This window comes from Manis pentadactyla, chromosome 11 (genome assembly GCF_030020395.1).
Source record: "Manis pentadactyla isolate mManPen7 chromosome 11, mManPen7.hap1, whole genome shotgun sequence".
NCBI lineage: Eukaryota > Metazoa > Chordata > Mammalia > Pholidota > Manidae > Manis > Manis pentadactyla.
Window position 1 is genome coordinate 75,245,105 of NC_080029.1, and position 243,793 is coordinate 75,488,897.

The window sequence follows — 243,793 nt, forward strand, 5'->3', positions numbered from 1 at the left end:
GCAGGTGAAGTACGGAGAGACTTGTCAGGCCTCATCTATCTCACTCCGTGCCCCTCCCCATTCAAGGTCCTGCTTTTCCTGGGCCTAACTGAGCAGCTTCAAGGGCCAGACTCTGGCTCCCTTTCCTCTCATGCTCACCCATGCGTTACTCCCAAAGTCAGCCGGTCCGCCTGGGCCAGAGTTGACAGCAGGTTCTGGTTGCCCAGGTTGACCTCTATGCCTGGCACTGTCCACTTGGATTTCCCTTCCCATGCTGATCAATTCAGATGCCCAGATATGGAGGAGGGGAAGCCAAATGGACACACCCTCAATTAGTGTCATCTTGGCGGTGAATGGCCTTCACCACTGGGTACAAAGGAAAAAGAGGGCAAAAGGAAATGGAAAGTAAACACAGATTAGGGAAGAGCCATGCAATAGCTACAAACACTGAAAAGCAGGAAAGAGAGAGACTAGGGAGATGGGAACAGAAGCTGTGATCTTGGGCAAGTCTGTCCCCTCTCTGGCTCAGTCTGCACCTTGGAAAGATGAGGAGCTGAGTTGAGGGGGTCTCAAGGGCTCTGATAGCCCCAAAAGCTGTGTTATGGAACCAGAGAAGAAACAGAGCCTGAGTTCAGATGGAGCCAGGGAGAAAGCAGCAGCACAAGGGAAAAGGAGGGAAGCCAGGCAGTTCCAGGGCACGGAGCCCAGCCTGGGCAGCCTTGCCTTGGGCCACACTGTCCCAGCCCTGGGCAGAGCTGGTGTCCACCTGGCCTTAACTGGCTGGACTCCTGTCTTTCCTGAGTGCATCTGCTGCTGAGTGCAAGAATGTGAGTGGGCAGCAGGCTGCATTGCAGGCACAGCTGATTCTATCTGAAAGACTCAAGGATTTGAAGAATTTTCTGAGAAGTGAGGATGATGGAGGTGACAAAACCCTCCCCACACACACCCAGCTGGGGAGAAAGCTTGAGGAGGGGGCACCTGGGAGAAAGTGCAGGACTTGGTCTGAGTCATTCTGCAGAATGCTGCATATACTGCTTACAAAGAATTGAGTCCTGTCCATCCAGCTGTCCCCAGACTCAGGCACACAACAGAATCAGACAGGCCCATGGGTCCAAACAGGCTCCAGAACCCACACTCTGGGAGGTGGGTATCAGGATAAGGAAGCCTACAGGCTCAGATGACTGGAGAGGCAGAACTGGGTTCAAAACCACAAAGATATTCCTACCAGCACAGACTTCAGTCCAAAAGCCAGTGAAAAAACCCTTTCCTGCTAGATCAGGCCCTGGCACTATGCAGGGCTAATGGCTGTAAAGCCAGGTGCCCTTTTGTGGCCAGGTATCCACCCACCACCCAATTTATCACTTGGGCTGAAATATTTGATGAGCGCTAACTTCATGCTCGGCATTGTTAAGTTCTGTGAGCACCAAAATAAAGAAAGCACAGTCACCACCCTTGATAAGCCATAGTCCAATGGAGGAATCAAATAAAACTAGTGCAGGGAGCTACATGTCAGCATGGAAGTAGGATGGAGGCTCAGGGGGCATCCAAGGAGAGCATGGGAAGGGCCACATAGAGATGCCTGTAGACATTTAGAAGAGGTAAATAAGCAGTTGGATAAATCGCTCTGGCACTCAGGAGATCAAGTTAGTGATCAGAAGAATGATTTGTGAACTATTAGTCATAGGTAGAAGCTAACTCATAAATGGAAAGTGAATAAAGTGAAAAGAGAGAGCCAAAACCGCAAGTGTGGGGACCAGCCTCTAAGATGAGCCCTGTCTTCTCTGTGGGCTGGCATTCACACCTTTGTGTTATCCCCTCCGACATCGTGCCAGGGCTGGCAGAAAAAATGGTATGTCACTTCTGAGATCAGGATATACAAAACTGAGGGTTCCATCTTGGGCCCTCATGGTCTCTCTTGGATCACCCCCAGATGCCCCAGTGTGAATAGCAAGACCATGAGGCCAGGAACTGAGGCCCACCAGCAACCATGCAAGTGAGCTTGGAAGCAAACCTCTCGGCCCTGGTCAAGTCTTGAGCTGACTGCAGCCCCAACTCACGGCTTAACCACGCCTCCCGAGACATTGTGAACCAGAAGGCTCCAGTACACTACTCTCATTCCTGACTCTCAGAAACTGGGAGATAATACATTTTCAAGCTGCTGAGTGTATGTGTAATTTGTTATGCAGCAATAGATAACTAGTACAGGAACCTTGGAGAAAATTAGCTCACTGAAGAGATAGAGCAGCAAATCTTAAAATATGAGATGTATAAAAATAATGTGGCCACAATTAAAACTTGTGCTGATACATGAAAAAACAAATCAAAGGAACAGAAGGGAAGGTTCAGAAATAGATACAAACACACTGGAGAACTTAATGTATGATAAAGGTGGCATTCTGAATCAGTGAGAAAAAAGATGTATCGATAAATAATATTCAGACAATTAGGTGGCTCTCTGAGGGAAAAGAAATTAAATTAGATCTTTGCCTTTTACACCGCACACCAAAACAAATTTCAAATGGAACAAAGATTTAAGTGTAAAAAATGAAACCATAAAAACTACAATAATTCTTTTTACTTCTGCATGGAAAAAACTACCTAAGCAAAAGGTCAAAAGAAAAGTACAACTTGTATAAAGTTCTAGAATAGACAAAATTAATATATAGTGATAAAAATCAGATCAATGGTTGTCTGAGTATAGGGGCACAAGGGAACTTTATATGGTGATGGAAATATTCTGTATCTCGAGTGGGATGATGGGTACATAGATGTACACATTTATCAAAACTCCAGGCACTGTACACTTAAATTGTGTGTGTGTTTCATTGTATCTACAGTATATCTCTGTAGAGTCAATTTTTTTAAAAAAGGACAAACTGCAGGCAAACACCAGGAAGTCTGATGTTTAAAAAAGACAAGATTTCTCCATAGGAGTTGATAGCCCTGGATTCCAGTCTGTGCCCAACCCCTGTCTTCCCCAGTGGTGACTCTTCCCCAGCCTCTCCTAGGCATAGATGATTCAGAGCTGATTTTCTGCAGCATGAGAGACTGTCTTCACAAAGCCCGGGTCTCCATGAAGCACAGCATCACTTTGCTTTGGTCTCTACACTGGGACTGAAGCACCTTTCAATCTTTGTTTTTAGAATGGTATTATAAATTGAATGTTTGTGTCTCCCCAAAATTCATGTTGAAATCAAATTAGGAGGTGGGATCTTTGGGAGATGATTAGGTCATATAGGTGGAACCCCCACAAATGGGATTAGTGCCCTTGTAAAAGAGACTCTAGGGAGCACCCTCATCTGTCCACCTGGGAGGACACCAAGAGAAGTCAGCCATCTATGCGCCAGGAAGCAGGATCTCAACAGAGATCTATAGGGGTCTTGATCTCCACTTCCCAGCCCCCACAACTATGAGCAGTCAAGAACTATTGTTTAGGACACCCAATCCATGGCATTTTTGTTATGGCGTACTGAACAGACTGAGACAGATAGGTTAGTTGGTTGGCTTAGTTGGTTGATTGGTTGTTTGCCTCATAAATTTGAGAGATGAAAAAAGCAAGAGAGATTTCTCTATGGGTAAAATCTGAAGAAGAGAAGAAAAGAAGCAAAAAAAAACCTAAGAGAAAAAAAAGAAGGGGAAACCCTGTGAGAAGAGGGAAAACTTAAAATTTGTATATTCGAAGAAGATATTGACCATGGTGAAATTTTCTAAGACAAAAGTGGGGAAAATCAGAAATGGGGAAAGTGGTATATATACACTCCCCTGAGGAGAGAGAAAAGGGATGATGGAAAAGAAGGTCCTGGAAATGACCTGTTACCACCTCAAGGAAACCCCTACCTAGCCTTGGCCTTTGGTAGCCATGGACTGTTGTAGAGAGTCAGGGACTTGGCTAAAACCCAGAGGCCTGGGAAATGTCACCAGCCTCATGGTAGCTATAGGACAGCTGTGCAACCCTAACTCTAAAGGCTGCATTCTACGGAAGACTTAAATGTGTTTTTTTTTTAATTTAAAAATTCCCATTGCAACATTTTATAACCTTCCTCTAATTTATTCCCCATTCATCCCCTTCACTATGTCATCTCACACCTTGACAAACTGCAAAGGTATTTATCAGAACAAGAGTCAGCTTGCCAATATGACTTTGCCCCCACTATTTTCCTCTCAGAACTTTTTAGCTGATCCTCCCGTGAGCCCTGACTCACAAAAGTGTCTCATCACACACAAAAGCTTGATGAGAATCAGCAAGCTTGCCAATAGGTCTGGGTTCCGCTCCACATGCTGGCACCTAAGGGGCCTCTTCCATATCTCCTTTATGAGGTTGACAGACTTAGTAAATTAAAAAATGAGATGCCCAGTTAAATTTGAACTTCAGATAAACAACCAAGAATTTTTTAGTAGAAGTATGTCCCAAATATTTCACGGGACATACTTATACTAAAAACCTTAATCCTGCTTTATTTGAAATTCAGACTTACCTGGGCATCCTGTACTTTATCTGGAAACCATACATTTACCCTAGTGATGGTGATTCTCCAGAGAACAGTGACACCTTTCAGTTATTAATTGATCTGAAAAAATACCAAAATTGTATAAATTTTACATCCAAGGGGAAAGATGAAGACCAACTGTTATTTATAAAGCACACTTAAATGATACCAGTAATACATGAGTACAGTTTCCTTGAAACCATGTACAAAATACAAAGGAAGCAAGAGTCCTCCACTGTTAAGCCACCAAATGCCTGTACCCTTCCCAAAGTAACCACAGTTAACAGTGTGTTCTTCTAGAACTTTTCTATGTGTTTTCATACATATATGTAAGTATGGAACACGTAGATGTGTTTTGTGTGTTATTGTATACACTCTTCCATTATTTAGCAACTTGTTACAGGACAGTACATAGAGCTCTACCTCATTATTTTTAAAAGATGTGTAATATTCCACAGAATAAACATGAGCCTAGTTTAGCAGTTCTCAAAGCATGGTCTGGGAACTCCTTTCAGGGGGTCTATGACCTCAAAATTATTTTCATAATAATAGTAAGATGTTCTTTGCCTTTTGCACCCTCACTCTCCCATAGAGAAAATAGCAGAATTTTCTAGAGACTACAAATGTGTGATGATGTTGCTCTGACAACTAATGAAATGGGTATGTGTATTTCTTATGTTTTCCAAAAATTTCTAAGGAAGTAGGCTTACAGTATAAATATGTGCATTTTCAGTAGATTACTTCAGTTTGTTCTCAGACTCCTATTGTATCTTCCTAGCTACCTTCAGTTACACCTTCTATAATTTCAATATTATTATCCAATAAATTGTTATCTCGAAATTCTGGAATTTCCCTCACACCTATGTGGAAACACAAGAAATAAGCATAACTTACCTTGTTTTGCAGTAATATTTTTAATGTTTTTCAAAATCCTCTCTAAATTTTGCAGTTTTATCTAAAATTGTTATTCTAAGCTTCAGTAGCATTTTATTCTAACAAAGGTCATTTCTTTACAGTATATTTTTCCTTTTATTCAAGGCTTCATCATTGTTTTAAGAAAGAAGACTAAAAGACTTGCTCTCTTAACCCACAGTTGCACCATCCATGCCTAAAAATACTGGAAAAGCCTAAGAAATTGTGCAACACTGAAGAAGAAACAAAAATATGGTAAATCTATATTTCCCTCAACCATATAGATACTAATCCTTTACCTTATTATGTCTTATGCAATAGAACACATGGAACAGCATTATAGCACAAGGTAAGTTGCAGCATCATTTAAGAACAGTTATTCAGAGTTTAAAGAAAAAGGAATTGCCTATTTAAATGTGGACATGATGAGCTCTTTAAAAGCTAAAACTTGTTTCCTACCGTTTTTCAAAGTAGAAATGAAAAAGCCAATGACGTATCTTACAGAGAAAGTTATCATATTGCATTAGCTGGAGAAGAGCACACAACAACTGAGAGATAATAAAGCCTTGCACATTGTCCTTGCTGAATGCCTGCTGGGTGAAAAGTCAGTCAAAGAAACCCTGGGTGCCACCACCTTGCCACGACACAGTCACTCACTAGTCATATTAAAGATTCAGCTACAGACATGAAGACTGGGTTCATGGCTGCTCTGAAGAATTGTGCTTTTGCCTCACAAATGGACAAATCGACATCTGGAGGAGGGGGGGTCTTGCTGTTTTCCTGTGTTCATCCCATGTCAGCACCAACTAGTCATTAAAGATCTTTTATGTGACTATCTGGCACCAGCTGTGAACACAAGGGGTGGTGAAATTTTCATGGAATGCATGGTTTCTCCTGAAGCACTGATTGTGATACCTGCATCAGTGGCACAAAGGCAGCAGTGGGCAAGGCACTGAGCACAAATAAGGCAATGACACCAAACTGTCCAAGTATTCACTATGTTCTTCAGGCCATGCAGTTGCAGTTTGGGGGAAAAGCCAGTTTCACTTAAGATTATTTTATTAAATCTTGATCCTTGAGAACACATCTTTTTAACATTGTTTGTGAAGAAATGGGAAGTATACAAAAACATTTCTGTTGCACTCTGAAGAATGATGGGTATCTCAAGAAAATGCACTTGTGCAATCCTTTGAGATGTAAGCTGAACTATCTGCTTTTTTCTTGGAACATTATTTTTACTGGAAAGAATGACTGGCAGACAAACTATAATTACTCAGGTTTCTGTATTTGGTAAATATTTTCTCAAAAATGAACAAAGAAGACTGTCACTTCAAAGAAAATAATTGACAAAATTTGCTGCTTTTGATAAAATGTGAACTTTCCAGCAAAAATTAGAATTGTGTGAAAATTTGTATCTGCTGACCTGAGTTTGACAACTGCTTAACACTATAAGATTTTTCCAATGAGATCAACATTGTTATTGATAAATGTGAATTTTTTATTTTGTTCAATAGAATGTGTCAACATTTGGAGGCTCTGCATATGTTGGTGAACCAAAATTTTCCAGATGACCAATGCATGTTGCTACAAAATCACGTATGGGTGAAAGATTTACTCAAAGTGCAAGATAGATCAAAGGAATTTTAATATAACAGAGTACAAAAAAATAATTGATATGGTTTCAGATTGCACATCGCGGCTAAGCTTTAAGAAATTACTATTTAAGTTTTGGTGCAGTATCAAAGTAAAATGTTCACAATTACCTGAAAAAGCTTATACTCCTCTCTTTTCCAACTGCTTATCTGTGTGAGGCCAGATATTCTTTTATACATTTCCATCATACAGCATATTGTAACAGGTTAAGGGTGGAGCAGGTAGGAGATCCTAGCTGTCTTCTACCAAACCTAACATTACAGAGATTCATTAACATGTGCCACTCTTCTCCCTAATTTTTTAGAAAATGCAATTCTATTTTTCATTTAAAATGGTATTTATGTAGACATGTAAACTGGTGTAGCCACTATGGAAAACAGTGTGTGGAGATTCCTCAAGAAATCAAAAACAGAACTGCCATATGACCCAGTAATTCCACTTCTGGGTGTACAGCCAAAGGAAACAAAAGCATTGTCTCAAAGAGGTGTTTGTACTCCATGTTCACTGCAGCATTATTCACCAAAGTCTGGGTATGGAAACCACCTAAGAGTCTGTCAGTGGATAAATGCATCAAGAAAATGTGATATAAATGACTGAAGATGCAGTCTCTTGCCTGGCAAAAGATCAGAGAGGGTAATACGGTGTCACAGCCCCCGAACTCCCTGGAGCCCCTTTTGGGGGCCTTCCATTTTCACTAAGGTTTTAATCTATTTTCCGGCCTGTACCTGCCTGAAACGTCGTGAAGCTACTCCTACCAACCTCCCTCGCGCCCACCCCACCCCTGCACCCCATCCCCGCAGCCTCTCAAATCTGAGGAGCCTGCTCTGCACCCTGAGGGGCAGTCTGCAAGTGTGCCGCTGCCCCAGGAGGTGATCAGGTGGACAGCCAGGCTGTGGCAGAGCTCCCCTCGGGATCCCATCACCCGGTTCCTGCTCCAAGGAAAGTTACTCGGAGAGCAGACCTCCCACCCTGCCCCCACTTCCTGCCATTCCTCCAGGGGCCAGCCTCTCCCTCTGGGAGACTGTAGCCCAGCTGAAGTTCTGTCAGTCCCCAGCTACCCACAAGGCCAGCCCAGCTGAGTACAGGTCAGGTTCACGGAAATTACAGATCGTCAGTGGAAAGACTGAGGACCCAGCCTTCAAGGCTGCAGGCATACAAGGAACTTCAGGAGCCTTACCAGCCTCCTCCTCTGTCCTGAGGGTATATTCTACCTGTCAGTCCTAAATATTGACTCAACAAACTGTTGCCAAGCCATAAATTATTTTTCTAAGAACCAGTTAGCTGTGTCGCAGCAAATGTGCCCAATGAACATCTCACCAGGATTCTGCTCCCCTCTAGGCCCGTCCTCCCTCCCTCAGTCTCCCTGTTGCTCCCTCCTGGGTTCCCAGCTCCGGTGCATCAAGTCATCTGCCCCCTAAACCTCACACATACACAAGATTAACTCAAAATGGAGCACAGACTTAAAGGTTAAACTTAAAGCTATAAAACTTTTACAAGAAAACATCAGAGAATCTTCCTTAGACTGTTAATATGGTAAATTGCACAGGTTGATTTTTGAACATTGAATTTTTAGGCTCGCATCCTCTGTTGGTCATGATGTATAATGATTTTAATGCACTGTTGAATTCTATTTGCTTATATTTTGTCAAGGGTTTTTGTGCCTATACCCATGAGGGATATTAGACTGTAGTATTTTTCTTCTTTTATTTTTTTGGTACTGATTTTTTTCTGGTTGTATTATCAAGGGAATACTAGCTCCATAAAATGAATTGGAAAGATTTTTCCCTCCTTTTCCATTGCTGCAAGAGATTACATAGAATTGGTCAAACCTATCTTGTATACTCCAGAGAGAGAGGTCTTCTTTCCTTCTCCCTTCCTTCCTTTCACAATGATTAATCTTGAGGGGGTGAGCCACTTATTTAATGTAAGGTTCAATTCTGCCCCATTTGTTTTTACATGTCTTTAATACTAATATTGCTTTTGTTATATACCAGAAGCTATTCTATGCACTTTATAAATAGTAATTATTTTAATCCTCCTACAACCATTCGATCTAAGTACTATGATTCTCCCTGTTTTACAGATGATAAAACTGAGGCACTGAGAAATAAAGTAACTTGCACAAGGTCACACGGTTAGTAAATGGCAGAGTCAGGATTTAAACCCATGCATCTGTTCTCTTAACCACAATGCTCCTTCTGCCTAAGAGGATATTAGTATTATTTCCACACCCTAAATACTAAAACTCAAGATGAGAAAGCTTTCGTGATTTGTCCAGCTGAACATAACCAAAGCAGAATTCTTGATTCACCCCCCCTCCTCCTCATCTCTACTGTCCCCTCTCATCTACACCATTATTGAAGGAGCCGCCTAACTCGTCTCCTTCATTCCACCCCTAAATCCTCATAAATCATTCTCCCTCTGTCCTGCAGCTAGAATTACCTTTTCAAAAATAAATAATCTCTGCTTAAATTCTCCAATGTCTTCCCATTTCACTTAGAATCAAAACTTAAATTCTTTCCCCAACATGCAAAGCCCTGCTGGATGTGTCTCCCAAGTACTCTCAGACCACTTCACATGCTCTGCACTTTACCTGCATCCTCTAGCTCTCTCGCTTCTTTCTCCCCAAAACCTGTCAGCTCAAGCCTGCCTTTGCATCTGCTATTTCCTGAAAGCTCTTCCCATATATTTCATAGCCACTAAACGTCACCTCATCACAGAAACTCTCCACACCACCTACTGCAAGGTGGACCTTCAGAAGCCCTCTCTCCCACCATTCTCTCTCATTTTCCTCTTATCATTGCCTAATAGTTTTTCTCATTCATTACTTCCCTTACTAGAATATAAGCTCTGAAAGCTAACGTTAATGCATAATGCTTATGTAGCTCCTATTTTGTGCCAGGCATTGTTCTAGCACTGCACACATGTAAACTCACTTAATCCTTCCCACAGGCCTAAAAAGGTACAGTATGAACAGCTCTATGTTTCATAGGATGAAACTCAGGACAGAGGCAGAGTAACTTACCCCCAGTCACACAGCGTGTAAACAGTAGTTGGGATGCAAACCCAGGCAGCCTGGCTGTAGAATGTGTGCTTCTTAACCCTCCGCTTTATGGCCTTTGTGAGTGGGCCCTTATTTGTATTGTTCTTTGCAATATGTGCAGCACCCATAATAGTGCCTGTCAACCAAGAAACACCAGTAAATATTTGTAGGATAAATAAGTGAATGTTATGTAACTAAAGACAAGCCTGCCTTTGGGTCAAATTGGTCTGACTCCAAACCCATATTCTCCAAAGTATAGGGATTAGAGGACTATAAAGTTCAAACCAGATGTTCATTGAAAGCTGCCCTCTACTCCAAAGATGCTTATAGCCCTGTGGAAAATGCACATGTAAATAACTATAAAGCAAAATAGAAAAGTTTAAGTGCACATGAAAAGATGCTCCATCACTAACCATCAGGGAAATGCAAATTAAAACCACAATAAGATATCACCTCACACCAGTTAGGACTTCCAACATCAAAAAGACAAGGAACAACAAATGCTGGTGAGGATGCAGAGAAAAGGGAACCCTCTTACACTGCTGGTGGGAATGTAAATTAGTTCAACCATTGTGGAAAGCAATATGGAGGTTCCTGAAAAACTAAAAATAGAAATACCATTCCACTAGTAGGAATTTACCCAAAGAAAAAAAGATCCCAGATTCCAAAAGACATATGTACCCCTATGTTTCTTGCAGCACTATTTACAATAGCCAAGATATGGAAGCAACCTAAGTGTCAATCAATAAATGAAATGGATAAAGAAAAGGTGGTACATATACACAATGGAATATTATTCAGCCATAAGAAGAAAACAAATCCTACCATTTGCAACATGGATGGAGCTAGAGGGTATTATGCTCAATGAAATAAGCCAGGTGGTGAAAGACAAGTACCAAATGACTTCATTCATCTGTGGAGTATAAGAACAAAGCAAAACTGAATGAACAAAACAACAGCAGACTCACAGACTCCAAGAAGGGACTAGCGGTTACAAAAGGGAAGAGGTTAGGAAGGGTGGGTGGGGAGGGAGGGAGAAGGTGATTAAGGGGTATGATCAGCACACATAATGTAGGAGGGGCACAGGGAAGAGAGTATAGCCCAGAGAAGACAAGTAGTGACTCTATAGCATCTTACTATACTGATGGACAGTTACTGCAATGGGGTGTGGTGGGGGTACTTGATAATATGGTTAAATGTTGTAGCCATAATATTGCTCGTGTGAAACCTTCGTAAGATTGTATATCAATGATACCTTAAAAAAAAAAAAAAGAAAGGAAAAAGTGCTACAAGTAAGGAGCATATGAAGTACCATAGGAGTTTCTGGTCAGTGGTAGATAACTTTTAACTGGGAGTTCAAGGAAGTATCTGTGGGAAAAGTGGCATTTGTACTGGATTTTGAAGCATTTGGCCAGGCAGAGATAAGAAGAGTGTAACTTGAGACTATGAGTTGTCCCCTATTACCTGTTCCCTCCTTTCCTTCAGCAATCATACCCCAAATTTTTAGGTGTGCAGTTGAGTACCCAGAATAAAAGTTACATGTCCCAGTCTCCTTACAGCCAGGTATGGCCACATGACCAGGTTCTGGATAAAAGGATACAGCTGACGCAGGGTATGCAACTTCCAGAAAGTATTCTTAAATGCAAGAAGCATGCCCTTCCTTTCCTTTCCTCCTTCCTGCTGGCTGGAGTGTGAACTTAATGACAGCTGGAACAGCTCCCTTTGACCTTTGGAGGAAGCCACATATTGTGAATGGTGGATTATAATGGGTCCGTGATGATCATAAATTGCATATGAGACCCACTGTGATCCTGTTTAAGCCACCATTACATTAATGTCTTAGGTTGAGCTGCCAGCAGCAGGTCCTCAGACAAGGCTTCTTTTGCAAGTGAATTATTAAGCAAATGTTCCCAGGAAAAACCAGTAAGGGAGTGTGGGAAGGAAGCCAAGGAAGGGGAGGAAGGCAAGAGTGTGCTTTTGGCAAAGTCCCAGCCTCAGCCTGATCCTGAAGGGAAGCTCTGGAGGCAAATTACACCTCAGAGTGTGTCCTAATTGGAGACAAGGGGATTGGACTTTGTCCTTCTTCACCAGTTCAGCTAAAGGCTGCCCCAGGCCCTCGGCATGTGTAGAAGCTGTGGTTGATGATCAGCAGGTCCAAGGATATCGGGTATAACCTCAGCAGGCCCCCAACACTGGGGTTTCAGTCACTCATAGCTGAACCTAATCCTAACAAGTACCAAAGCCATTCTGGCAGAGAGGAGAGTGTGAAGTGCACAGAACCGGGTAGAACAAGGGTGTATAAGAAAGTACAGGAAAGGAAGAAATGGAAAACAAAGTTGTGAAACCAAATTGGAGTCATTGGGACTATATGGAAAGCTTTAAACACCTGGCCATTCCATACAAAAAGAAGCCAGGAGGATCTTTGAATATATGATTCAGAAGATTAATCTGGCAATTGTGTGTGGGTGATCTGGAATGAGACATGTGTGGGGTAATACCCATTATAAGTCCATGTTTATAGAGTAGGCAAGAAGACACAGTAGCCCAGCTCAAGGTGGTGGTTCTGGAAAGGGAAAGGAGGGGACAATTGCAGTCTTGCAAAGACTCAGTCTTTTTAATTGCTTCAGTGTGGGAAGCAGGAGGCAGGGAATCTGAACATGAAGCCAGGGCTGGGTTCTAGCCAACTTGATGAAAGGAGAGTGGTGTCGGCAACAGAAATGGGAACAGAGGGGAAGGAAGGAGAGTGAAAGGGAAGACGAATTTCGTTTATTGGACATAGTGGTTTTGAGATGAAGGGGAGGTTTCTAATTGTAGTTGCCCAGCAGGCAGTGAGAAATGCAAGGCCAAGAAGTCCCACACGGGGCTATGGATCTATAGATTGTTGTCTACAGAGATGTGATTATTGAAGCCACGGATGTAGATAGGATTGCTAAGGGAATGCACATAGAGGAGAAGGCCGAGGCAGAATACTTGGAAACTGTGCTGTTAATTACCTCTTGTCTCTCAAGACCATGGCCATCCACCTGTAATGCTGGGCTGAAGATTGGCAAATGACTTTCCCAGACTCGTGCCAGGGGCTTTCTATTAGATTCTGCTAGTGAGAGGCACTGGGTGTCATTGGAAGAAAGTTGGGTGAAAGAGGAGCTGCCTTTCCTGTTCCAGCTCCTGTCAACATCCCTCCAGGATGGCTGTACCCCAGGGGTCTGCAAATTCTTTCTTTTAAGGGAGGGATATTAAGTAGTTTAGGTTCTGCAGACTATATGGTCTCTGTTATAACTTCTCAGCTCTGCCATTGTAGCATGAGAGCAGCCACAGACAATATATAAGTGAACAAGCTTGACTGTTCTAATAAAAACTTACTTAGGGACCCTGAAGTTTTGGAATTTGTATAAATTTCATGTGTCATGAGATATTTTTTCTTTTCCATTTTTTCCTCTATTTCAGAATGCAATAAACATTCTCATAGGCCACAGAGAACAGGTGGCAACCAGACTTGGCCTATGGGCTGGAGTTTGCCTTGCGCCAACCAACTAGTTTAGGTGTTCCTACCATGCCTCCTCGGAGGGACCAGCGCTGGCCGCAAGGCACCCACCCAGGGTCCACACACCAGTCACAGGGCATCCCTGTTTGAGGTCTGACTAAGAGCCATTGGACACTGCTCCTCTGAGCCCAGAGGTGCCAGCGACACCTCTTCTCTCTGTTCCTCCTGTAGTTACCGTATCAGGTCACCACGATGCCTCCATTTGTTCTTCCCACCCTCCCACCCTAGACACACCTCCCTGTGCACACCCCCTCTGTTTGGAGGGCCTTGCATGGAATTGATTTCCAGCTGGACCCAGACTGACACTGAAATCCTTCTATTTGAGGGACGGGAAGGGGAGGAGGATGCCAAAAAGGAGGCAAACTAAGAAAGTCTTGACACAGAAGGGAAAAGAGTTTCAGGATGAAGGGCATGGTGAGTGGCAGTTACTGCCACTGCGAGAGAAGGAAACCTGAGGAACGGATGATGATTAGAAGACCAGGAAGAACAGGAGACCCTCCAGAAGCAGCCCCCCAGGGATGGCAGGGCTAGGAGCAAGCTGGGAGCCAGCAGCTCCTCTGGCAAGCGTGTGAAGGATAGTAGCTTGAGGGCAGGCTCTGGTGTGGTGCCTGGGACCCTTACCCCCATGGGAGACAGCGTGCCCATGGCAGGACTGCTGATCACCTCCACCTTGGCTTCCAGGAAGTAGCCACCTTCCCTCCTCCAGTAACTCACCCCCCCGAGCACCCTCCCTGCCCTGCCTTTGATGGCAGATCACATGAGGGCAGCTGGCCAAGGGTCCCTGCTCTTGCAGGTGGCCTGGTGCTGGACTCTGCCCCAAGGGTTAGGCAAGTGTAGGCAGATTGCCATATGCCGCTTCCTCAGCCCTTGCGGAGGGCTGACCAGAGTGGGACAGTCAGGGACACCCTGCAAGAGCTGCCACTGTGGGGGCAGAGGGCTGTGGGTGTTTTCAAAGTCTTCATGACTTATTAGTTAACTCGGCAAATGTTACTCAACCTCTTATGTGCCAGGCACTGCTGTGGGTGCTGTGAACACAGCAGTGAGTGAAAAACTCTACGGCTTCCAGGAGTTTATATTCCTGTCCAGGGAGACAGGTCATCAAGGAAGAAACATCAAAGGGCAGGTGCTGACAAGTGCTCTGAGGGGAAATACAGCAAGTGAGGGGGTGGGGGCGTGCAGTATGGAGTGCTTGCTCCATAGAAGGTCAGGTCAGGGATGGCCTCTGATAAGGTGAAAGGTGAGCAGAGGTATGGAGAAAGAGAGTAAAGAATGTTCCAGACAGCTGGAAAAACTAAAGCAGAGGCAAGAGGTGGGAGGGTATTTGATGTTGTTCAGGGGTCCTCTTGAATTTCTCTCTTCTCACCTCCAAGCAGGGGCCTGTTTCCCTGGAAAGCTCGGTCCCTACATGGTCAGAACAAAGCCAAAGCATGAGGGAGCCACAGCCAGTCTGTGACCCCTTCCTGGAAGGCAGTGGAGAAGACAGTCCCTATGTGATCTTGGGTCCAGAAAGAACGAAGCCTGGAAGCAAGAGACCCTGGGTGGCTGAGTCAGGCAGAGGACTAGAGCCAGTTCCTGCCCTGCAGAGAGGTGGGAGCAGCTTCCTTCTCCAGAGCTTGAAGATGCCAGCCTTGAGGATTCCTGAAGGGTCTGTGCCTCCACGTCCAGCTTCCTGCTCCAGAGCCCCAAGCAGAGTCCTGGGGACTGGACAAAAAGCTGAAGCTCTGAGAGACCACAGTGGCTGGGGACAAAGCTCCTGGCCCAGAAACTGTGCAGAGAACAGGTGGTAGCTCTGCATACGCTAACTGCCTGGAGCTAGAGGAAGGGACAGAGGGGGAGGCCAAGTCCAAGAACTACTGGACCGGTCATGGTGGCTCACTCTCTGCCAGGCTCTACCCCAGGCTGTGGAGTTTAATTCTCTTAACCTGAGAGTCATGACTATGCCCATTTTAGCCCATAAGAAAACTGAGTCTCACAGAGGTCACACAGATTTCCTGAAGACACAAAAATTACAGACCCCAGAGTCTGCTCATACACCCACGCTGCTGGGAAAGTGCCTCTGCAGCCTTTCCAGGGGCCCCCAAGCTCAAGGCTAACACCCAGGTCTGCTCTTTGGTGAGAAGATGGGTCAGGGAAAGTCAAATGACAAGTGATTCACTCCCTTCTTCTGAGACCCCAGGCCTTTAGCCTTTGCACCCTAAGCCTAGTCAGATCCCAAACCCATCTGATAATGGTACCAATTATCAGGAATGCATTCCAAAGGGAGAGTGGGCCCCAGCCCAGGGGGTCGACCAGAGGCCTCTCTCCTACAATTGCTTGAGGCTTGTTGCAGCCTCTAAAACTTCTGGGCTTCTCTGTGCCCCTACCACCCACATTTCCTCTCCTTTCTGCAGGGACTTCCATGCTGCCACCAGAGTCTAGCCTAAGGAACAGCCCCTAGTCCCTGCACAGCTCTACAGCACCCTCAGGCCCCTCTCCCTGCCTGCCTCTCCTCCAGGGTGGGGACTGGGCTGAAGTAGTAGCTTGGGCTTTGAATTTCAGAACAAATCCAGAAAACCAGGCCCTGGTAACCACTGAGACCTTGGAAGGGGCTAGCAGCCCCAGGGGTCATGTGACGGCCTTCAGTTTCTTGTTCCCATCAGGCTTTGCTAGAAGGAAGCCCCTGCCCCCTCGGCCCTAGGGGTGGGGTGGGGGTGGTGCATCCACAAATAATACAATGTCAGAAACTCCAGAGCTGCCCTAGGAACCAAGCCTCATATTCTGCTTGAAGAGCATCCAGAACGTGGTGAGACTGTGAGGGAGAGTGAGTACCTGTTCCCAGATAAATTCATGAAGACAAAAGCCCAGAAATCGAATCTGAACTGAGGACAAAGACCAGGGGCTCTGATATGTCATTGGTCAAGGTGAAAACTGACACAGTATCTCTAAAGTTGTTCAGCAGTCTCTTGGGTAGGGTTTGGGGCCATCCCACTGCTACCAACCTTTAAACCACCTTTCCTGTCCACAGCCTGAGATCACCACTGCCCCTGGTGTCTGAACGCTAGAAATAGAAATGAGTCACTTGGCCTTCTAAACACTTGGTGCTTAATCTAATGCTTGATTTATGAAGGATGAAATGGTGGCCTTTTGCAGCAGTTGCCTTACTGGGCACTGGAGTTCTGGATGTAGTGTCCGGATCCCAGCATTCACATTGTCCCTGCACTATGCTTTCCACTATACAACAGGGTCATGCTATCCCCTCACTCTTTGCCTAAGACTTTGCTCTGGTAGGGAGGGGTGCTAGGATCACCCAGCACTAAATATCAGTACAATAAAAGTCAGCTTATTCTCCTTTTCCTGTGGCTTATGAGCACAGGGACACAGTGGTAGTTGAGGGGAAGGGAAGCTCATCTCCCAGGATGGGATTTTGACCTCAGATACACATCATGGGGAAAGAATGTCCTCCCTCTGAACACAGTCAGGGCAGCTCTTGCCCTAGCATAAACCAGGCATTGACTCAGCTGCAGGACATCTGCTGCAATCCCAGTGAACAGGAGGGCAGCACCAGAGGCCTGGCCTTCAGGGATCCTGGGGCAGGATCCCCAATCACTGTGCACTCTGAGGCATGAAGCCACAAGTGCAGACCTAAATGTGCGAAGGAGCCCTGGGACAACGGGGTCCCAGCAAAGCCAGGAGCCAGGAGCCACATGGCTTTGAAGCCAAGCCAGCAAATGATGGCCACCTGCTGGGTCCCAGAACAGAGGGCAGAGGAGAGGGTGGAGAGTGGTGTTAGGCAGGTATCCCTCCCTCGCAGGGTGACAGAGCCACAAGGGCTATGTGCTGGGAGGCTGGCACAAGGCTTTCCAGGTGGAGAGACTATCGGTGTGATTAGGGTGTGTAGAGACAGGCTGGCTATCCTCCTCACCCAGCTCGTCCCCCACCAAGGGCAGGGTTCAGGGGGATCTCCATGGAAAAGGCTGTAATGACTTTTGGATCATGTGCAGTGGTTAAAAAACACAGGCTTTAGAGTCCAAAGGAACTGCTCTAAGGACATGACTCTATTAGTATCTGAATGGTCAGGCCAACAATTCTCCAAGTGTGCTGCTAGGTCTAGCAGCATCAGCCTTGCCTGGGAACTTACTAGAAATGCAAATTCGTGGGCCCCACCCCAGCCTTCTCAGTCACACTCTGGGGGTGACATTCGATGTACTATGTTTGTTCAGCCTCTCTAGGTGGTTCTGCTGGATGAGAAAGTTTGAAAACTGCTAACGTAGAACAAAGTTACCAACCTCTCTAATGCACAGTGTTCTCATCTGCCAAATGGGGATAACAGTGCCTACCTCAGAGGGTTATTGTGAGGACTAAATGAGACACTGCAAACACAGGTTAGAGCTCAGCCCACAGTAAGCTTTCTGTGAATGGCAACTGTTAGCACTGTTGTCTCCTACCTAATATGCAAAATGAGGATCCAGGGCCTAGTGCTGCCCTCTTCCTGGGCCACCCAGTCAGTGTCATCTGCCAACACCCAGGGCTGACAGGAAGATACCGGTGCACCTCCCCCTGGTGGGGAGGCTCACCATGTAGTGAGCAAGCCAGAAGGGCTGGCGGGTGCCCTGGGTCAGGCCCTAGCTTGGGAGCTACCAGCTGGGCAAAGCTGTTAGATGTGAAGCTTCCTTTTGCATCTCCCACACCACCTAATGGGGGACACGGTCTCTGCTCAGTCCTCACTGAAGGGTAAAAATCGTGCTCAGCTTCTCTGTGTCTCACATGCCCATGAGCCTGCACCACCCCCAGCTGTCCCCCCTACACCCCCACCCCCTCAGGGGTATTGGAAAGCTATCAATCAAACAATAGACCGGCTGGGTAAATGTGCTTGTGCAAACAGACTTCCTTAGGGATGTGTGGGAATGCAAGCTAACCTCGTGGTGTGAATGCCATTGTTCTCCCACCTGACACTTGGGCAAGGGCACATTCTGGTCTCTATGGTTACCAAGAGCAGCCTTGCTCATGAAGACCTAGAATGTAAACAACAGGAACTGAGTCCGTGGTTGCCTTGTCTGGAAGGAGACATCACACTAGGGCAAGGGAGGAAAGGCGGGATACTTGGGGGCTCCCTGGGGCAGGAGAAATCTCTTTACCCAAAACTGAATTCACACATGCAGAAATTTCCCTGATTTATTCTTGGCACACAGGATTTTGAAGTCTTTCCCATTTGTCTTCATAGATGTCACTTTTAAAATATATTTTCAATTTTTCTTTTTGAGTTAACTACATGTTAATCTTTCTTTACATGTTAATTTCCCATTTAATAAGGAAGTTCTGTGAGAAGTAGTAGTTGCAGCTCCAAGAGGTGAAATTCCACCTTGGAAAATAAGGTGGGTGAGCTACTGAATCCAGAGTAAACATCAGAAACTAAGAAACCTGAAGTCAAAGGTCCTGTATTCACATATGTATGATGATTATAGTTTAAATTCTAGGTCTCTGGTGGCAACCTTCTTTTCTTCATGCAGCTGCCAAACAGGGATATGGGTAATGATCACAATTCGCTGGATCCTCAGGTTATTTTTGTGTACAAATATAAACCATTATTATGAGATAAAACAGAGTACTGGTGTGAGATTTAAGAATGCTCAGGGGTTTTTTTCTTCATATCTGATGTGCTGGCTGATTCTGGCCTTAACTCTTAGCCTTTCTAAGCTCCTAGCTCCTCTTTCTGCTGTAGAGCCAGCCTACACTGCTGAGATTCTCAGGGGTCCTAAACCCACCTTCCACCCATACATTCAAGGGGGCTATAATTTAGAGCAAGTTGTGGTGAAATAACACTTAGAACAGTGCCTTGGTAGAAGGTAACCTGCCTGGTTTCTCCATCTCTTGGGCCTCTCACCCTGCCATAACCCATGGCTCAGAGGTATAGATTCCAAGATTATCTGGCTTGGGATCAGCCTTCTTCCCCAATCTTCTGCTCCCCATGCTAGTGGTTTAAAGCACACAGACATATGCACCTCCGTGGGAGGCAGGGTGCCTCAGTGTGTACCCAAATCTAGTACAGCCCAACGAATGCTGAGGTACTACTGGTACCTCCCCTTCCCCATCCCATCCCACCCAAGGGCAAAGTCAGGCTCTTTCTGTCAGCTCCACTGTATGAGGCAAGAGGGCCAGCCTGTTAGCCTAACTCCCAAGACCACCCCTGTTTCCAACATCAAGCTGCTCCCTTTGCAGCCACCATACGCAGCGAATGAGCTTGGGAGGGAGGAGGGGGTCCTAGAAGATACTGGACTTTGGGAGATACAGATCCCCTTTCAGAATCTCACAAAAGCTATTGTCCTTCCTCTGGAGTGGTATTAGGGGAGGGGTAAATGGATATCCATGTCCCATTTTCTCATTTTCAGAGGGTTCACAGTCCCTAAGGTCCATCCTTGGGTCCCGCAGTCCACGGACCTTGGGATGAAAATCCCTGCTCCAATTTTTTTCTGGATCTGTCTCCCCAGGCAAGGGAAACAAAAACAAAAATAAACAAGTGGGATTACATCAAACTAAAAAAGCTTCTGCACAGCAAAGGACACCATCAACAGAACAAAAAGGTATCCTACTCAGTGGGGGAATATATTTGCAAATGATACAATCAACAAGAGTATATATCTAAAATATATACCAAACATACAAATGTATATAAAGAACCCATACAACCCAACACAAGAAACAAATAGCCTGATTTAAAAATGGGCAGAGGACCTGAATAGACATTTTTCCAAAGACGACATGCAGATGGCCAACAGACACACATAAAGATGCTCAGCATCACTAATCAGGGAAATGTAAATCAAAACCACAGTGAGCTATCACCTCACACCAGTCAGAATAGCTAGTATCAAAAAGACAAGAAATAACAACATGAATAATAACAATATGGAGAAAAGGAAACCTTCATGCACTATTGGTGGGAATGTAAATTAGTAAAGCCACTGTGGAAATCAGTGTGGAGGTTCCTCAAAAAATTAAAATTAGAAATACAATACAACCCAGTAATTTCACTTCTGAGTATTTATCCAAAGAAAACAAAATCACTAATTCAAAAAGGTATACGCACCCCTATGTTTACTGCAGTATTATTTATAATAACCAAGATATGGAAGCAACTAAAATGTCCATTGGTAAGATGACTGTATAAAGAAGACGTGTTCATATACACAACAGAATATTATCCAGCCATAAAAAAGAATGGACTCTTAAAAGGGAACCCTCCTACACTACTGGTGGGAATGTAAATTAGTTCAACCATTGTGGAAAGCAATATGGAGATTCCTCAAAAAACTAAAAATAGAAATACCATTTGGCCTGGGAATTCCAGTCGTAGGAATTTACCCAAAGCAAACAAGTTCTCAGATTCAAAAAAACATATGCACCCCTATGTTTATTGCAGCACTATTTATAATGGCCAAGATACGGAAATAACCTAAGTGCCCATCAGTAGATGAATGGATAAAGAAGAGGTGGTACATATGCACAATGGAATATTATTCAGCCATAAGAAAGAAACAAATCCTACCATTTGCAACAACATGGATGGAGCTAGAGGGTATTATGTACAGTGGAATAAGCCAGGCAGAGAAAGACAAGTACCAAATGATTTCACTCATTTGTGGAGTATAACAACAAAGCAAAATTGAAGAAACAAAATAGCAGCAACAGACTCAGACTCCAAGAAGGGACTAGTGGTTGCCAAAGGGGAAGGGTGTGGGAGGGCAGGTGGGGAGGGAGGGAGAAGGGGATTGAGGGGTATTACGATTAGTACACATGGTGTATGTGGGGGTCACGGGGAAGACAGTGTGGCACAGAGAAGACAAGTAGTGACTCTGTGGCATCTTACTACACTGACGGACAGTGACTGCAATGGGCTATGGGCGGGACTTGATAATAGGAGTGAATGTAGTAACCACAATGTTTTTCATGTGAAACCTTGATATCAATGATACCTTAATAAATAAAAATTCATTCGCCATAGTAAACCCCATCCCACAGAAAGTGTAGAAAAATAAGTAGAGCCAAGTTCACAAACACCCCTTCTGTTTCAAGTAAGCCAAACCTGGCAACAGTGACACAGGGGTAGTCAAGCAAGGAAGGATATCCACCCAGAACGTTCTGGAATCACGAAAAGCAGTGGGGAGCTGTGTGTCCAGCCATCAGTGGCCAGAGAGAGGAAATGCAGTGTCTGACTGTTGGTCATTCTTGCCCTCGCTCCCTCCACCAGGATCTCTGGCCCCAGCCTGAACCTTCATGGCTGCCAATGGGGATGAGGTGGGTGCTCTTCCCAAGCTTCTCCCTGCCCTGGGGACAGAAGGAAGCTGGCTGGTCTCTGGAAAGAAAACTCCTCACCCAGTGAGCCCCAGCTGGGGTTCCCCAGAAGGTACCAGCTTGTTTCCTAGGGGTCCTTCAGAAGGGTGTGCTCCACTGCAGTCACCAGTTGCTTTATCAACATAAGCCCAGCGATCAACCAAACAAATGTATATAAAGCACTTTACACTAGTCAAGTTGGCAAAAACTGCATGTGTGGGTGTGCTGTGGGTGTTACAACTGAAGGTCAATGCAAGTCAGGGTGCAATAAGACCAGAACTCACATGTATAGTTGGTGAAAGCACAAATTTATACAACCTTTTTGGAAGTGATTCCAGCAAGATGCATCCAAAATCTTAAAAAGTGTTTCTGTTCTCTACAGTAGTAATTCTACTGTTAGGAATCTAACTTCAAGAGGTCAATAAACTGAAATAACATGGTACCTGGAATTTGAAATAAATGGGAGAGAAGAAAACAAGATTAGCCAAGAGTGATAACTGCTGGAGCTGGGTGATGGCCAACTGGGAGTTATTTATTCTGTTTTTTTGGCCTACTTTGATATGTGTTTGAATTGTTCCATGAGAAAAGACCTTTAAAAGAAAGCATCAGAGATTCAAAAATTTATATAAAAGATGTTAATTTTTAATAGCAAAAACTATGCAAATGGCATAAAATTGCTATGCTAGAATGGTTAAACAAATTATAAGCTGCATCCAAATAGTGGAATATTATGCAGCTGTTAAAATTCAAGGATGCTTTAATGACATGAAAAATGCTTAAAATGTAATGCAAAGCAAATAAGGATACAAAATTGTATATGCAGCATATAACTACTTATGTTAAATAACAAGTGCATGGAAGGGAAGGCTATATAAAGTTTCATAATGCAGTAAGACATTGGTTGATATTTATTCTTGATATGGTGCCTTTTTTCCCCTAATTCTACAGTGAGCATGTTTTACTTTTATAAATATCCCCCCAAAATTGCATGTTAAAGTATACTAACTTGGACCCAGATATATACTCAACTCCAAGGACTGCCACCTATTAGCTTTGTAACATTAATTAATTAAATATGTATTTAATTAGTTAAAGAGCAAATTAACCCCTGGGTCCCTGATTCCTCACCTGTAAAACTGGCATAATGCCAACCTATTTTTCAAGCCACCATTTACTAGATATTTACTATTTGCTAGGCACTATGCCTTCTGGCTTTCTCCTTGTGTATTATCACATGCTACTCATACATGATCATTTCAGTCCTCATAATAAACTCTGGAGGAGGTTATGGTATTCCCATCTTAGAAATATAAACACTGCAGCTCAGGGAAGCTAAGGGATGTGCTCAGGTTTACCGAGCCGGGAAGCAGTAGAGTTGGGATTCAGACATAAGTCTGTCCATCTTTGAAAACCCAGTTCTTGGCCTCACAGTCATGGTTTTGTGGCTGTGACCCACAGGGCCGGCTCCAAGCACAGAGCTACCCCACTTTGTGTTGGTTCCCTTTTCTATGACCCCCAGACATTGGTAAATGGTGGCAAAAAGAACCAGTGCAGCATCTCTGTCTTAAGAGGCTACAGGACCTGTATAGGGACAGATCAGAGAGGCATTGGAAGGCTGCCTCACTCAGGGAGACATGGGGGGCTGCCACTGTGTGCTCTGCAAATTTCAAAGCAGTTCCTTCAGTGACTTCTTCAGGGTTTCAGCAGCCCCTACACCTTGATTGGCAGCTTAGAATTCAGTGTGGAGTCACTCTACCAACAAGACATTGCCCTCCACCTTCCACTTACCCCTGCTACCCTTTCTCACTGAAGAACAGGGCGCATGTCTCATGAGGCCCAAGGATTGTTTTTTTGTGTTTTCCTCCTTTCCTAGAGAAAAGGAGACTCTTAGGGGCTGAGTAGGACAAGGCCCTGTGTGGAGAAGGAAGGCCTGACTATCTAGGGGTAAGGGACATGATGCGGCTGGGCCTGCCCCAGAACTCCCTTCTGGATTCATCGGAAAGGCCTCTTTCCCTAGGGAATCAGCATGTTAGGTTCCATCCCTATTGCCTGTTTCTACCCTTCGAACCTGTCACTTTGGACCCGCACTAACTACACTACGATTTCTTGTCAGTTGTCTGTCTTCTCTGATAGACAGCATGCTCCATGAAGGCAGGCACCATGGCACTCACTGCTGTATATCTAGCACCTGGCACTGTGCCTGGCATGCAATAATCTAAGTAAATGTCTAATGGAGAAATGGAGGAAGGGAGGGAGGGAGGGAGGGAGGACCTCTCCACCACCAGTCTTGCCCCAAGTGAATGCATGCTGCCCTTTTCCATGCTGGGCACCTAGAAAATGTTGTCCCTGAAAGCTTAACATTTACATTTCTCCAAACTCATATCCACCTTTAGGAAAACAAAGTGCAAGGGAAATTCCTGTTTATCCCAAACTTCATGCTGTTTATTTTTACCGAAGTCCTCAAAATGGAGCTCCTGAGTCTTGGAGGTTTCCCAGTACACAGAATCCTGGGAGGAGTTACAGGGTGCAAAAAGTCTGAGGTCTAGTGTTCTAATTGTGTAATTGGACAGCGTCCTCCTTCCTCAATGCTTAGATGTAGGGTCTAAGTAAGCTGAGGAGCAGGAAAGATAGGATATGACTACTTCTGTCTATAAACAGTAAGGCCCAAGATGTGCTGCCTTTCTGGTGAATAGCTGGGGAGGGGTGGTAGGCTGAGGGGGGCTTTGACATAAGGCCCACCCAAACATGTCTACGTGTCTTTACCTCTATGTTTGCAAGAGAGAGGACTCCAAAGCCCAGGATCTTCACTAGATGGCCAAGCAGGAGCCCCTGTTCCCCATTCAAAAACATACCCTGCATGCCTCCCCTCCCCATTCAGAAGGGGCAGCCCAAGGAGAAATCGCTGGGGAGGGTGGAGGACGGCAACCCTGGAAGAGCACTGGCAGGGCCCCATTTCAAGCTTCCTCAGGAAGTACGAGTGGGGGAGACCCCTGGTCCCCTGCAGGGGTTTCTTAGGGAGGACAGTGGACTTGGTGGCCACAGGCATCCATGCCCAAAGGCTTCCTGGCTTCAGACCAGCAGCTGGCAGGTTCTTCCTTCTCCCCGTAGCCCCACAAACACCGCTTCCAGCCCTCCTGCCTGTGCTCTGGCTCTCCCTGCCTGGATTTCTAGGCCCATGCCTGCCGTTGCCTGTGCAGAGCTTTCTTCTTTCTCCCTCCACAAACCTTATTTCACTGCCTCCATATCTATTTCTTTCTCCTCCTCCTCCTCCCCTGCTTCTCTCCTTGCCATCCCTCACCAGCCCCAGAATGTGTCTCCCTCCCTCCTGCTCCTGCATATCTCCCCACTCCTTAGCGCTCACCCCTGCACCTTTCTTTGTATTCCTGCTGGCTCTCTCACGCCAGCATCTCTCCTCCTCCCCTGGCTTAGCCTCCCCCAGCCTCCCCATCTTGAGCTCAGCCTCCTCCCCCTCACTCCTCTCTTCTCCCCACCCCTCCCTCTCACTCCACACCAAGAAGAATCCCAGGGTTACTGTCCACCCTGGGGGTCTCTGTGCCTCTTATTTTCTTCTCTACTCCCCTCCCCACTCCCTCACTGCTGGTTTACTAGGCACTCATCCTGGTCTGCCTGGGCATCCCCCCCACCCCATGGCTGTCATCGCCACCATCTCATCACCTCCTCCTCTCCCCACCCTCTCCTCTCTTCTCCCTGCCCCTTTAAATCTGCCAGGCCCGGCCTCTCCGGTGATGCTGGGATGGAGCAAACATTGATTTGTGCTGGGATGGAATCAGAATTTTGATTTTTTTTCCTCTCCCAAGCATAAGAAGAAAAAATAAAAACACCCCCTCTAGATAGCCTCCTCTTCCTAACCATCCAGCTCCCGGCTCCTCTTCCCTATCTCCATCTAAAACAGATTTTTTTTTTTCCCCCTACACTATTCTCATCCTCCCCACCCCCCACCACCGCCGGCTCTTCCAGCTGGGGAGAGAGGGGACTTTCTCCTGCGGATCGCCCACCTTCGTTCTGGGGTTGGAGCAGTCTCTCCGGAAGGGGAGGGGGCTTGGTTTGGCGGGGAGAGGTGGGAGTGGAGGTATCCTGCCATGGATGCTCTGCCTGGGAAGCGGCTTGAGCCCCAGCCCACATGGTGAGTAACCTGCCCCCTCCCTTCCGCCTGTCCGCGCATCCCCACCCTCGCCTTTTCCCTTAAGAGACTCCCCCATTCCCATCCTTTCCCCCCAACAAACTCTGTCCAGCTTGCTCCGATCTCCCCCCTGCATTTTCACACATCTTTCCCCCTTGTCTGGGAAGCCAAAGAACTGGGACAGAGGGGACTTGACATTAGCCCGGGAAGCGGGTGGCCTACGACTCTGCCCATCTCCCTCTGGGGACCCCCACAAACTGCCATCCACACTCGACACTTTGGGGTTCTAGGTTGGTGAAGTGGGACTCCCGCTTGGGGTTGAGACCGCAATTCCTGGGAGGGGCCCTATACCAGAATGAAAGGGTGGGGGAGCCCCCACGTCTCCAAAGCTTAGGAGCTGTTGGAAAACGCTGTTGAAGGGTGGGGGGTTGGGGGGCAGTGCTGGCCCCGGAGCTACTGGGCCTGGGAGCGGCGGGCAAAGAGGAGGGGCCTCGCTCGCCACTTCCCCCCTCTTTCTCCGCAGCCACTCAGGATGAGGGTCCGGCCCTGCCAGCCCGCGCTGGGCGCCCCCCGCACGGCCCCGGTCTAACTGCCCCCGCCCCCAGGCCTCGCCCCGCTCCCAGGCCCCCAGCCGGCTCTCCAGCCCCAAGATGCTCTGAGCCACCGGGGGGCCGAGGCCGCGCAAACTATTTGCATGTCCCCCGGGGGCAAGTTCGACTTTGACGACGGGGGCTGCTACGTGGGGGGCTGGGAGGCGGGGCGGGCACATGGCTACGGCGTGTGCACGGGGCCCGGCGCCCAGGGCGAGTACAGCGGCTGCTGGGCGCACGGCTTCGAGTCACTGGGCGTCTTCACGGGGCCCGGCGGACACAGCTACCAGGGCCACTGGCAGCAGGGCAAGCGCGAAGGGCTGGGAGTGGAGCGCAAGAGCCGCTGGACGTACCGCGGCGAGTGGCTGGGCGGGCTGAAGGGGCGCAGCGGCGTGTGGGAGAGCGTGTCTGGCCTGCGCTACGCCGGGCTTTGGAAGGACGGCTTCCAGGACGGCTATGGCACCGAGACCTACTCCGACGGAGGTGCGGGCCCGGCCCACTACAGCCTGTCTGCTCGTCCGCGTGCGCCTCGCGGTCGGCCTGCCCAGCGTATGCCTACCCAGCCGCCTGTCCCCGGTGCCCGCCGTTTTCCCATATGCCTTCCCCATCGACATCCGCCCCCAGTGCCCATCTTTCTGCCCTCTCCGCCCACCATCACACGCGCCTTCTGCATTTGTCTGTCCCTTGCCTGCTTCTCCTCTCCCCAGTGTGCCTGCCCTCACCCCTCCCCTATCTGTCCGTCACACCACCTTCTGCCTGTCCCTTACACCTTTCCTTTCCTCTCTGCCTGACCCACACACCTCCCTCTCCATCTGTCTGCCTGTTCCCTCACATTCCTCAGTCACCTTGCCCCTCACAGTCCTGTTTGTTTGTCGCATGACTGTCTACACCCACCACCACGACCACCACCACCGGTCAGCCTGTCCTTCACACCCTCAGGACTGCCTGTCCTTCACTTCACATGCCTCAGCTTGCCTGTCCCTGCCTCTTTCCCTTGCCTACCTGCACTGCCAAAATCTATGTATCTTCTGCTACCTGTCTTCACTCTGCTTTTCCACACCTTCCAACCCAAACTGACCTGTCCCCAGCTCCTAGTGCTCTTCCCCGACCTTCATGCTGACTGCCCCCCCCTCTCCCACCAGACACTTAGGCTTCCAGGGGAGCTTGGGGCCTGGGGTGCAAGGAGCAGCACATCCTGACTCTTTCTCCCCGCCCTACCCCGTCTGCAGGCACCTACCAAGGCCAGTGGCAGGCCGGGAAGCGCCACGGCTACGGGGTACGCCAGAGTGTGCCCTACCATCAGGCGGCGCTGCTGCGCTCGCCCCGCCGCACCTCCCTGGACTCGGGCCACAGCGACCCCCCGACGCCGCCCCCGCCCCTGCCCCTGCCAGGCGACGAGGGAGGTAGCCCGGCCTCTGGCTCCCGGGGCGGCTTCGTGCTGGCCGGCCCCGGGGATGCTGACGGCGCGTCCTCCCGAAAGCGCACTCCCGCGGCCGGTGGGTTCTTCCGCCGCTCGCTGCTGCTCAGCGGGCTACGGGCGGGAGGGCGGCGCAGCTCCTTGGGCAGCAAACGGGGCTCTCTGCGCAGCGAGGTGAGCAGCGAGGTGGGCAGTACAGGACCCCCAGGCTCCGAAGCCAGTGGGCCACCGGCCCCTGCGCCACCGGCCCTCATCGAGGGCTCGGCCACTGAGGTGTATGCGGGCGAATGGCGCGCCGACCGGCGCAGCGGCTACGGCGTGAGCCAACGCTCCAACGGGCTGCGCTATGAGGGCGAGTGGCTGGGCAACCGGCGGCATGGCTATGGGCGTACCACACGCCCCGACGGCTCCCGCGAGGAGGGCAAGTACAAGCGCAACCGGTTGGTGCACGGAGGCCGCGTGCGCAGCCTTCTGCCTCTGGCCCTTCGGCGGGGCAAAGTCAAGGAGAAGGTGGACAGGGCCGTTGAGGGCGCCCGTCGAGCCGTGAGCGCTGCCCGCCAGCGCCAGGAGATCGCAGCTGCCAGGTGGGCATCAGGTGCATAGGCCAAAGCTGGGGTCAGGGGGAAATGATACCCTGGGGACAGGGAAGGGGGGTGGTACCTAAAGGAGGACCAAGACCCAAGGCCTCAGGCCTGGTGTGCAAGAACAGGCCTAGGCAGTTGAAGCCCTGGGGATTTGGGGTGTTTATATCTGACGCTGCAGGTGGATATGGGTGACTGGGTATTTGAGGGAAGCCATGTTAGCCTGTAAGTGTGTCTCAGTGTCTTTTGTGGGGATGTGTGTCATTGTTGTGCATGGGAGTGGCAATGAGCACTGCCTTGTACAGGTGCAGAAACCTCTTGGAACTCAGACTTTCCTAGTCTTCCTTTTATTGCAGCTGATCCAGCCTCTAGGGTGGGAGCAGCAGCAGCCCTGACAGAGAGATAGGGGGTGTGCATTCCTAACCATATCACAGCCTTCCCACGGTCTGGTATTTTAGCACTGAGCCTTGGGGAGGTCGAGTTTGTACATCTGACCTATCCACCTGAAAAGATAGTCCCTCTCAGCATGGCCTCCTCTGCCTCCCTTTACCCAGCTGACAGAGGTCTGAGGGGAGGTGGCTTGCCTGTAAATGAAATTTTCTTTCTGTAATCATATTACATTTCTATGCATCAGGAACTTTGTTGTCCAAAACAGCACTGTCCAGTAGGAATATGATATAAGCCAAATATGTAATTTTAAATCTTCTAGTAACCATACAAAAGAATTGAAAGAAACCAATGAATTTATTTTTATTTAAACAAAGGTTTTCAAAATATTATTCAATGTATAAGCAATACAGAGTTATTAATGAGATATTTACATCCTCCCTTTTTTATAAGTCTTCAAACTCTAGTATGTATTTTCCACTTACAGTACATCATTTCAATTCAGGCTAGCCACATTTTGAGTGCTTAATAGCTACATATGGCTTGTGACTACTGGTTTAGATAGCACAGATCTAAAGAAAGCAAGAAATTCATTTGTAATGAGACTTATAGGTCCCTGATTTATACAATTCACACATACTGATTTTTATATATAGGATTTTCTTTAAAGGGGAGGGCACAGTTGAAAGATTTTGTTTAAATTTGAGACTGTTTCAGGGGATCAGAGGTCAAGCATATCTGTCCAAAAATGCTTCAATGGGTTTCTATAATGGGTGACAAGCTGTGTGTGTGTGTGTGTCTGTGTGTGTGTATATGAACATGTCATATCCAGAGTAGATGCTTGAGTCAAAGAATGTACATCTGTAGCTATATCTGAGTGTCTGGGTGGTTAGAGTACAGGACCTTAAACCAGGGAAGTGGGAGGGCAGAGCACCAGAGAGTACTTAGGCTGGATGCAGAGCAAGCATGTGCAGCAAAACTGATTTCAGTAACTGGAGGATCAGGCAGTAGGACGAGGCTGGTTGGTCTCCCCAGCAACAGGCCTGGTAAACCTGATTGGCTGCCAGCTGCCATGGAAACAGCAGAGCCTGAGCAGCAGGTGTCTCTGCCAGGTAGCCTAGCATAGCCTGATGCCTAGATCTACAGACTGGGTCTGCTGCCTAGAACTTGATTATCAAGACACTCCAAACTCAAAAACACAGGCCCTTGTCAGGGTTGTGGTTTCTCGGCTTCCAATAGAAGTTAATGCAACCTGAGACTGTAAACCTTATCTCCCGCCCTAAACCCTGAGACCAGCTCAGTTTCAGGACTGGTCTGGTCTGGTCATATAGATTTTAAAAGCCCAAGATGGAAGAACAGGGTTATCTGAGGTCCCTCCAAGCAGGCTCTAAAGGTCTTTGACCCACCAGGTGTGAGGGACCGAGGCTAACCATATCCCCCAAGAAGATAAAGAGGTGGACCTAAGACTACAATGGACACTACTGCCCTTCTCCCCATACCCAGATTGCCTTCCTAAACCAGAGAAAACAGGCCTGAGGCCAGGGGAGGTCATGGGTCTTGATCCCTTCAAGCCCATAGCAAGTATATCTGATTATTTCTGTCTCTACTCCTTTGTGCTTCACCTTCAGTCAAGATTACATTAAGTTACTGACTTAATTATTACAAGGCATCCACACTTAACAGCAGAGGACAAAGAGAAGGGAAAATTGAGGAAGCAGCTGACATCAGAGGGAGAACTGGGAAACAACAGTAGGGAAAGGACTGATAATGCTTCAAGGTTACCTTTACCTAGGGGCAGGGCAGCATGGGAGGGGGCTGTGGAGGAGAGACTAAGAGTTTACCAGGAAGATGTCATCACCACAGTGAGAAAGCATGCCTGTGGCAGGGAGCGGGAATAGATAATAGCAGAAATGTGGGACCTACCCTTACTCTAGTTTCCAAAGCTCAGAAAGGGTGAGCTGGGGCAGGGAGACAGTGACAGTGACTAAGTAAGGAAATCAATGTAATAACGGAAGAGGCTGAAGAAAAGCAAGCTTTGAAATCTCATGTCGGGAAATCTGCAGCAAAGGAGCAGGGTTAAATAATAAGGGATAGCAGAAGAAAGCAGGCAAAGCCTCCTAACACAAGGAGAGGGTGGCCCAGAACAAGGGGCAGAGTGGGGTGAAACTGCTGGAAAGAGCTGTGTGCCCTCAGGAAGTGTGAGAGGAGCTGATAAAAACAAGTGGTACCAACAGAGCAAAAGGGGGCAGGCAGGAATAGCGTGGAAGCATCAAGCAGCTGCTACCGCAAAGGGATGTGCTAAGAGTGAGGTCTTGTTTATTGCCAGGAAGAGCGGAACAGAAATGGAATAACAAAGTTGAGGGCAGTGGGGGAGGATCTGGCCGCTGCAGCTGGAAGTGTTACTACAGGACATAAAGGTGGAAGGGTGTGAGAAGAGCTGGAGGGTGTGATGACAACTGGCACAACCCAGGCCCAGGCGAAGAAACCAAAGGCCAGATGCCCTGCCAGGCCAGGGGAGGGGAGCAGCTGGCAGGGTGGGAGCAAGGGTGAGGACTCCAGAGGTGAGCTCAGATCCAGAGAATGGTATGTGGTGGGGATGTGGGCCAGGGGCTGGAGCACCAGGACAGATGTGCTCAGTCCCTGTCCCCGGCACCCAACAGGGCAGCAGATGCCCTTCTAAAGGCAGTGGCAGCAAGCAGTGTCGCGGAGAAGGCTGTGGAGGCAGCTCGAATGGCCAAGTTGATAGCCCAGGACCTGCAACCCATGTTAGAGGCCCCAGGTGAGGTGGGGGCAGCCTGGGGTGGGAGCAGGCCCCCTGGGGAGCTGGAGAGACTTGGGGTTAGGGGGAAGGGAAATGGAATCCCTGCAGGGGACTGGGGATGAGAAAAGCCAAGGTATGAGGGTCCAAGGCGACAGAGGATGCGGGCCAGGCCCAGTTGTTTGGGTAGTGGAACTGGGAATTCATGAAATAGGGTAGTAAGGACTAGGGCATTAGGGCCTGGCAATGAGAGGCTATAAGCTTGGGGAATGCCAAAGTCCTGGGATGTGCCCAGAGGAGAGACAGCTATAGCTTTTGCAGCCCAAGGCCAAGTTAGGCCCCTCTGATTCTTAGCTATCCCTGCCCCAGGCCGCAGACCCAGGCAGGACTCAGAAGGTTCCGACACAGAGCCCTTGGATGAGGACAGCCCTGGGGTGTATGAGAATGGACTGACCCCTTCAGAGGGCTCCCCTGAACTGCCCAGCAGTCCTGCCTCCTCCCGCCAACCCTGGCAACCTCCTGCCCACCGGAGCCCACTGCCTCCCGGAGGGGACCAGGGTCCCTTCTCGAGCCCCAAAGCTTGGCCTGAGGAGTGGGGGGGCCCAGGTGAGCAGGCAGAGGAACTAGCTGGCTATGAGGCCGAGGATGAGGCTGGGATGCAAGGGCCAGGACCCAGAGATGGTTCCCCACTCCTCGGAGGCTGCAGCGACAGTTCCGGAAGTCTTCGAGAGGAGGAGGGGGAAGATGAAGAGCCCTTGCCGCAGCTGAGCACCCCAGGGGGCTTGGAGCCTGAGCCTGTGGCCAAGCCAGTGTGGAGAGACCCATCCTTAAGGGGTTCTGAAGCCAGGAGCCTGACGGAAGAGCGTGAGGAGGCTGCTGCAACCGAGAGGCCTGCCCAGCCGGTGAGACACCCTCCATCCCTGCTCTGGGCCCAGAGTCTCTGCTCATTTCTGGCCCCTCTTCTCCTCAAAGCCTTGCCTCTCATCCTTTGCAGACCTCTTTTTGATCCTCTGAGGGGCTTTGATTTGGACTCAACTTCCTCTATGACTGCCTCTATTGGATCATACCCCATCTCAAAAAAAATTGAGAACTTGCAAGCTAGAAGGAACCTTAATGACCCTCATGTCCAACTCCCTCAGTTGACAGATGGGGGAGCTGAGGCTTAGAGCACTTAAAGTAACTAGCCCAAGGTTACAAAACTAATAATTAACGGTAAAGCCAGAACATTTTGCCTGCTCTTCTTCCATATCATTTCCAGCTCCCAGTTTCCTACTCTACCCCCATCCCACCTCCACACTTTCTCTCTTTGGTGCCCAGAAATAAAAAAGGAAAAGCTTGTTCCCTCCCTACTCTGACTCTCCCTCCCTCTCTTGGGAAGAAGGGAAATGGGAAAGAAGGCAGGAGGGGCGGAGATACCCCAGAACCATTCTACTCTGATTGGACTCCAGGCCTTCTCTTGTTTCCTAGCAACCACATCCTCGCCCTCTCATCCCTCTCTGCTTTACTGCAGTACCAGCTACTGCTGCCAAGTCGTCTGCTAAGGCCAGGCACCTTCTGCCTGGGCCACGTGACATGCTGGTGGGAGGAGAGTGGAGGCAGGAGGGAGGAAGTGCTTTTCCCGACTTGAGGGAGGCAGAGGGAAAGAGGGACCCGGCCTGGGAGAAGAAGGGTGCTGTACAATCTAAAACAAAGACTGGAGATTCCCTGCCCTGGCCTTTGAGGAGAGGTGCCTGGGACCCTTTGGCTTTGCCACCTCAGCCAGGCGAGGAAGGTGGGACCTGCCACTGAACCTGGTCCTCAGGGATTAAGACTGCATTTCATTTCCCCTATCTCTCTAGGGAGCTGCCAACCCCCTGGTGGTGGGAGCCGTGGCTCTCCTGGACCTTAGCCTGGCATTCCTGTTCTCCCAGCTCCTCACCTGAGGCTCCTGCCTGGCCGAGTTCTGGCTTCAGTTGCTGCCTCAACATGTCCTTGGCCTGCCTTTTTCTCTTTTCCCCCTCCTGATTGTTCCTCCTCCTATCTTTCTTCCCTTTCACCCTTTCTTTCGTCTCTCTTTGTTTTTGTCTCTTGCTTTTTCTTTCCCTCTTTCCTTTCAGATTCTCTCATTTATTCTGGATCTGTTTCTGTCTTCCTAACTCCCTTCTCCTGTCCCCCTTCCCTTTCTCTCTCTCTTTCTCTCTAGATTGTTTACATATGAAGGGCTTTTCTCACTCAGAGTTGCTCTCTTCTCTGAGACACACAAATCTAAGTCAGACCTTTGCCCCACACCCTCCCCGCCTTTTCTTTAAACCTAACTTTTATGAGTTTGGGGATTTGGTGTCCTGAGGAGTCTCCTGGAAGCTGAGTAGAAAGGAGAGAGAAAATGAAGAAGGGGTGACTGTATGCAGGGCAAGCTACTGGCTCAAAGGGCCTGTTGTCCATCTGAGGCCTACGGAAAAAGCCAGAGGAGGTGCAGCCCTCCATCTCTGACTTTGGAGAACCTGTGTCACCTCCAAGCACTGAGCTAGGTTTTGCCTAACTCCATCCTTCCCTGAAGGAGCTAAGGGAAAAGAAAAGTGAATGACTCCCCACCATCTATCACTTTCCTCAACAGCCAGCCCCTCATCCAGCCTCCCAGGGTGGCATGCCATGTCAAGAGCAATGTGTAAAGGAAAGAAAATGTACAGTGTAGCCAAATCCACCCACTGACTCTCCAACCCTTCTCTCTCCCCCTAAAAGTTTATTTGGTTGGTCTAGACTCACTTGTGGCCTTTGATTGAATTTCTAAGGGGCCTGGAGAAGACATTTCTACTGCAGAGGATTAGAGGCACTTGAGCAAGGACCCCACTTCCCAGCTCCAGCAGTTGTGGTGTGGGGAGGCACAGTTCCATTCTGGGGAATGGAACTAGAGGAGAAAACAGACTCACAGGGCAACTCAAACTGTGACGAGCTGAGTCGTCTCTAAATGGGTTATATCCCTTCCCCCATCACATCAGATTCTTGTGAAATGGGAAAACAACAGAAAGAGGGGATCAAAGGAAGCCAATCTCACATACTTTCCAGGCAGGGTAGAGGTGGGAGTCAAACCAGGGTGAGAGGTGGACAGAGAGCCCTGTTTGAGGTTGTGGCTGATCCCTGGTGATAGCTTTCCCCTGGGGGCAGGAAGCCCTAGTAAGAGAGGACTGTAGGGTCCCCAGGGGATCTTTCTCCCTCCCCTGCATGAGGCAGTGCAAGCTGCCTTCCAACCCCCTCCCTCAAGGAATGGCCTTGCCTGGGAATGCCCACCACACATACCCTCTTCTTTTTTCTAGTCAAACTGTTTACTCCCTGGCCTGTCTCCCCTCCTTCCTCTCCTCTCAACCTTTACTTCTGATTTCTATTTTATGGAATTTGGGATTGAAGTTAAACTACAACAGTGCCGCCAACACCACGTCTTGCAGGAAAAAAAAAAATACAACGAAATTGAACAAAAAATATATTAATAAAAAAGCTCAAAAAAGGGGGGGACTGTCATCTCCTTTGGGGTGCGATGGCTTCAAACACAGCTGAGGGTCTTCGGGTGGTAAGAATGTACGAAGAGCCCGTGAGGATACCCAGGCCTGTTACACAGTCTCGCCGCTCCTGTGCGGGTAAGAGCTCCATCCCCCGCATCCTCCAAATACAGAGGCCTGAGGTCCGCGGATTCCAGGCAGCTAAGCAGAGCGGCCCAGGAGGGGCGGGGTCCCGTTGTGTAGGCGGGGAGAGGGAAGGACCGGACCGAGCACCAACCCCTTCAGCCCCGTACCAGGAAGCGCTAGGGGGAGAGGAGCCGAGTTGAAGCACAAGCCAGGTGAGGCTGGCGTCCTGGTGTGGGGAAGCTGAGGCCGCCTGGGATATGAAAGGGGGCTGGAATCCCATGGAAGACATATCGCAGGGCTCAGGAAGGAAAGGAATCTAGCTAGGGATGGGAAACCAGGTGGGTGCAGACGGTGGGGGAGAAAACGGGCGGGGTCCTGGCGCATGCTCAGTAGGAAAGGGCGCGAGGTGGGGCGGTGACGCACGCGTAGTGGGGATCTCCACCACTACGCGAGGGGGGTGCGAAACTGGGAGAAACACAGGGGGAGTACAGGTAAATGCCCCAGCTTTAGGATAACTGTGGGACTCGGGCCCTCGGAATCTTAACATAGGGCAATCCTGAGCAGAAAGGCCAGCATTCCCGGCCAGAGGGTTAAAACCCTCTCCATTTCCGGGCTCTGACCCTCCCCCCTCAGAATGGTGACACCTTCACTGAAGCTTCAAGATCTAATCGAGGAGATTCGTGGGGCCAAGACCCAGGCCCAGGAGAGGGAGGTGATCCAAAAGGAGTGTGCCCACATCCGAGCCTCCTTCCGCCATGGGGATCCTCTGTACAGGCACCGCCAGCTGGCCAAACTGCTCTACGTCCACATGTTGGGCTACCCTGCCCACTTTGGACAGGTACTGGGCAGGGATTCCTCCATAGGCCTCGGACGCCTTCACCTATTTGCGCCCTTATGTTTTTATTATATGGGATTTCTGAGACCGCCCTCAGCATGCACCACTGACCTCCTTTACTTTTACAATTGCTATAGGTTATCAGCAAGACTGAACCCTTCATTCTCCGGCTACTCCCATTCAAGGCGTCTCCTCCTTTCCTCTCCCATCCTCCTACTTACTCTTAGTTCCTCGAAACTACCCACTTTGAGTCTCTTAAGCTTCGCCTCTTGTTGAAGGAAGGGTGATAGGATATGGTGCCACCACAAGTTAATCTGGTGTTAAGAAGGAAGATAGAAAAGGGGTGTTTGTGCCTCTGGTTTCACCCCTGCCCCTTCCTGGTCTGCCCCCTTTTTTATAGATGGAGTGCCTGAAACTGATCGGCTCCCCCAGATTCACAGACAAGAGGGTGGGCTACCTGGGTGCCATGCTTCTACTGGATGAGAGGCAGGATGCCCACCTGCTCATTACCAACAGCATCAAGAAGTGAGAGATGTCCGGGAAGCACTTGGAATCAGGGAGATGGGAGAGTGGGACGCTGGGAAATCCCAGGGGGCTGCCTGCTGTGAGGCACTGGGAAGATCTGGATTTCTCAGAGGCTTGACTGACCACCCTTCCAACTCTGCAGTGACCTGAACCAAGGGATTCAGGCAGTTCAAGGCCTGGCCCTGTGCACTCTGAGCGCCATGGGCTCTGCTGAGATGTGCCGGGACCTGGCCACTGAGGTGGAGAAACTGCTTTTGCAGCCCAGCCCCTATGTACGCAAGAAGGTGAGAGGCAGGACACTAGGCACTTGCCCCTCCAGAAACTGTCCCTTGTTTGCCGTGTGGTGGAGGTGGGTGTCATGTTCTGGCACACCCCTGCCCTATCTGAGCCCCCTGACCCCTGCAGGCTGTTCTGACTGCAGTGCACATGATCCGGAAGGTCCCTGAGCTCTCCAACATCTTCCTCCCACCCTGTGTCCACCTGCTTCATGAACGCCACCATGGTAAGGCCACAGAGCTCCCCATCCCCGGCCTCAGCTCTTGCTACGGACAGAAGTGAAAAATGGGGACACCAGTACATAGGAGAAGAATAGCCTGTGCACACAGTCGCACACGGGCAATAGGCTCTGTGTCCCTGGCCCATCGTTCACTTCCCCAACCTTCACCCCAGGCATCCTGCTGGGCACCATCACATTGATCACAGAGCTCTGTGAACGAAGTCCTGCAGCCCTCAAGCACTTTCGAAAGGTGGGCTGGTGAAGGGGTAGGTCATGGGCCAGAAAAAGGGGCAGTGGGATTGGAATGGGGCAGAAACTGCAGAGCATTAGGGAGAATGCCCAGACAAGGCTGTATCCTCCCTCCAGGTGGTACCCCAACTGGTGCAGATCCTCCAGACTCTGTTGATGACAGGATACTCCCCAGAGCATAGCATATCTGGAGTCAGCGACCCCTTCCTGCAGGTAGATTCACCCTTCCCTGTTATATCCCCAGAACAAAGCTTAGCAGTGAGCCCATGGCCAGTGGTCACCCAGAGAACACTTTGGCTCACTCAGTGTCTTGAGCAGGAGGGTGGCAGACACAGGACTGCCCAGGTCATCGAACCAGTGCAGGGAACCAATGCCTGAAGGTCAGAAAATCCGGTTTGGTAACAACAACAAAAAAAAGCCTGTCCCCAAATCCCCTGGCCTCACATACCTCCGATGCCCTCTTGGGGGCCAAGGGACCTGTGGGGAAGGGGTAGGGAGGCTCTCTGGAACTAGCCGGACCCCTCCCAATGTTCTCCTCGATGCTGGACTCACCTCCTCAGCCCTGTGACTCCTTACCCTCTGAACCTCTCCACCTTTCCACCTTCAACACAAACTCAGGTCCAGATCCTTCGTCTGCTTCGAATTCTGGGCCGGAACCATGAGAGCAGTGAAATCATGAATGACTTGCTGGCCCAGGTGGGGAACTGGGCAGGGGCCTCTGGCTAGGTGTGTTGCTTTGTAATCCCTGGGCATCCCTCACATGATTACTTAAAATTGCTGTGGCCGTGTAGACTCTCATCTTCAGAAGATAAACACAGTCTCAGTGTGGTAGCCCCTGACATACGTAAGAACGCAGGGAATGTCATTAGATGGTTGAGGGATGACCTGGTGGAGACCTTCGAGATACCTGAGAAGAGGACAGAACCCCTTACAGATGTATCTTCTCTCAAACCTATTCAGGTGGCCACTAACACAGACACCAGCCGAAACGCAGGCAATGCGGTCCTGTTTGAGACAGTCCACACCATCATGGACATCCGCTCTGCCGCTGGCCTGCGGGTACCCTCCCATATGCCTCTCTCACTGTGGCCCACTCACAACCCCAGCCAGGCAGACAGGCCCTGTTGCCGAGTTTCTCCCCCCACCTTATCCTCCTGCTCCATGCAGTCCCTATTCCTGAATGAGCAGGTTGCTCCTTCCCTGACTGTCCCCAACATCTGCCTTCCATAGGTTCTAGCTGTCAACATTCTTGGCCGCTTCCTGCTCAACAGTGACAAGAACATTAGGTAACAGTCTCAGGTGTCTGGCTGGGCTGTGCCTCTGAGCCCCTGGCCCTGTGCCTTCCCTCTTTCAGAGTCTCCTGACTCACCTACCTCTTATCCCATGACCCAAGGCAGGACAGGGCAGGGAGGGGGCTGATGGCCATGGCATGAGCAGGCCTCTCCCACTGTGGCCAGGTATGTAGCCCTGACATCATTGCTGCGGCTGGTGCAGTCTGACCACAGTGCTGTCCAGCGGCACCGGCCCACCGTGGTAGAATGTCTGCGGGAACCTGATGTCTCCCTCAGCCGGTGAGCAGGATGGAGGGCTCAGCACATGGTGGCCAAGACCCAGACCAGCTCAGAGCAGCTGGTGTGAGGGGCCTAAGGAGACAGGTGCCTGGGCAATGGGAGGGCCTAAGGCATGTCTCAGGGTGACCTGGACATTGTGTAGACACACTTCTTTCTGCTGCCAGGCGAGCCCTGGAACTCAGCTTGGCTCTGGTGAATAGCTCCAATGTGCGAGCCATGACACATGAGCTGCAGGGCTTTCTGGAGTCCTGCCCTGCTGATCTGCGGGCTGACTGTGCCTCAGGCATCCTGTTGGCAGCAGAGAGGTGAGGTGACAGGTGCCCAGGAGACAGAGGGTAGAATCTGGGGAAGGTCAGCACTAGGGCTGAAGAGCCCCATGTCCCTTAGGTTTGCCCCAACCAGGCGGTGGCACATAGACACTATCCTGCGCGTGCTGACAACGGTGAGGCAGGGACTGGTCTGAGAGCTGGGTGGGAGTGGACAGCACTCCCCACACTGATGTGGCTGCACCACCATCTCCAGGCGGGCACCCACGTGCGGGACGACGCGGTGGCCAACCTGACCCAGCTGATCGGTGGTGCCCAGGAGCTACATGCCTACTCCGTGCGCCGCCTCTACAGTGCCCTGGCAGAGGACATCTCCCAGGTGCTTCCCCACAACCCAAACTGCCCTCCCCACCTTCCTGGGCTACCTTCTCCCTACACTTGACTCCCGTCTGGTTTTCCTTGAAGCTCAGTTACCTACTTAATGGAGGAAACACTCAAGGTCAGAGCCCTTTTAATTAGAACACCTGGACTTCTGTCCCAACTTGGTACTTACTGGCTGTGTGACAGATGACTTGTTTACTTTTCTTCATGCCCAGCATACTCAGCTTTCTACCCTGTCTTCAGAGCTGTCTTGAGGACCAAATGAAATAGATAAAAGTTCTTTCTGCATGTCTTAGGTTTTACTACTATTTTGAATGGTGAATGACTTAACAGATGTCAGCCAGTATCTGTAGCCCCCTTCCCACATTACTTAAGTAGGGTACTTAGACACCATTCATCCCTTCCCAAGGGAGGGAGCCTCTGTCCTTCTGCACCCCTTGTGGTCGGGCTATGTAGTTCAGAAGCTTGGCCACCAGAGGGCAGAGGAAGCCCAGGAGCCAGGACAGATGGAGAACAAACGCTAACCTAACTGCTCTGGTGCCAAGGCCCTTCCCTTTCCCTACCCTTCCAAACCCTACCGTTCTGTGCACCACCTTACGGGATGTATCAGGGTCTGGAAGTGAGGGGACCCAGACACTGGCCCAGCACTTTTCTTACTCCATGCAGCAACCACTGGTGCAAGTGGCAGCCTGGTGCATTGGGGAGTTCGGGGACCTCCTACTGGAGGGTAGCTGTGAGGAAATGGAGCCTCTTCAGGTGGGACCTGCTTTGGGGGTACACTGAGAAGGGACTTGGCAGGGCTGGCCCGAGGTTAACCACCTGTGTGTCACCCTCTCCCCACCCCTCCTAAAGGTGGAGGAAGAAGAGGTGCTAGCCCTGCTGGAGAGGGTACTGCAGTCCCACATGTCCCTGCCAGCCACCCGAGGATATGCCCTCACAGCCCTCATGAAGCTCAGCACCCGGCTCCGTGGGGACAGCAAGTAAGGGCTCCCAGCCCTTCCCAGAGACCCTCTTGGTGCATCCAGTGAGATGTCCCTTTACTATGCCCACCAGTTTCTCTGTAGGCACATACCCAAAACTCCAGTCCTCGGGTTTCTCATTTTGAGCTAAGTGTCATGGGTATCTCCCTGTCTTGTGGGGCCTCCCCCTTCCCTGCCCCATCCTGGAGTCGAAGGGTGATGGCAGATGGCCAGTCCTACTCAAACCCAACCCTGTGGCCCAGCCGCATCCGCCAGGTGGTGTCCATCTATGGGAGCTGCCTGGACCTGGAGCTGCAGCAGCGGGCCGTAGAGTATAACACCATCTTCCGGAAGTACGACCACATGAGGTTTGAGCCACACTCTGCCACGATATAGGACCCAAGCCCCTGCCTTCTTCCTAGATGTCTCTCCCAGTGTCCTTTTCTGAGTACAGGGGCATCCTCCTACCTACAGTTTATTGAAGCTAAGCTGGCTTCCAGGTCCCCTCGCTCATCTGAAAACCACTAACTATGCCATCTAGGAAATCTGAGGGGCACTTGAACCTACCATGTTCTTACACCCCCCACATGCCTCTTGTGAAAAGCCCAGGGTCCGCGTAAGAGGGATACACCTGAATTCTATTCTCCCAGGGCTGCTGTGCTGGAAAAAATGCCTCTTGCGGAGCGAGGTGACCCTCGGGTTGATGAGGAAGCAAAGGAAAGCGAAGAAGTCCAACCTTCAGAAGCGACCCCTGTTCCCACAGAGCCCCAGGTGAGGAGGCCAGAAGCCACAGAGGGAAGAGGACTTGGGCTTCCACACAGCCCTGACCCTGTTGCCCTTTCCCCCAGGCTTCCCAGCTCTTGGATCTGTTAGACCTTCTGGATGGCCCATGTGGGGCTGCCCAGCATCCCCTCGCTCCGGATCCCTCCCCAGGCAGCGCTTTAGGACACCTCCTGGACCTTCCCTGGGCTCCTCCACCCCCTGGTAGGCCTTAGCAGGCGGAAGAAGGCAAATGTCTTGAGGGGTTAGGGGGTGGAAATGTGATGCTGCTTCTTAGCCTAAGGACTAAGGGCCATGCACCCTCTTCCCTGCCGTGTGTCCCCATCACACCCGCATCTTGGCAGGTAAAAGGGTTCATCGGCTTGTGCCGGCCCCGTTCTATACACCCCTCAATGTCTTCCTTTTGTTCCATACTTGTTAATGGCCTGTAGGACCTGCGCCCCCCAAGCCCATCTCATATACTTAGCCACTACACACGCCTCTGGCACCTCAGCTCCTCAGACCCTCTCTCCTCGAGCCCTTGGCAGTTCGTGCTTCTTTTACATAGAATGTGCTTTCTTCAGCACAAATCACCAGCTCGTTCTCTTCAGGCCCCAGCAAAAATATCAGATGCTTCCCTCACCACTTTACTTAAGTTAGTTCCTCCCAGTTATTCTGGCATGGTTTATTTCCTTCATGGCACCAATTATAGCCTGTGATTATCTTGGTTGTTTTCTTGTTTATTGTTTCTATCCCTCCATTAGACTATAAGCTCCAACAGGGACTTCTTGTCCACTTTGTCAGCAGCATCTCAAGCAGTGCCCTGCACCCAGTGGGCACTCACCTAATTGTTGCTGAATGAATACATGAACTCATTATCTTCAGCCTGTACACTGAGCTGCTTCTCTCTCCCTACTCTAGCTCCCATCCCAAATCTCAAAGTGTTTGAGCGTGAAGGACTACAGCTGAATCTGTCTTTTGTTCGACCCCCTGAAACCCCTGCTGTGCTCTTAATCACTGTCACTGCTACCAACACCTCAAGGGGTGATGTCACCCACTTCATCTGCCAGGCTGCTGTGCCCAAGGTTTGTGGAAGACCAGGACTCAGTAATGGCCAGGGCACTCTGGGAGAAAAAGCCACTAATAGAGAAACTGGGTAGGGAAGGGAGTGACATGCAGAAACAAGCACTTGGGGAGTTCTGGGAAGAATTTAAGACCACTGAGTGTAGAGGGGTTGCCTGAGCCCAGCTTGCTGCCTTACTGTGCTCTGCCCCAACCTCCTATCTTCAGAGTTTCCAGCTGCAGCTACAGGCCCCCAGTGGGGACACAGTTCCAGCTCAGGGTGGCCTTCCGATGACCCAGCTCCTCCAAATCCACAATCCTAACAAGGTGAGCTAAAAAGCACCCTATGGATAAGATCCAGGGACAGATGTCAGAGGTGCTAACCCTGGTCTCTGTCTCCCATTTCTAGGCCACTTTACGGCTAAAGCTGCGCCTCACCTACAACCACTTTGGCCAGTCAGTGCAGGAGATCTTTGAGGTGAACAACTTGCCTACAGAGACATGGCAGTAACACAGCCTCCACTCACAGCCTGAAATTCTCCTGTGGCTCCAACACCACAGGGGGTCCCAGCACCTTGGAGCCTACCTATACCAGAGGACCACCAGCGCTCTGTTCCTGTGCTTGCCACTGCAGAAACTGCGGGGGGGCCTGCCCCCTCCCCATTGCCACAAATGAGAAAAGCCCAATAAAGCCTGAGGGGGAAAAGCCTTATTTGGGCATATTTGAGGCAGAAAACATCTATGAATAACAGCAAGGAAACCGACTTCTTAGGAAATACTTATCTTCCCCTGAGCCTTAGGATCCTGTTTCAACAAAGAAGGGTTTTCTTTCTGCCTCTTTTCAGGTTGGGGAGCAAATCTGCCCCTAAACCTCCACTAGGGGCACTCTGCCTTCTTGGCCAGAGCCTGGCATAGACGCAAAATCAAACCAGGATTTCTGGATTTCTAAAACGGATTCCCACCCATTTACCCAACCTGCTGCTGTTCTCCACACCCCAAGGCAGGGAAATCCCTGCTGCCTCCCCTCATCTCTAACTCAGCTGTAAGGCAGTTTAGGAGCCGCTGGCAGAATCAATGGCATCGACCAAGGGAGGGGGGTGGCAGGGGATTTTCCTGTGCTTAACTACTGATCACGGCTAAGTGGAAATCCTATAAACACGAGCGGAAATCAATGGAGGCTGCTTAGCGGCCAGGGGAGAGGGGCGGCCCACAGATTGCATCTGACGAATGAGGGAGAGGAGGCAGTCTGGGAGGGCTGGAGGAAAGATAGCTGTGGGTAGGGTGAAGGAACAGAAGGCTGGAGAGGAGTCACTGTGGGAAAGGAAACCAGGGAAAGTGGCACAGCGAGCCCAGGAACGAACCTGGTCAGACCCAGAGCTCTCTTCCCCACTGAGGAAATTACACCCTAGCCCAAGCTACTGTCAGGATCATCAGTCCCCTGTGGCTTCTCTCTGGAGCTGTGCACTTCTAGCAGGCGCTGACAGTCCTGAGGACGGAAGCGCTGGAGGTACACGATCAGCTTGGCAGGCGCCTTCTCTTGCACTGACACACCTACAGGCAAAAGGAGGATGAGGAGAGAACCAGACAGAGCCGTGAGTGCTTAGACTCCTGCTCATGCAGCTGGAGCTCAGTTGTTTCCAAGACAGCCCTGGGATTCTGTGCTGTACAGCCAGCTTCTATAACCCACCAGCCCACTTCCTGATTAGCCTGTGCAGTGGGGTGTAAAAGGGCCACTTCAGGCAGGAGGGGGGCTGGGAAGACAGGGTGCCTCAGTATCAATTCTTTTTAGTCACTGCTCATGTCCCCCAATCCAGATTAAAGCCCATCTAGGCAAGACAAAGCTCATTAGGTTAGTAATGAAGCACATGCAGAGACATACGTGAAGACACCAAGGGATGTAAAAGGGAAGCAGCTACAACCATGGGGTGGGATTCACATAAATTCCAGCCTCTGTGTGATAGGGAACCATGATAAGTCAGTGGCTTACTCTTAGTGCCTGGCAGCATGCTGGGCATACAGCAAGGAATTCAGTGGATGTTTGCAGAGGAGGCAATAGGACCCCATGGCTGTGAGGCCCCGAGGTGCACAACCCCACACTCATGTGGATGACCTACCTACAGGGGAGCTGAGCCTGGGAACAGGAAAATCATCTCCAATGCTGGCTCTGCCATCACATACATAGAACGCTCTGGCCTTTTACTCACAGCCAATGGGACAAATTAAATGAGGATCTAGGTGGTTGTGAAAATGAGAGGATGGGAATTGGGGTCAGGAAGGGTGGGTTGAAGGACTGAAGCAAAGAACCAGCAAGGAATTGAAGGGAAGTTGACATGGCTAGAGGTATGAAAATCAAATGAGACAAACTAGAGACACATGTAAGGATTAAATCCAGGTTAGTCAGCTACTGTAAAAATAAACTATTGTATAAAGCCTTAAGCAAACTGAGTTCTTTAGAAAACTAAAACAATTCCCATTAGAGAAATAACCCTAAGACCCTCCTCACTAACTGGCCCGGTGGGTATATCTGGAAGAGAACAGGGAAAACACAAATGGGCCTGTCTTCCTCACCAAGCATGTTGCTGAGGCTGTAGATCTTCTCTAGCGCAGCTGGGACTTCAGCCTCCTCGTGCACCACGGCCTCTACCTCACCCACAGTGTAACCAAAGTCAGCTATGTCCAGGTCTACCCTGAGCAGCGGTTCCTCTTTATCAGCTCCAGATAGCACAAGCTTCCAGGCTCTACGTTGAGTCACAAAACTAGCTACTTCGTGCAGCCCCAGTGGGCCCAGCACAGCAGCCACACCTCCAGTCCCCAGAACCTCAGCCCTCAGGACCTCACAGAGCTGGGCCACAATTGCAGGCTCAGCTGTGAGTTCCATATACTCAGTGTGGGGTCCTGAGACACCTGCTGCTCCAGGGCATTTGAGCTCCCATCCACTACTTTCTCGCTGTCGCAGCCAGTGGTCAGCTTGCATGAGGCTCAGCTCAGGGGTGTCATAGTAGCTGTCTCGGAAGGTGACCAGGTGCTCCAGGGTAGCCCCCAACTCCTGCAGACGCTCCTCTGTGCCAGGCCCAGGAATGAACTTGCGCTCCACCTCAATCAAGCTCTGAGCCATGCTACCTGCAATCAGTCAATCAACAAACATTTGCTGAACTCCCAAGGGTGAGGCTCAGCCTTGCAGGGTGACAGTCTAGTAAAGATCGCCCTGAAGAATTTATGAGGGTTCGATGTTGGGGGCTTCAGCTCTTTCTTCCTGCCTCAGTGATAGATGGCCTGTCTCTGATGTTTTCTGGTTCTGCAACAATAACAGTTCCCCAGTGAAATCCCTTCCACTGCTAACGATGCCCTCAATCCAAAGCGCCCCTAGGAAGCAAGCCATGTAGCAGGTGCCCTCCTCTCAATGTTCCACCTCTACAGTTTGCAGGCCGGAGGCAAGTGGCTCACGGATACCCAGGATGACCCCACCCTCCCCCGCCACAGCCCCGGCCAGCCTCAGGTCTCACCTCAAAGCTCGAGGGTGTCCCTCGCGTGGGGTCTGGAGATGGGGGAAGGGAGCCCACGCTACGCCCGCGAGGAATGCCGGGAGCAGTCCCTGGCCCCCGACCTTAACCCGGCCTCTGCGCACCCCACCGGTCCCAGCACTAGCGGCCATATTAGGCCCGATGTGTAGGTGCCGAGGGCAGGCCGGGGCCGAGAGGCTGCTAGGTTATAGGGGGCCGGGACCTCCGCGGTGGGCCGGGAGCGCAGCCGTTCACCAGCGCTCAGCTCCTCATCCTGGACGCCTCCTGGGTCCCTGGGGTCAGCCGGGGTCTCAGGCCTCAGGCTGGGCCGGGCACCCTGGGGCCTGGGTGCATGATGGGAGATGTAGTTCCAAAGGGAGACTTTGCTTTCTTGCCCCACCGTCGCTATGGTGACAGGAAAGCTGCGCTCAGTCCAAAAGGACTCTACCAAAGTTGACTGGGGAGAGTAAGATGGAAGGAGCTGAGGCCCCAATCCACTTTCCAAACCCCTCACTTTGGGGTAGTAGCTACTGTAAAAAGAAACTATTTGATAAAGCCTTTGGTAGCATATGGGCCTGGAATACAAGCCATTCACTCAGACACTGTCCAGCAGATATTTTATTAATTATTATGGCTGCCCAGTAAGTGCAGGCCCCAGTGGCAATGGGCTGAAAAGAAGGATAACTAAGACCAGTTTAGTTACTCTGGAGTTTTAGAGGAGACAAACATATACTGGCCTACATATTCAGAGTAGGGGTGGGTAGGAAGCTTTCTGTCAGAGGAGGAAGTATTATATTGGGTGGGAACTAAAGACATGATGGGATTTCAACAGCTGGAGATCTAGATGGAGACTGGAACAGCATAAACAAAGGCCCAGAAGCTGGAGAGCACCTGGCCAGAATGTAAGAAGGAGTTGAGACTAGAAATAATAATGTTGAAGAGTAGGTTGGAAAATGCCTTGAATGCCAGACTGAGGAATTTGTCACTGAGTTTCCAAGGGACTCTAGGAAAAAACTCAAGTTCATTTAAAACACAAGAAGACATGGGGGTGACTCTTTGACTGCTTTGGGAAGTATTGTGGGGAGCACACTGGTTTACAGACATGCCATCTTGAGTTTGGGATTGTTAGGCAGAGACAAACAGACATAAGCAGGGTGGAAGAGAATAAAGTCAGTAAAGCCAACTAAAAGGGACTCAAAGAGTTAACCAGATAAAACCAGAGAGCCAGACAGACTCACAGACTTAATTAATTAGTTGAAGTTTCAAAGGCCAGGAGTGACTTGGACTGTCCAGATATTCCCCAGATAAAAAAAAATTTTCCAGATAAAGAGAAACATCAGAGCACAGCCCATGTCTTCATTGTACCAATTAGATCAGGCCTCTAAGACCAAAGACTGTCAATCAAGGACTTCTCTGCCTACCTCATGAGGTAGGGCAGAGAAATAGGACAAGGGTCATGTCATTATAAAATCTACTTAGTCTGAGAAAAAAGCCCAGTTTGTTCTTTAACTTAATCTATTTGCTGTTCTTCCTCTTCTTCCAGCCCCTTAATTAAGTAACTTTGTAACCAGGACAGATAGATAAAGCATGCCAAATCTGAACCAACATAGTCACCTAAATAACCCTGTTCTTAGGACAAACTTCAAAGGAATTATGAATCACTCATATACATCATGTCTTATGCTGATCCTTACTCAAAAGGCCCTATGAAACCCCAAACCCTAAACCCTTAAGTGTGCCTCCTGAGGTTGCCCACATTCCCCTTTCTTCAAGTGTGTACTTTTTGCTTTATAATAAAGACTTCTTGCTGCTCAACTTATTTTTTGTCTCTGTGCTCTTCCAGTGATAAGCATCTTTGTAACTTCATTTCATTGTATCTTCTAGACTTAAGCACAAGTCTTCACCCTCTCTGCCCTACTTCAGATAAGTAGAGAGGGACTACTGAGATCTCTGATTTGGGCTTGCAAGTTCCCATCACCTGGGTGACCCAGACAGGACTGCAACTGCACAATCATACTCTTTAGTAGCCTACCTGTCAGAGCTTGGGCAGGCCCACCCTGTTACTCTTTTACAGGGTATAATAAAACTTACTTTGCTTTCTTGACTTTGTTTTCACTCTGAATTCCCTGCGTCTTTGAACCAATTCCTTCCCAAGAGATGAACACATCTCTGCCCCCACACTATAATAAGCCCCAATAGTTAGGGAAGGGAGAGACCCTAGCCCCTAGCTTCTCTCAGTGGCCTACTTCTCATCCATCCTTTGTTTTTCATTTTTGTTCCCTGGGGAAGAAGACCAAATCTTTTCCCTAAGTTTTAAGGTCCAATTCAGTGGTACAGAGGTAGCAGCTTAATGGAAAGGAAAGATTAGACTGAGGAGCCAGACGGACATGGGGTTAACTCCCAGCTTCACTTTCCAGGTATTTGGCTTTGGGAAAGCTCCTCTGCCTTCCTAAACCCATTTTTTTCATTGGTAAAGTGTGGACTGCTTCACAGTTATGCATAAGAATTCAATGACAAACTCACATAATATTCCAAGTATTAGTTTCTTTTTCCTTTTTTCCCTGTGAATTCGTGTTTTTTCTTTTCTTTTTTTTTTTAGAGAAGCTATAGCAGCAGTGTGGGCTTTGGAGCCAGACCATTGAAGTTTGTTTTGAACCCTAGCTCTATCACTTACTGACCCTGTGACATTGTGCCAGTTAATTAACGTGTTTGTGCCCTGGTTTCCTCAACTGTAAATGGGACTAGTTATGAAGATTAAATAACATATGTAAAAGTGCTTGGAACTGTCCCTGGGCACTCAATAAACCTTAGCAATTACTGTTACTAGAATACAGGAGAGCTTATCAGCTGATAAACTGAAGATGAGGACCATGAGCCAGAATCTCCCCTTCCCCCACCCAACTCTGGGGATTATGCGACCGCATGGAGGAGACAGAAGCTCTCAAGAGACTTCGGGGTAATTGCTGTCGGAAAGAAGGTTCTAGCACCCAACTGGAAAGGAAGAGGAGGACTAATAAGGCAGGAAGAAGTTTGTGAAAAAAGAAGCCAAGGGCGGCTCTGGGAAGCTGGTAGAAGCCAGGGCTTGCTCTAGAGCTGATATAAAATAAAAGCACAACAAACAGGCGTATGGTTTCTGTAGGCAGGCGGACGAGAAGAAGGGGAAGAGTTTAAAGGCACCTGTTCTCTCTGCAGGCACTTGTTTGGGCCTGGCGCCAGAGTCCAGCAGGTGGCCAGCGCAAGGGCCCGCCAGTCCACTGGCCTTGGGTCCGTAGGCGGACAGGACGCTTAGGGACTGGCAGGCGGGGCCTGGGCCGAAGCCGAAGGACTACCACTCCCGTCATCCACCGCGGCGGGCGGGCCGCTGCACCTGCTCAGTGGGGCCGCCCCGGGCGCCTGGGTATTGATTATTCCATTGTGTGGGACGCCTCGGCTCCAGCCAGTGAATGTGGCGGAGGAGTGAGGGCGAGGAGGAGGCGGAGGGCGAGGAGGAGGAGGAGGAGGCAGGGAGCGAGCGAGTGCCCAGGGTGAATCAATGGAAACCCCCTCACGAAGCCGGGAAAGCACTTCAGCCGCAGCCAAATAGCATTGATTATTTTCCTTCACTTCCCTCACCGCCGTGAATTTATTTATTTATTTTTTCCATCTCCGTCCCCGACGCCCCGGAGTGAGCGCTGGAGGGAGGGAGGAGGAGGGGAAAAAAAGGAATCAACACATCGAAGAAGTCCTTTCCAAGAGCCGCCCCCTCCCCTCCCCGCCTCGCGCTGCTCGGCGGCCGCGGTTCGACTCCTGTCCCTGCTTCCAGCTGAGGTGTAAGTGCATCGATTTCCGATGCTGCTGGGTTGGGTTTTTTTCTCCTCTCCCTCTCTCTCTTCTCCCTTGCTCTTTGGAAGCTTGACACGGAGGGGAGAGGAGGCTCCCGGAGACAGCCGCTGGAGGGCATGGAGAGGGACAGGAAGGGGCTTGGGTGGGGGTGGGGGGCAGGACGGACGGACAGACCGGGAGCCCGAGGAGGAGGAACAGGGGTTGAGGGGGAGAGGGTGTGCGAACGGGGATCCGGGGGAAGATAAGAGATGAAGGGGTGGAGGGAGACATGGGGAGGGGAAGGCATCGAGGCTGGACCAGGAGCCAGCCGGACTGACTGAGGGTCACGGGAGCCTAGACGGACTGCACCGAGCCGTGCGTGGAGCGGGGGTCTCAGAGGGAAGGGGAGACCGGGTGAGTGCGGGGGCTCAGAGCTGTCAGCCCGGAGGGGTCTGGGTCTCGGCTGCCCCCCGCCGGCCGCGGGATGGTGGAGGAACCGCGGCCGGCGGGCTGGCTGATGGATGGGCTAGCGCGCCAAGGGGTGGGGGTGGAAGGGGACGTGGATACCTTTAATCTCAGATCTTCGTTTTTGCCTTGAGCTTTTTTTTTTTTTTGGAAAGGTGTGAGTAGGTGAGGGGAGGTCACTGCTCCATTCAAGGTGAAGTCTCTCCTGGCCCCCAACTCTCCACTCTTGTCTGCCCCTCTCTCTGAGTAGCCGTATCATCTCTGAGCATTCGACCACGCGCGTCTGTAGCCCCGCTGATCTCCGTCCATGTGCCCCTACCTCTTGATTTTGCCATTCTTCACCTCATTCGTTCTCCCCACCCTTCCATCTCCGGGTCTGGGTGTCACTGTCTCCACATGTGACTCTTCCTATCCGAATGATACTCTCCCCGGGTGTCCCTGCCACGGTGTGTCATGCCTTGGCTTCCCGACTGTTCTGCCCGTCTAAGACTCTATGCCCTCTCCTTCAGGGTCCTTATGGATAATATTTCTGGCCTTTTCAGGCTACCTTGGAGTTGGCTTATCAGCCATGATTGTGATAGTCAATGGTCAGAGGCCTGGAAGAGTGGAGGAATGGAGCAGATGTGTCTCCCCCAAGGACTCCAGTGCCCTTTCAGCACAGCCAGGACTGCCTCCTCAGCCACCTTCACCAGGGGAGCTTTGGGACTTCCTAGCATTGTTGACAGTCTCCTTTGCCATGTGCCTGTCTCCCCCATCAGGACCTCACCTCTCCTTTCCAGTGTGTTGTGTGCCTCTCCAGGAGCTTCCCACCACAAACCTCTTCCCTGCTGACTTGATTTTCCTCCCTGCCCTCACTTTACTATTGAATATTTTTTCATCTCCCCATTTTGCTTCACCCTTTTTTTCCATCCCTGTCCCCCATCATCTCCCTTGACTGTTCTCCACCTTTGTTCCTATAATTTGCCCTCTTCCTACCTTTTCTTCTTGAGCAACCTAATTTTCTTTTTTATCCTGTATCCTGTCATCTAACATTTTAACCCCAGAAACAGAAGGTACCACAGAGCAAGGGGCTGGAAGAAGTGGGGAGTATTGTTTGTGAAGGCACATAAACAGGCCAAGAAATCAATTTAACAGGCTTCCAGGGGTATATAACTCCTTCATCAGTCACGACCATTATGTCCGTCAACTGTCAACTTAAATTTTATCAGAGGAAATTCTCTAGGATTCTGAGCTCCACCCTGCTTGGTTCCCCCTCATCCTTCAGTAACTCTTCACTTTCTAGTTCATCTTCTTCCTGGGCCTCTATTATTTTCATGTTTGGATTCAGCATGAGTCTTTAGGAGGCAGTTTTCATTTGTGTGACAGAAGCTATCTTATTCAAGGGGCCAGGTTCACTCAGCGTAAAAATGGGAAAGGTGAATTATGAGTCTGGAGAATTTACCTTGATTTAAGACCATCATTGTTTCTCCAGCCCTTGGGAGCTTGGAAGGGAAAAGGAGGAGGTAAACAGAGGCAGAGGTGAACACAGTTACAGAAAGGAAGGAGAGGCCAATGCGATAAATGCATGAGGTAGAGAAATGCATGATGTAAGAAACGTGCAAAAGAAAGGGAAGAAAATCCATGTGGAATGGAGGGCAGGAGAGAAACCCAGAGGTGATTAATGAAATAAAACACAGGTTACTAGTGATATAGCAGGAAAGAGGGAGAGAAATGATAGCCTATTCCTAAAGAGGAAGTCAACGGAAAAAGCAATATGAAATTAATACAGTGGCAAAGTGGGGGAAGGGAAGAATTGAAGAATAAGATGAGGTGGAAAAAGAGTATGGTACCAAGAAGATAAATGGAAGGAAATGGAGGAGTGTGGAGGCAGAGCAGGGCTGCATGGAGCTTGGTAGGGGGAAAAGAGGAGACGATGAGGTATCAAAGGAAACAAATGCCTCTGGTGTGCTAAGGGACACAGTGTGACTGGTGCAAAGAGAGAGCACACTGCAGGAGGGCCGGTTTGAGAGCAGAAATACCACTGGGCGAAACCCCAAAAGAGAGAGATGCCAAAGGAGAGGGAAAGAGCATGCAGAGATACTGGTGAAGAGAGAGGGAAAGAGAACCTCACAGGCATTCATTCCAATGGCTAGGTCACTCACCACCCAACCAAAGGCCTTTGATTTCATTCCTAAGCCTGAGGGACTGAAGCAAAGAGATGAAAAACTAGAATTTCCATTTAGTATAGCTAACAGGAAGGTGGATCTTTCTAGCCTCCTGAGAATCAAAAACCTCAAGCCTCTGATGTCATAAATTGCTAGTGTTGCCTTGGCAGCCAGACAGGGTGCCTCCCTCCGTGATGTCAGAGCAGCTGGTGCTACCTTGAGACCCAAAGAGGAACAACTTGCTGCTTTGCTGGGGTGCTGCATGTGTGCATGAGGCTGGGGCCTGAGTCAAATCTGTAGGATTCCTGGGTTTGGTAGCTTGACCTGCCTCTGTGCAGCTGTTCTTAGCTCAGAATGAAGTCTCATTTGTGAGTGCCTGAGGTTCACTAAGCCTACAGGAGCCAGAGGAAGGGACCTCGGGGGACAGGGCATTGAGGATGGGATGGTAGGGCTGAAAGGTAGGCAAAGAAGGAAGAGAACTGGAAATGGCAGTTACATAGTGTGAAAGGAGAAGGGCTTTGTGAGCAGGGAGGAGAGGTAAAATTTAAGATGAGCCTAGTTTTGGATTTAGGGATGGAGACTGAAGCTAGAAAAACAGAAAAGATAGGAGCTGTGTGAGTTGTAAATGACTGCAGGGATTGAGAAAAGGGAAGGGTTCTGAGAAGCCTGAGGGTACAATGGGAATTGACTGTAGAGGAAGGGAAAAAAAATAAAAAAGGGACTCTGAGCCAGAGAGAGAAGCTGGTGGGTGAGAAACCAGGTTAGTCATGATGGCCAAATGAGGGAGGGCCTCGAGGTCTAATTTCTGGTCATTTCCTAGCACCTAGCATGGTGCCTGTCACACAGAAGATGCTTAATAAATATCTAGTGATCAAATGTTGAATTAGTAGAGAGAGGCTAAGGAGAAGAGTTGTCCACCTTTCTCTTCACCCACCCTCAAGCCTAAGTCTGCATAAATGGGCAACAAGTTGGGAAGGCAGAAACGAGGAGCGGGGAACTCATGGAGCAATAGTGAAGTTTCAGACAGAGAGAGGAGGGACTGGGTGAGGGCCTCACTTGGAGGCAGCCAGGGCTGATGCTAGGGGCTGATCCGGGAGTCTCTGTAGAGGCAACGGGAGGAAAACATGAATGAACAGTTTTAGGAGCCCAAGAGGAAGATGCGGAGGAGGGTGGAGAAAGGAGGTGGTTTCCAGAAAAGGTTGGGAGTGGTTTCCAAAGACAAGAGTGGGCAGATTTGAATGGAAACAGCATCCCCACCTCACCCCATTCTCAGTCATGAAACTGCAGCTGGATCAGTCATACCCATATATGTACACTGGTCACAAATAGAGAGCTCATAGGTCAATACCAGGCCATCCTAAACTCCCCATCCCCATCCAGGCATTGGCCACGTGGACCAAAGGCAGAGGGGAGGCACAGACCTAGATGTAAGGAACAATGTGGAGGATGGCATGACTGCCCTTTGTTGAATGAATCCAGAGGTACCTAGGTGAAGAGGGGGAGGTAAGATGCAGAGCTCTCCCCACTCTCAGTGAAATCTTCAGAGAGAGATCGAAATACACAAAAGCCATAGAGGAGAAAGAAGTACCATGTCAGGGACTATAACCTGTCCTGTTCATGTGGTAAAGAGTCAGAAAGACCCTGAATAGGTTGTGGACTCTAGGAAAGACACCTGGAAGAGATGGAGTGGGCTGGGAGCTCTGGGGAAGAGTCTGGCTATAATAACAGCCAGGGTAGCTGGAGAAGGGGCTGGTGGGTGGGGGCCTGAAGGGAGGACAGTGGTGGCTGGATGCATTGTCCGCCGCAGCCATGGACTCAAGCAGCTCATATTTTGCATCAGAAGACAGGCTGTCGACACGGCGGTCCTTTACCTCACCGTTAGAAACTCATTTCATTGATTTTTCCATCTTTCTTCTCTAGCTTCTCAGTCATCCCACCATTCACTTTCCCAGAGCCCCTTGCCTCTCCGGAGAAAGCCCCAGGGGACCGCCTGCCCACCCCTCCTCCACTCCAGGCTGCTGAGATGGGGTGAAAGATTTAGAGATGCTGTGTAGCACCTGAGGTACTCCTGCCGACTCTCAGTGTTCCCCTCATGTAGGAACTAGTCCAGAGACCAAGGCCTCTGTACAGTTACTCACAGTGCCCATTTAAGGGGGGACAGGACTAAGATTTACCTACTCTCCTGTCACCAAGCTGTGCCACTGGCATGCAGGCTGTGATGTCTTTCTCTAATTCCTCCCCAGACTGCTCAGGACCCCTCAAACATTATTTTCAATCAGGTGAGGGAACAGGAGCTGCCTCTGTGTATTCAGGCAGGACTGTGGGATTACATAAAGCAAAGGTTCCAGCCCTGAATTCACAGCAGGCCCATCAGCGGGAACACTGCTTGCACAGGGGCCTGTGCAATTAGGAAGGCATAGTAGCAAGAGCTCTGTGAGAAAGAGGGTTTATGTATGCAGGAGCTGGTCCTGCGTGGTGCTGACACACAGTGGTTAGAGCAGGATGGGTATGGGTCAGAAATTTTCACTTCATGTGTGGACATTTCCCTAGTGCCTCTTCCAGTCACAGCCAACTACCCTCAGCCTGTCCCTTTGGGGCTGGGATTGGGCAAAAGGTCAAGAGTCAATCGCCAGTCGTTTGGCTTCTCTGTAAAGGAGGGCAGAGGCTGGGACAGGAGTGTTAGGTGTGTGTCCCTGAGGAACTGGTGGGGTAAAGACCATTTCCCTCCTCCAATTTTTCATACCTTGTTTTGTCAATGGCGGCCCCCCCACTCAGTCTCAAGCTCAAGGCCCTCTGGCTCCGTCCTCCTTTTTCTCTGGTCTTGGGGAGGAGGCTGTTTCTCTGGGGCCTGATGTGTCTCCAGTCTTGGGTGTCTAAGTTGAGACTCTGATACTTCCCTTGACTCACAGGCCTGTCACCCCCATGGCAGCTGTCTTCCTTTCTAACCAGCCATTGCCATGTTCTGTGTCACTGGCCAGCTTGGGCCACAAACACCTTCTTCCTACCTTCTTTAGGCTAGGTGTTTTAGCTCTGTGGTTTCCGAAACCTTGAGATAAATCCTGCTGCATTAGAGAAAGGTGTGCACTTGAGGTTAGGAAAAGACAAGACCAGGAAAGGCCAAGAAAGGAGTTCGGGGTGGATGGGGCAGGGACACGTGGGAGAAAGGAGACAGGCCCAGTAAGACGGGAGAGGGAGACCAAGGCAAAACCCTGTGACTTTAGCTGGGAAAAGCCCGAGAAAAAGCCATGATTTAAATGAAAAAAGGAAGGAGTGTTGTATCTTAGAGGACTGAGAAAAAACTGGAATAGAAGGAAAGGACGAGGCTGACCCCCTGCCGGGAAATGAAGGCAGGGAGGAGGAGGAGGAGGAGGTTCAGTGGTTGTGAGAGGCTTAAAGCGGAAAAGGCAGCCCCCATCTCGGCCTCCCTTGCCAGTCCTGAGTTCAAGCGGTGCAGGCTTTGACCCTTGTGGGAGGAACTGAAGTGGCAAATTAATGACGATAATGAAGTCACTGCTCCTTGTTTGTCTTTGCTGGTTTCCCCTTGAGATTTGTCCTTTGGCCAGACGGGGCACCGTGGGGGAGGGGAGGGACAGCGGCAGAGGAGGGCGAGGAACGGGCTGGGAGAGGAGGCCGGGGATGTGAAGCTGGGGAGGACGGACAGACGGAGCCAGGAAGAGGACCGGCAATGGAGGAGAGGAGCGCAGGGAGGCGCAGAAGGGGAAGGGACGAGGAGAGGGGCGCGGAAAGACGGAAGGAGAAAGAACAATGGGGCCCACGAGGAGCAGAAGACCGGGAGGGACAAGGAGAGGTGGACCTGGGAAAGAGCGAGCCGGAGGGAGAGAACGTGGCCGGGCAGCGAGGGCTGCAGCTGGCGGGGCGGTAGGCGGGGCCTCATCTCCATCTCTAATGGCTGTGAAATGAGGTTAGCCCCATTAGAGGCGGCGCGAGTGTAACGGGATCGCACTCATTAGGGCTGAGCCATCCCAATAATTACCACCACCCGAAACACGCCCCCGCCAGCCGGGCCACCGCGCACAAACAGGCACGCGGCCGCACACCCGACACCCCGCCGCTGAACGGGAAGCCAAGGCCCACAGCGGGGGGCCTCGGCGGAGCCCCAGCACCCACAGCCAGCCAGAGGCCTGAGGGCCAGCCAGCACCGTCACTAACCTGAAGAGGTGCTGGGACAGGGCCACACAGCCACTCACACAACAAAAAGCAGTAAACACACCTACACCCCAACTCAGGAAATACGGCACGTGGGTGAATAATTATCTTTTCCATTTATTGATCACATTCAAAGTACAAGTCTCAATAATGATCGTTTCGATACAACTCTGTGAGGAACTCTTTCTCATTTCATATGAAGAAATAGGGTTTCAGCAAAACACCCCAGGTCATTTACCTAAGGAATGGAACTAGAATTAATCCAGGCCTGACCCTAAAGGTTGTGTTTTTTTTTAAATACCATACTGCTTGTCTGATGAAGCTTATCTGCTATTATGGTTATAAATATATAGACTTTGAACTTTAAGAGACATTATCACGAATGAGTACACATATAAGCAAATAACCTTTGATACTGATCTCCACCCATCTCCCAAAGGTGCACACAAAAAGAATGGCCAGGGCCCCTACCTAGACAGCAGTGTGCATAGTGCCCCCTGGAGTTGCACAAAACAGTGGTCCTGGGCCATCTTTTACTAAGAAACTAACCGGAGATGGCCATCAAACATGACACCTTCAAGCTCAGAGGAGTATGACATATGCTCAAGGCGACACACTTAAGGGCAGTACACACTCAAAGATCTCACTCAAAATGCATGCCAGCCAGACTCCAGTCAGAAGCTTATAAATTAAGCCAAGATCAGAGTGCTGGGATCAGGCTACCTGAGTCCATTCTTGACTCTACTTCTTTCCAAGTGTGAGACCTTTAAAATTACTTTACCCATCTAAGCCTGTTTCCACATTTGTAAAATGGGAATGAATAGCTGTATCTTCATGAGACTGTAATGGAGGATTAGGTCATGTGATGTTTGCAAAGGGCTCAGCTCAGTGGCTGGCACGTGGTAAACATTTGAAGATATTATTATTAGTTGTTTTTTTATTGTAATAGTATTTAAATAGAGTCATTACCATCAGAAGGGTTCATGTAGAATTAAAGAACCAGAAGGATCTATTCATATATGCACTTACAATGCTAACCTTCCAAATAATTCTAGAAGAATTGCATGTAATCCCTTTGATGCTACAGGGGTCCCCCTGCCAGAATCTGACAGGATCCTGAATCTGAATTCAAGGGCACAACTCCCTGTCCCTCAACTCCTGAGTGCTCCTATAGAGGGGTTCAGAGCTGGCTTTGTGTGGTTGTCTAAGCCCCAGTCTCTCGGTGTACCAACAAGATCACACAGCTCTCCAATACTGTCCTAACACTTGTGGCATCATCAAAGGAGATGCATGGGCAAGAGGCTCCATTCTTCTCAGAACACCCACTCTCCAGTGGCACACCTCAACAGGGCCGTGCAAATGTGGAGGCACCTCCCACTGGCTGGTTGTGGCTTCAGTCCACCCACAGCTTCCCGTCTTACCCTTGTCTACTCCTTACCCACCCCGTATTCTTCCTCAGCCTCTCCTTTCTCCTCACACTTCACACAGTTCTCTCCTGCCCACCTTAAACATCATGCAAGGTGGGAGATGAGGCCTCCTGGCTCCATCCCTCTCATCCACCTGCCCAATCTGATGCCAAAGCTGGGAGGCCTCAGTGGAGTAAGATTTACATGCAAAGATGGAGATTCAGCTTCCCACCTGCTTCCCTGTCTCTCTCTCTCCACCCCTTCCTTCCTCCTCTGCCTTGCTCTCTCTTTACCCTCTGTGACACTCCTGTTCCTACCTGTCTATCTCACGCCCTGCCATTCTTATTTTCTCTCTTCTGGACAATACTGATCTTGCACAAAGTAAGTACTCCCTAAATATTTGGGGCAGGGGTGGGGTAGGAAGGAGAGGTCTAGGAGAAATAGGTAGAATTAAAATGGAGGAACGAAAGTACCCTTTTTGTTTGTTTTCTTTTTAAATATAGAAGGTAAGACTTAGAACCAGAGAAACTGATAGTTTTGAATGCAGGGAGAGGCCATATAGTTTGATCCAGGTATTAGCTGCTTCTGCACCCAGCTGAGTATGATCCTGGGCAAAGCTTCCGGTCTCTGCTCTGGGATAATGGGGGCATCTCTAGGCCCAGCAATCAAGAGAACCAAATGAGAAAGGAATTCTGCTGCTGGGCAGACTAGATTTAAATCCTGCCCTTATTATTGTTAGTTGTTTTTTTTTATTGTAATAGTATTTAATCTGCCCTCAGTTGAAAAACGCAGAGGTTAGCGTATGAGTGGCGGTGAAGAAGGGGAAGCGGCAGGAAAGTTGTCAGCCCACCTGCAAACACCTTGCTCCTTCAGTGGGAGGAGACAGTCAAGAGAGAAGGAAAGGATTTAATCTGGTTCATGCCTAGGGTCTGCACTTCTCACATTTCCTAGTTCAGTCTTGACAACATCCGAGTAAGGAAGGTATTATTCCTATTTGCTCAGATACGGAAACTGAGACTCAATAAGTAACTTACCAAAGTTGCACAGCTAGCGAGTGGGGAATTGGCCTGGGTCTGTATGAATCCAAAAGCCCATCATCTTTTCCTGCCTTAAAAAATAAAGTTCATCTAGTTAGTTTATTTGTTCTTCATACCAAACAACCCCCTTTACACAGGGCATACACACTAGATCTTTTCTGTTTCTCTTCCCCTCCCTCCCTCCAAGGCTGCCTCCTTTTGAAAGCAACAGGTTGAGACAAAAAGGGGGAAAAGGCCCGCCTTGTCAGTGTGGAAGAGAGCAGTGCTAGAGGCAAGAATTTCAGGGGAAAGAGAAAAGAAAAGGTCCTAAAAATTGACTCCGTAAGGGAAGAAGGGTAGACGTAACAAAGGGAAAAGGGAAAGGGAAAAATGTTTGGAAGGCTCTGATGTGGAAATCATCACATGCAAATTTTAGGCAGACATGTCAATGCCTTCTGGCAGGTTTTGCTAGGAAAGTGTTTGCCCCCGTCAGTGGGTTTGGAAAGAAGCCAGTCCATGCCCCCCGCCCCGGCCGCACCCCCATCTCCATCCAGGCTTCTCTTCAGGGATGTTCCCTTTGTAACCAGGAGGGAGCAGCCGTATTTCTCTTCCTCTCCTGTTGGGCCGAGGTCGGAGCGTCCCAGCCCAAGGGGAATTCTGGTCTTCCTGAGCTCCAGAGAGTGTGCCTGGCCCACCCACCTGAGCCCATGCCCTGGCTTCTCCTCAGTGAGGGGCAGATTCTCTTTCCACGGGCCTCATTTCTTTGGCCCTTCGTTCATTAGCAGCTGCCCATTTGGCTCCTGTAATTCTCTGGTTCTCAGGTCTCCCTGCATCCTCCCTGTCTTGCCTGATCTCAGAGCCTGCCTTTTCAACTTTCCATTACTTCACAGCCAAGCCTTTCTATCCGATCCACTACGTTTGGGTTTTCTGGGTCCTACTGTCTGTCTGGGATCCTCCTGGCTCCCTGGCTGCTTTCTCTTTTAAGTAATTGTGTATCTGCCCTTGACCAGGGAATGCCTACGTACAAATTCTTGCCCAGACATTTCCAGGTGCCTTTTTGCCCTGCTCCAGTGTTAGAATATCTGCAGATCAGTGATTGTTTTTGTGGGGCAACAACTCCCCAGCTGAGCTGGAACATTTCCACTCTCCCCTTTCATCCTGAGGAATAACAAGGTCTGGAAAGAGGAAGAGGGCAATACCAAAAAAACCGCTCTCCTAGTTCTCATAGCTTTCACTCCATCTTCCCTTCTCCTCTCTCCCGCTGTGAGGCTGAGAAGCATTAGGGAAGGAGGCAGAATGAAGGGACAGCGAGAGAGACTGAGGGCCATTTTGGAGCAGGAAGATTCATCTCAGGGGAGGTCTCCACTCTCCCCAGGCTCCAGGCCTGCCTCCTCCCATCCCCCTCGGTGGCAGCAGCCTTGTAATTTAAAGCTCTCTCTGTCGCCTCTAATGTGATCCTCTCATTTTATTGACTCTCTCTGCCGTCTGTGGCGCCCCTTCACATCAATCTCTGCTCTAATCACACTGCCACCACTAACTGCTGTCTCCCCAAACCCCTCTCCTCATGGGCTCCCAGCCCTGCCTCTACCCCAGACTGTACCCCCCCACCTCCACCCCATCCACCCTCTTCCTCCTGCCTTCCAGAGGCCAGAATGTCTGGGCCTCTGGAGGGGTCCCCTTCTTCCTTTCCCATATCTAAAATGTGTCCCAGGGGAGAGGAGATGCTCTTAAGGAAAGCTGGGGTCTTCTGGAGGAATAGCAGTGGTCTGGGAGAGAACATGACTCTTGGCCAGCGGGTGGTAGGTGGGAGTGACTTTAGGCCTGTCACCTGGTTCTGTATCATCTCCACAAACAGATGAAAACTAGGTTCAAGGCAGGAAGGGCAGAGAAGGGACACAGGAGACTAAGAAAGGGAAGGAAGAAAAGATTGAGGAGGAGGAAAATGGAAGGGGGGTAGTGAAAAATAATTGCTGCAGTTAGAGGTTTATAATAAATAGTGGATGATGGGAGAGGCATGGAGGAGAAAGAGGAGGGGGAGTCGCTGGTGGGGGTGGGGGGTGCACTGAGGCAGAGATCAATTTGCAATGGAAATTCTTTCCTTAAGGGGAGGAGCGGGAGGTGGGGAGGTGGGGAAGAGATTTGCAATTTAAGCAGTTGCCGACCTACCCTTGGCAATCCGGGTCTCACCCACAAGCTAAGATGCTTTGGTTTCTAGGTGGGACTCTGCTGTGCCTTTTTCCAATCCTGGGAAGAAGAAGCTGAGAAGAGAGCATCTGAGGCTTTGGTCTTCCTAGTCCTCTGAAATTTGATCTAGAGTTGTGAGTTAGGAGTCAGGGAGAAAGAGCTGATCATTGTAATGTAGGCAGGGTGGGCCAGCCAGGGAGAGGGCACCCACCTCCTGCAGCCCTTAGCATCAGGGTCCAGGAAAAGCCCCTCTTGCCGCACCTCAGTTCTTCCCACCAGGTAGAGCAGTAAAAGAGTGGTGGACTCCCACTGTGGGGGTGACAGTGCAATGTCAGACCCTCACAAACCAGCACACTTAACGCCCTCATCCCTTCCTGCACCGGGATTCTGTAGGAGGAATGCCTTTCTTCCACAACTTCAAGGGATTCTCTGCTCTCTGGTGACCCTGGATAACTCCACTCCATCTAATTCCTTTACTTTCCTTTTGGTTCTGCAACCACCCTCCCATCCCCTCCACCCCTAGCCCAGGTGCCGATTTGCATTTTCATTAGCATGCCAGTCTTTCCCCAGGCAGAGCTCCTTAAAGGCTCTGACTGCATGCCTGGCTAGCCCCCCAGGAGGAGGAGCAAGGTGGGAATGGGGGTCTACAGGTTAGATGGGGACAGACCAGAGCACACTACAAATCCAGAATCTGAAAGTGACAATTAGAGCTGACCCAGAAGGAGAGGCCACACCCCTTCCCCTGAAGCACTCTGCCTTAGTTTAGGCGTTAAAGGTTAATCAGTCTTTAGAGATCTGCTGATACTAAGAACTGGAGAGGATAATCTTGGGAGAAGTATGGGATGGTGAGGTGTGGGGAATTGGTGGTTTTGATGGGGGGGAAATCAAGAAAACTTGGGAGCAGCATGGGAGGCTTAGTGCTTCTAGTCAGCTGGAAGGAGCCTAGGAATCCTGATTTCTAGACATCTGGAGCCTTACATTGCCTGTACTGTTTCAGGGACAGTCTCGCTGGATGGAGGAGCCCAGGCCACAGTTTGGGGTACAGCTCTGTGCCTTCAGGAGTTTCATCACCTTAGAGCTGTGTGACAATCAGCAGCTTACTCAAACTGTTTCTTGGCTGTCTCATCTGTAAAATAAGGTTGTTGTGAGATTAAATGAAATAATTGATTAAGGCATTTAGCACAGTACCAGGACCATGGTATATGTACCTAAAAACTATGAGTAATATTGTTACTGTTACTTATTATTATTATTTTTATCTCTTTGGGGAGGAGGCAGCTAATCACATACAAGTGGTTGTCTTTCAACTGACCAGGGAAGTTCCCACCTATTACACATGCTGTGACCAGAGACTGACTGTGTTTGACATCTGAGAGCACATGTGCCTGCAGGCCAGTGGAAATTCACTACAGCCTCTCTGGCAAGAGGCCCTTGACTTAGGGATATTACCTCTCTTCAGGGTGTGGAAAATCTGAGGTGTTTCCCAGAATCCAATCATTCAGTGGACATGTACTGACTATATATATGTACAGCAGGCATCTCTCTCAGCACTAATGACAAGAGCAATAAATAAAGCAGACAGAGCTCCTGCTCTCATAGAGCTTTCCTTCTAGAAGGGAGAGATAAGAAAACCAGGAAATAGCAGGTAGTGATAAATCTCTGAAGAAAGTAACTTCCCCAGGGCTATGCTACCTTCTGTAGAGAGGAAAGGGAAGGCCTTTTGAGGAGGTGGTATTTAAGCAGAGACCTGCTATTGAAGCAGGTGACAAGGAGCCACCACTCGAAGGTCTTGGGGAACAGCATTCCATTCAAAGTAAGCAGCTTAGGCAAGGATGAACTTGGTGTGTTTGAGGAACAGAAAGGAGGCCAGTGGGCTGGAGCTAGCCAGCCAGGTGGAGTGGACAGAAAGTATTAAGATACATCAGAGGTAGTCAGGTATCAGACCAGATAGTTCCTTCTGTAGGTCAGAGAGAATTTGGATTTTATTTACAGTGCAGTGAGAAAACATTGATAGCTTCTAAGCAGAATATAGTATGATTTACATTTTAAAAGGTGATTCTTTATGAAATTTGCTTTAAAACAATACAGGAGAAGGGGAAGTGAGTGAGGATACAGAGGAAACAAGATGGCTGTGGGTTGGCACCTGCTGAAGTCAGGTGATAAATGCAAAGGGGTTCCTTATAGTACTTGCTCTACGTTTATGGATGTCTGGCATTTTTCATAATTGAGAGTTAAATGAAAGCTCATTCTTGCTGCTGGGTAGAAGGAGACTGGATGGTAAGGCCAGTAGTGGAAACAGGCCAATGTGGACTCCATTGCATTAGTCCAGGAAAGAGAGAAGGGCTTGGGTATGATGGTGCTGGTGGACATGAAGATAAATGGAGGGAGTGACACATGTTTGAGAGGTTGCTGTTGAATTGCAAGAGGAAACTTGTCGGTCTTTAGCCTAAACAACTGGATTAATGTGGTACCAATTTCTGAGTAGGAAAGATGGGGAGAACAACAGGGAGAAATAAAGATTTTTGATTTGGGACACGTTAAGTCTGAAGTCTGTTAGACACTAAATGAAGCTTCCAGTTGGCAACTGGGTTCCTTGGTCTGGTGCTCAGGGAAGAGGGGCCAGAGTATCTGAAGAGTCACCTGCCCAGTTGTGTGTCTCCTCTGCCACCTCACAGCACTGCCCTCTTTGTGCTTCCCCCACAGGGTCCTAGCTGTTACACTGAAATGAACCCCCAGCACGCCTCCATCTGCCATGGCCACCCTTAACGCATCCTTTACCACTGGCACCACTCCATCCCCTGGACACGATGCCCCATCCCTGCCTCCGGACATTTCCTCCCCCAGCACCCCCTCTGATTCTGTCACCAAAGATCCCCCTGCTGCCCCCTCCAACTCTGACAGCATGAGGCCCTCGGAGCCAGGGGGACAGCCCCTGGAGTCAGGCTGTGGCCTTGTCCCACCAAAGGAGATTGGGGAGCCCCGGGAAGAGCCTGGCTGTGGTGGCTTCCCACCAAAGGACCTGGGGGTGGGAGAAGACAAGGAGCAGGAGGAGGAAGGAGGGCTCCCTCCTGTGGACCTACGTAACCACTTACTCTTCACAGCTGGTGGTGAGGCCTGCCTAGTGGCCAAGCTGTCCCTGCCAGGTGCCAGTGAACTCCTGTTACCAAAGGGCTTTTCCTGGGGTGAGGGGGGCATCAAGGAAGAGTCCAGCCTGTCCCTCCTTGCCCACTCACCCCCTGCACACCTCACTGTCCTTCATATCCAACATGGCTTTGACCCGATCCAAGGCTTTATCTCTTCTGACCAAATTCTGTCCCACGATACCTCAGTGCCATCTCCGGCCGCCTATGAGGGAAGGGATGGAGTCTTCTGGAGCTACCAGCTGGCTCCAAACCCCCCCGGAGATCCCAAAGACGGCCCCATGGGGAGCAGGGCGGGAGACCACAGGGCCCTCTTCTGGCTCTGCCTCCTGTGCCGCCTGGGTTTCAGCAGGCCCTGGGCCTTCATGGGCCACACACAGTCTCACGGGGTGAAGCTAACCCCTATCCAACACCAGGGCCTGCCAGGCAACCCAGCCGTGCTCCAGGAGGGGGACAAGGGCTGCGTGGCCCTCCTAAGCTTTCTGGAACCAAAATCACCTACTTGCTCCCCTTTGAAAATAGCCCTTGACAACAGCAGCACAGTGAACATGGAGGCGAATATAGACCAGGCTGAGGATGGCCCCCCTGAGGCAGAAGCCCAGGCCCCTGTCCTGTCCGCAGAAGATGTCATGGCCCTCAGCCCACCCTCCCCCTCCACAACCCTGGTCACCTGGGACTCCAGCCCAACCCAAGCCAAAGACTTGCCAATGGCAGCCGGCGAGGCAGGGCCAGATTGGTTCCATGAGAGGCAAGAAGAGGATGGAGGGCTCTGCCCCCGACTCAACCAAAGCTCATCCACCTCCAAGGATGGGGGCACTCTCCCTGCCCCAGTGGGCTCCCCTGAAGACCCCAGTGACACACCCCAGCCCTTCCGCCTGGCTGACGACTACACCCCAGCCCCTGCAGCCTTCCAGGGCCTTAGCCTGTCTAGCCACATGTCTCTGCTCCACTCGCGCAATTCCTGCAAAACACTCAAGTGTCCCAAATGCAACTGGCACTACAAGTACCAGCAGACCCTAGATGTACACATGCGGGAAAAGCACCCGGAGAGCAACAGTCACTGCAGCTACTGCAGCGCAGGGGGCGCCCACCCCCGCTTGGCCCGGGGAGAGAGCTACAACTGCGGCTACAAGCCCTACCGCTGTGACGTCTGCAACTACTCCACCACCACCAAGGGCAACCTTAGCATCCACATGCAATCCGACAAGCACCTGGCCAACTTGCAAGGCTTCCAGGCGGGGCCCGGGGGGCAGGGAAGTCCCCCGGAGGCCTCACTCCCACCCTCTTCAGGAGACAAGGAGCCCAAGACCAAATCATCCTGGCAGTGCAAGGTGTGCAGCTATGAGACCAACATCTCTCGAAACCTGCGCATCCATATGACCTCCGAGAAGCACATGCAGAATGTCCTCATGCTGCACCAGGGGCTGCCGCTGGGCCTGCCACCTGGGCTGGTGGGGCCAGGCCCCCCTTCCCAGACAGGAGCTGCCCCCACCACCCCCTCTGAGCTCTTCAAGTACTTTGGACCGCAGGCCCTAGGGCAGCCTCAGGCACCCTTGCCTGGCCCTGGGCTGAGGCCAGATAAGCCCCTGGAAGCTCAGCTGCTGCTCAATGGCTTTCACCACCTCGGAGCGTCTGCCCGCAAGTTCCCCACACCTGGTAAGCTCCCTGGGCTCTGCTCCTCTTCCCCAGGACCAAACTCAATTCCCTGCTGTCTCCTAAGGACCAGCCCCTAACTTAGGTAACCCCAGCTCCTGCAGCACTATCCCCATTTGCCCACTTCCCCACATTCCCAGAGCAAATCTGCCCGGCCCCATTCTCTCCTTGGGCCACTAATCCACCTTTGTTCCCCAGCCCCTGGCAGCCTCTCCCCGGATGCCCACCTGCCTCAAAGTCAGCTCCTGGGCTCCTTGTCTGACAGCCTGTCCACCTCACCACCCCCAGATGACAGCCCATCCCTGAAGGTGTTCCGCTGTCTGGTGTGCCAGGCCTTCGGCACAGACAGCCTGGAGCTGCTGCTCTACCACTGCAGTGTGGGCCGCAGCCTCCCAGAGGCCGAGTGGAAGGAGGTGGCTGGTGACACCCACCGCTGCAAGCTCTGCTGTTACGGCACCCAGCTCAAGGCCAACTTCCAGCTCCACCTCAAGACTGACAAACATGCTCAGAAGTACCAGCTAGCAGCCCACCTGAGGGAGGGGGGTGGGGCCATGGGCACCCCCTCCTCCGTGCCCCTGGGAGATGGGGCTCCTTATGGGTCTGTCCCTCCTCTGCACTTGCGCTGCAATATATGTGACTTTGAGTCCAACAGCAAGGAGAAGATGCAGCTACATGCCCGGGGTGCGGCCCATGAAGAAAATAGCCATATCTATAAGGTGAGAGCAGGCAGGAAGGGCCTGGGACTTGAAGAGCAGAACACAGAGACTTTGGGGAGGAAAGAGAAGGGGATGGATATGGAGTGAGGAGATGTAGAGTGGGAAAATGAGGGAAAAACCCAGGGGGGCACAGTTGGAGAAAAAGGCAAGTATCCCCCAGGGCAATAAACTATTTGGAGGCAGACGTAGAGAAAGAGACCAAAGGCTGGTGCATTCTCATGACATGGATCCAATACTTTATTCAGTGTTTCTGACGGTTGGGGCTGGAGGGTAAGGGATCCATGTCTGCTCAGTCATTCTTATCACCAGAAGTTCAAAAGGATGGAATCAGATTCCACTCACATTTTAGGAGGGAATCCAAGGACTGGTAAGAGGAAGAGAAGGAAGTTGGGGAGAAAAAGCAGTAATACTTAGGTGGCCATAGGCAGGGGAAAGGGGGTTCAAGTGGGTGAAAGGGACTGGTAGGATGGCATGCTGTTGGCCAGGCCCCCTTGGGGGAAGCAGAGGAGTCCCCTGATATCTGGAGGTGTCTATCCCTTCTGGGCCTGAACCTCTTTCCGTGCTTCCAGTTTCTGCTGGAGATGGAGGGGGCAGCGGCTGGGGCTGAGCTGGGGCTGTTCCGCTGCCTGCTGTGCACATGGGAGACGCCCTCGCGCCTGGCAGTGCTGCAGCACCTCCGTGCACCAGCGCACCGTGACGCCCAGGCCCAGCAGCGGCTGCAGCTGCTACAGAGTGGCCCTGCAGCTGAGGAAGGGCTCGCAGCTCTTCAGGGCATCCTGAGCTTCAGCCATGGGCAGCTCCGGACTCCTGGTGAGGAAGAGGGGACTGGAGAGGGGGCAGCGGGTGCAGGAGCTGGGGCCTGATGAGGTGGTTCAAGGAAGGAGAAACAGGAAACAGGTCTATAGGAAGTGGAATGGGGTGTGGAGGGGTGATAAAACCAGATTTCAGGAACAGTAGGGCTGCCAAATGGGGGCACAAGAGGCTGTTGGAGGGAGGTGACAGAGAAGGACAGGGACTTTGTGGGGGGAGAACAGAACAGGAAGAGAGAGGTGAGGAGGAATCACCCAGTGATTCTGAGTAGTAACCAGTGTCCTAGCAAAGCTGGGTGTGGTGGGTGGCAGGAGGTGGTCAGGGAGGAAAACAGCAAAGAATGGAATCTGCTTTGTGCTGGGGCCAGTACATGTCAGAATATGGGAGCTCTGGGTATGGCCTGAGGTCACCAGGGATGGGAAGCCCTTGACAAGCCTCATCCTGTCTCCTAGGAGGTCTTCAGTCCAAAGGCTGAGCTTAGGGTCCCTCTTAGGTAGCTGAGGTTGTACCAGCAGAGACCACAAACAGCCCACCAGGCACCATTGATCCAGAGGATGCAGAAGAGCCTGGAAGGGGCTTTCATGGGTGGGTATGGGTGTCCAGGATTTGTAGAAGCCAGTGGTGGGTGAGGGTAAGGGCAAAGGCAGCAGGAACCAGGGATAGGCTGCACTGACTGGTGCTAATTGAATTGCCAATATGCTGGCTGGAGTTAAGTGCCGGAGGGGCCCGGATCAATAGCTAATGATCCTGGCGCAGGGCTGAATGGAGTTAAGGAACTTTAACTTTAATTAGGCTGCCACTGAAAATAAATTCCTACGCCATCTGTCAATTCTTACTTGAGTGGTAATCTCCTCTCCCAGCTAGACCTGCTGCCTCCTGCTTACCACAGCTGCTTCAGTTCTACCCCCTTCCTTCCTTCTATAGTGCCCCTCCTACGTTTCTGGACTCCCTGCTTCCAGAAGCAGTTGACACAGGGAGCCGAATTCAGTCCTGTTTCTGTGGCCTCCTGCTGGACTTGTTTCCTCATCCTTACATGATGGTGGCTGGGCTCACAGAGATCTCTTAAGCCCTGCCAGTTCTAGCACTAATTTCTTCCCTCATCCTCTGAACTGTGTCTGCCTGTTGATTCACCCACTCATGTTCTCCTTCTGGCTACTTGTCCTGCTTCCTCTGCCCTATACCTTCCTTTCCTGATGCTTCACCCTTTTAAGCTGACTCTCCTTGTCCTACACAGGGAAGACTTCTGCCACCCCCTTACCTGAGAAAGATGCCCCAAACAAGATGGAACAACTGGGTGAGTCGCTTTTCTGGTCCATTTTCCCTCAGTGCCTTGCCGTCCCTGGCCCCTGGTTCTCATACATTTTGAGCAGCATGAGGGACCTTGAAGTAGTCCAGGTGCCCAGCCTCCTGTGCTTGGAGGAGCCAACCTGGCCAAAGGAAAGAGCTCAGCAGAGGGAAGAGAGGAGGAGCCCTGGAAGGAGAGCGCTTGCCCGACCTTTAGGGTCAAACCTGGTGGTCAGCACCATAACCCGGGCTCAGCCCCGCAGAGATGAGCCTGCCTGTGCTGAAGCAGCCTTGTGCTCCCTTTCCCCAGAGCCCACCAACCTCCCCCGGAAGCCCTCTGCTACAGATCAGGTCATCCTAAGAGCTGGGGTCTGGAAAGGAAGAGGGAGGGCTGTCAGCGTCTCTTAATCTCCTCTCCTTTCATCTTCAGCTTCTGAAGAGGCGGAGAACAAGACTGACCTTGCTGGAGATAGTGCTAACCAGACCACGGTCAGAACTGGGGTAACTGGGAAGAGCTCAGGGTGGGAGGCCTAGTTTTACTGAGATCTGCCTATATTTGAAGGCCTACAATTCTAATTAGTAGAGCTTTAAGACAGATTGCAGACTAAAGGTAGACCCAGTTTGGCCATGCTCAAGACTTACTTCACTCAGAATACATTAAGAAATTCCATCTAGGTCTAGTTACCATGTCAGCACCATGCAGGGAGCACAGCTAGCCCTGAGGAGTGGAGCACAGAGAGGAGAAGAGGTGACAGGAATTTGACAGAAACTGTATTGAAGATAAGAAATGTTGGAGGTAGGTGGGGGGAGGAGGGGAAGAAATAGAGTGAAGAAATGAAAAGAGAAAGGCAAAAACAAAACACTGCTGCCAGCACTTTTACTCATTAGGAGACAAGACAACTAGCCGTGGACGTCCACTCCTACAGAAAGCTCGCAGTCTGGCCCTGAGGGTTCAGGCAACCCACCCAGGCAGCAGACCCTGCCAATCTCCGTCTCTAGGACTTGAGCCTCTGCCTGACCGCAGCAAGTCCCAGGGCAGTTTAGTTCTGGGGTCTGGGTGTTTATTCAGAGGGGATTCCCACCACTTGGTCTTGGCGTGACACCTGTGCCTCGCAGTTCTCCAAGCTGGACTGCAATACGTAATGCTGAGTTATTGCCAACTGCCGTCGCTAAGGCTCTGTTTAGCTCCACTTTTTCCTAATCCTATTTCCTCCTACAGACCTGTGACCAATGTCTGCTTTTAGGGCTAGTTGCTTTAAGACGAGCATCTGGACACCCTTCCTTTATGGCCATCCCTTCCCTGGCCCCCCGGGGGAGGAGAGGAAACGGGCCAGGGAGACAAGAAATGCAGGCGGGAAGTCAGGCAGTCAGGTGACTGAGGAAACTGAGTGGCCTCCTGAGGCCCCGCCCCAGACCCCTGGCCCTGCCCCTCGGGAGGTGCAGGCGCGAATGCGCCCGCAAAAACCGGCCAGAATTCTCCTGGACCACTGGGGGAGCTGTGGCACTTGTTTACATTAAGAAGGAAAGAAAAAAAAAGGAAGGAAAACAAAGTGGGAGCTGCTGAGCCTCTGAGGGAGAATGAGCCGCCTTCTGAGCAGACAGGTAGGGAGGGCTCTTCTTCAGAAGACACCTAGTTCAAGGACCCCAGAGAGGCACAGTGTGGGCAGGATCCAGAAAGGGCCAGAGGGCAGGGGAGCCATTTCAAGGGAGAAGGCAGGGTGGGGGTGGATAAGAAAACTTAAGTCCGAGGGAGGTAGGCAAATAAAAGGCCACACTTCCGTGGGAGAACTGAGTATGACAGCAGAGACAGGGACAGACAGACCAAGGAAAGACAGAGGCCAAGATGGCAGGAGAGGGCCAAAGAAGTCAGGCAAGGTGGTCTAGCCTAGGCCTTTGTCCCATGGAAGGGAAATGAGGGAGGAGCCAGGTTTCAGGACTCCCACTGGGTCTGTGATATCTTCCCATGCCGCTCTTAAATCAGGAGTGGGAGGTTGGCCTGTGTCCATAATCCCAAAGGGCTGAGCAACGGGGGGATCCTGCTCTTCTCTGACGCCTCCTCCACCACCCATGTGCCCCCAGGCGTTCTGCTGTCCCTACTGCAGCTTCCTGAGCCCAGAGTCTGACCAGGTGAAGGCTCATGCACTCTCCCAACATGCACTGCAGCCTAAGTACAGGTGCCCGCTGTGCCAGGAGCAGCTGATGGGTCGGCCCGCCCTGCAGTTCCACCTTAGCCACCTTCACAACGTGGTGCCTGAGTGTGTTGAGAAGCTGCTGCTTGTGGTGAGTACAGGCTGGACAAGGACCTGTTCCAGAGGCCCATCGGGGGCAGGTAGGAGGCAGGAAGAAGCAGGCCTGTGTGTTGGCGGGAGGGTACCGGTGAAAGAAGCAGCATCTCACAGATTGGGAGGTGGATTTTTGAGTTAGAGGAAACCTCATTGCTGAGGCTTACCTAGATGCCTCCTACTCACCAGTGAGGAAGCTCAGCATTTCTTTCACTTCACTTCCATTAGGTCCTGAGAACTGTTCACAGCAGACATAGGATGCTGGATGGAAAAGGTGGCAGCCCAGGCCCTCTTCTTGTGGGAAAAGCAGAAGATAGGTGGGAGGTTTGACCAGAGAGAAGGCTTGGGCATGGGCTGGGCACAGGCACAGGGGCAGAGCAGGGGGTCAGGAGTAGTGGGGGGCGGTAGCAGTCACTGAGAGTTCTTCTGTTACAGGCCACGACTGTGGAGATGACCTTTACGACCAAGGTGCTGCCAGGGCCTACTCTAAGCCCTCTGGGAAATGACCCAGATCCCCCTGTTCCTGGGCCAGAGCCTGTGCCCAGTACAGACCAGACAGTAGGTAAGAAAAGGGATGGCAAGCTTTCCAGTGTGGCAGGAAGGGGACCTGGCTCCACAGATCAAGAGTGTCTGAAGATAACTGAGGCAATGGTCAGTTGCCCTAGATACTGAGTGGATGGGGTTTGGCTTAGACAAACTTCCCTTCTCATTGCCACCTTCTCTCTCCCCTAGAAGGCCCTCACCTGACCCCGGAAACCAGTCCTGATCCTCTTCCTGAGCCTCCCACACCCTCAGCTGAGGCCCCTGACAAGCCCATGGGAAGCCCTGACCAGCCCCCTTCTCCAGTCCCTCAGCTTGATGCACCAGCTGAAGAAATGGCTCCTCCTCCCACCATGGCTGAGGAGGAAGAGGGGATGGTTGGGGAGCCCCACCCTGCAGAGCCAGCTCCACCTGACTCTCGCCACCCTCTGACCTATCGGAAGACCACTAACTTTGCCCTGGACAAGTTTCTTGACCCTGCACGGCCCTATAAGTGCACTGTGTGCAAGGAGTCCTTCACGCAGAAGAATATCCTCTTGGTCCATTATAACTCTGTCTCCCACCTGCACAAGATGAAGAAGGCTGCCATTGACCCCTCTGGCCCTACCAGAGGAGAAGCTGGTGCCTCACCTACCACTGCTGCGGCCACCGACAAGCCCTTTAAATGCACAGTCTGCCGAGTCTCCTACAACCAGAGCTCCACCCTGGAGATTCACATGCGCTCAGTTCTGCACCAGACTCGCTCTCGAGGGGCCAAGACTGACGCCAAGGCTGAGGGGCCAGAGCGTGGCCAAGAAGAGCCCAAGGAAGGGGAGGCTGAGGGGGAGGTGGGCGCTGAGAAGAAGGGCCCTGACTCCAGTGGCTTCATATCTGGCTTGCCTTTCCTGTCCCCTCCCCCACCTCCCCTGGACCTGCACGGGTTCCCAGCCCCCCTCTTTACCCCACCGGTCCTGCCCCCCTTCCCTCTGGTGCCCGAATCACTGCTTAAGCTCCAGCAGCAACAGCTGCTCCTGCCCTTCTACCTCCATGACTTCAAGGTGGGGCCCAAGCTGGCTCTGGCTGGGCCTGCACCCCTCTTGTCCTTGCCAACTGCCACCCCTCCTCCCCCACCCCCACAGGCTGAGCTTTCTGAGCCAGAGTGGGAGCGACCCCCCATGGCTGAAGAGGGGAATGAGGTAGGGCCCATCTCACCCCTACACCCAATGCCCAATGAAGCAGCCCGCACTGCAGCCAAAGCCCTTCTTGAAAACTTCGGCTTTGAGCTGGTGATCCAGTATAATGAAGGGAAGCAGGCTGGGCCCCCTCCCCCAGCCCCACCCCCACTGGAGGCCCTGGGGGGTGGGGACAAGCTGGCCTGTGGGGCCTGTGGTAAACTCTTCTCTAATATGCTTATCCTCAAGACACATGAGGAGCATGTCCACCGCCGCTTTCTGCCCTTTGAGGCCCTGAGCCGTTATGCTGCTCAGTTTCGAAAGAGCTATGATAGCCTCTATCCACCCCCTGCAGAGCCCCCCAAACCTCCTGATGGGTCTTTGGATTCACTTGCTCCCCAGCTGGGCCTTCCCTTCCTGGTCCCAGAGCCTGATGCAGGGGTGGTGCGTCCTGCTGAGGAGCGAAGCCGGGCGGGAGGACTCTGGCCCCCAGAGGAGGAAGAAATCTCCAAAGGAAATCTTCTCCCACTAGTGCCACCAGGCCGCCGGTTCTCCAGAACCAAGTTCACAGAGTTCCAGACCCAGGCCCTGCAGTCTTTCTTTGAGACCAGTGCCTACCCCAAGGATGGAGAGGTGGAGCGGCTCGCAAGTCTTCTGGGCCTGGCTAGCCGTGTAGTGGTAGTGTGGTTCCAGAATGCCCGCCAGAAAGCACGCAAAAATGCCATTGAGGCTGGGCCTGTGCCAACAGGTGTTGGGGGAGCCTCCAGCTGCAGGCGCTGCCATGCCACCTTCTCCTGTGTTTTTGAGTTGGTACGGCACCTCAAGAAATGCTATGACGACCATCCCCCTGAAGAAGAGGAGGAAGAAGCAGAGAGAGGGGAAGATGAAGAAGAGGTAGAGGAGGAAGATATAGAAGAGGAACCCCTAGCAGGGCCCGACGGCCCCTCCCTAGAACCTCCAGACAGGGAAGAGCCAAGCCAAGCAGAGGCAACAAAGCCAGGAGGCAAAGAGCCAGAAGGGAGGGCCATCCCTCCCTCACCTTCCCTAGTCCAAACCTGTGACCAGTGCACCATGTCTTTCCCCAGCCAGGACCTCCTGACCAGTCACCGCCGGCTACACTTCCTGACATCTGTGCAGCCCAGTGCTGCCCCCCACCTCCTGGATCTGCCTCTGCTGGTGTTTGGAGAGCGAAACCCCCTGGTGGCAGGCACACCACCAGTGCCAGGACCACCCCTTAAACGGAAACATGATGATGGCAGCCTGTCTCCCACAGGCAGTGAAGCAGGGGGTGGAGGGGAGGGCGAGCCCCCCAGGGACAAGCGCCTGCGAACCACCATCCTGCCAGAGCAGCTAGAGATCCTGTACCGTTGGTACATGCAGGACTCCAACCCAACGCGCAAGATGCTCGACTGCATCTCCGAGGAGGTGGGGCTCAAAAAGCGAGTGGTGCAGGTCTGGTTCCAGAATACCAGGGCCCGGGAGAGGAAAGGCCAGTTTCGAAGTACCCCCGGGGGGATGCCCAATCCAGCAGTCAAGCCCTCTGTCACACCTGCCTCTGCAGCCTTCCCCAAGTTCAACCTCTTGTTGAGCAAGGTAGATGAAAGGACTGGGAGGGAGGCCCCAAAGAGGGAGGCACCTGCTTTTCCCTATCCCCCAGTCACCCCTGCTGCCAGGCCCCTACCCTTCCTACCGCCTGGGAAGGAGGCCCCCATCCCAGTGCCAGAGCCACCTTTACCTCTCCCACCTCCCCTCCAACCCAGTGAGGATGAGGGCCCAGAGGAACTGACTAAAGCATCTCCAGAGATCGAGGCTTGCAGTCCATCTGCAGGGGATCTAAGTGATTCATCTGCTTCCAGTCTGGCCGAACCAGAGTCCCCTGGGGCTGCAGGGAACAGTGGGGGACCAGGAAGTGGGGCTGGGGTTCCAGATGGAATGGGGCAGCGGCGCTACAGGACCCAGATGAGCAGCCTACAGTTGAAGATCATGAAAGCCTGCTATGAAGCCTACCGCACCCCCACCATGCAGGAGTGTGAGGTGCTGGGGGAGGAGATTGGGTTGCCCAAGAGAGTCATCCAGGTCTGGTTCCAGAATGCTCGTGCCAAGGAAAAGAAGGCCAAACTGCAGGGGGCAGCTGCTGGTGGGGCAGGGGGCAGCAGTGAGGGCCCCTTGGGAGCCCAGCGCACCAACTGCCCCTACTGTGATGTCAAGTATGATTTCTATGTCTCCTGCCGAGGCCATCTCTTCTCCCGCCAGCACCTGGCCAAGCTGAAGGAGGCAGTCCGAGCCCAGCTGAAGAGTGAAAGCAAGTGCTACGACTCAGCCCCAGCACTGGAGACACCCCAGGCCCCCAAGGCCCCACCTGCTGCCACACCCGCCTCTCTGCCCCTCAGGGCTGCCCCAGCCCTGCCTCGCCTGGCCCCAGTTCTTTTGTCTGGCCCAGCTCTGGCCCAGCCTCCAGTGGGTGGCTTAGCTCCTTTCAATTCAGGTGAGTGAGAGTGGGGAGGAGCTGGACTTGAGAGAGCATCTCCCTCCAATGACGGGCCCTTCCCTTCCCATCTCCAGTCTCCTCCTGGTCTTCCTCTGTTGCCGGCTCTTGGGGGAGGGGAGGGAGGGAAGGGAGTAGGAGGCTGGGCTGTGGGAATGGGGGTGTGTGGCTGGGGGTCGGAGAGCAGGAAGGGTGCTGGCCAAGTGGCTGATCCTTCATCACTCCTCTCACCTCCCCAGGCCCCCTCGGCCTTGCCGCTCCGGTCCTGCCTACTACCACAGTGGTCCAGACTGCTGGCCCAGGCTGCCCCTTACCTCAGAGACCCAGGCCCGACCAACCCAACACCTCCACAGCTGCCACCACTGACCCTGCCCCGGGGCCACCTACTGAGCCCTCTGGGGACAAGGTCTCTGGTGAGCGAAAGCCAGTTACAGTCCCCACCAACTCCTCCACTGATGCCTTCAAGAACTTCAAAGCATTGAAGGCCACTGTCCCAGCCCTGTTGGGGGGCCAATTCCTGCCCTTCCCGTTGCCCCCTGCAGGGGGAACCACACCACCAGCTGTCTTTGGCCCCCAGTTACAGGGGGCCTACTTCCAACAGCTCTATGGCATGAAGAAGGGGCTATTTCCCATGAACCCTGTGATACCTCAGACCCTCATTGGACTGCTCCCCAGTGCCCTCCTCCAGCCCCCAGAGCCCACAGCCACGGCACCTCCAAAGCCTCCAGAACTGCCTGCTGCAGGGGATGGGGAGGCTGATGAGCTGCTGACAGGCAGCACTGGCATCTCTACCGTGGATGTGACCCACCGCTACCTGTGCCGCCAGTGCAAGACGGCATTTGATGGGGAGGCCCCAGCCACTGCTCACCAGAGGTCCTTCTGCTTCTTTGGGCGGGGCTCTGGGGGCTCCGCGCCCCCCCCACTGCGGGTGCCCATCTGCACTTACCACTGCCTGGCGTGTGAGGTGCTGCTAAGTGGGCATGAAGCCCTGGCCTCCCACCTGCGCTCCTCGGCCCACAGGCGCAAGGCGGCCCCACCCCCAGGGGGCCCACCTGTCACCATCACCAACGCCGCCACTGCTGCCTCAGCTGCTGTGGCTTTTGCCAAAGAGGAAGCAAGATTACCTCACACGGACTCCAACCCAAAAACTACTACTACCTCTACACTTCTAGCTTTATGAACAGATAAACCAAGATGGGAGGAGCGGGGAGGGCCTCAGGGCTCCCTCTCTTCCCCCAAGGGGTGTTTGATGGGAGCACAAGTCCCTCACCCCCACCCTTGGCTCTGCCCACCTCACAGGACTCTCAGTTCCTGCCCTCAGTGGGCTTCACACACCCCACTTCCAGCAGAGTCCTGCCTCCTCCCCTGCCCCAGACACAGACTGATCCTCCATGGCTCCTTGCCCCAGAATTTCAGGCACCATCCCTTCCTGCCACCCTGATGATTCATCACGTCCGCCCTGCCCACCATACACAAAATCTTCCTCATTCCATCTTCCTACACCTCTTCCCCACTGAATCCCCCGTCGCTGCAACTTTCATAAACACATGCAAGTACATGTTATCCCATGTTGTTCCACTGACTGAGAAAACACCAAAAAAAAGGAAGAAAAGGAAAACCCAAGACAAAGAAGGAGGCAGGAAAATTAACTCTGCCGCTCCCCTTCCTACCCCCTTCATCTGGAGCGCCATACTGCTCGCAGACTCTTCCTAAATACCCAGTTGGCTTCCGGGGCTGGAGTCTGGGATAGGCAGGGGGCCCACAAAACTCTAACCAAACTGGAGGATGGCAGGGGGAGGAGTGCTCCCAGCTCTTTCTCCCCACACCCCTGCCTCCTAACCCTCTCCTTGCCTGACAGAGGAGCCCCTGCGGCCTGGACTCTGGGGGAGCCGCCGCCAGGAACCCCTCTGCCAACCCCTACCCTGAACCCTGGGAACTGCAGTAACTTATTCTCAAAGGCTTTAAACACAGAGATCCTCTCAGCAGCCATGGGCCTGCCCCTTGTCCCAGCCCTGCCACGTGGGTGTCCAGCCTCCGGGACCAGCGCTGCCCAATGGCAAATCCAAAGTTCTTTTAAAAAAACTGAAACACATACACAACCAAAAAAAAAGAGCGAGAGCGAGAGAGAGAGAGAGTACATGTGCAAATGTGCACGGGAGAGAGATGGAGAGACCAGAGGAATGAACTAAAGAAAAGCATAAACTTGGAAAATACAAAAAAAAAAAAAAAAAACCCTGAACACTCTCCCATCAAACAAGTGTTTTTTTTCCTGTTTGTGTCACTCCCTTCCTGCACCCTCAACCCCCAATATTAAGGGTTTCTTTAAACCACTTGTCTTTGGAAGATGAGATGGCTTTCAGTCCTGGCATGGGTACTGTGATCCTAGAGACTGAAGCAGTGCCCCCTGGCACTGGCCGTGCCCAGCTTCAGAGGCAGGAGCTGGTAATGGGGAGAAGAGCCTGGAGACTGGGGGAGAGAAGCGTCCTTGCCCCTGAATTGAGTATTTATTGGGACAGGTAATCATCCCCTCATTTCCAGATGTGAGTTAGAGAAGTGAGTGTCACCAAAAGGTACTTGGGCCTTCCCAGGAGGAAGGGAGTGGATGGGGCAGTTTGGTTTCTGAATCCTGGGTCCACTTCCCTTTCCACACCGAACCACCCTTTCCTCTCATTTATTTCTTTCACAAATCCCTACTTCTATTTCCCTTCCTAGTAGCCCCTACACATTTCAGGCCACCTCTTGAACCTCCTTGCCTTTGTGGGGGTCGTTCTCCATCTGTTCTTCCCCATCTTCTGCCCTTAGCCAAGCCCAGCTCTCCCAGAAAGCAACAGCTGCTGGGGGTACTCCAAAAAGAGTCAGGGCCTATCCATGGGCTCATAAGGGAGTCTACTGTTAACAGCTGAGGGGATGGGTGGGCAAGGAGATGACTGAAGCACAACATAAATATCTGATAGGGTGATACCCCCAGGGGAACCAACAGAAAAGGAATGAGCTGGAAGAGGGTTCCCCACTTCTAATTGTTCATGGAAGCATCAGGCAGGAATTGTGGCAACCCCAAAGCCCAGCTAAAGTGGCATAGGGTGGAAAGGCAGGCTTTTAGCCTGCAAAAAAAAATCCTACCTCTCCAGAGAGTTTCTTTTACGACCCTTGCCCCTAAGACTTCCCATTTCAAAGTAGTCTCCTTCTGAACTCCCTTCAAGCATCTTCCCCTACCATTACTCATTTCATACACTCACACAGATTCAGCCCTGGGATTGAGATTTCCCAGTCTCTGTCATTCTGCTCTGTGAACATGTCAATACCAAAGCAGTGGCTTATGTGCAGAAAAGATGGGAGGGGAGTGGAGTGGGTGGGGGCTCAGCTCGTCCCTAGTCCCCATATGTTCTGTGAATCTCATGTCCAGTCCAGTTAATTTCTAAAATTAAAAGCTCCAACTCTAGCAAACCGGGGTAGGGTGGACTTTGTTACTATAATGATTCCAAAAATGCCCGTCACAAACGCAGGCCAGAGGGGAGGGCCTGCCCTGCTGAGGTCTTGCTCTTGCTGCCCCTTCCCCTGCCTCTCAGTGTCTCTCTTGCACCCTCCCTCCCTTCTATCTTCCCTCTCCCATTGAAGTTCTGCGTGTAAAACTATTTTCTTAGCAGCATGTGTATGAAGAAAAGGAGCTTTTCCACTCTGTACTTTCTGGGAATGACTTGTGTATAAAAAAAGAAGAAAAAGAGGAAACATTTTAAAGAACACCTTGGCAAATACCTGGCCTGGGATGATTAGAGGTGTAGTGTCATTCATTTCAGGGATTTACAGCCAGGATGGGTTGGCTTTAGTCTAAACCATGAATATTTCCACCAAGAGTTAATATAGCTAGAAATCTCTTCTCCTCTTGCCCTCCAACATATTCTCTTACACGCAGCTGCCCTGGCATGGAGACACCATGTACATTCACTGGAGTAGCCAAGAGCTCACTCTAAGCAGCTGTCCTTAACAGGAACCCTGTGATTTGGGCAACAGAAGAGCCTGGCTCACTCTGCTGACTCAGGTCGGTCACACGCTTGTGGAGTGTGCACCATTCTGTGTTCCCAGTGGCAGGAAGCATTCCTCCCCAGACCCTTTCTCAGACCAGATGTTCTCAGAAACGGCACTCCCGCTCTAGAGATGCGCAGGGGCCACTCTGGGGGACAGGCTGAGTCAGCATGGCCGTACACAGGGCGCCAGAGGTGGACACCAGGTTACCCAGGGTAAATCGTGTTGCTTCTCCTAGGGAGGAGCAGACCCAACTCAAGCACCTGGCACATCAACAACAATCTTGCAGTACACCCCATCCCCCCCAAACCCAAAAGTGAGCTTAAATTCGTGGCTCATGGTTTTTTACGGCTTGGGACAAAGGCCTAGGGTTTGTGACATAGTGGGGCCCTAAAGCATCCCAGTTCTGGTCCACCCTCTTTACTGACAGCATCAGTCCCAGGAGGCAGTAGGTGGATATGAGCTTGCTCTCTTTACTCCAAACCAGAGGCTGTGTGAAGATGACTTAAGGTACCTAATGCTCAACTAGAAACAAAAAACAAGTCTGCTGGTGGAGTATCAGAACGTGGGAAGCCTTACTAGCCAACTGGGGCAGAGTCTGCAACAAGACTACAGAAAGAAACGTGTTCTTCCCCAAGCTCCTACCCATGAAGTGTACCTCTAAAAGCATGCACAAGAACCAAGAGAACCCCTTACTTCAGGCACAAAAGCACCTACTGCTAATTCCTTCTCTCTGTTCCTTAACCCCTTTCAGGCAGGGCTTACAGACCACTAATCCCCAAATCTCCACTACCCTGATTTGTTCCCAGACATTTGCTTATCCAGTCATTCATCCCTGTGGAGATACTCACACCTAAAAGACTGAGCTTTGCGCGTATAACTGCACCAAGGAAACAAGCAAGCCCATCATCAGAAACAAAGCGGAACCACGCAGAGAGCGCTATAAGGATTCACACGAGCACAGCAAGGATGCGCCCCTGGGCATGTAGGCACAAGATCTATCACTTGGCTGGGACCCTGTGCTGCAGGAAGGACCAGGAATGGGGAGCTTTTCTCTCTAGGTGGCAAGCTCAAACCACCAGTTGGGAGCAACTAGCGAGAAACTTCTAAGTCATGAGGATGTCATTTCTAGAGCATTGAGTAAGGAAGAAATGCCCCAATACGAAGGAAGCTCTTGCTAACAGCAAGAAAGGCTATAGACCATGCTTCAGGTCTATGGGATTTCAGGTTGGATACATTGTGAAAAAGTCAAGTGAAAGAAAAGTGGGAGAGAAGATATTTGTAGATGTCTTGTCATGGCTTTATGAGTTTGGGGACAGATGGGAAATGATTCCCAGGGAAAGCCTCCCAGGTAGAGATTGCACTTTATGGGAAGAACACAGTATCAGGTGAGGATCCACCCTGTCACACTCCTTTATGTAAAGGACCTGGACAACCCTCCACACAGAGGATAGACAAAGGGTAAACAGCATTACTCCTTGTCAGTGGTCTGAGCCTGGTGTTTTCTTGCAGCTCCCCAGCCATGGAGAGGTAGGTGTCTTGCTAGAAGCTGGTGGGGAAGCAGGTTGATTATAGGTGGACCAGAAAGTTGATGTGGAAAGGTGACCTGGGATTGATTTACAATCCTACCGGACTGACATGCACTCTTACACAAACAGTTGCTAGAATACTGAAGCAAGTAATCAGCAGGAGCTCAGCACTGCTCCACATATCAGTCCCTCTCTGATTTCCAACCCTGCACCATGGCTTTCCCACTGGCCTTAAAAGGACAGTGTACACTGAGCTCACTCCTCAATAGCCCTGCCAAGTACTCAAACAACAGCACCATCAGCTACTTGCTGAGTGGTGGCAGAACGCTAGGCCCTGCACTCTGCTGCCTCCTACTTCAACCACCCAGACCCAGACCTGCCTCCAGGAAGCAAACAAGGACAGCCTGTACCGAGCCACCGAATCCACACAAATCCAACCAGACCATACAGAGCCATCTCATGACAATGCTCCTAACCTGGTGGTTCTCTGGTACACTTTCAGAAACAGGGCAGAGTCCATCATCAGAACCTGGGGCTGAAAGGAAGACTGACTTTTGAAAATGTTCCCTAGGGGGTTTTCTGAAGCAACTGCTGCCCATGAGAAGCATCGTTCCAAGTTACACCTGCCTGATTGGACCTCACAGCCTCTCCTTTTCCCCCTGCTGTCCCCACCCGAAACACCCACATACACATCCCACAACACACATATCACATGCATGGCAGCACAAAGACATGAATGTAGTTGGGGATGAAGAAGAAAAACGCAAAAGGCATGAGCAATCCAGACTAGATTGACTGTCTTACAAGGTGACTGTTATCTCCTAGAACAGCGTTTCTCCAAAGTTTCGTCCACATGCATCATCGTTTCCTGAGTGTGCATGTTTAAAACACATTCCTGGAGCACATCACAGCCCAATTGAATCGGAAACTCCTGAAGGATTCTATGCTCCCTGGAGTTTGAGAACCACTGATTTAGGCTGCTCAGCCCATATACATCTGTGACCTGCCCCCAGTGCCCACCCTGCCACACAGGGGCTACCACCCAGGGGCCTGACATCACCTTGGATTTGTCATCTTCGTTATCCTGGCATCACCCCCACCTCCAACATATTGCAGATCTAACTGTGTCTCCTGCTTATGTTGGCTGTTCCTGAAGAGGAGAAAAGATACAAACATTGTCCACTCACCCCTTTGGGTGAGTGCCTCCCTGCTTTTTCCTCTGCTCTGGAAACTACCTTGCTGCGTCTGAAGCTGCCATCCACTTCCAGAGATGCTGCAACTGGAACTCTTCCAGCCCCAGGCAGCTCAGCTCAGCCCAGCCTGGCAATGGCTTTACTTCCCTCTAGGCAGGCCCTGTCCTCCATCAGAGACACCCAGCCCCCACCCCCCATCACCTAGAGCCAAATCTTCTACCCAAAGGGCTTCCTAGTCACTGACGCATGCATAGTGTCGGGCTACCCAGAAAGCAAGGAAAGCCCACCCTGCTGGCAGTTCTTCCAATGGAGCCCCAAGGTCCAGTTTTGTGGGACTGCCCATGGCACTGTCCCTGGAGGTCACTGTCACCACAGATGCTGGGGGCTCTCCTCCTAGGGGCCTTCTTCTCTAACAGGGCTCACTGCTAATCTGTGGTCTCCCTTCTATGGGTGGAGTTCAAAGATACGGAGATTTATCCAACTCTAACTGGGGTGCCACTGAGAAATTCCTAAACAAAATCTCCCTGAATCGTCTCTGCAGAAGGACAAGTTCCCAGTGCTTTGTCTTCTCTCTAGACCTAGAGCACTTCTCCAAGGTTCTAGGCTTGTTACCAAATATGGGCTTTTTGACAAGGGTGAAAGAACTGGTTCTTCTCACCCACAGCTCAGATACTCACAAAGCACAGGGCAGAATGAAATACAGGCACACACCACCTCACCATCCAACAGCAAGACCTGAGGGGCTCTCCTTCCTCCTCCTTCCCTTCCAATCTCTTCTGGCACCACCTCTGTGACAACATGGCTGGCTGGCCTTTCTCCAGGCTCTCACACCATCATCCTCCCAGGATTTCCTCTGTCCTTGCTGCCCATAGAGGTGCATGGTCCACTGGCCCGGAGTCTTGGATGTGTCTCTCAGCTATGCTCGTCCCTCTATCGACAGCTCCCCCTGGAAAAACTGTTCAAACACTGAGTATGGTGCCATCTACATCCCTTTCTTAAGAGCAGTGAGGGCAGGAGGGAGGTGGCTGTCTAGCTGGGAGGAAGGTAGAGCTGGGGTTGGCTGCAGAGCGGTGATGCAGCCCAGCTGTGGAGGGCATCCTTTCATGCCACTCCCGGCACGCAGCTCCGCCCCGTGCCTGGCACCACAGCAGGCACCATGCCCCCACCCCTCTGCCACCAAGTGGCAGTCGTGAGCACGTCTGGCAGCTTTGGGTTTGCCGCAATGCCAGGATCTGAGACACTGATCACGTGCCAGTGCAGCACTGCCAAGCGTGGCGGCATCTAGTTGGTTGGGTGCCAAGCCGTAGGACCCAGGTGGTGATGGAGAGATGAAAGAGTGGAATGGAGGGAGGGGGAGCAGAGGAAGGCACCAGGAGCAAATCAAGACTCCTCACTTGTAGAGTAGAGTCCAAACGGGATCCGCAGAAAGGTGCCTTTCTCATTCTAGATCCCAGCTCAGCAAGCCAGCCCTTCCCCTTCCCCCTGTGCCCCCACAGTGACATATACAGACCAGGCAAGAAGATCTGACCACCTTCAGCAGGACACCAGTTGGAAGCCAGGCAGGATGACAGCGCTCTCCACCCTCTTCCTTGGGGTCCTGGCAATGGTGCGTTTGCTCCTTTGTGTCCTCAGCCTTTCTCAGCCCGTTGCTCCAATCCCCATGTCTAAGAGGGAACAGGAAGGAGGTCCTGGCAGAAAAAAGTCTCTTCTCCCAAATACACACACACACACCACTCTCCTCCTCCCCTCACTCCTGGCACAGCAACCCTCCCAACCAGATTGGCAAGAGGTGCAGCTGCCCTCCCATTCCACACGGCGCCAGGGCCCATGACAGGCTGCTGGCCAGCACCCACCTGCCTTATGCCCAGGACCCCCTGCCTTCTCACAAAGGGCCAGCCTGCCAGCCCCAGTGAGCTCTCCCTGGGGAGTGCTGGTGCAATCCTTCCTGCTGGCTCCCAGGCACCTTCTTGGCACTTCTGAACTACTCTTCCCACCACTTTACTTTCTCCAACTGGAAGAGGGCTAATACCTCCTAGTCCAGCCGACTGTCAGGGCTGAGGTCTAGGACAGAATAGCAGCAAATCCTCCCCTGCCCTCTCCACCTCCTGGGCCCTGTTCCCACGGACCCACCGGCCACCAGACTGACAGATGTGATGCCAGTGGCTTGCGGGTACTGAGCCTTCCTCCCAGAGTGCCAGGACTCCTGCTGCTGCCCTCTCCCCATTCATCTCCCCCCACCTCCGCGGGCACAAGGGTGGCAGCTGCAGTGCCACGAAGCAACTCAAGCACCCTCTTCTGCCCTCCCAGGCCCCAAACCTCTCCACTCTTTCCCCCACTACATCCCTCTGTCCTTCTGGTTGGACACTAGGCTGGAAGCTGCAGTGCCAACCCCCACCCATGCCCAGGAGGCTCACATACAGCACACGTTTACCCGTACATGTACATGCGCGTGCACGCGCACACACACACACACACACACACACACACACACACACACACACACACACGACCCGGAGTGCCAGGCAGCGGTGGCAGACACACAGCAATGCGTAGTGACTGGTATACCCGAGGAGGCGGCCAGATTCGATCCAGGTGGCCACCTGATCCAGCACCCATTTGGGACTGAGTGGGTAGGCAGGCGGGCAGGCGGGCGGAGGGGTGATGGAGGCAGGCGATGGCCCTAGGTTGGCAGCCGATGGAGCTGGGAGAATGGAGGGAACAGATGCTCTTTGCCCAGCCTCCCTCCCTCTCTCTCCGAGATTAGTGCCAAGCTGGGGGGATGGGGAGAGAGGAGGATGGGGGAAGGGTGGCATTTGGAAAGCTGGCAGGCAGTGGGGAGCTAGGTCCGCCCAGACTGGGCAGTGCCGGCACTGGCTGCCGCCTCTCCACTCTGCCATCTGTTTCGCTTCGCTCCCCACCCCCTTTCTCTCTTTCTCTCTCTCTCTCCTTCATCCACAGCAAAAACGAAAAGAGGAAAACAGGGTCCTCATTCCGCCCACCCCCGACCTCTGTCAGACCCCCTCTCCTCCTCCCCACAACTCACCACACCATACCACCACCAAGCATCTGCGCTCTCCTCCTGGCTCGGCCACCTTCTTTGACTCGCCTTCGCCCTCACACCAAAACGGGTGCAACGTTTTTAAAATATATATACATATATATTTTAAAAGGAATTTAAAGGAAAAACTATTTTCTTTGGAAATGTCCTGTCCTTCTAAGTCTAGGTCTTCAGTGCCAATATTTATGGCAGGCAGAGGGAGGGGACCCTGTCCTCAGCTGGTGCCCATGAATCCCATGCCAGGGAGGAGGGGTGGCTGGGGTGGGGTGGGGGTGGGGTGGGGTATCGGGAGAGCTCTCTTCTCTCTGCGCCTGTGGTGGTTTCTTTTTTTCTCCTCTTCCACTTCCGGAGCAGATTCAAATAGATCTAGAGCTTCCCCACCCCCAGTTCCCAGGGCCCCTGTGCCCTTCTCTCCCTGCTTTTGATTTTATTCCTCGATCACCCTTTCCTTTTCGTGTGTGTGTGTATGTGTGCGTGCGCGTGTTTGCATCCATGGCGGTGGGCACGGTGCCAGCCACCGCACAGCCATCTGCGATGCCTTCTGCAGTCTCCGCTATTTCTCCCTCTGCCACTTCTAGCCCCCAACTCCCCTGCACCCCAGTTACCCACCCCCCAATCATTAATTAGCTACTGAATTAATTAAATTGTGAGTGCTAATTAACATTCCTACAGGGCAGGCTGCCAGGCTGGGGGTGGCAAAGAGAGTGTGAACAGGAGATTGGGAGATTGGGTTGGGGAGGAGGAAGGAGAGCCTGTCTGCTTAGAAGAACAGGGGGGAGATGGGAAGAACCCAAAGAAGGACGAAGGAGAAAGAAGGCAGAGTGACGAGACAGGAGCACAGAAAATGGGTATGAAAACTGAGTCCAAAGAGTGCAACCCAATCTTTCCTGCCCAAATAAGACATGGCCAATTCCTCATCCCCAGGCTTACCTTCCATCCCAGTCCAGCCCAGAGAAGTACATATTCCTAGGGTGGGGGACTCAGGCAGCTTTTTTCCTGTCACTTACGGAAAACCAACTCCAAACGAGAGAGTCAACAGCTACTACCTGTCAGTCCAGTCACAGTGACCCTCAGACCAGTTCACCGAGAAGGTGCTCAACTCAGAGGAGCTCATGCTGACTTGCCCTTCTCTGTCAAGGTGAAGGGGGCATTCTGTGAACATCTGCTGCAGGGAGACATGGGGGATCACTATGGGGAATTTTGAGGTGTCAGTTCAATGGGAATTCAACAGCAAGTAGCAGAAAATCACCGGCACTGACTGCCAGGCTGCCCTAGGAAGACCATGACAAAAGACTGCCTGCCTTTGGGGTCCCAGAGTAGGAGGAGGGGACATTCCCACCTGCCTCAAAGGTCAAGAATTTGGGGACAGGTAAGTAAGGGCCATCTCTTTAAGTTGCTATTGTTTTTAAAGAAAGAGAGATGCCAAGTATCATGAAACTTCTCAGAAAAATGGATTCTACAATCATATTAGTTTGGGCAATAGTGTATATTTTCCCCTCTTAAGAGATTCAAAATGCACATTGGTGGGTTAAGGGCTCTGAGGCATCTTATATAAAAAAAGAAACTGTTAATGGACAAAGAAGATGTGGTACATATACACAATGGAATGTTACTCAGCCACAAGAAAAAAACAGATCCTACCATTTGCAACAACATGGTTGGAGCTAGAGGGTATTATGCTCAGTGACATAAGCCAGGCAGAGAAAGACAAGTACCAAATGATTTCACTCATATGTGGAGTATAAGAACAAAGGAAAACTGAAGGAACAAAACAGCAGCAGAATCACAGAACCCAAGAATGGACTAACAGTTACCAAAGGGAAAGAGACTGGGGAGGATGGGTGGGAAGGGAGGGATAAGGGCGGGGAAGAAGAAAGAGGGCATTACGATTAGCATGTATAGTGTTGGGGGGGCACGGGGAGGGCTGCGCAACACAGAGAAGACAAGTAGTGATTTTACAGCATCTTACTATGTTGATGAACAGTGACTGTGAAGGGGTATGTGGGGGGGACTTGGTGAAGGGGGGAGCCTAGTAAACATAATGTTCTTCATGTAATTGTAGATTAATGATACCCAAGTAAAAAAAAAAAAAAGAAACTGTTGAATGTGTTTAACCCACAGATACTCAAACTCATTGGGCTACGGAACCCTCATTTTTTAATTTTCTAATTTAATTAGTTTTATTCCCACAGAAGCAGTGTTCCACTTAAGGAAAGTGCTATCAAGTGGCCAGGGGTGCTTCTGGCCTGGATGCTGGTGGATGGATCAGCTGGATTCCATAAACAAAGGGACAGCATCAGACTCCAGTCTTCCACATGTAATGTACCAGATCATGGTGCAAAAACCATACCACTTTTTAGAATCACAGACCCACACTTTCAGAGTGGAAAGAGACCATTAAGCCTAACTTCTTAATTTTACAGTAGAAGCAACTGAGACTCAGAGAGGGGAAGAGATTTATCCAAGGTCACAGAGATACTAAATCACAACACTGACATTAGGGCCAAGATTTCCTGATCTTTAGCCTCACTCCATTTCTCTATGTTCTGTTGTTAAAACTCCAGGACAAGGTCACTGTGGGGTTTATCAGTCCCATATGCTCTTAAAGAGCTTCACCTAGACCCCTTTTCCCTCTGTTGACTAAGGCCTGGGCCTGGTCTTTTCCACTGCTGCACTTTGCCTTCACCCCAACCTTTGGAACCCCTCAGCACCTACCTGACTGTGGAGTGTATTCTGTTTTCCAGTGGTAATGAGGCTGGAGACAGAAGTGTTTACAAAATCTCCCCAAGTGTTCCTGATATTCTGGTGTGAGAGCTTCTCTTCTAGGATGCTCACCCCATGTACCATTGGTACCAAACCAAAGCTTCTACTCCCTCACAACCTCAATCTCTTCTGGTCAGGAAACCCCAAAGGTCTCCTGGGACATCTCCTGCTATATTCCTAGCAACTTGCCCATTCCCTGTCCTTCTTACTTTGGCATCTGGAGTCCCTAAGATAAGTTAACCTCTCTACCAGAGTCCTCAAGAGGCTGTCTTCAACCTGCAGGGACACGACTCACTAGAACGAGGAGAATGAGGAGGCAGCCTCAGACACCTGCCAGGCCTCACAGCCTTCCTGAGCTTCTGAGAATCCATCCTACTGCCACAGTGTGAGCCCCATCTTTCTTGCATGGCCCTTTGGGGAGCTGAAGAACAATGCAGAAAGGTGGGGTCCAGCTCATTTCAAAGGTTGAAGAACATTATTGAACTGTTTTTGCTTTCTGGGTCCTATTGTGTGAACCCATCCCACTACATACCAACCCTCCCAGCATAGAAACACCCCCACAACTTCACAAGAGTGATGACTCTCTTCACAAGATAAATCACCACACCATTTTAAGGAAGAACAGCTTTGAAATACAATTTTGACTTGCAAAGAGATCTACATCCAAACATCCAAGAATGATGCTTGCAGCTCTAGAAGTCTATCAACACACTGGCTAATCCCATTTCCTCCTTCCCTCCCGTGATCCTGACAGGACAGTGTCCCTTTGGCACTGGGCTGACAGAGCCACTTCAGTGTGACCCATTGTCCACCTGCTGACCACTCCTCTAGGTGAGGAACTATCTGATAAAAGGGGGGATAAAGTGGAGTCAACTACCCAACCTGAGAGAGAAAGGGGTAAACCCAGATGTTCTCACAGGACACATTTTGTAAAGGAAGTATCTCAGGGCTGCTTTTATCTTTGAGTGGTATTTTTGCTAAACTACCAGCTTCCCAGTGGTCAGTCAGTGAGCCAGGCCAAAGTCCAGCTCGGGTCATAGATTCAAACTCTATTTATTTTCCCTTCTAGAGCCCATTTTGTCTTTCCAACACCCAGGCACCAAGTCATTGTCAGTAGCATAGGCTCTCCAGAGCTGTGATATAAATAATGATTATTCTATTATCAAAAAACACTGCCAAGCCTGGCTGACTCTTTACAATGATGGCAGCAGAAGTGAGATTCAAAATTTTAATATCAATAAACTGTATATTGTCTTCTAGAACCATCACTCTGCTTGACAGCCACTCTCTAAGCCTCCCACCATTAGCAGCAAAGAGGGGGCAGATACTGGTCAGTGATGGCCCCTGGGGGGCAGGAAGTCTATGCAGAGGGAAAAGCAAAGGCATTCAGGAAACCCTGGGAAAAGTGAAAAGTCCTCAGTGGCCACCACTTCTACAGCCCCCCACCATCGATCAGCTTACTTCAACCCTTCAAGCTGTGCCCTGATCCCATCCACCTGGAAAGTTAATTGCAAACAAAACTGCCCAGCAAAATCTAACACTACTGAGCAGGAAGGGAGTCTATGGACTGGTCCTATTTTGCCACCCCTTCAGCATGGCACTTTACTTTCCTGCATGTCTGTTATAAAGACAGAAGTGTGCCTGAGGTTCTTCCCAGGGTTACCCTTCTCCAATTCTACAGCTTAGCACATGTATCCTAAGGCTCCTGTTAGATACCTTTGAGGCCCAATGCATGAAAATATGTAATGCCATGGTAGTAAGTTTTCTAGAAAAGTGGTTTAAGACCTTGAGCCCCAGAATGCAGGGCACACCAGATCTGTTCTCTACCCCCAGGGACTTTGCACTGACTGCTCTCTGTGCCACTGTCTGCTGGTGTGCCTTCCCCCACACAACTGCATGGCCAGTTCCCTGCCCTCCTGCTCTTTCCTCAGGAGGCTGAACACCGTATTTAATATTGACACTTGCCCCCCACCCAGCCCTGCTCGACTTCTTGTTTTCTCCACTGCATTTGTTACCTTCTAACATAACTATATAATTGACTTATTTGTTTATTGTTTATTTTCTGTTCTCACCTCTGGCATATTAAGCTCCACAAGGGTAGGGATCTTTGCATTGTTCATGAATGTGTCCTAAGCACCAGTAACAGGGCCTGACACAGAGGAGGTGCTCAATAAACATTTGCTGAATGAATGAAGCTAAGATTAAAATGGTACCTGTTTTGGTCAGACCCATCTGACTATTCACATCACTTTGGGGCTAGAGGCAAGGAGTGATGGGTCATTTCACTGCTCTCAACCTTCTGTCAGGATTGCTGGTAGATGCCCCATATCCTCCTCCATCTCCATCAGAGCCTCAAGAGCTGCCACTGAGGAAATCCCAGATGTTTGAGTGGGATGTTTTCTGCTGAAGCCCAAGAACCGCCCTGACATGTACTCAATGTGGTTGCTTAGCCTTCCTCCAGACTTTTGTCCCCTGCTCCATGCCATCCCAGACTAAAAACACCAGCCTCTAAGGCCATGATTCTCCAATTTGATTAAGTATAAGAATCACCCAATAAGCTTGGTTACAATACTTATTCCCAGGCTACCTTCCAGAGAATGATTCACTAGGACAGGGGAAAGACCCAAAATATGCACTTTAACAACTCCCCCCAATCTCCAAGATGACTGCAGTAACAAGTATTGTTTGGATCACCCCCTTGGAAACTTTAGTGTAGACAGACAGCTAGGTGACTTATTAGGTGAGCCTTATTGCTGTCTCTTCTCTGAATCTGCCTAACTTCAGTATGTGGCTCTGCCCATGATTAGGACCAGAAGCGAGGGACCTGTGTGGTGGGCTTGCCACTTTCTTTCTCATCTGAGGAGCAAAACAATTTAACAGTACTTCAGGAAGCAAGGAAAGAACCCAAGAAAGTGGAGGTCAACAGTGTAAAGCTAAGATGAAGCACAGCTCATGGGGAAAGCCACATACAAGTGTCCTGACTTTGCACCTTGTATTTCTGACAGACTCTTTAGCAATTAAGTGCTAGGTTTAAGTATCTCTTCTTGGAAAGTAAGCAGATAAAAATGAGCATGTCCAGAATGATGGAAAGTATCTCCCTCTGTCCATTTTATATGGGGAAATCGAGCACAAACCAGGGCAGTGACCTGGGCCTGAGCTCAGCTGGAGTGTTTCTAAGTGGCAGGCCCAACAGACTTGCCTAGACAGGCTACAATGGACAGAACTGAAAGGGATTCAGCATTCCAACCACCAAGGACACTACTCCTCAGGGCAACTCTGCCTGTTCAAAAAGGGCAACAGTTAAGCAGATGTTCCCACACAATGACCATCAGTGAGATTCTCTAAGATGAACACCTGGAAGAATAGAAACAAGCAGCAGGAAGGGTTATCCTGGCTGTCCCAGGGTGCTAGAACCCCAGGGCTCTGGAAGCCTAGGAGTAAAGGCATCTAGGCGGAGGATGACACAGGCATAGGGAACAATCTGCAGTCTTCTTTTACCTCTGTTCTTTTTCTTCTTTGGCAATTCCACTCTTCAGGAACTTGTTAGAGGAAAGTCTTATTCCTGCCCATTCCACAGATAGGAAAGACTGAATTGCTCTGATATAATTTGCTAGGTCAGATCCCAGGAGCAGGGACTGAAAAGAAGCCCTGGGTTCCCTCTACCTTCATTAGGTTACATGTACGCTAATAACTGTCTATCATTTAGAGGTCTCTCAAGGCCAGCTGTATTTCCTTCAATAATAACAATAATAATAGTGACCAACAATTACTCAGCACTTCCTTTATATCAGGCACTGTATTAACTCATCTAATTTAACAACTCTGGGGGATAGGGGCTATTACTATACCCATTTTAGGGATGGGGAAACCAAGGCAAGGAACCAAATCACTGAGGAGCAACTGGAGTTCCAACCAGGCAGCCTGGGCTCCAGAGCCCATTACCTGAACTGCCTTGCTCACTGACTGGTTTGGGGCCTAGAGATGGGATGGGAGTTGCCCAAGTGACAGACTCAGATTAGGTCTACATTTCCTGAATCCCAAGACAGTGTGGTTCACACACACCCTCAACTGGGGACAAGTTTATGCTTTCTAGCTAGTTGGTTCCCTACTGTCCTATTCCAGAAGCTCTGAAAACTGGGATACTTCTAGTCCAGTGGTTCTCACACTTGTATATTTCACTATCATTCAACTAATGAGCACACTATATGCCAGGAGCTGCACTGTGCCTGTAAAAAAGCAACAGTGAGTGCGCAAAGGAAAGCAGATTGATGCTGCCCAGCAGAAAGCATAAGGCAAAGACATACAGGAGATAGAGCAGGAAGGATTCTGTGTACACCACATTAAGGAATGTGAACACTATTTGGAAGGCTCTCAAGGGCAACTGAAGGAGTCTAAGCAGGGAAATGATCATAAGAGTTGTGTTCAGAGAGATTACTTTAGTGGCTAATGGGAGGCTAGATCTGAATGGGTACAAAACCAGAAGCAGGGATACAGGAGGCTGTGTCTGGTTGAGGTTAGAGATGATTAGGAACTGAACAAAAACAGTGCTAATAGGAAAGAAAAATAATATTGGATTTCTTTAACTTATGGCCTATTGGGGACAGTGAAGAAAAAACTCCATAATAATGCTCAGATTTTATGCTTGGGTGATAAGGTAGATACTGGAACCACCTACTGGGAGAGTGAATGAAAGAAGTAGATTTGATGGGAAAATAATGAAGTTCATTTTAGAAATGTTAAGCTAAAGTTTGGTTAGATCATCCAGGTGGAAGTACCCACCAAGCATAGGAATACAAGACTTGGAAGCTGAAGGAAGAAATCTATACTGAACATAGAGAATAAGAAATTACTAGGAAATTGGTGGAGTTAAAACCTTGGGAATGAATGACATCACCTGGACAGAAAATGCCAAGTGAGAAGCAAAGAAGAGGATAGGCTCTTAAGATATCTTAACATTAAAGGAGTAGAGAAAGGTGCTTGAACCAAAAGAGACCAAGAAGAAATGCAGAGATACAAAGACAAGTGGGAGAGTGTGTCACAGAAGCCCAAGGAGAAGACTGCAAGAAGGTGTCAGCAGATAAATGCTGAAGTCTACTGGGTTTGGGCAAAACCCAAAATCTTGGGACCACTCTAATCTATCCCATCCAGGCTACTGACACAGAACATAGCTCAGGACTGCTATGTTTCATGACTCCCATTTTAATACCACTGAATAACAATAACCATTTATTTATCTTGAACTTTGGTGCAGAATCATGTGAGGACAAGCAGCAGCACTCCGAAGGGCAGTCAGGGCAGGGTCACCTGGAAGTCTCCTAAGCACCAAGACCCAAGTCCTAGGAAGCAGCTCATGCAGTAGACCCAGAACCCTAAAAAAATTACTGACTGGAAAGACAAACAAGCCTCAGTTCCCTCATCTATAAAATGGCCCAAGTGGTTGTGAAGAATTAATGAGTTAATTTTTCTGTGGCTGGCTCTTAGAAGTCACCTAATATGTGCTAATATTCACTTCCTTCCTTTATATGCTTTAAAGTCTTTTAAACCTATGACCTCACATGATTCCTACAACCCAGAGAGAAAGAGGGAAAACCACCTTTAGAAAAGTTAAGTGCCATACCAAAGTTCACCCAGAAAATTAGTTGCAAAGCCAAGACTGGAACCCAGAGCTGTGAAGCCTTAGTCCAGGGTTTTGTTATCTATAGCACATAAACACCCAGAATCCTTTTATAAATAAGTAATCCATTTTCATTAATGACTATACTTTGCATAAATCTGAAACTTTAATGTAGTCACCTTATTCATAACTGGACTAACCTGTAGATTTTGCTGTAAGGAACCTGAGCCCCTTAGATCTCTCTTGTCCTCCCCCAGGACCAAGCCCAAGAGCAAAGGAACCCGAAAGTCTAATTTCTCCGATATCTTCTTCCAAACATTACGTATGACTAGCCTAATCCTTCACCTAGAAGCTGAACCCACCTAAGTAGACTTCCAAGATCCTTTTACTTGGCAGAGTCCCTTCTCAATAGAAGTCAAGGCCCAAAACCCACAATCTCCAAGGCACATTCTAGTCACTGTTTCATTCCTCTGCCTCTGGAATGCCAGCTTTAAGTGTACCAAAAGGCACCATTCAGTAGGTAAGCTATCTCTAAATATATGTAATATGTTAAATGATAACTATGCTATGGAGAAAAATAAAGCAGGGAAGAGGGATAGGGATGTATTCAGAGGGAGAGGCAAGGGACAATTTTAAATAAGGTGGTCACAGAGAAGGTGACATTTGAGTAAAGATCTTTCTCTGAAACAAAGATAAGATAAGCTTGAAACATAATCTGCAAGTCACTCAGCCTTTCTAGGCCACAGTTACTTCATCTGTAAAGTAAGGATACTTTAGGACCTGCCTGTAGGCAGAAGGTTGAATGCCTCTGAGGAAGGTGTTTTTGTGGATAAGGTCACATTATACTTTAAGCTTTGCTTTGGACATTTCCTGAACTATATATACTAGTCCCCCATATCTGCAGGGGTTATGTTCCAAGACCCTCAGTGGATGCCTGAAACCATGGATAGTACCAAATCCTTTAAATACCATGTTTTTTCCTATACATATGTACCTATGCTAAAGCTTAATTTATAAATTAGGCATGGTAAGAGAGTAATAAGAACAATAAAATAGAACAGTATAACTATTTTCTGTAATAAAAACTATGTGAATGTGGTATTTCTAAAAATATCTTACTTGTACTGTACTTACCCTTCTCCTTGGGATGATATGAGGTGACAAAAGGCCTGTGTGATGAGATGAAGTGAGGGGAATGACGCAGGCAGTGTGATGCAGCATTAGGCTACTATGTTTCCAGACTGCGGCTGACCGCCAGTAACTGAAACCGTGGATGAGGGGGTATTAATACAGGGTAGATATTATTGCATCTTTATACACGACACAGCTAAAACACAGGCTGACTCCCCCAAATTCACCTGTGACAAGTGGCAGAGTGGAACCCAGATCTTCTGACTTAGAGTCCAGGCTACTTTTCTCTACCTCATATGGCCTGGATTGAAGCCAGAGACAACTCACATCTCAAAACGTGTCAATGGCATGGGCCAGACTAATGATGGCATTCTGCATTTAATTCACCATCTCCCTCAAAGAACCTAAAACATGATATACACATTTAAAAGCTGAGGGAGTTTTTTTGTGTTTCTTCCAATGGTGCAACATCACTCATCAAGACCCTCAGAAATGGCCTTCCTTTTATTGACAAATCGTAGTCAGTCAACTAATATTTACCAAGGGCTTTGCTAAGTACCTAGTTCCAAGCAAGGAGTACTGAGTACCTATCAAAAAAAAAAGACATAATTATAAATAACTCAATTCATGACATTAAGCTGTTTTCAACAGTAATTATCTAATTTCTTATCCTTCCTCCTTTTAGCCCATGCAGGCTGTGCCCTGAATCTTGACTATGGGCTTTGCGGTCAAGAAAGCCATCATATATGCCCAATTCCTGTACCTTCCTTGCACATGGTAGGTGCTCAGGAATGTTATGGATTAAGTGATCCAACTCTAGGTAAGAAAACTAAGACTTGAGAACCTAAGTCTCATCCCTCAGTCAGAATTCTTGCTACTTCACCACACCAGAGCTGCATGGAAGCATGTGAAGACCATCTCTACCCCTAGGTGTGACTGAAAAATGCTATGAAGGCTTCTGATCCACCAAAAAAATTCCTCTTTGGCACAAGGCAGTGCTTGTTCCCATATTAACTCCCCTCAAGAGCTCTGCCTCCACCATATCAGCTTCCCAGCTAATGTGCAGGCCCCTACGACTATCCACCAGGCCTGGACAGAGGCCCTGAAATCTCCCTGACCGTCTAATGAATCAGGTCAGTTGACCTTACATAGACCTGACACAAATGGTCCGCTCCAGAGTGTACTCTGTATCATAACGACTATTTGGACATGCCTGACTCCCTTCCAAACTGTGATCTCCTCTCTAAGAGCGAGTTCATGTCTTATCCCAGCACCTAGCACAGTGCCTAATACAAAAAGAAAGAGTACACACCTAGCAATGCTCCCTGTTATGCATACCGTGCTGCCCAACTGCCCATGCCTAGAGTCATTCCCTTAGGGCCTTCTGCAGAGATTTGCTTCCCAGACCTAGGTTAAGCCATTATGTCACTTGGGAAGGATACCATGAGAAATCAAATAAATTAGCAGTGATTAGCTGATTTCACTTATTCACTTTCTCCTAACAGAAATAAGACCTTTTGAGACTGGAAGTAGGGAAAAATAAAGGCAGGTAATGTCCAGAGGACAGGTGCCACAGTTGAAAGGGATCTAGCAGCCACCCTTGTCAGAACAGAATACAACAGCCCCTGACAGAAACTCAGGAAGGAGAGTGGCTGACTTTATCCACTCAGGGAATCTCTGCCCAGAGTTTAGCAATAAGGCGGCTGAGGATTCCCAGACACCTGCATCTTTTTGCTTGGTGCCAGACTCTCAGCCTTGGACTTTCCAGTTTCATCTCCTCCTCCCTTCTTCCCTCTGCAGATTGCAAAAAAACACCCCAGAGGCCTACTAGCTATTTTCTTCTTTCAGCAGCTCCTGGTTAGGAGGAAACAGAATTGGCCAATAGGATACTGGCTCAAATCAGCCTCATCCATTTGAAGTCCTGGCCAACCAGAGGCTGAGATGGCAGTAAGAGATAGGCGGGAGGGAGTGCGGGAGCTCAAAGTACATTCCTCACTGCTTACAGCCAGCGCTGGACGCTGGATCCAGGACCACTGGTTTACTGCCAGCTTGGCAAGACTTTTTGATAAGCTGGTTAATTAAGTCTCTGTAACAGAATACTTCCTCCAATCCTGAACCTTACTAGGGCTCCTGTCCCAATTACCTCTCCATACACAAAGAAGGACAAAGAATATATATTGGGGGTGAGGGCAGCGGGTGGAGGGTGGAGGTGACATATATATATATTTTTAAATAGAGAATGACTGAAAAAAAGACTCCATTATAGGGTGGTGAAAGGAGACCGGGCAAAAAGTCAAGAACTTGAAATCCAGGACCCGTCTCTGCCCCTCACAAGCTCTGCGACCTTGGGCTGTCCACTTCACTTGCCTGAACCAGTTTGCTCATGGAAATGAGGGCACTGGGCCATATGATAACCACACGTACCAAGTGCCTCACATATGCTAGCACAACAAGAGATGCTTTATACTTGTTTCTATTCCTCAGAAAAATCCAAGGAAGTACTTATTGTCTTCATTTTGCCAACAAAGTAACTGAGACCCAGAAAAGGTAAGTAACTTGCCAAAAGCTGTGCAGCCAGGAAGTGGCTGAATGTCAAGGTCAGTTTTTTTCAGATCCCAAAGCCACAAGGCAACGTATATGCTTTTGTTAAATGACCTCCAAACTCCCTTTCAGCTCCAATGCTCTGAAATTTCTTGAATGATCCCTCACTGTTAGTTTTTTCTTCATTCATCAGTTCATGACATCAAGATCTAGAAGCTAAATTACTGAATTTGTACTTTCTATGGCTACACAGACAAACACTCCAAATTACTCAAGGATTCTAGGTCCCCAGGGCTAGAAAGGCCTCTTATTCCCTCCATATAGTTACTCTTCCATTACTCACACGCAAGAAAAAGCAAGGAATGCCTTAAGGAATAGAAGGGTCCCTGCATCACCTATCTCCTTTATTTTTTCTCTACTATAAAGGCAACTAAACCTGTTAATTTCTTCTCATTTAATTTCACTAGTGCTTGTCTTTGCTGTTTGTTTATTCCTGTGTTTGTGATACAGTCAATAGGGCTTAAAGTTGCCCAGCCCCTTTCCATCAGGGCAGGCCCACTTTCACTCTGGGTACTAGCCGGTGCTGCCTGACGCTCAAGAGGCCTCGGGATGACCCTACCTGTCAGTGACTTCCCATTAAGGAAGCCTACCTCACACTTCTACAGATCACAAGAAGGAGAAATAATAGCTACTAAAATGTATTAAAACAGAAGAAAAGCAATTTATTAAATCAAAGTGTAATGTATATCTTCAACTTGCCTCTCCCTAGGTGCTGACAGGTAATGGACAGAAGTCATTCCAGCTGTAAGCAAGGTTATGCCTAAACCATTCCAGGCATTATGAGCAACTGCAAAAGAGAGATGCAGACAGTCAGGAGGCTATTCCAGAAGAGACACAGGATTTAGACAATTACACTCTTTAAAAAAAGTCTATCTCAGAGAACAGGCCCAGGACAGAGGTCAGAAAAAATAGGGGAAAAGTTACCCTAGAGTTTAATCAAAAGAGATCTGTCAATATTTGGCTTGTTCAACAAGAGACCATCCAGAAGAAGCAATTAACATAAAGCAAATTCAGGGAAGGGCTGCAGTGTGTCCCATGCTGGCATGGGAAATGGCACTCTCATACACCGCTGGTGAAAGTATCAACTGCTTTAGCCTTCTTTGCAAAGCAACCTCAGTCTCCATTAACATTTTAAACTTCTATTCAGCAATTCCACTTCTAGGCATTTATGAGAGAAGTAACTCAATGTTCTTTACAACAGCGGTGTTTATAATAATTCCTGTCCTTGGGAAATAGTTATATAAACTATAGACATTATGTAGCAGTTAAAAGATTGAGCAAGATCTTTAGGTAGAGACATGGGAAGATTTTCAAGATACATTATTATGATAAAAGAGCAAGTTATAAAACTCTAGGTACAGTCTGCTCCCATTTATGTAAAAATAACTATAAAACCCTCACAAAACCATGTATTTCTGTACATACATAAATGCATAGAAAACAGCCCAGATACACATGAATTTGGTAACAGTGGTTACAAGAATTGGGCGAGTGAGGATCAAGAGGGTTTCTCTTATCTGTATTGTTTGAAATTTGCTTTAGAAATGTATTCGTGTGTAGTGAATAATAAAAGAAAAAAGCCCTAAAAAATGAACAAAATCAAAAAGCTACCTTTACATATGACACAAAAGATGTTCAAGATATGTGTTTAGTAAAAAAGCAAGTCACCAAACACCAGGCATGGGAGCTGAGGGTGGGTGGGTGGAGGGGAATGAACATCAGCCTAGAGTAAGAGGCCTGAGTTCAAATCTTTACTCTGTCACTCAATGGCCTCTTGATCATGGGCAAGCGGCTGAATCTCTCCAAAATGGTGGTTTAAGAATTACCTAGTTCATGGGGTACTAGGAGCTTTAAAAGAGAATGTATAAGGTACTTTCCATGGAACCTGGCATAGACAAGCACTCAATAAATGGCAGCCATTATCTGCAATAAAAATAATAAATTCAGTATCAAAAAACTGGATCCCTGAGATCATTTCAAAGAGAATCTTTATGACACTTGATTATGATTTAGTCTTAACATTAATCATTATTATTTTTTAAATTACTAATTCAGTGAGTTTCAGTCATTAAACTTTAAAGCTGGAAAGGATCCCAAAGGTTCATCTAACTTGGTAGTTCCCAAATTTGGCCGTATAGTAAAATTAGCTAGCCAAGCTTTAGGGGCAAAAAAAGACATTCATTCAAAGGTTCTACTTCAGACTGGATTAGAATTTCTATGAGGTGGGACTGAATGATTTCTATTTTTTACAAACCTGTATCTATACATGTGCTTATACATGTATAGGACACCTCTGGGAAGGAGTTCAGAGAACAAAGATGGAAGGAAATTTCACTGTATTCCCTTTTATAAGTCTGAATTTTTTTAATTCAAAAAAGAAATCCTATTAAACAATTAAATAATAATCAGCTTCCCCAGATGAATCTAATGCAGTTAGTGCAGAGACCAGAATGGGGGTCTTCATTCTTTGCCCCAGAAATTTCACTTAAGAAAAATCCAAGATTTAAGTACAAAGATGTGGGTATACCTCATAGAAGGAAAACAAATAACAAACCTGGAAACATCCTAAATGTTTAACAATAAGAAATAGTTTTACAAATTATGGCATATCCACAATGGAATATTACATGCTCATTAAGTATTTTTTAGTCCAATTTTTTAATAGTATAGGAAAAAATATGACACAATGTTAAGTGAACAAAATAGGATACAAATGTGTACAAATGACCTCATCATAATTTTGGAGTGGGAAGATGATGGGAAATGCCTACAAAAAAGCAAAAGGAAATACAGGACATACGAAAACAAGCCTGGGTTGGCTCTACACTCTACACTCCTCTGCCTCTCGTAAGCCTGGCCCTTCTTTAGGAACTTGGTTCAAACCCCACTGAGGAGCCTAAGCAATATTACCCTGTTTAATCGACTACCTTACTCATCACATCCTTTCTGTAATTTTAAAAACAAGAGTTCCCTTCAGAGCACAATTACTGCCACAACTAGGAATGTCACAGACTCTGAGGCAACTGTTACACCTTGGTATATGGCTGTATGTAAATCAGCACTTGTTGAATCACTGCGAACGTGTAAGGTTTTAGGCTTTTGCATGTTTACTTCATTCAGAACACCTGGGTTTCTGCCCTCAAGGAGCTCCCATCTCTGGGGACAGATAAGACACACAAGAAAGAATAAGTGACAATAGATAAGAACACAAAAGCAGCACATGTAATAGGTGCCAAAGGAGTTCATACACATTGGCACATATATACCCAGAGGTACTGCATTTTATTGCATACATCTTTTTTTCCCCTGGACCAAAATATAAACCACTGATATAGTAGCTCTAACTCATTCCTTATTTTTGTACCTATACCTAATGCCTAGTATGTCTGGCAGACAGTAGATGCTTAATAAATGTTTCTTAAATGATATACTATGCTCTGCACAGTTAATAAGCAAATATTTTTGAGTGAATTAATTATTGCAGTATAACAGTGGGGATGCTGTCTACGTGAATGGTGGTTGGGGGTGTGGGCAACATGGTACTTGCTTCTGGTGTTTCAGACTGAAGAAGTTTGGGAAACATGGGGTAGCTGCCATCAGGAGCCTTCTCTAAGCTGCTGTTCTCCTCTCAGACTTCAGTTCTTGGTGGATGACTAGACGATGGGTGGTGGGGTGAGTTTAGATCTGTACTGAATATCATTTTCTTTACTTTTCAGAGAATAGCAATACCAAACAAGCTGTCCACACTTATTTCAGCTGAGCCACAGTAGTGACCTCATCGGAATCTTCTGCACCAGCCATACCCTTGTCAATCCCCACCCCAAGCTCCCTTCTTCTGCTCCATAGATAACTCCAGCTATTCTCCTGTCTCTACCCCTTAGTCAAGGACAGAAGCCATGCTAGCTATCAGGCAGTCATCTTTCTGAAGACCTAACTAGGAATCAGTGCTCTAAACCTCCCAGGGAAGCAATTAACCTGATTTGAGGAGAAGACTCACCCCAAAACACTGACAGGACCACAGAGAGCAAACTCTAAATTCACCCTGAATGCAACAAGGACAGGGAACCAAGAATGAATCCCCAATTTCCCACCCTGGATTTTCTGGGTTCTCAAGGACACAGACCTCATTTGGAGATTAATATCTAGCTAGCTAGGAAAGACCTTCTACATTCATCACCTCCTCTGGCTTGGGGCAAACTTTAACCATTCTAGACAGATGAGAATTCATCTCCCAAACAGTTCCTTTAGTGGAGCGTGCCACTGCCTTGCAAGAAGGAAGTTCTCCTTCATTTCTAACTTGAAGCACTCCTATTAAAATGGAATTTATTTCTTTGGAAGACATTCAAGGCAGGAAATGAGCATCCTCTATATTATTATTTCTCAGGTTATTCACACATGCTAAAGTTGGAGACCCACAACTCTACCTCTAACCTTTAGAGGCTTCAAGATACTTTCATTTCTCCAGTGTTATAATGCTAATTCTTTCCTTCTTAATAGGTTCTGCTTCCCATGATTTCCCCTCTCAGTCTCTTCATACCTCTCTCAGGCTTCTTTCCCCTCTTAGATTGTTCTTCCCTCATCAACCTTTTATTCCCCTTCCCTCTACCTTCCCATCCCCAAGTCTATTCCAAGTGGACAGAAGCCTTGCTGTACCACCTCTTACTTTTCTGATCTGGCATTCTTTCCTGTAGGAATGCTAATTAGCATATGGGATTTAATTAATTCAGCAGCTAATTAAGAATGGGAGAGGAAGAGTGGACGAGAAGGAGGGTGGGAGGCAGAGCCTGCTTCAGTGCAGAAGGCACCACAGATGGTTCTGGGTTGGCTGGCACCATGCCACCTCCCTCCACCACCCCCCTCCAACAGCATGCACAGCGAGGAGGGAGGGGCAAAAGCAAGGGGCATAGACTGGCAGAGCCTCTGGACAGACTTGTTCAGTCCTGCCGCTGCTTTGTGCTGGGGGGAGAAAGAGGGAAAAAATGAGAAAGGGAGGGAGAGACACAACAGACCCACTCAGGAAAAGCAAAGAAGGGGGCATTGGAACTGAAGGACTCCTCTCCTCTTCAACAATGGAAGAAACAAAGAGGAGAGCTTGTTCGTCTCCAAGGAGAGCCAGCATCTTGCAGTTCCCTGCTCCTAAGGACCACTGAGGACAAGACGGGAAAAGATAGCCACTGATCCTCTGGAGAAAAAGGGGTAGCTTTCTCTGACAACCAAGGACCCACTCTGCAGCCATTCCTCCCACACCATGCTGCCTCCTCAGCGTGAGCAAGCACTGAGGAAGCTAGCTCCTGAAAATGAAAGATGGGGGCAGAGGGAGTAGGCACAGATGGGTGACGGTGGGCAATGGACAAGAAGGAGCTTTCAAGGAAGAGGAATGGAGGGTTTATATGAGCAGGGAAGGGAGAAGTGAGAAAGCAAGAGAGAATAAAGAATGGAGAAGGAAGAGGAAGCCAGAGGCAGAGCCAAGATGGATAAAGAGGGCTGCAGTGTCTGTGCAGAGGACTTGCACACTGATCCTGCCCAGCCTAGGCCGGGCAGAGGGGGAATGGCAGCACTGCAGGCAGGGGCAGGAGCAGATCCTTCAGAGGGTCAACTAAGGTGCCAGAGACAGGGGACTCATCCACAGGATCTTCCTAAATACTGGATATTTCTGCGAACCCAGGAATTAATCATAAGCAATGGAGAAAATCTTCCAAATGAACAGAAAAGGAGGCTAGGATGACAGGAGGCTGCAGAACCCAATTCCAGGAGCTCCTGCGGGGAGATGGGTGAGGAATGGGATTTTTAGCAGCATCCAGCTGGCTCTATAAGGGTGTCATTGATACTCTGAGGGAAATATATCCATTAGGGGATTGACTTGAGGGATGAGAAAGAGAGGAAAGCCTGGGTTTCAGACCCTTTGGTGGGAGGCATCTAGGCAGCTTTGGAGCTTAAAGCCTTGGAGGGAATAAAGGAGGGCAAGAAGGAAGCCTGCCATCAGTGAGCGATTACACAAGACTGGACAGAGAGAAACAGTAGGAGGGTGTGAAGTCAAATGAAGCTTTTCTGGTGTTAACTGCCAGAGAACTGAATGCAGTGGCAGAAGAGGGTCACTATAGCTAAGAGACAGGGTTTTCCTGGCTAGGAATTCTTATTTGATCTCTTTACCACCTAGGGCTTCCTATAAGAACTAGTTGTGAGTGAATCAAAATTGGGAGAGGGAAAGTAGAAATTCAGGGGCTTTTTATTCTCCTGAGCTCACCCGTGGGGCCAAACCTAAGGCTGGCAGATGAGACAAAGCAGTTTTCAGAGTAAGTTGCTATAGGCTCACTAAAACTAGAAATGTATGAATGCTTTCTGAGCCTATTTTCTAGTCTAGGTTTTAATTAACAGTAAAAACTATAAGAATATCTATTAATATAGCCAGGATTATCAGTACTAGTAGGAAGAAGTATGGTTCATAGAGCCTTTTGTTATTTTAGTGGTCCTGGGACTTAAGAGTTAGTTACAAAGGTGAGAATGGAGACTCTGGAGTTTCCAGCATCCACCACCATGTGCTATCCAGCCCAAAGATATTTCTGAGAGGGACAAGTCTTAGGTGAAGGGGTATATCAGTTAGCAGTAAGGTCAAATTAAATCTGGAATGGGAACTAGAAGCGGGCTTTGGAAATCCCTACCTTGGCACTGGGCTGTGGAACACAGAGAGGAATGCTAGCCCCTTCCTGGTGAGCCAGGTACCCCAGCCCGCCCACATACCCCAGCACTCCCACAGCTGATGCCCTCCCTCAGCAGCCCAACCAAGGCTGCCTTCCACAAAAAACCTGACGGTGCTGCTGGCTTCAAGGCTGTCAGTGACTCAGGGGATGAAATGGGAACATAACTTTCCAAGAGGTAGTCAACAAAAAGTCAGACCTAGATGTTGGAGAGGATACAGATTCTTATTTCAGCTCTGCTAATGATTTATTTGTACAGTTCTGGGCAAATCACTTCCCCCATAGGGCCTAAGAGGAAGAAAACAAAACCAACCAATTTTAGCTGCAGTACCATAAGCATCTAGAGAAGAAATGGTGAAAACTTAATTTATAACCCCTCTGGAAGAATTCTAAAGCTGGAAAGTCTCTATCATTTGTGCAACAAATATTTACTGAACCTTACTTTTAAGAGAGGGACCTTAACAGGGCTCATCATCTAAGTTACATGAGTCCATGACCCTAACCAGAGCCCCTGAAGAGAACAAGACAGGTCTCTGGAAAGGGCAATAGGAAAATCAGCTGAGGAAATAAAGAGGCCACTGGGCCATCTGCCTCCACCAATATACCCACCTTAGGAAGGCCAAAGAGGCAAGCAAAGGCAGATTTCCATAGGTACCTCTGAGGTTCAGATAACAAAGGGAAGGGTGTGGTATGAGTCGCTGGTTTTCACTGTGGCTCTTTCCAGGGCTCTGTTGGACAGACAAACTCTGCCTCTCTCCATAGTCCAGGAGTCAGCCTTGACTCACACATGCTAGGGAAATGGGAGCCAGTCATTCTGGGCCTGCCACGTTAGCTAAGGAAGATCTCCTTTCACCAGGGAATGAATGAAGAAGGCTACACTGTCTATCTTGTGGGCAATTTCTAGGGCATACACAAAGCAAGGTCTCAACAATATTATCCAGGGACTTACTAGGATACTACCAGTCCATACAATAATTCAGTAAGAGGAAAATTAGCTATCCTAGAAATTGGGTAACTTTACAATCAACAATGCCGCTGAGTTAGCTGACAGGCTGTACTGGTCACATAATGAATAGTCTCCAGATAAACTTAAGAAGCAACGTGGGGCCAGAGCGAAGGTCATGGTCTGATGAGTTTGGGTTATATCCTGGAAAGACTGAACAAGAAAAGGAGATGTGATTGAGAGGGACAACTACATGAACTCAGCTGAGATAAAGAAGCATGAAATGACAAAAATAGGAAGCAGGCTCCAGTAGCCAACAGAGGTCCTACAGCCAGAACTGTGTTCAGCAGTGAGCAGACAGCCAGGGTGCCCATCAAGCAGGTGTCAGAGTTGCTCCAGCATAGACCTGCTGCTGAGGATTCAAAAGATTAATAACAAGACCTCTCCTAAGGGATCAGAGAACAGGTTTTACAGCATGGTTTTTCTCCAGTCTTCAAAATACAAGATAACAAAAGTACCACTATCTTTAGCAATCAAAACCAAAAGTTTTTGGATGGAGCCCTTATTATCTGAATTCTTGTGACTCCCTGTCTCCCATTTTCCCAGCACGTGGAGCCAAATTCTATAGATTCAGATAACATAGTATCCCTTGCCAGCTGAATTCACACTGTCCAAACCCAGGAACTGAATAGATCTGGACAGCAAAGGATTCCTTTACTTACCCATCTTCATTCATTTCCCTCCCAGAGCTTTGTCACTCTCCTGACCTAGCCCTCAACACTGACCCCTTCGTTCCCCTCACCCTCTTCTTTTCTGACCCACTCTCATGCACAGCCCCTTTTCATTAGGTGAGTCATCTGTAAGATGCCAACAGTAGGAGAGATAAAGAAAAAGAAAGGGTGAAGGAAGAGTGTAGATAATAGATAGGGGAGTTAGACAGAAACCCTGCAGACAGACAGAAAGGGAGAGAGAAACAGACAGCAAGAGAGCTGAAAGCAGGGGGAGGGGAAGATGGCACTGCGGAAAAAGAGCGCCACAAAATTAATTTGAGGAAGGGAACAGTAGAGGCGACTACAGTGGAATAACAATCAGGCAGTGGAGGGCTGGGGAGAGGGGGAGGGCACCAGTGGGAAGGTGCTGGGGAGGAGGGCCTGCTGGCCCGGTGACAGCAGCACCACCTATGGGCAGGCAAAGGGCTACAGAGGCAACAAAAGCTGCCCCCACCTGGGGACGGGAGTCTGGGGGGCAAGGCGGGAAGGAGAAGCCATGACTTCTGCCCTTCAAACCTCTCTCAGTCCCATAACACGCAGGCTAGAGAATAAATTTTATATGGCTCTCCCGGGAAAAGAGGGACTTAACAAGGTAAGGGAGGGAGGACAGAGAACTCCTGGCCTTTTCCATTCCAAGGGGGTTTCCCCCTCAGCATTCAGGAAGTAGAAAAGAAACGGGTATGAAAGGGGAGGATTGCCAGGTGCTGACAGGAGCAACTGCACCTGCTTCTTCTTTCAGTAGCTGAAGAAAGGATTTTATCTTTATTTCCAAGTGATTTCCTTTCCCCACTGGATACTGGAGTACAGCTCCCTCCCTGGGGCAGTGGATGCTCCTCACTCAGCTGCTTTCTCCCATCAATGCCTTGAAACTCCTAACCATCATCAGAAACCCCCAGGGAGCCACCAAGCTCGGTGATGGAAAGGGAAGGGTCCCCTCACCAGTCAAACAGACCTGGGAAGGGGATAGGGTGTTAGGAAAGAGAATGCAAAAGCTCTGCAGAGGGAGGGGAGAGGGGAAATGTGATTGGTGATACTTGCGCTTCCAGAGGAAGGATATGTCATATTTTTAATAATAATAAATACATGAAGACAGCTTTGCCAGCACTGCTCTGGCTCCTTGGGTAGTTGGGGGGAGGGGACCCATGCAGCTGCAGAACAGACCAGTATCTCCCCTCCCCCATTAGGCAGGCTCAGGATCGCAGCAGCCACCCCTCCCCTGAAACCGCAGTCCTCCCCCCAACAGCCCACCCTCTAGCGGTCCCTTAACAGAGCTCGGCCCCTCTCCTCTCTCCCTCTCCACTCCCTTCAACCCTACACCACATGCTTTCAGCACTGATGCTCCTGTAACACAGTCTCACTCCAGCTCTCAGAAACCCTGGTACCCACATAGTACTCGCCAGTCCTGAGGCCCAGCTCTTTCCTGCCGGTGCCCTTCACAGCTGACAGTAATCACCCCCATACCACACCCCACAGAAATAATCCAGTACATTTCTGCATTTCCTGAATTCCATCAAAAAGGATTGCTTTTTCCCCCATTTTTATTTCAATGTGACCTCCTTTCTCACAACCTTTAATATAATGGCCATCAAATGTGCTTGTGTGTTCAGGGGGTGTCTGGGCCTCAGGACTAGGGGACTAGTGCCACCTATTGACCCAAATTTGTTCAAGATAGACCTTTAATATACTTCTTACACAGCAATGCACTGTTATTTCAAAAGCATCAATAGCTTAAACATGCAAAGGCATGGCTCTTGGGGCTTCTCTGAGACCCTCTGAACAATGAGATCAAAGAAATACAAGAGCAAGACTGGGCACAGAGCCAGAGCAATGATGCCTTTCTCCACGCACAGGCCGAAAAAAAGGCTGAGCCCAAGGAATGAAAAAGGAACCTAAGGTTTTATAAGCAAAGAAGAGTAGGGGACAGTTTTTCTCAAGGGCTATAAAAAACCTTATGCATCACAATATGAATGATATTATCAATAGAGCAGAAGGCAGGATTTCACTGGTGCTTCTGCCAAGTTGGCTAAATCCTTGAATAAGTGTAAACATGAATCTGAGATTTATACATCAAATAGGTATCAGGGAGGAAGGGACACTCAGGACTGCGGCTGACCCTCACTAATCCACTATTATGTGGAACTGGAGGCTGGACAGATTAACTAGGCTCTGCAAAATGGGTCTACACCACGCAGCTCTATAGATTGGTTTAGCCATGTACCTTCCCCAACCGAAGGCAAGAAAAAGCTCGAGCTCTCCATGGTGCTGAAAACAGACACAATCAGATCATTCTTTCCTCACGAAAAAAAAATTTTTTTTTTCTAGTAAGATATCCAGGAAGATGGCTGTGAACTCCTGAAAGGCATTTCCCCAAGCCTTCATAAAAATCATAACAAAAAGCTTTAGAGACAACAACAGGCCTCGGTCAAACCCTCTTCCCCACTTCCTCGGATGAAAATCCAAGGCAGAGATGCTAAATTACTTGTTAAGAAAAAAGCCAAGACTGTCTTTACAGTCACATAATAAAACTGAACAGGTGCTCATGTGAACTAATGATAGACATTATTTAATGAACACTGGAGATGATCTGTTGTTAACACTCCACTGAGGAAATCGGACTTTCATGGGGTCTTCGTGATCAGAGAACTGAATTTATGAGTGGGAGTAAGGGAAAGAAGAAAAGTGAACAACAGCCATAAAGAAACCCTGAATTTCTTAGTTCCCTTGTAGCTCCTCAGAATTCTTGGGTAAAGCAGGCCCTGAGAAAATGGAGCTCCAGAACACTACATCCCCACTTTAACTAAAGTAACACTCATGCCTGTTTTATACACTGAGAATCCACATAAAACTTTGTCAACAATGTATTCTGAACATTCTTTGATGACTCTGGTGCAAACACCCTCACAAAGTATTCAACTTTTTGTTGGAGATCTCTTTCAAATAATGCCTGTCATCTAGGAGCTTAAGGATAAAAAGATGTCCTGCAAATTAAAGACTGGATTGAATTAATGTAAGATCCACAAAGGAAGGGGTTTTTGTCTGTTCAGTTCAGTGCTGTACTGCCAAGAGGGCAGAATACTGTCTAGAACTTGTGGTTTCTTTGAAGGCAGCATCTTGAATAGAAATGGGGCAGTAGGGAGGGGGGAGCTAGAGGTTACAATCTTAGAACATATATATTTTTGGAGGAAAAAAAACCAAAGACTTTCATTAACCCTAGGACCCGGAAGGGCCTCCACACTCTGTGTTCCACAAGAACTGGGTCTTTAATGTAGAGGCGATGTAACCTTGGGCAAATTACTTAACCTAAGAGTCTCAGTTTCGCCACTAGTTAAATAGACATGGCATATATTTTGTAAGGATTAGGTATAAAGCACTTAACTCAGTATGTAACACAAAGTCAGATTTTTTTTAAAAAGGCAATTCCTTTCCCTTGGCAGCTACTATAATCCAAAAATCTTAATTAGAAGCAAATGCAATAGTTAATCCAAAGAAGCAAATGTGGTGGTTCTACCTAAGGCTTTTTTAAAACTAAAATTCCTGTCTAGTTAGTTCAGACAGAAAGGGAAAAGAATCTTAAAAACCTATTTTTGTGACTCTTTGCTTATCCATTCAAAGAAATAGAAGTATGAGGGCCCTGGGTACATTAGGCTCCCTCTGGTCTGCCAGGGAATAAAAATTAGAGGCCCCAGAAGCTCTTCTTGGTAGCATCCATGAGAAAAAGCTCTAGGCTCTTTGGTTTGAAGGAAGACTCAGAGAATCAGTCTAACACATTCAGTTTTCCACTGAGGAAAATTAAAGGCTAGGGATGTTAAGCGATTTGTCCAAAATCACAGAGTTAACAGAGAACAGAACTACAATGTCTCCTCTTTGTACAAGGCTGCAGCTGACTGACAACAGACTCTGCCCCAATTGGGCACACCAGTATAAATCAATTCACAGGGCTTAGAATCCACAAGGTTTAGGGATGTACTGACCCGAATCGTATCCCTTTCCATGGCACTGCCCAGGAATGCCAGACATTAAAGTTAGGTGTTTGTGAGACCCCCAAGCCCTTACAAAACCCCAGGGAATTCATTCTAGACTCAACTTCTGTCTCTTTCCATTCTTCTCTCCACTTTCTGTATTATCCAGGGCCTAAGGGATCTCCCACCAACTGAGGTAATTCTCCGGACAGAGGACAAGAGCTCAGATGTGTAACTCCCACCAAGTCTCCTGATTTGGGGTGGTATTTCTGAGATTTTCATTCTTTCAGTCTTCAAGCTAGGAATTTTCTGCCTACTTGCTGGCATCCTCTTGTAAGCTCTTTGTAAAAAGACTGGCCCTTACTGACTAGTAAATGGAGGCCTTATTTGAAAGAGGGTCAGTGAGGCTTCAAAACTACACAACTATACTGATTGTTCACACTCCAGCCTTCCCATTCACTCTACTATTCTCTCCAGATAAACTCTCTCTACAACTAACCAAAGATCAACCCTATGTTGATGCTATTTCTGAAAAGAAAAGAAAAGAAAAAGAAAAAGAAAAAGAAAAAGAAAAGAAAAGAAAAGAAAAAAACATTCAGAGGTGGAGGACAAGAATATCTCTTGCTGAGGAGGAAAGGTTCTATCTACCTTTTGGTGAGTCAAACACCAAAGGTTTCCTGAGCTGCTAATGCCACCTGGTGGCCAGCAAGACACATTAATAAAACTTAAAATCCATGTATTTTAGATTGTGTTACTTGTATATTCCAACAAATCATACAGGAACCTGGGGCAACGTGGGTACTGTGGTAATCTCTCAATTTTTCCTGTTAAATAACCAATTTCTAGTTTCTGAGAAAAATAATTACCGAAAAACAAAAAAACAAAAAACAATATGAAACCCAACTTTTCTCACTCTCCCCCCAAAATTTCATCTTTCCTTTTTCATTATCCTCTCACCAAAAACACCTCATACCCAATGAAGCCAGTCATACAATACATGTGCAAAAGGGGCTTTAATTCGTAGGTAAAACCAATTTTATTAATAGAGATCTTTCCACATGTCCAGAGCAAACAATTAATGAATTCCAAGGAAAAAACCTACAGTGAAATGAGAATCCCAGGACGACAAAAAATGATATATAAGTACACCCATAATCACCGCCGCCTCCGAAAACCTGAAAGGAAGGGAAACCGAGAATGAGGCAAAGGACAGTTGGAAAAACTGAAGTGACAGATAAAAAGGGCATCTAGAGAAAAGGGCTCCAGAGGCCTGTACCTCCTCTATTTCCTCCCAGGACAAATGACTACAGTAGGAATGAAATTAAAACAGGATAATGGTTCCTTTAAGTGACACTATTACAGTTCCATTTAAGGAGGCCTGGGCAGGAACTGTGAGACCTTGGAGACAGAATCCAGTTACTGCTCTGTGAATGATGCTGATTTTCAGCTTGGGAAAGAAAAGAAGTAAAAGCTCACCTCTAAAAAGCTTAATACTTAGTATGGAAGAGATACTATAGGAGCTGGTAAGACCAAGTATGGCAAATCTAGAGAGCTGGCATCCCAATTCATACTCCCCACCCTGCACTGGACCACCAAAGCCTAAGCCATTCACTGACCTTTCCTCTTCCGACCTTTCTTAAGTATCTTCTTGTGCTTCTTAATAGGATTCTGATCCTGGAGATAGATGGAGTAGTGAAGGAATAGCACCGCACTTCCAAGTGTCAGCACCCCTCCCCAAGCTCCTCAGGGTCATAAGTCCCACATACACTTGCATGAAAGCAAGGTTGCTCCCCACCACCCTCACCTCCTCAGGATGAGGGGTTCCTCCTGTCAAAGCACTGATGTCACTGAAGTGCGTGAGTGAATGAAGCTGTGAGCTCATGACATTTGCTCGTTTTCGCCGTCCTTTTTCTCGCTTACTGACACTTAAGCGCACCATCATGCTCTCCTCATAGTTAATCCTGCCAGAGAAACACAGACTATTTCCAGCATGCTCAGTCCCAAGAGACAGAAAGCTGCAGCCAAGAATCAGGGTCCAGGTATTTACTCACCCCTTGCTCAGATAGTTCTCAAGACATTTCATAGCAGGTCAGTATAGAAAGTAGAAAGGACATACTGACGCTCAAAACTGAGCTTCCTCAATGAAATGGTTCTTTGTGCTAGAACTTCTCTCTTCCTTCAAGATGAACTCACAGCCCATCCACAGGAGCATTTAAACTACTGTATCAGAAAACTCTTATATTTCAGCTCCATAAGCAGGATTCCCTGTATGAGCCCTTTCACTCAAATCTATCAGCTACAGAGACAGCGACCTGTGCCAAGTTGAGTCTGTATTCAAGTTACAATTGCTTTTCCACTTTTCTTCCCTGAACTTACCTGGCAGTCTCCATGCCATTATAAAAACTTGCCTTTATTGCCTTTTGCATAGAAGTTAAGAGCTATAACAGCGAACAGAACTTTAAAGTGCTACTAGATGGAACTGCTTATGTTCCTCTTCATAAAGGATCTGCTCAGTCTCAACGGGTAAAAAAGAAAAATACATTTCCCCCTTAGTTTCTATTCTGTACTACAAGTCCCTAATTCTTAGAATCTGTCACCCAAGTTTTCTACTCCACTTTCTATATAATGTCCGTTCTCTTGGTATCAGAGTTAATCATGTTCATCCCAAGCATATGGACAGTCTCTACAGCACAGAAAACAATTTCTAATTGCAAGGGATCAGACCTATGTTGGTCCTCTTGACTCTGGCGAGTGACATGAGGATGTCGAGCAGCCCGGATTTCCTCTGGTGCATCTGAGTACTGCTCCTTCAGTTCACGGATGACAGAGCTGCTCAGCGCTCGTCTCTTGGCCCGTTCTAGGCGCTTCTTCTCCCGCTCAGCTTCTGTTTCATCTATGTGATAAGAATCAGCAAGGGTTATCCCTCAACAGCAAAAAGAAGAGAAACACAATTCATGCAGAGGAGGCAGCAGTCACAGTTCATACCATAATGTACTGGAACCAAGCGTGGTGGAACATACTTCTTCACTGCTTTTAGAGATTTATTCCCTGAAGCCTCAGATTGGCCTTCCTCCACTTCATCTTCCTCCTCATCCTCAGAGTTCAACTATAAAAGGAACATAATGTTTGCAAACTTAGCAAGTGTTAGTCAGACAAGAGAAAAAAAAAGCGAAAGCTGTAGTGCCCTAGGGAGGCAGGACTATAAACAAAAGGGAGAAAAGAGAATCTCATACTCGATATCCTAAGGCACAAGCTGGGAGTCTAAAGGAATGAGATTCCCAGGAGATCCAGGCTCACCACAAGGCTCACACAAGTGTAGATCCTTCAGGACAGTCAGGACAACACAGCTCCTTACCTTGCTCCTCATACTGCTGGGATGAGGCTTAAAACGAAGTGGGTCATTCTCACCTGAAATAAACAACCCAAGAGATTTTACAAGATTTGGAACTTTATGATGGTCCCCGCACAACCCAATAGCTTCCCCCACTTACTGAGGCTGCCTGTCACTGCAGTCTTGACCAGTTTATCAATTTGATACTTCAGTTTTTGGTCCAACGGACGAAGCTTTTCCAAAACCTGTGACATGTAAATGGGATTACATTCCCTTCCCAACATTAAGTACGTACCAGAGTCCTGACAGTAAGTTGACAGATAAAGCACCTAAAATATACAGAAGCAGAACAAATGAAGAGAAAAATACTTTTTTCATTTGGTGTCCTCACTTAAACATGAGAACACCCATTTATATGAGAGCTATTTTGTGAGTCCTAGAATTCACGATTCAGAAACCTATAACTCTAAGATGCCAAATGCTTCAAACCGTGCGAATCTCCACCAGTCTCAAAACGGCAGTGTGTCCCTGTAGAGACCCTCCTGAGGCTTTGTCCAGGATGAGATGGCTCAGATCCATAAGGTACATGAGCAGCAGCTGGTCTTTCACTTCCAAGAGGCTGAGACCCTGAGTTGAACAAAACAGTAAGGGATGCAAATTCTGTTTTAGCCAGAAAATCAGGAGAAGAGTCTAACACACACAGGATAATTTTTGCCAAGTTCAAATTTTTCCCAATCAGTTCATATACGGTATCTGGAGTTGTCTCAAGGAAGTGGCTGTAACCTAAAATGGCCACAGAGAAAAGAGCATATGCTATGACAACAGAAGCAAAGCTTGGAGAATTAATGGAAGACACTAAAAGCAAGAAAATAAATAAAGTATTCCCCAAAAAGACAACAGCAGAGTTTCTCAACCTTGGCACTAGTAACATTTGGAGACAGGTAATTCTTTGGAGCACTGTCCAGGTCCCAGATGTTCAGCAGCATCTCTATCTATGGATGTCCCCTCGCCAGTGGTGATGATAAAAAAATGTCTCCATCCAGTGATGAATTTCAAATTAATTTAATTAAAACAATTACTGATTTTATCCCCATACAATGGAATTATATGATACAGGTAAAAACAATGATACATACTAACATGGACTTAATTCTAAACAGACTTTTCTATGGGAAAAGTATGTACAAAATGATTCCAACTGGGGGAACCGGGGGGATACAATACACACATATTATACATACAGAAGAATATCTAGAAGATAACATACAATCAACAACTGCTACCCCTGGGGACCGAGATGAGGAAAAGGAAGAAATGGAGTGCTTGCACTGTGACAGTGTTTCAGAAAATATGGAATCAAGCGTATTATTACTTTTAAGAGAAATCTCTACAAATTGTACCCTGGTGGTTGTTTCAGAATGGTGATTACAGTGGTTTTTAATTTTCTTCTCTGTTTTTATGTATCTTCTAAATTTTCTAAAATTAAAAGTGTATTATATTTATGGGCAGAAAATCAAGCAAAGGTTATTTAAGTTTTTTCTTTTACATAGAAGAAAGCGTGAGCAGACCTGTTACATTTATTAAATTAAAAAAGTTGCTGTGACTGCAAAAAAATAAACTGAAAAAGTCCACAGCCCTGGGAAGATCTATTTCAGAGAGGTTAAATACTCTGCCTAAGGTTACAGTTAGGATTCAGACTTTCAGACTCAGTCAGACTCCAAAGACTCCTAAACCTAAGTCCTGGGTTATCTTTAACCAATCTGCTAACCTTTTGAGATTAGCACTGGAGAGGTATAGGAGAATGAGTAAAGAATTTCAAGCCAGACAAATTAAGTTCTGAAATAGGTACTTGGCAGTCAATTACTAGGTAAGTTCATTTAACCTTATAACCCCAGTCTCATCTGTACTATGTACAGTATTTCCTTCCTGTACAAAAAGTAATTATGAGGCTCAACTAAGATAACACGCAAGCACTTTGGAACCTATCAAGTACCTCATCCTTGTAAAAGTCTTTGGTCCTGAAAATAAGTTAATAAGTATCTGCTCAATGAATAAATATACAGTGATACACACCCACACACATATACACATGCTGGCAGCCCATCTCAAAAAGGCTTTCAAATGGATCAAAGCATGGTACCCAGAATAAAGAAAGACAATAATTTGAGGAGTAGGTTCTTCTGACACATGTGGGCATTGTTAACTTCAAATTGGGTTACAGACATATGAGAGAAAAACAGAAGAAAGGAAAAGCAAAGATTAGAAAACTCAGGAAAAATAAAAATAGACAAGAACAAAACTGAATGGTGATTAAAGGCAAAAGAATATATTAAAAATTCTATTAGCTTTCTTTCTAAAGCACGTATCTGCTGTAAATCCCATGTTTAAAAATCCTTCACTGTTTCTTACTGACCTATACTACAGTGATTTTCATACTTTTGCTGACCTATGGAACATTTTGCTTAAATAACACCTTAGGACAAAAACTCAATATAAAAAAGGTAACACTAGAGGTTTCCAGTTAAGCAGGTATAAGGGATCTTTCCTTATCGGTCCCATACTCAATGAGCCCTGAAAAGGTTCTATAAGACCTAAATTTGAAACTACCATTATTTCAACTTTAAGAAGCACAGCAATTTTATATTTTAACATCTTTGAAATCAGGTTGCATATTTTAACCATTGGTACTTTGGTATTATGTCATAGGAAAAATCTAAGTATATAAAATAAGTAGTATGTCTCCAATTAACAGCATCTTAGATGAGATGATATACAACTATAACTTCTCAGTTGGCCTACAAGGCTCTTCATAGAGTGACTACTTTTCCACTCTTATTTTCTACCCCAAACACACACATTCAATGTACATCCAACCACACCAGATGACTTGCCTCCTTTCCCAGAACATCACCATGTGTTCAGGTCTGTGTGCCTTTGTGCATGACGTTCCTTTAGGTCTCTCTGACTCCTGCTTATTCCTTATAATCTTGGCATCTCCTGGGAGAAACCTTCCCCGACTTTCTCTGTTCCTCCCACAAATATTTAATCTCTCTCTTCAGCTTGTACAGCACTCATCATGGCTCTGCAATGTGACTGCTCCTAATTATGACATTGCTTTAAGCTGTCTTCACTAGACCTCAGCACAGAAACTGGACCTTATTCACCTTTGAAGCTCCAGCACTTAGGATATAGAAGGCACCTGATGTATCTATGATGAAAGAGCTGTTGAGAACACTGAGTCAGGGGATGCTTACTCTTCAAGTATGTCTTACCTTCTCTGTAGGATAAGCTCTAGCTTGAACTTTTTTTGTCAGAGCTTGCACTTGTGCAGTTACAGCCATCACCTGAAATTAGTCCAAATAAAACAACTAACTAGAATACATCAAGTCATTGCTGTGGGCTGTGCAGGGAAAAAGCTAAACAATGCCACCTAAAAAAATCATCTGCAACACTGCTCAAAACACAGTACTCTCTCCTTTTCAGTTCTTGCAAAGTATAGGAGAGATGGGTTCTGATACTTCTTCAAAAGGTAGAAAAACTTCCCACCTCTTCTTAAAGCTAAAGAAACCATCTTACCAAACCTTGTGAAGGGAAAAGAACTGGAACGGTGGTGATGGGGGAACTGTACCTTTATCTATATATGGGCTGAATTTCCAATTCATAGAACTGCATAAATGTCTATTAGCTGGGCCCCAAATGGTAAATCATACAATCTTTCCCAGCATAGGTTTCCTTAGCTGTAAGATTCAAATAAATTGATTCAGACGACTTCTTTTTGGAGTTTTTTGTGTTGCTCTGGACGCAGAAATCAATTACTTTGAATTCTACCCTGAAAAAGTTTTCATTAAGTCATTTTGCTCTTATGGTATTTGGTACCAATCAAATATGTTCCCCCAAATTACCAACGTTTGGAGGTGAAGCACACAGTCAGAACCAATCCATGACTAATCTATTGTCAAGGGGTGACACTGCTCACCTGTTCCTGTAGGTTTTTCAGAAGTGTTACGGCACTTGTCAGGTCTGACTCCAGCACCTCCTATAGGAGGGAAAGGAATAAAGAAAAGCCAGTCTTTCCTCAGGATTATGAGAAGAGACGTCCCAGGCAGAAAACCCTCCTCTCTCCTTCACACACCCCAGATTTCCAGCCTTCCCAGTCCAGTGCACGTGCAGCCTCGTCTCACAGCCGGCCAGCCCTCCGGATTACATGCGGAACCTAACTGCAGCCCCGTCTCCTTCCTGCCGCTTTTGCCCCGCTGTGCCAGGGAGGTTGTGTCCCTGAAGCTACTCATCACCACCCTTCCTTCGCGCCAGTAATCTGCCTCGAGCCGCAAAAAGAAAAGGAAACTGCCACATTAGCAATTAGAAGAAGACGACGCGCGACACTCACCAGCGCCGCCATCTTCACAAAGCCCGCCCTTTCCGGGGCTGTTCTTTCCGAGAACCAATGTAGTCCAGAGACACTTGAGACCCTACCGCCGCCTGCAAACCTAAGACACGAGGAGTAGGGGCTCCCTCACTTCCGGCCCAACAGGATGTCCTAGAGGAGGGGCCGGGTCCCGCCAATGGAGTAGAAGAATTGGCTAAATCCGACAGATTTAGAAGATTAATGACGTAAAGATGCTCTTGGAAGGAAGCACGTGACTAGTGGATTGCGTAGAATGATTGAAACTAAACGAATAAAAACTAGCCAAATTATTGATTGACACTTAGAGAGGCCCAATGGAAAAAGGAGTGGACAGCGCGAACTGAACGCGTACTGACTCGTGGACGCCGCAGTAGCCCGAATGGTTCCCACAGTGCTTGCCTGGCGTGGCTGGAACCGGCCGCTAGGTGACGGGCCTCGGCTTCAAGGCGAAGCCGCCGTTGCCGGCTCCTACTCCTGCGCGGAGCACGGCCGCGCGAGATGCGTCACCGATCCCACGGCCCTTGGATCAATTATGTGACAGTACTCCTGTGTGGCCGTGGAGAAGTCACTAGGTCTCGGAGCTTTTTTTCATCTGTAAACGAGAGGCCCAGAGAAGCCCAGGGCCAACGTGCAGAAACGGACAACCGATCCTAGCCCTCATTGTACGCACCCACCCGGGTGCGTTGCCGAAAGACCCTCAAATGTCGTCCCAGAACTCCTAGGTCTCCCACCTGGGGGACACGAAAGGGAGTACGTTGTGCAAATGAGAAAGCCAGTTCAGATTTAGTAACTTGCCCCCAGTCACAGAGGTCTACGGCAGAACTTGTTTCAAATGCCACCTGTGCATATTTCCTTATGCCCTGCCTCACCTTTCCTCTGTAAAGTATGTTGGCTTCACTCCTGCTTCAGGTTGGTAAGGTTGCATGGGTATCAACTGTTTGTTCCCTTATGAACATCATCTGCCTTAGGAAGTAAGCACTGCAGGGGCAAGTGGTCTTGAATTTTTCCCACAAATACAAGCCAATTTAGTACTAGAAATCAGATCTCCTGACTTGCAGCTGTCTTCTGGAATTAAGGAAGGTATAACCCCTGTATGTCGGCAACCAGGGTGGAAATTAATGGTTTCTAAATCTTTTGCTGAGCTCAGGAAGTAGAAAGCAGGGGGTGCCCAGTCCCCATCCCTCTTTAACATTGGTTTGCTGCTTCCGGTTGTGAAGGATTAGATGGGACAATCTGTGGCCAGCTTATAAAGTGTCTAGATGCCAGCTAGAGGAGCCCAGGCTTTGTCTCAGAGACAGGTGGAGCCCTGGAAGTATCTATGAATGACAGATACGTATGCAGTGGTACTTTAGAAAACTTGAGTTTGCCAGCCACTGGTGGAATGAACAGCTGGAAGACTAGTGAAGGTGTTATTGCAATTATGCAGACGTGCAAAGGAGCCTTACCTAGCAATTTTAAAGAGAGAATGGAAAAGAAGGGAGGAAGCAGGATATTTTGAAGATGGAATCTACAGAGTAATAGATATGTTGTTGGGTGCCTTTCTCCCAAATCCTTTTCCCTTTTTTATATCCAATCTCCAGCTTCTCTTCACAGTTCTCTTCATTCCCTACATGTGACTGCAAATCTAAAATCCCCTGTACAAATGAATCAAAAACTAAATTTCAGGTTTCCCAAGAATGACTAGTTATACAACCTATTCTGTAAAATCAGATTGTATTTCTTCCCTTTCTTAAAACACATTAATGGCTGCTCTGTGTCTGTAAGTTAAAGTCCAAACCCCCTTAGTTTGGTTCATATGGCCCCTCATGACCAGCTCTCACATGCCTCCCAGGCTCTTCTCTTGCTGTATTTCTCCTACTCCCACACTTTGGCCACAGTGAATTCATCTCAATTCCTCTCAGGCCTTACATGCAGGTCTCTTTGATGAGCTGCTTCTTTTCATGACTTACTCCAGCTCATCTTTCAATTCTTGTCTTATAAGTCCTTTCCAACAACAAATGTTGGCAAGGATGTGGAGAAAGGGGAACCCTCCTACACTGCTGGTGGGAATGTAAAATAGTTCAACCATTGTGGAAAGCAGTATGGAGGTTCCTCAAAAAACTAAAAATAGAAATACCATTTGACCCAGGAATTCTACTCCTAGGAATTTACCTTAAGAATGCAGCAGCCCAGTTTGAAAAAGACATATGCACCCCTATCTTTATCGCAGCACTATTTACAATAGCCAAGTAATGGAAACAACCTAAGTGTCCATCAGTAGATGAATGGATAAAGAAGATGTGGTACATATACACAATGGAATATTATTCAGCCATAAGAAGAAAACAAATCCTACCATTTGCAACAGCATGGATGGAACTAGAGGGTATTATGCTCAGTGAAATAAGCCAGGCAGAGAAAGACAAGTATCAAATGATTTCACTCATCTGTGAAGTATAAGAACAAAGAAAAACTGAAGGAACAAAATAGCAGCAGACTCACAGAACCCAGGAATGGACTAACAGTTACCAAAGGGAAAGGGACTGGGGAGGATGGGTAGGAAGGGAGGGATAAGAGGGGAAAAGGGGCATTACGATTAGCATGCATAATGTAGTGGTGGGGGGACATGGGGAAGGCAGTATAACACAGAGAAGACAAGTAGTGATTCTATAGCATCTTACTATGCTGATGGACCATGACTGTAATGGGGTATGTGGTGAGGACTTGATAATGGGGGGAGTCTAGTAACCATAATGTTGTTCACGTAATTGTACGTTAATGATAGCAAAATAAAGAAGTGCCATTAAAGCAAAATGTTACACCATGTATAATCCAGATTCAATTCTCTTAATAGAGTATTTTAACATTTTATTATAATATAAAACTGTAGTCCCAAATACTTACTTATGAACCCCGACTAAATTCCCATTAGCATACTTATAAGCCATGAAGACTTTGTTCCCACTGAGAGTTAACTCAAATCCTTGAATCAAACGGTTTTGTAAAAAAACCTACTATCTAAGGGAGATGTCACAAGTTCAGATTCTTATTCTTTTTGCTCCAGTAAAAATTTAATGTTAATTGTGATGAAGATAATCTTTTGTGTGAGGAAGGAAATACATATATACTGAAAATATGTTTCTGTATATATTTATATATATCTTATAAATGTTGTCTCTTTATTGTTTCAAATATTTACCTACTATTTCCCTCTTTCCTCTATTGTCAATCAATATGGCATTTGCCAGTAACAATAAAACATCATACATTTTTTAAAACTAAAAAAAATAATAAAAGTCCTTTTCTCCAGAGAGCCTTCCCTGATCCCCTGTCCAGATAGGTGTCCTTTTTTATGTTCCATGACTTCTTCCATCATAGCACCTGGTACCTCTTCTCTATTTGACTTAAAAACCTACACCCTTAGCTATTAAGATATGCTGTCCCCTTCCTTCAGCAGGAAACAGGGCCCCCAGCTTCCAGTCTGAGGCTCAAGGGGAAAATCTAATCCCTATGAAGTAGATGGGAGCCAGAAAAACTAAGAGGGTTACCAAAACAGGGCCTCTGGCAGAGGGAACAAGCCCAGGGCTCAGATACCAGACGAGGGCACAGGGTGGGGCCCAAGTCTTAGGAACAAGACGGAAGCTGAATTTCTAGAACTATGGCACAGCAGCAAGGATGACCTGATGCTGAGACTCCCAAGTGTGAGCAAGAGCTTGCTCTATCCCTCCCACTGGGGCCTGAAATGGGGCCAGACCAGGGCCAGGACTGACGTCCCGGGTGTGACAGGCATAGGAGAGGAGAAAGAGGGTGTGGGGCTTAGAGCCAAGCCTCCCTTTGTACCCTCATCCTCAGGAGCACTAGCCCTGTCCAGAGAGGCTAGGCCTTCCTAAGGCTCACCCATGTCTTTGGGGGCTGTACATTCCCTTCCCTGCACCCTCCATTTCCATTTCCATTCTCTTGATTTCAAGCCTTCTTCCCACATTGGTCCTCCACATGCCTGCTCCTTGTTTGACAGGCTGACAGGAGAGGTCCATATGTCAGGCCCTCAGCCTATTGACCTTGCTCTGTCAAGATCCACAATTGTCTTGCCTTTTCTTTCCTTTTTTCTGCCCCTTGACTGGAGAGGGCTCATTCCCTTTGATTGAACAGGGCATAGGGTGGGCCTATAGGAAGTGGCAGAAACCAGAGGTGCTAGTATTGACTCAGTCTAGGGTCTACAGTAGGTGTGGGGGGCTCAGGGGAGCAGCACAGAGCAAGATGAGAGCAGGGAATGGTATGTCACATGCTTCTGGGCTTATGCTTTTGCATTGGGAGTCCAGCCATCCCTGCTGCACCAGCTGTCAGCACAAGGGCTGCATTAGGATCATCAACTATATTTGGATCTTGGTCAGAACTTTTGATTGACTTTGGCTAAAGGCCACTTAAGGACCTTCACAGCAAAGAACAGGTACAAATCTAACCTAAAGGATATGTTACAAAGCTCAAAACGGAAATGCAAGTAAATTTCTAAACATGAAAAATGTGACATTGCAGAATTGGCCTTGCAAAAGAAATGATCAGATATCATTATATCAATGTTACTGTTGTGAAAAAAAGTCGTTTTCCCAAACACCCATACAGTAGCCTTTACTATATTAGGATAATTCCCCATGTCCCAAGAGCCTATCATGTGCCTACTGTCACTTCTGCCCCCAGGCAGAGTTTCTTCTCTCTGCCCAAGAGGAGGATGTCCAGGGGCAAGAAAGAGCTGAGGCAGAAAGGGGATATTTGTCAGCATCCTCTTATAGGAAGCTATCCTTCCTTAACCTCTTTGGTTCATTTTAAAATTCATTTTTGAAAACTCATTACTGTTGAGCCTCTGGAGACGCTGGTGATCATCCAAATGCAAGTTTCTAGACAATGGATCCCTGGACTAATCTGTGACTTGAGAAGTCTCCAATAACTACAAACATTTCATTTTTATATATCCCAGAAAAACAATCCCAGTGTGTATTTTATACATATACTTAGAGAGGTCGGGATGGATACACTTCCAGTCAATTACTGTGGTTACCTTTGTAGAATGGGACTGTAATAGTGGAAGGGGCTTCACTTTTCCTTTTAGAAGATTTGTTTGAATTTTTAAAGTAATGAGCATTGCTTTTGCAGTCAAATGCTCTACCCCATGAGCATTACTTTTGTAATTTGGCATGAAGGAAAGGAGGAGGAAGGGAGGAAGGAAGGAGAATAAGATTTGAGAGACAGAAAAGAAAAAAACAGACAAAAAAAAGAAGAAGGAAGGAAGGAAGGAAGGAAAGAAGGAAGGAAGTAAAGGAAAGTGGAACAAAGGAAGGAAGGAAGGAAGGAAAAAGAAGGAAAGGAGGAAAGGAGGGAGGGAGGAAGAAAGAAAAAGAAAGAGAAAAAGGGAGGAGCTCCTTCCACTCTCACCTTGAATAAGGTCCAGGGAATCTCATATATGTCCTTCATCCTGCAGGAGCAATCGGAGCCTTTATAGGAACAGAGAACAGCAGCTGCTCACCCCTCTTTGGTACCTTATTCATCATGTATGTGTTTTATTTAGAGTTGTCAGAGTTGAAAGTTAAACATATATATAACTTTTGGCCATTTAAAATATCAAAATATTGAACCGTATTCGGGAAGACTAAAGCCAAAAGGGAAGGCAGGGGAAAACATACAAAGAACATACTGGGCAAGAGAGAAACAGCAGCTTCAAGAAAATAGCAGAAAATACCAGTCTGCTTATAGAACCCTGGAGGTGCTACTCCTTGTTTAAGTCATGACAACTTTGTTCCCCAGAGGCTGGGCCAGAAGGGTCAGTATGGAAGCCTTTGTCTCTCTTACTTCCCCCAGGACACCCACGGCATTGGCCAGTGGCTGTGGATGTGGTTGCTCAAGACCCAACTCTTTCAGGGCTCCCCTTCAGCTTACCTTCTGCAGAAACGTTGCCTATCTGCCTTCTTCCCTCATTGCTCTGCCTTCAGTGACAGGACTTCTGCATTCCTGTATTTATGGTCTTAGTTTTTTGGTGTTTTGCATGTTAACTGTTGTCACTCAGGACATGTGATCATGTTGGCTATGTGTTCATTGATCTGAAAACTCTTTGAGAACAAAGAGCCTCTGATCTGCCTCTTTATCCTTCTTGGTATCCAGGTGCTGCCTTGTCCACAGAGTGTGTGCCGTGACCTTCCCATCTCCTTCCCACCACCTCTCCACACTCTTCTGCAGGGACATTGCCAGGAGCCAGAAGGACCATGGTTAGCAGATAACCATGCAGGCACGTCTGTCTAATTCTAGCCAAGGGCATGGGGGAAAGGACAGAGCCCGGGGACCTGTGGCCTCTTCTCTGAGAGAACGTAGGGCTAATAATAGGAGGGGAGATTAGGGAGGGATTTAAATTGCATTGTTATCTCACAGGAATGGCACTTGCTGGAGAGCCTTTTCCCCAGCTTTTCCAAGAGCAGCACCACCCCCTCCTCTGCCCTGTCTCCACTGTCTCCTATACCACTGTTTCCTCTTCTCTTCCCAGTTACTCTTCTCTGTTAATCCCTATCCATTCCGTCCCTCTCCTCCAGTACCCCCCATCGTAATTCCTCATCTCCTTTCTTCCCAGGGTCCTGCCTCCTGCACCTGCTTAGCCTGCTTCTCTCTGCCCTGACTGGCTTCCTTGCACACCCAGCACCAGTCTCCCGACCTAGCCATCTTCCCCATGTCTGTCTCCCTCCTGGCCCCACTGCCTCACCTCCTTTCCTCCCAAGTTCCTCACTGCCTTCAGCTTCAGGCACCAGATTTGTTTTCCAGGTTGGTGGCCTTTTCCCCCCTTTCCTAACACATTTAGACCAGTTTCTTGTCCACTCCTCCCTCTTTCCCATTGCTATACCCTCCCTCAAAGCCGAGCTGGGCAAGGACTGGTAACAAAGGTGGAGGTGGGCTGACAATCTCCACTCCCCTAACAATGAAAAATCATCACTGCTGGATAACAGGCATAGGGGCCCCTCTGAGAACAAGGTTCAGGACATGCAAGCCATTGGAGACTCCTCCCTGAGCCCAGCCACAGCTATTTTTAGGAACTGAGCACCACAAAAGGGCCTTTTGCTTTGTTTCACACCACCCCCATGGAGCTGCTCTTGGCAGCCAAGGCTGTAATCTCAGTGATAAGGGGCCCAGGCACGGAGGCCCGAGCTGAAACCTGTGACCCCTGCCCTGACTTCTCAGAGCCATGAGTCTTTGCCCTTGGGGCAAGGTCACCTCCCCCCATGACACACAGGCACATAGCTACAAGCTCTGCCACTCTTTCTGCAGTCTTGACATATTCACTCCACAGCTGAACCTCGCTTGGCCAGCCCCACTCCTCCTACTGCTCTGGACCACCTGGCCTGCCCCTCTCGCCAGCTCCTCAAGGACCCTCCCTGGCTCTTCCCTGTCCCCAACAAACCATCCACCTCACTAGCTCCCTTTCTTCCCACTTCTGCTCAGAATGATTCAGACTGATTTTATCTAGTAAACCCAAAGCCCTTTGATAAAGGCCCTTCTTTCCTTGCTACAGGTGGGGAAGCTAAGTCCCAGCTCTGGTCCCTTCAGGTGTCAGGCCCTTGGAAGAAAGCTGCAGCCAGTTCCCCTGGCTCTTCTGTTTTAGATCAGGCCCACCTTCCCCCATGACTGTAAGGGCCTGCATAATGTGTGTATCTCTTTATGTTCTTAATCAGTTTCTAATATTTTTGTAGAATCGGGGACATGGACAGCAAAGGACTGAATTTAAAGTCCTGCTCTAAACTGTGGACTTGCACCCCTGGCAGCAGGAATGCCACGTGGCACTGCAGCCCAGGAGCACCAGACAACGGTCAGCCTCTACCTTCTGCCCTCTGGGGACACCAGCAAGAGCCCTGCTCTGAGACACTAGCAGTAATGCCGCAGCCAGTTAACGGCTTGTGACAGGTGGAGGCCCCTGCACTATCACAGCAGAAACACCATCTTTCCAAGAAAAGTAACAAGACTGAGGCATAAGCAAGGAGAAGAAGCTGAGTCATGGCTTCCAGATCACCCTCTAGGGGTCTTCCCTGCCCTCCAGCCCTACTTTGTCCTGTACAGTGGAATGCAGGAGGCCAAGGCCTTTCTCAGGCCAGTCAGTAGGGCCAAGGGATGAGAACAGGGCTTCCCTGTGCTCTGCTCCAAGCTCCCTGCATGTGTCTGGAGGTGAGGGAGCCAGCTGAGTCTCCTGTTTGCGAACCCACCTTAATAGAGGAAGCGACCTCAACTCTCCAACTATTCCCAAACTACCCCTCAGCCTTCAAGAAAAAGATGGGAATAAGAAAATAACCAAAAAAATGTCAAAGGGATTGGGGGACAAAACAAGGGCAACTTTTGTCATGCACTCTTCACAAGTTCAGGATTGCCAACCTTAAAATCTAAACACACCATGTTAAGTTGGCCCTCTTTCCCTTCTAGCCACTGTCTCATGTCTCACTTCACTGCCAGACTCCTCAAATGCATGGTTCACACCCACTGCCTCCACTTCCTGTCCACTCAGCCTTTTCTCAGTAACCTCACTGCAGCTTGGCTCTGCCCAGATCTACAGAAGGAGCTTGCTCCAAGATCACTCAAGTTCCTCTCTCCCTGACACTCAGCTTTCCCTTGGCATCTGACACTATGGCCACCTGCTCCTCTTGGAACACTTCTGGCTTCTAGGAAACTGCTCTTTCCTTGTGCTCCTTGGCTCTTGTCACTTTCTCCCTTCTCTGTGGGCTTCTCTTCCTTCTCCCATCATTGTCCTGTTGGTATCTCCTGGGACTTTTCCTCTTCTCTCCAACCTCATGGCTTCCTCCACTGTCCCCCAAGGCAAGCGGTCTCCTTCACCAGCCCTGCCCACCAGTCCCATAATCCTCCCTTCCAACAGGGATGCACAACAACTTCTGTCAGATGCCCCACTCTTACCTCCAACTCCCCTAAACCAAACACTTGGAGTCTGCTCCTGCCCACCTAAGCCCTTCCCATATGCCACTCCCACCATCCTTGCCAGCAGCACACAGTCATGAGACTCCCTCCTTTCCTGTGTCCAGTCTGTCAGCAAAGCATTTTATTTCTTCCTTCGAATTCCTTCTAGCCTTGCCCTTTCCTCTTCAGGCCTGCCCCAGTCTCCTCCTGACCTTGATTGCTATGCTATTCTCCTTTTGAGCCTCCCTTCCTCCAGCCTCTTCTCCCTCAAAGTGCCCAATAATACCCTTGCTAGGCCCCTCAAACTCTGCTCTCATGATGTCACTATGACCGTCATTGATCCAGAGCTGTAGTTGTTCTTCAATGCTTCCAGGATGTTGTCCATTTTGCTGGTCTGGGAAACATGGCAGGGTCAGTAGAAAGCATGTGGGTGCAAGACAGACCTCGATTTGAATCCCAGAGCCACACTTGCTGCATGATGTTCAGCAAATATCTTAGCCTCTCTGAACCCTGTTGCTCAACCATAAAAAGCAATTTAATTGGCAGGCAAATGTGAGATAACATATATAAAACGTGGTGCATGGTGCCTGGCACAAGTAGGCACTCCACACACAGTCACTTCCCCTCTTCTTCAATATGGCCCCACCTGAAATCCACATGCCCCCATAGTCCAGCCAGGCATATGCCCTCTGAGTCCTTACTACCTCACCATACTGTTCCCCTGCCATACCTTCGGTCACCACCTAGACCACATCCCCATTCCCAGTGTTTCTCAAAGCCTTACCTCCCTTCAAGCCCCAGTTTCAGGTTCCCACCTGGAAACCTTTGACTATCCCACTTCACACTGAATAAGAGTTTCTCTGCCCTGGGTTGTTCCAGATCACGACCACACTGTGCAGCTCTGACCATCCTCCTTTGGTTTCCAGTGTGTTACCAGTGGCTTCCCGAGCCGAGGGGAATGCCTGTGAGTCAGAGGCCATGTAATCCTCCTGTGACCCCCACAGAGCTGGGCATACAGCAGGCTCAGTAAGGTATCTGATTAAGTGACTGACTGGGACCCAGCTAGTGGGGTGGAAGGAAGGATGAGATAGGCTGGAAGCTGGGAGGGAGGCATTCCTGGCAAGTTCATCAAACACCAATGCTCTGTCTTGAGACTGGCTGCAGAAGTCAGCTCAGACCTTGCTATGGGCATTTGGGCAGAGCTATATGTGAACACACACAGTGTATGTGTGTATAGGCATGTGTGCGTGTGTGCGCTCACCTGCATTTTTGATGGGCAGCAGTAGAGGTGGGGAGACAGGTAGTGGTCCCAGGGAGTCCTGTGGAAGGAAGTGGGGCCCCTGACAGAAGGAATGAAGTACAGAATTCCTTCTCCCCTTGGGAAGGGAGTAGCTGATCATTCACCACTTGGCTGCTCACTGAGCAAGTCATTCCTAGTGAATTCCATGGTCTCTCCAGATCCTGGGCTGATCCAGCAGGATATGCTGAGGGCTGCCTGTGACAGAGCAGAGGTCCTCAGGGGGAGGTGCAGGGCCTATGCTGGATCCCTAGATGGGGCCCAACATAGAGAAAGCAGTGTGCAGGGCTCTAGGTCTGAGAACCAAAGTGTACAGCAGGCAACCCCAGGATGCTGGTTTTCAGTTTGCCCAATTATTTTGCATCACAATACCCTGGCCATTCTCCTTCCAGAGGTTTCTAGCCCTCTATGTCCTAAGTCTGGCTCTAGTCCAGAGGTGAATAGGACTGTTGAAGGAAACTGGGTCAGCCTCATCTCTGAGGGCATCAGTTTAATCTGTGTCTCTCTCCACAACCCAAACCCCAGACCCTAGGGCCATCCTAGTGCCACCAGAAAGCTCTTTAGAGAAAGTACCACCAGGATCCCTAAGATCTTTAGCCAGGACACATACAAAAACCTAGCTGATAGTTGTCCCCAGTGGCCAAGTAGGCCCTCCCTTGGGGCCTCTGCTCCTATTAGACGTTCTTGGCCAGTGTTACCACCTCGCTTGGTTAACTCCTGGTTGGCCTCAGTTCTGCACATTGGCCTGTCAGGAGGGTGAGCCCATGGGTGCCTCTCCAACCTCAGGGCTGGCCTGGAGCTGGACTAAGCCTAGGACAGCACGAGGACTTGGCCTCTCAGTCAGGCTGTTCCAGGGGCAGCCATAATCTGGGCAGAGCAGAGGGGCTGGATCTCTGATCTACCCTCACCTGGACTGTCCCTTGCACCAAACTGACCTAGTGGGGCTGAGGGAGATATGCAGCAAAGAACCCATGGCAGCCAGCCTTCCCACCTGTGGCTGGACCTGTGCTCCTGACAATAAAAGCTGCCACTACAGGTGGCAATAAAAGGGCCCACTATGTGTCTGGGGCTGTGTTGGGCCTTTTACCTGTGCAAACTCTAATGGTCTTAATTAGCCTAAAAGGTAAATGTGACTATCTCCATATGATGACAAAAACTGACTCTGAGTGTTTTCCTGACAGGCATCAATCACACAGCTGGAAAATGGAAAAGCTGAGTTCCAAAGTGGGTCTTTGTGAATAACCCCAATGCTCACCAGGCTGCCCCTTGCATGCAGAGGCCTCCAGCCCTGGATCCAGACTGGTTGCACTCCCAAAGCCTCCCTTTGCAGAGTCGTGCCCCTCCAAACACTTCCTGAAGGCAAGATCTACCTTCCCAAACACCCCGAACTAAACTGTCCCAGCCCCAGCCCCTACTGCCTCCCCACTCCTCTTGTCAGCTGTCCACTGTCTATCCGAAAGCAGACACTCGGGAGTAGTGAGTGCGGGCAGGGTGTTGAGGGGTACAAAAGATTCTGGAGTCAGCAGGAAGACAAAAGAATGACAAGAAGGAGCAGCTGTTTGTAAAGGGAAACCTGAGACAAGCACAAAGCTCAGGCCCTAATCCCATGCTTGAGTGGAGCCAGGGTAGGGGTCCCCCCAAGGGCAGGGATTCTGGGTGCAGGAGGATAGGAGTGCTTGGCCCCACTCCAAGGCGGGTCCCTTTTCCCATGTGCACAAAATAAGGACTCGTTCCTCTTCTTGGGCCCCAAACCCTGCCTCCTTTTGCCCTCCTTCAGCTTCCCTTTGGGTTTGAGGGCTCCTCTCTGATTTCTCTTTTTCCACTCTGAAGCGTCCTCTAACTTACCCCCTCATGCCCCCTCCTTCCTCCATTACTGGTAGTAATTTTAGCAACTTTCCCTCTAGACTCCTGCTGGCATGTTCACAGCAGAAGGCCCCTGTTTGGGCCTGACACTTGATCAGGGTGCTGACAGAGCCCAGACAAACCAGGCACAACGCTCCAGAGGGAGGAGAGGGCAGCAGAGGTAGATCACCTTCCTTCCACTCCAGCCCTTATTTGGTCTACGTTGGGGAAGCTGCCCTCCCTCCAGCCCCTCTTTATTTATAGCATTTTGCTCTGCTCTCCCTGGTCTGCTCTCACTCTGTAGTACAATCTGTGCTGAACCCACCCACTCCTGCACAGTGGGGCCCTGGGCCCCTCATCCCCCCACCAGAAGTGTGCATGTGTACAAAGCCACTGGCTATAAGCTCAGGCCTGGCTTTCACTTCTACAAACAGTTGAAGAGAGCTGGCCAGACGACGGGTCTCTCTTTTGGTCTCTCTTAGATCCCTATTGACTAGAACAATGCCTGGCACATAGTAGGCACTCAATAAATACTTGTTGAATGAAGGTATCCACAAAGTTGCTGCTCAGTCTTCAGACAGGAGTGAGTAGAAGGGAGGGAATCATTATGGGGCCAAGAGCAGGTTCTGGAGGGCTGGGAACGAGTGGGGATCTTTAAGGACATGAGACCCTCCAATCTGTCTTCACATTGGGGAGACAGGAGGCAGAGTCCAAAGGCAGGCAGGAGAGTTCTTTTCTGCCAGGGGTGTGGAGGACAGCAATACTGAACACCAACAGGTGAGGGGCCCCCAAACCCAGAAGAAGGAAACAAAGGGTAGATGATTTACTAAATGTAGAGAAGTCCTCCCCAGCGCACAGCCTCGGAGACTGGCCCCCGGAAAATGAAGACCCTGGCTTTGAAGTGGCTCAGCTCCATCCCAGCATCCTTTGTGCATCTCAATTACTTGAGCCCTGGCAAATCAGGGAGGGGTTTGAATTTGGAAAGCTGGAAGGAGTGGATGAAGAGAGATTTTGCTCTTTATTGCCAAAACCTGAGGTCCCTACCACTGGGCCTAATTCCTCAGCACCTGGCAGGGCCTGGTCTGATCTCCCAGTGTTTGTTTGCCAGGTGTGTTAGCAGCTGTGCACCTCGGCACTGCCACTGCAGAGCTGCTGGTGCCCGCAGTTTCATAGTCTAACCCCACTTGCTTGTGCCCTCCCCCAACAGCTGTTCCATGCCCTCCAACTGGCCTTGATTACCAACAGCCCCACTGAGGCCCCCAGCTACAGTCGCCTTTCCCTGCTGTGCCCAACCACCTTCAAAATGTACCCGCTCTGTCCCCCATCCCCCAGGCCTGTCGCTCTCCCTCCAAACTGAAGGCTAATCAGATGGATTAATCCGCATGCGCTGAAGATCCGCAGTAGGGAAGGGGGGCGGTTTCAAACCAAACCACTCAGTGGTTGCCTAGACACGGAAGAGCGGAAGAGCAGGTGAAGCTTGAGCGCCCTGTGGCTGGAAAGCTTGGCCTCCACTAGCAAGTGCTCAGCGGAGCCCCAGCCCCCTTTCATCCCCACCTCTGTGGCTGCTCCTAAGGCCTGCAGGAGAGGGGGGAGCTTTTTCCTGTCCCTCTGCCCCACTTGCCAGAACACCAGTCTTACCAGGTCTGGACAGAGACTGCCCCCCAGAACAGGAGGGTGGGTGGGCCAGACAACAGCTGTCTTGGTTAAGGTTCTCCTTCTAGCTCCCAGCAGCTGTGTTATCTATGGCTCCAAAAGTGTGTGGCTGGGCTGGAGCATTTAGAACCTGCGGGCAGAGCTAGGAAAACGAGTCAGGCAAAGGGCTGCAAACTATGAGCAGCGGGCAGATGGGGCCTGTCCTCTGCACATAGTGGGTTCTTGCTTTGGTGGACCGCCAGCGCTCCCTCCCAGGCCTCCCTCCACAGGCTGGGCTCCATTCCCCATCCGCTGAGCTTCCCCTCCTGAATCATGCTGCCCTGACTAGCTGCATGACCTTAAAGAAGACACTTACCCTCCCCATAAAATGAAGAACTTGGACCTATTACTAACAGCCTGCCTGGCTCTGCAGCTCAGTGACTTCACCATGATGCCAGGCTGCTCCAGGGAAATCAGTGCCTGAGCCAGAGTGCCCATCTGTAAGCCCCCTGGTCGTTGTTCTTGCCACCTGGCTGGGAAACCTCCTTCCAGGCGCCCCCATCCTGCCCCCACCCAGGGGCCATGCCCCCAACTCTGTCCTACCCCTCTGTTGCTGACACTTGGCCCCCACCCCTTTCACTGTGGGGTGCAGGACCCAGGCCAGCGACCAGAAAGGACACTGTGCAAGTGTAGCCAGGCCAGCCCAGAGGCAGGGGGCCCGCCTGAGGGGCAGCAGTGTCAGAAGCCAGGGAGCCCTGGGGGAGGGCCAAGGCCTTGCCTGCCTGAGGTCACGGTGGTCGTGGTCAGTTCATTCTCCTGCAACCATGGAATGTAAGGCCTGCCCTGGGAGATATTTTGGCTGCACTTTGAGCCATCCCCGCCCTCTGGAACTCAGACCCTGCATACTCCATGCCATGACAATGACGACCACTTCCAATTGTTTCCTGCAGGAGGGGGGAGGGGAGCACTGTTTGGGAAAGGGGGGAGGCTGGGGGAAATGCTTCTAGTGACAACAGTGCTTTCTAAATCCGTCTAGGGACTGGGTACAGATGGGGGTGGGGGCGCCTGCTGCCCCATATATACAGCCCCTGACCATGTTGGGCTCCACAGCTCTCTTCTGCACTCTGTCTTTCCTTGCTGCTCTCAGGTAGGAGCATGGAGCTGGAGGCCTTCCTTTGAGATAAGTGGGCCCCAGGTTTAGGAAGGGGCTCCTCTAGGAACAGCAAGCTTCATGTAGGGCTTCGTGCAAAGTACCAGGTCTGGTCATTGAGCACACATGTGCAGGTCTAAACATGTATGTATGTGCCCTAGGAGTGGGGACTCGTGTGTTCCAGGGGAATGTCTGTATCTGAGCACATGGGACCAGAATGCATGAGAGGTGTGTACATGTGTGTGTACAGCATGAACGGGCTGCATGGGGGGTGAGGGAAGGTATATACTTAATTGCCTAAAACACAGAAATATCAAGTGGGAGATGTATGTTTATGATTATGCCTGAGGACAAGCAGGTCCATTTGGGGCAAGGGGAAGAGGATGGCAGAGAACTATTACTTAGAAAGTATGTATGCTTAAGAGATAGTTCTGTGAGGTCTGTAATGTGTGATTACCCATGTCCATGCACGTGAGGGTGCTTGTGTGTGCATCCAGGAGTCATGGCTGCCACAGTGTGTGTGCATCCCTCAAAGGGAGCTCATGGGCATGTGGTACAGCTATTTCGAGTCTGTATACTCAGCAATGTGCAGCACTGTGAGCCTATTTATGCGGGACATATTTTTAACAGGCGTCTCTGCCAGGCATAGCAGCACACTGGGAGGGCTGTGTGCGTGCCAAGGTATAGGAAGGAAGCGCCTCTGTGTGAGGCATGTGCATGAGCAGCAGGCAAGTGTGATCACCAGAGGGCATCTGGAGAGCTTTCAGCTGTGTGATGGGTGTGTCTATGAAGGGATGCCCACAGGGTCTTCTCTCTGAGAATGACCACCAGGACTGACAATCAAATGGGAACAGGATGGAAGAAAACTAGCTTTGGGGTCATGAGACGTGGGTTCAGTCATGGCTCCAGCACTTACTGTTATGTGTTCTTGAACAAGCAAGCCCCTTAACCTTCATTTCCTCTTTTGTAGAATGGGGTAAGAGAGTGTACATAAAGTGCTTTGTAGGCTGTAAGGCACTGAGCAAATGTGGCCATTAACTGTACATCAGGTAGCTCAAGGAAGGCAAGTTTCACTAGATAGGCAAGGGTAGGACCATCTCCCAGGAGGGAGGAGAACTAGGGCTCAGAGTTGAGTTAATAGGAGAAAATTCTTAGAACTAGTGCTCAGGGAAAAGGGAATGATGTTTGGAAAGCAAGAGAGAGGACAGGATAAGAGAAGCTGACCACCACTTCACTCCTGTTTTCTAGCAAGGGGCAGGGCCAGGGATCAGCAGGGAGGCAGCCCTGACACAGCCTTCCCTTTCTCCAGGTTTTCTGCAGGCTTGAGCCCCTGTCCTCTCTTAGACACATTCAAGAAGCCAAGGTAAGGAAAGCTGAAGATAGGGTGGAGGGACCTGGGGAGACTGGTCACGACAGTCCCAAAGCCGGGCTATAGAACTCTTGCCTTGGAGAGAATGTCTGGGCGACCAGGAGCTCCTTCACCTGTGACTAGTGAGGGTCCAGGGAGGTACAAGGGTCAGAGATGGACAGAACCAGCTTCCTGCACCCACTGGAAGCCCAGGGCGCTCCTCCCTGCTTTCAGAGAGCCCCTGGCTGACAAAAGTTAGCCTCCCCTTCTGCCCTGACAGTTTGCTAGGCTGTTCTCAAGTTAAGGGATAAACTCAAGGAGCAAGGGGTTAGTGGTGACCACTCTGGACTCCTGAGTCTGGTGCCAGGCTGTGGGGCTCCCACTGAAGGGGAGAGCCAGGGAGGGGAGGGAAGGGCAGGCAGATGGCAGGGTAGCCATCTCTTCCTCCTCCTGCAGGCACAGCCATGGGGGATGCGGAGATGTCCGCATTTGGGGCCGCTGCCCCCTTCCTGCGCAAGTCAGAGAAGGAGCGGCTGGAAGCCCAGACCAGGCCTTTTGATCTCAAGAAGGACGTGTTTGTGCCTGATGACAAACAGGAGTTTGTCAAGGCCAAGGTTTTGTCTCGAGAAGGTGGCAAAGTCACTGCTGAGACTGAGAATGGCAAGGTGGGTGGCAGGGCTGCTGTGGGAAGCACCCAAGATGCCCTCTACCTGGCGTAGACAGAAAGGGGTGCCCTGGGATCCACCACACACAGACCTGAGGACCGTCCAATTTTCCCTTCCTTTGTGAGGGATCCACACCCTCCAAATAGCCCATCTCATTTCCAATATCCAGCCTCTCTTCTCTGTGATTCTGGATCCTTCTGTCTTGAACATCATAGTCCTATGATTCGCTCAGCTCGTTTCCCTGCTGAGGGAGGGCTGACAGTGGAGCTGCATGTGGGCTGTTGTAGACGGTGACGGTGAAGGAGGACCAGGTGATGCAGCAGAACCCGCCCAAGTTCGACAAGATCGAGGACATGGCCATGCTGACCTTCCTGCATGAGCCTGCGGTGCTCTACAACCTCAAGGAGCGCTATTCCTCCTGGATGATCTACGTGAGTGCCCCACCCAGATAGCCCTCTGCATCTCATAGCTTCCCAGTCCGTACATGTCTACCTCCTGGAGCCAAGCATTCCTGTTCTTCGTGTCCAGGCAGTATTACACTCTATCCTAATCCCTATGTCCTTGGTTCGGTTCTAATATTCTGGAGGTGAGGATTACTCAGTTTTATGCATTCATAGGCTTTCCTTTCTCTTCTTCCCTTCCTGAGATCTTTCTCTAATTTCAAAACTGGCACCCTTCCCCCATCATCATTGGCCACTTACTCCTCCTTCCTACCTTAGACCTACTCTGGTCTCTTCTGCGTCACCGTCAACCCCTACAAGTGGCTGCCTGTGTACAACGCTGAGGTGGTGGCCGCCTACCGGGGCAAGAAGAGGAGTGAGGCGCCTCCGCATATCTTCTCCATCTCTGACAACGCCTATCAGTACATGCTGACAGGTGACAGGCTGCAAGTGAAGGGTTTTCCTGAGGGTCCCACGGGAGGGAATGCATATGCCGGCTCTCTCCCTCCTCCCAGGGGTTCAGGAGGCTGGGAGATGTCTGGGGAGAGGCAAAGCCTGGCATACAGGCCACTGGACAAGAGCTAACATTCTGTGTGGCTGACCTTCCTCCCCATTTTCTCCCCACAGACAGAGAAAACCAGTCCATCCTGATCACGTAAGTGTAGTTCCTACTCTGTTCTTTTCCCAAATCTCCCTGATCCCAGCCCCCATACATGGACCCACGTGCTACCTTTATGCCAGCTCCTCTTTCTTCTCTGACCTATACCTTCTCTTTGCTCTCTGCTTTCCTTCCTTCTTCCCATCCCTCTCTTATTTTTCCTCCTCCATCTCCTTCACTCACTTTCATCCATCTCATGATTCATTTACCCAAAAAGCCCACTATCACCATGCTTCTTTATCTCTTCATTTTCTTTCACCTTTTCCTTCAGGAACCTTCCCCACTCTTCCAGCCACACCCCCCTCCCCCGCCAAAACAACCTGGCCTATCCCCTTGGATTGACCTAAGGGCAGGTTCCACTTGCCCAAGCCTGCACCTTCTTGTGGCATCCTTCCTGGTTGCTGTGTACACCAGAGTTCAGCTGTGTGTTGTTCTGGGTGCATACAACCTGGCAGTTCCCTGCTTTAGGGCTCCCACTGTCAGGTAGGACCAGGAATTCTCTCCTGACTTGAGGCTTGTTGGTTTCAAGCAGTGTTTGCTCACTACCAAATAAGTCCCTGACTGTCCCAACAGTGGAGAATCTGGGGCAGGGAAGACAGTCAACACCAAGAGAGTCATCCAGTATTTTGCTGTTATCGCTGCTATTGGGGATCGCAAGAAGGAACAGACCACAGGCAAGGTAGGCCTTTGTCTTCCAATGGCCTGCACTACAAGAAGGGAGGGGGAGGCCTCTCACCTGCTATCCTCCTTGACCTCTGTAGGGCACCCTGGAGGACCAGATCATCCAGGCCAACCCCGCCCTGGAGGCCTTTGGCAATGCCAAGACCGTCCGGAATGACAACTCCTCCCGCTTTGTGAGTGGTCCCTGACCTTGGACTTGGGATTTGGGCTGGCTGAGGGAGGGCATCAGTTATTAGCCTTGCCTCAGTTCATCTCTACTCCCCTCTGTCTTTCCAGGGGAAATTCATTCGAATCCATTTTGGGGCTACAGGAAAGTTGGCGTCCGCAGACATAGAGACTTGTGAGTGCCACAAATCTGCTAAGACTCAGCCTGAACTCATCCTCTTTCTAAACTATCTCAATCTCAGCCTCTCTGTCTCTGTCTCCTTCTAGGTCTCTGCCCTTCAGTCTCTCTGTTTCTGTCTCTGTGTGCTGTGTCTCCAGATTTGTATATTTGTCTCTGAGACTTACTCTGGTCTTTCTCCATCTCTGGCTCTGCATGTCTGTATGTCTTTCTATGTGACTTTTCTCTGAGACTGTTTCTATCCTTCTGGGTGTCTGTTCCCATCTCTGGCTCTGTTGTCTGTATATGAGTCTTTGTCTCTCCCTTTCCCTCTGCTTTTTGCTTGCTACATTTCCCATTCATTTTCCTCTAGTTCCTTGTACCTAAATCCCAACCTTTTCTTTCTCTCTTCCCATTCCCCTACTGTACACAGATCTTCTGGAAAAATCCAGAGTTATTTTCCAGCTGAAAGCAGAGAGAGATTATCACATTTTCTACCAAATCCTATCTAACAAAAAGCCTGAGCTGCTGGGTGAGTCAGAGCTACCAACTGAGACCAACTATCTCCATGGCAACCTGGTCCCCTTGCTTATGGCTGCTTGTTGGCATGCCCTGGGTTTGTGGCACTGCCGTATTCAGTTCTGTGGGATGGGGGACCACAATAAGCCCTGTCATGTGCTTTCCTGCAGGCCATGTGTTGTGGCAGGCAGCCCAGGGAAAGCCAGGGGGTTGTGCCATATCTAACCACATCTTCTCCCCCAGACATGCTGCTGATCACCAACAACCCATATGATTATGCATTCATCTCCCAAGGAGAGACCACTGTGGCCTCAATTGATGACGCTGAGGAGCTCATGGCCACCGATGTAAGTGTGTGAGGACCCCATCAGGTGGTGAGGGGATTGGTGGTGAGGAACACATAGGGACAATTCACTGACCTAAGAGTAGAGCTGCTGTCTGTTGCTCAAAGTGGCAAGGCTCTCTCTGAGGGCTAGAATGTACCCTCTGGTGGCGGTGGGCTGGGGTATGGGCATGAGGAGACAAGGCTAAACAGGGTTTGGTATTCAACCACACCTTAGAAGGCTGAGAGCCATGGAATAGAGAAGCAGACTAGCCAAGAAGCAAGGCCTCCCCAAGGGAAGAAGCAGGTTAGAGTGACACAGATGCCATGGGGCTGGGGCAGCTGTCAGGTCAAGAGCAGATATAGACAGGTATGGAAGGTCCAGGCAGGGAAGCAAGTGTAAAGCCTAGAGGAGGGCCACAGTAAGAAACATGAGTGCGTGACCCAGAGCAGGTCGGGAGCACAGCTGTGGCCACTGACACTGGGGTGGTGGCAGCCTGCACCCCACCCTGCTCTTGTACCTTTCAGCTGTGCTTTGGAGTTCCCCGCTGAGCATGGGAGTCTCAGAAACCACAGGGGTTCAGGAGACAAGTTCTCTCTCCAACTGAAGAAGGGTCTCATTTACCTGATTTATTTTCTTTTCTGGGGTCCGCTGATATGGGGCCTGCCTATAGAACGCCTTTGATGTGCTGGGCTTCACTTCCGAGGAGAAGAACTCCATTTACAAGCTGACAGGCGCCATTATGCACTTTGGAAACATGAAGTTCAAACAGAAGCAGCGAGAAGAGCAGGCTGAGCCAGACGGCACTGAAGGTGGGAGTCTGGGATGCTGGGGGTAGCTGTGGGTTCACTGAGGTCCGCATCTGCAAAGGAATCACCCCATCACCAACTTTGCTCCCTGTCCTTTCCTTCCAGAGGCTGACAAGTCTGCCTACCTCATGGGGCTGAACTCAGCTGACCTCCTCAAGGGGCTGTGCCACCCTCGCGTGAAAGTGGGCAATGAGTATGTCACCAAGGGGCAGAATGTCCAGCAGGTGGGTCATCTCCAAAAGAAAAATGGGGGTGTTGGCATGCTGCAGTGGGATCTTTGCAATTCACTATTCCCAACAACTCTGCTCATGTGGGGCTCTCCCCTGCCTTCCAGGTAGCCTATGCCACTGGGGCACTGGCCAAGGCAGTGTATGAGAAGATGTTCAACTGGATGGTGACGCGGATCAATGCCACCCTGGAGACCAAGCAGCCGCGCCAGTACTTCATAGGAGTCCTGGACATCGCTGGCTTCGAGATCTTCGATGTAAGTGCAGGGAGCACAGGCAGAAGGGAGAGCAATGACTCACTCGCATGTGCAACAACCATTTGTTGAGCCAGCGATAAGCCAGGGGCGGGAAAGGCCATGGGGGTCAGCAGTGACAGACGCAGTCATCGTCCTGTCTTCGGGAAGCCCCTGCCCCAACAGGGGAGGGGACCAGCCTCCCCCTTGCTGGGCTCAGACACAGCCCCAGCTGACCCCACTGGAGACTCAGACACCTGCCTCCCTGACCACTCCACCCTCTCTCGCCTACAGTTCAACAGCTTTGAGCAGCTCTGCATCAACTTTACCAACGAGAAGCTGCAGCAGTTCTTCAACCACCACATGTTTGTGCTGGAGCAGGAGGAATACAAGAAGGAGGGCATTGAGTGGACGTTCATCGACTTTGGCATGGACCTGCAGGCCTGCATCGACCTCATTGAGAAGGTGCTGCCTCGGCAGCCCTAATTTCCATCACCCTGTGTTGTCTTGGTCGCCCAGGACAGGGTGGCACCTGGGAGAGCTGAGTTTCCAGGGGCTTGAGAGTGGATACACGGACTATGGGCACCTGCAATATGGCCTCCCAAACTGTGCTTAGTGACCATAGTTTACCCACTGAAGGAGCAGGAAGTCTGAGGGTGGGGTGGGGGTATTGTAAGAGTGCACCTATTTTTAACCTCAGCATCTCAAGGATCTGGGTAATGGAGTGGTGTGTGAATCACCTATAGCATCCACATTCCCAGACTTTCACAAAGGTCCCTTTGGAATCAAACAAAGTCTTTCACCTTGTGACTTGGACAGGTGCCAGTCAGCAGATAACGGTACTCAGAGCTGAGCCTGGTACTTTAATATCCAGCAGGGCACCTCCATAAGCAAATAATTGACCCTAGAGGAGGATCCGTCTCCATCTGCATGAAGCATCTCAGTGACACTCTCCCCTCCACCCTCAGCCCATGGGCATCATGTCCATCCTGGAGGAGGAGTGCATGTTCCCCAAGGCCACCGACATGACCTTCAAGGCCAAGCTATATGACAACCACCTGGGCAAGTCCAACAACTTCCAGAAGCCACGCAATATCAAGGGGAAGCCGGAAGCCCACTTCTCCCTGATCCACTACGCCGGCACCGTGGACTACAACATCCTGGGCTGGCTGCAGAAGAACAAAGACCCGCTCAATGAGACAGTGGTGGGCCTGTACCAGAAGTCCTCCCTCAAGCTGCTCAGCAACCTGTTTGCCAACTATGCTGGGGCTGATGCCCGTAAGTAGGGACTGGGACCCAGGGGACTAAGGAGCGAGGTTTCTGCCAAGGTTGTGAGGCAGGTCAGTTGCTACCCACCACCACCTCCATGGCAGGTTGTGCCCCAGGGTTTACAGGTCCAGTGAGGTCAAATTGGGTGGAGAGGCCGAGGCACCCCCAGGGAAGACCCTCATCTGGAGGATGTGAAGAGGAGCTGTGATTCTTCTCCCCGGCCTTGGCCACCTCACACGCCCACTCTTGGGCCTCTTCTTGACTCTCCTTCCCACAGCTGTCGAGAAGGGCAAAGGCAAAGCCAAGAAAGGCTCATCCTTTCAGACCGTGTCGGCTCTGCACAGGGTGAGTGTGGGACCCCAGCCTGGTCCAGCACAGCTCCCCAGTCCCCAGGGAACCAGCTCGGTTCCCTCCCGCCTTGTTCTTCCCAGGCTCTGCCGCATCTCCCAGTCCCCTGCAGGATCCTTTCCCCTCCTCGTCTTCCCTTCTCTCCATCTCCATTTCCGCCCTTTCCCCTGCTGGCCATTTTTCTTACCCATATCCCCTCTCACCTCTTTCTTTCCTTCCTCCCTTCCACCCTTTCTCCTCCTCTTTCATTCTCTTTAGCTCCTTGCAGTGTCTTTATTTCTTTTCCCTTCCTCTCTCTCCATTCCCTTTCTTACTTCTCTTTTTTCACTTTCTTTACTCCTCTCTCTCGTGTTTTTGGCCACAGGAAAACCTGAACAAGCTGATGACCAACTTGCGCTCCACACACCCCCACTTCGTGCGTTGCATCATCCCCAATGAGACAAAGTCTCCAGGTGAGCCCCAGAACTTGGGCCCAGCCCACTGCTGGAGACATCTTGCTCTGGGTCAGGACCTCCTAAGTCGTTTCCTAATCTCCCACCACAGCAGTTTCCAAATCACACTCTTCTTCTGTCCCACATGAGGTCTTGCAGACCACCCCTGCCCCCAGTGCTACCTTGCATATGGGATGCATAACTCAGTAATGTGTAAGACACTTGGTGGGTATTGCCTCATGAGTGCCTTACAACCCCCACTGAGATTTACAAGATTATCCCTTTTTGACTGATAAGGAGATGGAGGCTCAGAAGCCTGGGTTCAATACCTGGCTTTGTTTTGATCAACTTTGTGACCTTGGTCAAGTCTCTTAAATTCTCTGGGCTTAGTTTATTCTCCAGCAAATGGGATATATTTGCCCTGGCTACCACCTGTGATAATGGACATAGCCATAAAATAAGAAAAGTGAAAACTATTCGGTTAAACTTAAAAGTATGACCAGAAAAAAATGGAAAAAAATAATTTTAAAAAGAATCATTATTAACCGATTCACTAAAGTTACCAGCTAATAAGTGGCAGAGACAGAATCAGAACCCACAACTTTTGGCTCTTAGTCCAGTGCTCTCCCCACACACTCATCTCCCTCCCCTCCTGCCACAGGGGTGATGGACAACCCCCTGGTCATGCACCAGCTGCGCTGCAATGGCGTGCTGGAGGGCATCCGCATCTGCAGGAAGGGCTTCCCCAACCGCATCCTCTACGGGGACTTCCGGCAGAGGTGGGCACAGGGCGCCCCAGGGTGCAGGGCGCAGGGGAGCCGGGGAGGCCTTGGCGGGAGGAGAGGCTGCAGGTGGCCCTGAGTTCCATGGGCAGGGCAGATCAGCGCAGACCGTGGGTGACTCTGGGCACCTCCCTTCCCAGGTACCGCATCCTGAACCCGGCGGCCATCCCTGAGGGCCAGTTCATTGACAGCAGGAAAGGGGCAGAGAAGCTGCTGAGCTCCCTGGACATTGACCACAACCAGTACAAGTTCGGCCACACCAAGGTGAGGAAAGGGAGGAAACAAGCTGATTACAAGAAGACTCCTCTTGGCCTGTGACTCCTCACCTCGTGGCACCTGTCCTCTTTCCAATTATCTCATCAACATCTCTGAGCCACATGCTGCTCCCCACATCACCCCCAGACCAGCCAGCACCACTCCCCGCTCTCAGCTCCAGCAGCTGTGGACCTCTCTGCTCCAATTCTTTCCTAGGTTGTCACCCTCCTTCAGATACTCCTGTCCACCCACTCCAGACCCCCGAAATCACACTGCCTACCCCTTGCCCGCAGGTGTTCTTCAAGGCGGGGCTGCTGGGGCTACTGGAGGAGATGCGGGATGAGAGGCTGAGCCGCATCATCACCCGCATCCAGGCCCAGTCCCGAGGTGTGCTCTCCAGAATGGAGTTCAAGAAGCTGCTAGAACGCAGGTGAGGGCTCTCAAAAGGAGGCTCCCAGCCATCTAAGGCCAGGGCTGGTTCACAGGCAGTGTCATGAGAAAGAGCTCGCTGGGGTTTCCAAGCCTCAGGCAGGCAGGAGGGACTCACATGGACCCAGGGTGGGCCTCAGGCTAGAGTGCAGGGTGGAGGAAGGAAATGGCCATTACCTAGATGTGAGGGCCTCAGGACAGGAAGGAGGGAGGGGCTCTCTGACAACCCTCCCACTGGGTCCCTGCAGAGACTCTCTGCTGATAATCCAGTGGAACATTCGGGCCTTCATGGGGGTCAAGAACTGGCCCTGGATGAAGCTCTACTTCAAGATCAAGCCGCTGCTGAAGAGCGCAGAGACAGAGAAGGAGATGGCCACCATGAAGGAGGAGTTTGGGCGCCTCAAAGAGGCGCTGGAGAAGTCTGAGGCTCGCCGCAAGGAGCTGGAGGAGAAGATGGTGTCCCTGCTGCAGGAGAAGAATGACCTTCAGCTCCAAGTGCAGGCGGTAAGACTCCTGGGCCACTGCTGGCCCCTCTACCCTCCTCACCAGCTGTACCTCCCTACCCAGAGCTCACTCTCTTGTCCTCTCACAGGCAGAGGATTTTTAGAATCAATACTTCCAAAGACCTCTGAAGAGGTCCCTTGAGAGAAGGAAAAGGAAGGGGGAAAAGAAAAAACTTTTAAACACAGACATTCTGTCTGGGCTAAGCCTGGATCCAGAGCTTAATAATTGTGTGACCTTTCTCAAACCATGCATTCATTATCTTAGAGTCTCAATACCCTCATCTCCAGACAGGGAATAAAGCTACCATCTGGCTAGACTGTAAACATGTAAAGAGATGGTATCAGCAGATGCAGTTCCCTCCTTCAATGGAGTAGACTAGAGGAAGAGTGCCAGATAACAAGACCTGGTTCCCTTCCTTTCTGCTCCCATTGCATTGCCCTAAAACTCTTCTCTACCTCATCCTACTGAGATTCTCCTCATCTGGGGATATTCTGGAGCTCCCCTGCCCTGAGGGCTGAGCCTCACCCTCCTTCGACCTGCTGGGGTGAATACCCCACCCACTGAAAAGCCTCCCTTCTGTGCTTTCCCCAGGAACAAGACAACCTGGCTGATGCGGAGGAGCGCTGCGACCAGCTGATCAAGAACAAGATCCAGCTGGAGGCCAAGGTGAAGGAGATGAATGAGAGGCTAGAGGACGAGGAGGAGATGAACGCAGAGCTCACCGCCAAGAAGCGCAAGCTGGAAGATGAGTGCTCTGAGCTCAAAAGGGACATTGATGACCTGGAGCTGACACTGGCCAAGGTGGAGAAGGAGAAGCACGCAACAGAGAACAAGGTGAGGGCAGCTCCCCTGGCCCAGGTCTCCTCGGGACTCACAGACCAGAGTGTGGTTGTGGTCCTTGGTCATAGATGTCTCCAGGCTGGTGATGTTTGACCATAAAGGGGATGGATTCTTGGTCGGCAGGTGAAGAACCTGACAGAAGAGATGGCTGGGCTGGATGAGATCATTGCCAAGCTGACCAAAGAGAAGAAGGCTCTGCAAGAGGCCCACCAGCAGGCCCTAGATGACCTTCAGGCTGAGGAGGACAAGGTCAACACCCTGACCAAAGCCAAGGTCAAGCTGGAGCAGCAGGTGGACGATGTAAGTAGATTGTCACAAGGTCTCGGTATACCGTGTGTGTGTGTGTGTGTGTGTGTGTGTCTGTGTGTGTGTGTGTGTGTGCGCGTGTGTGTGTGAGGGTGGGTTGGAGAGTGCTCTCCCGATATCTTTCTAAGAAGAGAGCTGGAGAACAGAAAAAGGGAAAGGTGATCCATTCTGAGTTGTATTATCTCATCTCACTGATATGATCAGCAGCAGAGATGGGCTTCCTTATTTCACTTTGGGTTCAAACCTATATATCTCTACCTTTGACCACAGCATTTAGAGGGTTACCACATAAGAACATGAACATGATACATTTCTTTTTTTTTTTGGTATCATTAATCTACAATTACATGAAAAACATTATGTTTACTAGGCTCCCCCCTTCACCAAGTTCCCCCCACATACCCCTTCACAGTCACTGTCCATCTGCGTAGTAAGATGCAGAACATGATACATTTCTTTGGGAATTTTGTAAGGCTCCTCAGGAAGATCTTTGGACTTCTGGTATTTTAGGCAGAATCTGGTCCTCAGTGATCACTGTTGCCATGGAGAGTCCTTTGTGCATAACTTTACTGAATCATTTATCACTTGGTGTTATCATTATTGAAATACCTGTTTCAGCCATAAGACTGTCAGCTGCCTTTAGGTGGGAACTTGTATTTATTGAATTTCATGTCTTCAGTGCCTAGCACAGGCCTGCAAGTGCTTATAGGGTGCTGAATGAACGAATGGAGCTTTGGGATCTCATCCCACAGTCACTCACTCAGTCATTAAGTATACCTACACGCCAGGCCCTCTCACAATCCCCTGGCAAAATTTGGCTCACACACCAGGGAAGGTCTTCCAACCCTGCAGTGACTGAGTTTCAAATCACCAAATCAGAATGCTTGGCCTAGCGGGGCCTGTGTGTCCTTCTGTCCACCAGCTGGAGGGATCCCTGGAGCAGGAGAAGAAGGTGCGTATGGATCTGGAGCGAGCAAAGCGGAAGCTGGAGGGTGACCTGAAGCTGACTCAGGAGAGTATCATGGACCTGGAGAATGACAAGCAGCAGCTGGACGAGCGGCTGAAAAAGTAGTGTATTCCCTTCCCTGTCGTCTTTCCTCCTCCCCAGCCCAGCAGCCTGTTCTGCCTATGACAGTGCAAGTTGGCCCAAGATGTCCATCCTCAGAGGCAACAGACTCATGCAGCCTTGATAAGTGGGTGCAAAACTGTGCAAAGGCCTCCAGGAAGAAAGCTTTCCTCCCCTAGACATACACATCAGGGCCAGTAGTCCTCTCTGGCAGAAAGTCTCACTTGGCTCTCTCAAGCTTTGTCTTCCTGTTGGGTACTGAAAAGAGATGGAAAAGAACAGCTCGCCTCCTTTATACACAAGTCTTTTTGGAGACCAGTTGCTTAACACAGAGGAAGGCTCCACACAAAATCCTCTCAGGAAAGTGCTTTCAGGTCCTTCACAGAGATCCCAGAGGACCACAGAGAAATGGGTCAGCCACCATGCTTGAGCAGTGCAGGGGCTGGGCTATGTCTTTGTTCGGATGAACCTGTGGTTCCAATTCTTATTGCAAGTCCTTTCAAAATGTGTAAGTCCACTTTACATACTGGGTAAACAGTGAGCCTGCAGGACATTTGAATACCCGAGGATCTTATGGTACTTTAGAGTCAGGACTTCAAAAGGCTCTGACAATCATCATGATCTACATCCTCATTGGACTTATGTTTGCTCAGGAGGCTTCACACTTTCCCAGGCTCAGCTTTTGTTAGCTGAGTGAATAAATATATGGTCCCACTGATCCTCATACCACCTTTTATGCATGTCCTTTTAGCCCCACTTACATTTCCTGTTGGACTTCAATACTTCAGCAGGTGTTACACCTCCAGGGACCCTACATCAGCCCTGGAAGCGATTTTTCTGAAGAAATCCTGCTCTTCTTTTATTTTACTACCATTTCCAAATACTGCTGGGCCCTCCTGGTGCCCAAATGGCCTCTCTTGCCTCATCATCCCTCCTTCCCCACAGGAAGGACTTTGAGCTGAACGCCCTCAATGCAAGGATTGAGGATGAGCAGGCCCTGGGAAGCCAGCTGCAGAAGAAGCTCAAGGAGCTTCAGGTAAGGTCTGGGGTGCCCAGTCTGGAGTCCCTGAGCTGGCTTTCAGCTTCCCTGGCCCCCTCATCCAGGCGGTCCTCTCCCCAGCATTGCAGGCACTTGCTATGTGCCTGTGAAGGGAGATACCGAGCCAACACGGTGCCGCTGTGGGGTGGTAGCTCTTGGATGGGCTGAACAATCCAAGAATGACAAAGGCAGACACCTTGAAAAGTCTGCAGGTCCGGGAAGTAGAAATCCTGGCTCCCTGTCTCAGCCCTGATTTAGCCAGTGACCATGGGGAACCCTCTCCAGATCTTTGGGTCAGTATGTCCTTCTGTTACCTGGTGGTTTTTAAGGTCCCTTCAGCCCTGACAGGCTGTGACTTCAGTTCTTACCTCAAGAGCAGACACTGTGTTAGGTATTTAGACAAACACGGTTCTCTAATTCTAAACTTTTATTGTTTTTGCCACTAAACTGCTTAAATTATCCCTAGAATATAGGTCTCTTTGTCCCTCTTCAAGAATAAGCTTCAACCACTTTCCTTCCAATAGAGAATGTTGAGGGTTTGAGCCTAAAGGAAGGCTAACTCGGCTGTCCAAACCATCTTCCCCAAATCCTCTTATTTCCATTCTCTGCTGGTAAAACTAAACTGACTTGCTGTTCCAGACAGGCCAAAAGTGTTCTGGAGCCCTGGGTTGGGGGCTCTGGTGGAGGGCTCCAGGCTGTGGGTCTGAGCCCCTTTTGTCTGGTCCCAGGCACGCATCGAGGAGCTGGAGGAGGAGCTGGAGGCCGAGCGCACCGCCAGGGCCAAGGTGGAGAAGCTGCGCTCAGACCTGTCCCGGGAGCTGGAGGAGATCAGCGAGAGGCTGGAAGAGGCCGGCGGGGCCACGTCCGTGCAGATTGAGATGAACAAGAAGCGCGAGGCTGAGTTCCAGAAGATGAGGCGGGACCTGGAGGAGGCCACGCTGCAGCACGAGGCCACAGCGGCTGCCCTGCGCAAGAAGCACGCGGACAGTGTGGCCGAGCTGAGTGAGCAGATCGACAACCTGCAGCGTGTGAAGCAGAAGCTGGAGAAGGAGAAGAGCGAGTTCAAGCTGGAGCTGGACGATGTCACCTCCAACATGGAGCAGATCATCAAGGCCAAGGTGAGCTGCCTGCTCGCCTCTCCACACATCAAATTCCCTCCACCTGCCTCCACTTCCTGTCCTCATCTCCTCTCTTCTTTGTTGGGTCTGTTTCCCACCTCACTTCTACCCTGTTCTCCCACCCTCTCCTTCCTTCCATGCCTCCCTTCCTCCCTTCTCCTTTAAACACATCCCTTGTACCCCTTTCAGTCCCTCCTATACATCAACCCTATGACTCTCCCTCCTCTCTCAGGCTAACCTGGAGAAGATGTGCCGGACCCTGGAGGACCAGATGAATGAGCACCGGAGCAAGGCTGAGGAGACCCAGCGTTCCGTCAACGACCTCACCAGCCAGCGGGCCAAGCTGCAGACTGAGAACGGTGGGCCCCACCCCAGTCTCCCCTGGCTTCCTGAGCAAGCCCCCTCAGCCTTGTAGACACACACACACACACACACACACACACACACACACACACACACACACACACACACACACACACACACACACACACACACACACTCTCCAGAGAATGGGGCCTGAGGGTTAGGGGAGGCGCTGTTGGGAGAGAGAATTGACTGACCTTCAAGAGTTGAGTCTGCCTTGGTCCCTCAGGGGAGCTGTCCCGGCAGCTGGACGAGAAGGAGGCGCTCATCTCTCAGCTGACCCGAGGCAAGCTCACCTACACCCAGCAGCTGGAGGACCTCAAGAGGCAGCTGGAGGAGGAGGTGAAGGTGAGGCCTAAGCTCAGGGCACTTGGCCCAGACAAGGAGATACTGGTCATCCTTGCATCTGCATCACTTTGTGTCCCAAGAATGAGGATTGCTCTCTATCCATTATTCTCCTGTTTTCCAAAAGAAGTCATAGTCCAGACCCTACCACATGCTTCCTAGGTCTATTCTCTAGGCTCCTCTGCCTTTCTGCTGCCATCTCTGGAGGGAGAAGGGTAACTGGGTCAGGAGGAATGAGATGGAGGGGAGGGTATAAACTAGGGAGGGATGATAGCCTTGGCTGGGCATAGGTGCAGGATGCAGGAACTGAGCAAGGGAGTTGTGGGATTAGCTGGGCAACCTGAAAACTGGAGTAGGAAACTAAACTGAAGCTTATTTCTAGCACTTCTTTGGGCTCATGAAAATTGAGAAAGAATATGACTTTTTAAAAAGGGCTCAATCCTACCCTACCTCTTGGAACTTGCTTGGTCTTAGGGAAATCACCTGACCTCTCTTCTCCCCGGTAAAATGGGGTTAGGCTGACAATGCCTACTGCAGTAAGGCGCGCAGGGTGAGGGGGATGAAGTGCTTTCTAAATAGGGCAGTGCTGTAAGGACATTCTGTTGTCAGTACTCAGTATACTGTTCCAGGTCCACTGGAGATTTAGAAGTAGGTGAGGCCATGGGGAGGATTTGAAATTAGGGTAAGGAGATGGGCAAGGATGGGGGCTGTGCTATGGAGAAAGCTGAGGCCACCTCCTGGTGCCTGCCATCCCACAGGCGAAGAACGCCCTGGCCCACGCACTGCAGTCAGCCCGGCACGACTGTGACCTGCTGCGGGAGCAGTACGAGGAGGAGACGGAGGCCAAGGCTGAGCTGCAGCGCGTCCTGTCCAAGGCCAACTCAGAGGTGGCCCAGTGGAGGACCAAGTACGAGACGGACGCCATCCAGAGGACCGAGGAGCTGGAGGAGGCCAAGTGAGTTCCCCCAGGTGGTGCACCTCTGGGTGAGGCCCCTTTGTGGGCAGGACACAGCCCAGCCTCTGTCCTCAGTAGATTCAGCAAGGGGTGGATGCTCAGCTAGGTTTTGACAACACAGGAGGACCCTGCCTGGGCCCCACCTCCTTCTCCTCTCAGGGAAGCTTTTTGCTCGCGTTATGTTTCTCATCCGAATATAAGACGAACAAAAGGTTTGTCTGAGGGCAGAGTGCTCCCACCTGGGGCAGGTGCTGTAGTGGGCAGGGGGAGGTGGGGTGGATTGCAGAATCCCATGTGTCCACCATGACTGTAGCCTTGAGGCTGGCCCAGGTCAGAGGGCCACCACCTGGAAGCCCTCCTGGCTGCTGCCACCGAGACTCCCTGCATGCTCAGTTCTTGGCCCCTGGGGCCTGTCCTCAGGCTTCTCCAGCAATGCTTCTGACTTCTCAAGGATTGTTTTCTAGAAGACTCAGGTTATTTCCCCTTGTCCAAATCCACAACCTCTATCCTCCTCACCTCTCCCACCCACTCCTTCACCTCCCTGGGCAGGAAGAAGCTGGCCCAGAGGCTGCAGGATGCTGAGGAGGCCGTGGAGGCTGTCAATGCCAAGTGCTCTTCACTGGAGAAGACCAAACACCGGCTGCAGAATGAGATCGAGGACCTGATGGTGGACGTGGAGCGCTCCAACGCGGCCGCTGCGGCCCTGGACAAGAAGCAGAGGAACTTCGATAAGGTGGGCCTGGGGTGAGGGTCTTAGATAGGGGCCAGGGACATGCTCCTCGGAGGTGGGGGAGGCAGCTGAGCACAGACAGAGGCCTAGGCAGCCCTGAGAGGGGCTGGGGCTGGGGCTGGGGGCTGCACAGTGGGGCCGTGTACCTGCAGATCCTGGCCGAGTGGAAGCAGAAGTATGAGGAGTCGCAGTCAGAGCTGGAGTCCTCGCAGAAGGAGGCACGTTCTCTCAGCACCGAGCTCTTCAAGCTCAAGAATGCCTATGAGGAGTCCCTGGAGCACCTGGAGACCTTCAAGCGGGAGAACAAGAACCTTCAGGGTGCGCAGCCCAGCAGCGGGGTGGGCTGGGGGCAATGTCCACATGTGGTGCCACCCAGAAGCACCAAGAGGCATACGCGACCCTCCAAGGGACCCCGGTAGCCCCAGCTGAGCCTCCCGACCCCTCCCACAGAGGAGATCTCCGACCTGACTGAGCAGCTGGGTTCCAGTGGAAAGAGCATCCATGAGCTGGAGAAGATCCGCAAGCAGCTGGAGGCCGAGAAGATGGAACTGCAGTCGGCCCTGGAGGAGGCTGAGGTGTGTGTGTGCACGGTTGGGGGAAAGCTAAGTGCTAGGCTGTGCTCCTTGTTTTCACATCCCTTTTGTCCTTTTTGGTCACTGCTCCATCCTCAGAGCCTAAAACAGTGGCTGGTACAGAGCAGGAACTCAGCAAATACTGTGGTGAATGATGGCTGGGCCCCTCAATCCCCTTCACACAAACATTTCACCAATAAGACTTAGATGAGATTTCCTGTTTCTACTCCCTGCCCCTTCCCACCTCTGCCTGTCTGCAGGTTTTTTATATCCTGTGCCTGATTGCCTGTTTCCTTGGCAACCCCTCTCTCTTCAATTTCCTCTTTGTCCTCATAGCTCCCTCTCCTCTTTGAGGGCCTGAATCACCTTCTCTTAGGCTATTTTTCTTTCCCTTTTAAATTCTCTTTTCTTCTTCCTCCTTCCACTTCTTTGACTGAACCACTTACATCACTCTTGAACTTGCTTTGTATGCATGATTCATGGACACACCCTGCCCTTGGTCCTATGCCCTAACTCTCTAGCTGCTTCAACCTTCTCTCTGCCCCCTCCCAGGCCTCCCTGGAGCATGAGGAGGGCAAGATCCTCCGTGCCCAGTTGGAGTTCAACCAGATCAAGGCAGAGATCGAGAGGAAGCTGGCAGAGAAGGACGAGGAGATGGAGCAGGCCAAGCGCAACCACTTGCGGGTGGTGGACTCGCTGCAGACCTCCCTGGATGCAGAGACGCGCAGCCGCAACGAGGCCCTGCGGGTGAAGAAGAAGATGGAGGGAGACCTCAATGAGATGGAGATCCAGCTCAGCCATGCCAACCGTATGGCCACCGAGGCCCAGAAGCAAGTCAAGGGCCTCCAGAGCTTGCTGAAGGTATATAGAAACCTTGGAAGTAGGAAGTCGCCTCACCCAAAGAGAGGGCTGGCCTCCAAGTGACCCAGCTGGCTGGTGGTGTTGACCTGCTCCTCCTGTGGTGGCTCAGGGGGTGGGCCAGATCTCTTCACAGCTCCAGATCTCTCTTGTACCTGGGCCATTGCAGAGAAATTCCATAGCTCCTGGCAGATCCACCTAAATGGGCTTTCCACTGACATCCAGTTTAGCCTATTAGCCTTCAGATGGGCCCAGAGGCCATCTCCTTCTCTCATGCCCACCCTCCTGACCCACAGGACACCCAGATCCAGCTGGATGACGCGGTCCGCGCCAATGATGACTTGAAGGAGAACATCGCCATTGTGGAGCGGCGCAACAACCTGCTGCAGGCTGAGCTGGAGGAGCTGCGGGCCGTGGTGGAGCAGACAGAGCGTTCTCGGAAGCTGGCCGAGCAGGAGCTGATTGAAACCAGTGAGCGGGTGCAGCTGCTGCACTCCCAGGTGTGTGGCTCCCCCAGGCTCCTGGGCTAGCAGGACTCAGCAGGTGAGATTTGGGAACCATTCATGGATGCTCAGTGCTTCTCATGCTCTGCCCACCGAACCTCAGAACACCAGCCTCATTAACCAGAAGAAAAAGATGGACGCAGACCTGTCCCAGCTTCAGACTGAAGTGGAGGAGGCAGTGCAGGAGTGCAGGAACGCAGAAGAGAAGGCCAAGAAGGCCATCACGGATGTGAGTCCCCAGCCTGCTCTCCTGCTCCAGGCCGGGGCTCCTTGCCCTGGGCAGTGAGCATGTGAGGACTCAGCCAGGCCACCTGTCACCTCTCTCCTGCCCGCAGGCCGCCATGATGGCGGAGGAGCTGAAGAAGGAGCAGGACACCAGTGCCCACCTGGAGCGCATGAAGAAGAACATGGAGCAGACCATCAAGGACCTGCAGCACCGGCTGGACGAGGCCGAGCAGATCGCCCTCAAGGGCGGCAAGAAGCAGCTACAGAAACTGGAGGCCCGTGTACGGGAGCTGGAGAATGAGCTGGAGGCCGAGCAGAAGCGCAACGCAGAGTCGATCAAGGGCATGAGGAAGAGTGAGCGTCGCATCAAGGAGCTCACCTACCAGGTGTGGGCCCAGCAGCTGTTCTAGGGCCAGGCCTTCTGCACCATGGCCTGAAGCCACGGTGACAACCACCCAGAAGAATGAAGGATTCTCTCTTAGCCTCTTCCAGGGTGAGAGGTGACAGTGTAGCCCCTGGCTGCCCCATTTCCACTCAGCCCTGTTCTATCCTGAGTGTCTCCTGGCTCAGAGGTCAGTCTCTGAGCCTCCTGTCCTGAGAGCTCCACATCAACATTGACCCTCAGCCTCCTCTGGGGACATATCCCAGCCTCCAGACAGAGCTCACCCGGAACAGGGTCCTAGAAAGCACATATGTAGTTGAACTTTGGCCTGGTGCCATGAGCACCAAAATACACAAAAAATATATCAAAGCCCTTCGGTAAATCTCGGGAGTTTTTGGTTACTCAGGGAAGTATAGACTTTAGCTTTCTACAGTGTTTTCTAGAATCAAACTCTCAACTACATTTTGTTTCTGTCACAATCCAGAAAGTGACCATCCCTCTGTGCACATGTGTCCTTAACCTACATCAAATCTATTCCATTTCCTTGCAACCCAGGAAATCCCAGAGTTACTGCCAGCATATGCTGGCTTCTAGAAGAGGGGAGTTTATTCTCCGTGGGTCCCAGAACCCCCACCAGCCTGCTCCCTAGAACAGTGCACACACACAATTTTGTGCACAATTTCAGGAGTCCCATCAGCTCCTTAGCCTCTTACTTGGTACAAACCACTAGAAATATTCATACTTCTTTATGGTGAGAAATTACAAGGAGAACTCAAGTGTTTGATATGGATCAGAAAGTAGAATTGGGTCAGGATATGACATTCAGGGTAAAGACAACAAGTGGGGGCAGGAACATGCTGCCTCCCATGACTGTGCTGTCTTCACTCCCACCCACCCTGCTCTCCAGACGGAGGAGGACAGGAAGAACCTGTTGCGGCTGCAGGACCTGGTGGACAAGCTGCAGCTGAAGGTCAAGGCCTACAAGCGCCAGGCTGAGGAGGCGGTGAGTAACCCAGCTGGGGACTGGGCCTAGAGAAGGGACATGGGGGAGCCAGTCTCCCAGACTGGGAGGCTGAGATCCCCCAGCCCCTTGCACTCATCCCCCCACCCCCTGGCCCCCAACAGGAGGAGCAGGCCAACACCAACCTGTCCAAGTTCCGCAAGGTGCAGCACGAGCTGGATGAGGCAGAGGAGCGGGCGGACATCGCCGAGTCCCAGGTCAACAAGCTGCGGGCCAAGAGCCGTGACATCGGAGCCAAGGTGAGTCCCTCCTCTGGGCCTTGTAGTTGCCCTGGTGGCAGAATGCCCCCAAATGAATGCCCTTCAGACAGAGCCCCTCACACCAGGGATGTCTCCTCTTCATTCATTCCCCCCACCCACAACTGAGCCACAACCCCAGAGGGCCAGATAATCCAGTCCTCTGTGGTTTCTAAGATTTTTCCAGCTCTAACTTCCAATGAATTTGTGAGGCCCAGCCCTAACTTGGCCAGCAACCCAGATTATAATATACCCAGCAGGTCAAAATTTTCTCCCAATTAATATTGTTCACTTCTTGCCCACCTAGTTTTAACCTACAACCTTGTAACTCAAACCTAAAATGGACATCCTAGAGAACTGCTTGTTGTCACCTAGGCAGCTTCGCTCAGGCTGATCTCCAAGCCCTACCATTCAGAACTTACTCCTCCACACCAATCCCTAGGACACATCTCTCAGAACCACAGGGCCTCCCTCAGGCCACATCGTGGTCCTCCAGGCCATCCTCTCCCCTTTGTTTTCTGTGCTCATCCCTGCCCAATCCCTACCTCCCTGGGGCTAATTTGGACTTTGTTTCCTTTCAAAAGGGCTTGAATGAGGAATAGCTTTACCACATCCTCTTGATCTGCCCAGTCCTGAGGGTGCCAGCGGAGCCAGTTGCAGAGCTTATGTAGTGGCCCCTTGGAGGAAGCAGAATAAAACCATTTTCCATGAAGCTGAGATCCTGCCTCCAGACTTCTTCACTGCCTGCCATCCACGGAGACACAGACATCGGGTGGGGTGCGGGAGCGGGAGGAGTGGGGACTCCTGAGGAGGAAGGGGGCTGCACAGACCAGACCAAGGAGGTCTCCCTGGAAGCCTGTGAGGCTCCGAGCACCCCGGGTGCCCCGCTGGACCAGGGGAATCCCTTTGCCTCTTCCTCAGCAGATGACATCTGTCCTCCCATTCCTTTCCCTGGCCCAAAAGATCCTCAGGATTAAAGGGGATTCAGGAAAACCCTTAAGGCTTGCCCAGAGCAAACTGAGCCCATCAGCTATGCACCTGCACCCCAGCTCTGGTCACCACCACCCCACCACCACTGACAATACGGGGGCTGGGCCATGGGAGGCGGTTCAGTGTGTAGGGTGCCCCCACAGGGTGACCTACTTGGGCAGGTGGGTAATGACTCCCCACTAAAACAGGCGCGCGAGAGGGCACAAGGACTTGCAGCTGTAGCCACTATCCTTCCAGACACCGTCACCACCATCTCCAACACCTGCAGCTCTAACTCCTGGTGACATTGTGAATGCCAGCCCCACACAACCAGAAGAACTGCACGCTCAGCCCGCCTACCTCACCTCCTCATCTCTCCCCAGCCCAGTCTCCTCCACCCAGGGTGCCCTTTCTTCCCCCTCGTTTCTTCCCACCATAACTTTCATTCCCAAGACCCTCCTCATCTGGCTTTGCTGGACGATGGGGGACTCTGGTCCATTATGTCAGGCCATCTCAAGCGGGAGGCAGGCCAATGAGGGTGGGGAGTGCCACTCTGGGTTGGGGGGAGAGAGGCACCGCTGGAGGACTGGGAAGTAGAAGAAGGGACAAGCTTCCCTGGAGTCCCTGCCATACTGGCTTAGGGAAGTCCTGGGACTGTGGGTCATAGAAGGCAAGAACTTCCAGCCACCTGGATCCGGGAGTTCTGGAAACCCTGGCTCAGCCCTGGACCGATCTCCCCACTCCACCAAATACAACCATTCCCAGCCAAGCTGCTGCCTGGGCCTGGAATGTAAGGCCCCATCCCAAGGAAGCTCAGACACAGGAGGAACGAGAAGGAGGAGCAAGGAGCTAGGGAAGGAAAGAGGGCAGGCCTGGCAAGGGTGGCAGGAGAGAGAAGCAGGGAGACCTCAAAGAACCTGTCCCCTGGGACAGGGGACCAGGGAAATCAACAAAGAAACAACCAGACAGTGAGGGGCCTTGGAAAGATCCAAAGGCCCCCCCACCTTTCTCCTCGAGCCTGCCTCAACTTGCCTACCCTAGGACCAGTCCTCTTCCTAGGAAGGACTTAGAGAGCAATGGGGTGATCAGTAGGGAAAACAGAGGCACATACTTGAAAAGGGAGATACAGGGGACAACTGGAGAACCTAGCCTCTCAGAGCAAAAGTCAGCAGGAGCGAGGGACTGGAAGCCAGTCCAAGGCAAGGAGGTAGTGATGGGGAGGGAAGGGAGAAGGGCAGGTGAGCCTTGGATAGAAAAGCCACAAGCACTGGGCCAAGGAAAGAATCCCAAGTCACCTTTAGATGCAAGGAAAATCAGGAAAGCTGAGAAGAGTGAGATAAGAATGGGGTAGACAAAGACCTGGAGCAAGATGTAGGGAAGAGATGAGACAAGCAGAGGGTGAGCAGAGGTCAGGGCTCAGAGAAGGCAGAGACTGGGAGAAATGTAGGCATGCCAGGCCCTGAGATGGGCAGAAACGTGGTCCTAGGGAGAACCAGGCAGAGGGAAAGGGATGTCAGACAGAGACAGATGGGATACATGGAGCCAGGCAGAGAGAGGCAACCTGGTGCGGGGGGCTGGCCTGCCTCCTTGTGCCCTCACCTGAGGCAGGAGTCTGCATCCTGGGCCCTCACACTCCAGGACTTCAGCAGCATAAGGAGCTGCTTTGGGAGACAGCTGAGGAAGATGGAGAGCAGGGGTGAATGTGAGAGCCCAGGGAGAGGAGGGGGCCTAGAAGGAAGGAGGAGGGCAACCCCGACTGGAGGGGGGACAGGCCAACAGCCAAATTAGCCCCTTCCCTCCTCCTCCTCCCATAGGAGAGAGCAGGGACTATCCCTCACCCCCCACTCCACCTATACCAAGTCTGGCCTGCTCAGAACACAGGTTCCCTGAGAACAAAACCTACTCTCTGTCACCTGGAGCTGACCCAGCCTGGCCTGGTGTTCTTAGCCCCTTTTGTCCCCAGGGCAATGGGAACCAGACAGTGATGCACTGGGCCACAGGCTAACTCCCCAGCTTATATTCTGGGGCTTTAAGTGACCTTCAGCTTGGAACAGGTTGCCTGCATCCCCTGGGGGTAACAACCTGGCATATGCACTTATAGGAGATGGGGATATAGGGTTGACTCAGGTCCTCCTAAGGACATTGAATGTAGGGTACAAGTCCCCTATAGACAGATGTGTATTCCTGAGTCCAGTAATGGGCAGTGGAGGGTACTAGGGAGTTGAGGCCCTTGGGGAAGAAGCCACATATTTAATGGAAAGTTCTGCTACCCAGAGAAACTGACCCCTCTCCATCCTACCCACCTCCACACTCTAGAGCTATATTGAGAGGTGACAGTAGATGGGGTGGGAGGGAGGAGCTGGGAGAATGTTCCTGGGTGTGAGGGTATGTGGGAAAGCCCGAGCATGGGAGTCTGGCTTTGTTTCCTGAACACAATGTCCACTTAGTCATAACAGGCACCACCCGCTGAAAACCCAACACCTAGTACCTCTGGGAGGTGGCACCTTTGGAGGCTGGGGAGGTGGCCTTGAGGGCCTGGGGTGCTTGGGGACACCCATGAAGAAGGGCCCCAGGACAGTTGGGAGAGGACACCAGAGTTCTATCTGGGGAAGGGGAACAGACTGCAGAGCCCGCCCCTCGCCCCCATGGAATGTGGAGCCTGGGGCCCAGCTGGTGTAAATCCCCTGGCCTGCCAGGCACCCCAGCCAGCCTCAGCAGCACCTGCACCCTCTGGCAGCCCAGAGCTGTGGAAGGGAGCAGCACCCCACCCCTCCTCCCTCAGGCCTGGGATTAATGCCTCCTGCCTCTCCCCACCTCCTCCTCACCCAACACCAGCAGCAGAGAGTCACAGGGGGAGGGCAAAAGCTTGGTGTGTGCAAATGTGTGTATCAGTGTGCATAACGGCAAGTGGGAAAATCTGCAAGCCTAAGTGTGTAAGAGTGAATACTCTGCATGTGTGTGGCTAAGAATGGATGCGGACTTGTGATAGTCAAGTCATATGTGAGGACACTAGACTTTGGGTGTGAGTGCAAACCTGCTGTGGTGGTATGGGGTGGGGGGGTCCTTTCTGTTAGAGAGGTTGCATGGTGGCCACTATAGCAGGAGAATCAGGGGAGAGGCTGGGGGCTCCAGTGGTCCCCAAAGCAATACAGCCTCAAGTCCCCAGGGGAACACCTGCCTGGAGACCTGGTAAACAGGAGGAAAACAGGCACAGCGTTTGTGCAAAGGGCAGCATAGAAATTCTTCCCCAACAAAAAAGAGCTGAGTCAGGAAGCTGGGTGGTAGATGCCCTCCCTGTGCATCCTGGATCCCATTCCTGTTCCCTGATCTGTGGGACTCCAAGCTCAAGAGTGTGGGGAGATGCTCCTAGTTTAGGGCTTTTTGAAGACAGACCAGAGTGGAAAGGAATGGATGGAGCAGAAGGGACAAGCCCTGGCTGGGGGGCAGGCGATAAGCATCTGGCCTGCGGGAAAAGGTGACCCTCACCCACTGTGCTCAATTTACCCTTCAGGTTAAAAATAACCAAGGTAAGGTCCTGGCTGGGTAAGTGAGGTGGTGCGAGAAGGTTCTGTCTTCCCCCTAGGCCTCTTAAGTCCTTTGGAGGGGAGGAATGTGCCTAAAGACTAAAAAAAGGCCCTGGTGCCAGAGGGGCTAGGGCAACAGACCTTTCATGGGCAAATCTGGAGGTCCTGCTGTCCTCTCAGCACCTCCAGAGCCAAGGGATCAAGGGAGGAGGAGCTGGGAGGGAGGAGAGAGAGGTGGGAGGGAGGGTTCCTCCGGAAGGACTCCAAATTTAGGCATTGGGTGGGGGCAGTGAGATATAAAGGAGCTGCTGGAGGACTGACAGACACTCCTCTGAACCAGGTAAGAGGGGACTTGGGGTGCGAACTCTGTGGCCAGCCCTGGAACGCCCCCCGGAGGGACTCTGCCTTCAGAGGGAAGGGGACACAGGGTGGTGGGAGGCCCAGGGTTCTGCTGGAACTGCCTTTCTCCACCCCAGGATGCTCCCACCAACAGAGCGGAGGTTCCAAGGGGAAAACCAGAAATCTCTTTTCTTCTCCCACCAGCATTTCTCTCCCTGCATCTGCCATCTCCCACTGCCTGCATCCTGTGTGGCCTGTCTCCATCTCTCTTTCTCTTTGGATGGCTTCCCTCTCTGTCTGCTTTTATTTGACCTCTTGGTCTTCGTCAATACTTACCACTCTCATACTTCTTAGTCTGTCTCCCCATTGCCCTTCCTTCTCGGCTGTGCATTCTAATCTCCTTGCCTCTCTGTTTCCAACTCGGATTCTGCATCTAGTCCACCTTTACTGACTCTGCATCCTTTATTTCCTGCCTTTCTGCATCTTACCTGCTCCTGACTCCCCATTCTGGCTGTCCTGCTAACGCCTGGCTCTGCGTGTCCAGCCTCCAGGTTCACTTCTTGCTGCTGGCCTGCCTCCCTTGTTCTTCACACTCCTGTCTGTTCTCTCGGCCTGGCTGTACCTCGGTGGCTCCACCCATGGTCCAGAGTCTTCAGGATTCTCTGTGAAGAGATAATTAGGTGAGAAGTACTCCAATTTTCTGCTGGGAGCAAGGTTCTGGACAAGAGGCCCACTCTCTCTCTGAGCAGCTCAGCACCCCCCCTTAGCAGAGTCCAGCCAGTCCCACCCCATACAGACCTCTCACAGACATTCACCTTCAGTGTCAGTCAGAGGGCAAGGGCAGGACCTGAGGTGGAGGGCGGGACCCAGGGCAGGTGCCCCCCTGGGCAGGGGAGCAACAGAACCAGGTGGTGAGGTGGCTGGGCATGGAGTGAGGGCATGGCCAGTGCCACCCACGGAGGCCTGGGCCCCCCTGTCTCCACTGCAGAGGAGTGACAAGATGACTGATGCCCAGATGGCTGATTTCGGGGCAGCGGCCCAGTACCTCCGCAAGTCAGAGAAGGAGCGTCTGGAGGCCCAGACCCGGCCCTTTGACATCCGCACTGAGTGCTTCGTGCCTGACGACAAGGAGGAGTTCGTCAAGGCCAAGATTGTGTCCCGGGAGGGAGGCAAGGTCACTGCCGAGACTGAGAATGGCAAGGTGTGTAGGACACAGCACCAGGGAAAGAGAAGGTCTGGGGGATTTTCAGGGAGGAACCACTTGCAGTGGCAGCTGAGGGGCCCTGACAAAGAGCCAAAGTCAGTTGGAATGCAAGACGTGCCCCCTTGAGGAGCCCAGCATCTGAGTGAGAACCCAGGTCTTTCTCAGATAGCCCAGAGCAGGTGTAAGAGGGCGCCACCCCAGGGATTCAGGCCCCTTGCCAGAGAGGATCCTGGAGGGTGGGCCTCAGCTGATCTTCTCTTCAGCAGGTCTTATAAAGAGGACCCAGACACAGCATCAGATGAGGCTCCCTTCTCAAACATTATCCCTCCCTCCCTCCTCTCTGTGACTCAGTTCCCTCCACAGGCCAACTTGCCCAATTCCCCCTCACCCAAATCAAGAGCAAACTCTTAGACCCAGATGAAAGCAAAGAGCAGGAACTCTTGAGCTGAACACTCAGTCCTGGGGCTGGTGACTGGCACTCAGAAGTCTACAGTCTGTGGTCCCTCACACCAGCAGAGAGAACTGCCAGCAGTCGCCAATAGCGGCTCAGGACTGTATGCCTCCAGACACTCTGACTGAATGCTGCATCCCACTGAGGTGTGCAGTGACAGACCACAACCCACTGAGGCTTTGATTCTGATCCCAGCTCTGCCACTAGCTAGCCACCATGCCGGCAAATCATTTAATTACTTAATCCACAGCTTCCTCCTCAGTAAAAAAAAATGCTGACATACCTACCCACAGGATCTAATGATGTCAGGACATGGCAAATTGACTGTTGCCAATCAAACCATGCTGACATTGACTGATGGGGAGTGCAGTGGGTGGGACATATTTTCAGTAGGGGCAAGGTTTGCCTGGGCAACTGACACCCCTAGGCACTGCCCTCTGTCAGGGTAAGACGTGTGCAGATCAGAGAGCTGCTAGCTCCTCCAAGTTTGCCCCCAGGCACTTGAAGCAGTGACAGAAAGGTGATGCACATGGGCACAGGGTCTGGGGTACTGGCAAGACACAGGGACTCTGGGGCAGTCCCTGGGATGGGAGCGACAGTGGGTGGGAGAATTTTCTGGGCACACAAGGAGGGAGAGCCATGGAGCCCAGGCACTGGTGAGAGAGGGGCTTGGAGTGAGGCCAGGTTGTGCCTACGCTCTGGGAGAGGTAAGCAGGCAAGGCAGATGAGTGCAGACTGGCGGGCCCTGGTGGGCATGTGGTCATCCCTGGCCTATTGCTCATGCTCCCTCCCCAGACGGTGACGGTGAAGGAGGACCAGGTGATGCAGCAGAACCCGCCCAAGTTCGACAAGATCGAGGACATGGCCATGCTGACCTTCCTGCATGAGCCTGCGGTGCTCTACAACCTCAAGGAGCGCTATGCAGCCTGGATGATCTATGTGAGTGCATCCTGCCCATGGCAGGGTGCCTGACTGGCTGGAGTCTCCAAAGTAGGCTGTAGTGACTCTCTCAAGGGAAAGGGTTGGAAACCCTCCCAAGAGACCCAGGTCCCCTCTGTCCCACTCTCCACCCCTGGTCAGCTGCAGAAAGAGAGGAGCCAGCTGGTGTGGCCAGGGGCTCCCCTGCCTGCTACAGCCACTGCTCGCAGGCTGTCCCCTCCAGCCTGTCATGCCTGCCCTGTCTCCTACTCCAGACTTACTCTGGTCTTTTCTGCGTCACCGTCAACCCCTACAAGTGGCTGCCAGTGTACAACGCTGAGGTGGTGGCCGCCTACCGGGGCAAGAAGAGGAGCGAGGCGCCACCGCACATCTTCTCCATCTCTGACAACGCCTATCAGTACATGCTGACAGGTGAGCATGGTGGCAGAGACCTGTCCCCCTCTGCTCTGCATCTATAGACCTTGGCCCTCAGCCCTGACACCTTTGCCTCTCCCCTTTTCTCTTCAAGATCGGGAGAACCAGTCCATCCTCATCACGTGAGTGAGCACCGTCTGGTCACCAAGGGGCTCATGGAGGACCAGGCTGATTCCTGGGGCATAGGGGAGAGGCAAGGTGTGAGGCTGTAATTACAAGAAGCGTTGAGGTGCTGAGCTCTCAGAAGAGTGCCAAGGATCCAGTGATCATGGGCAAATTCTGCAGGGGGCTGGGCCCTGGTGGAGGAGGTTAGGTAGACGGGACTCTGAGGGAGAAGGGTGCAGTGCTGAGCTCTAAATGGAAACTTGTGGGAATCCTGCATGCTCATGCATCCCTATTGCCTCCAGTGGAGAATCTGGGGCAGGGAAGACTGTGAACACGAAACGTGTCATCCAGTACTTTGCCAGCATCGCAGCCATAGGTGACCGTGGCAAGAAGGACAATGCCCATGCAAACAAGGTGCGGGTGAACCACAGGCTCAGCAGAGCAGATCTGGGGGCAGGCTGACCCAACTGGCCCCTGGCTGTGCCCTGGAGAATGTGGGGATGGCACCACTGAGCCCACTGCTCAAGACCTACCTGGCAGGAGACATGCGCTCTGGGTCTGAATATGGTCCTTTGGAACCACAGACCAACCAACAGTCCACCATCCCCACCCTCGCTCCCCAGGACCAGAGCAGCCCCCTGCCCACCCCAACCACTGTCTGGAGATGGACAGAAATTAACCCTCAAGGCTCTGCTCCTTTCACAGGGCACCCTGGAGGACCAGATCATCCAGGCCAACCCTGCCCTGGAGGCCTTTGGCAATGCCAAGACGGTCCGGAATGACAACTCCTCCCGCTTTGTGAGTGCCCTTGACCACTGCCAGCTGGGCCCATCCACCTTTGGTTGTTTCTGCTCAAAGATCCCTGGGTGGCATGTGGCAGTGGGGGGATGGGGCATCCTTTTCCCCACTTCACTGTTTTGCTTAGTAACTGGGATACCCAATAGGTCATCTACATTTCCAAAACTATCCAGGGCGTTCTGGGTTGCACTGAGGCCCAAGCTCTCCACTCTGTCCCCTCTGGCCACTTTCCTCACTCTTTGTCTCATCCACTCTTTGTCCAGGGGAAATTCATCAGGATTCACTTTGGAGCCACTGGAAAGTTGGCTTCTGCAGACATAGAGACCTGTGAGTATGGCAGGGAGCCCTCCACACCCTCTGGGCCCCCCACCTCTGTCTCCTTTCCCAGCTCAGCCTTCTCCCTGCACCATCTGTCTCTGTCCACATTTGCCCCTGGTCTTTACTATTCTTTTTTTTTTCCAAACCATGTCTTTTCCCCTGACTCTCTCCATCTTGCTGTAGGAACCTTCCTACCCTGGTCTCCACCCTTTGGCTAGCTGTACTCTCCTCACTTCCTTACCGCCTTCCTCCCTTCTCCTCACTTCAGATCTCCTGGAGAAGTCCCGCGTCATCTTCCAGCTGAAGGCTGAGAGGAACTACCATGTCTTCTACCAGATCCTGTCCAACAAGAAGCCGGAGCTTCTGGGTGAGGCCGGCTGCTGCCTGTGCCCCCACCTCCTCACTCGGCCCCGCTGCCCTGCTCCCCGCCCTCCTCCCTGTCTTCTCAGTGACCTCCTCTTCCTTCCCACCTTTGACCTGCCTGTTGTCTTGTGCCCCCTTTCCATTCTTTCTTTGTCATATTTCTTCACCTGCTGATTTTCTCTTTCTCTTTATTTGCCTCCTCTTGTCCCAAGTGTTGTTCCCCCACTGCCCTCCCTCCCTGGGTTCCCCATCAACTTTTTCCATTTTGGGGTGTTTCCTCCTTGGTCCCTGCTGATTCTCTTCCTCTCTACCTGTTCCTCTCCTCTGTTGTCCCTGCCCCCTTCTCCCGCCCCCTTGTCTCCTGCCCTGCCCCTTGCCTGGACAGACATGCTGCTGGTCACCAACAACCCCTATGACTATGCCTTCGTGTCTCAGGGAGAGGTGTCCGTGGCCTCTATCGATGACTCCGAGGAGCTCATGGCCACAGATGTGAGTGAGGAGGCAGTGTGAGGCTCCAGGGGCTCCCGGGCCACTGGCTCCGATCACCCCCCTCTGTCTCTCACTCTGTCCCAGAGTGCCTTTGACGTGCTGGGCTTCACTCCTGAGGAGAAAGCTGGCGTGTACAAGCTGACGGGTGCCATCATGCACTACGGGAACATGAAATTCAAGCAGAAGCAGAGGGAGGAGCAGGCCGAGCCAGACGGCACTGAAGGTGTGAGAGGCAGGAGGGCTAGAGAGATGGCCTGGTGTGCTGGGTGTTCCCCTGAGCCAAGGAGACAGCCCACTAGGAGCAGAGCCTCCCAGGCTGCATCAAAAGTGGTGCCTCTCACTGATTCTCAAGGAGCCAGGCTGGCAGCAGGGTTACTAGGGCTATGACCCAGAAAGTGGGAAGGAACTGAAAGTATGAGGAGCAGGTGGCCAGAGACTGGCTCCGCTCCCCCATCCAGCCCCACCTCCAGGCTTTCTCCTCCTCAGAGCGTAGCCAGAAGCCACCATTGTTCCCATACAGGAGGACCTGAGGCTGTGGGCTAGATGGGGTGGATGGGGGGAGAAGGGCTGGGGAGTGACAGAGACATGGGAGGGGTCAGACAAGAAGCCCCCACAATCCCTCCAACTTCTTGATGCCTGCTACACCATTAGTGAGTTGGTGGGTTTTTCTCCTGTGCCCGCAACTCACCCAAGCTCAGGAAAGCACAGCTGCTGAGCTCTGTACATGGCCACCACTAATGCAGTGTGCATGTGGGGATGCCCAGCCCTTGTGAGAGACCTATGCAGGCTCTGTACCAGGTTCTATTTGGTAGGCAATAGACCAGAGGACAGGACACAACTCTGGGTATTGGCAGGTCGCCGCCCCACTAAGCCACTTTCCCCTTGGTGAAAAGGAGCTACAGTCTCTCCCAGCTCACTCCAGGGAATTTTCTTGATTCCTTTGAGAAGGAAATGTGAAGGTGTGAACAGGGCTAGACAAATACCAGGACATTCCTCTTAACCTGCCTTCAAGGACTCTTTCTCTGTGTCTGTCCAGGTTAAAATGCCAAGCATGGGTTTCACAGTAGCATGTTACCAGCTATTACAAAACTCTTGAAATTAAACCAAATCAATTCCTTCTAAATAGAGATCAGATGTTGGATGGCACATTTGGAGAGCTGAACAGATGGTGGCAGGGGTGGAGCTGGGTGGGGGAAGGTGTCTAATATCCTGTTAGGAACCTTGATTTCACAGCCAGTCAACTTGGTCAGCATGTGGAATGAGAGTTAGAGCGTGCCCAATCCTGGGCCAGATCCTGTGGTGGACACAAGGGAGGCAGAGAGCAGACTACTCCTCCATCAGCCACAGTCCCTGCTCCGGAGAGACAGGGTGTTCAGTGAGGGCTGGGGACACACTGACAGGAGTGCTGGTGATAGGCCTGGCCCAGAGACCCCCAGCAGATGTAAAGACGGAGATGAGAGGAGCTGCTGTAGCACAGGAAGGGGCCTGGGCTCAGCCTGGCTTGGGACACACTGACTATGTGACCGTGGCAAGCCTGGTGCCCTTCCAGGCCTCAGTTTGCAACTCTTTAATGAGAGGTTGGACCTGGTGCTACAGAAAGGCTCTGGTGCTGGCACAGGGCATGGAGGCCTGCTGAAAGTGCTTACTTACTCCTCTCCTTCTCCACCAGATGCTGACAAGTCCGCCTACCTCATGGGGCTGAACTCAGCTGACCTGCTCAAGGGGCTGTGCCACCCTCGGGTGAAAGTGGGCAACGAGTACGTCACCAAGGGGCAGAGTGTACAACAGGTATACTACTCCATTGGGGCACTGGCCAAGGCAGTGTACGAGAAGATGTTCAACTGGATGGTGACGCGGATCAACGCCACCCTGGAGACCAAGCAGCCGCGCCAGTACTTCATAGGAGTCCTGGACATCGCTGGCTTCGAGATCTTCGATGTGAGTGCGGGGAGCACAGGCAGAAGGGAGAGCAATGACTCACTCGCATGTGCAACAACCATTTGTTGAGCCAGCGATAAGCCAGGGGCGGGAAAGGCCATGGGGGTCAGCAGTGACAGACGCAGTCATCGTCCTGTCTTCGGGAAGCCCCTGCCCCAACAGGGGAGGGGACCAGCCTCCCCCTTGCTGGGCTCAGACACAGCCCCAGCTGACCCCACTGGAGACTCAGACACCTGCCTCCCTGACCACTCCACCCTCTCTCGCCTACAGTTCAACAGCTTTGAGCAGCTCTGCATCAACTTTACCAACGAGAAGCTGCAGCAGTTCTTCAACCACCACATGTTTGTGCTGGAGCAGGAGGAATACAAGAAGGAGGGCATTGAGTGGACGTTCATCGACTTTGGCATGGACCTGCAGGCCTGCATCGACCTCATCGAGAAGGTGCCGCCTCAGCCCTATCTCCTGTGTCCATCCCAAAGTAGAAGTCCTGTCCCCTCTACACTCAAGAAACAAGAGTCCCCAGAATCCTAAGCCTCTCTTCAGGCCAAGTTTCTGCCCACTGTGAAGTCACCAACACACAGAGGACAAACCCATTCTCTCCCAACGACCTAAAACCTTGTCCTGTGTGGTGGTCACATCCCAGTGTCTTAAGAGGAGGGTATAATGAAGGAGAGGATTCCCAGCATGTCCTCATCTGACACACGATGAGAAACGTCATTCATGGAAAGATCCTAGGCTGAACCTGGTAATGTCTGGCTTCCCATCCTCTTCCTTGTCACTGAGAATGGGCCCGTTTTCAGCCCCTCTTGTTTGCAGACTCAGAGGAGACAAAGACAGAGCTGGTGGGAACCCTCTGGTGCTTACTTGCTCTCAGGCACCTCTGTGCTTTGCTGATATGGGCCAGAGCCCAGAATAACTACTACCCTCACCAGGCTCAGCCAGTGCCCTGCCAGAAACAGGAGCTTCCCACAAGCTTTGGGCAGTTAGTCAGGGTGCTGCTCTTCCAGAAGCCTCAGAGTTCCCTGAAACTATATGGAAGAGAGTGCATGGACATGAGTGGATGCGTGTACAAGCATTTTTCTAGGGAGGTAGTCTTTGGCTTCATCACATTCTCATTAGGATTCCTGCCCCAAGAAAAGTCAAGAACTGCCACACTCTCTGGAGAGCAGCATGTTGTGCAGAACCTGGATCCTGCTAACCATCCCTTGAAGAGACATTACCCATCATATAGACAGGGTCTGGCCTGCATGCAGTCTGGCACCCTGATACACATATGCCCCTGCTCTCAGCCTGCTCCAGGGCAGGGGGCCACCCAGAAAGAAGGGGCTTTGCTGCAAGGCCTCAGGAGTTCTTGAGAGCTGAGGAGAGTACCTGGACCTAAGCTCTTTCTTAGGTCCACTGGGGCAGAAATATTTTGTATAGGTCAGAGCTGAATGTAAGTGGATTTGGTTTAATTCCAAGGATAGTGGCTTCTTGTATTGAGAAAGAGATGCCAGATCAGGCTTTCTGTGGCCTGCCAGCTATATTGGGCTGCATTCTTTCCTCTGCCAGGGTGTGGGACTCTGGAAGCTGGAAGTGTGTTTGTTGATGCTCTCTCTACTTCCCCTCCACCCTCAGCCCATGGGCATCATGTCCATCCTGGAGGAGGAGTGCATGTTCCCCAAGGCCACCGACATGACCTTCAAGGCCAAGCTATATGACAACCACCTGGGCAAGTCCAACAACTTCCAGAAGCCACGCAATATCAAGGGGAAGCCGGAAGCCCACTTCTCCCTGATCCACTACGCCGGCACCGTGGACTACAACATCCTGGGCTGGCTGCAGAAGAACAAAGACCCGCTCAATGAGACAGTGGTGGGCCTGTACCAGAAGTCCTCCCTCAAGCTCATGGCCACTCTCTTCTCCTCATATGCTTCCACCGATGTCGGTAAGGGGGCAGTCCTTGCACTGGTCCAGGGCACTTCTGGAGGTGCAAGGGGCTAAGGTCCCACTGCTTGAAGGCACATGACTCTAGAGGCAGAAGGGAGCCAGTGAGCTGTGGGATGGGGCCCAGGAGATCCCACAGCAGTCCATCTGTACCCACTCTGTGATGCATTTTTGGCTTTATGTTATGGGTATCAGTACATGTTTAGCATCTCCTCTCAGCTGAGCAACTGGAGGTCAGTGAGGGGGCACATATGCATCGCTGTGCCTGCAGGAGATCTCACTAAATGTTGGGAGGATTGCTGACTATATGAAAGAGCAGATGAGCCTCCAGTGCAGAGAAGGAAGAGAAAGGGTGTGGACTGAAATGCGGAGGAGGAAGTGCAAGAAGGAAAGTACAAATTGGGCAGATGTAGCATGAAGTGGGGGGTTAGAGGAGGGTGGGAGATGAGCCCTGACATTATTTCAACACCTGCCATGTGGCTAGTGCTGGTGACCAGCCTTATATGCCTGAGTTTATCTAATCTCCTTCACACCTGTTAGAGGTACTTCCTGACCTCCTCATGGAAAAAACTGAGTCTTAGAATAAACTGTGGGAAATCACTCAACTAGTGAGTTGCAGAGCCCTGCCCCTGCCTGACAGCTCCTCCATTTTCAGGCTCTGGTTCATCATTCCTTCTCTTGTTATTAGGGGATAGCGGTAAAGGCAAAGGAGGCAAGAAAAAGGGCTCCTCCTTTCAGACAGTGTCGGCCCTCCACCGGGTAAGAAGGGCCCAGAGATGCCAGCAGACCCGTGGTGGGCACACTCAGCCTTTTGGCTGCATCACCCTAACCTGTTGCTCTGAGTTTGAAAGGAAAGAAGCTAAAGCTACATTTTTGGCATGTAAATTCTGTGCAAACCTGAACTCACATAATAAATTATATGTCAGCTCTCAGCCTTTGAGGGTTCCAGAGACAAGTTGTCTGGGGCCCAGGGCTCAGGGACCCAAGGGGCCATCCCTGTGACTTCTGACTCCCCACTGTCATCCACCCCCAGGAGAATCTGAACAAGCTGATGACCAACCTGAGGACCACCCACCCTCACTTTGTGCGCTGCATCATCCCCAATGAGCGGAAGGCTCCAGGTGAGCGATGCAAAGTGTCTAGTCTGGGGAGGGCACTTGACATCCCCTTTCCCTGAGGCTGACCACTTCTGCCTCACCTCCTGACACAGGGGTGATGGACAACCCCCTGGTCATGCACCAGCTGCGCTGCAATGGCGTGCTGGAGGGCATCCGCATCTGCAGGAAGGGCTTCCCCAACCGCATCCTCTACGGGGACTTCCGGCAGAGGTGGGCACGGGGCGCCCCAGGGTGCAGGGCGCAGGGGAGCCGGGGAGGCCTTGGCGGGAGGAGAGGCTGCAGGTGGCCCTGAGTTCCATGGGCAGGGCAGATCAGCGCAGACCGTGGGTGACTCTGGGCACCTCCCTTCCCAGGTACCGCATCCTGAACCCGGCGGCCATCCCTGAGGGCCAGTTCATTGACAGCAGGAAAGGGGCAGAGAAGCTGCTGAGCTCCCTGGACATTGACCACAACCAGTACAAGTTTGGCCACACCAAGGTGAGTCCAGAGCTCTGTAGGATGGAGTTGCAGACCTGTGGGCACGCTGAGGGAGTAGCTGGGAGTTCAGAAGGCAGATCCCTGATTCCTGGCTTCCTGTATCAATCAAGGGCTGGAATTCAGGCTTCCTTTCTGTCTTGTTTGCCCTATTTCATTCTCAGGTCTAGGACATGTGGGCAATGGTTCCCTGGGAGCTCAGCGAGGGTTTCCCACCCTCTTCCTCTTCCCTGGATACCCTTCTCTGAGCCTGTGCCCCCTCTGGTTCTACCCCTTGCCCACAGGTGTTCTTCAAGGCGGGGCTGCTGGGGCTGTTGGAGGAGATGCGGGATGAGAGGCTGAGCCGCATCATCACCCGCATCCAGGCCCAGGCTCGGGGCCAGCTCATGCGCATTGAGTTCAAGAAGATCCTGGAGCGCAGGTGAGCGGGGAGGGAAAGGGAGAGGTGCTCCCAGAGACCAAAGAGACAGACAAGCAGTGCCAGCTGGCATGGGTCGCAGACCTGAGTTCAAATCCTGGCTCCACTAGCTGGCTTGAGCAAGTGACTTTACCACTCTGGGTCTCATTTTGAATTCTTAAATAAAATAAAATACCCCATAGGAAATGCAAATTAAGACTATTTTAAAACACTAGATTGTCAAAAATCTAGAATTCTTAACCTACTGCTTAAGGTGTGTAAATTAGTGTAGACTCTTTGGAAAACAATTTGTCATTATCTTCTAATGATGAACAATTGTATATCTTTTAATTCCACTCCTGAATGAATTCCCACAGAAACTCCTGCACACGTACAACATGAGACAAGAAAGAATCTTCATAGCAGCATTGGCCAAAATAGCAAAGATCTGGAAACGATTCAGATTTCTCTCCACAGGAAAGACTAGAAAGTAGTGTAGTCGTTCAGTGGAATATTATAAAGCAATGAAAGGAGGCAACTACAACTACCTGGTACACTGTGTTTGAACCTCAAAAGCAGACTGTTAAGTGAACAAAAGCAAGTCACAGAAGGATACATAGGGTGTGGTGCAATTTTTATAAGGCTCAGAAATAAATTTTTAAAATGAAGTATTGTTTACATATATACATACATGGTTAAAACATGTTTTGAAAAAACAAGAAATTAAAGAACACAAGATTCAGGATAGTGGCTGCTTCCAGGGGGACCAGGAAAGAGGGTGGGGAGGAATATATAGGCAGAATCAACACTGTCAATGTGCTAGTTCTTGTTTGGGTAATTGGTTCATGGATAGTCATTTTGTTACATGCTTCATATCTTACATACATTATAGATATTCTTATATGTAAAATATCATAACTTTTAACTTGTTTAAGGTTCTTCTGAGATCAGAAACACTGAACTTAGTAGACATTCTATATAAGTGGTAGCTTCCATTACTACTAATGCCCCAGTAGGGAAGATATAAGCTGCCTTTTTGCTGAATTGGTCTATTAGTCAATATTTATTGGAGCAATTCCATTTTCAGTGTGGTAATGCAGGGGTGGGGGTGCATATCAAGGCTACAAGACAGGGCTCCTGCCCTTAGGTGCCTACAAACTTGCTTAGCTGGGCTGGGAGCCAAGTGCAGTTGGGCCCACGATTGGCAATTGCTCTTTCCTTGTGCCCCTCCTTGCCTCCATGTTTCCTTGCCAGGGATGCCCTGCTGGTAATCCAGTGGAACATTCGGGCCTTCATGGGGGTCAAGAACTGGCCCTGGATGAAGCTCTACTTCAAGATCAAGCCGCTGCTGAAGAGCGCAGAGACAGAGAAGGAGATGGCCACCATGAAGGAGGAGTTTGGGCGCCTCAAAGAGGCGCTGGAGAAGTCTGAGGCTCGCCGCAAGGAGCTGGAGGAGAAGATGGTGTCCTTGCTGCAGGAGAAGAATGACCTTCAGCTCCAAGTGCAGGCAGTAAGACCACATGATTATCTCCCCACCTCTCGTCTCTCCTCTCCTGGATCACAGCCTCTCTCATCACCAGGGACTCATCACCTGAATCTCTCTTCTTAATCACCAGCTCTCCTCTCTGTCCTCTTCTCCCAGGAACAAGACAACCTGGCTGATGCGGAGGAGCGCTGCGACCAGCTGATCAAGAACAAGATCCAGCTGGAGGCCAAGGTGAAGGAGATGAATGAGAGGCTAGAGGACGAGGAGGAGATGAACGCAGAGCTCACCGCCAAGAAGCGCAAGCTGGAAGATGAGTGCTCTGAGCTCAAAAGGGACATTGATGACCTGGAGCTGACACTGGCCAAGGTGGAGAAGGAGAAGCACGCAACAGAGAACAAGGTGAGGGCAGCTCCCCTGGCCCAGGTCTCCTCGGGACTCACAGACCAGAGTGTGGTTGTGGTCCTTGGTCATAGATGTCTCCAGGCTGGTGATGTTTGACCATAAAGGGGATGGATTCTTGGTCGGCAGGTGAAGAACCTGACAGAAGAGATGGCTGGGCTGGATGAGATCATTGCCAAGCTGACCAAAGAGAAGAAGGCTCTGCAAGAGGCCCACCAGCAGGCCCTAGATGACCTTCAGGCTGAGGAGGACAAGGTCAACACCCTGACCAAAGCCAAGGTCAAGCTGGAGCAGCAGGTGGATGATGTGAGTAGTAAGAACCATGGTCAACCTCTCTCAGGTCAGGATTTTTCAGGCAAACCAACGGCCATGGGATCCTGATCCCTAGAACTAACATCTATGCCTCTTGGGGCCTTTTTGCATTCAGCAATTCCTCAGTAGTCTGGATCTCTGAATCCTTTGTGCTTGCAGGGATTTCTCTGCTGGTTTGACCTCCAATCCCAGTGGACTTTCAGTTTAGAAGGAGTAGAAGAGCATACACTGTGGATCTCAGGTTTCCTACACCCAGTTCATTTTCTTCTCTTCACCAGCTGGAGGGATCCCTGGAGCAGGAGAAGAAGGTACGCATGGATCTGGAGCGAGCAAAACGGAAGCTGGAGGGCGACCTGAAGCTGACTCAGGAGAGCGTCATGGACCTGGAGAATGACAAGCTGCAGTTGGAAGAAAAACTCAAGAAGTAGGAGGCTGCAGTGGCCAGGAGGGGCTAGTGGAGGTGCCTGGCTGGGGGTTTAGAGCACAGGTGCTGCACCCCACTGGCCACAGCTGTCCTGGGCACCATGGGAATGAGGAGGTCAATCACAGCCCTTCCACTTTCACCCTCTGGGATGAGGGGAGGGGATTGGTCCTAGCATGCAGAGGCAAGAGAGAAGAATGGGTTCAGTGGAAGGAAGACCATCTGTTACTCACCTTCTCATCCAGGAAGGAGTTTGACATTAATCAGCAGAACAGTAGGATTGAGGATGAGCAGGCACTGGCCCTCCAGCTGCAGAAGAAACTGAAGGAAAACCAGGTGAAATTCTTCCTGGACAGCCAAGGGGGAGCTCAAAGGTGCTGAGGCAGCTGAGGCTGCAATCGCTGCTTGGGTTCTAGGCAGTATCTAGAACTCCAGGCAGCCCCAGAGACCCCATCAGACTTGACTTGTAGGCACTTGGGAACTCCTGCCTTCCCTCATTAGAGCAATAATGTCTCATTTCAGCAAGGCTGTTTGGGGAGGCAACCATACTGACTGAAAGGGTTTCTCTAGCCAAACTATGCTCTGCCCCATGGATTTTCTGCTCTGGGACAAATGATAGGGTTCAGTTCTCCTGTAACCCTTCCTCTGATATTTCTCTCCTCTGCATGGATCTGAGGGGGCCCTTCGTGGAGCACCTTTCTATGGGGTGCTCTGTTCATACTCTTCCCAGGTACTGACCCCCTGATACTGAGTCAACTCTCACAACCTTGAGCAAGTCACTTCTTCTCCGTGAGCCTCAGATTCTCTTCTCTGTAAAATGGGAAAATAACACCTTGCCTTACAGAGAACCAGAAGGGATAATGTCTATGAAACCACTGTCAACAGGAAGTTAGCCACTAGCAAGGAAGTGTCCTTTTGTCTGCCTCATGGCCTTCTCATGCCTCTGCAGGAGGAGATTAAATGAATAGACATAGCCCCTCTTACTTTTAATGCACCCTGAATTTTAATGTGTTTTTAGCCCCAAGTTTGTCAGAAGAGCCCTGGAAGCAAGGAAGGCAGGTACTGTCATCCCCATTTCATAGCTGCAGAAGCTGCATGGCCAGGTCTGGACATAGTGACCCCGAGGATAACAGGCAGTCAGCTACTGGAAGCAGGGCCTTATCCTCCCATTTTCTAATAGAGTGATCTGATCTCCCCTCAGCATTGGGGGCCGATGATGGCCCAGGCTGCAACTGCTGCATGAACACAATTCCACTTCTCTGGGGGCTGCTCAGGGGCTGGGATGCCTTCAATGATAATTTGTCCTCTGCTTTTCTTGGGTGACCCTTCTGGGTTTTAGCCAGAATATTAGGACATTCTCTAAGTTCTTGTCCCTGGGTCCCAGCAACCTCTTTGGCTCCCGGACCCAGACAACAGTGCTGTTATCCTCACCAGGTCTTGGCAATAGGCTGGGCCTCCTCCTTCCTGCCCAAGCGGTGGCATGCAGATCTGCCTTCTCCGTCTTGAGAGCAGAGGTGTGGTGTCCCCTCTCTCCTGCTCCCGGGACCCAGCCACTCATGTTCCATTAACACTGTCCGCAACCACAGATGAAGAGATCCCACCAATCAGTCCTCGCCTTTGTTACTGGCTAGTGAGGCAACAGATCAAAATGGCATATGGGACATTCTCCCAATTTAGTCAAGGCCAAGGCTAAGGCCAGAAAAATGTGGTAGGAGCATGATGAAGAGTGTAACCTGCTACCACTCACCTGGCCTGGCAGGAAACAATCAAGCTGGAACCCAGCCCTGGGCATAAATAAACCTAGCCTTGGAGAGTGAGGAATATGGTTGACTGGATTTGTGGTTAACTCAGAAAATTACAAAAGTTTTTATTGTTTTGAGGCATATTGTTGCAAATGTTTATCGAATCCAAACACCCACTTTCCTACTTATGGTTCACAGAGTAAAGCAGAACCTAGTGAATCTGTGGAATATTTGAGATTCAGGACCTCGTGGGATCTCAGGATCCTATCTCAACACAAATTCTCAGGATTCAGGGCTGCAGATTCTCAGGCTGGGTCTGAGATGCCCCCAGGAAGTACCTTGAAGTTTTGGCTTCAACTGCATTCCTACTGATGGTCTGTGAACTACAGGATGTTTACAGCATCCTTGGGTTCTACCCCTAGATGCCACATTGCGACAAGCAAAAATGCCTTCAGACATTGCCAACTGTCCCTTGTGGCATAAAATTTTCCCTAGTTGAGAACCACTTCTCCAAAGGGACCTGAGTGTTTCTGGAGCCCTGGGGTGGGGGCTCTGGTGGAGGGCTCCAGGCTGTGGGTCTGAGCCCCTTTTGTCTGGTCCCAGGCACGCATCGAGGAGCTGGAGGAGGAGCTGGAGGCCGAGCGCACCGCCAGGGCCAAGGTGGAGAAGCTGCGCTCAGACCTGTCCCGGGAGCTGGAGGAGATCAGCGAGAGGCTGGAAGAGGCCGGCGGGGCCACGTCCGTGCAGATTGAGATGAACAAGAAGCGCGAGGCTGAGTTCCAGAAGATGAGGCGGGACCTGGAGGAGGCCACGCTGCAGCACGAGGCCACAGCGGCTGCCCTGCGCAAGAAGCACGCGGACAGTGTGGCCGAGCTGAGTGAGCAGATCGACAACCTGCAGCGTGTGAAGCAGAAGCTGGAGAAGGAGAAGAGCGAGCTCAAGCTGGAGCTGGACGATGTCACCTCCAACATGGAGCAGATCATCAAGGCCAAGGTGGGCTGCCTGCTCGCCTCTCTGCTCCCTCTTCTCAAGCAATAGTGTGCCGTCTTTCCACTGTCTCTGTCCACCATACCTTCTCATTCTCACTCCTTCCATCACCATTGGTCTTGGTCTCCCTCACCCCCTTGCCCCTCCACTCCCTTCCACCCACTTCTCCAACTCCTCACTATCCCATCCCTCTTTAATTCATGCATCCTCTTCAGATTGTACCCCTCCAGCACAGCTCCATTTCACCCCCCACCCCTGTGCTCTCCCCACTTTGTCCCTCTCTTCCTTCCTGTGGTCAACCCAGCCCCTTCTCCCTGACAACTCTGGTCCATCCTACATTCACCCTTCCTGTGTCCCTTACTGCCTTGAAGGCTAACCTGGAGAAGATGTCCCGGACCCTGGAGGACCAGGCCAATGAGTACCGTGCGAAGCTGGAAGAGACCCAACGCTCCCTCAACGACCTCACCACCCAGCGAGCCAAGCTGCAGACTGAGAACAGTGGGTGCCCCTAAACATCCCAGCACCTGCCCCAGTATAGGGTACTCGTGGCTCGTTTCCATGGCCCACAAGCCCTCGTTCCCTCTCCAGGTGAGCTGTCCCGGCAGCTGGACGAGAAGGAGGCGCTCATCTCTCAGCTGACCCGAGGCAAGCTCACCTACACCCAGCAGCTGGAGGACCTCAAGAGGCAGCTGGAGGAGGAGGTGAAGGTGAGGCCCAGCTAGGTGGCTGTAGGACAGGCTTGATGGCAGCCCTGGGGCAATTAACCTCAACCCCAGGTGGAGCCTGGAGCCTGGAGAGAGGTCTCTAATGCGAAGAACTCAGATTCTTCTGCTCTTCAGCTAAGCCACACTTGAACATCATCAAATGCCTCTTCTCTTGTCAGGGGGTGGGTTAAGCAAAGTGAAATCTCACATCAGGCCTCGCCCTAAATGAGGCTGGGACTTAACTGAAGTTCATAGATATGAAAAGGATCTGGAGAATGAGGGGAGGACATTCCCTCCATCCTTCCTGGGAGCTGAGGCCACCTCCTGGTGCCCTCCTCCCCGCAGGCGAAGAACGCCCTGGCCCACGCGCTGCAGTCGGCCCGGCACGACTGTGACCTGCTGCGGGAGCAGTACGAGGAGGAGACGGAGGCCAAGGCCGAGCTGCAGCGCGTCCTGTCCAAGGCCAACTCAGAGGTGGCCCAGTGGAGGACCAAGTACGAGACGGACGCCATCCAGAGGACCGAGGAGCTGGAGGAGGCCAAGTGAGTCCCCCCAGGCCTGCCGCCTAATCCTAAGAGAGGAAGGAACACGGGGCCTGGGGTAAGGACAAGCAGAGTGGGTACAGAAGGGGATCTGAGGTAGGAAAAAGAGGAGGGTGGGAGAAACGTGATGGGCAATAGAGGTGATGAAAGTGAGCCTGGATCCTGCACTCTGAGTGAAACTGGCTGGCCCTGACTCCCCTCCTGTGACGGGCGAGCTTTTGGCCCGGGTTATACCTGATGCTCCCGTATAAGACGAGCAAAAAGCTTGTTGGTCAGAGGAGCTACCGCCAATCAGCCTGGTGGGGGGAGGGCTGGGGCTGCCACTCAGATGCTGCTGCATGTAGGGAGGACACTGTTCGAGGCACCTGCAGCCATGGCTCCCTCAAAGCTGGGGTTCCAGGACCTGAAGAACTGCTCAGTATCCCAGGGAGCTGTGGGTTGGGTAAAGTTCCCCCTCAACTCAGTCCAGAAGGTAGGGTGGTCCCGAGGCCCTGCTGCTTCCAGGTAGAGTTGCATGCGCGCGCACACACACACACACACACACACACACACACACACACACACACACACACACACACACACACACACACACACACAACTGTCCTGGGCAGGAAGAAGCTGGCTCAGCGGCTGCAGGATGCTGAGGAGGCCATGGAGGCCGTCAATGCCAAGTGCTCGTCACTGGAGAAAACCAAACACAGGCTGCAGAATGAGATCGAGGACCTGATGGTGGACGTGGAGCGCTCCAACGCGGCCGCTGCGGCCCTGGACAAGAAGCAGAGGAACTTCGATAAGGTGGGCCTGGGGTGAGGGTCTTAGATAGGGGCCAGGGACATGCTCCTCGGAGGTGGGGGAGGCAGCTGAGCACAGATAGAGGCCTAGACAGCCCTGAGAGGGGCTGGGCCTGGGGCTGGGGCTGGGGCTGGGGCTGGGCTGTGGCTGCACAGTGGGCCATGTTCCTGCAGCTCCTGGCCGAGTGGAAGCAGAAGTATGAGGAGTCGCAGTCAGAGCTGGAGTCTTCACAGAAGGAGGCGCGTTCTCTCAGCACCGAGCTCTTCAAACTCAAGAACGCCTATGAGGAGTCCCTGGAGCACCTGGAGACCTTCAGGCGGGAGAACAAGAATCTTCAGGGTCTGCGGCCCAGTGGCGGGGTGGGGCCGGGGCAGGGAGGGCCACCATTGGGCAGGGAGAACACAGGCTTTGAGCTTTCTGGCCCTCTGCCCTCCAGAGGAGATCTCTGACCTGACTGAGCAGCTGGGAGAAGGAGGAAAGAGTGTGCATGAGCTAGAGAAGATCCGCAAGCAGCTGGAGGCCGAGAAGATGGAGCTGCAGTCGGCCCTGGAGGAGGCTGAGGTGAGGGCCCAGCTCTGCCTGCACCCCTGGTTGGACGCTCTGCTACCCACCCCAGCCCTACCATCTCTGACTTTCCCCTGCCCGGGGGTGATGCTGACCCCAAGACATAATCTGTTAGCTCCTTATTCTCAGTCTAAGTCATTTATCCACTATCCGTGATTACCTCTAAAGCCAAGGACTATGTCACAGTCTGATCATAAACCATAAGGTTTTGTTTCTCACCAGGTTTATAACATTGAAACCTGGTCATCATAATACCCCCTCAGACAGCATGGGCTCCAGAGTCAAACAGAGTGACTTTGAAACTTGTTTTCAGAACCCCCCACTGTGTAATTGGTCAAGTTCCTTAACCTCTCTGTGCCTCAATTTTCTCACCTGAAAAATGAAATTAATTATTTAATTGTATGGAAAAAATTGTAAAATTTTATGTGATTATTTTGAAGATTAAATAAGGTGATGCACTTAAGCACTTACTAGATACATTAGCTATTGTTACTGTTCATTCTTAAGAACGTAGGGATATGCCTGAGTTTTGGGGTTTTTTTTCTCTAAAACATGAGAGACCTGGGAAACAAAGATAAAGTTTTGAATTTGTAGTTATAAAAATCCCTTCCTTTTGTATGCTGTTTTAGATGGGTCAGGATCATGCAGTGTTGTGCTGGAGGGTCTTGGCAATATTGAAGTCCAAACCCTTTCCTTGACAGAGGAAGTCCAGGGCATCCTGCAGTTCCACCCCAGAGCACCGAGGCAGCCTGGGAGGAGGGTGCCACCTCCCCATCTCTTCCCAGCCCTTCCTCTCCAGGCCGTAGTCCTGGGTGACTTCCTGCATCCTCTTGGCCTCCCTCTTCTCACTCCACCTATACCCTGACTTTCTGCCTTGACCCCCTCCCCACCCCCTCCCAGGCCTCCCTGGAGCACGAGGAGGGCAAGATCCTCCGTGCCCAGTTGGAGTTCAACCAGATCAAGGCAGAGATCGAGAGGAAGCTGGCAGAGAAGGACGAGGAGATGGAGCAGATCAAGCGCAACCACCAGCGCGTGGTGGACTCGCTGCAGACCTCCCTGGATGCAGAGACGCGCAGCCGCAACGAGGCCCTGCGGGTGAAGAAGAAGATGGAGGGAGACCTCAATGAGATGGAGATCCAGCTCAGCCAGGCTAACAGGACAGCCTCAGAGGCCCAGAAGCACCTGAAGATCACCCAAGCCAATCTGAAGGTAACAGGTTGGGGCTCTCGGAAGGGGCTTTGCCCACAGGAAAGGTGAAGGCCAGAAGAAAGTGTCCTGTGCTCACAAATATGGGAATAGGAGCCAACTACCTCCTGAATTTGGCAGCTTAAGGAAAAAGAACTGACCAGGCCCAAAAGCATGTCCTGGACCAGTCCAGCCTCCAGGCCTAGAGAGCAGACAGGGGAATGTGCCCCTATGCCTTCTGCTTGACAAGAGTTTGCGAATGTGGGAAAGGGTGCATCAAAGCCCAAATGAGAGGCCCTAATGGGATGGGGCCCAGGACTTTCCACAACAGCCTTTCCCCCACAGGACACCCAGATCCAGCTGGATGACGCGGTCCATGCCAACGACGACTTGAAGGAAAACATCGCCATTGTGGAGCGGCGCAACAACCTGCTGCAGGCTGAGCTGGAGGAGCTGCGGGCCTTGGTGGAGCAGACAGAGCGCTCTCGGAAGCTGGCCGAGCAGGAGCTGATTGAAACCAGCGAGCGGGTGCAGCTGCTGCACTCCCAGGTGAGGAGGTCAGGGGCCACATGAGGAAGCCTGCTGAGTGGCAGAGCCAAGTTCATCTATAGATGCTCTGAACCAGATGCTCTGAGTAAGCATGTCCAACCAGGATCACAAATTATTTCATCTCTTGAGCCAACTCTCATCCTTAGTCATAAGAACCACTACCATGAGAATGGGGCCTGCACTTAAAAGCTAAGAGTGTCATGATTGATTGATGATGCCTGCCAAGACCATGAATCTGACTACAGTGGAATGCATGCTGTTACTGATATCCTTGATTTAGAAGCCAGCCAGCCTCCAACTTGCTCTGAAAAATGGAAGATTGAGAGTTTAAAGAAGCACAACTATATCTACTTGCAAACCAAATTCTCTACAGAACACAATTTCCCTGCAACTCCATGCACATTGTTATCAGTATTTTCATTCTTTCTGCAATGAATCTCTGTGCCCACCTTACTGCAGTGCCCTATGGAGTTTTGTTCCATAATCCAGTATAAGTGGGAATGACACCATCCACTGACCCAGTCATCTCCTCCTATTTCACTACATTCTTTCTATAACTATAATCATTTCCATAATACTGATCAAGTAAAAAAAAGTTGTTCCCCTTTTCCTTGGAATATTTTCATGTTCCTACATAGACATATCAATAAAGATCCCAAGAGTAGAAAGCAGACCCTTTGCTGCTCGAAGTCTTTGTCCAGAGCTGAGTAATTCTACATATAACATGTACAAATTATCTATTTTCATAGGAAAAGGGTACAAAACAAGGAATGTACAGAAACAAAGAACACAGGAATAAACCAAAACAAGGCATGTTTTTTTTAAATGACCAGTTTTAATTCTTTTCAGATAAAGGTATATAGACAGGTAACAAACTATATAGTCAATATTTTTCTCTGTCCATACCTAGAACACTAGCCTCATCAACCAGAAGAAGAAGATGGAGTCGGATCTGACCCAGCTCCAGTCAGAAGTGGAGGAGGTGGTGCAGGAGTGCAGGAACGCAGAGGAGAAGGCCAAGAAGGCCATCACGGATGTGAGTCCCCAGCCTGCTCTCCTGCTCCAGGCCGGGGCTCCTTGCCCTGGGCAGTGAGCATGTGAGGACTCAGCCAGGCCACCTGTCACCTCTCTCCTGCCCGCAGGCCGCCATGATGGCGGAGGAGCTGAAGAAGGAGCAGGACACCAGTGCCCACCTGGAGCGCATGAAGAAGAACATGGAGCAGACCATCAAGGACCTGCAGCACCGGCTGGACGAGGCTGAGCAGATCGCCCTCAAGGGCGGCAAGAAGCAGCTACAGAAACTGGAGGCCCGTGTACGGGAGCTGGAGAATGAGCTGGAGGCCGAGCAGAAGCGCAACGCAGAGTCGATCAAGGGCATGAGGAAGAGTGAGCGTCGCATCAAGGAGCTCACCTACCAGGTGCGGACCCAGCAGCTGCTCTGGGCCAGACAATCAGGAGTGGATGTGAAAACACTTCCCTAGCCCAATATCCTGGACCACACAGCCGCCTTTCAGGAATGCTGCCTACCATTCCTGGCACCTGCTCCTTGAGAAGCTAAGACTGATTTTCTTTCACATTCTCTGGAGTCAGTTGGCTTGAGTCCATTAATTTTTCTAGCAAATCTACTTCTACTTCCTGAAAGTTCTTTTAACCAGCATTTCCCCAGGTTTTTAAATACCCTGACATGCTACCATGTCAATTATATGGCACTTTAAGGATAAAAGTCAGGGATAGGAATGTGGAACTTCTGAGACAACAGCTAGAAGGCCTTAGAGAAAGAAGACTTCAGAATGTTCTAAGACCTTCATCTGCATAGTTCAGAGCTTTTGCCCTTACCTGCCCAAGAAAGACAGAGAAAGGGGGTATTGATCCATTTGACAGCTGGACATGAGAGTGGCAGGAAAGATATAAAGATGTGGAGCTGCAGGTGTGTTGTGCACATAAGGGGAAATTGCATCCTAGCTCATACAATGATGTGGCGATAGGAAAGACCAAGTGACATTGGAGCCAGTGATCCCAGTGCCCCAAATCTGGCCAAGTACAGTATATTAGAGTATTGGGTTATGCTAGGTTAGAATGATCTGGACTATGACAATACCCCCTTCTTTCTGTCTTCCTCATTAGTCCTTTCTGGTCACTCAAGAACCACTGGCCAAGAACATCTATGTCAGAGCTAGAACAGCCCCAATGGCTCCATATTATCAGATAAAGGAATTGTATTTGGTTCTGAACCCTCCCCTTTCTTCCAGCCTTAGGGGTTTTTAGGTCCCAGCCTGAGGACCTTGCCATAGCCCTTTGACCTACAAGTAGCAGCAGAGATGGAATCTCGCCACCACCTCTTGGACCTGGTCCACTGGAGGCGGGGGCAGCTAAGGCACAGGGAGGAGAGTGAAATGGGGAGGGAGGAGAAGGTGGTCATCCTCACGTCTCCCTCAAAGCTGGCTTCTCCCACCCACCCATCCCCAGACGGAGGAGGACAGGAAGAACCTTCTGCGGCTGCAGGACCTGGTGGACAAGCTGCAGCTGAAAGTCAAGGCCTACAAGCGCCAGGCTGAGGAGGCAGTGAGTTCATGGTTTTCTCCATTCTTTCACCAACACATGCCCTATGTGTGAGAACCAGTGAGTGTCTGCCCAAGCCTGGGGACCAGACAGCATTTGCTATTCACTTCAACTCTCGGCCATTTCTCCCATGTGTCCAATGTGCTCAGAGTTATGTCAGACACTCTGAGTTCACTGGGGCAATGCCTATTTGACCCAAGGCCTGCCCACAGCTGCTTATAATCCAAGTACCAGTAAGTCCAAGAGATGGCAAGGTAGCTGCTAATGCAGGCCAGGGGGCCAGACAGTGCTGAAGGCCAGAAGAGGGCAGTGGAATTGGGCTTGGAAGAGGGGCCAGCGCAGTGGGGAAGACATCGGGGTGGGCAGAAAAGTGTGGATGTGAGGGGCTGATGAGCACACCTGTGCAGGAAAGCCCGGGCTGGGGGCATCTACCAGGTCACAGTTAGACAGGCACAGTGAACCTGGACTGTAAGGAGGACTGGACCAGGTGGCAAGGGGCTCGCCTTGGGAAGTAGGTGGCCATGAAGGATTCTGAGTGCCGGACAAGCTGAGGAGGGTGCCAAGCCAGGAGCAGGATCACCTTGGCAAGGCTGCTGCAGGAACCTAGTGAGGGCACTATGCCCCTGGCTCAGGGACAGGAGCTCCCTAGACTAGGAGCCTGGGAGCCCTCGGCCCCCCCGCTTATCCCCCCACCCCCTGGGCCCCCACAGGAGGAACAGGCCAACACCAACCTGTCCAAGTTCCGCAAGGTGCAGCACGAGCTGGATGAGGCAGAGGAGCGGGCGGACATCGCCGAGTCCCAGGTCAACAAGCTGCGGGCCAAGAGCCGCGACATCGGAGCCAAGGTGGGTCCCTCCTCTGGGCCTTACTAGTCGCCCTGACAGCAGTACGCCCCTAACATCAGTGCCCATCTAAGAGAGCACTTCTTACCCTATAATTGGGCAGCCCTGAACGTCCCACAGCACCCGTGTAAGAATCCCCTCCTGCTGTTCTGAGAGCCCCTTACCACTGCAGAAAGTCCAATCCCATCCCCCTAAACCAAAGGACCCCTAAAAGGGATCCCATGCTCCCTGAAGCCAGAAACTCTCCCTCTAAGGGCATCTCCCTTGGGCCCCTGAAAGCCGTAGAGATTCCTCCACACACACTTCTTCCCCCTTGCCAGCTGCACCTCACACCATTTATTCCTTTCTCAGCAGAAAATGCATGATGAGGAGTGACACTGCCTCCGGACTCCCACTCCTGTTAACCCCTAATAAATGTGAGTGCCAGGCTGCCTGAACCCCTGTCCTTCCCGCCGCCAGCCAGCAGCTGTCCTGAAGCTCCTGAGAGGGTGTGGCCCCTGCCCTGTGTCGGAGCTGTGGGAGCCAAGCATCCCCCACCTGGAGAAGAGGAAACCAGGGCCCACAGAGGGAGGTGTCCTCCAAGGTAGCACAGCCACAACTCCCCATTCTGCTCAGTCAGCCATACGAGGGAAGAGAGGGAGACATTTCAAAAGTGGAGAAAAAAAGGCACAGAAGGGTGAGCCAGTTCCATATGCCAGGAGACAGAGTCTTAGCGCTCTAGCTGTGCTCTCCCTCCCCAACCCCTGAGGTGTCCTGGAGCACCTCTTCCCTTTAAGGGAATTTCCAAGACATACCAGCAGAGGCGCAAGGCTGGCTGGGGATGGAGGTGCAGACAAAGGGGTTGGCACAGGTCCCATTCTGGTCATCCCCTCCCTATCATCCCCAGGGAGTCGGCTGGGGCCCAGGTCTAACCCCAGCTTCTGTGAGTCTGCGCCTCACCATGAGGGTGTCCTGAGACCCTAGGGCCCACTGACACTGAGCCCAAACCAACATGCACTGTGGACCAAGGCTGGGCATTGCCTATTTCCTTCTGACCTCTCTCCAGACACCGGCGAGCATGGGTGTACCTGCAGGTACACACCATCGATCACACTACTCTGAACTCCCACAAGGACAGTGCAGCCCAGGTCACACAGCTGCTCAGGGGGCAGGGCTGATCCTGGCCCCATTCTGCTCTAAGCAAATCCCTGACCCCTGCTGGGCTTTACCACCAGGCTCTCCTGTCCACTTCCCCTTCCTTTCACCTGACATCCTGACTCCTGACCTCCCCTGACTAAGACCTTCTATTCCTCCTCTGAGGCCTTGACCCCAGATACCCCAAGGTTGGTCAGTTTTAAGAATGGACTGTACATAAAGCCCTGAGAATTGTAATCAGAAACCAAAGAAACACAAACTCCAGTTGACTCTAGACCTGGAGAGGCTGCCAGCCATGGTGAGGAGCCAGGACATAAGGACAGAACAAAAAGCAGGGGCAGGAAAAGTAGGGCCAAGAAAAACCCGTGCTTATCAGAAGGGGGAAGAGAGCAAGTCTCCCACAGTTCCAGAGTTCAGAGTTCAGGCAGGGTGGGGGCCTGCATTGGGAAGGAGTGCCCCAGAAAAAGAAGGAAGGTATTTCAGGGCAGGAACAAACAAGCAATAGAGAAAGGGGATAGCAAGGCCACGTTGGGTCCTACAGGTCTGGGCTCTGTGGGGCTGGGCAGGGATGCCCCAGCCACTGGACTGTCCTGGGCAGGGTCGGGCTGATTCCTTGGCTGCAGCAGTGCCTGGTCCCCCGACCCTGAGCTGAGCTCTCCCATAGGGCTCATGGTGGGCAGTCATAACCACCCTTCACTAGCCGGTCTCCTTCCTCAAGAACAGGCCTGTCTGTCACTTCTGACTGCCTGGGGCCCAGCACAGGGTCTGTGCATGGGAGATGCTCAGGACATGTTTGCTGAGGTGCTGGAAAGCTGGGAAGGTGGACCAACTGGTGGTAAGGGTGGAGATAAGGCTGGGCCTCTTTTTTCTGAGCTCCAAGGGGGGCTTAATACAGTATCCCGAACACCTATTTGGATGTTAGGAGAGCTGGGTTGTAGCCCTAGCTCTGTCACAAATAAGGAAGTCACTTCCCCTAACTGGGCCTGTTTTCTGCTATGTGAAATGAGGGTATTGGACTGGCAGAAGTCTAAGGGCCCTTCCAGCACCAACATTTGGAAACTGCCCTCAACTGATGCCACAAGCTGACCTCTCTCCTGTGGCCTGAGGGCCAAGTCCACCCCATACCACAAGGGGGAGCTCTGCACACGCCCCAGGCACACGGTCTGCCTCACAAAAGCTGACCCACCAGTGTGCAGGCGCCTGCTCACACTGGGGAGGTGTCTGTCTTCTCACACAGAATTCCAGGAGCCCAGACAGCAGGCACACCCCAAAGCGACCTTGTGCACAGAAGGCTGTGGCGTGGAAGCTCTGTGTTGAAGGATGTCTTCAGCACCTTCAGTCTAGCCCCCGCTTCCTCATTGCTCAGACCTGGCCCCAGAGAAGGGACCATGACCTGCATAGGCAGCATTTCCATGAATGCTTCTTGGCTTTCCTGGTCAGCCTAATTTCTGGGGAAGAAAAAGACTCACCAATAGTATTCAAATCTTTTAATTTGGGAATGAATGGCTTCCTTCTGCCCCCCATAGCACCTCCTTCCTAGCCAAACTTCATCAGGAGCCAGCTCTCAGAGCACCAGACCCCACAAACAAGTCCCCTGTGACTTCTCTGGCCAGGATCCATCTCTGAGGGCAGGGGAGGGGACAATGGCATTGGGGGTAGTGAAGCCAGAGGAGGTCTGGCTGGGCCCAGGATCCAGGCAGCTCTTGGGTCACTGCTGGTCCCCTGTGAAAATGGAGTCGGGCAGGAAAGGGCATGTCAGGATGGGGTAGCCAGGGCTGGGGCTGGAAGGAGTGTCTCTTCTCCCCAGAGCACAAGCACTCACCCTGGGTGGCCCTGGGTGCCATCTCAGTCCAGTAGATCTTGAAGGCATCGTAGGAAAAGACAGAAGCCAGGATGATGCCAAAAACCTGAGGGAGTAAGAGCAGAGATGGCATAACAAAGGCCATTGGGCCTTCAGATATTAGGGAGACGGAGGTGGGTGGCACTGGGCATGGTCTGAGCCACCGGCCTGGCTTGGGGGAGGCACAGAAAGTGTGCAACCACCAGCCAGAGTGCTTGGAGCTGGTGAGCTCTGTGGGGCCGCACTCACAAAAGCAGCAATGGCAGCTCCATCCCGGGAGGTCACAGCTGCAAAGGAGACCACCAGGAAGATGATGATAGCACTGACACAGCGAAGGAAGTCCTGGGGGATAGGGGATACAGGGTCAAAGTGAAGTCAGAGGTCAGGGGTATCACCCTTAGTTGTCCAGGCTAGTCAGTGGCTTGACCCTTAGTCACTGTGAATCCCTACATGGAGAGATCCCTGAACACACAGAAAGCACTTCAGAGGGGAGCCGGGGGTGGGGAAGAGAGGGAGAACACACAGCTACCTGGAAGGGATGCCCATGAATGCGGAGTGACCAGAAGAGAAGCTGAGTTGGTGGGGGTGGCAGTGTTGGGGGGGGCAGGGCTGGGCCCTTGGTGAGCAGGAGAGCAGATCTAAGCAATGTGCATCCTAGTCCCCATTGTCAGTGAGCCCCGGTTCACCGTGGGGCTGTGAAATCAGTGTGGGTCAAAGCAGCAGAGTCCAGCTCAGGTGTGGGGCCCCCGTACTGACCCAGGAGAAGGAAAGAAGCTGGGGGCAAAAAGGAAACTCAACATTCAGTGAAGGAAAAAGGAGCCAGAATGGAGTGGGGACAGCAGGGTCTCTCACCAGACAGGGCCAGTTCAGCCGCCCGAAGCGCTGGTAGTACTGGGTGGCATAGAGGAAGAGGAAGGCGAGCGTGATGAAGAACTCCAGCAGCGCCGCTGCCATGTAGGCAGAGATGGAGGCCGTGAAGCAGATGAAGATAATGAAGGTCAGGGCCTGCAGGACCGAGCGTGTGGAGCTGACCAAGAAGGGGACACGGGCACATCCAGGCCTTTGCTTTCCCCTCCTCAGGAGTTCCTCTGACCCCCACCATCTGTCCCTGGAGGTCTCCCCATCCCTTGTGACAGGAGCCACATACCAGAGCATTTGCCCATTGAGAACAGTCTCCAGCCTCCCACCTCTGCTAGCCCAGGCTGCCCCCTGCCCCAAGATTCCAGCAGCCCCAGACATTTAGCCAAGGTACACAGCTCCAGGAATCCCCCTCAGGGGAGCCGTTGAAGCACAGAGTACAGTGGGAACACCAGCCCCTGGAGTCATGCCCACAGCAGCCCTGAGCCCTGCTTCATAATACTTTCCCCACTCCCAGATGCCTGAAACCCCTCTAGCAAGGACCAGAGCCTTTGGTTCCACACCAAGACACAAAGCTTAGAAGGCAGATACTCCACAGTGGACTAGGGACAGGGTCCCTTCAGTTCTGGTGTCACAGGGTGGCATTATACAGAAGACTTAAGTATACACTAAGGTCTTGCTAAGTGACGTGGGGAAAATCCTTTCCTGAGATTAGATGTTCATGAGGAGCAGACAACAGATAAAGTGGGGCTGCAGGGAGTCCGCCCTTTTTGTTAGATGAACATGGCCATGCTAAGAAATGGCCATCTCAGAGCCTGGGGAGAGACAGGCTGGCATTGCCCCTATCCGACCCCTGTGTCTGGCACTCCCTCAGTGTCCCAGAAAGCTGTCCGGTCTAACTTCAATCCTTCCTGCTGCAGCTGCACCTGCTAGTAACTGCTTTCAGCTGGAGAGGCAGCAAGAAGGCAGGGGAGAGGAGGGCAGGGCAGCTGGGGGCAGCAGAGGCGTCCAGAAGCCTGGAAAGGGAGACTGGTGAGGGGCACAGGAGAAAGCTGGGGGAAAGGGGGCCATACTGGGAGAGAGGGAGGCACCAGGGTGGGGAAGCAGCCATTACCAGCTCAGTTTCCAGAAGGATGCCTTTGAGGGAGGAGAAGAAGGTCTTGTCCACCGTGAAGCCCTGGAGCCCCGCAGCTGCCCCCTCTTCAGGGGGCCAGTCCCGACGATCCCGGGCATTGAGCATCTCCGCAGGGCCCACCAGGCACAGCCCCCCACCGCCACCAGCCCCAGAAGGGAAGAGGGAGGACAGAAACCTGGCAGGATGGGGCAGCAGACAACAGCAGGAGAGCAGTGCCAGAAACCTGCAAGTGAGGGGGGCCGGCCTGCCCTGGGGCTGTCAGGGGGAGGCTCCCAGGCTGGAACTTCACCCAGCTGCCCAGAGTGCCCCCTGCAGCAGCCGCGCCAGCCCCGCAGGAGGCGCACGGGTGGGGGAGGGGCCAACAGAGGGGGCGTGGTCAGCACTCTCCTTACTCGGATCCCAACCCATCCCCAGTAGAGAGGAGGAGGTGGGGAGGACAAGGCCAGCAGAGGAGCCAGAGGGGAGCTGGGAAACCAGGCTGGACCAGGAGACCCCCAAGGACCTAAGCCTGAAGAAGTCTGTGTCCCCCCACCCCTAACCTAAGCCCTCTTCCTGGCTTGTCCTTTCTCCCCTTTCCTTTTAGGGAGGGTGGGAGCTGGAGCCCGGCCCAGGCAGCACCCCCCAGACCAGACTGTAGCAGCCAAGACTAAGGACAAAGGCAGATTGTTGGGGGGACAAGGGGGCGCTGTGTGCCTGCTGCAGTGCCTCAATGGGCTTCTGTCTCTCTAGCATGCCAGGAGGGCAGCCTGACCCCAATCCTGGTGTTCAGGGGTGGGCCAAGGAGCCAGAGAAGGGGAGGAATGGGAGGCTGCAGCAGCAGCTCTGGGAGGCAGAGGAGGAGGGCAAAGGGGAGGAAAAGGAACCAGGCTGGGGACCACAAGATGTTCAGGCACCAGGAATGCCAATGACAAATTAGGCCACTTTTAAATTCAGATTATTTATTTGGATAAGTCTATCTGTGCTCAATAACAGCCTTTTCCTCAGAGTCACCCATGTCAAAAGACTAGTAACTCCAGCAGGATATGTGCAAAGTAGACGCTTACCAAGTGTTTGAAGATCTAACAAACAAGTGAAATGAGAAGCTTTCCATGGCAAAGGGGAAAATATGAAGAAAGTGCCTGTGCTCTGCCAGGACAGTGGGAATGGGAGTAAAGGAAGGGTGGGGAGTGGCCTACAGAAATAGGCAGAGCTTTGAAGACCTTTCCTGAGAGGAAGTGCCAAGATGGCAGCTGCCAGCAGCCATAGGCTCCCCTTGCTTTGCCCTGCCTTTCCCATCCATTCCCAAAAGTGCAATGTGTGGTTCCCCCAAAAGTCTCCCATCCTGCTTGGAGGCATAGCCTTTGGAGGAGCTGAACATTCGGGCATCCTGGTTCATGGCGGCAGGTGGTCGTACACCCGGCTCCAGTGTTCTGACCAGGGACTGGCCATGGGTGGCACACCTAGGCCATCACTCGGGGCCGCACACACACGCAAGCCAAGGATACTCTGTAGAGCCTGCGTTCCAGGCAGTAGCCATCTTTCTCTCCAGGGCATGGCCGCCGGTAGAAGACAGTCTGGTTGTGGTAGAGCAGCTCTGAGTTGCCCAGTGGGTCCATGTGGGAGCCAGTCTGTAGGTTGACGCAGTGTGGACACAGGCAGCGGGCGTGGTACAGGTCCTGGGGGAACCGGTTCAGGTCCCTGTCCAACCTGTGGAGGTGGCACTCATCAGGACCCAGAGGGCAGCTGGCCGGGCAGACAAGGACCAGAAGCAGGGAGGGTACAGGGTGGAAATGCCAGAGGAAGGAAATGGAAGGCAGCCGATGGTGTGCTCTGATCCGGGCTCTGGCCCCTACTTGTTATGTCACTTTGAATAAGTCACCCCCTCCTCTCTGGGATTTATTCTCCCCAGCTGTAAGTGCAGGTTGGGATGGAAGAGTGAGTGGCTTCCCAGCTGGTCCTGGGAGTCTCAGGGAGGCAGGGGAAGGTGAGCAGCCTCCCGTGTGTGCCTCCATCGGACTCTGGCATGATGTTTCTTCTTAGTTTTTTAATTACAAAAGTAAAGACTACCCTTACATTCAATTATAAAAGTGTATAAAGGAAAGACTAACAGTCTGCTCTCCCTGAGTCTCACTCCCCAGAGGGAATCCACTCAACACTTTCCTGAACATCCTTCCAGACACTTGCCATGCATATATTATGGACATAAGTAAGAGTGCATGGTAAGACTTATTTATTTACTCTGAAAGGACTTCATGGCCAAAAAAAAAAAAGACTTGAAAAGTAGATGCTCCAATGACCTTGGACTCCCAAAGGCTAGCAGCAAACAGGCACTAGGCTGTGAGACCATTCTCCATACAGAGTAGCCCTCACAACCTGGGCTCAACTAGCTCAGCAGTTCCCTAAGTGGGTTCCCTAATAAGTATACCCTACAAGAAAAGGGGTCTGAGTTTAGGAAATGCTGAGTTTAATGCTTTCTGAGAACTTCTTGTAGACTTTAATGTGCTAAGCACATTGTGAATACCCAGAGGTCAGGGTCAGGGCAGCTTTTCCCACACTGAGTTGATATAATTGCTTTTTGCTAGGGAGCAGCTTGCGGAACAAGTGTTGCAAAGAACACACTTTGGGGAAGACCAACAGAGTGGTCATCAGGAGTTCACAGCCTCCCAGTGGGGATCTGGACCCCAGCCCATTCAGCCATCTGGCACCCAGCTTCCCCAAAAGAGCTCCCTCCTCCCTGGTTTTAGCCCAGGATCCAGCCCATCTTCTGACACCACATCATAAGCTTAGTGACCTGGACTCTCCACCCTGGATCTAATCTCAGTCAAAGTTGGGGCCCCTCCCTACCCACTGAACTTCTCTATCCATCCCAAAAGCCAAAGCTAAGCCAGAACAAGACTCACAGGGAGCAGGAACACAGACACCCTGTGCAGACACAGGTAGAAGGAGACATATGTTTGGTATCCCTAAGGCCCTAACTTTTAATGTTATTGCTTCATTGTCCCAATTTCAGTGCTTCCAAATGTTTTTACATCATGGACAAATAGATAATTCTAATATTTGTGTGGCACACTGAGTGAGAAAACAAGACTTCTTATGATCAAAGATAACCAGCCCAGGGCTCCAGCCACTCACTACCCCCCACCAAAGTTGAGGTTTTCATTCAATGTACTTATAATCCATTCCTGGGCCAGGCCAGCAGCATTTGATGTTGGAACGTTTTGTGTCTGTAGCATAACATTAGTCCCTGAAATTTTAGTTAGAAAAACATGGCCACTGAAGGGACAGAAGCAGGAGGAGGAGGAGGAGGAGGGAGAAGAGAGGAAAAGGAGAGAACCAGCATTTTCTGCATTAAGTGCAGATTTTACATACGTTACTTCATATGATCTACACATTAGCCTATGGGGTATTATCTCATTTTACCTCATAGGTAAATGAGGAAAAACTGAGCTTTGAAATCCTGAGTAATTAACCCAAGTAATTGGCCAATCACCCAATAAGAGTCAGAGCCAGGACCCAGAATAGGGCTTCCCTAACACCCGAACCTTCATGGCCTCTCTGAGATTAGAAGGGGCAGGTAAGCTGGAATTGGGTGGACCGCCTGTGGCCCTTGCACACACCCTGATTGGCACACGGGCAGGCATTCAGGAGGGGACAGCAGACTCACTCATAGGTCCAGGGGGAGATGGACCTGCTGCTGAGGGGTCCCTCTTCACTGGCCTTGCAGGATTCCAGGTGGTGGGCGAGGCTATGGGTCTTCGAGGGAGGTGTGAGCACAGTATCCCACTTCAGCCACTCCTCAGTGAGGTCCTGTCCTTCACTGGGGCAGCATTTGGGCCAGTGGGCACAGTCCTTCTGGAGCCTCAAACTGAGGGTGTGGGCCCCCATGACCATTGCCAAGAATGTGACCACCTGTAGGAAAGGGCCAGCGGGAGATCTGCTCTCACCAAACCTGGGTGCCCCTCTCCCAGCTCTTCCCTGAGAGCCTGGTTTCCAGCTCTAACTGGTCCCCAGCCACAAACTTGGAAGCCCGGCCTCCCTCCACCCTCAGCAACATCTCTACTCCTTTCCTGTTCAGGCCTCTGCACACTCACCTGGCCCAGGCGGGATGCTGCTCGCCCAGCCATGGCTCTGCACTGGCTGACAGGTGGGGCCTTTGGAAGCAGGCTGACTGGAGCAGTTTAGAAGTCCTGGTTTTATTTTCAGCAAACCTGTTTTGTTTATTCAAATTTATTCAAATTTATTTCCACTACCTTTTGTAGGGAGTGACCTGAGATTAAAAAACAAAACCAGACCAAAAAACCCAGAGTGTTTTCCAAAAGCCACTTAAAACACTAGGTTCATGGAAGTTGTGATTAACATTATTGTCAGCCTGGTGGCCTATTGGGTAAACTGTGTTTTCTGTACTTTTCTCGGTGTGAGGTCTAAGCAATAGGATTCTGTTGCTCTGAGAGTTTGAGAAATGACATTATGGGAACTTCCTGTTTGGCTTGATCCCCCAAATTAGGGAACATCATCTGGCCTCTCTTCAAGAGGCCTCATTTCCATGATCTCTGTAGTTCCCACCCATGGTCTTGTCCCCACCATTCCTTTCCTTCCCAGACATCCTCCTGACTACCCACCTCAGTGGGTGGGAACATTTCTCCTCTATCTACTCTGACCCTCAACCCTCCTATTTTCTGACCCCTTCCTCATTGCCAATGACCCCAGTTCTATGATTCCCATCACTATGGCTTCTTTCCCATTGTCCATTACCCACTCCCTAACTGGCTCTCGCCTTCTCCAGTGGCCCCCCCACCCCTCATTCTACCCTCTTCCTGACCAACTCTGGGCTAGGGATATAGGCATAACCCCACAGGACTGCGAGGAAGGCCCTGGTCCCATCGGCCGGTCACCTGGATGTGCAGAGTCTGATAGAAGAAGATGTTCCCACTGCACAAATGAGAAGGTGAAGCCAGGAAGGGGAGGGGCACAGTAACAGCCTCACCTAAGGCCTACCAGGAGGTCCCAGCTCCAGGACCAGCCTGCCCTCACCCCCACCCACACAGCCCTGGGGACAAGGGCCATGGCAGGGATAGCAGCTGCTCTCAGGCCTTGGGATAAGCCCATCACACCTCAGCCCTCAGCAACATGGGCCACTGTGGGCCAGGAGGGGTATATGCATTCTGGAAAGGCTTGAGCTGGGCCTGACCCCAAAGACATGGGTCAGCTGGGAGCCACCCTGCATGGGAGGCACTGAGAGCAGGCCAGAGCCTACTTCCCTCCAAGCTTTTTCTCTCATCTTTGCCCATCGACCCCCCTCATCACCCACACCCACGATCCCCCACCCCAACACACTCATACACAGACATTGTCTCTAGAATGATATTTCCTGATTTGCATGTGCTTTCCCTTAGAAAATACCCCTCAGGTAACCAAGGAAAATAAACACAGGGAACCAGGAATAGCTTAAACTGCAGAGGGAGGAAGAATCCTTTGAATTCTTTAGAGCAAAGAATCCTCAAAGAAGAGGAGTCATGAGGTCAGGAGACATTCTGGAGAACTGGAGAAACTGCCTGAGGAAACCTGAGGAGTTTCAGGGAGTAGGGGACTCGGGGTGCGGTGGAGGTGCAGGGGAAACAGGTGGTGGCTGGGAGAGCAGGGGCACTTGAGCACTGAGGCCAGGGATACCTTCCTCTGCTCCTGCTGCCCCATTTCCTGCGCCTGTGCTCCTGGACACCTTCTCACTTCTACACTCCACTGGCCTCAGTTCCCATATGTTAGGTGCAGGATGGTGCCAAGTGCAGGACATGCATCAGCTCATTTTATCCTTACAATAATACCATGAGATGGAAACCATTATCTCCATATTACGGATAAGACCCAAAGGGATTTAGCGACCTCTCCAAGGTCACACAGTTAGGTAGAGGCAGAGCTGGTTTTTGGCTCCAGCCTTGACCAACTCCAAATCTAAGCCCCTGGTCTGGAGGGGCCACACTGGGCTGATCCCAGCTGACTGCAAATGGAAGGAAACCCCCCTCAGTGAGTGATTTCCTACCCACCTGGGTTTGAGCTGGGCCAGGTCTCCTTGAGCCTACAGGGCATTCCTGCCCACTCAAGCATTCAGCTCTGCTGGCTGGGATCCACAGATCCAACTTCCTATTCCCCAGTCTTTGGTCTGGCATATTGGCCCCCAGGGTAGTTTTTGGGGTTCCTGAGCAATCCCTAACGCCAGAAAAGCTCTAAGGGAGCAGTGCTCTTCCAGGAAAGTTGGATCCCTATGGGTGTCCCCAAACCAATCAGAGCCTCGGAGCCTGACATTGGCCCAGATCTTCTGATCTTGGCTCTTGTCCAGGAGAGGGTGCTCGTAAGAGCTAGAAATGACCCCAGCTACTTCTTTCACCTGCTGTTGCTACAAAGGACCCACATTGGTTGCCCAGGACACTGCTCTTCAGGAGAGGCCTTTGGCACAGCCCCCTGCCTCTGCACCAGGACCTCCTCTGAGGGCATTCTCCCCCAGGGTTGGCCTTCCCCACTGTATTGAGCACAATTTCTTGGGTCAGCCCCCACCCCCCCACCCGTTTGCTCAGTCTCTGCCCTTATCTCAGTAGTAGCTCTGTGGGACTCTTTAGGGTGACTCCCCTGCTGTGAGAAACATTTTCCAAAGGGGTTTCCTCCTGGGGTGACTAGTTTTGGAATTCCTGAGTCACTTCAGCTTCCAGGGAATCCTTGGGGGTGTGGGGAAATGCAGGTGGCAATGGGAAGAATGCTGGAGGTGGAAGCAAAGGGAAGTTGGAGCAGCACCTGACATCAAGGGTATCTCCCAGGGAGTCCTCACCTGCCTGGGCCTGACCTGGCAGCTAGAGGGGACTTGCTGGGAGTCCTACCCCTGAGCCCCTGGGAAGACAGATCTAAACCTAGTAAGGAAAGGCAGGAAAGATGTCATGGAATACACTGTCTTGGCCAGAGAAGGCTCTTGGAGTTTGCAGGAAGCTAGAATATAGCTGTGCTGCCCTTTCTCAGAAAGTCATTCAAATCCACACCTGCTGCCCTAGAGTCTTTACCCTGCCTCAAATCAACTCTTGACCTTGGGCCCCCTCTGGTCCTTTCTCCCCATTTACAAAAGTGTGTGTGGTTTGGCCTTTTTGTGAGTTGAAGGGTAGGGGGTAACCTGGATGCCCACAAAAGTGCCAACCAGCTCAGCTCCTGAAATAGTGCTGAAGCCGCAGGATTCAGCAGGGCTGTGAAAGTCTGATGTGAGGGGGGATCCTGGTGGCTAAATTGCTCAAGTACGTCTGTCTCTGCTGGTAAGTAGATGTTGCCCTCAGCCCTGGGGCTCTCCACTACCACAACGTCCCCATGATCAAGCAGCTAAAGGGTGAACCCCTGGCCAAGATTGGGGTGCCCACTATACTGCACCCATGTCCTGATTGTAGGTGATGTTGGTACTGTTGGCATCCAGTTATTTGTAGTATCACCTTTGGTTACAGAAATGCTTAGGCTCAGGAGCCTGCCTTCAAAGAGAATCCAGTCTGGCCTGGGAGACATGTGGAGAATCAGTGCACTGGACAAGAAGCCCCACAACTCCCTCACCCAGGCCGGCATTGGTGTGTCCCCACAGAGGTACCTGGGCTTACTCAGCTTTGTCCTACAGTCATGGCTGCCCTTGTTCATTCATCCACTTCTCAAATAGTTATTGAACACCTACTATACACTAGGCACTATTTTAAATGCTAGGAATGCAGAGGAGGACAATCCAGATAAGGTCCCTGCCTTGTGAAGCTTAAATTTTAGGAGGAGACAGATGATAAACAGGGAAACAAGATAATCTCTGATAATAGTAAATGCTATGAAGAAAATGAAACCGTGCTCTGAGGTAGGGAATTACTGGGGGTAACGGGGCAGCTTTAACTTGGAAAGCCAGGGAAGGCCTCTCTGAGGGTGCAGAGTTTGGCATGATGATGGAAAGCGTCTGGGGGAAGAGTGGTCTAGGCAGAGGGAGTGGGACATGCAGAGTCCTAGAGGTGGGAAAGAGCCAGGTATATGTGAAACAGAAAGGACAGTGTGGATGGAAAACAGATGATAAAGGGGAGAGTGGGAGGAGATGAGGTGAGGAGGAGGCAGGGACCAGATCACATAGGGTCTTACAGGCTGTGGAGTATTTGGATTTTATTCCGAGGTCAGTGGGAAGGTACTGACTGGCTTCAGCATGACCTACAAGATGTGAGTTTGTGGAACGCAGGCACCATGTCCTTGACATTCTGCTGCCCCACAGGGCCAGCATCAAATAATCAGAATAGTTGCTTTTACCCAAATTTATACACCATGGGCCAGGCAAGCATGGGCCTCAGGATTCCCCACAACAAGTCAGTGCTATTGGTTCCATTATGACCCCACTTTACAGACAGAGAACCAGAGGCTCTAAGAGGTCATGTAGCCTGCCAAGGTCACTAGTCAGTGTTGGAACCAGGACTAGAATCCAGGCAATCTGGATGCTGTGTGGCCCAAAGAGAGAAGAACTGGAAGAATTTGTGAGCACCTGAGTTCTGAGTAGCAGGAGGAACAAGTGCAGGTCAAGGAAGTCATGGGATGGGATGAGGAAGAGGCCAGCTGGTTGGCCCTGCTACGAAGAGGAGAGAAGACGGAGCCCACTGAGCCAGATGGAAGGGATCCTCCTCTCTATCCCAGGAATATGGCAAGGACAAGCCCGAAACTGAGGGCCCAGCTGCCTGGAGCTGCCACCTGCCTAAGGTCCACCTGTCCAGCCTCAGTTTTCTCCAACCTTACCTGGAACCCAGAGCTCTCCCTGAACAAGTTCAAATCACCCGAACACTCTGCAAAGGAGAGGACAGAGAGGAGGCATAAGGACCGGGAAAAGACTCCTCCTGCCCTCAACAAAGAAACACTTGCAGCTTTTATGGGAGCACAGGTTGAGGGGGCCAGAGGAACCAAGGTGAGGAAAGCCCTGGAGAGAGAGCTTTGTGGAAGGCACTTAACAGGTATTTACTCCTCACCAAAGTCACTGGTACAGACGAGGAACTCAGACTTGAGATGTGATACAACTTGACTAAGGTCACACAGCTAAAATCAGTCAGGGTTCACTTCCAAGTATGGCTCCATTCTGCGTTTGGGCACTCCAGAACAACAGTCTTACTTCTCCTGCAGGTTCACACTCTGCTCCTCCTCACCTACACTTCCCCAGGCACTGAGCTATGGGCAGTGAGCCCCACTGCCCACCTCCCATACCACCATGGTGCCTGGGCCTAGCACTCCTTTCCTGCTTAGCTTTTTCTGGCCTCCATCTATTTCCTCTTGTGCCAGTCAGAGTGTTCATCTGTTGGGAACTGGGTTTCCTGACCACCTCCATTTTGGGACCCAAAATTTTCCTTGGTAGTATCCTGGACAGAAATCATAGCATGTCACTCCCCAGCAGCTGACTGTCTGTGTTCCAGGCAGGCAGCCAAGCCCCCAGGGCTGGGGTCTAGAAGAGGTTAGACCAGGTTGGAGTGAGAAGGAGGGACATCTCCCTTCAGATACATCTGGAAATTTAAAAGTTCCTCTGCTATCCTAACGGAGTCTAAGTCTATTCAGGATCAGTCCCAGGCCCAGGTCTGTACCCCATTTCTGAGCCAAGGCCTGAACCAATGTTATCTATCCCCATGTTCACCCCAGAATCTCTCCCTAATCACCCAAGGGTTCCACTCCTCCCCTCTGCAGAGGGTTCTTCCGAAGTACCTAGGCAACAGGGAAGGAAGGAAGCCAGGGCAGGTAGTCCCCTCTCCTGTCCTGGGAAATGCCTGGATGTGTGGGCCTATGGAATGTGGAGAGGGGAAGAGTGGGGCATCTGTCCAACACCTCAGGTTCACAAAGGACCTTAAATTAGACTTCTGATATTATCTCCAAATGAGGTTATACATAGAGTCATTTTCTATTTTATGTTTGAATTGTTCATTTTTTAAATGCAAACACTGAAAAAATACTACAGCTTTTCAACCCTGTTTGGCATCTCGCTTTTTAAATATCAGTGTGAAATAAAGAAAAGCTGACCACTATACTAGGGACCACCAAAAAGATTTCTAAGCCCTAAACATTGAAGGCTCATTAACTCTGGGAGTCCCAAAATGGCCATCCATGGAAAAACTAAAAGCCACCAGTTAATTTAAAGGCTTAACAATTTGTATCCACATTCCTGTTAAAGGATAAGCAAAATGCTTACCTTTCCCCTTAATTTCCTTCTTCAGATGCTGTCCAGGACATGTATTGCCCCCAACTCTTTTCTTTATATAGCTTATGTGAATGAAATGTACCCCTCTGACATGGTCTTGTCTGCCTCCTCCAGGATATAAAAACCTGTATGGCTTGAGCTCTTCAGAATATATCTCTACCCCACCTATAGGAGTGTTATCTTTCCAGGTCTAGGTCTGAATTCTGGCTGAAATAAAACACTGTATTTATTTTTTCAAGTTGATTTTGATGAATTTTTTCAGTTATACCAGGACCCTCAAAAATGGAAGAAAGAAAAGCCTTCCTTCCAGACTCTGCGAGGCCATGATGTGTGCCCCAAAAGAAAGAACCAGGAGAGAGGGTTGCTGGCTGGGGGCAGCGCACATTAAGGAGTAATAATTTGGCAGGAGAGGTGTGGGGACCCAGGAGTCCTTTCAGCTGAAACTTCAGCTGGCTAGATCCCAGTTCCTCTGAAAGAGTTCTGCTCTTTTGTGCCTACAGTCCCGACTCCTGCTCCGCGCGGCAGCAGGACTGAGCCAGCGTGAGGGCGGGCGGGCGACAGGCCCAGACTGGCAGAGGAGTGTAAGAGGCGGCACAACCCGCTCGGCCCGCAGCTCTGGGACCAGACGCTCAGGTTTCACACTCCCTCTCTAGGACCAGAATCCCTGTCCAGCCCCCGATTACTCTACCAAGGGAAGCTCCGCTGAGGATCCCAGAAAGGCGAAAGGCGCGCTCCCTCCCTTGCATGGGAAAGACAGATGGGGAGCTAATGAAAAGGACTCCGAGAGGCGCGGGGCTGTCGGTGGCGGAGGCGTGGTGGGCAGCCGAGACCTCCAGGAGTGAGCGCACCAGACCGCCGGGTGGGGGCGTCCGCCGCGACGTCGGAAGGTAGAAGGCGCCGGGGAGAGGGCCGGGAGGGGGCGTGCAGTTTGGCCCTAGGGTCCGGAGCTGAAACTCAACACCCGCCTTTGGAGAGAGCGTCCTCTTTTCTCCTCCTCCCCTTCCCTTCTCCTCCCTTTTCCCCTCCCTCCTTTCTCTTAATCCCCAGGACTGAGCCCGGCGCCGGAGCGGAGAAGGCCCGAGGGGAGGAGAAAGGAACTTTCGTGAGAGGGAACCGGGAGCCGGGAAGGGGAGGGAAGGGAAGCCGCGAGCGGGGTGAGCCCCAAAGCCACGCGCGACCCCCGGAGCCTTCTTAGCCTCTCAGTGCACCACCACCTCCAGGCGGCGAGTCCACAGGACCCAGGCCCCAGCTCCTCCGCGTCCTCTTTGCTCCTTTTGCTTTGTGGCCTTTCTCTCCGTTCCCAGAGACACCTGGGAGCTGCCCCGAGCTCTGCTAAGGGTGCGTGTGAGCGGGGCGGCGAGGTCGGAGACCAGCGGGCCAGGGAGGGAGCGGGAGCTAGTAACCCTGCGCGCTGGGGCCGAGTGGAGGGGGCGGGTGGGCCGCTCCGCGGCGTCAGCAAGGCCGTCCCGCCCCTTCGAACCGGGCCCGCGTGCGCGTTGTGAGACACCGTCGCGGTAACCCCTGCCTCCTGGGCGTGCTGCGAGCCAGTATGCCTGACTGTGAGTCCGCTTCACCGTCGGGGGTGCTAGTTTCTGGGCAGAAAGCAGCCACTTGGGCAACTCGGCCCAACGGCCACGCTCTCGGTGGCCTTTGGCGCCTGGCCTCCATTTGCCAACTTGGGCGAGTTTGACGAGAGTCGAACGTCTCAGTTCTCGCTCTCACGCACCACCCTCCCTCGCAGCAGGGCAGCCGCAGTGCCTCAGGCCGCCCCGACCACAGCCCTGGGAGCACCGCTGTCCCGCGCGGCCCCCGGGTGGGGCGGGTTGGCGCCTAAACTCGCCCATCCAGCTCAACCGCCCCGGCGGCTTCTCCCAGCCCTCGGGGCTGTCCTGAGAGGCCTGGAGTGGCGTCGAGTACAACTCCAGCTCCCACCTCCTCTCCTGCCCCGGCCCTGGAAGGGAGCTTTCGGCCCATGCGGAGCCGGTGTACCTTCGCGGCCTAGGGCAGGCAGCTCCCGGGCCTGGCCAAGCCGGCGGCCCCCGGGACTGCACAGAGCGCACGCCCTTGGATGAAGTCCCGCAGCGAAGCCTCGGCCCGCCTTGCCCCTCCTCCTGCCCCGCCAAGCTGCCTCCCATTTGGGGAATTTTGTGGGTTTTCTTTCTCCTCCTCCAACCTACGCGGAGACCACGACTCAGGCCCCGCAGCTGGGGCCGCCCCCATGGTGCCGGGCAGCCGCTGCTGAGGTCCACAAAGCCGAGCCTGGCCTGGATTGGGCAGCGCGGGAGGCCAAGGCCATGGCCTTAGCCACGTCGGTGAGTCCACCCGGGAGAGGAGGCTACCGGGTTAGAGACCTCCACAATCCTCCCTGCACTCCTGTCACTTTTATCTCTGCCCTCTCTTTGTTTCTCTCCTTGGTCCCTTTCTTCTCCAGGAGGCTGTCCCCATCCTCTCACGTTTATTTCCTGGTCATCTCTAGCTCCTTCTGGGTCTGGGTTCACCCTTCTTCCTTCCCTCTCCCTAGTCTCCTATTTTTCTTTCTTGAGGTTGCCCCTAGTTGGAGGGGAGGGGGCAAGACTGTCTGCTCTTTTATGGGCGGGAACAAATGGACACAGGTGGTTAGCAGGGGCCAGTGATTGGGAGGTAAGCAAAATGTTGGGAGGGGGCTGAAAGTTCAGAGGTGGCTCCAGAAAAATGGGACAGGCCAACGGGCCCAAGGAGGCCCTTCTCTAGAGGAGAATGGAGGAAATGAGGGAAATAGGGCAAAAGAGGGAGAGCAGGCCTGAAAAGAAAATAGAGGGAGGAGGGGAGGCTATGTCAGCCAGCCGCTGGCCACTTCCTGGGGACTGGGGACAAAGGGAAGAGACAGCTGGCATGATGGGACAGTGGGAGGAGGCCTCCAGAAAGCGTGTGGCCCACTGCCACCCCTGTTAAGGCAGCCACTCCCTCATAAGTCAGCAGAGCCCCTGAGGAGAGGGTAGAGCAGGGGTGGCCCCACCCATCATCAATCAGTCTATCAGCAACTCTGGCCTGGGTTCTGCAATTGCCTAGAGGTTGGGCCCCATTGGACAGAATTCAAACCTCACACAAGGGAGGAGCTCTCCACAGCCCAACCTCTGCTTTCTGTCCTGTATTCCTTGTAATCTGAATCCAAGCAACTCTGTCCCCTTTCCACTCTTTCCTCTATAGGCCCTAGGATTCCCAGGCAACATGAGGCGGCCTCCCACATTCTGGCCCCCCTTTGAATGATTACTCTAGGAAGGAGGATTGTGAGGCTGCAAAAAGAAGCATGACTCCTACATCCTTCCATACCCCTCGAGGACGAGTTTGATTTTCACTCCTCAGACCAAACCCCTTCTAGGGCCTCAATCTGTATGGTGAGAAGACCCTAGCCCAGAGCAAGGAGAGGGGGAGGTCCTGACAATAGTGGGGGTACTCTGACATAAAGATGCTGGCTCAGGAGTCAGCTGGGCACCTTTGTAGACCTGGGAAGTAGATTTTTCTTTTTACCTAGAGGTGGGTGGGATAGTATTTTTGCTAATTAAACTCACAGGATCCTGATGACAGCTAATGTTTACTGAGCATTTACTGGCCCTGTGCTGGCCCTAAGCTTGTCCTGGTTTATCCTGGTTGTTTGGCACATTATCTCATCCATCCTCACAACAACCCCTGTGAGGGAAGTACTACTGTTATCTGAAAATGGGTATTCAGATCTGGGTTCCGCAAAGGAGGAAACTGAGACTCAGAAAGGTTAAACTACCTAAAGTCACCCAGCTAGAAAGGGACAAAGCCAGGACTCAAACCTAGGTCTTTCTTCCTCAGAACTGTGCTGTCATCCGCCTGGCTACATCCCAAATCATCAATTCACAGTCAGAAAGAAAAGCACTGAGCTAACCAGAAATTTGTCATCTGGCTAGCATGTTTTCTTTCTATGGAACAATATCCTATAGAAGCCAAAATATAATCAGAAAATAGTTTGATACGTTTGAAATCAGGCAAGAGAAGTTAGTTTCTCGTTAAAATCACCCTGCCATGAAAGGCAACCTCTCCTTCTGAGGGAAACACTGGCCAAGAGGAACATACACTCATGCTGGCTGAGCCGGGCATTCTTCTCCCCAGGGCCTGGTGGCCATATGCAGCCTGCCAGAGATCTTTAGCTTGAGATTTTTTTTAATGGATGAGTCAGCCCACATGGTTATCTGCTCAAAAATACCTAACTGCCTGCCTGTTCTCTGCCACCACTGTGTAACCACCACCTGGGATCCTGCCAGAGGGCACAGTTACTTACCAAACCTAATTGAAGTGGGGTATATTTCGATATTGTGAGTAGTTTAAACTTGATCCCACCAAAAGACTTCATGGAACCAGAGCCCTACGAAGAATGACTAGCAAAGGGAAATTGGATATAAGGAAGACTTCATAAGTGCTTGAGTCATGGACCCTCTCAACTTAACCACTGTTACTAATTTAAGGAGAAAAAAGTAGTTCCTTGTGTTTGTGATTGTGGAGAGGCATTAGAGGGGTGAAGGAGTGATTGAGTGCAGGATCTGGAGTCAAACAGCGTGGGGTTCAAATCACACTCCATCAACTGCACCAGCTGTATGTTGTTGGGCAAAGTATTAATCTCTCTCTTCCAGTTTCCTTTCCAAATGGGGATAATGATGGCACCTCCCTCATGAGGTGGTTGTGGGGATTAAATGAGATGAGATTATTAGTGCAAACATTTATAGCATCTGGATACATAATTTGCACTTGGTGTCTGACTTATTACCCGAGCCATGTGGCTCTCAAAAAAAAGCTCCTCTCAAGGAAAAATCTTAGATGTCCCCACTAGACAGGACTGGAAACAGGCCAATAAATGTTTGCTCTTGGTTGGCCTGCCAGCCCTGCCTCGACACATACACACACACATGAGCGTGTACATTTTTCTCCATGGTAACCTCAGCGTCTTGTAGTAGAACCTTATTTGCTCAGACTGAGAACAAAACAATTGCTTCATTCCTGTTTTCTTTCTCATCATGCCTAGGTACTGTCTAGGCTGAGTTTCTCCCACTCAGCATGTGGGGTCTGCAGCTGCTTAATCTTACCTTTTGCTGATGGGGGTTGCTGCTGGGGATCAGGGAAGCTCCTCTGGGAGACCTTAGCAGGACTTCCTCTGGTACATGAGTCTTTGGAGAAAACTCATTCAACATACATTTATTTAGGACTCATTCCAGGTCAGGCCCTATGGCTGGGGCTAGTAACATAGCAGGCCCTGTTCTCACAGGGCTTACACTATAAGGGAAGAAATCGATAATGAAAAAGTAAATAGAGAACTAATATAAAGTATTATGGTGGAAACAGTGAGTAAAGACAAACAGAATGGGGTGGGGAGAAGGCAAAGAAAAGACCTCTTTGACAAGGAGATATTTAAGCAGAACTAAAGAATCAGAAAGGGCCAGTCAGGGGAAGAGCATTCTGGGTAAAGGAACAGCAAGTACAAAGGCCCTGAGGTGGGAAAAGAGTTGTCTAGTTCAAGGAACAGAAAGAAGGGAGAGTGCCGAGGATGAAGCTAGAAACAAGGCAGGGCCCAGTCAGGAAGAGCTGAGTCAGGAGGTCAGGGTTTTAGCTTAAGGGAAATGGGGAACTCAGAAGTGTTTGGAGCTGGGGTGACATGATCTGATATGTGTGTGAAGCCCGCCCTCCCACCCCTACCTCACCCACCAGGCCCAGCTGGCCCGGGCACTCTACGACAACACGGCTGAGTCCCCCCAGGAGCTGTCCTTCCGCCGAGGGGACATTCTACGGATACTGCAGAGGGAGGGCGCTGGTGGGCTGGATGGCTGGTGCCTCTGCTCCCTGCATGGCCAGCAGGGCATTGTGCCCGCCAACAGAGTGAAGCTCCTTCCTCCTGGCCCAGCACCCAATCCCAGCCTCTCCCAGGTGCCCCCAGCCCAGCCTGGCTCATCATATCCAGTCCCAGAGTACAGCAGTGAGGATCAGGAGGTGAGAGCTGGAATCCTCCCAACTGAGCCTGGAGAGCCCTGAGACTGCAGCTCCTCACTGACTGTGCTGTAGGAAGCCTATGTGCTGACCCTTCCTGGGCTCTGTTTCCCCATTGGTACAGGGAGGGGGTTGGAAGGTGTCTCAGGTTCTCCAAGGCATATGTTATCCTATTCCCTGGCTTCCACCCCTGACCCGCCCACCTGTCTTGATCCCTCCAGGTGTACGTGGTGCCGCCCCGAGCTCGGCCGTGTCCTGCCTTAGGACCAACAGCTGGACCCTGCCCACCCTCCCCAGACGCCATCTACAAGGTTCCCAGAGGCAGTGGGACTCAGCTGCCTGCCCCTGGAGATGCCTTGGAGGTGAGGGCTAGAGGCAGTGTGTACACTGGGCAGGGACAGACCACTCAAGGGGAAACTAACTGCTCTTACTCCCTCTCCAGGTCTATGACGTGCCCTCCACTGCCCTCCGAGTTCCCTCCAGTGATCCTTATGACTCCCCTGCCTCCCTTTCCCGCCCTCTGGACCGGGTTACCTCACAGCCCGCTGGAGAGGAGGAAGCTCCCTATAACGTGCCTCTGGCCCCACGATCACCATCAGACCTGGAGCCAGATCTGGAGTGGGAAGAGGGCCGGGAAGCAGGGCCGCCCCTTTACGCTGCCCCCTCCAACCTGAAACGGGCGTCAGCCCTGCTCAATCTGTATGAAGCACCTGAGGAGCTGCTAGCAGATGAGGAAGGTGGGGGCACTGACGAGGGCATCTATGATGTGCCCCTGCTGGGGCCAGAAGCACCCCCTTCTCCAGACCCCCCAGGAGCTTTGGCCTGCAGTGACCTGGACACCTTGGCCTTGCTTCTGGCCAGAAGCCCCCCAGCCCCACACAGGCCCCGGTTGCCCTCAGCCGAGAGCCTATCCCGACGCCCTCTGCCTGCCCTACCTGTCCCCGAGGGCCCCAGCCTTTCCCCAGCTCCCTCTCCTGCTCCAGGCCGGAAAGGCAGCATCCAGGATCGGCCTCTGCCCCCACCCCCGCCCTGTCTGCCTGGCTACAGAGGCCCCAAGGTGGAGGGGGATACAGAGGGTGGGGAGGTGGAGGATGATCCAGCTGGACACCACAATGAGTATGAGGGCATTCCCGTGGCCGAGGAGTATGACTACGTCCACCTGAAGGTGAGTTTGCCTGGGTCGTCCCCATTGGAAATGCCCCTAGGAGAACCAAGGGGAGTGGGGGGAGGCCTGGGGCCCAAAGGCAGGCCCTCCCTCTCTTCCCGCCTTCCCCTCTCCACTGGCCCTACACCCTATGGCCTAAGGTCCCAGAACTTGGCCACACCACTTGTTGCAGTGTCACATTCCTCCCTCTAAACCCATCTTGGGGTCCCTGAGCCTTCTTACCTGCCACTAGAGCTTTCCCAGACCTAGATTCAAGGGCTGCAGCCTCTGATGGCAGGAGAGACCTTGGGAGGGGAGAGCAGAGGAGGGGCAGGAAGCCCATAGAGGCCACCACACCCTGCTCCCTGATACTCTGATCCCCTCCTGCAGGGCATGGACAGAGCTCAGGGATCTAGGCCACTGGATAAGGCCTTCCCAGGGAACCCTGAACAGCCGGAGAAAGGGCCGCAGGAGCAGCAGGTAACCCTGTTGTGGTGCTAGGGAAGGAGCCAGTGTGGGGAGGAACAGGAACTTGGAAGAAAGAGTATTCACAACTGAACCAGCAAGGGAAGAGATTGGGATGGGGTGAGAGCTCAGTGAGATGGGACAACTGGAGCAGAGAGATTAGAATTCCACAGGAAGGAGCTGGAACTTAGAAAAGGATATCAGGAATTCAGAAAGAGGGGAAAGAATGTGTTGGAGAGGTGTCAGAAAACCGAGCAGCTAGGGAAGCAGAAAGTTTCTGGGCTGTGGGTCAGAGCGGGGCCAGGCGACTTCTGAGGCTCCTTCAAACTGTAAATTCCTGGGTTCCTAAGAGACTTGGCACCTAATCCCAGCTCCACCACAAAAGCTAGGGGGTCGGAAGCCGCCAGTTAATCTCTCTGGGCCTCAGGAAAGTGAGGTGGTCTCCTTGACTGTCTAGAATGGTCCTAATCACAACAGCTGCCATTTATCAGGTTTTTGCCGAGTGCCAGACCCTGTGTAAATAAGCACATCTCATGCGTCAATACTGATCATAGCCATTGTTAGTACTCCTTGTGCTCGCAGTGTGCAGTGCTCTGCCCCAAGCCCTTTCTATGTACTGTATAACAGCCCTGCAGCCCTAGGAGGCAGCTACCAGAACTGCACTACCCAGTATGGTGGCCACTAGCCACATGCAGCTGTCAAGCACTCAAAATGTGGCTTAGTCTGAATTGAAATGTGCTGTAAATATAAAATGCACACCAGGTTTTGCAGACTTTGTATGAAAAATATCAAAATAATTTTTATATCAATACCATGTTGGAATTAGAAAAAAATATACCAGTTTCTTTTTACTACCTTAACATGGCTACTAGAAAATTTTAAATTGCACATGTGGTTCACATTATGTTTATATTGGGCAATAGAGTACTAGATTCCCCATCTTAGAGATGAGAAAACAAAAAAATTAAAAGACTTGTTTGAGGTTGTTTGAATTCAGATGTATCTGACATCTACTCTGGGTACTTTCCTGCCACTTGCCATGAGACAATTTTCTGATGGACGGAGGCAAGAGCTAAAGGAATCGTGCTCAAGAAAGGAAGGAGGAGCAAAGGGAGGGAAGGAGGAAGGAAAGGTGAGAACAAGTGGCACTAACAGGAGCGTTCCCACTCACCACTCCTCTTGCCCTCAGGAGGCCCTGTCCCCAGGGGAGCTGCCCGCTGTGTCTGCTGGAGATCTGCAGCTCCTGCACTTCTACGCAGGGCAGTGTCAGAGCCACTACTCAGCCCTGCAGGTAGCTGTGGCAGCCCTGCTGTCCAGCACCAAGGCCAACCAGCCCCCACACCTCTTTGTGCCCCACAGCAAGCGGGTAGTGGTGGCTGCTCACCGCCTGGTGTTTGTTGGGGACACCCTGGGCCGGCTGGCAGCCTCTGCCCCTCTTCGAGCACAGGTCGGGGCTGCCGGCACAGCACTGGGCCAGGCACTGCGGGCCACTGTGCTGGCGGTCAAGGGGGCTGCGCTGGGCTACCCATCCAGCCCTGCAGCCCAGGAGATGGTGCAGTGTGTGGCACAGCTGGCAGGGCAGGCCCTGCAGTTCACCACCCTGCTCACCAGCCTGGCCCCCTGAGGGTCCCTTGGCACTGCTCTGCCCCTCCCCTTACTGCCAGAGCCCCTTCCAGCCCCAGGGGTGGCTGGAGGGCTCTGTAGTAGGGAATAGGAGAGGTGGAGGTGTCCTCTCCTCCAGTCATCTGTGTCCCACAGAGGCATCTCCTCTCCCAACCCCACAGCTTTTTGTACAAGCCATTTTGTATAAATTATTTATATTTAATATTATTCCCTGCCTTGTCAGGGGCAGGTGCCAGGCCCTCTGGGGCAGGAAGGAACTGGACTCTCCTCCCTCAACCTGGGCTGGAGGTTCTTCGTTGCTGCACCACCAGCCACCTCTGGAAGCTTGGCCCCAGAGAATTAGGTGGCTGAAACAAGGGGCCACCCAGAGCCCCTTTCTTGTGCTTTTCTTGGCTCTAGAATATCAGCACCTTACTGGTGGCCAAGAGTGAGGACAGGATATTGGCCATCCAGAATGTGAAGGTCTGGAAGAGGCCAGAGGGCTCCTCTCTGCAGGAGGCAGGAGAGAGGTGGGCCTCAATAAACCCTGCTATCTGGTTCCGTGCCTCTGCTTTTTTTTGGAGGGGTGGGGGAACAGTGCCCCTCATCTAAACCTATGGAACACACATGGTGGGCAGGATGCCCTTAGGGTTTGGGGGGAAATTTTGCTGTTTCTTCAATGGCTATGCATTTGACAGGTTTCAGCTCCCATGATGGGCCAGGCACAGTTGGGAACGTATATTGGGGTGGGATGGATCGAAATGAGGCAGTTAAAATAAGTAAATTTAAAAAGTACAACCTGCCAAAGATTTGACAGTTGCTGGTAATGGAGTAAACTGGATGATATGAAGGACTAACCAGATGAGGGCGAGGCCATTGAAGTAGACCAGACCAGGGTGGTTGGGAGTAGTGGTATCTGAGCTGGGACCACTTGAGGATGAGAGAATCAAGAAGAGTGAGAACTAGCATATTGGAAAGGCTGATGCTGATTACTGACCAAGGATCTTTCCTCCCAAGACCTCATTGTCAAGTGATGTCATTAGGGAGGTGCACCTATGGAGAAGTTAGCCACATGAGAGCCTTTAAAGCTGCTGTCATCTGAAGTGGTCACCCCAACGGAAGGCCTCTCCTCACCTTTCTGCCATAGGACAGCTCTGCCCAGTAGAGTGCAGCTGGCCAGCCTGGGCACCCCAGGTTCACCCAAGGGGGTCTCATCCCTTAAACTCCCTTCCCAGGCTTCCTGCTGACCGTTCTGGACACACCGTCTTTTAGAGGAGCTGAGGGGCAGATGAAGGCCATGTGTTAGAAGTCTACAGTCCTCAGGGCCTAGGTGGGAGATCACTCCAGCTATTTACCACAAGGGAAGAAGTCCAAGCCACAGATCCATTTCTTCAGGTCTGCTTCTCCAAGATGATGCTCTGGCACAGTGACTGACTGGAAGCACCCCAGACTTCAGTCAGAGTCTTAGTCTCTTGGTGCCCACTATGCATATGCCTCCTCTATTTGGGGTTCCTTCATTATCCTTTCACTAAGAGAAAACTCATTTCCAGATTCTGGGGCCACCAAAATTCACCCCTACATGTTGAAGACTTAAAATGGACCATTCTCCATCATCCTCCAGGAAGAATTTCAAGAGGTCAACCTGTAGAGTCAGAGGTCTCAGTGCAAGTCCCAGATCTGCCATATACCTGTCTGTCTGTGGGTAAATCCTGCCAGTCCGTCTGAGTCCCAGTGTCATCTGTATTTTGAGGACGATCATAATGGTCATGTTGTGAGGCCCCAACAAGACAGTCATGTGAACAATCCAGCACCACATCAAGTTAAGGGATTTTAATTCCAGGACAGACACAAGGATACAGACAAAAATCCCCGAGAAATGTTGGCTGTGGCAGTACCAAAGTAAATCCTGAAGAAATGCTGAAATGGGGGAGGCTGTTAAATGGACTGGAGAGTTTCCCATGTTTGGAAAATTTCTGAACAGAGAATGGATTTCCAGTCTGAGGCTCACAGGATACTCCTTTCTATTCCTTACCTGAAATTAGAGAATAAAGTACCTGTTAGGCATCAACTCTAAAGAAGTGTGTCTCTAATATACATACACCTGGGGGTCTGGTTTAAAATGCATGTCATGATTCAAGAGCCTGCAGTTCTACATTTCTAACTAGCTCCCAGGTGATATGAGTGCTGCTGGTCTGTACATCACACTTTGAATAGCAATTCTAGGAGCTCAGGAAGGCTTCTCTGAGGCAAATATCCTTGAGCTGCCAGCTAAACGGGGAGGAGAACTTGACTGACGGGGAGGAGAAGCATAAGCATAAAGACCAGCTTGTGCAAGGGCATTGCAAAAACTGAAAGGCCTGTGAGATGAGTGCAGAGAGCATGAGACCAGGCATGCAGGACCATGTGTGAGGTGTCTAGAATATTAGCATTCACCTTGACAGGAGAAGCCACTGGAGACTGTTCAGCAGGAAAGGGACATGAACAGATCTGCATTTTGAAAAGATTCCATCTGCACTATAAATAACAGATGGGGAAAGGGAATGGAAATATAGTACATGCAGAACCTCAATGAGGATTTAGGAGGCTAAAGTAGTCTGTGCAACAGGGAGTTGACTAATGGTGGTAGAGCTGGAGAGAAGAGACTGAGAACTCAATAGGAGTAAAACGGACAGGATTTTGTAAAAGATTTAATTGTGCAGTAAGGAAGAGGCACTCTAAGGGCTATCACTTGAGCATCTGGCCATAATTGGATGAAGAGGATGCTATTCACTGAGGAAAGAAGCATTAGAAGAAAACCAGATACAGGGAGAAGAGCATGAGTTTAGTCTTATACATACGCACCTGTAAGATGTTAAACAAGAGGTGTCTTCATGGGTCTGGGGCTTAGAAGCCAGGTGGGAGCTGAAGATGAAAGTGTGGGAATCAAGTTTGTATTTACATTGGGGGTGCTTGAAGCTGTGAGCATGGGTGAGATCAGTGTGAGATGAGAGAGGTCCTAGAACCATGCCTCTGAGGATTGCAGAAACGAATGATGGTGAGGAAGATGAGCCTGCAATGGAGAAAAGAGCAAGAAAGAACACAAGGAGAGTGTGGGGCTTAACAGCCAAGGAAGAAAATGTTTAGAGGAAGGGGTGGTCTACCATGCCAAATGCTGTTGGGAAATGAGTAAGACTCAACCACAGTGAAGCTGGATGAAGTGGTCTTGTAGAAGACAGAAGCCAGGCTGAGTGCAGTCAGTGCACAACCCAGCCTTCCATATGCATGCGCTGTCCTGGAATCCCCAGTGTACAGGGCTTTCTCCCCATAAGCTACTCCTGGGTGGATCTTGTCTATTCTCTCATACCTAGAGCCTTGCACAAGGCCTGGCACATAGTAGATGCTTAATAAATTTTACTGATTAATGAAATGAGTGGGTGGGTGGATGGATGGATGATGAAGAATTGGAAGCAAAGGGAGGAATCTCTGGCATCAGACTGGGCTAACTATTATCCTTCAGCTTTTTTCCCCTTTTTACCGCAATGGCCCGCAGACCCAGGGAACAGAGACAGAGCCCCATCCCCACACTCCCCTGGGCCGTGGCCCCCCTTTCTCTCTGACGAAGAGTCTGGACCGAAGGTTCTGCTGACGTGGGAAGGGGAGGAGAGTCTGGAGGAAGGGGAGGGGAAAGCAACGCAGAAATCGCAGAGGAGGAGGCGCTCGGCTGCAGAGCTGCAAGAACGGGGTCTCCGGCCTGTGTGTCCGAGCACCTGGCGTACCACTGGGCCAGAGGACAGCGCAACCTTTCGGCCCTGGGCCAGAGGATAGCGCAACCTTTCGGTGCGGGCCGGCACGGCCCCTGCAATCGGCAAGCTGGCTCCCCGGGTGGCTACCGGAACCCCTGAGCCCAATGGCGGGGGCGGCAGCAAAATCGACAGCACTGTAGAGATTACTCCCAGCCCCAATGGAGTAAGTGCCCGCGCCCTGAGGGCTACGCCATCACCTCCCCTCTCCCCGGCCAAGCGCCTGGCAGTTTCATCCCGCGCATACCCCGCCCGCTCGCCTTCCTCGCAGCTTGCGCCCGCCCTCTTCCCTCCCTCTGCGGTTTTCTCCTCTTCACCCTTCTCCTGCAACCCCCAAACCCCTACAGCAGGTCGGGACCCTCGGAGATGTGGTGCCCACGGAGCAACTGCAGGGTGAGCGGGAGCGCGAACGCGAGCGGGAGGGGGAGGGCGACGCGGGCGGCGACGGGATGGGCAGCAGCCTGTCGCTGGCCGTGCCCCCCGGCCCCCTCAGCTTTGAGGCGCTGCTCGCCCAGGTGGGGGCGCTGGGCGGCGGCCAGCAGCTGCAGCTCGGCCTCTGCTGCCTGCCGGTGCTCTTCGTGGCGCTGGGCATGGCCTCGGACCCCATCTTCACGCTGGCGCCCCCACTGCACTGCCACTACGGGGGCTTCGCTCCTAACGCCTCCGGCTGGGAGCAGCCCCCCAACGCCAGCGGCGTCAGCGTCGCCAGCGCGGCCCTAGCAGCCAGCGCCGCCAGCCGCATCGCCACCAGTACAGACCCCTCCTGCAGCGGCTTCGCTCCCCCGGACTTCAACCATTGTCTCAAGGACTGGGACTATAACGGCCTGCCAGTGCTCACTACCAACGCCATCGGCCAGGTGAGGCTGCCTTCTGGGCCAAGGGTCTGGGGGTGGGCTGAGAGCGACTAGCGGGCACGGGGTCTTACCCGCATTCCATCCCTCTCACATCCCCAGTGGGATCTGGTGTGTGACTTGGGCTGGCAAGTGATCCTGGAGCAGATCCTTTTCATCTTGGGCTTTGCATCCGGCTACTTGTTCCTGGGCTATCCTGCCGACAGGTGAGGGCTGCCTTGAGAACAGGAGGGGAAAGGGGAGAAGGCACCAGGGAGGCTAACCCAAGCAGCTGCCCTTTGTGAGAAGTGGAAGAAGATGGGCTGGATTCAGCAGTCTTCTGGACTTCTATTCAATAGCATGCAGCCCCACCCCTGCTCAACTTCACTACCCATCAAGAAATAATTCCATATCTCTTCCTCACAAGGGAATACCCACCCGCATTCCTCATCCCATCTCCATTGTCTCCTCTCCAAAGACAAAGCCCCATCTCACTGACCAAACACCCTATCTCCACAGATCAAAAGTCCTAACTCCTCCTCTGAGCTCTCCTTGACATTCCTAAACATCAACAGTCCCATTCCTACTGACCAACAGTTCAACTCTACAAACAAATGACTCCACACTCACGGGTCAGTAGTCTAATGCCCATGGATCGGTGACCACATTAGCACCCCCCAGAGATTAACAGTCTCATCTTCATGGGCTGTCAGTGCTCTCAGGTCCTTTCAGATCAAAAAGCCCTTTCCATGAATCAATGGCCTCATGTCAAAGATCCACAGCGCATCCCACCAACCCATGGTTTCCCCAGGAATCAAAACACCCGTCTCCTCTGATTCTTGACACCATCACCACTGACCAGGTGCTCCATCACTATGAACTATCCTCATTTATTATTAGGCTCATCTCCACTGATCCACAATTCCACCCAAATGGATAACTAGTTCAACTTCCATGGATCAAAGGCAACCCAACATTCAGTAATCTAATCCCCAAAAATCAATACCTGTCCTCACTGCCCAGTAGTCACACCCCACCATGGGCAAATGATCCTAAACCCACAAGTCCATAGCCCATCCTCATACATTGCTGGCCCCACTCCCACAGACCAGTAGCATAATTTCTATGAAATAATAGCCTCATCATTAAAGATCAATAATTCAATATCCTAAATTTAGTAGACTTAGCCTCATTAACCAATAAGTTCATTCCCATGGAAAAATGGCCCCACACTACTGGGTCAGTAGCTTCACTCTCAGGGATCAGGGCCCCCTTCCCAATAGCCAGGAACCCCAATCTTCATCTCAGAGACCAGTGGTCTTTTCCCCAAAGATCAATAGCCTGGTCTCCAAGGATCAGTGGCCCTGTCCTCACTGGCTCATAGTCAGTGACCATCATCATTGGCCAATAATCTCATCTCCCACGACCCCATCCTTACTGATTATCCCCATGGATTTCTAGAGTCATCCCCACTGACCAATAGCCCCATCCACATGGACTCACATCCCTACTCCATGAATCAACGGCTCCATCACCAAAGATCAATTGTCCAATCTTCAAAAATTAATGATCATCTTCATTGATCAATAGCCCTACTGCATGCATTAACAGCTCCATTCTCCTGGATCACTGGCTCCAACTTCTGGCTAGTGGCCCCATTCCCGCTGACCATCCTTATGGATTAATAGACCCATGCCCTAACCCTATGGAACAATAGCCTCATTCTCCAAAATCAATTACTCAGTCTCATAAGATTAATAGCTCCATCTTCACTGACCAATACCATCAATCACCATGCAAAAGTGGCCGATGGTCTCATCACATAAAGCATTAGCTCCAACCCCGGGTGTCAATAACTCCATCTCCTTTGACCAGTTTGAGCAAGACAAGCTCCACCCCTCACTGACCAATAGCTTTATACCCAAGAATCAGTGTTTCCAAGTCCCTTCAGCAATATACCATCCCCTTTTGGGTTGGTCTCACTTCCATGGAGAAGTGCCCTCATCTCTGACCAATAGCCTTATCCCCAAGAGTCAGTGGTCCCACCCTCACAGAACCATAGCCTCACCTCAGTGCCCAGTTGCCAGACATCACTTACCCATGGTCCCTATCCCTTCCCATCTTCTCTAGCTTCAGTCCAGCTCTTGCTTCTGGGGCCTCATTCTTATACCTCCATTTGAGGTGGGCAGCTGGGCCCCACCCAGCTACTCCTCCCCCAGGAAGTCTGGATGACCAGAGGCTCTCCCCATTTTGCAGGTTTGGCCGTCGAGGAATTGTGCTACTGACCTTGGGGCTAGTGGGCCCCTGTGGAGTGGGAGGGGCTGCTGCAGGCTCCTCCACAGGCGTCATGGCCCTCCGATTCCTCCTGGGCTTTCTGCTTGCTGGTGTTGACCTTGGGGTCTACTTGATGCGTGAGTGGCACCCTTCAGAGGTTGTTCCCTTGGGGCTCATGCCTGACTGTTTGCATCCCCAGGCTGTTCCCACTGCCCCCTAGGGTTCCCTCAGTCCCTTCAGCCCCAGATTTCAGCTGTTGAGGACCTCACCTGTCTTTCTGCCCAGGCCTTTGAAGGATACAAGGGTCTTGCTTCTCTCCACATGATCTTTAAGGCCTTCCTTGCCCTGGTCTTAACTGCTGCCAGGACATAGAGTCTTATTTAAAAAATAAAATCCTGACTAGCTGTGTGACCTTGAACAAGGATTGATATGAATGTCAAATAAGAGGTCTGACATGAAAACACCTGTGAACTGGGAATGCTGAACACTCCCAGGACCTCTGACCCTCAAGATCCTCCCAGGTTTGAGCAGCAGAGGAAAGAGGACTGAAAAATCTCTCCATTCTTTGCCATTCAGAGGCTAGTCTGTGGGAGGTGACAGCTGCAGCCTCCACTCGGGGTCTGTCCTCACTCTGTCCTCCCTCCCTCCCCTCTTCTCTCCCACACCTTCTTCCTCCCTGCCCTCTCTTCCCTGTCCCTGCTGTATCTCCAGGCCTGGAGCTGTGTGACCCAACCCAGAGGCTTCGGGTGGCCCTGGCAGGAGAGTTGGTGGGAGTTGGGGGGCACTTCCTGTTTCTGGGCCTGGCCCTTGTCTCTAAGGACTGGCGATTTCTGCAGCGAATGATCACGGCTCCCTGCATCCTCTTCCTGTTTTATGGGTCAGTACCACCCTCCACCTGTTGTCTGGCCGTTCCCATTTCTACCTCCAATCTAGCTCCAGCCCAGATTCTCCACTGCCCCTCGGCCAGGGCTGCCTCAGCCCTGCCCCCCCAGAGGTGGGCCTTTCCCATCCCTGGGTCAGGAGACAGGAGGCCTCACAGTGTACCCCCAACCACCCTGCCCCCAGCTGGCCTGGTCTGTTTCTGGAGTCTGCACGGTGGCTGATAGTAAAGCGACAGATTGAGGAGGCCCAATCTGTGCTGAGGATCCTGGCTGAGAGGAACCGGCCCCATGGGCAGATGCTGGGAGAAGAGGCCCAGGAAGCTCTGCAAGGTAAGAAATGGGTCCCCACAGGTGATACCTCATGTGCACACATATTGGTGCCCTCTGCATTGTTGTAGCTGTGCCACCTCCCAGGGTCCCCACCATCCATGTGGGAAGACCCTGGGTTCTCAGCTTTTCTTCTAACAGACAGCTCTTCTCTCCCAAAGACCTGGAGAACAACTGCCCTCTCCCTGCAACATCCTCCTTTTCCTTCACCTCCCTGCTCAACTACCGCAACATCTGGAAAAATCTGCTTATCCTGGGCTTCACCAAGTGAGCCTGGGTGTCTAAGCCAAGAGCCAGGCCAGCAGCTGGGATGGGGGATGGCTGGGTGAAGAAGGCCTAAGGACCCAGCAGGCACTAGGGAAGGCTGCAGATGGGGATCAGACACTGTTCTCTGCTTTCTCACCCTTCCTGCAGCTTTATTGCCCATGCCATTCGCCACTGCTACCAGCCTGTGGGTGGCGGCGGGAGCCCATCGGACTTCTACCTGTGTTCCCTGCTGGCCAGCGGCACAGCTGCCCTGGCCTGCATCTTCCTGGGGGTCACCGTGGACCGATTTGGCCGCCGGGGCATCCTGCTTCTCTTGATGACCTTCACTGGCATTGCATCCCTGGTCCTGCTGGGCCTGTGGGATTGTGAGTATCCTCCCTTCCCCACAGGGTGGCTTAGCAAAGGAACCCAGCAGAGGTGCCTCAGACAGGCTCAGCTGTGGTTCTAGCCCAGGCCTTCCGAGACCAGACCTGGCCCAGATCTTCCACAACCCTCCCCCTGGCCACACAACCCTGTCTGTTCTCCCAATCAGTGGATTCCCAGAGCCATCTGGCTAGGGCCATAGGATCAGAGAGCCAAGGAGATGTCGCCAGGACTAGGGCTAAGCATGATCTCTCCACTTCCTTTCACATTCTCCCTCTCGGTCCTCCAGATCTGAACGAGGCCGCCATCACCACCTTCTCTGTGCTTGGCCTCTTCTCCTCCCAAGCTGCTGGCATCCTCAGCACCCTCCTTGCTGCTGAAGTCATCCCGACCACTGTGCGGTGAGAGCAGGGGTGCTCCTGGGGATAGGGACAGGCCTCCAGGCCTCCTGCTGAGGACAGGACCTGAGGGATGAAGGAGAGAAGGCTGATGAAGGTGTGGGTGAGGCCCCCAACTACAGGCTAAGAACCTCCTCCATCTCTCCCAGGGGTCGAGGCCTGGGCCTGATCATGGCGCTGGGGGCTCTCGGAGGGCTGAGTGGCCCAGCCCAGCGCCTCCACATGGGCCATGGAGCCTTCCTGCAGCACGTGGTGCTGGCGGCCTGTGCCCTCCTCTGCATCCTCAGCATTATGCTCCTGCCAGAGACCAAACGCAAACTACTGCCTGAGGTGCTCCGGGACGGGGAGCTGTGCCGACGGCCTTCCCTGCTGCGGCAGCCGCCCCCTAACCGCTGTGACCACGTCCCACTGCTTGCCACCCCCAACCCTGCCCTCTGAGTGGCTTCTATGCGTCTTGGCAGGAGGCTGGCCCTTACAGAAAGGTGGCATAAAGGCCCTGGCGAGGAGATTGGAGGACTGAGGAGGGCAGAACTGCCCAGAAGGCTCAGAGGCACCTCACGCCAGCAGTGAAGGAGAGCTCAGAGGGCTGTTGCCAACCCCATCTCCTCGCTGCTGCTGTGTTTTTGCTTCCTTGGCAGGAGTCAAGGGCCAGGGAGAACTCCACGCTGTAACCACTAGGTCTGGGCTCCATCCCGTGCCCAAAGACATCTTCCCAGACCTCATTTTTTCTTGCTCTATCATTTCTGTTTCAATAAAGACATTTTGGATAAATGAGTATACCATAGCCTGGACTTCCCTCCCATGTGTTTCCTTCTGACTGTCACTTGGGGGAAGGTTTCTCTCAGTGAGCCAAAACCAGTAATAATCTCCCTCCCTATCCATGACCTGCTCCCCTCCCTCAACTGTTAACTCACAGGCAACCACCCCCCTCACTGATCACTTGCTAATCTGCTAGGACTTGGCTAGGCACTTTACAAACTTCGCTTAATCACTTGAGCCTTACAATACCACAAGGTAAGTGTTCTAATCAGTTTTTTTTTTGTTGTGCAAGCAATAAAAACTCAAATGAGCTTATTAGAGGGATGTGGGAGGCAGGTTGTGGTGGGGAGCTCACAGGATGGGAGGAGAGGCAGAATTAGTCAGCAAAGGTTAGGAACCAGAGAGGCCCCCTGGTCCAGGGATTAAGAACCAGTATTTTTGTCAAGGCTTCACTTGCAATAATGAAACGGGATTCAGTCCTTGGGTCACTGCACTAAAAATCCATTTCCAGAGAGCTAGTGACTCGCTAGCTTAATGAACACACCTCCTCCCATGTTACACCTGGGGAGGGAAGCAACAGCTGAGTGCTGTTAACAAGTACGACTGACTGTTGAGTAGGTAAAAGTAAAGGATGGCCATCCCAGTATTCTCTTGCAGATGAGAAAGCTAATGCTCAGAGAGACTCAGTAACCTGCCCAAGGTTACAAAGTAAATGACTGACAGAACTGCGACATGATTAGATCCTGGAGCTGGAACTCTTCACTGTTGCTCTCTATGGCCACTTTCCAATCTTTGGGCACTACCCTTGGAAGCAAGGAGTGAATCTTTAGGCACCCCTGGGAGGTGACAGTAAGAGACTGGCCCTTCTACTTCTGCAGTGGGCCTGCCTCAGACAAGCCCTGGCCTGGCTTTACCTCTTTGGGCACATCTCTCGGCCTCCAACTTCCTTCAAGGGCTGCTATGAAGACTAAACAAATAATGTACTTACTGTAAGTGCCTCTTAAATTACTGCACTAGATGGTAAGCTCCACAAGGGCAGGAACTTGGTCTTACTCAACTTTGAAACACCAAAGCCTAACACATGATAGATGTTCAAAAAGTTGTTGATAATTTGTTCATTCTTTCAGCAAATGTTTCTCGTGCCCAATTTACAGACCAGTACCACCCTGGATATTTAGGGCTTAGGCCATCCTTGAAGGAGCTTAAACTCCATCTAACACTAGGAGTATCAATGAGGAGAGGCCGGGGGTTTGAAGCACTCAAAGGCTGCAACCTGAAGCAGGTGAGACTTCCCTCAGAGGCAGGAGGCCCTCAGACAGGGGCCTTGGAGACAGGTACAGTGCTTTAAACTCTAAGGATATATAGAGAGCAAAGACCTGGAGGCAGGGAAGGGTGAGGTGGTCCTGGAGGGATTTGGGGGGAAATTGAAGTCTTAACACCAGCCTCTACCAGAGAAGGGAGGCCCATCACCCATACTGGCCTGCAGCACCAGTATGCCTATCTCTTTGCCCTCCGCCAATCCACGGCTGAGGCTCAAAACGCTATGAAGACAGCCATGCTACTGGGCTCTCGGTAATTATCATGTTACATGAGCACTCATAAGAACCTTTCACATTTACTCTTCACAGCCCCCTGAAATTAGTATTATTATTTTTATCCTCTTTAACTGAGGAAATGGAAATGAGATCTTGAAGGACCTGCCATTAAGTGCTAGAGCCAGGACTCAAACCTGGGTCTTCTAGTTGCTCTTCCTACTCTGACAGTTCTTTCCCAGTTAGACACTCTGCATCACACATTCTGTAGGACAATGTCTGTGGGGTTTAACTGACTCCAGTGTTGACTTTAGCTTTGGATAGCCAATGATAAAACTAGTGATCATACTCACCTCTGTCTCTAGAGATTCTGTGAGAACCAACATGATGGTAGATAAAAAAGCACTTTTACTCTTTGGAAGAGACCATGTCAAGCCAACAAGTTATTTATTTATTTATTTGTATCATTAATCTACAATTACATGAGGGACATTATGTTTACTAGGCTCCCCCCTTCGCCAAGTCCCCCCCACATACCCCTTCACAGTCACTGTCCATCAGCGTAGTAACATGCTGTAAAATCACTACTTGTCTTCTCTGTGGCCAACAAGTTATTTATATGCTAACTCATACACACTCTGAGGAATGGTGTCAAAGGGGCATTTAGGTGAACCTATTCTTTGCACACCACTGGAAAAAGGTTTAGGGAAGGAAAGTACAAACATTCAGAAAGCTAGAGCAGCTCCTGTAGGAGGGTAGATGAAAGAAAGCAAGATTCTCTGACTTCAATGAAACAGGTAGTCACAGAATGGGAACTTTCAAGAAGCATTAACAAAGCACAGGGAAATAGAAGTATTATTTGACCCGGAAATTCCACTCCTAGGAATTTACCCAAAGAAAACAACTTCTCAGATTCAAAGACATATGCACCCCTATATTTATTGCAGTACTATTTACAATAGTCAAGATATGGAAGCAACCTAAGCGTCCATCAGTAGATGAATGGATAAAGATGTGGTACATATACACAATGGAATACTATTCAGCCGTAAGAAACAAATCCTACCATTTGCAACATGGATGGAGCTAGAGGGTATTATGCTCAATGAAATGAGTCAGTCAGAGAAAGACAAATACCAAATGATTTCCCTCATTTGTGGAGTATAACAACAAAGCAAAACTGAAGGAACAAAATACCAGCAGATTCACAGACTCCAAGGGACTAGCGGTTACCAAAGGGGAGGGGGAGGGGAGGGTTAAGGGGATTGTGGGTATCATGATTAGTGCACATGGTGTGTGTGGGGACACAGGGAAGACAGTGTAGCACAGAGAAAACAAGTACGGACTATATGGCACCTTACTACACTGATGGACAGTAACTGCAATGGGGTATAGGGAGGCACTCGATAGTAAGGGTGAATGTAGTAACCACATTGTTTTTCTTGTGAAACCTTCATAAGAGTGTATATCAATGATACCTTAAAAAAAAAAACAGCACAAGAGAAGATACAATCCCTCATCCCCAAGCAATTCACAGCCTAGGTGGAAGTCAATGTACAATGGCTAAAACAACTGGCATCTTGTCAGCTGCTCTCAAATTCACCAACCATATGATCTCATTGGATCCTCATCAATAACCCCATGAAAAATGGTGATTATTTTTTAGGCTTTTACAGGTGAGGAGACTGCTATTTGGAGAGGTAACTTACTGAAGGTTATGTGACTGGTAAGTAATTAGAGTAGCCAGATCTTGAGAACTGAGAGCCTGCAATCTTACTACATATCAGATAGAAAATATTTTTAAACACCATGAAAGAATTACTTACTCTGTAATATTAAGGTTAGAAGGTACTCTAGGAACTTGGAGATAGTTTTCAGGCAAATTAGGAAGTGACTACTTTCCTTGGAGAGGTTGTACTGACTGAAACATGAACAGATTTTAGAAAATTTTCTGTTGCATTCACAACTAAGAGCCATAATGGATTACTGGAGGAAAATTAAAAGGACATATGGGGTACACGTGTAACCTTAAAAAGTTATATGAAATGACAAAATGGTCACTCTTGTTCCTCTCATTCCATCAACCTAGCCTGGCCACCATGTAACCAATTTTTCCTGATTATCCACCACTGTGTGGTGCTGCCTCAGGTCTGGGGAAAGGGGCATGGTCCTTGCCTGTAAGAGCTAAGAAAACTATGAGACAAATAATTATACCCTGTATGGAAAATGCAGAGAAATGTAAAAAGTACTGTGATAGCTCTGAGGGGAGAAGAATATACTCCAATGGAGTTGGACAAGGAAAGCTCCTCAGATACTTAGATTGAACCTTAATGGAAAAGTCTTGAGTTTTCTGGGCACAGAAAAGAGGAAGCAGCAGTACAAAGCCTTGAGGCATTACAGAACATGGTACATGGAGAACAGTAAATGCTTATTTTAAACATCCATGGAATAAAGGATATCTATGAAAAACCCACATCTAACATCATACATATCAGTAAAAGACTGAAAGCTTTTTCCCTATGATCAGGAACAAGACAAGGATGACTGTTCTCACCACTTCTATTCAACAACATACTGGAGGGTCTAGGCAGGGAAATGAGGCAAGAAAATTTTAAAAAGATGCCTGGAATGGAAAAGACAATGTAAAACTCTGCAGTTGCAGATGATATGATCTTGAATTTAAAGAATCCTAAAGAATCCACAAAAACACTATTAGACCTAAATAAACAAGTTTAGCAATATTATCAAACTTGCAATTGAACCTGCAGGATACATGATGTACAAAATCAATAGTATTTCATACAATAGCAATGAACAATCTGAAAACAGAACTAAGAAAACAATTCCATCTAAAATAGCAAAAACCAAAACACCTGGAAATAAATTTAATAAAAGTGCAAGACTTGTACACTGAAAACTACAAAACATTGTCGAAAAAAATTAAAGACCTATATAAATGGAAAGACTTACTGAGTATATAGATTGGAAGATTCATTACTATTAAGATGACAATCCTCCCCAAATTGGTCTACATTCAATATAATCTTTATTAAAATCCCAGCTATTTTTTTCCTGCAGAAATTGACAAGCTGATTGTAAAATTCATATGGAAATGTAAAAGACCCAGAATACCTAAACAATCTTGAAAAAGAACAAAACTGGAGGACTCACACTTCTCACTTTCAAAGCCTATTACAAAGCTACAGTAATGAAGACAGTGGGGTACTGGTGGAAGGACAGATACTTAGATCAATGCAATAGAACTGAGACTCCAGAAATAAACCTAGACACTTATGGTCAATTGATTTTCCACAAGAGTGCCAATACCATTTAATGGGGAACGAATAGCTTTTTAAACAAATGCTGCTGGGATAAATGACTGTCTGCATGCAGAACAAAACTGGATCCTTACCTCATACTATACACAATTCAAATGGACCAAAGGCTTAAATGTAAGAGCTAAAACTGGAAAACAGGAGAAAACATACGTGTAAACCTTTATGACTTTGTGCTTCAAAGAACACTATCAAGAAAGTGAAAAAAACCTACAAAATCGAGAAAATATTTGCAAATCACATATACCAACAAAGGTCTGTATGCAGTTTAAAGAGCTCTTACAACTCAACAATAAAAAAACCAAATTAAAACATGAATGATCTGAATAATTTCTCCAAAGAGGATAAACAAATGGCCAGTAAGCACATGAAAAGATGGTCCACATCAGTAGTCATTAAAGATGGACAACAGCAAGTGTTTGGTGAGGTATGGTGCTATTGGAACCCTCACACACTGCTAGAGGAAATGTCAAATGATGTGGCTGCTTTGGAAAACAGTCCGGGAGTTCCTCAAAAGGTTAAACATAGTTACCTTATGACATAGCAACTTCACTCCTAAGTATATACCCAAAAGCAATGAAAAGGTATATTTGCGTAAAAAATTGCACAATATTTATAGCAGCATTACTCCTAATAGTAAAAAAAAACAGAAACAACCCAAATGCCCATCCACTGATACATGGACAAACAAAACGTGGAGTACCTATACAATGAAATAGCCATAAAAATGAATGTGAAGTACTAACATATGCTACAACAAAGCATGAAACTTGAAAACATGCTAGGTGAAAGCTAGACACAAAAGGCCCCATACTATATGACTTCATTTATATGAACCATCCAGAATAAACAAATCCATATAGACAGCAAGAAAATTAACCATTAAGGTCAGGATGGAGGGAAATACTGGGAGTGCTTGCTAATGGATACGGGGTTTCTTTTTTTGGGTGATAGACATGCTCTAAAATTAGGTAGTGGTGGTAGTTACTACACATATATTTACATGTAAAAAAATATATATATATATATACACATCACTGAATTGCACACTTAATAAGTAAATTTTATAGTATATAAATTATATCTAAAAAAAAATCCAGAGCTTTTTAGTGGTAGAAGTCAAAGGTATGGCAAACTCCACTTTCCTTCTGCAAAGAAAATTAAAGTTATCTTTTTCTATAATAAATTCTAGCACCTAGAACAGTGCCCTGCACTTGGTTTAAGTACTCAGTAAATGTTTGTTGAATGATCACCATAGACGTAAGGGGAAATAAGCATGAGAAACTGACAGAGCTGGAAGGTATTTTAAAAATGAAAGCTTGTAATTTGAGAAGGGCTATTCATTTTAACCATACATAAAAGGAAAATTGTTGTTATTGGAAAAACCAGAAACTTTATTGCTGATGTCAGGTTGAGCAAATCCTGCCTGAAAAAGCACCGCTTTGCCTTCATTTTGTATCACCCATAATCCCTCTAAGGATCTGACTCACAGGTTCTCATTCCAGAGAAATCTTGTAAGACGGCCTCCCCTATCTCTTCCTTAGACTCTTCTCTCCCACAGAATCCCAATGACACTAGGTTCATTCCTCTCCCTGGGTTTGGAGGGAGCTTACCAAAAGTGATGGACAGAAAAGCAACCAATCTTTCTCAAGGAAAGCAGCCTTCTTTCCATGCCACTTCCTCTAAAATCAGAGAATGATATACAGGAAAAATGAAGAGACCAGGTAAAGTGGGAAATCTGATTCCTGTTAAGAATGGGAACCAGCAGGTCCAGGATGAGGGGACCCAGCCCTCCCCCAACAGAGGTGAACACCTTCTGAGCACCAGTAAGTGGCATACACTGGGAGGCCACACAATGGCAAAATCTATGCCAAGGAACATGTCTAGTCAGGGAACAGAGATGTAATTATCTTAACTAGAAAGCCATGAAGTACTAGAGATAGAAGCAATTTGCTGAGTGCATGATTCTTTCAGACTAGAGAATCGATTCCCAGCTGCAGTACTGTCTTGTGTGTCTTATTCTGACAGAGCAGATGAGATGCGCATTAGGAGGCTAGAGCAACAGGATGAGCAATACATGAAAAAGTAAAATTCAATTGGAATGCACTGTGCATCAAATGTAGGGCAGGCTATGACCAGGAAATGTAATCAGGAGCAAACTGGGAAAGGCCTCAGTTCCACACCTCAGTTGGTACTTGCTGGTGGCAGCACTGGGGACCTTTCTGGAAACCTGAACAGTTCAGAGCCAGAGATGTACCAGACCACTGCAATGAAGACTGGGAACTGCTCAAGCAGTTAAAAGCAGAATGGAGAAGGGAATGGAGAGGATATTGAGAACTGCCTGAACATAAAAAATTAAAAACAAGGATAAAAAAAGAAAAATGACATTCTAAGACCCAACAAATCTACAGGTATTGTCTTAGCCATTCAGTGCCCCCTGGTGGACAGATGAGACCTTCCCAGCATACCAGCACCAACCCACTTGGGACATTTCATTCAAGCAAAAAGTTAATGTTGAACACTTTACCCAGCCTCTTGCTCACCAGGCTCTGCATAAGTCTCCACATTCAGATTACAAGGCACTGTTCTAGTTTAAGCTAGTTATGAGAAAGCACAAAATGACAGAGCAGGAGGTAGTACAATAAATGACCAAATGTTCAATGAAGTGGTCAATACTAATTCGAGAATTCAGAATACCAAGCCATTTGAGAGGTGAGTGAAGATTGCCTGGATATAGAAATGAGACATTTCTTTAACCTAAGATTATTGAAAAGAGCATCTAAGGTCAGTGGCAATCATGAATAAAACATTGGAAACCTAAGTGCACAGTAGGGTATACAAAGGTTATACTTAGAAATCCTGTAATGGATAAGGCTTGAGTCGGACGAACCGACTCTAAAACCAATCTGACAGTAGAATACAAAATGGGTGTAAGAGAATGAAACTGGATCACTGTCTAACCCTACCCAAAAGTAAACTCGAAATGGATCAAAGACTTGAATGTAAGTCATGAAACCATAAAACTCTCAGAAAAAAACATAGGCAAAAATCTCTTACACATAAACATGAGTGACCTCTTCTTGAACATATCTCCTGGGCAAGGGAAACAAAAGCAAAAATGAACAAGTGGGATTATATCAAGCTGAAAAACTTCTGTACAGCAAAGAACAAAAAAAAAGCTTCTGTACCATCAATAGAAAAAGGTATCCTACAGTATGGGAGAATATATTCATAAATGACAGATCTGATAAAGGGTTGACACCCAAAATATATAAAGAGCTCACACGTCAACAAAAAGCAAATAATCCAATTAAAAAATGGGCAGAGGAGCTGAATAGACAGTTCTCTAAAGAAATTCAGATGGCCAACAGCCACATGAAAAGATGCTCCACATCGCTTATCATCAGAGAAATGCAAATTAAAACCATAATGAGATACCACCTCACACCAGTAAGGATGGCTACCATCCAAAAGACAAACAACAACAAATGTTGGCAAGGTTGCGGAGAAAGGGGAACCCTCCTACAGTGCTGGTGGGAATGTAAATTAGTTCAACCATTGTGGAAAGCAGTATGGAGGTTCCTCAAAATGCTCAAAATAGAAATACCACTTGACCCAAGAATTCCACTTCTAGGAATTTACCCTAAGAATGCAGCAGCCCAGTTTGAAAAAGACAGATGCACCCCTATGTTTAACGCAGCACTATTTACAATAGCCAAGAAATGGAAGCAACTGAAGTATCCATCAGTAGATGAATGGATAAAGATGTGGTACATATACACAATGGAATATTATTCAGCCATAAGAAAACAAATCCTACCATTTAAAAAAACATGGATGGAGCTAGAGGGTATTATGCTCAGTGAAGTAAGCCAGGCAGAGAAAGACAAGTACCAAATGATTTCACTCATATGCGGAGTATATGAACAAAGAGATACTGAAGGAACAAAACAGCAGCAGAATCACAGAACCCAAGAATGGACTAACAGTTACCAAAGGGAAAGGAAAGGGACTGGGAGGACGGGTGGGAAGGGAGGGATAAGGGCGGGGAAAAAGAAAGGGGGCATTACTATTAGCATGTATAGTGTTGTGGGCGGGTATGGGGAGGGCTGCGCAACACAGAGAAGACAGGTGATTATACAGCAACTTGCTACGCTGATGGACAGTGACTATAGTGGGGTGCGTAGGGGGAGACTTGGTGATGGGGGAGCCTGGTAAACATAGTGTTCTTCATGTAATTGCAGATTAATGATAGCCAAAAAAAAAAAAAAAAAAGAATATAAAATGGGGAAATTAGGTTAATTCCAAGTAGCTACTAAAGTAAGGATACTGAAAACAATGAAACCCAGCTAAATCCTAATAATCCAAAATAAATTAGCTGAACATACATGGCCACTGGATGGCTTAAGACAATATAAACTTTTGCAAATTACCTTTGGTAGCTAAATAAATGGGTTTTTCTTCTTTTTTGAGCCTACCTAGGGAAGAAAAGAAGGGCTATCCAGACCCTAATCTAAGAACCTAGCACTGGTGTAAACAGTTCATTTGCACATAAATTTTATCAGGAGCCCGTATTAGTGCTACTAGACTACTCTCATCTGACCATTCCTTTACTTTTCTCATCTGACCATTCCTTTACTTTCCCAGGCTCATTTAATTACCATTCAATTGACAATGAAGGCTACATGCTATCCAGAAAACCCACCATCCTCAACTACACAAGTTTCTGCTAGTTCTAATTTCAACTCCTACTCCACAATTCATAAATGGGAACTTCCTCTCTACAACATTAGCATTTCCACAAAGAAGAATTAGCAGCCACTGGGATCTAAGAGAAAACAAAAGATAAATAATCCTTACACCTGAAAGGCCAAACAACTTTTATTTTCAAAAACAACTTTATTCATGACACATATTAAAAAAAAAAAAACTCCCAACCCCTGCAAATGAGCTAAAAAAATAAACAAAATCCACCTCCCACCTCCCTGTTCCCACTTTCCCCATTCCCTCCAAATAAAAGGGAAAAAAAGGCAAAGGAAACAAAACAAAACAAAAAAAACTGAAAAACAAAAAACACCCCCAAATCCCCAAAACAAGGTAGTGCATTTCCCCAAGGGAAAGGGGAATTTACACTGGAGCCGCTGGGAGCGGAACGGAGATCTTCCGGCTACAGAAACCTGCAAAGAAAGACACTCAAAACAGAAAAAGAAACACAAAAGGAAACAAAATAGATCACCAGGCAATCTGAAGGGGCAGGGAGCCAGAAAAGAGGGTTGGGGTGGGTGGTAGACCTGGCAAGACAGGAGCAGGCAGGAGGGGACTGTGAAAGTTAGGGAGAAGATGGAGGGAAGGTAACAAGCAGAACAGTTTGGTGTCCTTCCAGAGCCCTGGGTAAAAAAAAAACCCCTCCTACTATCCATGCCCACCTACCCTTGAGCAGCCCGCAAAGGGGTGAAGTGGGACAGGGAAACGGGGAGCAGCTTGTGCAGTTGAGACGTGTCCATGGCGCATCCCCAGAGCAAATGAGCAGCCCCCACCCCACTCCCCGGGCCTTCCCCTACTCCCCAAAGCAGGTCCCTCCTCAGCAGTTAGTTATGGGATTCTCCCCCCTTCCACAGTATATCTTTTTTAAAAAATATTTTTTTTTCCATCAAGGTCATCTTCTGTTTTTCTTTTTTTTTTTTTTTTTAATTCTTTTTTTTTTTTTCCTTCTTTCCTCTTTTTTTCCTCTCTTTCCTCCTAATACACACTTTTTTTAGTAAGGGGAATACCATGATGTCGCTCTAGCCCGGCCCCTGGAAGAAAGAAGGAGAGTTAGGTGTTAACATGATCACTAAGTAGTTCAGTACAAGCCCCTCCCCGTGGGCCCTCGCCCCAGTTACTGTGAAGGGAAGGAGGGGAGAAAAGTTCCCAAGTGTCCTAAAACTGACCCTACAATCCTAGGAATAGTGACACACCTGGCAAATGGGAGGGGTTGGTTAACACAATATTTGCCAAATAGTGGCAATTAAGTTGTTCACTAGAGCCACTAGGGAGAGAAAGGGAACTCATTGTTTACCCAGTTTTTAACTTCTCCACAGTTCTTAAACCCTAGACCCTCACCAACAGATCCTAACTCCTGGAAGCAGACAGGTAAATCTTATGAAAAGCCAAGGTTTATATACATGCCTAAGCTGTCTACTCAAATCTAAGAGATGGAAGTAAAATAAAGCAAGGGCATGGGTCCAACACCAGGCCCATGAGAAAGTTAACCCTGAAGAAGACTGGCTCAATTAGAGAGTAAATCTCTCAGTATCCTCCTACATAGCAGTTGAGGAGCAACTGGCCTCTGGTATTCCTCCAAAGGAGATTGAAACTCCAACTGTCTCTAACTCTAAGAAAAGTGGCAAATGTCCAAGCAGTGCCTTCACTGCCCTGAGGCCCTTTTCTTCCCCACCTTCTGTGTAAACAAACACCTTCACTGCCACCAACTCTCAAGGAGAAAAGGCTGGGGGGGAGAAGCATCTCTCAGAACAGAGTGGAAGGATCCAGCCTTTACCACCAATTCCTGCTCCAGAAAAAGATGAGACAGGCCGCCTGGCCTGGCCTGCAACTACCTTCCTCACCCTGCACAGGCAGGAGACCACGTCCCTGGAGACCAAGGGGAGGGTAAGGGGAGGGAGGTTCCTCAGATCAGGAGAGAAGGAAACATACAGGGCTCATGGGAGGCGGGGAAGAGGATCAGCCCATCTATCCTGACCTGTAGACGCGACCCCGGGGCCTGCTGTTAAAACCACTGTAGAATCGAGAACGGGAACTGTTGTAGTTGGTGGTCCGGGCACGGTATCGGGCTCGTGGGAAACCCCGGTCTGTCGTGCTGATGCCTGGTCTGTTGGTTCGTTTTGGGATCACCTGAGAGTGAAGGATGTACAACAGAGAGCCTCAGAGTCAACCTGGCAAGCTCACAGAACCAGAACAGCAATGGGCATGGGGCTTACCTTGATCTGTCTTCCTCTAAATAAAGACTCATCCAAGGCCAAGGAAGTCCTCACTGACTCTTTGTCTGAGAACTCTATATATGCAAACCTGAGAAGAATGATTGTCACCTTACCTATCCAAATTGCAAACAGTGGCTCACAGGTCAAACCCAACTTGCAAGTATGCTTTACTTCAGCACAAAGTGTACACGTTTTTTTTCCTATTGTCAAAAACTGTTTAAATGCAAGATTCATATTAAAATGTCCAGCTACTCTTGGAAAATTATAAAATAAGACACAGGGCCTGGATTTCCATATGGTGAACCAGCCAGAGCCAAGCAGAAGCGGTCCCTCCCCTCAAGTTCATGATTCCTACCTACACCTAGCCCTCATCTTTGTTATCTATCTGGCCTCTGAAGGAATTTATATGCAATATATATCAACATCAATGCCCTATCTTAAGACAAAGATCTGTTTTAACAACAAATTAACTTACTGTTCAATATAAAACACAATTTATCTATTTTAAAACTGTGATTAAAACGACCTCAACTTACTTCCCTACTTACCCTTTGGGATGGCCACTAAATTTGTCACAGAGTATGGTAACACGGTTGACTGAACCACAGCCATGAAAGTGTGCTTCCAGCTCTTCTGCTGTTGCACCATAGTCCACCTGTGGAGGCGTGTGTGTGGGGGTACATTTCACAGGTACCAGGCAAACGCCCATCTCAACAGGTATCCTGCCTAGCCTTTGGGTTGAGCCACCCATGCACACCCAGGTACATCAAATCTGGTTCTCTAAGGAACTAATGTCTTTTCTTTCCAACCCCAGAATCTCTATTGATCACCATTACCTTTTACCTCCTCCCAACCCTCCCTCAACTCCCTAAATCCTATCCTTGAGATGGTCAAGATTCCTACTAAGTAACACCTTACCCTAATTCCAATCACAGCCCTAGTACATACATTGCCAACATAGATGGAACGAGCATCAGCCTCCATCTTCTCTTCAATGGACATGATCACTGGGCCAGCTTTGAAGAAAAAAAATCAGAAAAAAAGTACTTGTTTCTATTTAACCAATATATGTACCACTACCACTAATTACTACCACCACTACTAGGTAAAACACTTTGGTCTGTTCTGCTCCTTACCAAGAATAGTGTCTAGCACACATTAGATGCTAAGTATTTGCCAATTAGATTAATACATTCTTAAAAATCGAAGGGAACAGTACAGAATCCCCTCCTGCCTCCAAATCAAGTCCCTATGAAGTAGCTATGGTTGAAATGATTTGAAAAGTGAACACAATAAGTGGGCTGAGACTCGACGTTTCTAGATTAAAGGGGAAGCGCCCTACAGCTGAGCAGTTTCTCTTAGGAGTCCTAAATATAGGGTCTCCAACTGAATGAAAAACTATTGAACTTGAAGGTCAAATGCCAGCTGGCAACCTCCACAAAGGCTAGAGGTAACTAAGAACAAAGAGCAACACATTTGTAACAGCGACAAAGGCACAAGACTACCAACACCAAAACATAGGTCTGTCTCACAAAGGTCAGAGGAACATACAATGGACTGTGACCGCGGCACCTGTTCAGTAATTAACTGCTCAGACAAGCAGCGCCAAGGTCCCAAGCATCTAATCCCATATAACCCGGGCTTCCACAACCCTTCCAGTCCGAGGAACCGGGCTCCGCGTGCAATAGCCAGTTACTCACTCACCATTGCCTGGCGGTGGACTCATATTCATCTGCTTCTCTACCTCGTTCTGTAGCTCCTTTAGCTTCTCAGCTTCTTCCTCCATCTCCCTGACTCGTGCTTTGATCGCTTCCAGCTCCTACAAAGAGTGGAGAGAGTATGGAGAAGAGCTTAAGAGGAACCAACGTAGCAGGGGCTGTGTCCTGCTGTCGGGACGCGCGCGGCCGCAGCCATGCTCGGCCATTTCCCTCTTCCCACGCGGGAGTCACGATGAAAAAAAAAAAGCGAGCCACCTTCTCTATAACAACACTAGGCACCCACGACGCCCGTACCGGCCCGCCCGGGCCCCCTCAGGCGGTCGAAGATCTTCCCCAGGCCCGGCCCAGCCACGTTATTCCCCGCCCACCCCCACCCCCCGCCTGCCTCCGGCTCGCCCGAGCTTCGAGCCTCCCGTGACCCGGCTGGCCCAGCTCGCTCGCCCTCATTCCCTCACCGGGTCCTCAATGGCGCCGTCCCCCGGGTCACCCTCAACCAGTCCGGGCTCCTCCTCCTCCTCCTGGCTGCCGGGGGCCCCCGAGCCAGGCCCAGGGCCCGGAGCTCCCGGGGGGGCGCGGGGCCGGGGCGGTTCCTCTTCGGGCTCGGGCTCCGGCTCAGGCTCCAGCAGCAGCTCCTCAGGCTCCAGTTCCTCAGACTCCAGGCCGTTCCCGTAGTCCCCTGCGCCCCCCGGGGCCCCCTCCCCGGCCTCCCCACCGGCCCCGGGCACAAGATGGCGCCGCCGCCCCGGCCCGGAGCCCCGACCGCCCGCAGCCCCCGCTGCTGCTGCCGCCGCCGCCGCCGCCGCCATCGCCGCTCAGACTGGGGCCCGCCGCCCGGCGATTGGAGAGCTGCGCCGGCCACGCCAAGGATTCATTAGTCAGACAGCCTGCCCGTTACCAAGAGCTAGAACGCCATTGGGGAATATAACTTGGCAATCAAATAAGACCCCACCTCTAGGGCGGGGCATTGCGCCAAATTCTCAAATCCCGGTAGGGGAAATCAGTCTGTCAGTCAACACATGCCCTCCGCCACTCAAGTCCTTAGGTAACAATACCGCCACGCTGTGACGACATCCCCGCTTCTCTGCCGCCTTCCGGCCGGTCCGCAAACTATATGACGCTCGGTGATTGGACACTGGCTAGGCGAGTGGAAGGGACCAATCTCCTGATCGACTCGCCGCAGTGGCCCAGTCTCAAACGCGGATTGGCTTGCGAAATTCGAAGGGCTGACACGGATTCGTGACAGGTGAACCTTGTCCTACAACGGATTGCCGGGCCTCCAGCAAGGGAAACCCACGGTCACATGACTAGTCCTCAGTGGGCCGCCATCTTGATAATACTGGTTGCTAGCCAGTGAAATGTTGGAAGGCACAAGCCGGAAGCATTTCGGCGGTTTCTGTAAACTGGTCTCCTGACTAGAACACCTGTAGATGGGATGTTCCTGGAAGTGGAGCGCTCAGAATGGAGCTCTCCAGGAGGAAGCTAACTTTCCCATCCAGTTATTGGCACCACCATCCAGTAGGTTTCCCACTCCGGAAGGCATAGAGAAATCCTCCCTCCAGAGCTATCAGTCCCGAGTCCTGTCCGTTCTGTCTTCGTGCACAGGCATACTTTCCAAGCCTCTGCTCATACCCGTTTCAGCTTGTTTTCTCTGTTGGGACTGTTTGCTACAGCCCCCTAATAGGTTTGTCAGTATCCAGTGTCACCCCTTCGGTCCTCATCACTACCAGCTGGCTTCCCTCTGCTGGCCAGTTAAAAATCTCAGTCTTCACTGTGGCCACAGAGACCTCAGGGCCAGGCTACTTCACGAATGTTATGTCCACACTCGTTGCAGTGAGTGTATGTACCCACGTCTGTGCCTCTGTGTATGCAGCCTCCCTACGACCAGACTACTGCGAACTCCCAGCATCACCTTTTCTCCTGGGGAGCCTTTACTAGCCTCCCCTCCTCTCCAAAGACAAGCGTACCTACCTCCACTATGTGTTTACTCGCTTTGTGCCGCGTTTCTTAACTAGGTTGTGAGTTTGGAGATGAGAGACTAGATCCTATTTATATTTGTAGCTCCACAGTGGGGCAATATGCCTAGCACATAGTAAGTGTCCGATAAATGTCTGGATGCAGTGATTAAGACCTGGGTACCCCCCTTCATCTTCAGGGCCTTCCCAGCCCTGAAACCCTCTTTCAGACCCAGGAAGAGTTTCTCCATACAGGTTGTCATCACACCTCTGCACTTTTGCGATGCCAATTAGACCTAGCCCTGGAAGGCAGGATTGCCGTATTTTAGTAGTGATGCTATACATTTATTAAAAAGTAAGGAACGGTGGTGCTAAATTTGCAAGAGGTCATCTGTAGCCAGAGCAAGCTACGGTTTGTAAGCCAGATTCACATAAGCCCATACAAATACCAAACAACCCCAACAGGATATTTATGGCTGGGGCAAGGGGATTTGGACAAGAAAAGATCCCTATGAGCAAGCCAAGAAGGCAAAAAAAAACATTTCTCAGTGTACCCCACTTTTCCCCTCACCCTTTTCCCACAAATCGTTACCTCAGAAACGGGAAGTCGGAGTAGAATCACAGTTGCTTAAAATTTCACTGAAAATTACTTCATCAGCCCTCTCAGCTTCAGTGGTCTGAGAGACACCAAAGACAAACTGAGTTCTCTGGAAGAAGTATTTTCTGCTGATCTCAACCCAATCAAGCCTTGGATGTTTTAATGGTACGTAATTTAAATAAGCAAGCCGATTAAGGGAAATGTGATTTTTTAAATAATGCCTTTGAATCCTATTTTGTTGAGCACTTGACTTTGTAACAGGCACTACCCTAGACTCATTATTATTTCATTGAATTCTTCCAGCAACCCTATGAAGTATTTCCAAAACATAACCCTTTTTAGGGCCAAGGAAAGAGTGAAGTAACTTGCCCAAGTCATGGAACTAATTAGAAGTGATCAGGGAATTTAAAGCCAGCTTTCAAAGTACAGATCAAAATTACTATAATATACTAAAATTACATTATGTATGATTGAAATTGGAAAAAGATTAAATTCCAATAATAGACAAATGTTTAACAAACTATAATTACAGGCAAGGATTATTATGCACCTATTAAAAGGTTTACACATAGCATGATAATATGCAAAAATAATTTTTGCTAGGCCAAAGTAGAATATGAAATTGTATATAAAATACAATTACAACTATGTACATCTAATTTTTCAACAAAACAACTGGGGCATTGGGGGATAAAAGGAACAAGAACTAGTAGTCTTTTCTTTGGCAGTATGTTCTAAAAGCTTTTAAAATGGTAAGATGCTTAACCCAATAATTGTATTTCTTGTAATGTGCTCTGAAGAAATACTCTAAAACTGGATAAATGTTTAAGAATATGTTCATTAAAGTGCAAAAAATGTAAACAACTTGAATGTCCAAATGCACATTCAGGAAAATTACTATATACACACAGATGTAATTTTATATAGTCATTAAGCCTTCAAAACATTTTTAATGACAAGGAAAAATGTTCGCAATATAACAGTAAGCAGAATTTCAGTATACAAAATTGTATATACAGTATGATCATAAAAGCTCAGGTAAGACAGTTAAAAGTAGCCAAAATGTTAAAATAGTGGTTCTCTCTGTGTAATAGGATTATGATCAATCTTCTTTATAATATGCCCTATGATTTTCCACAATATCACATATTACCTTATTTTAAATTAAAACACTCCAACTTCCAAACTTGCTCTAATAAGCAGGATTACTTTTAAAAACCAACCATTGAAAAAGATGTTTGAATGGTGACTTGTAAAGTAAGACACTTCCCAATTAAACTGTCAAAGGCAGTGACACCATATTAATTATAGTTGGCCCTTGAACAATGTGGGGTTTAGGGGTGGAAAACCCCATATAACTTTTGACTCCCCCAAAACTTAACTACTAAGAGTTTACTGTTGACTGGAAAAAGCCTTACAGATAGAGTAACAGTCTATTAACACATATTTTGTATGTTACATGTATTATATATATATATATATATAGTATACATATATATCTCCATATATGTATATTATATATATTCTTAAAGCTAGAAAAAAGAAATGTTTTTCTCAAGTTGTGGCAAATCTCCAAAAAATTTTCCCAAATATTTATTGAATAAAATTGCCAATCACTGTGTTCAATAACCGCTGAATAATCCTCTGTAATAAACTTACTCAGTATCTTGCCTGATGTTGATGCAGAGAACATCAAAGAGGTTGTTTCCCTGTGAGAATGAATTTTTTAGAAATGAGTATGTAATGAAGTGAGATTCACTCATGAATATAATTTTCCTTTAGTAATAACCTATCACTAGAAGGCCATGGAATTTTAGGATAACTGAAACTCAGTGATGTGCCCTACAGAAAAGAAAAATGTGTTAACAGAAGTGCATGGTTAACTGAATAACTGAAACTCAGTGATGTGCCCTAGAGAAAAGAAAAATGTGTTAACAGAAGTGCATGGTTAGCAGAGTTGAAAAAAGAAAAATCAAATCAGTAAAAATGGATAAGGGCATCTCTAGTTCTGTCCAGAGTGAAAAATGTTCCCACTAAAAAACAAATATGTGGCTTCTCAATAGTTTCATTACTAATTTTGACTCTTGCTTTGAAATTTTTACCAGCTATCATAATTCTCTGTAATAGAACTACATTGTTTAATACAGTAGCCATTAGTCACACATCTTGAGTACTTGAAATGTGAGTAGTCCAAATTGAGATGTGCTGAAAGTTGTTGAATATACACCAAATTTCAAAAACTTAGTATGAAGGAGATTGTAAACTCAATAATTGTTTAATATTAATTACCAGTTGAAATTAAAAGTTTTTATATACTGGGTTAAGTAAAAAATTATTAAAAATTAGCTTTACCTGTTGCATTTTGCTTTGTTAATGAGGCTACTAGAAAATGCAAAACTACATTATGTGCCTTGCATTGTATTTCTGATGGATGGTGCTGATATGGAACCTTGGAGCATTGGTCATTTACTTACCTCTATTTTGGAGCAGACTCCAATTATTATCTAATGCAAAGTCTGCTCCCACCTTCAACTCCCTATGTCTGCCCTTGCAAGGAAGTGGGATGGCCATTTAAATGACAAGAAACCTCTGTTGTGCTGCTTACTTTCCATTTTGCTTGGCTACCTTTTTAAAAACTTTGTACCTGGAAAACTTGCTTTAATGTACAGAAACATGTGTTCTTTATTTAAAAAGAAAATCAGAAAATACAAAAGACCAAAATAACATTACCCATAAAATCCACCACCCAGAGATAATCACTAATGATATTTTGGCATATACCCTTCATGACATTTACAATACACAAATACATACAGAGATACACACGTGTGTGTGTGTGTGTGTGTGTGTGTGTATATACATATATATGTATATATATATGTATATATATATATATATATTTGAGCAAAATGGGATCATACTGTATATACTATTTTCTTTTTTTACCCAGTAAGATATAGAAACATCTTTCTGTATCAATAGATATTTTCCCAATTTCATTTTTCATGATTATATTTCTAAGTTGACTAAGAAGTCAACTTAGAAAGAAGAGCTTCCCTGACCTTAACAATAAAATCTATACATACACCTTCCCAATCTTGCCCTAATGAATTGTTTTTCTTCATGGCATTTATCATCTTCTAACATGAAATGTAAATGAATGTTGTGAAATGAATTTAATAAGTTAGTTTATTAGTTTTTGTCTCCCTTATAGAATGTTAAGTAACACGAGGGCAAAAATTTGTGTCCACTTCTCTACCTCAGTGTTTAGAACTGTTTGGCACATAGTTTCTGCATGAATGAATGACTGAATGAATAAAGAACTACATAGCACTCCATTATATCATATTACATTTTCTGATTGATTTTTAAAATACTGTTATTTTATTTATACCTTGTCTATGTCCACATTTAAGGCAGCTTTTAAAGTTTTCAAAGCTTTTAAGTTGCAACACAGAATATCTACAATCCATCCATTTGCTAGAAGTTCAAAATGTTGCCCAACTTTTATCAAAAGTTCCCTTTGGAGAAATAACATTCAGGGAGAATTGTGTGAAGGATTAACAATCCATCAGTGTTTTCAAGTAGTCAGAAATTTAACCCTATATTAAACTATAGCATCATAGAGCGTATGTGGGCTAAATTGTGGTTAAGCTTGATGGACTTACTGAATCCCCATTTGGGTTTTCTTTAAGAAACTGGTGCAAAACAGTACCACATTAGCTGTCAGGTGTTACAGACAGTGGTATCCACTATAACACCTCAGAAGAGCCACGAAACTTTTGGCCCATCTTGAGGAACCTGTAGGCTTTTATAAATCCTAACAGGAATGTGAATCTCATTGCTTCTTTTCAATTTGCTTTAGCTGACAAAAAGCTCAAGGCTGAATTCACAGCCTAGCTTTAGTATTTGGGAATACCCTTATAGAATTCTTTTCTGTGCATGAATTTTCCTTTTGCTATCATCTTGTTGTACTATTTCAATTTACCGTTTACCCCTACTTTAAAAATGTATTATTTTCTATTGTTTTGTCTTTTGTGTTTTATAGTAAGATCTTGCAGATGTTTTTGGGGACTAGGCAAATATAAACCAATCAAACATTAAATCAATCACACTACAGTGGAGATAAATGCATTCACTAGCTATCATAGTCTGATGACATTAACTATTAAGAGCATCTAATTCCCCTTCTCCAACTGCCATGTTCTCCACACCACTCTCTGATATGAGTATGGCTTGCCCTGTAGATTTTTCTCTAGGGAATAGAAACGCAACATCAGATTCTTTTCAACAGTACATTTCCACTACAATTTAACACATAACCCCAAATACCATCTTATTGCCCTGGACTACCAAAAGACTAGCTATGCCTGCTTGTAATTTAAAGTTAGGACCACATTTCCTGTCAGACACAATTTTGATGTGGTCCTGGACTACAAGCACAGAGGGATAGGCTGAATAATTCCTGTAGATTCCATCCAAGTTAGCAGTTTGCATTAAAATGGCTGTAACCAAATGCCTTAGGAGACCAGGAAAGGAAGCCGAGCCTCCATGTCTGCCAGACTATTTTAAGTCTGAAGTAAGTGGGGAGAAATGCTTATCATACACTTCAGGTTAGAAGCTGAACCACAACTAGGGACTTGATTACCATCACACAAAGATTCTAGGTAGGTGTTCTTTGTTTGGTTTTATTTGTAGCCATCCTGAAGTCAAACATACACAAACCCTCATAAGGCTTGGGGTGGCAGAGATGGGTTCTCGGCTTTGGGCATTTGGCCAGGGTAGGGGACAGGGGAACAACTCTGATTTTATTTTCTTCTTTAAATCTCAACACTTTCCCAAATTCCCGTTATTCTAATTCTTGCCCTTAACACGGTCATTATGAGAGGACTGGATCCAGAAACGTCCTGACCCAGGCTATATATACAGTGTAGAAGTCACAAACCCTGCTCAGTCCTTCTCATTAAACTTCTGGACTTTATTTATTTATTTTTAATACGACCATTACATATTACACAAAAATAAAAGTCAAATGAACTTGGTATTTATAAATTATTAAATAAAAATACAGGAATATATATTTATATTTATAGAGCTTTTTCTTCTAAACTAACCAATCTGTTCTCCCGCCATTTTATGATTTTAAAAAAGTAAAATAGTGTATGTCCTAGAATAAGTGGGGAGTGGGATTAATAATTGCAGGACCTAGTTGCCCTACTTCTGCTCCTTCCTTGGCCTAAGCAAAGTCCCTATTTGTCCCTTTGGGCTCTAGAGAGCAAGAAACACCCTCACCACCTATTTAATTTCTGGAAAATGACAATTAGATTTATTTCCCTAATTAAAAAAAAAATGAAATGGATTTAAAAATTGGGAGCCATACCCAGCCTTCTTGGCCAAGAGCTAACCCCAAGGAACTATATGGCTCTAGAAGAGAGTCTCTAGTTTTCCCTGACAGAAGAGTCTTGGGTTTCCACTGCCCTTCAAGCTAAGAAGGGCAGGACAGGTCAAAACTGTACAGCCCACTATAGTCCCATCCAAGCTTTGCTTCTGGAAATCCAGACCAAGCCCTTTACCCTTTCAGAAAACAGTCTCTCCTTTTACCCTGGTGTGAAGGCCTTGGAGCAGGGCATTTCAGTAACCTGACCACGGTCCCTGCTGCCCCTGTTTGCTAAAGGCCCTTAGGAGAGCTAATAGGGACAGGTATCCTGTGGTAGAGGGTAGGGTGAAGAGTCTACCCCAACCTGGGGGAGCACAGACTCCAATTTGGAGCTCATGGTCTAGTCTAGTCAGTGGTTTTCCAACTTTTTTTCCAGCAGCAAACCCCTTAATTCAAATAAAATCTTACCCTGAACCCCGATATGTAAGACAGCTACAAGGGTAGCTGTTCTGTTTGAGGGCAGGCAGCCTAGCCCAGCCTGCTCAGTGCCCTCCACCCCCACTTCCTCTCCCACAAGGGGCTCCTGAGGCAACACCTAGGAAACTTGGGGGTTCCGCCAAACGGTTTGAAAACCACTGGCCTAGTGTCCTGAGCAAGTCAGAGACCCCCACCCCCACCCCAACTGCCTGCCACAGACCAGCTCTGAGTTTCCGGTATCAGCATACTCACGACAGACCAAGTGACGCATGCAGTCTTCCTACCTCCCCTATAAATACCATTACAAAGTGCAGCCCTCTCTCCAAGCGAAAGTCTGGGCTAAACACCTGAGGCCAATTTTGGTCCCACATTCTTGTGAGTACAACTATGTTGCCACATTCTGGGACCAAGTGAAAATCTCCAAGAAGAGTCAACCCCGGTCTAGCTAAGCTGATCAGTGCTCAGGATCAAGGGCGGTTCTAGAGCACTGTCTGAAGTCACCACCGGAGAGCAGCAATTTTAGCACCTTGGAAAGTGCAGCAGTGAGGTCTGGCTCAGGGCATGCATCTGGAGTGAAATCATTTCTCAAAAGAAAAAATCATCTGAATCTGCTCTAGAGGACTGTGAGCTCGCTCCAAAGTCAACATCCTCAGACTCTGAGGTACAGACAAATAACACCCATGCAAACAGTAGGGCTTCAAAGAAAATATAAATGCTTCTAGGTCATGGTAGGTACTCTAGAACCCATACACCTGGCCCTTGATAAAGCAGCACCAAAGCCTATCACATGGAATAGGCCAGTCATGTATTACATGTCACCTTCATACCCACAGGGTTCAGAGCTGGAATGTTGTTCTCAAGGCATCAACAGTCTTACTGAGACACAGTACATGACCCAGACTGTCTTCTAGATCAGCATTTATGTCTACAACCTCAAAAGGAAAATTAGAGCCCCAATTTAAGAATTTAAGTTTAGGCATAGAAGGTCCCAGAGACAGGGAACAAATTTTTAGGCACCAGTGCGCCCCAGTGGGAGATGAGGGCGGCAGGCAGGTCCAGCTACCAAAGCCTCCACCCACCGCAGGCTCTGCAGCCCTGCCACCCTGTCAGAGCCCAGGAGGCAGCAGCAAGTGCTTGATGCAACACACAGGGAAGGGGTGTGATGAAGGAACAAGGCCAGCTACAGAATTGCTTTTCTCTCTGAAGAACTGCTAACCACTTCCAGCAGAGAAATGCCCAGAGCCCTCCGTCTGGATACAGTGTTTCTCCCCTTGGCCTTGAGGAATTGGAACAAGGGAAATGGGAAGAAGGGGGTTAGGAGGAGGGGCAGAGAACTGCTCCCTTGTTCTTGCCACTGCAAGAGGGAATGTTTTCTTCTTTAAGAATCCCACCATCACCAGATTAGACAAAGGTCCAGCATGCACACGAATATGTGTGTGTGTGAGCAGCCCACTGTCACAGCTACCTCTCCCTATCACCCAAGAACCTCCATTTTCCATTCCAAAGGCATGTACCTTCTGTGTTTTCCCCAAATCCCACTCTTCCAATGGAGATGAAACCCCTTATGCAAGTCCACCATCCTCAGGGCTGCAAATCAAGCTCCGGGTATTCCACGTGCCTACACCTACAAGCATGATCCCTCCCACCTCCCCACAGCCCTGGAACAGGGCTCCATCTCCCAGCCCCTGACTTTCCAAATATATTCCCTGATGTCTCCAGCTCATTCTTCCAACTGCCTGCCTGGCACATTCAGCTCCCTCACACACTACCCTGCCCCTTCCCAACCCCATTCCGTGCCCATCCATTCACCTAACTTCTGTCAAGAGCATTTCTCTGTTCTGTTCCTGCTCTCCCATCCCCCAGCCACACTTAGCCCCACCTAGCCCTGGACTTTCTCACTTGCTAGCAAAAAAGGCCCCTACAGTTACCAGGGCCCCCAGTGCCACGGCCCCTGTCAGCACTGTCCTCACTGAGGCCCAGTTCCCCTCCCGCAGACGCCGAGCCTCCTCCAGGGCCCCGTCCCCGTATAGAGCTGTGAACTCCGCCTGTGGGAGAGAGGGGAAGTAGGAGAGAAAGAGGGAGAAAGGGATGTCAGGAGAGGAAAGAGTGGAGAGAAGAGGAGAGGGAGAGTTCCAGTTCCATTCACTGCAAGCACTACCCCATACCCGGCTCCTCCCTGGCCAAAGCTCCTTTGGCTGCAAGCCCCTTGGGTCCCCCAGGAGCATCTGGCTCATTTGTCCTCTCTGCCTCAAGTGAGTCCCATCCTGTCCTTGGCCAAACCTTTTGCTGAGAACTGGTATCCTCTGTCAAGGCTTGCTGACTCCCACTCATGCCTGACACCACCCCCGCCCCCATGCCACGTGCTCAGCTGTCAAAGTCCCTGAAAGTTGGAGGCCAATCCCCCACTGCCCCCAGGCACTCTCTGGTTACTATGTATCCTGTCCTCTGCTTTGGACCATGAGGCTATCCAGTGATGACTGCAAGGCAGCCCTGGAGTGCAGAGTCCCAACTTCTGTCAAGGGCATTTCTGTTATGTTCCGCTCTCCCATCCCCTGGCCACACTTAGCCCCACCTGGCCCTGGACTTTTCTCACATGCTAGCAAAAAAGGCCTCTACAGTTAGCAGGGCCCCCCGTAACTGGTACCCTTACTGGTGCCTGTAGTGAAGGTATCTGACTACATCCAAAGAGGGAGACTCAGCCCCCATGCCTATTCCCAGCACAGCTGCCCCCAACCAGAGCACCCCATCTTCCCCCTAGTGACCAGCTTTGTGGAGGGATGTGCAGAGCAGCAACTGAGAAGCTTCTTACCCAGCCCCCACTGCTGTGGATCCAGTCAGCCAGCCGCGTCTCCAGGTAGGCCACCATCCACTGCTGCACTTGTCCTACAAGTGGCTCCATCTCCTTGTTGACACTCTCGGCACACAGTGCAGCTCCAAAGACAAAGAAGGCCACAAGACGGCCCCAGTTGGGGCCCCCTTGGAAGAGTTCATCAGAGACCTGGGTGAAGCGTTGCTGGGCTGAGCCCGGGGTCACGTGCAGCTGGGCTGCCAGATCAGAGAAGGTTCGCCGGAAGCGGGTCTCAAACTCATCTCCAGCTGCCCGCATGGCTTGGTGCAACGGGTCAGCTGCTGGGCCCTCCCCGGGGCCAGCTCCACAAACATAACCTTTCTGCCTCAGCTTATAGCCTACAAAGTCTGCCACTAGAGCCCGTGTGTCTGGGGCCGAGGCTGGGGTCGCCATCTGGGCGGCTGTAAGAGTCAAGGATGAAAGACTGACGTGAATAAATGGTCAGAGGCCCAGAAGGGGCATTTCATTTCAGGCTTGGTTGGCCAAGGCAGTGAGACGGGAAGGGAGGTGGGAGGAAATGTTCAGAGATCACGGGGCAGGGAGGGGCAGAAATTAAGTCAAGGTGAGAAGCCAGGGCATGAGGGGCTAGCCTTTAATTTCCTAATATAACAAATTCAATGTAAAACAAGCAAATTTTATTTTTAAAATACTTCAGATTCTTCCATAATAAAACACCGCCAGCTCTATGACACCCCTACAACCTCCTCTCCACAGTATATACCTTTTTGGCTAGAGGAAGGGGTTTAGGACCTCCCCAGAGGCAAGATATGAAGATGCTGGCAGAGGCACAAGATGGGGAAGGAGACAGGGACTAAGGGAAAGGTGGGAGAAGCAAAGGGTAGCACAGGACAGAGAAAGAAGGGGACACTCACCCAGCCTGGATGGCAGCTCTTAGGACCCAGCGCTGGTGGCAAAGAGCCCCCAGCTGGGGCCTTTCATCCTCCTGGCCAGCGTGGAGCCCTGGGAAGGGGAGGGGGAGAACAGAGCTACGCGGGAAAGGCCAGGGATCAGGGTCTGGGCTGAGAAGGGCTGGGGTTTCAGCTCCTGGGACCGGCCCCTGCCCCCAACGCTCTACCAGCTGTGTGGCCGAATCCATGTTTAATGACTGTCCTCCCGGGAAACCCAGGGCCAAGGGCTTCCTGCCGACTGCTATACCATCTCTACTCCAGGCTCCCCCCAGTGCAGCCCAAGGGCCCAGCTCCTCCCTCACCCCCACCCTCAGCCAGTTTCCAACCCCGCCTGCCTGCCAGGTTAGGGATCTCACGGGTCAGGCCTCTGCCGGGATCCGGGCCGTTTCCTGGTGCAGGAGCTGGGAGGGAGGGAGAGAGGGAGGAAGGAGGGAGGGAGGAGAAAAGGGAGGGCGGGAGGGAGGACCCGGCGCCGGGTGATGATGGGGACCAGAGATGCGTCCAGAGAGGGGCGGGGCTGGGACACGGCCTTGGGAAGGGCCACAACTCAGGAAGAGAGAGGGACGCTGGAGGCCTAGAAGAGCTGAAGGGAGAGGGCCTGGTGGTCTGGGCTGGGCTCCTGAGCCTGGAGGCTGCCCAGAGAAGTTGGCTAGGCCTCAGGAAACCTCGGAGCAAATCCAGCATTTCCAGAAGGTTCCTAATCCTCCATGCACTTTTTGAACTTTTCCAGCCCGGGAATGGGTGCCTGGAAAAGAAGAGCGGTTCCACTGGAACCGCCTGTCAGGAGCCTCACCCTGAGGAACTGGCGGGCACACATCACTCTCACACACTCACACACACACACACACACACACACACACACACCACACACACACACACCACACACACACACACCACACACACACACACACCACACACACACACACACACACACACACACACACACACACACACACACACACACACACACACACACACACACACACACACACACACACACAAATATTTCACTTCTTTTCTCCAGGACCTTTAACCCAGTGGCTGGGGGTTTAGGTGAGCGTGAGTAGCCAGGATTACAAGCAGTTTCTGAAGGTAACTTTTCTTCACTTCTCTCATCTTGTTTTGTAAACAAACTTGTTTTCTTTTCAATTCTTTGCACCGAACTTACGAACTCATTTTCATTATGAAAAGAACAAACAATATAGAGGTATAGGGAAAAAAATACAAGCCCTCCATTTTCCTCCCTCTTTCCCTCCCACAATTCCACCTTCCTTCCTGGAGGTCACCAATGTCTAGGTTGACGTTTATCCTTTCAGATTACATATGTATATGCACATATATGTATGTCTATTATTTAGACATGGCAATTCAGAGTGTGAAGCCGTCTGACCACAGCTGATCCACACGAGGGCACTCTCTGGCATTCTGAATGGGCCCACCAGCTCTTGCAGCTACTTCTCAGCTCCATTTGGAGGGATTTCCAACCAAAAGCCAGAAAGAGGCAATCCACTTTTCTTTCCTGCAGGGTCCTTTTGCGCTTACCTCCAGCCCAAGCCTTGGTATCCCCATCTGACCTATGGTAACTGGAGAAGCAAAGTCTTTTCTATAACAATAGTAACAACTAACACATTTTGAAGACTTATTAGTGCTAATTGTTTTATATACATGCATGATATTTTATTCTCACACCAATCCTTAACGCTGTTGTTATATCCCCATTCTATGTATGAGGAAAGTGAGGTTTGGAGAAGTTAATTTGCCCAAACCACATACTTAGAAGCCAGGACTCAATATAATTCTGTCCGACTTGAAAGTTTGTCTTAACTTTAACACTGTATTGCTGCCTCAAGGCCACCTCTTCTGCTTCAGGTAATCAATGTTACATTCCATTTACAGGTCCAAACTCAGTTCTCCCATTTTGAATGCCCAGCCACTGCCGATCCTTTATGACTATATCCTTTCAAACATCCTCATTTTTTATTTGCTTTGGGCTTATCATTTCAGCTGCTACCAGTGAGGTTGCCTCCTTCTTTAGAGTATAACCTAGTCTAGTCCTTCATTTGCAATTCTGATTTCTTCTAAGATATTTACTTGAATAAACACTTTTAAGTTTCAGGATCCAAAT

At 50.1% G+C, this 243,793-nt stretch overlaps 12 protein-coding genes across 42 annotated transcripts; 7 read left to right on the forward strand and 5 right to left on the reverse strand.

Annotated features, from left to right (window-relative positions):
• The first annotated feature begins 25,341 nt into the window (after positions 1–25,341).
• JPH4 (junctophilin 4) lies at positions 25,342–35,344 on the forward strand. Of its 2 annotated transcripts, none has more exons than XM_036884513.2 (6): positions 25,342–26,066; positions 26,587–27,136; positions 27,883–28,654; positions 31,699–31,817; positions 32,496–32,698; positions 33,635–35,344. In XM_036884513.2, the coding sequence occupies exons 2-6, from the start codon at positions 26,758–26,760 to the stop codon at positions 33,716–33,718; spliced, it is 1,557 nt and encodes a 518-aa protein (XP_036740408.1). In that variant the 5' UTR covers positions 25,342–26,066; positions 26,587–26,757; the 3' UTR covers positions 33,719–35,344. The 2 variants fall into 2 exon arrangements, with proteins under 2 accessions (XP_036740408.1, XP_036740407.1); XM_036884512.2 differs by having other exon boundaries at positions 25,347–26,066; positions 32,166–32,698.
• Positions 35,345–36,026: 682 nt separating this feature from the next.
• Positions 36,027–43,207, forward strand: AP1G2 (adaptor related protein complex 1 subunit gamma 2). Of its 4 annotated transcripts, none has more exons than XM_036884505.2 (21): positions 36,027–36,230; positions 36,628–36,752; positions 36,895–37,036; positions 37,158–37,254; positions 37,422–37,498; positions 37,597–37,710; positions 38,116–38,193; positions 38,458–38,556; positions 38,728–38,783; positions 38,955–39,068; positions 39,233–39,373; positions 39,456–39,510; positions 39,591–39,713; positions 40,382–40,471; positions 40,568–40,695; positions 40,938–41,042; positions 41,325–41,445; positions 41,523–41,658; positions 42,355–42,518; positions 42,724–42,822; positions 42,905–43,207. In XM_036884505.2, the coding sequence occupies exons 1-21, from the start codon at positions 36,027–36,029 to the stop codon at positions 43,004–43,006; spliced, it is 2,370 nt and encodes a 789-aa protein (XP_036740400.2). In that variant the 3' UTR covers positions 43,007–43,207. The 4 variants fall into 4 exon arrangements, with proteins under 4 accessions (XP_036740400.2, XP_036740401.2, XP_036740402.2 ...); XM_036884506.2 differs by having other exon boundaries at positions 37,615–37,710; XM_036884507.2 differs by lacking the exon at positions 38,116–38,193.
• On the reverse strand, positions 42,153–49,304 carry THTPA (thiamine triphosphatase). 2 transcript variants are annotated; one of them, XM_036884516.2, is made up of 3 exons: positions 49,173–49,304; positions 45,064–45,615; positions 42,153–44,046 (listed from the first exon to the last, which is right to left on the reverse strand). In XM_036884516.2, the coding sequence occupies exons 2-3, from the start codon at positions 45,608–45,610 to the stop codon at positions 43,901–43,903; spliced, it is 693 nt and encodes a 230-aa protein (XP_036740411.1). In that variant the 5' UTR covers positions 45,611–45,615; positions 49,173–49,304; the 3' UTR covers positions 42,153–43,900. The 2 variants fall into 2 exon arrangements, with proteins under 2 accessions (XP_036740411.1, XP_036740410.1); XM_036884515.2 differs by lacking the exon at positions 49,173–49,304 and adding an exon at positions 45,999–46,360.
• A 7,367-nt stretch (positions 49,305–56,671) lies between these two features.
• On the reverse strand, positions 56,672–117,408 carry NGDN (neuroguidin). 12 transcript variants are annotated; one of them, XM_057488572.1, is made up of 18 exons: positions 117,234–117,405; positions 116,823–116,882; positions 116,119–116,190; positions 113,336–113,473; positions 113,007–113,091; positions 112,871–112,923; positions 112,501–112,621; positions 112,240–112,408; positions 111,320–111,476; positions 111,132–111,189; positions 84,547–84,682; positions 83,492–83,645; positions 81,849–81,938; positions 64,423–64,523; positions 62,250–62,304; positions 61,161–61,292; positions 59,013–59,086; positions 56,672–56,810 (listed from the first exon to the last, which is right to left on the reverse strand). In XM_057488572.1, exons 1-13 carry the CDS (start codon positions 117,243–117,245, stop codon positions 81,924–81,926), a joined length of 1,230 nt encoding a protein of 409 aa, XP_057344555.1. In that variant the 5' UTR covers positions 117,246–117,405; the 3' UTR covers positions 56,672–56,810; positions 59,013–59,086; positions 61,161–61,292; positions 62,250–62,304; positions 64,423–64,523; positions 81,849–81,923. The 12 variants fall into 12 exon arrangements, with proteins under 12 accessions (XP_057344555.1, XP_036740525.2, XP_036740524.2 ...); XM_036884630.2 differs by having other exon boundaries at positions 64,412–64,523; XM_036884629.2 differs by lacking the exon at positions 64,423–64,523 and having other exon boundaries at positions 117,234–117,404.
• On the forward strand, positions 63,656–76,851 carry ZFHX2 (zinc finger homeobox 2). The gene is given in 9 exon segments (XM_057488579.1): positions 63,656–65,974; positions 66,170–66,687; positions 67,257–67,497; positions 68,732–68,791; positions 69,212–69,270; positions 70,861–71,061; positions 71,499–71,625; positions 71,796–75,243; positions 75,444–76,851. Coding segments are annotated over 9 exon segments (7,674 nt in total). The 5' UTR covers positions 63,656–63,930; the 3' UTR covers positions 76,420–76,851.
• Positions 117,409–133,325: 15,917 nt separating the features above from the next.
• On the forward strand, positions 133,326–153,598 carry LOC118911903 (myosin-7). Its single transcript, XM_036884541.2, has 39 exons — positions 133,326–133,442; positions 133,884–134,092; positions 134,380–134,523; positions 134,812–134,968; positions 135,160–135,187; positions 135,764–135,869; positions 135,952–136,044; positions 136,148–136,211; positions 136,627–136,725; positions 136,956–137,059; positions 137,709–137,847; positions 137,950–138,068; positions 138,179–138,328; positions 138,599–138,769; positions 139,273–139,582; positions 139,851–139,918; positions 140,286–140,373; positions 141,014–141,131; positions 141,275–141,398; positions 141,683–141,819; positions 142,067–142,322; positions 142,914–143,156; positions 143,286–143,462; positions 144,391–144,536; positions 145,480–145,570; positions 146,302–146,691; positions 146,924–147,050; positions 147,284–147,402; positions 148,158–148,354; positions 148,904–149,087; positions 149,237–149,402; positions 149,535–149,659; positions 150,209–150,517; positions 150,811–151,014; positions 151,121–151,246; positions 151,353–151,628; positions 152,532–152,627; positions 152,750–152,884; positions 153,466–153,598. The coding sequence occupies exons 2-39, from the start codon at positions 133,892–133,894 to the stop codon at positions 153,481–153,483; spliced, it is 5,805 nt and encodes a 1,934-aa protein (XP_036740436.1). The 5' UTR covers positions 133,326–133,442; positions 133,884–133,891; the 3' UTR covers positions 153,484–153,598.
• A 5,115-nt stretch (positions 153,599–158,713) lies between these two features.
• LOC118911908 (myosin-6) lies at positions 158,714–182,121 on the forward strand. The gene is made up of 37 exons (XM_036884550.2): positions 158,714–158,914; positions 160,164–160,307; positions 160,562–160,718; positions 160,816–160,843; positions 161,129–161,240; positions 161,532–161,624; positions 161,888–161,951; positions 162,211–162,309; positions 162,691–162,794; positions 162,879–163,017; positions 164,464–164,732; positions 165,003–165,173; positions 166,350–166,659; positions 167,347–167,417; positions 167,692–167,779; positions 167,869–167,986; positions 168,130–168,253; positions 168,535–168,671; positions 169,902–170,157; positions 170,290–170,532; positions 170,662–170,838; positions 171,123–171,268; positions 171,511–171,601; positions 173,611–174,000; positions 174,366–174,492; positions 174,583–174,701; positions 175,044–175,240; positions 175,852–176,035; positions 176,206–176,371; positions 176,469–176,593; positions 177,497–177,805; positions 178,127–178,330; positions 179,241–179,366; positions 179,473–179,748; positions 180,797–180,892; positions 181,600–181,734; positions 182,083–182,121. The coding sequence occupies exons 1-37, from the start codon at positions 158,714–158,716 to the stop codon at positions 182,104–182,106; spliced, it is 5,820 nt and encodes a 1,939-aa protein (XP_036740445.2). The 3' UTR covers positions 182,107–182,121.
• A 2,201-nt stretch (positions 182,122–184,322) lies between these two features.
• On the reverse strand, positions 184,323–187,225 carry CMTM5 (CKLF like MARVEL transmembrane domain containing 5). 3 transcript variants are annotated; one of them, XM_036884548.2, is made up of 5 exons: positions 186,678–187,225; positions 185,558–185,732; positions 184,955–185,047; positions 184,688–184,772; positions 184,326–184,587 (listed from the first exon to the last, which is right to left on the reverse strand). In XM_036884548.2, exons 1-5 carry the CDS (start codon positions 186,794–186,796, stop codon positions 184,574–184,576), a joined length of 486 nt encoding a protein of 161 aa, XP_036740443.2. In that variant the 5' UTR covers positions 186,797–187,225; the 3' UTR covers positions 184,326–184,573. The 3 variants fall into 3 exon arrangements, with proteins under 3 accessions (XP_057344561.1, XP_036740443.2, XP_036740444.2); XM_036884549.2 differs by having other exon boundaries at positions 184,331–184,587; positions 185,558–185,710; XM_057488578.1 differs by lacking the exons at positions 184,955–185,047; positions 185,558–185,732 and having other exon boundaries at positions 184,323–184,587.
• Positions 187,226–187,635: 410 nt separating this feature from the next.
• On the reverse strand, positions 187,636–197,626 carry IL25 (interleukin 25). Its single transcript, XM_036884546.2, has 4 exons — positions 195,441–197,626; positions 190,769–190,885; positions 190,342–190,586; positions 187,636–188,384 (listed from the first exon to the last, which is right to left on the reverse strand). The coding sequence occupies exons 2-4, from the start codon at positions 190,799–190,801 to the stop codon at positions 188,138–188,140; spliced, it is 525 nt and encodes a 174-aa protein (XP_036740441.2). The 5' UTR covers positions 190,802–190,885; positions 195,441–197,626; the 3' UTR covers positions 187,636–188,137.
• Positions 197,627–197,774: 148 nt separating this feature from the next.
• EFS (embryonal Fyn-associated substrate) lies at positions 197,775–208,146 on the forward strand. 7 transcript variants are annotated; one of them, XR_008992537.1, is made up of 8 exons: positions 197,775–199,190; positions 202,582–202,860; positions 203,079–203,219; positions 203,300–204,022; positions 204,392–204,481; positions 205,656–205,757; positions 206,313–206,598; positions 207,304–208,146. XR_008992537.1 is itself a non-coding variant. In XM_057488570.1 (7 exons), exons 1-7 carry the CDS (start codon positions 199,173–199,175, stop codon positions 207,313–207,315), a joined length of 1,365 nt encoding a protein of 454 aa, XP_057344553.1. In that variant the 5' UTR covers positions 197,775–199,172; the 3' UTR covers positions 207,316–208,146. The 7 variants fall into 7 exon arrangements, 5 of the variants coding, with proteins under 5 accessions (XP_057344553.1, XP_057344551.1, XP_057344552.1 ...); XR_008992536.1 differs by lacking the exon at positions 207,304–208,146 and adding an exon at positions 207,086–207,297 and having other exon boundaries at positions 205,656–206,598; XM_057488570.1 differs by lacking the exon at positions 206,313–206,598.
• Positions 208,147–209,713: 1,567 nt separating this feature from the next.
• On the forward strand, positions 209,714–215,971 carry SLC22A17 (solute carrier family 22 member 17). Of its 2 annotated transcripts, none has more exons than XM_036884544.2 (10): positions 209,714–210,013; positions 210,198–210,704; positions 210,801–210,904; positions 212,934–213,088; positions 213,663–213,828; positions 214,017–214,162; positions 214,321–214,426; positions 214,574–214,791; positions 215,079–215,190; positions 215,337–215,971. In XM_036884544.2, the coding sequence occupies exons 2-10, from the start codon at positions 210,297–210,299 to the stop codon at positions 215,623–215,625; spliced, it is 1,704 nt and encodes a 567-aa protein (XP_036740439.1). In that variant the 5' UTR covers positions 209,714–210,013; positions 210,198–210,296; the 3' UTR covers positions 215,626–215,971. The 2 variants fall into 2 exon arrangements, with proteins under 2 accessions (XP_036740439.1, XP_036740438.1); XM_036884543.2 differs by having other exon boundaries at positions 209,715–210,013; positions 210,195–210,704.
• Positions 215,972–226,435: 10,464 nt separating this feature from the next.
• On the reverse strand, positions 226,436–242,111 carry LOC118911953 (polyadenylate-binding protein 2). 6 transcript variants are annotated; one of them, XM_036884673.2, is made up of 7 exons: positions 229,964–230,331; positions 229,495–229,609; positions 228,739–228,806; positions 228,339–228,445; positions 227,791–227,878; positions 227,507–227,704; positions 226,436–226,608 (listed from the first exon to the last, which is right to left on the reverse strand). In XM_036884673.2, exons 1-6 carry the CDS (start codon positions 230,312–230,314, stop codon positions 227,543–227,545), a joined length of 891 nt encoding a protein of 296 aa, XP_036740568.1. In that variant the 5' UTR covers positions 230,315–230,331; the 3' UTR covers positions 226,436–226,608; positions 227,507–227,542. The 6 variants fall into 6 exon arrangements, with proteins under 6 accessions (XP_036740568.1, XP_036740567.1, XP_036740570.1 ...); XM_036884672.2 differs by having other exon boundaries at positions 227,553–227,704; positions 229,964–230,329; XM_036884675.2 differs by lacking the exons at positions 226,436–226,608; positions 227,507–227,704; positions 227,791–227,878; ... (2 more) ...; positions 229,495–229,609; positions 229,964–230,331 and adding exons at positions 232,483–239,957; positions 240,722–241,161; positions 241,633–241,720; positions 242,025–242,111.
• Between the last annotated feature and the right edge of the window lie 1,682 nt (positions 242,112–243,793).

Bases quoted from the DNA above. Each gene is read 5' to 3' on its own strand.
- SLC22A17 (XM_036884544.2), top strand. From the start codon at position 210,297: ATGGGCAGCAGCCTGTCGCTGGCCGTGCCCCCCGGCCCCCTCAGCTTT. The intron at 210,905-212,933 runs GTGAGGGCTGCC...CCCATTTTGCAG, and splicing joins CTGGGCTATCCTGCCGACAG to GTTTGGCCGTCGAGGAATTG. The intron at 215,191-215,336 runs GTGAGAGCAGGG...CATCTCTCCCAG, and splicing joins GTCATCCCGACCACTGTGCG to GGGTCGAGGCCTGGGCCTGA.
- LOC118911908 (XM_036884550.2), top strand. From the start codon at position 158,714: ATGACTGATGCCCAGATGGCTGATTTCGGGGCAGCGGCCCAGTACCTC. The intron at 161,952-162,210 runs GTGAGTATGGCA...TCCTCACTTCAG, and splicing joins TTCTGCAGACATAGAGACCT to ATCTCCTGGAGAAGTCCCGC. The intron at 170,533-170,661 runs GTGAGGGCAGCT...CTTGGTCGGCAG, and splicing joins AGCACGCAACAGAGAACAAG to GTGAAGAACCTGACAGAAGA.
- NGDN (XM_036884628.2), bottom strand. The intron at 116,191-116,822 runs GTGAGCAGTGTC...GACTAATTTCAG, and splicing joins TGAAAAACCTACAGGAACAG to GTGATGGCTGTAACTGCACA. The intron at 111,477-112,239 runs GTCTGATCCCTT...TTTCTCTGGCAG, and splicing joins AGTCAAGAGGACCAACATAG to GATTAACTATGAGGAGAGCA.
- EFS (XM_036884545.2), top strand. The intron at 204,023-204,391 runs GTGAGTTTGCCT...CCCCTCCTGCAG, and splicing joins ATGACTACGTCCACCTGAAG to GGCATGGACAGAGCTCAGGG. The intron at 204,482-205,655 runs GTAACCCTGTTG...TCTTGCCCTCAG, and splicing joins AAGGGCCGCAGGAGCAGCAG to GAGGCCCTGTCCCCAGGGGA.
- AP1G2 (XM_036884505.2), top strand. From the start codon at position 36,027: ATGGTGACACCTTCACTGAAGCTTCAAGATCTAATCGAGGAGATTCGT. The intron at 38,557-38,727 runs GTACCCTCCCAT...TGCCTTCCATAG, and splicing joins GCTCTGCCGCTGGCCTGCGG to GTTCTAGCTGTCAACATTCT. The intron at 39,714-40,381 runs GTGCTTCCCCAC...TACTCCATGCAG, and splicing joins TGGCAGAGGACATCTCCCAG to CAACCACTGGTGCAAGTGGC.
- THTPA (XM_036884516.2), bottom strand. From the start codon at position 45,610: ATGGCTCAGAGCTTGATTGAGGTGGAGCGCAAGTTCATTCCTGGGCCT. The intron at 44,047-45,063 runs GTGAGGAAGACA...TTTTGCCTGTAG, and splicing joins CAGCCTCAGCAACATGCTTG to GTGTGTCAGTGCAAGAGAAG.
- CMTM5 (XM_036884548.2), bottom strand. From the start codon at position 186,796: ATGCCCGGGATCGTCGGGACTGGCCCCCTGAAGAGGGGGCAGCTGCGG. The intron at 185,733-186,677 runs GTAATGGCTGCT...CTTCTTGGTCAG, and splicing joins TCCTTCTGGAAACTGAGCTG to CTCCACACGCTCGGTCCTGC. The intron at 185,048-185,557 runs GTGAGAGACCCT...CCTATCCCCCAG, and splicing joins GGCTGAACTGGCCCTGTCTG to GACTTCCTTCGCTGTGTCAG.
- LOC118911953 (XM_036884672.2), bottom strand. From the start codon at position 230,314: ATGGCGGCGGCGGCGGCGGCGGCAGCAGCAGCGGGGGCTGCGGGCGGT. The intron at 228,807-229,494 runs GTGAGTGAGTAA...TTTTCTTCAAAG, and splicing joins GAGTCCACCGCCAGGCAATG to CTGGCCCAGTGATCATGTCC. The intron at 226,609-227,552 runs GTCAGGATAGAT...TCTTTCTTCCAG, and splicing joins CCCCGGGGTCGCGTCTACAG to GGGCCGGGCTAGAGCGACAT.
- JPH4 (XM_036884512.2), top strand. From the start codon at position 26,758: ATGTCCCCCGGGGGCAAGTTCGACTTTGACGACGGGGGCTGCTACGTG. The intron at 28,655-31,698 runs GTGGGCATCAGG...GGCACCCAACAG, and splicing joins CAGGAGATCGCAGCTGCCAG to GGCAGCAGATGCCCTTCTAA. The intron at 31,818-32,165 runs GTGAGGTGGGGG...TCCCTGCCCCAG, and splicing joins ACCCATGTTAGAGGCCCCAG to GCCGCAGACCCAGGCAGGAC.
- IL25 (XM_036884546.2), bottom strand. From the start codon at position 190,801: ATGGCTGGGCGAGCAGCATCCCGCCTGGGCCAG. The intron at 190,587-190,768 runs GTGAGTGTGCAG...CCTTTCCTACAG, and splicing joins CAGCATCCCGCCTGGGCCAG to GTGGTCACATTCTTGGCAAT. The intron at 188,385-190,341 runs GTGAGTCTGCTG...CCACCTCCACAG, and splicing joins ATCTCCCCCTGGACCTATGA to GTTGGACAGGGACCTGAACC.
- LOC118911903 (XM_036884541.2), top strand. From the start codon at position 133,892: ATGGGGGATGCGGAGATGTCCGCATTTGGGGCCGCTGCCCCCTTCCTG. The intron at 136,212-136,626 runs GTGAGTGCCACA...TACTGTACACAG, and splicing joins GTCCGCAGACATAGAGACTT to ATCTTCTGGAAAAATCCAGA. The intron at 141,132-141,274 runs GTGGGCACAGGG...CTCCCTTCCCAG, and splicing joins TACGGGGACTTCCGGCAGAG to GTACCGCATCCTGAACCCGG.